This window comes from Macaca thibetana, chromosome 14 (assembly GCF_024542745.1).
Source record: "Macaca thibetana thibetana isolate TM-01 chromosome 14, ASM2454274v1, whole genome shotgun sequence".
NCBI classification, from domain to species: domain Eukaryota; kingdom Metazoa; phylum Chordata; class Mammalia; order Primates; family Cercopithecidae; genus Macaca; species Macaca thibetana.
This window is the reverse complement of record NC_065591.1, coordinates 114,667,442-114,931,672: the sequence shown is the minus strand read 5'-3', so window position 1 is coordinate 114,931,672 and position 264,231 is coordinate 114,667,442. Positions and strand designations below refer to the sequence as shown.

The 264,231-nt window shown below is 44.9% G+C and overlaps 2 protein-coding genes, 1 long non-coding RNA gene, 2 other non-coding genes and 2 pseudogenes across 6 annotated transcripts; 5 read left to right on the top strand and 2 right to left on the bottom strand.

The window, feature by feature from the left end:
• Positions 1-51,060: 51,060 nt before the first annotated feature.
• Positions 51,061-54,683, bottom strand: LOC126934837 (uncharacterized). Its single transcript, XR_007719122.1, has 5 exons — positions 54,610-54,683; positions 53,971-54,110; positions 53,637-53,698; positions 51,594-51,672; positions 51,061-51,213 (listed from the first exon to the last, which is right to left on the bottom strand). It is a non-coding gene; the product is annotated as an uncharacterized LOC126934837 (long non-coding RNA).
• Positions 54,684-67,802: 13,119 nt separating this feature from the next.
• CLMP (CXADR like membrane protein) lies at positions 67,803-192,599 on the top strand. Its single transcript, XM_050755616.1, has 7 exons — positions 67,803-68,194; positions 163,078-163,235; positions 176,731-176,932; positions 177,619-177,786; positions 178,254-178,376; positions 187,239-187,380; positions 188,659-192,599. The coding sequence occupies exons 1-7, from the start codon at positions 68,167-68,169 to the stop codon at positions 188,957-188,959; spliced, it is 1,122 nt and encodes a 373-aa protein (XP_050611573.1). The 5' UTR covers positions 67,803-68,166; the 3' UTR covers positions 188,960-192,599.
• On the top strand, positions 123,759-128,504 carry LOC126934823 (FUN14 domain-containing protein 1-like; annotated as a pseudogene).
• Positions 128,507-203,885, top strand: HSPA8 (heat shock protein family A (Hsp70) member 8). Of its 2 annotated transcripts, XM_050755605.1 has the most exons (10): positions 128,507-128,510; positions 199,241-199,313; positions 200,039-200,248; positions 200,559-200,764; positions 201,077-201,229; positions 201,317-201,872; positions 202,098-202,300; positions 202,530-202,728; positions 202,888-203,120; positions 203,456-203,885. In XM_050755605.1, exons 3-10 carry the CDS (start codon positions 200,044-200,046, stop codon positions 203,639-203,641), a joined length of 1,941 nt encoding a protein of 646 aa, XP_050611562.1. In that variant the 5' UTR covers positions 128,507-128,510; positions 199,241-199,313; positions 200,039-200,043; the 3' UTR covers positions 203,642-203,885. The 2 variants fall into 2 exon arrangements, with proteins under 2 accessions (XP_050611562.1, XP_050611561.1); XM_050755604.1 differs by lacking the exon at positions 128,507-128,510 and having other exon boundaries at positions 199,238-199,313.
• Positions 201,931-202,018, top strand: LOC126936774 (small nucleolar RNA SNORD14). The gene has a single exon (XR_007719570.1). It is a non-coding gene; the product is annotated as a small nucleolar RNA SNORD14 (small nucleolar RNA).
• Positions 202,365-202,451, top strand: LOC126936776 (small nucleolar RNA SNORD14). The gene has a single exon (XR_007719572.1). It is a non-coding gene; the product is annotated as a small nucleolar RNA SNORD14 (small nucleolar RNA).
• A 36,452-nt stretch (positions 203,886-240,337) lies between the features above and the next one.
• Positions 240,338-241,341, bottom strand: LOC126934826 (SUMO-activating enzyme subunit 1-like; annotated as a pseudogene).
• Positions 241,342-264,231: the final 22,890 nt, after the last annotated feature.

The window sequence follows — 264,231 nt, the reverse complement described above, 5'->3', positions numbered from 1 at the left end:
AGTAACACCAGCACTTTGCGAAGCCAAGATGGGCGGATTGCTTGATCCCAGGAGTTTGAGACCAGCTGGCAACATGGTGAAAAGTACACAAATTAGCCAGGCGTGGTGGTGTGCACCTGTGGTCCCAGCTACTCAGGTGGCTGCAGTGGGAGGATCACCTGACCCCAGGAGGTGGAGGCTGCAGTGAGCTGGGATTATGCCACTCTGCTCCAGCCTGGGTGACAGAGTGAGACCCTGTCTCAAAAATAAAATAAAATAAAAAGTAGGATAGTAGGACATACTTCATAAAATTGTGAGGGCTGGCCAGGCACGGTGGCTCACACCTGTTATCCCAGCACTTTGGGAGGGCAAGGCGGGCGGATCACAAGGTCAGGAGATCGAGACCATCCTGGCTGACACGCTGAAACCCCATCTCTACTAAAAATACAAAAAATTAGCTGGGCATGGTGGCGGGCGCCTGTAGTCCCAGCTACTTGGGAGGCTGAGGCAGGAGAATGCCACGAACCCGGGAGGTGGAGGTTGCAGTGAGCTGAGATTACGCCAGTGCACTCCAGCCTGGGCAACAGAGTGAGACTCCGTCTCAAAAAAAAAAATAGGAGGGCTCAATGCACTGTGCTAGGCATTTAGATGCCACATACCCTTTCCTGCTCACCACTACAAGGCCTTGCATCAATAATTAAAGTGGATACACTCTTCTTTTGTAGCCTGCATGCCCGGGATTTTATTCCTTTATTCCTTTAAAATCATTCCTCATCAACCTCTCAATTTTGCTTTGCAAGTTTTGGGACACGGCTTCCTAGGGCAGAGGGATGTGTGGGATGGAGGGTTTCTGTTTAAAATGCAGATTAAAGCTAAATGCAGACCTCTGAAATCAAGGTCTGCGCTAGCACCTCCCACATGGCTTGCTTTCAGAAGCCCTGGGCTGTCCTGATGACAAGCTCTCTGCTAAGGTGGGAGAAGAACAGCATATTTGTCGTCAGCATCCTTCCTGCTTCAGGCTTCTTCCCTTAGAAATGTGGAAATAGAGCTGTGGGTTTGGTCTGGTTTTGAGGTGGGCAAAACAGAAGGACAGGATGTGATTTTGAACTATCTGACACCTCTCTCCAAGACTTCTGGAGGTCAGAATGCATCACAATTTCTCACTTTCTCCTAAACTCATAGAAAGTCCAGTGGGAGCCGGGTGCTTGGGGTACATTGCTGGGCACGGGGGGAAGGCACTTTGCTGGATTCTGCAGACACAGACTTGCCTGGCTCTGCTACTATTGTATGATAAAGAATTTATCTAGTCTTTATCCCCGGTTTAGAACTGAACTTCTAAATACCTTGGACTTTCCCAAGTGATAGGAGTGGCTTTGTTATTCATGAGCTGCTTGAATCACACCTGAGTTTATGATGAGATGGCTCAGGCCAGGTGCTGTGGCTGGCATCTGTAATCCAGCGGCTCCGGAGGCTGAGGTGGGAGGATTGCCTGAGGCCAGGAGTGTGAGATAATGAAATGACTCAGGATGGAGGCTGGTTATCAGAAAGACCAACCATGCAATTAGAGGGTTGGGGCTTTGAGCCCAAAAAAGGGAGGGGGCTGGAGATTGAGTTATCAATTATGTCTATGCAATGAAACCCCCAATAAAAACCCTAGACATTGAAGCTCATTGAGCTTTTTGGTTGGTGAACACACCAATATGCCAAGAGGGTGATGCACCCTGATCCACAGAGAGAGGACACAGAAGCTCTGCATTCAAGGCCCACCCAGACCTCTCCCTACACATCTCTTCATTTAGTTGGTCCTGATTTGTATCCTTTAGAATAAAAGTAGAATCAAGAATAGCACTTTCCCGAGTTCTGTGAGTCATTCTAGCAAGTTATCAAACCTGAAGGACATTGTAGGGACCCCCAGATTTGAAGCCAGTTGGTCAGAAATGTGAGTGCCTGGGGACCCCATTTGCAGCTAACATCTAAGTGGGGACAATCTTGTTAAGAATGACGCCTTTACTGCCAAGACCAGCTCAGTTGGGGAGACCCTAACCCAGCTGCGCTAGAGGAATTAAAGACACACACAGAGAAATAGAGAGGTGTGAAGTGGGGAATCAGGGGTCTCACAGCTTTCAGAGCTGAGAGCCCCAAATAGAGATTTACCCACATATTTATTAACAGCAGACCAGTCATTAGCATTGTTTCTATAGATATTAAATTAAATTAAAGTATCCCTTATGGGAAACGAAGAGATGGGCCGAATTAAAGGACTAGGTTGGGCGAGTTAACTGCAGCAGGAACATGCCTTTAAGACATAAATGGGCCGGGTGCGGTGGCTAAAGCCTGTAATCCCAGCACTTTGGGAGGCCGAGATGGGCGGATCACAAGGTCAGGAGGTCGAGACCATCCTGGCTAACCCAGTGAAACCCCGTCTCTACTAAAAAATACAAAAAACTAGCCAGGCGTGGTGGTGGGCACCTGTAGTCCCAGCTACTCGGGAGGCTGAGGCAGGAGAATGGCGTAAACCCAGGAGGCGGAGCTTGCAGTGAGCTGAGATCCGGCCACTGCACTCCAGCCTGAGCGACAGAGCGAGACTCTGTCTCAAAAAAAAAAAAAAAAAAAAAAAAGACATAAATCGCTCATGCTATCTTCCATCGTGGACGTTAGGGCCATTACGAACACGGTACAGTGCTGCAGAGATTTTGTTTATGGCCAGTCTTGGGGCCAGTTTATGGCCAGATTTTGAGGGGCTTGCTCCCAACATTTACCTTGTGGAGTCTACACTAACTTCAGGTGGTTAATGCCCACATGGAACTGCAGTACAACCATTGGTGTCACCATAGCCATTTACTGCTACCTGGTCTCCAGCAAGTTACTCACCCCTGAGGTTTAGTTTCGTCATCTACGAAATGAAGCTAGCTGGAATGACCATTATAGTCATTCACGATGAGACAGATTCAGTGAAAGTGCTTCGTACACTGCCTGGTGCTGTATAAAATGCTTGTTTCTGTTCCTATTGATCCACCTGGGGACCTCAGGCAAGCTCAGCCTTCCTGAGCCTTAGCTTTCACATCAGGAAAAGAGGCCCGTCTGTTGCCATAACTCACAGAGTTTTTATGAACACAAACTGAGATCAACATGTGGGAAAGCTTTGGAAATTACTTTGTATTATTTTCAAAGTATTTTCTATCTTTTTTCTAATTAAATGGATCACACAAAGATAGCAGAATTCATTTTTGCTAAATTTGGAGAGCGTTTGGGACAGTCAGGCTTAAAATATAGGCCACGAGGTAATAAATAACATTCATTCCAGAAAGCACAAGGGATGCCTCAAATAACTAAAGAACTGTCCACCTGAGCAACAGAAACTGAAAAACAATGAGAGGTCAGAGCGACTGCTACACTCAGGGTATCGTAGACACGAATATGCCACGTAGGGAGAAAACAAGCACGGGTTTTAATACGGGCCCCAAGAGGAGAAGAGATAAGGAGAATTACAAGTGTTGATCTGCAATGAATTAATGAATTTGATGAATTTAGTTTTCACATGATGGTTAATGTTTCTTTTTTTTTTTTTTTTTGAGATTGAGTCTTCCTCTGTCCCCCAGGCTGGAGTGCAATGACACAATATTGGCTCACCGCAAGCTCCGCCTCCCAGGTTCTAACGATTCTCCTGCCTCAGCCTCCCCAGTAGCTGGGATTACAGGCATGTGCCACCACACCTGGCTAATTTTGTATTTTTAGTAGAGACAGGATTTCTCCATGTTGGTCAGGCTGGTCTCGAACTCCTGACCTCAGGTGATCCGCCAGCCTCGGCCTCCCAAAATGCTGGGATTACAGGCATGAGCCACCAGGCCTGGCCAATGGTTGATGTTTCTTTCCAGGGCCTCTGGGCAGGCCAGCTCACAGGGATGAATTTAACCCTGCTGTCAATTTGGATGGATAGGCCTCGTGATCAGACTAGAGATTTTTCAACATTGTGAGACTCTGATGAATAAAATCCTTTCCCCCTTCATTTCAGTTTGATTCCTCTCGTGAGCCAGGATGGGGACTAGGAGGGTGACTCTCTTCAGTTCAACATGAAAAAGCAGAATTGAAGTGGGTGGCTTCGTGCCCAGGTTTTGCACTGAGACCTCAGCCTGTGCAAAGTGGAGATCCTCTTCCATCCCCCCCAGCCTGCTTCTCTCCTGTGGGAATGCGGATCACTTCCCAATCTTGGGAACTTCATGGAGGCCACGATGCATGCTGCTGCCCTAATGAGAAATCTGGTCACTCTCGCCTTACCCCATACTTCCAATTCATTAACAAGTTCAGCTCCTTCTGCCTCGTAAAGATATTTCTCACATCCAATTTCTGCTCTCCTGTCCTTAGTTTTTTTGTTTTGTTTTGTTTTTTGGAGACAAAGTCTGGCTCTCTGTTGCCCAGGCTGGAGTGCAGTGGCACGATCTCAGCTCACTGCAACCTCTGCCTCCCAGCTAGCTGGGATTACAAGCACACACCACCATGCCCTGCTAATTTCTTTGTGTGTGTATTTTTAGTAGAGATGGGGTTTTGTCATGTTGGCCAGGCTGGTCTCAAACTCTTGATCTGAAGATCAGCCCTTTTATCACTTTGTACCCTCCGAAGGCACTCCCACCCCCAGTCTTTCTATCCTCTCACTCAAATCCACTAGAAAATGCATATTCTGAGATGTCTCAGGCCTAAGTTCCTCTGAGACCTCATTTTGACTCCCTTCCAACTTGCTCAGATAACCACTGCAATTGCGCAGATGTTAGGTGAAACCCTTCAATTAACTGCCTTTCATTCCAAGAGTCAGGACATTTCAAATGGGTGGAGCAAGAGTTCCTGCAGTTGTCATGGCAACGACAGCCAGCCCGAGGCCCTGTGTTCTCCTCTGCCAAGCCCCACACACAACGCTCACACCCTTCACCCAATAGGTCCTAATCCGTCATAGTTTCTTTGATAGTTTTCAGCCAAAAGTCCAGTGGTAGTGACAGACGTGGAAGTGAATAATACCAGGATAAAAAGCAGAGGTTATATAACTCTGGGTAAAACAGGCCCCTCTCATGAGTACAAAATTTGAGACTCAAGCAAGAATTCACCACTTTCCTGAGAGATACTTGGCAAAGAGACAGGAGCATTGGTGGGTTTTGCTCTCCTTAACCCCTTTAAGCTAAAGCCACTGATGGCCCGTCTCCCACCAACTGTTTTCTCCACCTTCCAATTCCCTGAATACATCTGTATCTAGCTGGAGCTTTACCCACAGACTCAGACCTGCCTGGGCCAGAACAAGGGTCAAAGTCAAAGGACAGGGGAGGCCAGGTGCGGTGGCTCATGCCTGTAATCCCAGCACTTTGGGAGGCCGAGGCGGGCGGATCACTTGAGGTCAGGAGTTCGAGATCAGCCTGGCCCACATGGTGAAACCCCGTCTGTACTAAAAATACAAAAATTAGCTGGGCGTGGTGGCGGGTGCCTGTAATTCTAGCTACTCGGGAGGCTGAGGCAGGAGAATCACTTGAACCCAGAGGCAGAGGTTGCAGTGAGCCAAGATTGTACCCCTGCACTCTAGCCTGGGTAACAGAGTGAGACTTCGTCTCAAAAAAAAAAAAAAAAAAAAAAAAGCATTGTTTAGAGGAAAAGACAGATATGAAAAGAGATTGAGGATCTAGATGAAAGGGGCAGGAACCATCAGAGTGAAGTTTCCATATTTGAGACAATCACTACTTGGTACTTTTCCTATACGGGGACTTGTTTAATCTTCATAACAACGTAGTCAAATAGTTATATCTCCGTTTAACAGATCAAATAACTGAGGAAGAGAGCTTAAATCACTTGCCAAGCCACATAGCTATTAAGTGGCAGACCTGGGTCTCGAACAAGAGTCTTCATTTCCAAATCCTTGGGTTGCCTTTACCAACCATACCATTCTGCCTGCAACACATTCACAGGCACCCACTCAGCTTAATTTCATCTGTCCAGAAAGCTCTGCCCATGCCCTTGACCTGCATTCCCATCCTCACGTTCCCAGACACACCTCACCAATTGTCATCATTTTCCCTTGCTACACATAGGCAATGCAGAATTGTTAGGCAGAAACAGACCAAAGCCCCCGCAGCGTGGTGGCTCACACCTGTAATCCCAGCGCTTTGAGAGGCCGAGGTGGGAGGGTTGCTTGAAGCCAAAAAGTTTGAGACCAGCCTGGGCAACACAGCAAGACCCTATCTCTACAAAAAAATTTAAAACTTAGCCAGGTGGGGTGGTGCATTCCTATAGACCCAGCTACTCCTGAGTCTGGGATGGGACAATTAAGCCTGGAAATTCCAGGTTACAGTGAGCTATGATCACGCTACTGCACTCCAGCCTGGACAACAGAGTGAGACCCTGTCTCTAAAAATAAATAAATAAGTAGATGTTGGAATTTTCAATCTAAAAAATAAAATAAAGAAAGAGACCAAAGCAGTTCTCCAAGGGTTTGGTTTTGTTTTATGTTTTTAACCACAAAAGTCTAGAATGAAGAAAAGACACTCATGATAAGCATGATATTATAAACAATTTGGCCAACGAATAAACCAGCCTCCTTCCGATGGGTGAGCCCTCTGCTTGGAAGGAAAGCTGGCCTACCATCTGTCCTGTGCTTGTGAAACCTGAGCTGCTTGCCATGACCTAAATAGAAGCCCTCTGGAAACCCTGCAGTTCTTTCTGCCCACAAGAAAGGAAGTCGGAAAAGAGATTGCAACTGGGGGAAAGAGAATGAGAGAGAGAGGGAAAAACGAGGAAAGAAGAAATAAGGAAGAAAGGGAGGGAGGGAGGGAGACAGGGAGTGTCTTAGTCCATTCATACTGCTATAACAAAATATCAGAGACTGAGCGGCTTATACACAACAGGTTTTTATTTCTCGCAGTCCTAGAGGCTGGGAAGTCCAAGAGCAAGGTGCTGGCAATTCAATTCCTAGAGAGAGAGCTCTCTTCCTGACTTGCAGACCGCAGCCTTCTTGCTGTGTCCTTACATGGCAGAGAGAAAGAGAGCTCTGGTCTCCTCCTTCCTTTTATAAAAACATGAATTCCATCGTGGGGCTCCATCCTCATGACCGCACCTAAACCTCCTGAAGGTCCTTCTTCCAAATACTGTCACGTTAGAGGCTGGGGCTTTCAACATATGAATTCTAGGGGATGGGGGGCACAGACATCCAGTTCATAGCAAGGAGGTAAGGAGCAGGGAGAGAAGGAAGGAGGGCGGTGGTATTATGTTAAAGCCCAAAGTAAGAGTCTGAGTACTTACCTTCTATTGTTCAGTACCATCAACTTTCTCTAGAGGTTTGTAAGGGGAAGGTAACGCCACAGTGTCAGATCAATATTCAAATTAACTGTTTAGGAACAGTGGGATTTGATGCCCTTCTCAAAGAATTCACTGACAGTACCACTTGGCAAACTATCTCTGCCTTGATTGTTTTTTTTTTTCACTTTTAAGAAAGCACATGGGCCAGGCACAGTGGCTTATGCCTATAATCCCAGCACTTTGGGAGGCCAAGGCAGGTGGATCACCTGAGGTCAGGAGTTCGAGACCAGCCTGGGCAACATGGTGAAACCCCCTCTCTACTAAAAATACAAAATTAGCTGGGTGTGGTGGCACATGCCTGTAATCTCAGCTTCTCGGGAGGCTGAGGCAGGAGAACCCCTTAGAACCTGGGAGGCAGAAGTTGCAGTGAGCTGAGATCATGCGACCGCACTCCAGCCTGGGTGACAGAGAGAGACTCCGTCTCAAAAAAAAAAAAGAAAAGAAAAGAAAAAAAGAAGAAAGCACATGTTCTACTGCACTGTCCCAATCTTCAGTCTTTAAAAATATTCCCAGAAAATCCATGTCATTTAAACAACTGAGTATTTGTGGTGTCCCTAGGTAGCCTTATTTCAAGACAAACCAAAAACTAAGTGTTGCTTTCCCATGGGGGCAAAAGCAGGAGAGGGGCCATCTGTCCACTTGAGTGAGTGTCTAGTGTGGGCACCACCTGTCCTGGGAACCAGAAGGGGAACCTGGGGAAAGAGCAGACTCAGGTCCAGCCCTCCAGGAGCTCCCAGAACACCCACAGCTGTGGCTCAGGCAGTCACGTGGGAAGAGGAGCCCTTTGCTGAGACCGGGTTGACAGAGGAGTGAGCGAGTCTTGGGGGTGGGGGTAAATAATGAGTTCCATGAGCTTAGGTGATCACTGACTGGAGTGGAGTAGGTAGGCAGATAAGTAGATCTGGAGCTCCAGAGAGAAATTTGGATGGAGATGCAAACTGAAGGCACAGGAATGAGTCATCTGTGGAATGAAAAAAGAAGGCAGCCTTGGTCTCAGTTTATCTTTATTTGAATGAATGATTGAATATATATATATGGAAATGTTATGAGTTAAAGCTACAAAAATAAGGGAACTTGGCATCAGATTGCAGAAGTCTAGGTGACAATGTGGCAGAGTTCCAGGCTCCTCTCCCTCTCCGGGTATTTTCTGAACAATCTCTAGCTCGTTCATGTCCTGCCAAGTACACTTCTCAGGAGTAAATGCAATTGTCTACTTGCACCACAAACATCCAGGAGTGGAAGACGACCCTCTCCTCCCTCATTTTAGATGCTATACTCCTATTAATGCAGCTCAAACTCATATTAAGCTTTCTGACTGTGGCATCACACTGATGATGTACTGGGTCTACTACCTGCCTGCCTTTGTTTTCTGTAGCTGCTGTAACGGAGTACCACAAACTGGGCAGCTTGAAATTATGGGAGGATGGAGTCCAAAATCAAGTTTCTAGCAGGGCCAGGCTCCCTGTGAACCCTGTAGGGGAGAATCCTTCCTTGCCTTGCCTCTTGCCGGCTTTGGGTGGCGGCCAGCAGTCCGGGGCCTTCACTGGCTTGCAGCTGCATCATTCCAATCTCTGCCTCTGTCATTACTTGGTGCTCTCCCTCTGTCCCAGTTTCCCCCTCCTTGTAAGGATCCCAGTCATATAGGATGAGGGCTCACTCTAAAGACCGTGTTAACTTGATAGCATCTGCAAAGATCCGGTTTCCAGACAAGATCTCATTCCCAGGTATGCAGGGTTAGAACCTGACCACATTTTTTTGGAGGACACAAATCCACCCATATCCCTACCAAATAAAAAATCCAAGTCTCTCATTCCCTTTGCTGCTGCAGCCTTCCCAAGCCTCATCTGGTTTCTCCACCACAAGTCTCAGTTTCTCTTGAGTACAGAGAAAGTAGAAGGACTCAGTCCCACACCAGAGAGACACCGAAAATGACTGTGAGTCGCCCTGGCATCTCTTCTCAGCAGGTTTTACAGCCTCAGAGTGAAGAACCTGAGAAAACATCACCCATCCACCCTCACTTCTCGGGTTTCTAGCTTTCCACCCTGTCTCTGCCTCGGACTCTGTCTCTGCCTTGGACTGTCTCTGCCTCTGCTGTCTTGCTGTTGCCCTCTCTGGGCTTTCCTATCTGCCTCTCCTCTCTGTCATCTTTCCCTCCTTCACAAATGTGCTCAGACATACACATGCTCGCTCACACACACAGGCGTGCAAACACACGTGCACACATGCGCTCCCCTAGTCCATCCTGCCTGAGTGATCACAAATCCAAACGAGACAGCGTGAGGAAGTCCAACAAAGGGAGCCCTGACGAGCAGACGGACAGCCACTGGGTTTGCATTTCTTATTCATAGAAGGAGCTGGAAATGTGATGGAGAAGTGTTGCTGCCAGATGTCTCATGTCACGGCTTCATTGATCTCTCTTTCTCAGCATCAAATGAGTAACAGCAGGACCAGGAGAAAAAATGCTCCTAAAAGCTGGAACAAGCTGTCAGTTGGGTCGATAGGATCCGATTCATTATTTTTCAAAACCCAGACTTGGGCCTGAACATAAAGCAGATTTCTTTTAGTTTTTTAATTTTTTATTATTATTTTTCTTTTCTATGGTGCTGAAGTAGGTTTCTTAAGTCAAAATATTGTTCTATCTTCTCTCTCTTATCCTCTGTTTTGAATAAATGAGGATGTGAGGAAGGCGAATGGTTTGGTTGATGAGATCTTTGCAGCCATTTGGGCTGTTAAACAAAGCTCACGTGAAATATCCCCCAAATTACTCAGAGCACAAGTTCTTGCCACGAAAAATAGTAATTTTGCTACAAATAAATACATTTAAAATGTAGTATTTTAGTAAGGCTACAGACACACACACACACAAACTATAAACACTGAAAGGCAAACATTTCTGATTCCTCGTTTCTGCCCTAAATCCAGTTCAGCTGCAAATCCCGTGAGCTCTTCCCTCAAGGAGTGTCTGGGGCTCATTGTCTTCTCCCCACCCCAGTGGCTGCCACCCATAGCTAAGCCATCATCACATCTTATCTGGACCGAAACACAGCTTTCCTCACTGTCTGTCTGTGGTGCCCCCTTTGCCTCCCTCACTGTCCTTTTGCCAGAGAACCGCCTGCATGCCCTTTGAATAATGTAAATGAGACCATCTGTTATGCCCATAAAATCCTTCATTTCCACCCTCATCTAAGATAAGGACTGAATTCACCACGGTCTCACCACCTCTCTAACCCCATAGCCTCCCGCTGTCCCTCTTCTTGTTTGTTGGTTTTTGTTGTTGTTGTTGTTGTTTTTTGAGACAGAGTCTCACTCTGTCACCCAGACTGGAGTGCAGCAGCACGATCTCACTGCAGCCTCAACCTCCCAGGTTCAAGCAATTCTCATGCCTCAGCCACCTGGGTAGCGGGGGCTACAGACACAGCTGGGCCACGTTGCCCAGCTAATTATGTCTCTCTTGTTCTCTATGCCGTGGTATCAACAGCCTTCATCTGGACACTGGTGCAGCAGGCTTACTCGCACTGTGGGGTGTTGGCCCTTTCTCTGGCTTCTGTCTGAAGGTTCTTCCTGGGTTGAAATGTTGCTGACTCCTTGTCCTGGTGTGGATCCCACCTACTCAGAGCAGCTGTTCCCAACAGCCTCAACTAAAGGAACAACCTCCCCCATCATCTTACTTTGCTTCAAAGTACTCACCTGAGGGGTGCAGTGACTCACACCTGTCATCCCAGCACTTTGGGAGGCTGAGGCAGGAGGATCATTTGAGCCCAGGAGTTTGAGAATAGCCAGGCCAACATAGTGAGATCCAGTCTCTACAAAAACAAACGAACAAACAAAAAACTTTTTTAATGAGCCAGGCGTGGTGGTGCATGCCTGTAGTCCCAGCTACTTAGGAGGCTGAGATGGGAGGACCTCTTGAGCCCAGGAGGTCGAGGCTGCAGTGAGCCACTGCACTCCAGCCTGGGCAACAGAGAGAGACCCTGACTCAAAACCAACAACAACAACAATAAAGCACTCACCAATATCTAAAACTATTTACTTGCTTTCACATTTCTCTTCCCTCTTCACTTAAACTCCACGAAGCAGAAACCCCATCTGTCCTTTTGTAAATCACTGAATCTCCAGAATCTAGAACAGCACCTGACAACACATCCTACGTGCTGAATGATTGTTGACTGAATGCATGAAGGTGTTGAATATGGTGTTGAATGAATAAATTAAATTTTTTTAACTTTAATGACAGACCTAGGGTTAATAACTCTAATATATAAGAGCCTTTATTATTCAGCAAGAAAAATATGAATAAGCCCAAGAAAGGCTGGGCCAGAAGTTCTCAGCCAAGATCCAGGAAAACATATTCTCAGCCCAGACAATAATACTTAGACACCATCTTTTTCTGTCTCTTCCATTGAAAATAAAAAGGATGTTAAAGGCAAAAGGGAAGGAGGTATTTGACCCTGTAGAAGGGATCGAAAATAGAGAGACAAGCCGGGAGTGGTGGCTCATGCCTGTAATCCCAGCACTTTGGGAAGCCAAGGCAGGTGGATCACCTGAGGTCAGGAGTTCAAGACCAGCCTGGTCAACATGGTGAAACCCTGTCTCTACTAAAAATGCAAAAAGTAGCTGGGTGGGGTGTTGGGTGCCTGTAATCCCAGCTCTTAGGGAGGTTGAGGCAGGAGAATCGCTTGAACCCAGGAGGGGTGGAGGTTGCAGTGAGCCAAGATGGTATCATTACACTCCAGCCTGGGCAACAAGAGTGAAACTCCATCTCAAAAAAAAAAGAGAGAGAGAGAAAGAGAAAAAAGAAGAAAGAAAGAGAGAGAGAAGGAAGGAAGGAAGGAAGGAGAGAGAGAAGGAAGGAAAGAAAGAAAGAGAAAGAGAGAAAGAGAGCAGGAAGGAAGGAAGGAAGGAGAGAAAGAAGGAAGGAAAGAGAGAGAAAAAGAAAGGAAAGAAAGAAAAGAAAAGATAGACAAAAAGAGGTCAAGGAAGGAAGAGGAAGAGGGGCTATGTGGTACAGGTGGTACTTTAAATGACCAGGCCGGGCAATCAAAGAGGGTGCTGTCTCATTTCAGGATAACTGCAGCCAGCCCCAGTGAGGCAAGGCCAAGGAATAAAGCATTGTTCACTTTCTATCACTGCCTAGTCTCCATTCCCCTCCTCTCTTCTCTGTTTTCTTGTTCCTGGAATAGATGAATAGAATTAAAGTGGAACCAGAGAAAGAAAAGTGGGCAGTAGGAATATTGAGGGGAGAGGTATATATTAATAGAATAATATAACAAAATATCTGTTTCGTACGTGATAGGCTTGTGGCTGTAATTTTAAAATTTTTCTACAACAAACATATGACTTGCATAATTTTGAACTTTAAAAGAAAATAATTCATCATGGGGTGTGGGCCATATGTATTTGCAGAATCCCATCGGTGATACCAGACGCCATAGCTCCCCGATCCACACAGCTGTAACTGGGTAGTTCTAACATTTGTATCGCCCCAGGTTAGCATGGAGGTGATGGAAATTCAAATGGTGATAGAAGCTCAGGGCAGGAGAAAGAATAGAAAGACAAGGCATGGGCATTTAACCAATGACCTCCTCGAGGAGATTTGAGCTGATCAAGCTGCTCCCGACAGGAGCCAGTGACACCCGCTGCCCACAAGGGGGCGGTATCTAACCAACTGCAAACCCAGCTAGAGGGATTGCGGCACCTGAACCTAGCTATTTGGAATACTCGAAAAATGAGATTTTTTAGCCATTGATTAGTTTACGTGTCTTTCTTGCTATCGTTTTAACCCCAAAGTGCACCAAAATACTGAAAGCTCAGAACTGGACGCCAATTTTCAGGAGTAACTTCTCATAAAAGATCAACAGCATTTAGTGCCAGTCCTTTGATGACCTCCCTCCCTGCCCATCTCACACAAAACCCAAAGCCTTGTTAGCCCTTAAAGTCACAAATTACATTAAAAAGAAAAAAGGGAAGAAAAATTCAAAGTCTGGTTTCAAAGCCAAAAATGGAAGGTTCTGGCCGGGCATGGTGGCTCATGCCTGTAATCCCAGCACTTTGTGAGGCTGAGGCAAGCAGATCACTTCAGACCAGGAGTTCAAGACCAGCCTGGGCAGCATAGCGAGACCCAGTCTCTACAAAAAACACAGAAAGTAACTGAGCGTGGTGGCTTACGCCTGTGGCCCCAGTTGCTCAGGGAGACTGAGGCAGGATGCTTGCTTGACTCCAAGAGGTCGAGGTTGCAGTGAGCTGTGATCAAACCACTGCACTCCAGCCTGGGTGGCAGAATGAGACCCTGTCTCAAAAAAGAAAGAAAGAAAGAAAGAAAAATCCAAAAATGGAAGGTGGAGAGATATCTCTAAATAAGAAAAACATCTGAATAGAGGATATCATCTGGTCCTGGTGTCATCTTAGCCCTCCCATCCCACTCCCAAAGCCAGATGGGCCCCCCAAAGACAGAGAAGCCTATATAAAAACCCAGAGCTGGCCAGGAGCGGTGGCTCACGCCTGTAATCCCAGCACTTTGGGAGGCTGAGGTGGGCGGATCACGAGGTCAGGAGATCGAGACCATCCTGGCTTACACAGGATGAAACCCTGTCTCTACTAAAAACACACAAAAAATTAGTCAGGTGTGGTGGTGGGTGCCTGTAGTCCCAGCTACTCTGGAGGCTGAGGCAGGAGAATGGCATGAACCCGGGAGACAGAGCTTGCAGTGAGCCTAGATCGCGCCACTGCACTCCAGCCTGGGCAATAGAGCAAGATTCCGTCTCAAAAAAAAATTAAAAAATAAAATAAAATAAAATAAAAACACTGGAGCTACGCTATTTGAGGCTGGGATTCAGGACCACTTCAAATCCTCAGATCTCAACAGACCACAGAAATCAAACTCTATTTACTTCTGCATCCCTCATCCCAAAGACTTAGCCTGACAAGGAAAGAAAACAAACAATAGAACCAGACACCAAAGACCAAATTTAAATAATGTAATTGCTCTCCAATGACACCTCGCTGGTTTATTTCCTTTAGATTAACACCCCACCACACCCACAAACACAGTGTGCTAAACCTTTATCTAGAATCAGGGGTTCTCAAACTTCAGTGCACATCAGAACCCTCTGAAGGGTTGATAAGCCAGAACTGACTGGGCCCCTCCCTGGAGTTTTTCATTCAGCAGGACTAGGGTGGGCCTGAGGATTTGCATTTCCAACAAGTTCCCGGTGACGCTGATGCTGCTGGCTGAAGGACCACACTTTGAGAACCACTGTTTATTAATAACTCAGTACAGAGGGATTGGCCTATTTATTGACTACATTATCCTTAAGCACGAGAATGCTCAGAAACTAATATCCACCAAATAAGAAACTAATGTTTATTAACACTACCACATGCTGGATGCTTTACATTAATTATCTCCTCTTATTTCCTCTTCACAAATTTCTGCAACTCAGTATCACTATTCCCATTTTCAGATAAGAAAGCAAAGGCTGGGAGGTTGTTTGACTGAGGTCATCCAGCTAGTAAAGTGTTAGAAACGGATTTGATCCAGCTTCAAAGTCCATGCTGAATATTCATTCTATCTCCCACATGAAAAGCAGATGAACTGAAATGAGCAAAAAGAATAAAAATAAGCAGTTTTTTGTTGTTACTGTTGTTGTTGTTGTTTGAGATGGAGTCTCGATCTGTCGCCCAGGCTGGAGTGCAGTGGTACCATCTCAGCTCACTGCAACCTCTGCCTCCCGGCTTTAAGCGATTCTCCTACCTCAGCCACCCGAGTAGCTGGGATTACATGTGCCTGCCACCACTCCCATCTAATTTTTGTATTTTTGGTAGAGATGGGGTTTTGCCATGTTGGCCAGGCTGGTCTCGAACTCTTGACCTCAGGTGATGCACCCACCTCAACCTCCCAAAGTGCTGGGATTACAGGCATGAGCCACCATGCCCAGCCAAAAATAAGCAGTTTTTAAATGAAAATGAAAAAGAAAGCAGTAAAGGGAAGCTTTATAGCCACAACTGGTATCGGAGGTGGATATGAGGTTGCCCTGGTGCCCCATGAAACATGTAGCTCTTGGAAGAGGCCAGACTCAGAGAGCCCAGCCAGTGTTTAAGCTGAAGTAGCAACGAGAGGTCCTACCTCAAAGAGAACACTATACATTATTTAGAATAGCAAGTCGTTTCTATTTTTGCAGTCTAAGGAGAAGAGGTATTCACATAAAAGAGTGTTAGGGATGTTTGTTAAAAGGTTTTTTTTTTTTTTACAGATCAGAAATCCCCAAGCTGGAGGCTTTTTAAAATGATGAATCAAAAAAGTGGAAAAACAAATGTGAGGAATGCTTAAATGGCCGAGAAACTGATTAACAACCCTCACAGCTTTCAGGTTTCTTCCTCAAAAAGCAAGTGTTTGCTTCCCTGAGCATTCCCTTTCTGTTTTATTAGTCAAACAGGAAGCATTTTGATTCTGAGGGTTTTTTTGTGTGTGTGTTTTTGGTTTTCTGTGTGTGTTTGTTTATGTGTGGGCAGGGGAAGTTTCTATTCAAAGTAATGCATTGTCAGGAAATACACCTTTTGCATAAAATAATCTCAATATCCAACAAAGACTCATATAGTTGGTATGTCTTGGAGAACAATTAAACAGATTTATATAATTAGCAATAGCATGAAAAAAAATCTAATTTCACCGTATTAGGTTACACATCATTTAATGCAACCAACAGAGCCTCCTCTGTGCAAACAAGGCATTACCCACAAGAAACTTGTAATTTAATCAGAGTAGTAAGATGCGTATACTAATAATTACGGTAACATGATCCGGCAGGAAGGAAGCCTGTCATGAAGAATCACTGCTTTCTTCACAGTCCCTCTCACGGGTCTCTTTGTGCTCCTGTCCTGGCATATTGTCCGCCAGCTGCCATTTAAACGATTCTAACCCTTCTGACGGCTTTGTTGCCCCAACTCGGACTCGCCCAACTCGCTGCTACCAGGTTTATCTTCCTAAATCGGAGGTAAATTTGATGCCCCAGCTCAAAGTCTTCCTGGGGGTTTTAGTTACCTGAAGAACTAAAGTTATACTGGTTATCAATGTCCTCCACAATTCAACTGCAAACCACCTCACCAACATTATCCCCTTTTACCCCTCTAGGAAAGGCCTCAACTCCAGGCAAATTGACATCCTCGCTGTGCCTGAGACACTACAGACCCTCCTACTTAGAACCCAATGACACTGACTGTACCACTCGTTTATTGCCACGGTACCACAATAAACACATGCTGCCTCGAGACAGTATTTACTACGGTGTGTCTATCTCATGGCTCACCACGATGCCTTAAGAGGCGGAATTGTGCACTATTTGCCTTAGTACTCAGCACAGGCTGGATGCACAATGACCCTCAATAAATCCAGCTAGCTGAGATTGTGGCTTTAATAAAAGGTATCAAGTCTTGTTTTCAAATCTTGCTTACAATGATCCATATTTAAGTCCATCCAAGATAAATCTGAATGTACAGAGTCATCTCAGAATCTCTTGGAGTGACACAAAGTATATTGAAGAGTTAAGACGCTGATATGCTTCAGGTGGACATACCTGTTATTCTTTGATAGGGTCATTTCCCTGGTCTTTTCAAAGTATGTTAAGTGTCACACAAAAATATCACGAGGGGGTATAGGCATCCATTCAGTTTTATTTATTCCTAGGTTAAGAAGACGTGGCCTTAACCTATGATGGCAGTACAATCATCTGAGACAGCCGAACCAACTGGGTGTGAAAAGCCTTCTGATGACCCTGCTAGATTCTTCAGGCTAATACACAGTTTTTCAACAGAGACTTCAACTCAAATGCACCTTTTCATGGTAGGGTATATTTCTTCTATTTTTTGCCTGATGATCTTTCATGCTGTTTGGGCCAGTTGGTTACTTTTTTCTGACTTGAACAAAGATAAAGTAAGATAGTTACTTTCCTCTGATCTAAAAACATAGTTTTGAGATATTGTTTAGGATTGATGATAATAAATTAGAAGAGTAGAATGCACACAATTTGTAAAGTGCTTCTCTCTTCCCTCTTTCTCACCACCACACACCTCACCTCCCTTCACCAAAATGGCTTATTATCAATTCAATTCCATGCAGGAAAATGATGACAATTATTAAGTGTAACTCTGAGAACAACGAGAACAGAGCACCGCCGGCGTGTCCCTCCACAAACACCCCTCCCCAGCCACCCTGAACAGCAGCTGCATATAGAACATGCATTATTTACTTAAGAGCTGATGAGCCAGACAAAACTTCAGTGGTTAATCAGTGCTTTTGCCCATAATTGATTTCCAACTTGGCAAAATTGCAGCATCACCAGCACACGGGGTTTTGGAATACAAAATAGTTGAATGGTTCAGGGTGGAGAAATTGCTCGGAATTGCTGACTCTGAACAGTGCAGGGAAGGAGGAGGCAGGCAGTGTCCTCGTGAATTTTCAGTATTTTTAATTTTGTATTCCTGATTTAGATCCTTTTGGATTTATATTTCAGTATTTTAGTATTTCGAGATTTTCTTATTTTAGAAGTCTTACTTTTACATAAGTATTTCCTAAATTGTTGAAGACAAAAACCTCACCACAAGAGTATAATGAGTGGAGAGACTTGGTCCTCTCCTGCCACCCACTCCTTCCGGCGCCTCAACGTGTGTACTTTCCAAATTAGAAACTTCCAAAATATGCAAGAACATCATCAGTGCTGCCCTCTGCATCCCAGTCTATTGCTTGAAGTGCAAATGCTTATCTAGGCATTTAATCCTTCCAAGTCCAGGACTAATCCAGGCACAGTTGCAGGTGAGTGGAACCTGACACTCCTATCCCATGTCCCATCACTCCCTCTAAATCCACATTAGACTGCCCTATTCCCGTGTTTTGTCCACTTTTGACAGTTTCTATAAAACAAACAAGCGATGGTTTATCACCTACTGTGCACCAGACATTTTCACAGACTGTCCATGGACGTAACAGTTAAGTGTCAGATTACCTGCGACCCTGAAGCTTCAAGTCTTCCCTCTCCAGATTGTCCCCCTGCTCTGGTGCCTCTTTCCTGCTCCATTTCACTTCTACAAATTCTACTCATGCTCCAGGCCCAGAATAGCTCTGTCTCTTCCTTAAATCTTCCCCCATTCTTTAGAGACATCTCCCTCCTTGGAATTTGTAGCACTTACTGACATTTAAGTACTGTTCATAGTGTCTTGATTTATGTATGTATTTTGCATGTGTGTGTGTAGGATTTCTTCAACCAGACTGAAAGCTCCTTAGAACAGGAGTCATAAATTGCCAGTGGTGTTACTCAGCGCAATGCACAGAATAGGTGCTGAATAATTATCTGTTAAGTTAAGAAACATGACACTACTAGATGTGTCTAATACTGTTCTTGCTGCAGTCTGTCTCCTGAAATTGAACTAATTCGGGAAAACAGTTAGCTAAGGAAAAAATGCAGACAGATGCTAAACAAACAAAGTCTTTTGGAGACGATACAGGGAAAGAGTCAAGGTTTGGAGGCTTGTACTATCTTTAATGATGACAAAGAATATCAGGATGAAAAAAAGATAAAAAGAGATCTGTGGCTGTAATCAACGGTAAATGGAGATTTGGGCAAGAGCAATGTGGCTATAAGATTGGCCTAATCCTTTCAGGAAGGTGCCCAAGATAAATGACTGCCTCTCGGAGCACCAATCTCACTTGCCTAACACCTACTCTGTACAGGTCATCAGGAGGCTACAAAGCCATATTAACTCAAAGCCTGCTTGAAAAGGATCTACAACTTAATTGGCCAGGAGGACAAATGCCTACAGAACAAAAAAAACTGAGGGGAGATGCTGGATGTGCTCAGGAGAGTGGAGACTCTTATAAGAGCCACGTCAGGAAGATTTCACAGGGAAGATAGTACTAGAATTGCACCTTGAAGTAAGGGCAGGACTTAGAGAATGGGTAATGGAAAGAAAATTCCAAGCAAATGAGCTTTGAGCACTGGTGGAAACCCAAATTCCTAGGGAAGGCCACGTAAACATATAGAGGCCCCATCCCGTGTTAGGCTGCTTATATTATGACCCAGGGTAATACCTATCTAATTATACTGCCTGTTATCACTTTGCAGTGGTACAAAATAAAATAAACAAACAAAAAAATAGCCAAACTAAACAAGTTTGTGAGCTCCCTGTTTGTGACAACTGACAGGTAGGAATCAAGTGATATGTTTCCAGCTTGGTGCTAGGAATTGTGGAGGAAAAAATGTAAACATGAGACATGGCCTTTTACTCAAAAATCTAAATCCTTATTTTGAAAGCAAGACTAACTCACATGGAAATGTTCAAATATATGTTCAAAGCCAGTATAATCAAGGCTAAATTATATTCTTCTGATTATGTAATACAAAAGTATTTTAGAGACTAAAAAATATTAGTATGGACACAGGTGTTTGGCAGCAATAACATTACAGCAAATTCCCTGAGATGGGCCATGAAAATGCAAATCCACTTTAGGCTGAGTTTTTTCCAAATTTCTACTTGTGCAATCCAGCTTACACCAGACACCTAGGATCTCCTGCAAGTGTTTCAGAAGTATTCAATTCTAACCTGAAACCTTTAAGAAAGAGAACAATTTCAAGGCCAAGCAAGAGTCATCTGACTTGGCAACTTGGAACCTGGGAGAAGCTGGTGATGCCATCCTCCTGCCAGATTCCATTTCTGCTGAGACCTGCTAAGTGAGAGACACCCGGTCAATCTGCAGGATATTAAAAGCAGTAGACACAGTCACACTGTGAGGGGCACTGCGACGCCCAGAACTGAGTCAGTGTATTATTCATGAGCCATCTTCTAATTTTTTCTGGTTATAAAACCCACAAAAACCAGTCTACGGCAGAAGCAGCTATTTTATGTTGCCATTTAAAAATCTGTCTGAAATCGTCCGTGTCTTATTTTAACAGTTCCCAAAATGTTACAGCAACACACCGAATTCAGCTCTTGAGCTTGCTAAAATCTCCTTCCTACAGAGTTCTCCTCATTGTCTCTGTGATCTATAGGAATTCAGCAGCCCAGGCAAGGTCTCCCTCATGAGTCAGGCCTGGAAAGAAAGGATGCATAGGACTCCTCTCCCTGGGAGCATGGTGACTCCCTGGCGGTGTCACCTCTACAGAAGGAAACATTAATCTCTTCTAATGACTGAACGGAATGCAAAACCAGCCATAGATGAAAATGAATTCAAACACTGAGGAGTCAATCGCCGGGTGACACGTGTGCTTCTCTTACTGTGTGAGGAGAAGCGAGGAGTGCTGTGTCTAGCCAGTAACTAAGGGCTCTACAGACATTTGTTAAACGCATGAATTAGTGAATGAAGTCACAGGTCTCTACAAACCAGGTGCCAGACTGAAATGGAGAAAGAGGCGTTCATAATAACGGATGCTACCGTGACTGAGGATTCTTATGTGCCAATCACTCCTCTAAGCCTCTGGAGTACAGACTATTATTCTCCCCATTGTACAGAGGCAGAGAGAGATTATTTATTCACTTGCTTGACTTGACCTAGTAAGAGGCAAAAGTGAGATTTGAATGGAGGCATTCTCACTCTAGGACCCAAGCTCCTTATGCTCTACGGTCAGATTTACAAGACATTAAGGACATATATTCACTCATTCATGCATTCATGGTCCCTGCCTTCAGGATGGCTTGGAGTCAAGTTGGGGCAGGCCAATGGTTGTGCCCATGATTGTGTCACAATGTGAGCAGTGCTATGAGAGATGTCAGCCTGGAAGTCAACAGGAGGACAGAGGAGATTAGACCAAGCGCTCTGGAGTAGTGGTTGAGTGAATTTTGAAGCATGAGTGTGAGTTAGGATTGGAGAAGAAGGGTGTGGTGGATTTTCTGCAAACATTTCCACAATTCTTCACTCCTCCCTGTATCCTTGCCCGTTGCAATTGACTTCGCAGCTCTTCTCATGAGAAGTTCCTCCAGGCCTTGAATCTCGCAACTTCCTTTGGCCAGTGGAGTACAGTGGAAGTGGTAACACGCCAGTTCCAAGCCCAGGCCTCCAGAGGCCTCTCATGTTTCTACTGTCTTTCTCTTGAACTTTGCCACAGACATGTGAAAAACCTGGGTGAGCCTGTTGGGTGATGACAGACCATGTGATCCAGTTACCCTTGCCATGTCAGCCAACAGCCCACCCACCACTGAGTGAACTCATATTGTAGCAGCCAGCTCCCAGGCCAAATCACCACATGACTGCAGAGACCTAAGTGAGCTCCATCAGTGTCAGACAAGCCTGGCCCAGTTTAGCAGAACTGCCCAGCTGACTCTGGACTCACGAGCAAAAGTTTATCATTGTTGCCTAGGTGCTGTGGTTGGTGGTTATACAGCAGTATTATCATAATAGAGTTTGGCAGATCCTCTTTTATAAGGCTAAAAGCAGTATGGTACAAGCTTCACTATAATCCTACTATACTTTGCTTGCTTTAGAAAAGAACTGGGTCAGAGGCTATAGTTCATGTCTGTGATCCCAGCACTGTGGGAGGCCAAGGAGGGAGGATTGTCTGTGGCCAGGAGTTCAAGACCAGCCTGGGAAACATGGTGAGATCTTGTGTCTACAAATTTTTAAAAAAGAAAATTGAATTGGTCCAGAACAGGGATTCTCAAACATGGCACTATTGACATTTTGGGCCAGATTATGCTTGTCGAGGAGGGCTGTTCTTTGCAAGGTAAGATGTTTAGCAGCATCCATGGCCTCTACTCACTAGACACACCAGTAGGTGCCAGTAGCACCCCTAATTATAAAACCAAAAAAGTCTCCAGACATTGCCAGATGTCCTAGAGGGGGCCAAATTGCCCTCAGTTGAGAACTGCTGGTCTAGAAACCAATGCAAAGACGTTAGTTACCAAATACCCAAAGCCCAGCAATCTTTCCTACAAGATAGTTCCAGTGGTGGACCAAGCTCAGGCCCTGTGCAAGTACAATGCCTTCTGTGGGAAAGTGAAGTTGGATTGGCCAAAGCCAGGTGGGGTTCACCAGGGAGGCTTTTCTGAGTCATTCTAGCTCGTGTTAAAGCTTGCTCTGGGTGCAGCAGGTGCTGACTGAGCGCACTATGTGCTGTCCATACACTGAAGTTCAAATGAAAAGAGTAAAGTAAAATGCAGATCCTGGCTGGGCGCAGTGGCTCATGCCTATAATTCCAGCACTTTGGGAGGCCGAGGCGGGCAGATCACCTGAGGTCAGAAGTTCGAGACCGGCCTGTCCAACATGGCAAAACCCCATCTCTACTAAAAATACAAAAAATTAGCCAGGCATGGTGGCAAGCGCCAGTATTCCCAGCTACTTGGGACGCTGAGGCAGGAGAATCACTTGAACCCAGGAGGCAGAGGTTGCAGTGAGCTGAGATCGCGCCTTTGCACTCCAGCCTGGGCAGCAAGAGCGAAACTCCATCTCAAAAAAAAAAAGAAAAAGAAAAGAAGAGAAAAGAAAAGAAGCTGGGCGCGGTGGCTCATGCCTGTAATCCCAGCACTTTGGGAGGCCAAAGCAGGTGGATCACCAGGTCAGGAGATCGAGACCATCCTGGCTAACACGGTGAAACCCCGTATCTACTAAAAATACAAAACAATTAGCCGGGCGTAGTGGCGGGCACCTGTAGTCCCAGCTACTCAGAAGGCTGAGGCAGGAGAATGGCGTGAACCTGGGAGGCGGAGCTTGCAGTGAACCGAGATCGCATCACTGCACTCCAGGCTGGGCAACTGAGTGAAACTCTGTCTCAAAAAAAAAAAAAAAAAAGAAAGAAAGAAAAGAAAAGAAATGCAGATCTTTTCAGGTGGCAGGAGTTACAGGCCACCAAGTAGATCAAACCACTTGTTTCAAGGGTTTCTCCCAGTTTCCTTCTGACTTAACTCTTGTTCCCACTTAATTGCTTTCCATATTGAGACTCTTGTGAAAAAGAGCAATTTCGTTATCACTTTCCCACACACACCTGAATATTCCACATGAGGATTCCAACTGCAACTCTTCTATTTTATGAGAGTTTCTTTTGGAACTAAGAAAGGTGGTTAATATTTCTTCTATTGCAAAACTGAAGTTTAAATCAACATCTCTAATCATACTTGCACATCCCAGCAGCTCATTCCACCTCATGAGAGAATGTCGGATCCGGCTCTTTGAATAAGTTGCCTTTTCTTGTTTGTTTGTTTAAGATAGGATCTCACCTGTAGCCCAAGCTGGAGCACAGTGGTGCAAACATGGCTCACTGCAGCCTCGACCTCCTGGGCTCAAGCAATCCTCGAGGCTCAGCCTCTGAAACAGCTGGGGTCACAGGCATGCACAATCACACCTGGCTCATTTTTTTTATTTTTATTTTTATTTTATTTATTTATTTATTTTTTGAGATGGAGTTTCATTCTTGTTGCCCAGGCTGGAGTAAAATGGTGCAATCTCGGCTCACTGCAACCTCTGCCTCCCGGGTTCAAGCGATTCTACTGCCTCAGGCTCCCGAGTAGCTGGGATTACAGGCATGCGCCACCATGCGCAGCTAATTTTGTATTTTTAGTATAGATGGGATTTCTTCATGTTGGTCAGGCTGGTCTCAAACTCCTGACCTCAGGTTATCTGCCCACCTCAGCCTCCCAATGTGCTGGGATTACAGGCATGAGCCATCGCACCCAGTCTATTTTTTTAATTTTTTATAAAGACAGAGTCTTTCCATGTTGCCCAGGCTGGTCTTGAACTCCTGGGCTCAAGCAATCCTCCTGCTTCAACCTCCCGAAGTGCTAGGATTACAGGCGTGGTCCACTGCGCCCTGCCGGTTTGTTTTTTCTTAACATTAAACAGCATCATCAGCCCATTCACTGGTTCCGGCAGATGGAAAGCAGCGAAAGAAAGTTCAGCATTTGCTGACTTCGAACTCACCCACTGACCCACACGTTTTATTGATAAGCGTATTTGAGATATGTGTCCTTTGGAACTTTAAGTAAATTGCTTAACATCTCCAGGCTTTCATTTTCTTCTAAGTAAAAAACAAAACTTACTTTTCCTGCTGTACAGAAAAAACTGATGGGTTAAACCACAAATACGTGTTTCACAAATTCATGCAAACTAAAGAGAACATCCGTTAGAAAAAAGAAGGACAAATCAAAGTTGAAGCTATCTTGGATTCTAAATTCTCAGCATCTCACAGGCCACTGTGTTTTCCTGATTTATTTAGCTTCCCAGTGGAACTGTGCCCAGTCGTGCATTTTAGAGGAGTGCTTCAGGAGAAAAAGCTGAAGTCATAGATTCTTAGTGTCTCAGTGCTGGACGCAGCCCGACTATGAAAATGGACTATTACTTCACTTTCTGTAACTGAATTGCTATTTTTCCTGCGGTAATGTTGGTGATGGTTCAGCCTTGTGAATACATAGGCAGATTATGGTGGAGAACAGAGAAAAGGTTTTGAGAGCTCAGGTGAGTTTGTCAGAAGGTTATTTTGGGAATTCACATCAAATCTGGATGTTGGGTATGACAAATTAGTCATAGGTTTCAACAAGTGTGAATCTTTTTGGCAGAACAAGAAATGCAAAGGTAGTCTCCACCGACCAGTGGGAAGGGAACGCTCCAAAATGCACACTTAGAGATGGTCAAGTATCTGCTGAAGGCTGGGGGAGGCCGTCCCCGTGTACCCTGACCCCACGGTTCCATCGACGACCAGCAGGTGTCACTCAAGAGCACTTGGCACGTCTGCCAGGCCCAGATCGCACAGAAGGCTACCCATGTTCAGTTTGGAAAGAAAAGATAAAGCTTACATCCTTACCCGTAGTACACTCACAGTCCACCACCTTGCCTTCTTGTTTCAGCAAACCTAACAAATTACAGTGAGAAGAGAAATGACAATTTCCATCTATATTGCATCTCATAGAATTCACAGTACTTTTTCAGAAATTATCTTGTGCAATCCTCAAAGCCATCTAACATATATAGGAAAGTGACTGTAACCCACATTTTTAAAATGAGGAGACCGCAGGAATGAAAGGCCTGGCCCATGATGGCAGGAATTAGGGGTGGAACCCAGTTTTTCTGTCCCCAGATCTTTCTGCCCCCAAAGTTTGAGAAAACACCTCAAACTTTTTACCCTACCCATGTTTGCTTCTCCAAGCAGACCTGAACATTGGGAAATATGGCATCTGAGTGATAGTCCCCTGACCTCAGCCACTTGTATCAGTGCCACTTTCTCCTGCCCTCACTCTTGTTACTAGACCAGACTTAAGGAATTTAGCATCCATGGCCGGGATCCTCTGGGTAACCGAATACAAACCGGTGAGGCAACAACGTCTCTCCATTGATAATGATACAAAACCTTAATTCCTTTTAACGTCTCCATTTATTCAGGACTTGGTGGACATACAATAAGTAATACTAATAACAGTTAATAAATCCTAACTGATTAAAACGTGCCTAGCATTAGATTTGCTGTGCGTGGTTATGGGGGGTGGGCTTTGTGGTTATAGGGGCATCCTACCCAGGGGCTGAATGGAGCTGAAGTCCAGCCTGCCGCTTCACTCAAGAGTCTTGTCCTTTGCACAGGGCTGTGCTCACCTGCAGATGGGGCACCTTTTATCTATGTGTTATATATATATACACGCACATATTTTATATATATACACACACACATGTTTTATATATATATATATTTGATATATCAGATACATATATTTGAAAGGAGGGTTTCACTCTGTCGCCAGGCTGGAGTGCAGTGGAGTAACCATGGCTCACTGCAGCCTCGAACTCCTGGGCTCAGGCAAAAAACAGAACTGTTTAAACCCTTTATGCTTGCAGATCTGAGTCAAGCTCCTCAGGCACAAGTTTCAAAGGTGATAGTTCACACTTTATCACTCCTATTGCCCAAGAGAACCAGAGAACAAAACTGGCGCAGATTTTAAATGCAATAAGGAACTTTGACTTACATTTTATTTTAAAAATCAAAAGGACACGAAGAGACAGAACAAAGACTGGTTTCTTAATCCCGAAGAGTTGATAAGGCCCGGAACAACCAAGTCTTTCCCTGAGACCCATTGGTCCCCTTCCTCCCATCTCCATAATTAAATACTCTTCCTCCACAGCTGCTGCCACAGTAACAGCTTGGGTCACGTGGCTGTCACCTGACAATCTGCTCGTGGAGCTGCTTGTAATTCTCACACCAAGGCATAGTGACAGCTCATTTAGAATCAATCAAACATTTATTAATAGAGAGAAAACCAAGGGACACAGACTCCTAATTGAAATTCCCTGGTTCCATGGCAAGGGCAAGAACAGAGTGGGAAATAACTCACAGCTGGGGGGTTGGGAGACATATTGTGTGGGGGAAAGAGACCACTTTGCAGAATCTGGACAGACTGAAGGGTCAAAGCCTGACTCTGCTACTTCCTAGCCATGTGTTCCAAGCAAGTAATGAAACCTGGCTGAGTTTCAATTTCCTGTAAGAGGTTGTTGTGAGGCTTACAGATAATGAAAGTAAAAGGCCTGACCCCTGGGAAGGCCTGGATAACCAGCTAGCATTAGAAGAGAGTTGTAAAGATGGTGTCTTAGCTCAGCTGTTATGGCACAATACCATAGACTTGGGGGCTTAACAATAGAAATGTATTTCTCACTGTTCTTGAGGCTGGGAAGTCCAAGATCAAAGCCCTAGCAGGTTTGGTGTCTGATCAGGTCACTCTTCTTAGCTAGTAGACAGCTGTCTTCTCTTTATATCTTCACAAGGCAGAGGGACTGGTGTCTCTTCTTTTAAGGGTGCTAATCCCATCCTAAGGACTCCACCTCATTAGACCTAATAGGACCTAATTACTACCTATAAGTCCCGTCTTCTAATACCGTCACATTGGGGGTTAGAATTTCAACATACGAATTTTGAGGGGATGCAAACATTCAGTCTATAGCTGATGGAAAGTAGAGTAACAAACAATCCTGATTCAAGTTTGACTGCTAAAGAAATGGGATCATTTAGCCTTGAAGTTACTTTCAAGCAGCACTTTCAAGCACAGAAGATATCAGTGGTACAAGCAGAAAACAGGAAAAGGCAGAGTCATAGGGAGCTGTAAGGAAGAACTCATGAGAATGAAGTTTGTTTTTTGTTTTGTTTTTTACCAGACACGTAACTAGGGGAACGTCTTGCAATATCATCTCTGTTCTTTTGTCTGTTGTGTGATCTCATCTTTATGACATAGGGGGTCCTATTAGAGGCCCATGCTGGGTGCGGTAGCTCACGCCTGTCATACCAACACTTTGGGAGGCCAAGGTGGATGGATCACTTGAGCTCAGGAGTTCAAGACCAGCCTGGGAAACATGGCAAAATCCTGTTTCTACCAAAAAAATGCAAAACTTAGCTGGGTGTGGTGGTCCACACCTGTAGTCCCAGCTACTCAGGAGGCTGAGGTGGGAGAATGACTTGAACCCAGGAGGAAGAGGTTGCAGTGAGCCAAGATCATGCCACTGCACTCCAGCCTGGGCAATAGAGCCAGACCCTGTCTCAGAAAACAAAAACAAAAACAAAAAAAGAAGCCCAGCAGTAGCTTGTACAGTGAGTGTCTGGTGTCTACCAAGCCTTTGTGACATAGTAGTTGAATAAATTCATTTATTCAATGGATCTAATGATCTTACAATACCACTTAGACTTTATGAAAAAGGGAGAAACTGATGCTAACACTTGGTTTTTTCTCTCTATGTCCTAGTTTCTTACATTTAAATGTGTTAAGTATTCTTCCTGGCAAGACATTTGGAAAAAAAATAAAAAGCTGAGATGTCCAGATGGATCTGACATGGGTGACAATCCCCAGAAGTGAAAAAAACTCAAAGATTGATGAGTAAATCTCCTCCATCCAGACTGAGCCACTGGGGTCTCATCCAACATTTTTCCATTTGAATTGTTTATAGTCAGAAAGATGAAATTGACTATAGTCTTCTTCTGGCATCCTGGACCTCCTCTCGGCCAGCTGAAGTGACTGATGGAGGCAGGGCAGGCGCCTTGGGCAGCACAGTGCATGACAGGCAACTGAGCAGAACGCATCCCTGTCTATGACCTGCCTCACTTTTTCCTTTCCTATTTTATCTCTCCAGGACTTTCCTCTTTTTTCTTCCTTTCCTCCTCCTTTTTTTATTCTTTCATTTTTCTTTTCTTTTTCATCTTTATTTGCCAGTGCTAAGTGGTTGTTATTTGACATCAATGTTACTCAGAGCTGAAGAACTTGCTGCTTTTCGGCTAAAATAAAGTTGCCTTGTCACCCTGGGTCCCTGAAGATTCCAGCCATATGCCCACATTCAAGATCTTACATGACTAATCCATTTAAATGCCACGGTAGTGAGAGCCATAAATCCCTACACGAGTTTTCCTCCTCTCAAAAACCTATCCTACATCATCTTGTCCTACCCCCACCCTTACCCAAGATGACTCCAATCTCTCTCCCAAGACCTTTATCAGAGGCTTCGCATTCCAGAACGCATGAGCTGCTTGCACCATAGCGTCTGTTTAGAATGAGTTCAGTAAAGTCTGCTTCAAAGTCCATCTCTGAAATGTGCACCCATCTTTGCACTGAGTTGCTGTTGCTGTGACTTTTCCCACAACTTGCCCCAAAGAAATATAATTTCTTAAACCTGCCACTCGGCTGGGCATGGTGGCTCACGCTTGTAATCGTCCCAGCACGTTAGGAGGCTGAGGTGGGTGGATTGCTTGAGTTCAGGAGTTCAAGACCAGCCTGGGCAACATGGTGAAACCCCGCCTCTACTAAAAAGACAAAAATTAGCAGGCATCGTGGGTCGCACGTGTAGTCACAGCTACTTGGGAGGCTGAAGCATGAGAATCACTTGAACCCAGGAGGCGGAAGTTGCAGTGAGCTGAGATTGCGCTGCTGCACTCCGGCCTGGACGACAGTAAGACTCCAACTCAAAAAACCAAAGCCAAAAGCACATGTAAAACCTGTCACTCATCTGCTCAAAACCTCCAATGGCTGCTCATTTTTCACAGGATAAAGTCCAAATGCTCTGCCTGCCACTCAGTATCCTCTAAAACCTGGTCCCAATTTACCTTTCCAGCTGCATCTTCCTCCAAATAAACCACCCTACCTTCTACAGCCTTGCCATTCCTTCTGCTTTTCTGCCTCCTCACCCTGGCTCTCCCTCACTTGGATTGGATTCCCTTTCCCATCTCTACCTACCACACTTGGGGGCCCTCTTTCTGTACCCCATCTAAATACTTCTTCTCCAGAAATCCTGCCCTGGTTACCCCAACATGAAATAATTGCATTTTTTCTCTGCTGTCCTGCAGCTCCGATATGGTGTAACCTCATGCGGCCCCGTGCATGTGACAGAGAGCAGCTACCAGGCCTGAAGCAACTGCCAGAGCTCAGGGCTGCTCTAGGGAACTCACATAAATTATCTTGATTCCTCTCCATAGTCCCCTTTCACAGATGGAGTAACGGTGATCCTGCCCCAAGTCTCACAGCTGATAAAAGATGAAGCTGGGAATACACCAGGTATGGTGGATGCCAAATTTCTTTCCATTGCATTAGACTCTCTCAGAAGAGATAAGACCTGTGCACGCTTCTCACTCACATTCATTCATTCAAAAACAGTTATGTGTATAGAAGAGGCAGCAGGCAGGATACTGAGAGGCAAGTTGGGGAGATGAGCAAGGGACCCAGGGCTTAGGTAAGAACAAAGGTACAAGTATGGATTACTTTTCTCAACATCTACATATTACATCTGTGAGACTGTAAACTTTTTGAGTATATATAGATATGCAGATGTGTGTGTGTGTGTATCCCACAATTTATTTCGCTACATGAGTAAAAATTTTTCCTCTTTATTATTCTTATTGGTTTTTTGAGACAAGGTCTCACTCTGTCACCCAGGCTGGAGTACAGTAGCTCAATCACAGTTCACTGCAGCCTCAACCTCCCGGGCTCAAGCAATCCTCCCACCTCAGCCTCCCAAGTAGCTGTGATTACAGACATGCACCACTATGCCTGGCTAATTTTTAAAATTTTTTGTAGAGATGAAGTCTTGGTATGTTGCCTAGGCTGGTCTTGGACTCCTTGGCTCAAGCAATCCTCTGACTTTGGCTCCCCAAAGTGCTGAGATCACAGGCATGAGCCACCGTGCCCATCCTATTTTTTTTTTTAATGGACTTAAGTTTATGTGGCTGCTCCTTGTGCTTTCAGATGTCATCTTCCTTGTGAGACCATCTAGTTCTTATCTGGTTTTTTTTTTTTTGAGACGGAGTCTTGCTCAGTCATCCAGGCTGGAGTGCAGTGGCATGATTTCAGCTCACTGCAACATCCACCTCCTGGGTTCAAGCAATTCTCCTGCCTCAGCCTCCCAAGTAGCTGGGACTACAGGCACCTGCCACCACACCTGGCTAATTTTTGTGCTTTTAGTAGGGACAGGGTTTCACTGTGTTGGCCAGGCTGGTCTCGAGCTCTCGATGTCAGGTGATCCAGCCCTTAATTTCTTTTTTTTTTTTTTTTTTTTTTTTTTTTTTTTTTTTTGAGACGGAGTCTCGCTCTGTCGCCCAGGCTGGAGTGCAGTGGCCGGATCTCAGCTCACTGCAAGCTCTGCCTCCCGGGTTTACGCCATTCTCCTGCCTCAGCCTCCCAAGTAGCTGGGACTACAGGCGCCCGCCACCTCGCCCGGCTAGTTTTTTTGTATTTTTTAGTAGAGACGGAGTTTCACCGTGTTAGCCAGGATGGACTTGATCTCCTGACCTCATGATCCGCCCGTCTCGGCCTCCCAAAGTGCTGGGATTACAGGCTTGAGCCACCGCGCCCGGCCATTTCTTTTTAAAAGTTAAAGAAAAACTTAGTTCTGGAGAGGGGAAACCATCTGCTCAGTCACACAACACAGTGGCGGGTGTCTTTGTTCATTTGTGCTGCTACAGCAGGATACTTGAGCCTGGATAACTTATGAAGAACAGAAATGTATTTCTTACAGTCCAGAGGCCGGGAACTCCAAGATCTAGGCACCAGCTAGATGGTCTGGTGGGCATCTTCCATCCCGTCTTCACATCCCGCCTTCACGTGCCTAAGGAGGCAGAAGGGCAAGCTAACCTGAAGCTGCAGTGAAGCCTCTTTAAAAGGGCCTTAATCCCACTAATGAGAGAGAAGCCTTCAGGGCCTACTCACCTCTTATAGGTCCCAGCTTCTGCTGCTATCACATTTGCAACACCTGAATTTTGAAGGGGGCGCATTCCAATCATTGCACAGGGTCAGGATGAGAAGGCAGGTCTTGAATCCTGCATGGATTATTTTCTACTTGCCCACAACGGCAGGTAAAGGCCCAAGGCCCTTTGCTGCTGCCATGCCCTGGCATTTTATATTCTCCCTCTCTCTCCCTGAGTTAGCTGTCAACATTTAGTCTTGGATTGTTTCCAAGTCTTAGGTCAGTAGACGCCTGTGAGTTGCAGTGCAAAATTTCACACTTGACACTTGCCAGTTTCTGTTGAGCTCTGGGTGGGAAACGTCCCTGGTCTCATCTATTTTTAATGTCACAGTCAGTCTAGCGGAAGACATCACCTCCAGGTAAAGTCATTCAGAACAAGGGCTTGATCATTTTACTGCCATTCAACTGAAGTGGATCACAATGTCACCCTTGCGGCTCTCTGGTCCTGGACTTCCCAGAGGGCAGGGCCTGGGACAAAGGATGAAGGCCAGTTGTCTCTGCACTCCATCCCTCCCCTGCCTGAGGGCAGTCGGGCAAATCCCCATGATGGCAAAGCCCAGGACACAATTTCCTGGGGCTCAACCCTCGAGAACACTGGGCTTGCAATTCTAGTCCTGGTTCTACTGCTGACTAGTGTGTGACCACTCACTTACCCTCACATGTCCGCCATTTCCTCTTTTTGAAAAGGGGAATAATAGCACTATATCACAGCTTTATCTTGGAAAACTAAATGAGACCATCGTAAAAGCAGTCGGTAAACTATAAATCACGATGTAAAGTATAATGCGCCACACTTTTCCAGGTTATATCAGGCAAATGCCCAATTTTGGTTAGGGTACAAAATACCTGGAGTGGGGATGGGGCAGTGTTCACGTCTTGAAATAGAGAAAAGATCCTTCTTTGCAGCTATCTGTTTAGGTATGCTTCACAGCACCCAGGAAACCTGTCATTCTTAGAGTCATCTGCTTTTGTTCATCCTGACAAAGAACAGAATAAGAGGAAATCGTCGTCAGTCAATAAACACCACATATTCAATTATTCATTCCGTTGAAGAACGTCTATTAATCACTGAGTTGTGCCAGGCATTACACTGAGCTAAGTGCTTGGCACACAGAGATGAATGAATATCAACCTATAAATATATAAACATTTAGAAAAAAGTCTGGAAGGATATCTACCAAAAGGTCCTACCTTTTTTCCTTTCTTCCTCCCCTTGTTCCTTTCTTCCTTCTTTCCTTAAGTCAAAGTTAATTTCACAAAACTTTAAGTCCTGTGTCAAGGTAACTCGAGGCGGTCAGCCCTGTGGCTCAATGGCATCTGCTCAGCCATCCTCAGGCAGCCTCCCTTTCAAAGCCAAGATGCACACGAAAACATGACACTGACGAGCAGAAGCAGCATGCTCTGTCTTCCTATGGGGCCCTTTTTATGTTTGAGGAGACATTTTCAAGTAGGTTGAAAAATCCCATTATGTCTCCTTCATCTGAACTGGGTCACATGTACTTCCTGAGTCACTGGTAAAGGAAATAGTATCAGTGGCCTGGACCAGTGGCCCTCAAAGTGTGCTATGGGGATCCCCGGGGTACCTCAGAGCCCTATCTGGAGGCCTATGAGGTCACAATTATGTTCATAATAAGATTTTTTTTGCCTTTTTTATTTTCATTCTCTCACAAGTGTAGAGAAAGTGCAAAAAGTTCATAGATATGAAACTACCACTTCTTGAATTTTGATGTTATACCACATCAGAATATCAACAATTACGCTAAAATGTTATCAAAATTATTAAAATATTCCTCCTTTTTCTAAGCACTTGTATGTGAGATCAGATTTTTTTCATATATTTAACAACATATCCCAACAATTTAAATGCAGAAGGCATTAAAGTCCAGTCGTCTATTATGCTAGACATATAAAAATGTGTAAAAATGTAAAACATCGCATTCCTCTCACCAAATATTTTTTGTTCTGAAAAGCATATTTATTATTTTGTCATTAAAATATTATTTATGGCAGTCTGTAACAAATGTATTATTGTTATTCTCAATGAATTCGTAAATAAAATATTTTAAACTTTCTTTTAACATTGAATACGATAAATCTCAATAGATGCAATGTGCAGGGACTAAAGTTTCTGGAGGTCTTTACTAATTGTAAGAGCATAAAAGGGTCTTCTGGATATGTCTGTAACTGCAGCACGTGTGAATTGAGGTCAATACCTAAAGTTTGCCACAAAGAAAGACGGAGGAACATGACTGTTGGTGCAGTGCCTGCAGTGCTATGGCCGTAGTCTCTGAATTCTGGGGTTATCCATTATTACCACTTTTGATTTTCTCTGTGTGTTGACTAAACTTTTAAATGAGAATGTATGGCTTTTACAAGCAAAAAAAAACAAAACAAAACAAAACAAAAAAAAAAAAAAAAAAAAAAAAACGAATAGGACCATGTTTGCTTTGAAATAAATAAGTTAAAATAAGGATTAATAAGATCTTTTGTTACAAGAACAGATAATGAAACAACTAACTTTGAGCATGGCTTCCTTTTTCTAAGAGCTTTGATATGAACAGAAGAGAAAGGAGGTTTGGGTCAAGAAAGGGTGGATTTCTTTTAAGTAAAAGAAACAAGCAAATGCGCACATGCACATGCTGAGGGAAAGATCCAGTGGAGAAGGACAGGTGGAGAGAGATTTGGAGACAATGGATGGAACAAGGTCCCTGGGGGACAGAAGGAGCTGGCCCCAGAGCAGAGGTGGAGGCATTCATGTTCAACAAGAAAAGGAGCCCACCTCCTGAGATGGGGGAAAAAGGAATGGATGAGCGCCAGCCAGAAAATTTAGAGGTGGAGGAGAGAAGAGGAGGGAGTTCTGATCATGTTTCTTCTTTGTAAGGACAACCATACCAGAAACTGACATGTTAAGAGGCACAAAAGATGGGACCCTGTAAGCCTTCCAGGAGCATGCAGGCTGAAGAGAGATTGACAAATAAAAATTCAATAGGAACATGCAGGTTGATCAAAAGTAAGTTAATTACAGCTTACCAGAACTTTTACTAATCTATATCGACATCTAGGAGCCTTCCAAGAGAAAGTGTTCTTCATGTTTGAAGAAGATGGGGCCATCGTTTGGCAGGAAATAGGAAGGTCAAGCCAAGACAAAAGTATCCACCGAACGTTCCTGTGCACCAGCATGTGGGATGTTACAGCAGGCAGAGTCCCTGACGACCTCCACGTCCAGCCACCACCATCCACACTGGAGCCTTTATCAGAAGTGCCGTCTCCTGTGTTTGCCCGCCTTCTGGATGTGTGTGCGGAGGGGTGCAAAGAGTTGGAAGCACTGCTGAGGGAGTGCACGTGGAAGGCAGGGCCTTGGACTTTGTGTGCACAGTACTGCCATCTACCCAGGGAGATTTATTTACTGCAAAAAAAATCAGAGAAAACCCCCAGGCTACATTGTTTGGTACACATTATATATGCAAAGGGATCTATAGTTATAAAGAGTGCCTAAACTAAATAAAGGTTCAAATGCCCTCCCAGAATGGTTTTCCAAATGAATGAGGGAAACTTTTGAATGGAGATCTTTTTTTTTTTTTTTTTTTTTTTTTTTTTTTTTTTTTTTTTTGAGACGGAATCTCGCTCTGTCGCCCAGGCTGGAGTGCAGTGGCCGGATCTCAGCTCACTGCAAGCTCCGCCTCCCGGGTTTACACCATTCTCCTGCCTCAGCCTCCCGAGTAGCTGGGACTACAGGCGCCCGCCACCTCGCCCGGCTAAGTTTTTGTATTTTTTAGTAGAGACGGGGTTTCACCGTGTCAGCCAGGATGGTCTCGATCTCCTGACCTCGTGATCCGCCCATCTCGGCCTCCCAAAGTGCTGGGATTACAGGCTTGATGGAGATCTTATTTGCTTGGACCTGCTTAACATTGTTCAGATATCACTGCCACCCCTAGGCTCGACTCCAATTACCAAACGTTGTTTTTCCTTCTGTGCTTTTTAATTTTTATTTTTATGTGGTTGTTGTTGTTTAACACAGAGATGGAGGGCTCACTGTGTTGCCCAGGCTGGTCTTGAATTCCTGGGCTCTAGTGATCTGCCCGCCTCGGCCACCCAAAATGTTGGGATTACAGGTGTGAGCCACCACATCCAGCCTGTCTTTTTTAAAATTGATGCATAATAAATGTAATAGTTTCATGGTACATATGATAATTAAATACATTCATATAATTTGTAAAGATAAAATTAACATACTTGAAATATTAATCACCTTAAATGTGTGTCTTTTCTCTATGCTAGAAACCTCTGAGTTATTCTCTTCTAACTATTTTGAAATGTACAATAGATTATTGTCACCCCACCAATCTATCAACACTAGGTCTTATTTCTTCTATCAAACCATAGATCCTTCTTCTGTGTTCACCTCCTTTCTTTTTTTTTTTTTTTTTTTTTTTTTTTTTTTTTTTTTTTTTTTTTTATTGAGACGGAGTCTTGCTCTGTAGCCCGGGCTGGAGTGCAGTGGCCGGATCTCAGCTCACTGCAAGCTCCGCCTCCCGGGTTTAGGCCATTCTCCTGCCTCAGCCTCCGGAGTAGCTGGGACTACAGGCGCCCGCCACCTCGCCCGGCTAGTTTTTTTTTATATTTTTAGTAGAGACGGGGTTTCACGGTGTTAGCCAGGATGGTCTCGATCTCCTGACCTCGTGATCCGCCCGTCTCGGCCTCCCAAAGTGCTGGGATTACAGGCTTGAGCCACCGCGCCCCGGCCCAACACCTCCTTTCTTTACCCACTTCTTCCTTCCAGTCTTTCTCCACTTGCTGTCCTCTTTCCCACCTTCCTCCTCACTCAATCGATCCTTTCTGTTCATTTCTCTCTCCAATCTTGCTTTTTTAATTATTTTATCTTAGCAATGAAATAAAAAATGTTCATTTGTGACAGGAGACTATGACTAAATGAAAATACAGCTCCACCCCCAAAAATAAAACTTTAATAATCTCTAAATCTCTAACTGCTTTTAACCCTACTATTTATATAGGCATAATGTATATAATTGGTACCATAAAGTTTATATGAAAGCAATTTTTGCTGAAGATGGAAATTAGAGACATAGGTGCATTCTCCCTAGTTTTAAAGGCACTGCTCACGTGCACTATAATAAACAGTCAGATACTTCCATTGCAATAGCATACCAGTGAGCTCTATAAAGAAAAAAATACCAGCAAAAGAAATGTCTACTCTCCAATAATCAATGACACAGGGTACGAACTCTCTCAGGAGCCCCTCATCCTCCTCACACAGAACTAACCTGCCAAATTCAGAGTCCCCGCAGTTGGGTAAAGTGTCTTCTGTCTCCTCTTCCTCATCCAATAACATGCTAGAAAATAAGCCTATTCATTGCCAGCCTTGGGCTGTCTTATATTTCTATAAGCTGTCATTTTATGTAAGTACTAATTTGGGAATCTGGATCCACAGCCTTTAAAAAATCATTTAGCTTAACTTTGATGCTCTTTAAAGTTATTTGCTTAATCAGCCCATCCTTCCATCACTTTTGGTGAAACAACAAATGAACAGAAACAACTTCTGAGTGAACCAAGAGGCATTTTCACTTGAATCTTTTATTTATTTATTTATTTATTTTATTTATTTATTTATTTATTTTGAGATGGAGTCTCACTTTGTCGCCCAGGCTGGAGTGCAGTGGCGCAATCTCAGCTCACTGCAACCTCCCCCTCCCAGGTTCAAGCGATTCTCCTGCCTCAGCCTCCCAAGTAGCTGGGATTACAGGCGCCCACCACCATGCCTGACTAATTTTTTGTATTTTTAGTAGAGACGGAGTTTCACAATGTTAGCCAGGATGGTCTCAATCTCCTGACCTCGTGACCTGCCCACCTTGGCCTCCCAATTCACTTGAATTTTGAACAAAGAGTCAGTCTGGGGTGGGATAAGGCAGTCCTACCTAGGGGCTGGGGATTTTCTCATTTAATCTTCATAATAACTCTGTGTATAGGTAATATAACTAGCACATTTTACAGAGAAAGAGACTGAGGCTTGGTTACATGTCAGAATTATGTTAATAGTTGTCTTAGTTCATTTTCTGTTGCTTATAACAGAATACAGGAAACTGGGAAATACATAAAGAAATTTATTTCTTATGGTTATGGAGGCTGAGAAGTCCAAGGTCAAGGGGCCACATCTAGAGAGGGCCCCCCTGCTGATGGGGTCCCTGCAGTGTCTCCAGGTAGTGCTGGACATTACATGATGAGGGGGCTGAGTGTGCTAGCTCAGGTCTCTCTTTCTCCTCTTATAAAGCCACCAGTCCCACTCCCATGACAACCCATTCACCCATTAATCCATGAATGAATTAGTCTACTCATGTGGCAGAACCCTCACAACCCAATCAACTTTTGAAGGCCCCACTTCTCAATACTGCTACATTGGGGTTAAGTTTCAACATGAGTTTATGAGGAAACAAACATTCAAACCATAGCAATTGTTAATGGCAGGATTAGATCCAGTCCAAGCAGTCTGCCTCTATATTAGTCTATTCTCACATTGTACAAAGAACTACCTGAGACTGGGTAATTTATAAAGAGAAGAAGTTTAATTGGCTCGCAGTTATGCAGGCTGTACAGGAATCATGGCTGGGAAGGCCTCAGGAAACTTACAATCACAGCAGAAGGTGAAGAGGAAGGAGGCATGTCTTACATGACTGGAGCAAGAGGAAGAGAGAGACGGGCAAGATGCTACACACTTTTAAACAACAGATTTCATGAGAACTCACTATCTCAAGAACGGGAAGGGGGATATCTGCCCCCATGATCCAATGACCTCCCACCAGGCCCCTCCTTCAACACTGGGAATTACAATTCAACATGAGATTTGGGTGGGAACACAAATCCAAACCATATCAGCCTCCCGTCTGACTCTAGAGTCTATACTCTGAAACTTCACACCACACTGCTTCCTCAGGCCTTGGTTGAGGGTCATGACCTCTGTGAGACCTCCCTGCACACTAAGAGTTCTTCCTCTCTCCTCCCAGAGCATTCCAAAGCAAACTTCTGCAGAATGCAAGGGCAGGAAGTTGGCCATTTTGACCTTTCTAACCCCAACCTCTAGTTCAAGGTGCTTTCCCAGTAGATGTCTATAGGTTGAGTAGATGTCTTATAAAACATAGAGGGTCTTAGAGAACAAATGTATGTTTTGTATTGTGTCATCTGGTAGCTTCTCAATCTATGTTCAAACACTATTTTTCTCTCAGTCATTTAATCTTCCCTCCTTGTCTTAGTCTGTTTGGGCCACTATAGTAAAGTACCACAAACTAGGTGGTTTAAGAACAACAGAAATTTATTTCTCACAGTTCTGGAGGCTGGAAGTTTGAGATCAGGGTACCACTATGGTCAGGGCCCTCTTCCAGGTTGCTTGCTGCTGTCTTCTCCTTGTCTCCTCACATGGTGGAAAAAAGGCTAAAGAGCTCTTTGGAGTATCTTTCATAAGGGCACTAATCCCATTCATAGGGGCTGCACCCTCATGACATTCTCACCTCCCAAAGGTCCCACCTCTTAATACCAACACATTGGGGGTTAGGATTTCAAAAGGTAAATGTGGGGGAGACACAAACATTCAGTCCACGGCACTCCCCTTTGTCAGACCTTGGAACTATTTTTCCTAATTGCAATCTCTTTCACAGTTACCCTTCCCTTCTTCATCATCACATAAAATGCATTTTTTAAAAATTTGGTTTAATGTATTTCTCTTGGTGTGTGCTCTTGTCTTTGTTATTCATATTTATTAGAGACCATAAATTCTAAGACAAAAAAAATTGTGTAATAAATATTGGCAGAGGATTTTAAACCCAGCATGTGCTTAATAAATAAACAAGTATAATTCTCCTGGCACATCTTTAACACCACACACAATTCAGAACTCCCTCAAGATTTATACACTTATTTACTGATTGATTTATTCATTGAGTAAATGAACACATGGCTATTACATATAAAGACATGTATTACAGACTGGAAGTACAAATATGAACTGGACATGAACTTAACCTTCAGAAAGCATACGTTTACAAGGAGAAATAAGGAGTGTTCCACTAAAAAGAAATAAAGAATGTCTATAACCATTTCCAGCTAACAGATTAGGAAAGGCTTCGTGAAGAAACAGGACCTTACAGAAGACCATAAGGATACGTAATATTTAGAAATTTGGCAAAGAAGGAGACAGAAGGGCATTCCAGATGGAGCAATGGAGAGAAGAATTTGAGCAAAAGCAGAAAAGTGGGAAAGCCTGAGGCATGGACTTGAAACAGAGCAAAGTTCATCTTGCTGAGGCGTAGAGTGGGGAAAGAGGAGGGTAAGGAGCTGAGATGGAAATGTTCATGAACGCTGGATGATGAACCAAACCCAAATGAGGCCCAGGCTGGGGATGTCAAGCCACTGGAAGAATTCCCCTAAATTGCATAGCTCTTCCGTGGAACACAGTGTGAGCAGCCCACAACAGATAAAGGTGTCTAGGAGCTTGACAGCCTATGTTGCAATCAGAGACAATCTTCCAGATTTAGGAAGAAGGAGCCATAGGAAAGAATTCAGATGGAAAAGCATCATGATTGCCTTTGAAGTCATCATTACTGAGGACCTATTGCTGCATGGCCCAGTGTTGGCTACTCTCCAAAAGAAACTTTCTCTAGGCCGGGCGCAGTGGCTCACGCCTGTAATCCCAGCACTTTGGGAGGCTGATGCGGGTGGATCCCCTGAGGTCAGGAGTTCGAGACCAGCTTGTCCAACATGGAGAAACCCTGCGTCTACTAAAAATACAAAATTAGCTGGGTGTGGTGGTACATGCCTGTAACCCCAGCTACTCGGGAGGCTAAGGCAGGAGAATTACTTGAACCCGGGAGGCAGAGGTTGCAGTGGGCCAAGATCGTGCCATTGAACTCCAGCCTGGACAACAAGAGTGAAACTCTGACTCAAAAAAAAAGATTTAAGGCTGGGCGCAGTGGCTCAAGCCTGTAATCCCAGCACTTTGGGAGGCCGAGACGGGCGGATCACAAGGTCAGGAGATCAAGACCATCCTGGCTAACACGGTGAAACCCCGTCTCTACTAAAAAATATAAAAATCTAGCCGGGCGAGGTGGCGAGCGCCTGTAGTCCCAGCTACTTGGGAGGCTGAGGCAGGAGAATGGTGTAAACCCGGGAGGCGGAGGTTGCAGTGAGCTGAGATCCGGCCACTGCAGTCCAGCCTGGGTAACAGAGCGAGACTCCGTCTCAAAAAAAAAAAAAAAAAAAATTAAAAAAAAGAAACTTTCTCTGTGAGCTTGAGTAAACTTCCTTGCCTCTCTAAGCCTCAGTTTCCTTATCTATAATATGGTGTGTGGTGGAGGCAGTGGAACAGAGAGGTTGCTATCACCTGTCTTGCAAGAATATTGTAACTACAAGCTAACTGTAAAAGACTTAACACAATGCCTAATAACTAAGGGTTGCTCAATAAATGATAACTATTTATTGTGAAAATTTTAAATTTATGTGTGTATGTATATATTTTATTGTGTGTATATATTTCCACCTATGTAAATCCGCACTCATATATAGATACGTAGTTATTTTTCACAATATCCTGATGAGGTAGGGAAGGCAATTTCCCAAAGAAACTAATCCCATAGAAGAGTTAAGGCATTTGCCCAAGGTCTCACAATGGTTTGGATTAGAACCCAAAGCTGCTTCCTCCTAGTCCCAGGCTCTTTCCAGCACAGCATGATACCCAAGTACCCTTCAAGACCACCCAGGTATGATTATAAGTGAGAATCAGGAAGTGGGCTGAAAGGACTCTCTCACCAGAGAAGGCAGGGGAAGGAACTATCAATTCTCCTGCAGGTGGCTATTTTTTGCCTAAGTATGTCTAGTTCTTCTGCACCTTCTCAGAAGAACCAGAGGCCACCTTATAAGCTATCGATCATATTTCTCTTCTGGGCTGCCTTATTTTATTTTATTTTATTTTATTATTGTATTTTTAGTAGAGACAGGGTTTCACCATATTGGCCAGGCTGGTCTTGAACTCCTGGCCTCAAGTGATCCTCCCACCTTGGTCTCCCAAACTGCTGGGATCACAGGCATGAGCCACCGCGCCTGGCCTCTTCTGGTCTTTCTTTAAATTCTTGGTAAGATTTCCTTAGAGGTGGGAGCCACAGCTAAGTTCACTCTTTCAAATAAAGGAGCTGAGGGCAAACCTCTGAGAGTTCCTCAAAGCCAGGGTGCCTGCCTTTTAAATCTTTGTCTCCCCAGCAACCAGAGCCTTGTGGGCTCTCAGGGCACCCTGCAGACCTGTGGTGAGTCAGGTTGTAAGGGTCTGGGTCCACACACCCAGTAGTCCTGGTGTTGGCTGGAAGACAGAGCCAGGCCTCAAGCACAGAGGAAGGAGCAGCAGGCAGACAGAAGGAAATGGGTCACACCAGGCATGATTCAGGGAATAGTGTCTTTTGGGACCATGGCCCAAACCTGCCGAACTGACAGCTTCTCCAGCTGGCTTTCTTTCGTCTTACTTCATATTCTAAGGTTTCAGTCAAGAAGAGTATAAACAGAAAGGCATGACATAGATGTCTCAGAGCACCGAGGCAAATAAACCCAGGAAAAATAAGCAGGCTAGGAATCTTTGGTTAGCTGATCGGATTGCAATTATGCTGCTACTATGGTAGAGAGTGACCCAGACCTGGTTAGTTGGCAAGTTTTTCTTTGCAGCAATCAGCTGATGAAAACATACCCACCTCGGCACGCTCTCGTCTGACACAGCGCTGTGTCTCCAGAAACTGTTACCGGAACGGGGTCCCGATCCAGACCCCAAGAAAGGGTTCTTGGATCTTGTGCAAGAAAGAATTTGGGGCAAGTCCACAGTGCAAAGCAAAAGCAAGTTTATTAAGAAAATAAAGGAATAAAACAATGGCTACTCCACAAGCAGAGCAGCAGCTTAAACTGCTGGCTTGAGGATACTTATAGTTATTTCTTGATTATATGCTAAACAAGGAGTGGATTATTCATGGAGTTTTCTGGGAAAGGGGTGAGCAATTCCTGAAGCTGAGGGTTCCTCCCCTTTTTAGAGCATATAGGGTAATTTCCGGACATTACCATGGCATCTATAAACTGTCATGGCATTGGTGGGAGTGTCTTTTAGCATGCTAATGTATTATAATTAATGTATAATGAGCAGTGAGGATGGCCAGAGGTCACTCTCATAGCCATCTTGGTTTTGGGTCTTGGCTGGCTTTCATTACCGCAACCCACTTGATCATCAAGGTCTTTACGACCTGTATCTTGTGCTGACCTCCTATCTCATCCTGTGACTAAGAATGCCTAAACTCCTGGGAATGCAGCCCAGGAGGTCTCAGCCTCATTTTACCCAACTGCTATCCACAATGAAGTTGCTCTGGTTCAAATGTCTCTGACAAAATCATAAAGAAAAACTAGAAACTCCATATCCAGGAGCTAACATGAGTCAAGCTGAAGAAAATCAGGTCACAGACTTTAGGGAGTTTTATCTGAACTTTTGAACTTAGATTTTTTTTTTTATTAGCTAGACTTTTAATAAAGAATAAAGATGAGAGAAAGTGATGGACAAAGGCTTTGAGACCCTAGCATATAATTTTACTCCCTTAGGCTGCAGTTTCAGCCCCAGATTCTCAGGCAACATTGGAAAAATATAGGAAGTCAAACTACTCTTGTGTTTTCTCATGCTAATACCCACCAAAGAAGCAGGCAGAATGGAGGCCCCAGAGCCCCAACGAGTAACCCCACGTTCCCTCCAGGGTAAGAAAAAAATCAGGCTGAAATTAAAGTGTTATCTTCCTGGCAAAAGAAGTGTGAAAAACTGCCGTGCCCTTTTCTAGCAATTCCAATGAGCTCATGTATTTTCATTTTGAGGTGTTAAACATTGCCAGAGAGAGAGAGCCTTCTATGAGTATTTAGGTCAAATGCTAGGATTTCTTTTAACCCTTTAGAATTCCAGTCGAATTCCAATGATACTAAATTGAAAACCCAAAATGGATGTAACGAAGTTTTTCTGGAACCTTTACAGAGTAATCACTAATATTGGAGGGGGCAGGGGTGTTTGTTTTGTTTTTTGTTTCTGTTTTTGTTTTTTTTTTTTGAGACGGAGTCTTGCTCTGTCGCCCAGGCTGGAGTGCAGTAGTGTGATCTTGGCTCACTGCAACCTCCACCTCCTGGGTTCAAGCGATTCTCCTGCCTCAGCCTCCTGAGTAGCTGGGATTACAGGCGCCCACTACCACGCCCGGCTAATTTTTGTATTTTTAGTAGAGATGGAATTTCACCACGTAGGCCAGGCTGGTTTCAAATTCCTAACCTCAGGTGATCTGCCTGCCTCGGCCTCCCAAAATGTGTGTGTGGTTTTGTTTTTGTTTTTGAGACAGAGTATCCCTATGTCACCTAGGCTAGAGTGCAGTGGCGCAATCTCAGCTTACTGCAACCTCCACCTTTCAGGTTTAAGCTATTCTCCAGCCTCAGCCTCCTGAGTAGCTACGACTACAGGCGTGTGCCACCACACCGAGCTAGTTTTTGTATTTTCAGTAGAGATGTGGTTTCACCATATTGGCCAGGCTGGTCTCAAGCTCCTGATCTCAAGTGGTCCACCTGCTTCGGCCTCCCAAAGCGCTGGGATTACAGGCATGAGCCACCGCACCCGGCCTTAATATTGTGGTTTTTTTAAAGGGTCCATCTGATCTCAGACAGATGGCATGATTTCTATCTGCCCCCCATAAAAGGATCCCAGTTGCGAAACTTCCATGGAGCTTCAATAATGTTGCACAGTGGCTCTTCCCCATGACCAATTCTTCTGTCCCCACTGTGTGCATAAATTCGACTGGATCTCTGGTTAGATGAGGATAACCTTCCTTACCTAGTCATTCCCAAAGTAATTTTTTTAGGTTTTTAAGTTAAAAAAAAAAAAAAAAAAAAAAAAAGGCCAGGCGCAGTGGCTCACGCCTGTAATCCCAGCACTTTGGGAGGCCGAGGCGGGTGGATCACGAGGTCAGGAGATCGAGACCATCCTGGCTAACACGGTGAAACCCCGTCTCTACTAAAAATACAAAAAATTAGCCAGGCGAGGTGGCAGGTGCCTGTAGTCCCAGCTACTGGGGAGGCTGAGGCAGGAGAATGGCGGGAACCCGGGAGGCGGAGCTTGCAGTGAGTGGAGATCGCCTCACTGCACTCCAGCCTGGGCGACAGAGCAAGACTCTGTCTCAAAAAAAAAAAAAAGGCATTCCTGAGACCACAGAGCAGACCTCAGCAAGCCATTCAGAAGCCCGAACACTGGCACTAAAAGCCAACTTTCAAAGAAATCCCTAAGAATGAGCTAATCAATTGCTAATGATCTACTCTTTATCCTGGAACAATAGATGAAATCAATGTTTCCTCTTTCTTCCTCAGCATTAACTGTCTTGAAACCTTAATCCCCAACTCCCAGCCAGGCGTGGTGGCTCACACCTATCATTTTAGCACTTTGGGAGGCTGAGGTGGGTGGATTGCCTGAGCTCAGGAGCTCAAGACCAGCCTTGGCAACACGGTGAAACTCTGTCTCTACTAAAATACAAAAAAAAAAAAAAATTAGCTGGGCGCGGTATGCGCCTGTAGTCCTAGCTGCTCTGGAGTGTGAGGCAGGATAATTGCTAGAACCCAGAGATGGAGGTTGCAGTGAGCTGAGATCATGCCACTGCACTCCAGCCTGGGCGACAGAGCAGGGCTCTGTCTCAAAAAAAAAAAAAAAAAAAAAAAAAAAAAAAAGCAGTAGCCCCAGCTCCCAAGAAGGCAGACAAAGGGTCACTCAGTCAACAATTAGTTATCTTAGGAGCTTGGTGTGGGGTGTTAGAGTTAACAGGACAAAGAAACCCAATAAACTGGCTCATACACAATTATACACAGAATTCAGTAACTTTCATATATGAAAACAACAAAACAATAAAATGAAACATCTATCTTATAACAAACAATACCTGGGAATAAACTTAAGAGTTATGCAAGATGATCAAAATTTTAAAATGCTGCAACTAAACTAGATGGGAAACTTGACTAAATGGAAAGGCTTATCATGATTTTTGGTAGCCAAGCATAGCATTATTAAGAAGCCAATTCTCCCCAACATATCCATAAATGTAATGCGCTCTCAATGAAATACCAACTGGTTTTTTGTTTTGTTTTGCTTTGTTTTAACTACTCCAGCTGATTCTAGAGTTGACATGGAAAAAGAAACATTAAGTTTTGTCCTGGAAATGTTTTAAAAGAAATATAATAGGGGCTGGACGTGGTGGCTCACACCTGTAATCCCAACACTCTGGGAGGCTGAGGTGGGCGGATCACCTGAGGTCAGGAGTTCAAGACCAGCTTGGCCAACATGGCAAAACCCTGTCTCTACTAAAAATACAAAAATTAGCCAGGTGTGGTAGTGGGTGCCTGTAATTCCAGATACTTGGGAAGCTAACGCGGGAAAACTGCTTGAACCCGGGAGGCGGAGGTTGCAGTGAGCTGAGATCAATACCACTGCACTCCAGCCTGGGTGACACAGCGAGACTCCAACTCAAAAAAAAAAAAAAAGGAAAAGAAATATAATAAGGAGAGCACTTGCCTTACCAGATACTAAATATATTCTAAAGTTACATTAACATAAATCATACAGTACTCATGCAATAAACAGACAGATCATGGCATGGGGAGAAAACTTAAAAAACAAACACAAGGACATATGGCAAATTAGTGAATAATCAAGCTGGGATCTCCAATCTGTGGAAAAAGATTATTTTATAGGCAGCTTAGGGACAATATGGGAACCATTTGGGAAAAAATAAAGTTGAAATCATATTTCGTATCTAACACCAGAATAAACTCCAAATGAATCAAAGATTTATATGTGAAACATGGGACCATAAACTTACCAAAAAAAAAAAAAAAAAAACTGGGAGGGTTCTTTCTCATCATCCCAGCTGGGGAAGACCTTTCTAACTATGACAGAAAACTAGAAGCCATAGAAAGAAATATTGACAAATTCGACAATATCAAACAAAAGTCCACATAGTAAAACCACCATAAACAAAGTTGTTTATTTTTTTAAAGAGACAATCTAGGGGAAGATGATATTTACAACTTGTATCACAGACTAATGAACGAATAGAAACATTGGCAGTGGATATGAAAAGGCAGTTCCCAGAAAAAGAAATTATTCTCAAATATATTTTAAAAGCTTCATCTCATTATTAACTAAAGAAATGCAAGTAAAAACTATGAGATACTATCTCCCATCTTGAAGTTCAAAAATGTCAAAATACACTCTGTTTCGGTGTTGGCAAAGGCTCTGGAACATTCCCGGCAAAAGTGGAAATAAATTGATACAAACTTGCTGGAGAGTAATTTCTCAAAAACGTCAAAAATTATAAATGTGTATGTTCTTTGACCAACCAAATTCATTTCTGGGAATTAATCTCATGTATATATGTATATATCTATACATGTGTGTGTGTATATATATGCACACATGCAAAATGACATATGTACACAGTTATTCAATGCATCATTGCTCATTATATCAAACAATAGTGAACAACTAAATATCTATTAATAAGATCCACTTTGAGGCATTTGGATCGTACACACACATAAATAAAATAATGGTTAAATTATGGTAAACTTATCCAGTGGAATAGTATATAGCCATAAAACAATAAAGGAGATTTTTTTAGTTTTTTGTTCTTTATGCACTAAAATTCAGTAACCTCCAGGATATATTGTTAAGTGAAAAGAGGAAGTTGCAGAACAATGATATGACTATTCATTCTACTATTTGTAGAAAAAAACAAACGAAAAGAATATATACACAGGCCGGGCACGGTGGCTCAAGCCTGTAATCCCAGCACTTTGGGAGGCCGAGACGGGCGGATCATGAGGTCAGGAGATCGAGACCATCCTGGCTAACACGGTGAAACCCCGTCTCTACTAAAAATACAAAAAAACTAGCCGGGCGAGGTGGCGGGCGCCTGTAGTCCCAGCTACTCGGGAGGCTGAGGCAGGAGAATGGCGTGAACCCGGGGGAGCGGAGCTTGCAGTGAGCCGAGATCGCGCCACTGCACTCCAGCCTGGGGCACAGAGCAAGATTCCGCGTCAAAAAAAAAAAGAATATATACACATATTTGAAGGTATATGTAAAATGAAATGGTAGAAGTCATATGTGTTGTCTTGGAGAAGAAGCCTGGGATAGTGATGCCTGGGATAGTGATGGGAGCAAAATTTTCACTATATACCCTTTGAATTTTTGAATTTGAACCATGTGGATGCATTATCTACTTTTTAAAAATCGGTAAACACAATTTTAAAAGAATTTGCAGGATACAGAGAGTGACGAGACAAGCAAAAATAATAGTTGTGACTAAAATGCATAAACATCAGCGCGCGAACAGCCTCGGCGTGGGCTCCCGATCAGCAGATGGAGGAGAAAAGTGTGACTTCAGTAGCATAATATGATGGAAGGAGCTTGGAATACAAAGCTTTAGAAGCATAATTTCCAGAAAAGACTTAAAAACATGATTCTTTTCCAGATTAAATGAGCACTTGCCAAAGATTTCATTTAATTTATTAATCCATAAAGGGAATCAGTAAGATGAGAAAGCTGAGGCCCAGAGCAATTGAGGAAGCAGGGTTTTTATAGCCCGTAGGGAAAGGCGCACCACAGGAAGTTTTTTAAAGTCAGGGACAAATCTAGTTAATGTTCCACAGGACAATAAAGTATAGATTACCCTTGCTAATGGACAGGAATAATTTGCTTCCCTACCGGATCCATATCTACAAGTTAACAGGCAACTTGACAGAGCTGAGCCCTTAATTGCAAATAACAAGGTCAGTTGGGATATTTATTATCCTAGAGACAAAATCAGCTACACAATTTGCTGGACCCAATGCAAAAAAAATTCAGAGGCCTTTGTTCAAAAATTATGAAAAATTTAGGCCGGGCATGGTGGCTCATGCCTGTAATTCCAGCACTTTGGGAGGCTTTGGCAGGCAGATCACTTGAGGTCAGGAGTTCAAGATTACTGGTGAAACCCCATCTCTACTAAAAATACAAAAATTAACTGGGCGTGGTGGCAGATGCCTGTAACCCCAGGTACTTGGGAGGCTGAGGCAGGAGAATCACTTGAACCTACGAGGCCGAGGTTGCAGTGAGCCAAAATGATGCTACTGAACTCCAGCCTGGAAGACAGGAGTGAAACTCCGTCTCAAAAAAAAAAAAAAAAAGGCCGGGCGCGGTGGCTCAAGCCTGTAATCCCAGCACTTTGGGAGGCCGAGGCGGGTGGATCACGAGGTCAGGAGATCAAGACCATCCTGGCTAATATGGTGAAACCCCGTCTCTACTAAAAATACAAAAAATTAGCCGGACGTGGTGGCGGGCGCTTGTAGTCCCAGCTACTCGGAGGCTGAGGCGGGAGAATGGCATAAACCCGGGAGGCGGAGCTTGCAGTGAGCCGAGATCGCGCCACTGCACTCCAGCCTGCCTGGTGACACAGCGAGACTCCGTCTCAAAAAAAAAAAAAAAAAAAAAAATTAGAATTTCAAGACAGCAACAGCTGAGCATTAAACAAATTAGGCCCCCCCTAAACTCAGCGTTCTGAGTTTAGGATCATTGTGCCACAGGTTGCATGCCCAAGAAGCTGACTTTGCCTACAGAACTAAATAATCGTTAGAAGAGTTTTTAAACAGTGCCCCAGTGTGACATTGAGAGGACATGCAGTCACTCTCCCCCTTTATTTCCAAGTTTTGCATAATTTTTCTTTACAGAGTCAAAAGAACCACTTCCTAGTTGTGTGGTTTTGGGTAAGTTACTTAACCTCTGCAATGCTCCATCACTTGGCTGGTAGATGAGAATTATAAATAATCCTTGCCCTGTATAATTCAAGGGGTTTTAATGATTACTAAATAAGACAGGCATTTGACAGTTTTGTGCAATAAGTTTTATACAAACCTTTACAAATACTTTGTATCAGCACGTAGTTTTGGCATCCCAGCCTGGTATTCTTATAGATTCTCTTTGGAGAGTCAGTTCTCCTAGCTTAGTCGGAGAAACGTTCCTGGGAAAAATGACCTCCGATTTCATTGTAAAGAGAAGAAACATGATGTGGTTGTCAGGAGGTGAGAGCTTGTCTCAAACATAAGTGACTGTTTGGACAAAAGCTTGGAGAAAGAAAGGGTGAGCCCATCCCAGGAGACCACGAAATAGCCAGCCTCAGGGTCTGACAGGAAATGGGAGACCAGTCAGGTGGGCAGAGAGTGCAGAACCCTAAGAACTCATCTACCCTAGGGGACATCGGGCAGCTCCCATCACATTCTCCGCAAATGCTCCTAATGACAGAAGAAAGAAAATACCTCTTTCAACAGGTCACTAGAATTAGGACACTTCTTTAAATTCTTGTGTTTATCTTCATAAGTTCATTAAAATTTTATATTCTATTTCATCATATACTCACAATTATTTTAATACTAAAAATAGCAATCCCCCAGGAAAAAAGAGTCTCTGGTAAAATTGAATCCCATCAAAGTGTTCCATAATTCTTTTGTGGTTCCCCTAATCCAAGAGGCTGAAGTATCTCAGTCTGAAAAGCACTGTTCTATGGCATTGCTCATGACACCTCGATGATAAAGGCACCAAAAAGTCCACCCTTGGCTGAGGCCCTTTTGGCACTTTAGGGACCGGGAATCCTTGGATGAGGATCAAAAGAAGACATGCCTTGAGCAGAGATTCCACTCCCCAGCCACGGTCATGCCCAGACTTCTCGGCAGCCGTTTCCCTTTGCATACTCTCCCACCCGAGTGCCTTCCACCTCACCTCTTCTTGACTGGCTTAAGGATATTTATGACTACTTGAGTTTTTCCAAAATTCCTTCACCCTCCTTCGTTTGCCCCTCTAGTTTTTCTACTCCATAATTGGGCATGGAAGTGGAGCAGAATAAACCGGGCAGAGAAAGGGGAAGGGGAGCTGCAGACTCAGAACAGAGGGATTTCCAAGAGAAGGGGGGATGGGAAGCCAGAGCAGTTTCCACAATCTGTGACTTGCAGACCACCCAGACTCCAAGCCTCCCAGCTCTGACGATAGCGCCTACCTACTGCACTAAGCCCCTTGAACCCTGCACATATTTCTGCTCTCTAGAGCTTTACCCCCCCCACAGATTAGAATATTATTTGTTTATCATTAGGATCAGGCTGCTGGATGCAGAGCATACTCTAGGAAGCACAGATCGCAGCCCTTTTATTTTTAACTGATCCGGGGATGGGCTTCTTTGCATTGCCCTTTGTTAAAGTCTGCATATGTTGCACAGATACTTGGTGACAATTTTAAGGGGCAAAATAAATGACTGCTTCTTTGTGTTTAAAAGAGGAATTAAGCTGGGCGTAGTAGCTCATGCCTGAAATCCCAAAATTTTCTGTTGTTGAGGAGGGAGGATTACTTGAGTCCAGGAGTTTAAGGCTAGTCTGGGCAACATAGAGAAATCCCCATCTTTAAATTTTAAAATAATAATAATAAATAAAATTGGAATTAAAGGTAAACTGATGAGTCTTCCTTAATCCCTTCTTCCCATCTTCAGAGCTTATTTTTATTGCCAGCAAAGGGGCTGCTGGACTGGAAAATAGGAGCTTAGAATGGCCAGTCTGATATTTTCTCCTGATTTGCTTCAGAATGATGGAGGTTGAGGAGGGGGTTCCGGATAAAGATGGAGCAGATGAAACTGATCAGCCTGGCATAGATAATTGTCAAAGTTAGGAGTTGAAACACAGAGGTTTCACTGTCCTATTTCATTTTAGGTTTAACATTTTTTTTAAAGTTTTTTTAAAGTCCTGCTCTCATGGAGCTTATATTCTCTCTGAAAACAGAGGCAGTGTGAGAGAATCGCGACACAGCAGGATGCATGGGGCTGGTGCCCAGCTTTCTTTGGCTCTGCTCTGTCCTTTGCCCATGACCAGAGCTTCACCATCACCTCTCTGCAGAAGGCTCCATGCCGGAGACTCTTGCCTTTACCTCTCTGCCCAACTCCTGCCAGACTGGGGCCCACATAGTTCTTTCTTCTCCGACTCCAAAAAAAGTAAAGGAAGAAAACCAGGACCACTAGATTCTCACCTATGGGATCGGCCTTGCAGTCAGTAGTCAGGACCAATTCTGAGCAGACAAAAGCTACTCTTCCCTGCTAGACGAATGGCTAAGACCAGAAGGAGAAGAGAAACTTTAAAAACAGATGTCCAGGCTCTACCCCAGATATGATGAAGCCGACTTGGGGTGGGGAGAAACGATGTGTCATTTTGAGACTCCCCTTGAGACTGCTGCATTGCCAGGTTTGGGAGCCCCTGCAGCAGACCCATGCTCAGTCTCGGGTTGCTAAGGCAGCCAGTCTGACCTCAAAGAACATCTCCACTCTAAAAGTTTGGTGCAAACTGCTGTTCCACCTCAGACACCCACTATGGCCAGGTTGGTCTCGAACTCTTGACCTCAAGTGATCCGCCTACCTCGGCCTCCCAAAGTGTTGGGATTACAGGCGTGAGCCACTGCACCCAGTTGAGATTGCCTTTGAGAAGAGAATTGGATGGTTGGGGATGGAGAGGAGGCAGAGCTCTGTTTACTGTGCCTGGCCAGAACCATAATTCTTCTTGTCATCCTGGCTTAAAATCAAAGTCATGATTGACCTCTCTCTATCCTCCACCATCTCCTATGCCCCTCTCTAATCAATCAAAAAAATCTCTTTACTCTCTATTCAAAAATTTACCTTTGTCATCTCTTTCTTCTAGACACCTGGCCTCTTTACCTCTCACCTAGAATACTGAAAGCCTTACAGATAAACTTTCCATCTCCAGTTCCTCCCCAGCCTTTCTCTCCACCCTCCCCCAACTCTCCTTCCCCCACTTCCAATCCCGTTCCTTTCCTTCAGGTGTTTACAGGTAAATCCAATCCATCTTCCTTTGACTGTGTTGCTCCCCATGTCAAAAACCCTTAATAACTTCTTTGTCTACTGGGCTTCCATCCCCTTCTTACTTTTGAGCAGAAATTGTACCTATCCTTCAATGCCCCAATTTCAACGTCACCTTCTCCATGAAGACTTCCATGGTCACTCCTGACAGATGTGACCTCGTGCTCCTGGACCCCAAGATGAATGTACTTGTCTTATGACAGTTCTCCCACTCGTTCTTACTAAAGTTATTGATTATGTTCATAACTCCCTTACCAGACCATAAGTGTCATTAGGGTATGTTTCTTTATTCTTTTTTTTTTTTTTTTGAGACACAGTCTCACTCTGTCACCCAGGCTGGAGTGCAGTGGCATGATCTTGACTCACCGCAACCTCTGTCTCCCGGGTTCAAGCAATTCTCGTGCCTCAGCCTCCCAAGTAGCTGAGATTACAGGCATACACCACCACATCTGGCTAATTTTTGTATTTTTTGTAGAGAAGGAGTTTTGCCATGTTGGCCAGGTTGGTCTCAAACTCCTGGCTTTAAATGATCCACTCACCTTGCCTTCCAAAATGCTAGGATTACAGGCGTGAGCCACCACGCCCAGCTAAGTATGGTTCTTTACTCTTCTTTACATCCTCTACTGTGTCTAGCCTAATGCTTTGCACTAAAGAAGCTGCTCAAAAGCTGTAAGTGTTGACAAACTGAGTTAATGAAGACACTGTCTTTTTGTTTTTGTGTTTTTAATTGTCTCACTCTGTCATCCAGGCTGGAGTGCAGTGGTGTGATCTCAGCTCACTGCAGCCATGATCTCCCGGGCTCAAACAATCCTTCTATCACTCCAGCTTCATGAGTAGCTGGGACTACAAGCGCACGCCACCATGCATGGTTAATTTTGTTTTTTGTAGAGACTGGGTCTCACTATGTTGCCCAGGCTAGTTTCAAATTCCTGAGCTCAAGAGATCCTCCCACCTCAGTCACCCAAAATGCAGGGATTACAGGTGTGACCCACCACCCACGGCATGAAGAAATTAATAATAGGTTATACTGAAGAGTGGAAGATTGATTGGCACCTGTCACAGCCTTGCTCATTCTTAAATATCAAAATAGTTCCATTCTGGTTGGGAAGTTTAGCTGCTACCCTGGGCCCCTCAGCTGCCCTGGATCCTCCTCTGAGAGCCCCTGGACCCCTTGTCTGATCCAGCACCTCAAGAGATAATACCTGACACAGCAGAAACTCTTGAGAATGTCATTGATGGCTCCACAGTAATTTCAATATGACCCCTGGGGAAAAGCAACATCGTAATTAAATAGAGTTAACCAAGTAGACTTAACACAGGATACTCTACCTATGCACAAAAAGAACTAGAAAAATAGATACGGTTCCTGAACATTCCAGAACAGGAACATTCCAGTAGCTAGAGGACATATGAATGTCTGTGTGTGATTACTACTGAAATGTGGGTTGCTATCATTATTAGTAGTAATAATAACAAGAATAACCAGCATTTACTAATGCAATTTTCACAAGAACTCTTGGAAGCAACTGTTATTACCTCATTTTACAAGTGAAGAAGGAACCTGAGGACCAGAGAGGTCATACTGTACCCAAGTTCCCACAGGAAGAACACAGCCATCTGAGTTCACAGAGCTTCTTGTCTATTTCATACTGCTTCTGTCCCAGACAGCAGTGACACTGTGCACCTCAGAAGGAAGGCAGAAAGCAGAGAGAGAGAGAGAGAGAGAGAGAGAGAGAGAGAGAGAGAGAGAGAGAGAGATTGAGAAATTAGGGGAGGGAAGGAAAGAGAAAGAAGCAAAGAAGAAAGAAAGGAAGGGAGGAAGGAAGGGAAGGAGGGAGGGAAAAGAGGGGAGGGAGGAAAAAAACAAACTTATAAGCAACAAGCATGGACATTTTGAGGACTTCATGGGCCTTTGAGCCCCCACACGTCATATTAAACATATTAAAATACACTCAATCCCATTATTTTTTTAACTATAAAAATACTGCAGTATTTTTTATAATTTTACTTTTGAAATTTGGCCCAACAACGATTTCTCGGCAATCACTGTGCATAATCAGGAATTCTTGCAATGAGAAAAAACTCGCCTGTAAATTGTTGTCAAATGTGTAAAAATCTTGTAACAATCAATGTACCCATTAATGAACATGACATCGCATGTCTTTCTAGACCTACTTCTTAGCAAGTGAGGTGCTTGTTCATTTCAGTGTAGTTCTTTCACATTTTTAGATCTTGAACTCAATCCCTAGAGATAAACAGTCCTGGTTGCCAGGGTTCGAATACGTCAGAAGGGCACAACGATGACTTCACAGGGATGCTTGAGGTTACCATGGAAATGCTGTCGGCTCCCTCTCCCCAAGTCATCTTCACACATCTTCATGTGGGAGGCAGGCATTTGCTTCCATGATGGAGTTGACTCCATCTCCCAAAAGGCCTCCTCTGGAAATTCCCTCCCCGTGTTAGATCTGGCAGAGCCACTGGGAGACAGAGCAGCAGAGGGACCCGAGTGACACTAGGTGAGAAGCTGTGCGGCCAGACGACTTGAGCCTGGTGAGCTCCCTGCCTCACCCATCCCTGGGCCCAGAGGGAAAGACACAGAGTGGTTACCAGTGAACACTGTTTACTGGGCCAACCTGAGCGCATTCCGAGCCCAGGCTGCAGTCAAAGACGACACTAAACAGTCTTCCTTTGCTTTTCAGGTTGCTATGACAGCCAGGAATTTGCAAACCAAACCAGACCTGGAGAAGGAGTCTGTCCTTGGCCCAAAAAGTCTGCAGTTCCAAATGGTTCTGCTCGAGGTCCCTGTTGTCTTCTTTGACACCTGCCAGATGGAAGAACCTCTAAACCTGGGATTTGGAAATGTCCCAACAGAAAGGCTATTTCCAAGCTGGCTGAAGCTGTGTTTAACGGAATTGAGGTGTGATAGAAGGAACTTCTTGGCAAGAAAAACTGGAAAATATTACAATAGGTCCCAGAGAGAACCTCATTATCTTCTCGAAAAAATTTTTATATTTGTTTAGTGTTCTGTGGTTTGCTAAGCACATTCACATAAATTATCTAATTGGATCTTCACATCCGCCCGGTGAAGGAGTAAAAATAGATACCATAATACTTGACCAAAGACAAGGAAAATGAAGTTCAATAAAAACAAGATCAAACAGCCAACAAGCAACAGAGCTGAGATTCGAATGGGGTTTTCCGACTGTAAATGTAGCTCTTTTGATTCTATTATGATAATCCCCCAAAATATAAAAGAGATCACATCTGAGCTGGACAGCTTAGAAACAGGTTTTTTTCTAAAATAAAGTGATGTTGTAGATAAATTTTTTGTGGTAAAATACACATGATGTAAAATTTACCACTTTAATCATTTTTTTTATTTTTTTTTTGAGATGGAGTCACACTCTGTCGCCCAGGTTGGAGTGCAGTGGTGTAATCTCAGCTCACTGCTACGTCCGCCTCCCAGGTTCAAGCAATTCTCTGCCTCAGCCTCCCCAGTAGCTGGAATTACAGGTACGTACCACACCCTGCTAATTTTTGTATTTTTAGTAAGACGGGGTTTCACCATGTTGGTCAGGCTGGTCTCGAACTCCTGACCTTGTAATCTGCCCGCCTCAACCTCCCAAAGTGCTGGGATTATAGGTGTGAGCCACCATACTCAGTCGCACTTTAATCGTTTTTAAATGTACAGTTGACAGGCATCAAGTACATTCATTATCGTGCAACTGTCACCACCATCTCTCTAGAACTTCTTCATCTTCTCAAACTGAAACTCTATACTCTTTAAATAATAACTCCCCAAGCCCCTCCTCTCGCCCCTGGAAACCATCATTCTACTCTATGAATTTGACCACTCTAGGTAACTCATATAAGTGGAATTACACAGTATTTGGCCTTTTGTGACTGGCTCATGTCACTTAGTATAACGTCTTCAAAGTTCAGCCATGTTGTAGCATGTATCAGAATTGTCTTCCTTTTTAAGGCTGAGAATATCCAATTGTAAAGATATACCACACGTTGGCTATTCATTTATCAGTATATGGCCACTTGGGGTTGCCTCCACCTTTTGGCTATTGTGAATAATGCTCCAATAAACATGGATGTACGAATATTTCTTTGGGACCCTGATTTCAATTCTTTTGGGTATATACCAAGATATAGAATTATTGACTCATACAGTAATTCTATTTTTAATATTTTAAGGAATTCCTATACTACTGTTTTTCATAGAGCCTATGCCTTCTACATTTCCAGCAAAGGTACACAAGGGTCCTAGATTTTCCACAGCCTTGCTAACATTTGTTACTCTCTCTCTTTCTCTCTCTATATATGCAATCCTGGTGGGTATATAAATGAATGTTTTTTAAACATGAGGTTATCCAAGTTGGTTCATTCAGCTCAGTTAGAAAATAGTCCTAGTGGGCCGGGCATGGTGGCTCACACCTGTAATCCCAGCAGGTTGGGAGGCCAAGGCCAGTGGATCACCTAAGGTCAGGAGTTCAAGACCAGCCTGACCAACATGGTAAAACCCCGTTTATACTAAAATTACAAAAAAAATTAGCCAGGTGTGGTGGGTAGTGTGCACTTGTAGTCCCAGCTACTTGGGAGGCTGAGACAGAATTGCTTGAACCCAGGAGGTGGAGGTTGCCGATATCGTGCCACTGCACTCCAGCCTGGGTGACAGAGTGAGACTCTGTCTGAAGAAGAAAGAAAGAGAGAGAGAGAGAGAGAGAGAGAGAGAAAGAAAGAAAGAAAGAAAGAAAGAAAGAAAGAGAGAGAGAAGGAAGGAAGGATGGAAGGAAAGAAAGAGAAAGAAAGAAAAAGAAAGAAAGAAAGAAAGAAAGAAAGAAAGAAAGAAAGAAAGAAAGAAAGAAAGAAAGAAAGAAAGAAAGAAAAAAAAAGAAAAAAGAAAGAAAGAAAGAAAGAAAGGAAGGAAGGAAGGAAGGAAGGAAGGAAGGAAGGAAGGAAGGAAGGAAGAAAGGAAGGAAGGAAAGAAAGAAGAGAAAAGAAAAGAGTCCTAGTGAAACCAGGTTAGCTTCTACCTGACATGCCAGCCCCAACCCCAGCCACAAATCTCACCGAAGCATTCCACTGGTCTCCAGAGAAAGTACTCAGATAACTTGAGCATATCCATGACTTGCTTTTAGGGATAATGAACTCAAAGTACATATCCTACTCATAGGAATTTCATGTCTTCAATATGAGCAAGAATTCATCATACAGATTCATGTTACATAAAGGCATCTCCCACCACATCTGGAGGGTAGGTGTGCGAGTCTACGTGGGTGAAGATGAGTGAGTGTTCCAAGAAGGATTACATAGCTGAGAGGATCAGCAGGTTCTCTTCTCAAACAATTCAAACTTTGGGAAGTTCCTTTGTGTCTATGAGGTGGCTTCTTTATCTTTATCCATCTCTGCTCACTTCAGAGGCATGAATTAGACTGTATCTTTAAAGGGCTTCATAAGATGGTGCTTTGTGATTAAGAGGCGGGATGATATCTGATCATCTCCAGAGTTATTACATCACCTGGCAAGAATCATCAGATTCCCCATAATGCAGTTTGGAAGAGTGAAGGAGCTCAGGGCATCTGCGACTGGGACTGGCAATCACGTCCGAATCTCTCAGCCTTGGGTATTCAAGTCCTATCAACCTCAAATGCCCCCTCCTCCGTGAAGCAGTCCCTGATCGCTACACAGGAAGAAATAGTTACCCTTGAAATTCAACAGCTCTTCATCTCTGCCTTTATCAGGGCAATGACTGTGTTTTGTCTTAGATTTATGGTTATTTAAGAGTGCATTATATATCCTAAGAAAATTAGCCCTTTAGGGACTAAATCCAGTTCTGGTTTGCACGGAGTATAAAGCAAATATTTCCCCTAAGCTCCCTAGCAGACTTCTCTTATCCATTGATAAGACTGCTTGGCTAGAGTCCTGTCACATGGCCTTCCCTGGGGGCAAGGAGGCCTGGAAAGCAGATGTCTGACCTTTTAGCTTCTATGGTGGAGGTAGGCAAGAGAGGGTCTTAGGAACCGGGCTGCGTGAGCCAGTCAACAGTGTCTTTCGGACCTGTCCTTGTGCTGGGCACATCCTCCGGGAAGTCAGGGGAGAGGCCCCACCACGAGTCTTGGGCCCAGCTCCTGTTCCCTCTGTGTCTGCTCTGTCTGTCATGGAGCTCCACACCAGTTTGAAATGGATTGATTCTCTACAGCACGGGGTACAGAGAAGCACGACCGACTCAAGTCAGGTCCTGCCAGTTCCTGCAAGCTACACTCCTTTATCATGCTCACCTCACATTCATAAAGAACTTAAGTTCGGTGGCTCAAGCCTGTAATCCCAGCACTTTGGGAGGCCGAGACGGGCGGATCACGAGGTCAGGAGATCGAGACCATCCTGGCTAACACGGTGAAACCCCGTCTCTACTAAAAAATACAGAAAACTAGCCGGGGGCGGTGGCGGGCGCCTGTAGTCCCAACTACTCGGGAGGCTAAGGCAGGAGAATGGCGTGAACCCGGGAGGCGGAGCTTGCAGTGAGCTGAGATCGTGCCACTGCACTCCAGCCTGGGCGACAGAGCGAGACTCCGTCTCAAAAAAAAAAAAAAAAAAAAAAAAAAAAAGAACTTAAGTTGACAAAGCACTAGCTTCCCTATTTTCTTTCTTTTTTTTTTCTTTTTTTTTGAGACGGAGTCTCACTGTGTCGCCCAGGCTGGAATGCAGTGGCCGGATCTCAGCTCACTGCAAGCTCTGCCTCCTGGGTTTACGCCATTCTCCTGCCTCAGCCTCCCGAGTAGCTGGGATTACAGGCGCCCGCCACCTCGCCCGGCTAGTTTTCTGTATTTTTTAGTAGAGACGGGGTTTCACCGGGTTAGCCAGGATGGTCTCGATCTCCTGACCTTGTGATCCGCCCGTCTCGGCCTCCCAAAGTGCTGGGATTACAGGCTTGAGCCACCGCGCCCGGCCTGAGACCTAACATACATAACGCACATACATAACAGAACGTCATACAGAGAGGTTCATCGTTTATTCAAGTGGACTCAGTAGGTGACAGTACGGGAGAGGCTGCATCCTGGTCTCCTGACGTCGCCCCTCATGCTCTATCCAGCACCCTCCACTGAGTCTTGGATACTGGTTTCGGGCCATGGCTGGCATATCCCCCACTCCACCTCCTGGGACAGTGTCATCAGGAAAGGTGCACATCAATGCAAGAGGCTGCAAGACTGTTCTGAGTGTATGTCACGCATCTGTGCGTGTGCGTGTGGTGGGTGGGAAGACGGGGGATGCTTCTCCTCCCCTCCCATCTCCTCAGCCTGGCCATCGCTGCCATCAGTCTTGTCACTGAGCAGCTGCAAGCAGCTGCTGACAGCTCCCAGCATCTCAGCCACAAAATAAATGAGTTCCCTGCAGGCAGGACACCAGTGGCATAATGAGGCCTCGCATAGATTCTTCTTGGTTTTATTTTATGGCTTCTAATGAGCTTCATCCAATACAAAAAAAAAAAAGCCCAGCTCTTCCCTGGGCCCTGTCTCACCTGTTTCCGCCAGCAGACACCGTGAGTTTTTTATTCTCATTCCCGACCTTTGAGGAAGAGGCAGGGTCACTCTGTGTGGTAATCTTCCACACTCTAGAAGGAGAATGGGGCTGGTCGCTAGGCAACCTGCTTTCCAGCTTGACTCTGTCTCTAACTTGAGTTTGACCCAGAGATAGCACATCTCCCGGCTGGGATTCAGTCTACAAAGTGAGGAAGTTACACCAAAAGGAACTCTAACAGCCTGCCCAGCTTGATAGTGGACACAGCAGCTGCATAGAGGTGGAACAAATGCAGACTTACAGACTGGAGACACATTTTTTAGGCTGAATGAATGAAAAGTACATGAGCGCTTATGCTAGCTGAGGACAGCTAGCTGCCCTTGTCCAGCTGGGAAGATAGGAAGATTCCGGTCTGTGGTTTGGTGGTCTGTGTTCTCTGCCACGTGCTTACATGTCAACAAAGGGAAACATGCTGCTGGATTTTCAGAAAAATCACCAAGGGGTCTGGCTGGAGAATGAAGCCAGACATGCGTCTGGTCACCTACCTGATGGCTTCTCCCTTCGGGGAGAGGTTGCTCACGATCACAGCAGGTCAGCACAAGACAGCAAGGGCACTGAATGAAGAGTCAGGCTGGGGTTCTTATAACTTTTGTGCTACCAACTAGCTAGTTGGCCCTAGCCATGTTGCCGCCCCTCTCTGCACTTGTGTCGTTTTCTGTAAAATATAGAGGTTTGATTGAATGTCTCTGATGTCTCCTTCAATCTAACAATCTGAAATGTATTGCCTGTTCTTATTCCTGTCTCATTTGGCTCCCTTATGAAGACAGCTTGTCTAGTGGGTAATTCTGAGTATCATTAACCAAAGAAAAGCCTGCTTTTGATCTCAACCCAGAGTTGGGGACTGATGTGAGGGAAGAGAGAACATGAAAACACTTTTTACTCTTTTTACTACTCCTTTTGCTGTGTGTTTCTAAGGAAGTCACTAGACTTCAATTCCCCGCCTAGAGGAAGGAGATGTTATCGTCCCCTTTCTCTGAGAGGTGAAAGGACCCCTGAAGATCCAGTTACAATGTATCCTGGAATCATGGCATATTTTGTTGCATTAATTAAGGGGGAAGAGAGAAGGGCATCACTTGCTGAGCAACAACAGTGTGCCTGCCCTATCCTAGGTTCCTTCCTTCCTTCCTTCCTTCCTTCCTGCCTTCCTGCCTGCCTGCCTGCCTTCCTTCCTTCCTTCCTTCCTTCCTTCCTTCCTTCCTTCCTTCCTGCCTGCCTGCCTGCCTGCCTGCCTGCCTTCCTTCCTTCCTTCCTTCCTTCCTTCCTTCCTTCCTTCCTTCCTTCCTTCCTTCCTTCTTTCTTTCTTTCTTGTCTCACCCTGTTGCCCAGGCTGGAGAGTGGCACGATCTCAGCTCACTGCAACCTCCACCTCCTGGGTTCAAGCGATTCTCCCGCCTCAGCCTCCCAAGTAGCTGGGACTACAGGCACGTGCCACCAGGCCTGGCTAATTTTTTGTATTTTGAGTAGAGAGGGGTTTGTACCATGTTAGCCAGGATGGTCTCGATCTCCTGACCTCATGATCCACCCGCCTTGGCCTCCTAAAGTGCTGAGATTACTAGGTGTTTTCTTTATAGAGTCTCCGGTTATCTTCTCAACAACCATATGAGAAATCTTACAGATGAAACAACGTAGGCTGAGGTTAAGAAATACACCCAAGTTAGGCACAGTCAGGAGAGTGGCCAGAATTCACAATCAGCCTGTCTTCCTCCAGAACCACCTCTGCCGGGGTAACTTTAGCAGGAATGAAAAGTAACATGTGGGAGAAACTGGAAAAGCCCAGACCTAGCTGAGGCCAGGCATGAAGCTGGTTCACACAGCAACATCCTACTGTAATGCCTTAGGCTCCGCAGCAGCTACACACACCTTCTCTGCTTTTTGTCTTGGCTCTTTACTCTTCCCCTGGCCCCGGGAAGGCCTGCTGGGCTGGAGGGATGCGTCTATGCATCCTAAGTGCTGGCGGGAAGATGGAGCTGAGATCTTTTCTTCACCATCAAATGTCCTACAGGAAACATCAACCCCACAAAGTCCCTGCCTCCTCAGCCGATCACATAGATCAGTGCTTGGGACTGTCACTGTACAACGTGTGCCTTACCCTCTATTAGCACACAGCGTTCTCAGTCACAGTCTTAAAAAATGTTGCCCAGTCAAGGCCCTGAAAGCCAGCTGGGGCCTCTTACTGTCCAGCCATAAGAGAAATAACACACTTGAATAGCCAAGCCAAGAAGCATCCTTGCAGGACAGGAAAGAATATATAAGGATAACCTTGTTTTAATAGAAAAAAGGAAATGAGACAGAAATTGGCTCTTTTACTGCAGGGAATGGAATCCTATGAACTCAACTTTAGTTTTAGTTGGAATAAATATTTTCTGAGCCTCCTATGTGTGAGACACGGCAGCAGGCACCTCCTCTTATTGTAATTCCATTTCTTCGTCCCCAGGTCCTGGGCTCAGAAGAAAGAAAGGCTCAGTGAAGTCAAGGGGCCTATTCAGAACTACTGGAAGCCCAGACTTGCTGCCTTTTCACCCAGAACTCTTTCCATCATTTCACAGCTGCCTTCTCCTAAGTGTCCTCATGAGCTTGTATCATCATCTGTAAGGTTGGGCCTGGACCTCAAAAGGTGGATTCTGGACCTCAGAAAGATTAAAAGACATGGACCATGGCCAGGGGCAGTGGCTCATGCCTGTAATCCTAGCACTTTGGGAGACCGAGACAGGCAGATTGCCTGAGCTCAGGAGTTCAAGCCCAGCCTGGGCAACATGGTGAAACCCCGTCTCTACTAAAATACAAAAAATCAGCCGGGCATGGTGGCAGGCGCCTGTAATCCCAGCTACTCAGGAGGCTGAGGCACAAGAATTGCTTGAACCCATCAAGCAGAGGTTGCAGTGAGCCGAGATTGTGCCACTGCACTCCAGCCTGGGCAACAAAGCAAAACTCTGTCTCAAAAACAAAAAAACAACAACAAAAAAAGACATGGTCCCTGGTTGCCAGGTATGAGATGAGAGAAGAGCACAGGTCTCCATCTCCCCCTCAGTTCACAGCACTTTTCTCCCGGGATGTCTTTTTGGCATCTCCTACACTAGGTGTAGGGTCCTGCTGTGATCTCCATAGCACTCTGCCCTTTCCCGAGCACAGCATTTCTCACTCCACGTTGTAATTGCTTATTGGTTGTTCATTTCCCTTAACTCACCAGAAGCTTCTGCAGGACAAGAACAACTTTTCCTGTATTCACCATTGATTTTCCAGTGTTTGGTGTATTGTAGGTGTTTAACAACGATTTGCTGAATTATTGATTGAAAGAAAGAATAGAAAGATGGATGGAGGGATGGATGGAGGGATGATCATTTATCAGCTCTTCAGTTACCATGTCTCCAAGTAATTGGGTAATTTATCGTTCTATTCCTGACAAGCTAACTTACCCAACTTCCCTAGTTTGTCAGCAGTACTATCAAAAGACAGTAAGGTGGGCCGGGCGCGGTGGCTCAAGCCTGTAATCCCAGCACTTTGGGAGGCCGAGATGGGCGGATCATGAGGTCAGGAGATCGAGACCATCCTGGCTAACACGGTGAAACCCCGTCTCTACTAAGAAATACAAAAAATAGCCGGGCGAGGTGGCAGCGCCTGTAGTCCCAGCTACTCCGGAGGCTGAGGCCGGAGAATGGCGTGAACCCGGGAGGCGGAGCTTGCAGTGAGCTGAGATCCGGCCACTGCACTCCAGCCTGGGCTACAGAGCGAGACTCCGTCTCAAAAAAAAAAAAAAAAAAAAAAAAAAAGACAGTAAGGTGTAAAAGTTTGAATCTCCTGACTTTATACCCTGCTTCAATCATTTACTAACCATGGGATGATATGCAATTTATTTAATCTTGTTAAACCTTAGTTTCTTCATTGTAATACGATATTGTGATTCCTATTAATCATGCTTATAATCTCTGGAATATACCAGGGAGTAGAAAAATGGTCGGTATCAATCTTGGCATATGTAACAATGTATGTCATTTATACTCAGATTTGGTGCCTCTTTTCTCTTCCACTTCTTTCACCCACAATGATTGCTGTGTACTTAACCCTATCTAATCTTTCTTCCCAATGTCTTCTACATTGTTTCACTACCCTCATCTTACCTGCCTATTTAACGCAATAGGTCCTAAACCGTTCCTGTCCTTCAGGTTTCTTTTCTAAAGCATCATACACTCCTGTTGATGGCTCTAGAATTCCTGTAAAGGAGAGGTTTAAGGTGGTACTCTTCGGCGCCCCAGAAATTGGGAAGGACAAGGGAGTGTCTTGAAGCTGCATATGTATATCACTCCATGACAAAGGCAGCTTGATAGATACGAAAGGGTCGCGAAAGTTCTCCACCCTGGCCAATCCTTGGAGTCACCTCTGGGCAGAAGCAGCCAATTTCCACTTCCTGAAATACGGTTCTCATCAAGGTGATTTTTCTTAAATTTGTTTCAAAGAGCCTGGAGGAGACACTGCATAAGGAGTTCTAGAATCCTTTGCCTCACATTCAGAACTTGTCACAATTTTGCCCCCCAGGGCATTTTGCTTCAACAACCATTTTTATTTCAAGCATTTCATTTCATTCAAGGCCCCTCAATATGCTATTCCTAACTCCATGTCTTTGTCCAGGAACTCCCCCGCTCCTGGCTCTCCCCAGCACCTCCCTTCTAATGAAATTCTGTTCATCCCCCAAGGGCTGGTGCCATCATTGCCCTCCTCCGCAATCACCCCAGCCTAAGGTGCTCCTTCCTTTCTTGGAGTTCCCACTGTTTTTTATCGTCAGGATAACGTACCCTGGCATTTAACTATCTAACGTTCTTGTATTGTTGTTGAAACATTTCCCATGTTGGTGTTTTTTCTCCCTCTGAACTGAGAGGTCCATTCAGGGTAAGGACTATCTCATACTCTTTGGATCCTCCGAGACACCCAGCCCAGAGTGGGTCCCAGCACTGGTAGGGATGGGATGTGAGTTACAAACCACCCCAGAAGCACTCTCCCTCTGCTCTTCCTGCCCACAGACCCATGACAATAGAAAAGAGGTTACAGATTTAGAGACACACATCTTCAGGGACCCAAAGATCCTCCTCCAAAAAATATGTGTAATACAGGCTACAAGACTTGGGATCAGGAAAATTCGAGTGTTTGTGACCCAATCTCAGTCTAATCATTTCCTGTGCTGGTGACTAATGACCTAGAGCCGAAGGCTCCTGCTACCTTCGGCTTGAGCAACTGGGTTTAAACACTTATCTGCCTACACCCACACACATCTGTCTTCATGCGCACACCAGCCCTCAATCAATAAACAGCACGGACAGTACCAAGTTCTCCAGAAAGGCCATGAGCAGTGGTGGGGTGGAGGTGGGGCTTTAAAACTTGTGCAAAAACCCCACCTCTAGAGGGAAATAAAAAGGGGGAATCTGGGTGAAGAATTTTTGTACTATTTTTCAACTTTTTTGTAAGCCCGAAATGTCAAAAAAAAATTAATTATGAAGCAGAAACAACAAAAAAGTTACCTTCTGTATGTAGTTTTTCTGCCACTTTCTCCAGCCTTTAAGAATTACTGATTTTGGCTGAGGATGGCTCATGCCTGTAATCCCAGCACTTTGGGAGGCTGAGTCAGGTGAATTGCTTGAGCCCAGGAGTTTGAGACCAGCCTGGGCAACACAGCGAAACCCAGTCTCCACAAAAAATACAAATATTAGCCGGGCATGATGGTGTGAGCCTGTAGTCTCAGCTACTTGGAAGGCTGAGGTGGGAGGATCACTTGTGCCCAGGAGGCAGAGGTTGCAGCGAACCTGGGTAAGAGTGAGGCTCTGTCTCAAAAAAAAAAAAAAAAAAAAAAAAGTGGCAGCTTTTTTCAATATATTCATTTACAAATTATAGTTGTGAATGTATCTATTTCCCCTGTTAGACCATTAGTATAAAATGGAAAATAAAGTTACTTCGGAGTCAGAGACCTTTTAAACACCTCTCAATATAAAAAATAATATTTTTAAATATTAGAATATTAATATTGGAATAGAAGCATTTTAATATTTTGTGATCTGGGGCAAGATACTTAGGCCTAAGTTATAGCTTCCTTGTCTTCCTATTTATGCTAAGGGATGGTGATTTTTTTTCAATGACTATCCCTGAGCAGTATAATAAGAATGATATAAAAAGTCAATAATATGATTCTGGGTCCATAGCTGGTGTTCATGACATACTCCTTCCAGATTTTTTCAAATGCCAGCTTCCAAGTTCTACTCACTTTGTGCCCTCACACCTACACTTTTTCTTCTTTTTTTTTTTTCCCCACACTTAAACATTCTTAGGTGAAGCACCTGGCACAGTGTGGATGCCTAACACATCGGTATTGAAGGGGTGAGGGGTGGAAAATGCTGCAATTCTTCTAAAGCAACGCTCCAGCTGATCCGCGAGCCCTAGGAACAGCCCCTGCTTTTGCAAATCCTCTGAGTGACCTTGTGAAACTTCCATAACCTCTCCAGGCCTTTGCTTTCCTAGTCTGCGAAATGGGACGGGTTTTCATTACACATTTGCATCTCATTGCACATGTGTGACTCGGCAGCCCACCGGCCCTGGCGGGGTTCATCTTTCTTCTCAAGAGCGCTGGCCCCAGCTTCCACCTTGGGCTCAGGCGAGGCCGAAGGTGAGCGATTGCGTCCTCATGCCTCCGGGCGGCTGAGGGAGAAACCCTCCAGGGGCATTCAGAGACAGGGACCAGAGTTTCTGAGAGGCCCTGGGCACAAGGTCGGGGCAGGAGGTCCAGGCAGCCTTTCCTGGTCTCGCCGCCTCCCGCTGCCGCTGAGCAGCAGGGTAGTGAAGGGCAGACTCCCAGGGGCCGACCCTGGGGCTGGGCTGCTCGGTTCCGCGGAACCCACTGTCCGCCCCAGTCCGGCCGCCAGCCTCCTGCCCTCCGCGAGCCTCCTGGGCCGGGTGACGGAGCAAGGGGGATTCTGCTCCCTCTGCCTGCTGTTCTTTCTGAAAGGGGGTGGTGCACATTTTGGCCAGGGCCACGTGCAGAGCACTTTGCTGCAAAGCATCTCAATAGACCTCTTTCCACCGAGCTGTGGGTCCCCTTCCCCTGGGTGCTGGCTAGCCTAGCTCTTTTCGGGATCTGAAGGAGCGCTGCTGCAAATACCGACAGCAGAAAGCGAGCGAACGCGAAAGGCCCCGGGAAAGCCAGGCCAAGGGGGGTCGCCGGGTGCCACATGAGGCAGTCGGTGGGAAGAGCCCTGGCCAGCCGGGCACTGGCTGCCTTCGCTGCCTACCTCTGCCCCCCGCCGTCGGCCTGGTCAGTCTGGTGGCTTCACACTAACAGAACCAGACGGGGAGGGAGAGGAGAGGCGAGAAGAGGGCAGAGTACAGAGGGGAGAGGGCATGAGGAGACGAGGAGGGAGAGGCAAGAATGCAAATAAGGAGACCTGGAGACGAAGAGATGGAAGAGAGAAATGTCAGATTTGTGAGAGACAGGGAAGCAGAGAGAAATGAGAGTAAAAAAGAAGCGAGAGAGAAGTGGAGAGGACAAAGTGAGAGCAGAGCTCTAGGAACGGACAAGGCCTCGTCCACGGGCTCTCAGCCGAGGTGTCACCAATGCCCCCTGCACAGAATCAATCCTACGCCCGGCGCCTCTTAACCCACCCGCCTCTGCACGGCCCCAAGTCTCCCCTGGCCCTCCCTGCCCGGTCAGCTCACGCTTCTCCCCCACCGGCCCCCACCGCTAACCCCAAACGCTGCGCGGGAGGGAGGGAGGGAAGGAGGGAACAGCGAGAGAGCGAGGGAGGGGCTGCGGTAGGAGGCAACCATGTGGTTCCAGCTGAATTTTTTTCCCCCTCTCTCTTTCTTCACTCCTTTTTCTTTCCAAACAGGGAAAAGTGTTCCACGAAGCGGTAGCGCCTTTCCGCCTCGCGTTTCCCTCCCTGACCCTGGTCCCGGCTCCTGTCCCGGCGCGAGCTGGTGGGGCGAGCGCCGGGAGCCCATCTGCTCCCGGGGGCGCGGGGCGCGGGGCCGGCTTCCGCCCGGCACATGGCTGCAGCCACCCAGCGCGCACCCCGAGGCGCCGCGCCCAGCTCGCCCGAGGTCCGTCGGAGGCGCCCGGCCGCCCCGGAGCCAGGCAGCGGCTGAGCGGGGAAGCTCCCGCGTCCGGGAATCGGGATGTCCCTCCTCCTCCTCCTCTTGCTAGGTGAGTGCCTCTGGGAGGGCGGGAGTTTGGATGGCCGTGGGCAAACGCAGCCCTGCGTCCGGGAAAGACGCTGCTTCTGACCCGAGTGTCCCCGCAGCCCCTGGAGCGAGCCGGCTTTTCCGTCCCTGCCTCCTGGCCACGGAGGAGCACATCTGGCAACCGAGGGCCGCCCAGTCGGCCATCGAGATTGTCTCGCACATCTGGGCCCTTGAACAGACTTGGGGAGTCGTTTGATGTGGAGGGTCCTCTTTAGGGCGGTGTTTAGTTTCTCGTGTATCTGGGGAAAGTGGAGAATTGGTGGAGGGAAGGTTTATCCAGGAATTTTTGGGTCAGGTTCCTGAGGGTGGGGGTTTTTTGTTGTTGTTTCAAACAGGCGCCTCCGAGGCTCAAATTAGAAACAGATGTGTTAAAGGGTGAGCAGAGTGGGGGACAGGCAGGGTGGGAGAGGAAAGGGGAGAGGGAAAAAGGGCAGGGCCCAAGGAGCACCAGGAAGATGCAAATGCCCCAAGTGACCCAGGGAAAGAAGGAAAAGGGGAAAGGGTACGGGTTGGGAAGGAGAGAGAAAAGGAGGAGAACAGGAATGTGAAACAGAAGGGCAAGGCTGGGGGAGACGGAGCACAGAGAGTGAAGAAGACTTGGAAAAAACGGAGCAGAGGAGCCAGAACAGAGGGAAATGAGCAAGCATCACTTTTTCCTGAAACAGGCTCCGGAGCAAAGGGAAGAGTCCTCCTGAGCGTCCCTTCCTGGGGTCCCCCAGGCAGGATCCTTGGGGCCTCATAGGCCCTTAGGCAGAGGCAGGTTTGCAGGAGAGGACATCAGGGATGTGGGTGGTAGGAGCCCACAGGAGGGACTGGGAATATCTGAGGCGCCACGGCAGGAAAGGCAGGCACGGAGAGCAAAGGGCATGTCATACTATGCACGCTGAAGCGTGGGATCCACTGGAGACAGGCCCAACAGTTAGCTGGAGATCCGAAAATCAAAGAGCCAGCCAGGTGTGGTCAAGAGTGAGCACTACCCTGAACACCAGGCCATGGGAGAACTAGTCCTGGTTTTAAACTGACTAGCTGGGTGGCCTCAGACAACTTACTCCTTATCCAGGGCTTCTATGTCTTTAGCTCTGGAAAGAGAATATTAGATGGTTCCTAAGTCCCTTCTAGCCTACAACACCAGAGGTTTGAAGGAGGCTGGTGTCTAGAAGAACCACCAAACCCTGAAATACGTAGCTAGAGTGCTCTTTTTTGAAACTTTACAAACCAACTAAACTATATGCATACCCATCTAGGCCAGCCTCAGGCTGATAATCACTCAAGTTAGAGAAATGAAAGAGGTGGGCTAAGCCAAACTATTGCTCAAATAGGGCAGGTGGGGAGGGGTTATTTTCTAAACTCCTTTAGACATTAGCCAAATATTGCAATACTGTTCCTGTGCGCATCTGGCACAGCTGGATGGCACCTTTGTTCCCTTTACTGGACTCTACCACTAAGTTACCAATCACCAGATTTTCAGTTGAATGAAACTTCAGAGCTGCGTTATTAAAAACAGCTAATAGTCGTTGTTATACTGAACACTTTATATGTGCTATCTTGGTAACTCATTTGTTCTTCACACCAAGCCTATTGACTGCCCAGCCATCCCTGTTGGCTACCCTCATGTTACAGATGAAGAAACCAAGGTGTAAAAAGGCCAGGTAACTTGCTCAAGGCCACACACTCATAATTAGGAGGGATGGAATTTGGGTGCAGGCTACCTGCCTCTAGAGAGAGCTTCCTAAAGCGCATTGCTTTCCAGCCTCCTGTGGCTGCAGAGATCCTCAAAGCGCTTACCCTCTACCACACCTGGCTGGCTCTTTGATCTCACCAACATCTTCATGGAATGTAAGATGTCAGCGTGACCTATAGGAGAGAGGTCTGGGAAAGGGAAACAAAAGTCACACTGTTCGAGCACCTGTCCTTGTTTAAGAAGTGGTTTGGAGCCATGGAATGCTTGGACACTGTTCAGCAAAGCCAGAAAGAAAACACACCAAGTTGTCTGAGTCCTGAAATCATCATACTGGTCCTTTAAAGGGGCAGTTCCAGGGCTGCTTCTGATCATGGCTGGCATGATTTTTGGCGTATCTTTTTCTAATGATTGCAGAGTATCAAACAAGGGCTGGGAGGTGGAGAGTCTTCATCGTCTGAACTGTGGGCCAGTTGACTCCGTGCTTCCTGGACCTTCCAATGAGTGAGGTCAAATAACCCGCCTCTCTGATGTGAATGAACAAGTAGTGCTCTGAGCCCCAAGGAGAAGAGAGAAGGGGCTCCGGCTCAGCCCCTCTTCTGACCCACTATCCTGCCCCACTCCCCTAACGTTCCGGTCCTCACTGTGCCACCTTAACTTCTCTCCTTGACGACTATAGCAGCTGCCACATTCCTGCCCTGCCTGTCCTCTCTCCTCCACTCTGCACACTGCTACCCAAGTAACCCTGTGAGGCCGCTGGTAGAATGCACGAAGCTGGGACTTAAGAGTCTGGCAACCTCTCCAGGTTCTTGTTCTGACTCCCTTATCTGTACAATGGGCATAGGGGTGGGGGAATGTTGAATTCAAAATTTCTGTAATTCTATGGTTTTTCTCCTTTCTTCCAAAAACCTTTAGTAGTCTCATTGCTTTTAGTGTTGAGTACAAACACTTCATTCTGACATCAAAGACTTTACATGTCATTCACAGCTCTTCCTCTCCTCACCCCCAGATACTCAGTAGGGAACCTGAATTACTTCATGTGCCCAAAACACGTCCCATGCTTCTTTCTAATTCTACACTTTTGTTTATGATAATCCCCCCAGCAAGACTGCCTCCTTATTTCCTGCCCCTGCAGATCAAAATCATGTTCATTCCCCAAGTTTCACCTCAAATGCCACTTTCTCCATACACCTGTCCATGTTATCACCAGCTGAATATACTTTTTTTTTTTTTGAGTAGTCTATTGGACCTTTGAGTCCCAACAGCCTTCGTCTTATGACACTTTGTATTATGTTGTTCCAAATGCTTATCTAACACCCCATTAGAATGGAAGCTTCGTGAAGACAGGGACAGTGTCTCATTCACCTGTGAACCACGTTCAGTACCTTGCATAAACACTTGGGAACTATTTGTTGAGAGATAATTGGATTTTTAAAATATTTGAAATGTTTAAGGTCAAGAGAGGTGAAAAATTTGGAAGATCACTAACCTTTGACTGGGGGATAACCCAATAGCGAGGAGCCCAGTTCTAATTCAGCTTGCTTTGAGCTTCCTTGTCTATTAATGCAAATAGGACCAGTCCTATTTTTAAAAAATTCTACAAAGAACATTACAGGGACAGGGACCAGATAATATATTTGTCATACAAATTTATTTTGTTATCTTGTGTGTGCTAGTGCCAGATTAAAAATAAGACTTCTCTGTTGAAACTTCTGCCAGAATGGGGAAGGAGCTTGGTTTCGCAGAAAGTGAGTTTGAAGAAGGCATGAATGCATAGTCCATTGGTCTGCAGGATAATGACAGGTCTCAGTAGGATTCCATGTCCTACCCTCATCTTCCCACGTTAATGGTGATGGTCATAATAATGATATATTCCCCGTAGGCTTAAATCTAGTCACATCCTATTTTTGTCTTTTTCTCATCTGGGCAGGGTACACATGAGTATTATTTCATGAATGTATCTAATGATGATGGATATTTTTTAAAGGTAGAGTCAAAGATTGCCGGAACTGGAGGAAAACTAAGAGACTACTTAAATCAATGGTTCTTAAATTTTTGAGTCCCAGACCCTTTTTAGAATCTGATGAAAATCACAAAACCACTTCTTAGAAAAAGACATGTATACTTCAAGTTTGCCAATAATATTTAAGACCTCATTGAGACCTCCTGATACCTTTCCTTGGAACCCAAGTTAATCTTTGATCTAAACTTACCCCTTCTTTTAGCATGAAGAAACCAAAGTTCAGAGAGAGGTTTGGCGAAGGTTATACAGCTAGCTTGGTAAAAGGGCCAAGACTGGAACCCTAATTCCATGATTTGTCCTATTACACATTTTTGAAATAGAAAAATGTCTCTACTTCCTTTTCAGCTCATGTACTTAAAGCTTCAAGATCACAGCTGCTCTTGTGATGCTTCAGTTAAGTGAGCTAAATGCTGAATAATTGGCATTGGTTTTTATTATATGAGAAATTGCCTGAAAAATCAGGCAGGCGTCATAACATTTCAATTTAGTCAACGTAATTGGAAGTCCTAGGAACTCTGCAGTGTCATGTATGTCTAGTGTATTCAGGAGAAAGGAATTAATACCCAAAGTCCCAAAGATGTGGGTGTATGTGTACAAGGAACAGGACTGGAAATCAATAGCTTTAGCTCCTTAATCATTTTTCTGGGTGAGCCTAGGAAAATCATACCACTCTGAGCCTTAGTTTTCTCCTTTGTAAAATGGAAATATGAGATTAACATTATCTCTAAGTTTCCTTATACCACTAACATTCTGAGTTTTTTTAATTCTGAGAATTTTCTGGCTGGTCCAGATGTGGTTGTGATCAGGAACAGATGGGTGTCACCATGCTTATTGATTTTTTCAGGCACTGTTCACTCATGGCAATTGGTAGCACATGATGATAAACCAAGAAGGGTCAACGAACTAATTGGAAGAGAACAGTAGTAGCCTCCATCCTGGAACTGCCCTGTGGCACTGTTAGCCAGGGAGCACCATTCAGGTTCAGGGTGATGGCTCAATCCCCTCACCCAGGAAGTTCAGTAACTGAAATACTCACCAAAATGACCTCATCTTAAGCAGGGTTACTTACAGAACAGCCTCAAGCATGGACACCCAGGATAGGCTTCAGTGCAGAGGGGCTATGGTGTAAAATTATTTGTAAGCATAAGCTCTTTTTTTTTTCTTTTTTTGAGACAGAGTCTTGCTCTGTCACCTAGGCTAGAGTGCAGTGGTGCAATCTCCACTCACTGCAACCTCCGCCTCCCAAGTTCAAGCAATTCTCCTGCCTCAGCCTCCTGAGTAGCTGGGATTACTGTCATCCACCACCACGTCCGGCTAATTTTTTGTATTTTTAATAGAGATGGAGTTTCACCAGGTTGGCCATGCTGGTCTCGAACTCCTGACCTCAAGTGATCTGCCCACCTTGGCCTCCCAAAGTGCTGGGATTACAGGCATGAGCCACTGCCCCCGGCCATTTTCTTCTACTTTTAAAATTAACGCATAATGTGCATGTAAAGCACACCTAGTAAATGTATAGCTTAATGGATTCCTTGCCTGGATTTGAACTTGTAGTTGGATTTTGAAATATGAAATGTATTACTAGCCCACTTGTAGTACTCTGAGAGGGGATTATATGGGCGGGAATACTATGACAGTATAACTAATTTCTAACATTTGTACAAGGTTTAGCAGTTTACGAAGTACATTAACATACCTTATCCACCTCAAATCACTCTTTGAGAGTATCATTATTACTCCATTTTACAGATACATAAATGGAGGCTCAGAGAAGTAAAGTGAGCTTCTTTCTCTAGAATACACTGTGAGTAAACAGCTGAGCTAGGATCCCAACCCAGGACTTTGGATTCCAAAAACCATGTGTTTTCCACTTACCAAGAGACACACGGTTATTCTGAAATCAAGGCTCTGTGTTACTAAGAAGAGTGGATCAGGCTGAAGCAGAGGCTTCATCTTTAAACCCCAAAGTGGAAAGTTCTGCCGAACATTTATTACCCATCCCCTTCCCCCACTCCATTCCAATGGTTAACAAATGTGTTTGGATGACTATTGTGTATAACAGAACTACTTCTACATACATTGTATATGGATTACTAGTGTTCCTTCTAATACATCAGAAGACCCTTCTAGTGTTCAAGAGGTCAGATGCTTTGGGGTCAGATGCATGAGCTTCCCTTGTTAGTACTATCCTGCGACTGTGGATGACGAGGTTTATGGATTGGGTATGACTCACCTAATATGTTGCTTTTTCTACTTAAAGCCCTGTTTTCAGCAGTTCCGACTTACTTGTTTCCTAAAGAAAAAATGCAAACCATACCTTCCTCCCCTTCAAGTTCTGGTTATCTGAATGTCTGGATTCTGGAAAAATAAAAGTTTATTTCCTTTGGCACCGTACAGACCAAAATGGGGAAGAATGCCGAAACGAAAGCTTTATTTTGTTAGCAGCAGTCAGTTGGGTCACTGTGTGTGGAGCCTCAGCCAAAGCCTGGCGGTGATAAGACTCAATGCTGCTTTGTTTCAAGAGCAGGCAGGGGAGAAAGCTGTTTCCTTTGTGCCCATACTGAGAAGAGAAAATGGGCAACTATCTTCAGAATAGTCCCTCAGTGGGTGTGGAATATTGAGGGTTTTTGTAAGAGGGGCAGCAAGGGGGATGTGGAAAGTTCAGGTCATCAACGGTGGCAGAGGAGAAGAAAGGAGAGGAGGAGGAGGAGGAAGAAGAGGAGGAAGAGGAGGAGGAAGGCATAGAGACTGTAGAGGATGAAAAAGCTAAGCTAAGCTGACCTCCTGGTGTTTACAGAGCAGCCTCTGAGCACGTTCTGTTTCACGGATGGCGGGAGCAGCTCACTGATGTCCCTTTTAAGATCTTCTTTAGGGCTTCCATCCAAGCTGTAACATTTCCTACTTCAGGCACACGCTCTCTCACACAAAACAATTACAGAGCGGGTGCGCCTGCTAGAGTTCAGGCCCCTAGCTGGGCTCTGAGACCCCGATCACACAAAAGGCTCCCTTTCTACCTTCTAAGAATTCAGATCAGTGAGAGAGATGTATTCACAAACAAGGAATGTCAGATACATGAGGAGGCGATTCTGGAGGAAAGTACCAAGGATTCTAGGAGTCCCAAAGAGGAAGCTGCTTCATTACGTGCTGGCTGCTGTGTATTTCTTCTCATGCAGGTCTTCAGGGGCTGTGTCTGACATCCCTGTGCCCCTCACAGCACTTGCTCATTATTGAGATCGTGCTAAATAAGCAGTCGGTGGGTTGATGGATCACCCATCAGCGTCAGAAAGGAGTAGAATTAATCAGTGCATCCTTGGCATTCAGCCAGGAGCTTCCTGGAGAGATTGAGACTCCCAGTGTCCTTGCCTATTGAAGGTTATGGTCTCATTCTTCATCACAACCTGCCAGCGACACAGCTACCTCTAGGTCCTCATCCCTCATGGGATGTTTTCTGAAAAAAGGAAAGAAAAAGATGTGTAACTGTGAATTTGGATCTCTTAATTAAAAATGGCCATATATTCACCCAAGGTTTGTATCTTATTACTCCACATGGAAAATGAATAGGATCAAGCCAAAGAGGAATTTTCTGTTCCAGGAGAAACTCATTGTACTAAGCAGAGACTCAGCCCCAAGTCATACTTCTTTTCTTGGTCCGGGAGGAAAGAGGGAAAATGAAATCCCTGAGAGGGAAATTGCTTTGTGACTTCATTGTTTAAATTTAGGCTTGGGTTTGTGGGGATCGTTCAGACTTAGAGCAATAAGCCTTCTAACCCAACCTCTGTCACTTCTCATTACTTCCAATGACAGTTCCAATTATTTCCAATCACTCTTCAAGGGAACAGCAGGGAAGGCGCACATGGCTTCCACGTAGACCAACCGTGGAGCAACCGCTGTAAGAATCGGCCCCTGGGGTCCCTAGACCCTGCTGGAAGCCAGGCTTGTCCACTTCAAAATTGTGTGACCTTGGGCAAGTTACTTCACCTCCCTAACCTCAGGTTTTCGTCAGCCATTGCATCTAGTAACGATGTCATAGAGTTTTTTTAATGAAAATTACATGAGGTGATGCATAAGAATTTTAACGCTCTGCTTGGTACGTAATAAATAGTAAATGAATATCTGTTGTTATTATCATGAGTTTCCTTTCTGGGGGAGGGTCAGTTCATGGGTATTTGGAGGGTCTGCTTGAAGTCAACGACCACCAGGCCGTCAGCACCAGCATTGGGGGCTTTGGCCACTGTGGTTCCTCACCCTACAGGCGAGCCCCTAATGTCCTTTGGGGAATATTGCTCTGCTCCAGGTCCACAACGGGCTCACAGATTCTGGCCGGGCTCAGTGGCTCATGCCTGTAATCCCAGCACTTTGGGAGGCTGAGGCGAGTGGATCACTGGAGGTCAGGAGTTCGAGACCAGCGTGGTCAACATGGTGAAACCCTATCTGTTCTAAAATAATGTAAAACTTAGCTGGGCGTGGTGACACACGCCTGTAATCCCAGCTACTCGGGAGGCTGAAGCAGGAGGAGCATTTGAACCCGGGAGGCGGAGGTTGCAGCAGTGAGTTGAGATCGTGCCACTGCGCTCCAGCCTCTGGGTGACAGGGCGAGACACCATCTCAAAAAAAAAAAAAATGAGGCTCGCAGATTGTGCCCTAGCTCTCCACAGCCGCTCTGGGAGAGCAACTTTTTGTGTTATTTAGCCCTAGGAAAGAGGTGCCCTTCTATGCCGCTTGGCATATCACAGCTGTGAGTCTTCTTTTCCTGGGTTCTACCCTCTTGACTCATGCCCCCAAGTACCTGTGCCAACTTAGGCTGCCTCAGCCTGGGCATATAACTGGTTGGTTCGTTTCTGTTTTCAGTGTTAAGTGATGTTTAATTGAGCAAGTACTATGGACTAGGCAGTGTGCTAGGGATTTCCAGACAAGTAATTTCTTATATTCTTAAAACAACCTGTGAGATTGGTATTACGGTCCCTATATTACAGGATACGAAAGTGAGACATAAGAGGTAAGGTATTCCATCCTAGGCAGTACAGCTTGAATAGAGCAAAACAGCAGACGCGAGAGAATTTGCCCTCTCCAGCACTGATCTGGGAAGTAGGCATGACGAGGCAGCCAGGCCACATAGGTACAGTGACACACAAACGGACGGGAGGCCACTGGGAGGCCTGACCTTGGCCTAACAAGGAGCTGCAAGTTCCTTATCCCCCAGTTTTCAGGCAGTCATTTGTCCTGATCAAAACTAGACTCCACCGAGCCCCACACCCACATTCAAGATGTGTTTAATTATGTTTCTTTTTTAAATAGGAGGAAAGGAAAACCTCAAGGTGAGAAGAAAAATCTGTTTGTTTTTTTCTTCCCACTGACCTGAACAGTAAAGTGCGATTTTTCTCCTCATTAAAGAGGGCTAAACTGGTGTCCCAGATTCCTGCGAGCCTAGAATTCCCGCTCAGAATGAAGTCCTGGGCCAGGCAGGCAGAGCCTGGGTTTTCAGCGGAGGCCTGGTCCCCATCTGCCTTCCCCTGGGGGAGCTCTACCCCACCCCACTCCCACCAGTAGCGAAGGGCAGCCGGCTCCCGCCTTGCCTGCACTCCACCCCCGAGGAGGGGAGGCCGGAAACGAGGCCACCTCTCCGCAGCCTCCTTCTCTGCTCCACTGCCTCACACCCTGTTCCTGGAGCCCTGCAGCTTCCCAAGCCCTGGGGAATGCAGGTGGCCATCCCTGCATGCTGCTGCCTCAGCCTGACCTTCCTCCTGCTCTCTGTCTGTCTCCCCTGGCGCCAAATTGGCCTGCTCTCAGATCTGGCACTTAACGAGACAGACAGAGAAAGAACAAAGACCAGCCTGAACTCCGTCAAGCTCATCTTTCATGTATTGCCCCTTTTCCTCTCTCTCTCCCTCCTCCACTCTCCCAAATTCTCTGTGAGGCACCCACTCCTGAAAGCCTTTGCTCTCTTCAGCCTAAGCTAATAGTGGTGCTTTGTCCCCGGTCCCCCACCTGTTCTTGAAGACCTCCATGCTGTTGCCTTCCATCCCCTGTGACCAGCTACCTCTTTACCACTTCTGCCCTGACCAGCTTCCTCCCATCCACCGCCTCATCTGCAGAGGCTTTCCTGACACTCCAGGCACAGAGCGGTGCTGGCCCCTCTGAGCCCCCAGAGCACCTTGTCCACACCTTTAGAGTAGCTTGTGGCATGTTATGGTACAGTTTGGGGTTCTCTGTCTTTCCTGGTGACTGTGAGCAGGGAACAGTGTCGTATTGTCAGGAATACCAAGCCCAGTGAGCAGCTGGCACGTGCTGGATTCTTGCCAAATGAATGAATGAGGGAACAAACAAACATGTGAACGCACAAGTGAATGCATGTCAATCCCCTCTCAGGGGAAGGGTGACTGAGTCACTTTTCACTTAGTAATTTTCAGGACATGTGGCCTCTCCTTTCAGCTTTAGTTTGAACTTTAGCCTTATTAGTGGTCAAAGCCCTTCCAGCAATATTGACTGACTCCTTCTCTGACCCTTTTAGGTCCTCTGCAGAGAATGGCAAGAGTTGTGTATGGGCTCTTAGCCAATTCAGGAGCTCCTTCCGTGATGCATGGAGTTTAAGGCCCTCTTCCTCTCCTTTCCTCTTTTGCTTCTGCCTCACCAGGTTCACCCTGCTCATCTCTAACCTTGCCTGGGTATCACCGAGGCAGCATGAGCAGAAGAAACACAAGTCAGCCAATGAGCACAGAAAATTTTGGTGGGATTTTTAAGTTATTATTTCAGCCAGGCACGGTGGCTTACGCCTGTAATTCCAGCATTCTGGGAGGTGGAGGTAGGCGGATCACCTGAGGTCAGGAGTTCGAGACCAGCCTGGCCAACATGGCGAAACCCCATCTCTACTAAAAATACAAAAACTAGCTGGGCGTGGTGGCACATGCCTGTAATCCCAGCTACTCGGGAGGCTGAGGCAGGAGAATCTCTTGAACCTGGGAGGCAGAGGTTGCAGTGAGCCAAGGTCACACCACTGCACTCCAGCCTGGGCGATGGAGTGAAATTAATAAAAAAAATTAATAATTAATGAATTAATTAAAATATGATTTCTAGGCTAAGTGCTTGTCCATGTGTTAGCACATTTAATCTTCAAAACAGCATTGTGAGACAGATGACAGCTTTCATTTTGCAGATGAGGATCAGAGAGGTTAAGAAATTTTTCTGGTGTTACCACAGCTAGTTAGTCAGATTAAAATTTGAAGCCCTGTCTTCTGGCTCCTAAGTCATTACTCATCCTACTGCCCCACATGACCAGGAGCCCCATTGTGAGTGGCAGTCGCACCCCACCACACTCAGTAGGGCTCTGTGCTGATTTGTGGCTTCTGTGTCTCGTCCCCACCCCAGTGCATCGGGTGGGTATATCAGTGAGCTTTCTCTGAAAGATGGTTGCCAGGTAAGGCTGTTTCCTCTGGGAAGCCTTGAGATTTGTTTCATGCATACGGTGACCAACCATCCTGTTTGCCCATGCAGGATTCTCAGTACTAAAACTGGGACAGTCCCAAGAAAGCCATTTAATTGGTTACCCTAGTAGTAGAGTATCTCGCTACTCAGAGAGTGACCCTCAGGCCAGGTGCAGTGGCTCACACCTGTAATTCCAGCACTTTGGGAGGCCGAGGTAGGCGAATCACTTGAGATCAGGAGTTCGAGACCAGTCTGGCCAACATGGTGAAACCCCATCTTTACTAAAAATATAAAAATTAGCCAGGCATGATGGCGGGTGCCTGTAATCCCAGCTACTCAGGAGGCTGAGGCAGGAGAATCGCTTGAACCCGGGAGATGGAGGTTGCAGTGAGCCGAGATCCCACCACTGTACTCCAGACTGGGCAACAGAGCAAGACTCTATCAAAAAAAAAAAAAAAAAAGAGTGACCCTCAGACTAGCCACAGTGGTTTCACCAGGGAGCTTGTTGGAAATGCAGAATCTCAGACTCACTCACCCCAGACGCACTGACCCAGAATGCACGTTTTCGCAAGATCCCCATGGAAGGGGAAAAACATTTTGTTTTTTTTTTTTTTTTTGAGACGGAGTCTCGCTCTGTCGCCCAGGCTGGAGTGCAGTGGCGCGATCTCGGCTCACTGCAAGCTCCGCCTCCCGGGTTCACGCCATTCTCCTGCCTCAGCCTCCCGAGTAGCTGGGACTACAGGCGCCCACAACCGCGCCCGGCTAATTTTTTTTGTATTTTTAGTAGAGACGGGGTTTCACCGTGGTCTCGATCTCCTGACCTTGTGATCCGCCCGCCTCGGCCTCCCAAAGTGCTGGGATTACAGGCGTGAGCCACCGCGCCCGGCGGGAAAAACATTTTGGAAGAGGAAGTACTTAAGGCACATTCGACAGAAGTTACGGAAATGAAGATTCATACCTGAATCATCTGACCTGAGAGAGGTGACATCCTCACTTTTCCAAGCTTGCATTTTACATGTGATGGTTTGCTCTATACCTCAGGTGATGCACATTGGCACAAAAGACTTAGGTTTATAAACCGAGGAAGAAAGGAGTTATGGGTCCACATTCAGTCCAAGTGGAATGAAAGGCTGGAGGGTGCGTGAGTGCTGGGTGAGGGTGTGTGGGCATCGAGTGATTTCACAGTTAAGCCTTTCTTGTGTCTTTGAAACGATGATGTTCTTACGAGGGACTTGGAGTTCTCTGGATTCGCTGGCCTACACCCTTTTGCCGAGGTCGGGCTGGAGTATCACAGTGGACAGCAAATAAACCAGACTGTGAGTGAGGACAGCAGCAGCCTGTGCTCTTGGGCCTGAGGATTCAGCAAAGGGAAATAAACGCCCAGAGGGAAAAGCATATAATAGGAACCACGCTTGCTGAAGAGTAGACCCTCAGTAGTTATAACTGAAGAAATAATTAGGCCACCAAAGAGGTGTTCCAAGACTACATGTTTTCCTGTTTGATGCCTGGCTCTGAATCTAGGTCTCATTTTCACCCTGGCCAAGGAGAGATCAGAAGGGAAAATGTGTAGGTCCCTTCCCTGCTGCAAGAATCTAACCCAGATTTGGAAATGAGTTATTCATGGTTCCCCAGCCTGTGCTACCCTGTGGTGATGACCTCGCTTGGATGGAAACAGAAGTGATGGAAACTGTGCTCTAGGTGAGAAAGTGGTTGGCCAGCTCTTCATAGGATGCTTCAACAACTTCTCTAGGGCCTTGGCTTATCTCAAAGCAAACCTGGGTCAAAGCAGTTGTTCGGTCTTTTAAATTGGTGCTGTGTGTCATCCTGGGTCAAAGTCATTGTAAAAGTCTTTTAAAGGGGTGCTGAGTGTCATCTTTTGTTAATGTTTTTGCTCTAAAACCAGACTGTCAGATGTTAAAATAACAGGCACCAAGCAAGGTACGAAAAGACATTTGTATTTCTAGGATTGCAGAGCAGCCTTGAACTAAAAGAAGCATAACCCATATTTGTCGACTTTCTCTCTATTCCAAGTCACATGCCCAGTAGGGAGCCCAAAATAAGGGCAGCCCAGGGGAGGGAATGACAGGCAGGCCTGGAGATGGATGTGTTCATCCGTTGAGTTGGAGCTGTTTCAGACAAAGCTGATTTCTGCTGTGATATTAATCCCACCCGGACAACAAGAAATCAAACTGTCACTTTTCTCAGAATGAGATGAAATGTTTCTGACCTAGGTTTGGTTTTATAACAATTTCTTCTGTGTGTGTTGTTTTCCCTGGGATCTCAAAGGGCTCAGTTGGGGGTGGATCTTAGAAGAAAACACAGATTTCATTTATGGCGCAACTTCCTTGCCTGGTACTGTGAGTGGACATAGTGCTGTGCATGACCTGAGAGCCTGGTCGGGGAGCAGATTGACAGAGGAGAGAAACTGGGGAACAAAGGCAGACAGAATGGAATTCATTGCCAAAATGTTTGGTACAGATAATAAGTGAAACAAAAGTTTTGGGAGAAGATAGTAAGGAAGGTGGAGGAACCTAACCTTGCTCACAGTGGAGCACAAATACCTACCGCAAGGTGAAAGCAGTCGCTTGAGGGCATTGCACTGGGGTGAGCGAGGGCAGGAGCTGCAGAGCGCCTGGGACCTAGGAAGAGAGCAGGAGAAAGGACATGCGGGGGCGGGGAGGAGACGGTTGTGAAATTGTTCAGTCTCGCTCTGGAAACAGTACACATCATAGTTTATAGGCCAATTTGGAGACCTCCTCCGGCTGCGTGGCGGTGTTGGGAAGTGGCTGAGCACCTCACCTCTGGGTCTCAGTTTTCCCCCTGCTGGAGGAGAGACTGGAAGGGAGAAGGTGTAGGTTCCCTCTCTGCCGAAGAGGTCACGCTGTGTGGCATTCCTTTGTGGGGAGCCATAGACTGGACTGCGCATTGTTCTTTCCCCTGCAGGCAGCGTGAGCTGACGCTCTTGACCCTAAGGTTGGAGGCAGAGACCCTCTTACCTGCACACACCCCGGGCCCCCTAGTCTCCTTGCTGCTGCTGGCTCTGCCCCCAGTGCTTTCCTATCACTAAGAATAGAGGCCTTCTCTCCAGGCATCCTTCCCACACAGTCTGACTCTGCCCAAGCCTCTGCCCTTGAAGATGCCAAAGTGCTTTCTGTCTCAGAGTCTTTGCGGTTGTTTTTCCCTAGCCCAGGAACGCTCTTTCCCCAGATGGCTGCAAGACTGGCTCCTTGCCTTTCAGGTTTCAGTGCAAACACCGCCTCAGTGAGCATTTTCCTGAAACCCTCTCACCCCCGTCCCAACTAACCAGGGCCTCGGCCTGGTCACTATCACTTTGCCCTGTTATATTTTCTCCCTAACACTTACCACTGTCTTTTTTTTCACTCCTATACATTTCTGTCTTTGTCTGTTCAGGCTGCTTAACTAATTACTATAGACTGGGTGACTTATAAACAACAGAAATTTATTCCTCACAGTTCTGGAGGTTGAGAAGTCCAAGAGCAAGGCACAACAGATTTGGTGTCTGGTGAGGGCCTGCTTCCTTGTTCATAGACAGCCGCATGGTGGAAGGGGTAAGGGAGCTCTCTGGGGCTTCATTTCTAAGGCTCTGCCCTCATGACCTAATCAGTCCCCAAGGCCCCATCTCCCAATACCAGCACCTTGAGGGGTTAGGATTTCAACATATGAGCTTTGTGGGAAACACATACTTTAGACCGAATGTGCCATGTACTTGTTTACTGCCTGTCTCTGCAATAGCCAAGACTTCGTCTATATCATTTAGTTCATTTACTTCTGCATCCTTAGTGCTTAGGACAGTGCCTGACACAGAGGTGCTCATGTACTCACTGAAGGTTACCCAGCTGGTAAGCAATGAAGTCTGAATGTGAACCCAGGCAGTCTGACTCTAGAGCTGGTGCCATAAATTAATGTTATTCAAGTCATCTAAGCCCCTGCTTCTCAGAGTTTTAGAATTTACCCGGGAAGCTTGTTAAAAATGCAAGTTCTGATTTAAGTCCAGGGTGGGGCCTAGGACTCTGAATTTCCAATAAGTTCCTAGCCAGTGTTGCTGGTCCATGGAAAAAGGCTCTCAGGAAGAAAGAGAGGGAGGGAAGGAGAGAAACAGAGGCTCAGTGAAGTTAGGATGGCTTTCCTTAAACTATAAAGCTAGTTGGTGGCAGAGTTGGGACTCCAGCCAAGGGGCCTGGCTCCCAGCCCAAAGCTCTTTGAACCCTCAGCAAGCCCAAGGATTTTAAGGCATACTTACATCTTGAATTCCTAATTGCAAAGGGGGCCTAGGACCCTGGCCTCTGCCCCCTGCAGATCACTGGTACTTGGTTGCCACTGGGCCTTCCCATTACAGGGCACAACAGTTCATGTTTTGAAAGACAAGAGTGGTTTCCCCAGAATTTCCAAACCCCCTTCTAGCACAAACACTGAAGTATATAATCTCCACCCTCTCTGCCTCACGAACAAGACCCCTCTAGCGGCTCTAGGGTTTGCCATTATGGTATTTGTTATAACGAGTGTCAGCTCATTTGTGCAGCCTCCACCCTTCCCCAGGCTTCCTTGTTCCTTTCTTTCTGACACAGGAGATGAGAGCTAGACCTGTTGGAAACTTTTACAAATCCTCTGTCCCGCCTTCCACCCAATAGAAATCCCTTTCTGAAAGACGATCATGCATCCTCCATTTGAGCAAACAACAGGAAGCTCAGCACTTGCAAAGCCCTTTCCACTCTCAGGCAGCTCCTTCCATGAGAAACGGCTTTCTCCTCTGAACTGGGTTTCCTTTCCTGGCATCTTCCACCAACCGAGGCAATAAATGTTAGTAATGGCCATAACTGCCTCACAAGCAAAGAGGGTCCTCCAATTTACAAAGCGACATTTTAAAAACATTTATCAAGCTGGGTGTAGTGGCTCATGTTTGCTAATCCCAGCACTTTGGGAGGCTGAGGCAGGAGGATCGCTTGAGGCCAGGAGTTGGAGACCAGCCTGAGCAACACAGGGAGACACCATCTCTAAATAAAATTTTTTTAATTTATCTGTAACAGACACTGTGCTAGCGTTTTCATGTATGTGACACTTCATGTAATACAACCATACCCCGAAGTACAAAGCACCAATCCTCATTCTACCAATGCATAAACTGAGGCTCAGAGGGTTTAAATGACTTGCCCAAAGAGAGAGGCCCCATAAGCTAGAGACACCATGTCCTTTATAAGACACCACAGTCGCACATCCTCCTGCTACTCAAAAACCCTTCAGAGTCCTTTCATTTGCATCTCCCATCCTGCTCTTCTTTTACAAATGAAACACTCCTATCCCTTTAACCTTCCTTTCTAGTAATCACAAGAATGCTAACCATCATGAATGGAGGTCATGTTACATCCCAGGCACTCAATATGTAGACTAAGTTAATCTCCATAACAACCATCGAATAATTCCATTTTATAGATGAGCAAACTGCTGAAACTCAGAGAAGCAATTTGTTCAATGGCACTCAATTAGTGACTGTCAAAAAGCTAGGATTCAGCTTGGGTCTCTGTGAAAATGAGAAAAATGCTAGAGTGAAGGAATGCAACGAAGGCAATGGGAATCCAAGTAAGGAATGATGCACACTTGGACATTCTCCCATTTGAACCGTCTTTCTGGTGTTGGCACGCTTGACCTCTCCTACAGAATGACTTAGCACAAAAGGGGGCTCTTCAGGGGAGTCTAATCTGGGCAGGGGAGGCCATTGTTCTGTGGAGGTCATTTGACACCAATTCTAAGTACATTTTTTAAAAGCAAGATTTGGCTCAGCCAGGGTGGCTCATGCCTGTAATCCCAGCACTTTGGGAGGCTGAGGTGGGTGGATCACCTGAGGTCAGGAGTTCGAGGCCAGCCTGGCCAACATGGTGACACTCCGTCTCTACTAAAAATACAAAAAAATTAGCCCGGCGTGATGGCGCGTGCCTGTAATCCCAGTTCCTCTGGAGGCTGAGGTAGAAATATCGCTTGAACCCGGGAGGCGGAGGTCGCAGTGAACCAAGATGGTGCCACTGCACTGCAGACTCCAGCCTGGGCAACAAAGTGAGACTCTGTGGTAAAAATAATAAAATAAAATAAGTAAATAAAAATAAATAAAAACAAGATTTATTGGGATATAATTAACATACAATGAACTGCAGATATTTGAACTATATAATATATGAGTTTCATATATCACCACAATCAAGATGTTTTAAACATGTGTCATAAATCCAAAAAGGATGGCATCTCAAGGCTGGGCACGGCAGCTCACGCCTGCAATCTCAGCTATAGTCCAGACTGTACAGAACCTGTCGTCCTCCCTTTGCTTCTAGATTCCCATACAACTTTGCGGTTTGATGATTAGTTTTGATCTTAAGGCCCAGAATCCACATTTACAGCCCTGTTTGGCTTTTTCAGATTCCCATGAACCCCTCATGTGAGTTCAAGAATACATTTACCGTCAGATTCTTGGGGCTGAAAGATAAAGTAAATGTAACCCAAGGGTGTTGGTCCTCCAGCTGAGGGTTCCTGACTCAGCAAGGATGAAGTGACTCACCAGAGCCTCCAAGAAGATGCTCAGGAGACAGGAGGGAGGCACAGGGCCAATGTCCACTTCCCACCCTCCCATCTGCTTCCTATTCCCTCACTTTTTCTTCCTAAGGCCGCACCTCCCAAATACACTGCATCAAAGGAGAAAAACACCCCAAAGCAGTGAGGATTTTGAGGGAAGGGCTCTGAATTCAGACAGAAGCCTGCTCTAGGACTGCCTCTAAATGGCCTAAGTACCATCTTTACCCTAAGACGGTCTATATTCCCCTCCATCAAATTAATCTCTGTCTACTCTAAGCTCTCATGAACTTTCTGTTATGGCAACAATCACCTGCTATCCTTCAAAATGTGATGATTCACACATCTTTCACTTTCTAGACCGTAAGCTCTCTGCGGCCATGGTGCTGATCTGATTCTTCTTTGCATCCTCTGTAGCGGCTAACGTGGTACTCAGTGGGTACTTGTTGAACGGACAAGTGAATGACCTACCTTGTCCTAAACCTCAGGGCAGGACTTAGAGCTGAGCATAGCACTACCCTTGTGTCTCTCACACCACATGCTACGCGTGGAATATGAGTGGACACCCAAAATGGTGATTCTCTGTGTGTGTGTAATATAAATAGAACTAGGGAGATGCATACACTGTCTCCTTCACGTACAATGTTAACTCTCCCAAAGGTAAGGCTTGGCTTAACAGATTGTCACTGGTAAGTCTGCTTCCTGGGAGGGATATAGCTCCCACCTCCAACAGTACCAGCAGGTGCTAAGGAGCCAGGAGAGAACAGGTATTCAAAGTGGGAGGGAATAGTTACCAGCATGGAGGTGGAATCTCCGCAACTAGGGTCCCATTGGCTCAATCTCAACCTTCAAAGGAAGCCTATGGAGTCGTGGTGCCTGCGGCCGCCAGCCTACCATTTCCCCTTCCAGAGATATTCATTCCTTGAACAAAAGGCCCAAGTGGTTAAGCTTCCTTAGGTCACTCAAAGAGGAATCTTTACACATCAGACAAAATGTGATTTCAAATATAGATATGCCTAAATGAGTGTTTCTCAATTTGGTTTTAATTTCAGGAACTAGTATAATTTCAAAAATAAATTTGGGCACAAAATCAGGGGCTCACTTTTAAAATATTATTGACTATAGTTTTAAACAAAAATACAAACTACCATCCTGCTGTTAAAATTATTCCTAAAAAGAAGCAGAATTGCAAAAACAAAAATAAAAAGGCAGTTGGCAACCATTCATGGACAGCTCTCTGTTTCTAATAGCTAACACTTAGTGAGTGCTAAATGTACACTAGGCACTATTCTAAGTATTTTAATAATATCTCATTTTATACCCATGCAGATTACATCATCTATATTTTTTCTTACTCCCATGTGAGGCAATGAGAATGTCAAGGACCGGTGGCATAAGTTTACACTCTAGTGCTAGGCAATCGCTAGCATTTTGGTAACTAACTAAAATAAGATTTCTTGAGGCAACTCGCAGCTGCAGGAATCAAAACTTCTATGAATCTTCAAGTTTCCATGCGATGCAAAGGCCAGGATGTGATCTTTCGGAGTGAGCTCTTCTATGCAGGATCTAGATGACAAACATCTTCCTCTCAAGTTTTCGTCAATATATGGAACCCACTGAGTTCTGTTCCCAGTTGACAAATGAGACTCATGAGATTGTAGCCTTTGTCAACCAATGCAGTGCCCCAAATAAATAATCGTTGAGCCAAAGCTAAAATACTTCAAACTGTATTTTTGCATAAGAGATAAAGGAAGAGCAAGCTGGGTGTGGTGACTCACACCTGTAGTCCCAAGTACGCGGGAGGTTGAGGAGGGGGGATCTCTTGTTCAGCCCATCAGCCTGGGTGATATAGTGAGACCTCGTGATATTGTTTGGCTCTGTGTCCTCACTCGAATCTCATCTCGATTTGTAATCCCCACCTGTCGAGGGAGGGACCTGTAATCCCCACATGTTGAGGGAGGAAGGTGATTGGATCATGGGGTGGTTCCCCCATGCTGTTCTCATGATAGTGAGTGAGTTCTCGTGAGATTTGTTGGTTTTGTAAGTGTTTAGAAGTTCCCGTTTGCTCTTCTCTCTCTTGCTGCCTTGTGAAGGTGTCTGTTTCCCCTTCCACCATGATTATAAGTTTCCTGAGGCCTCCCCAGCCATGCAGAACTGTCAAACCTTTCTTTATAAATTACCCAGTCTCAGGGAAGTTCCTTATAGCAGTGCGAAAATGGACTAATACACCCCATCTCTTAAAAAATTTTTAATAAGTCAGGCATGGTAGTGCAGGCCTACAGTCCCAGCTACTAGACAGACAGGGGCAGGAGGATCACTTGATCTCAGGAGTTTGATGCTGCTGCAAACCATGATTGCATCACCATACTGCAGCTGGGGTGGCAGAACGAGATCTTGTCTCTAAAACACGAAGGAAAAGCTACCACTTTTGCAATAGAGAGCCCCTTTCCCCTCTTTCCTTGCCTCCACTTCCAAAGCACAGGCATTAACATTCCACTAGTATGTTTCACAATGAGCACACACCAGATGGCTTTAACCCGGGGAAGGAATGCTGGGTTGAGTAACAGGGCGATGAATTAAATAACCCTTCGCTAACCATTTAAAAAATCCTAAGTGCTTCCTGATTTCTAGATTAAAGAAAATTCATGGGGCCTTAAAAAAGACAGAATATAAAGGACCTTAGGTTGCCGCCTCTAGACAGAAGGGCCTTTAGAAGATGGATAGACCAGCAAGGTCAACCATTGCAAAAGTCTCCCCAGAGACCGGACACATCTTCCAAAGGAGGAAGGAGGCAGCAAGTGGGAGGATCTTTTATTTATTTTTTCAATGCTTAACAAAACAGCCCAAGGAGACCCAATGTCAGGCCTACATGTGAAATATTATATTTTGGGAGATAGTGCTTTAGTGTCCAGACGGAAGAGAAGCTGGATTCAGGATAGGATGTGGCCTAGTCCAGATAATCTTTGCCTATGTCATCCCTTCCCATTAACCATCTTGCTTCCCTGAATAAGAAGGAAGCAAACAATCAGAATTTCCTATTATACATAGTATGCAACAGAAAACTTTTAAACTATTTCCTGTTCCCAAAAAACTGGATGTGGAAGGAGATATGAGGTAGCACAGTGTAGTAGAAGGAGCATGTAATTACGTGTAGGAAGAACTTGTTCTGAAGGACAATGTCTTGGCCTCTATGTAAGGTGGAAAGTTTAAGGTTAAACTTAAGAAGTTTACATTTCTAGGCCTGAAATTTTTATTTTTTGTTTTATTAAAAAAAATATTTTTTGAAACAGGGTCCCACCTGTTGCCCAGGCTGGAATGCAGTGGCGAGATCACAGCTCACTGCTGCCTTGACTTTCCAGACTCAGGTGGTCCCACCTCAGCCACCCAAGTAGCTGAGACTACAGGCATGCACCAACATGCCTGGCTAATTTTTTGGATTTCTTGTAGAGATGAGATTTCACCATGTTGCCCAGGCTGTTCTCAAACTCCTGAGCTCAAGTGATCCACCCACTTTGACCTCCCAAATTGTTGAGATTACAGGTCTGATCCACAGCACCCAGCCCAGGCCTGGCATTTTTTTTGATGTGGTGAAGGAGTGGGGCATCCTGGACAGTGCTGTTATTTATCAGCTCTGTGATCTTAGGCAAGTCACTTATTCCCGAGCTTCAGTTTCCTCATCTGCAAAACAAGGACACTAACTCCCATTTTACAGAGGAGGAGGATGAGGCTCTTAGAGGTTAAGAAACGTGGCCAAAGTGACAAACTAGTGTATACCTTATTGCCAAGCCTGTGCTCTTTCCCTTAATCACCCCAACCCTCAAGATGAGATCATATGCATTAAAATGTTTTGCAATGAGCCAGGCACTATGCAGTCATTCCCTTGTGGTTATTACACACAGACTTCCATCTGGCATGTATAAAAAGGAATGTCAGCCCACATCTACATGTGTCCATGAATGCATTCATGTAAGACTGTGCATTACAAATAGAAGTCACTTTATGGTCTGACTGGCGTGAGAACACTTTTGCAATAACAGGATAGAACAGGGACTCTCCAAGAAAACCCAGGCTGTGTGCGGGCTCCAGCCATAAAACAGTCTCGTATCATGGGCGATCGCACGAGCTCTCATACCAGCACTGCAGCTGGCGCTGGCTTGTTCCCAACAGGTGATCCTACCTACCATCCTGTCCCAGAATGGAGCTCTTTCTAAGAGGTTAAAGCAAACCATATCTGCTTTTACTAATAATTGTTCTAGAGAAGTCTAGGAAAAGATGATGTTAACTTTGAGAGTGAAGCTCTGGGTTTGTATCTAAGGGTGCAAGGTGTGACATCTCATGCATCCTGAAAAGGTGTCATGCAAAATGGTGACGAGGAAAATACTATGGCCCTTATAGAAACATCCCTCCAGAAGTGCTCATACATTATTAGTGGGGTGCAGACAGCACAAACCTCTTTAAAAAACATTTAAAAGTCAGCTTCAGGAATTTAAAAACCATTCATAGTCTCGGCCCAATAATTCCATTGTTAGAAATCTATGCTAAGGACATAATAAAATACAATGTGCAAAAATGTTTATTGGCTGGGCATGGTGGCTCACACCTGTAATCCCAGCACTTTGAGAGGCCAAGGCAGGTGGATCACTTGAGCCCAAGAGTTCAAGACCAGCCTGGGCAACATGACTAAACTCGGTCTCTACAAAAAAAATAACAAAAAATTAGCCAGGTATAGTGGCTCACGCCTATAGTGCCAGCTACGTGGGAGGCTGAGATGGGAGGATCACCTGAGCTCAAGAGGTTGAGGCTGCAGTGAGCCAAGATGGTGCCATTGCACTGCAGCCTGGATGACTGAGAGAGGCCCTGTCTAAAAAGAACAAATAAATAAACAATAAAAGTTTATTGCAACATAAACACTGGCACAAACTAAACATCTCAAAATAAGAAAGTGGCTAAGTAGGCTGGGCGCGGTGGCTCAAGCCTGTAATCCCAGCACTTAGGGAGACTGAGGCAGGTGGATCACGAGGTCAGGAGATTGAGACCATCATGGCTAACATGGTGAAATCCCATCTCTACTAAAAATACAAACAGTTAGCCAGGCGTGGTGGTGGGCGTCTATAGTCCCAGCTACTCAGGAGGCTGAGGCAGGAGAATCGCTTGAACCCAGGAGGCACCTGGGAGACAGAATGAGACTCTGTCTCAAACAAAAAAAAAAAAAAAGAAAGAAAGTGGCTAAGTAAATTATGATTCATGAATCTATATAATCAAATATAGTACTTCTCATAAAACAGATGACAAAGAAATTTTATGACTTGGATAAATGCTCATGATATAATGTTGAGTAAAAAAAAAAAAGAATACAGAATTATATATACAGTATAGTAAAATCTCTACAGTGAATATGTCTAAATGCTTAGAAAACAGCCTGGAAGGAAATCTGCACTGAAGTGTTAAGAGCCGACACAGATGATGGTTATTTTCTTCATTATTTTTGTCCTTATTATCCAAGTTTTGTATAACAAGTATGTATAACTTCTATTTTTAAAGTATTACTTTAAACATCTAAATGTCTAAGTGCCACTCGTCCTTAAATGGCTTTCTCTCTTGCTTGAATTAGTACGACAGTCTTCTAACAGGCCGGGCGCGGTGGCTCATGCCTGTAATCCCAGCACTTTGGGAGACTGAGGAGGGTGGATCACTTGAAGCTAGGAGTTCAAGACCAGCCTGGCTTGGCGGGGCGTGGTGGCTCAAGCCTGTAATCCCAACACTTTGGGAGGCGAGACGGGTGGATCACGAGGTCAGGAGATCGAGACCATCCTGGCTAACACGGTGAAACCCCATCTCTACTAAAAAATACAAAAAACTAGCCGGGCGAGGTGGCGGGTGCCTGTAGTCCCAGCTACTCGGGAGGCTGAGGCAGGAGAATGGCGTGAACCCAGGAGGCGGAGCTTGCAGTGAGCCAAGATCCGGCCACTGCACTCCAGCCTGGGCGACAGAGCGAGACTCCGTCTCAAAAAAAAAAAAAAAAAAAAGACCAGCCTGGCCAACAGGGTGAAACCCTGTCTCTACTAAAACACAAAAATTTTCCGGGCATGGTGGCACGCACCTGTTAATCCCAGCTACTCGGAAGGCTGAGACAGGGGAATTGCTTGAACTCAAGAGGTGGAAGTTGCAGTGAGCTAAGATCACACCACTGCACTCCAGCCTAGGTGACAGAGTTAGACTCCGTCTCAAAAAAAAAAAAAAAAAAAAGAAAAGAAAAGAAAAGAAAAAAAAAGCTGAGGGAATAGTCTCCCAATTACCCTCCCTTCTCCAGTCCCACCCCCTTTCCAGCCTGCAGTCTCCAAGGTTACCTTCTGTGGACTCTAAGGGACCAGCTAGCCCTTAGCTTAATGCAGACTTTATCTACTTGGTGTCTTTAAACTAGGAGAACCCTTTAGACTCCCTGGCATGACTTGCTGTTCCCCATGCAGGCCAGACCCTTTCAGATCTTCTGGTCTTCATGCATGTCCTTCCCTCTACTTAGAATGATACCCTTTCCCCATTTTTCTCCCTGGGAAATGCTTACTTGGCATTTAAGGCCAAGCTCAGAAGTTAGCCCCTCTGGGAAACCTAGCCCATCAACCGTAAGCAGAGCTGGTTGCTTTTTGCTGTGGTCCCCAGAGACTTTGCTCATACCCTGGTTTTAACAAATACCATAATGTGTTGTGATAAATGTATTCGAATGTCTCCCCACATAAGACCATATGATGATAAGGATGAAGTCTGAGACTCATTGGTCTTGGTATGCCCAGTGCCTGGCACAGAGCCCTTGCCCCGTGATGAACAGATAAAGAAACTGGTTATGAAGCTGAGACCAGGGAGGCAGCAGGGAGTATTAATGCCAGCAAAGAGTCTTTACAGGACAACAACGAGCTGATCGTCATGCCTCACAGCGGCAAGAAAAAGCAGGCTTCATGTGCAACACAGCACTTAAGTCGGCCACAAGGAGGAACTTCCACAGGTTGTTACTGAGGACTAAATTCTGACCTGTTTTCTTCTCTTCCCCAAATTACTACCTAAGGGGCCTGGGGAGTTCGCCCTCCAAACCATGAAGTCTCACCAGAGGGATTTGATTTCACCCTGTATAATGTGGCCTGCTTTCCGGCCTGACTCTGGCACATCACATAACGAATAAGGAAGGAAATCAAATTAGTTTCACCCCAAATATATTTCCTGGCCATATCCTGAAATTGCCCTGCAAAGCCATCTCTTGGGGTTAAAAGTCTACATTCTATAGAGAATCTCCTTTTCCTCTTCCAGGCCCTTTTCCTGATTGAAGAGAGAATCCACTAAGAGTCTGGCACCTTTTTAAGTCTGATGAGAAATTTACAATCAATTGTCTCTGAAGCGGTACCTGGAGACATTATCTTCATAATAAGAACCTAGGTCTCTACAACCCCTTAACTCAGACACTTCTATTGAGTCTAGGTCTTTAGATAAACTCTTTCAACCAGCTGCCAATCAGAAAAATTTTAAATCTACCTATAACTTGGAGGCACTGCCCACAAACCCCCCAACACCCACTTCCCCTGCTTCGAGTTGTCCCACCTTCCTGGACCAAACCAATGTACATCTTAAATGTATCCTAAAATGATAAAACCGAGCTGTCCCCTACCACCTTGAGCACATGTTGTCAGGGTCTCCTGAGAGCTGCGTTATGGGCCATGGTCACTCTTATTTGGTTCAGAACATGTTTCTTCAAACATTTTACAGACTTTGACTCTTTTTATTGACACTATGATTGCAATGCATGAAAAATTGGGGTAAGAGGGATGTCTTAGGAGTGGAATATAAAGCTCCCTATCTAAGAGGGGTTGGACACTGTCCTTCTTGGAGACTGGAAGATGGACAAGATGACCTCAGTCAGACCTAGGCTTCAGTGTCTTGTCCAAGGAAACAGGATGGAAGCTTTCTCCCAGAGCCCACTGTGATTCTGCCATAGGTGTGGGCAGGTTTCCATGTCAGCTGCACTAAAAAACCCAGATCTGCAATTTGAACCTGAGGCCTTGCAGACAAAGAAGACTGTGTGAAGAGTAGACCCAGTTACTTGCAAACCCAGCAGGGCTCTTGGCTCCTCAACGCTCATTAGCATCTTAAGTTCACATAAATATATATGAGGCCTGTGGATTCCTCTGGGAATCCCAGAGGCCCTCAGAGCCAAAGCAAAATCTCTTCCTCTTGGCACCTCCTCCTGGACCGTTGGAGCCCAGCTTCTTTGGGGACCCCAGCTGCCTCCAGGGATTCCCCATCAGGGACCTGACAGCTCATTTTCAGAGTGCCAAAATAGACACTTGGTCCTTTGGGGGACCAGAGCTTTGTTCTGTCCCTCCCTTTCTTACGGTGGTCTTTCATATTCACGGGCCCCTGAAGAGCAGGGTCTCCCCACTACCCTCTCATATGCCCCAATCCTGAGTGAGTGCTTGGATGCAGCCGGAGTAGAGGCTGCATAACCCAAGGAGGGCAGGTGCAAGAGGGTTGAGGAGAATGAGACACAGAATATTTTGTTCTTAAAGGACTCCCAATCTAATGCAATATACAAAATAGAGAAGGAAGAACAAAAAGTATACACTTAAGATGCAGCATCCACCTCACATAATCAGCAGCATGTGAACCTTGTAAATTCCACAGAGATGAGGCAGGACAAGAAAGAGTTGCTGCTGGATCCTATTGCAGAGGACTTCTTGGAGGAGGTGACTTTTGACAAGAAAAGGATGGGGTTTGGAGGGTTCTGACTATTGGTCAGGGTTAGCTGACCCTGTCCTACCCCGCTCCCAGGGGACACTGCAAGGCAATTCAGTGGCAAAGAGAAAAGTAGCCCCAAGGCTTCCTCATTCCCCAAGAATATCCCTGCCTTATTCCCAACTAACTTGCCCAGCTATCTCAGTTATTTCCAAATCTGGAAGGAACAAAGGGCTTTCGGAGAAACGCCACAAAAAGAAGACAGTGGAATCCAGATGTAGATAGGAAGAGCCAGTGGGGGTGGCTGCCCTAGATGCTGTCTGGCTGAAGCTGGAATGCCGTGGCCCCAGCTCCAGGGTGTGATGCTGCAGCCCTAGCCCTACCCTGGCCATATACATGGACTTCCCTCTGCAACCTGCTTTGTGAAAAAAGCATATGTACCACTTAGTGGACCTGGGGTGGGGGTGGAGGGGGGGGCAGGCAGTGAATAAATGTGGAAAGAGGAAATGATGGTGGCAGATGTTCAACCCCAATCAAGTTTATCAGCTCAGATTCTTAGGACGGGATTTCTCCAGTCCTAATCCTTTGTTGACCATGGCAGGCTGGCATCCCTCTGTCAGTTTAAGAACAAGCTTTCAGCTTCTGGAAATATCGTTCATGCTAAGTAGCCTGTCTGTCTGCCTGTCTTTCCTTCCTGGGTTTGATAAGAGAGACTGCACTCTCTCCATTTGCTTCTCAGGAACTCAACAATCCTCCCTCATCCTCACAAGCTTCCTTCTGGACAGGGAAGGAGGCACATTCCCAGCTAGGGAAGAGCTTCCCCTTTCCTTGAGATCTTCAACTTGGAGTCACAGCAGGTGAGATTGGAAGAGTCCTTTGAGGTCTTTAACTTCAACTTCTACCACAAGCCCAGAGTGAGGAGGTGACATATTAAGAGCTGGGGCTATAATCCAGGGTCATTGCTTTGCCAGCAGGGTAAGAGGTAGCATGGAACGGAGGCTTCAGCACAATATCTGCAACCAAACGGGCCCAGCTTCACTAAAAAGACATCTGTCTTTCTAACTGGATGGCGTCAAGCTTTCAAAACCTTGAACAAGTTGAACTTCTCTGAATGTCTGTTTCCTCAGCTTCCCAAAACAAAGGATGATAATAATAATACCTCTTCATAGGGTGATCTATAAGATTATTGATAGTAATTGCTATCACTCATCAAGTACCTACTATGTGCCAAGCACTGTGCTAAACACTATATGTGCCCATTACCCCAAGGTACCTAGTACCATGCCTGGCACTTAGTAATGTTAACTGTAATGATTGATTACTACACTCAGAACACAATGATCCACATTAGCCAAGGACATCTCTCATCTTTGGCGGCAGATTTCTTTTTTTTTTAAAGTTTTATTTTGTTTCTAATCGACACATAATAATTGTACGTATTTCTGGGGTGCAATGAGATGTTTCGATGCATGTATATGATGGGTAACGGTCAAATCAGGGTGATAAGCATTTTCATCACCTCAAACATGTATCGTTTCCTTGTGGTGAGAACATTCAAGATCCTCTCTTCTAACTATTTTGAAATATACAACACACCACTGTCAACCATAGTCACACTCCCATGCAACAGAATGTGAACCGTTTCCTCCTATTGGCAGTAGACTTCTGAGATGGTGGAACTCCTATGGCCCCCAGTTTCTGAAAGTCAGGAAGACCTAAAAGCAAGAGAGCAGCTCATGTTCAGGCTGCACCATGTCTTGCTGACCTGTTCTCCCACACCGGGGAGGGGTCACTGGACTTCCAGTCCAAACACGGCCTGCCCTCATCTTGTTTAAACAAGGCCCAGAAGGCAGGCAGGCTGTCTGTGGTTGGGGAGGAAGCTACAAGGCTGTTTGGGATTCCATGCAACAGACTCTGGGCTATTGAAGCTGTCAGGCTGATACACAAGCTCTGTCAGGCTTGTAGTTCTTGGCATTCTGGCTGCTTCCCCCATGGCCATTTATAGTCAATCCCTCTGAAGAGGGTGTAGCCCTGGGGTTTGGCGAAAGAGAGAAAGTTGGAGAAGAGGCACCTGGATGTAGGGATGCCCACAGTAACTACTAGAAAACCTCCCTACATCCAAACACTACCAGTGTCCCAGAACTTGGGCTCGACTGCTCCCCCTTCAGGCCTGCGAGGTAAGAAGCCTTAAGATGCGGAAAGGAGGTTGGAAGGTGGAATGAATGGAAGGACTGTGGCTGCAAATCATGAATTTATAGTGGCATTTTTATGTAGGATGAGTCCATATGGCTATGTAGTAGAGAATTCAGATCTTATGCCCGTTGAATTTAAAATTTTTCTCTTGAAATTTAAGACCGTTTTAAGCATACTGGAAGTAGCAAAACCTCCATAGAACTTGGGAAAATGAAAGATGACTTGACAGTGTTGACGGTCCAATCTGGTTGCTGACTGTGGCAAGTCCAGCCTCTACATCACCTTGCTTCCAATGGTATCTTCCTGGGGAGAGGGCACACTAGGTCTCACTTGTCCTGGGTAGACCCTGTGCTCTCTTAGTCCTTGAGCTGATGAAAGATTAAGGGAGGGTTTGGGAAAGGTCCCTACAGTCTTTGGGCTGGGTACAAAGAAGACTGCTTTTGAAGCTGGCTCGCTGAATTTCTAGCAAGTCAGGAAACTGAAAATAATGATGCTAAAAAGAGGAAAGCTTTTAGTGGCAGGCTGTAAGGCCACAGGGAATCAGTACTTTAAGATGGTCACCATGGACACCATGGGCCTTCATGCACCTGCCAGAATGCAGAAAAATAATAAAGTCCTTGTTAACTATGAGAGGAACATCTGGGCATGGAGGGAAGGGATGGTCAGGAACAGGGCTAGAGTATTAATATCATGTGGCAGGTACTAGATACTGGATCGTGGACTTCATATACACTATTTTGTTGTTTTAATGTCATAACTTCATATATACTATTTTGTTGTTTTAATGTCATAATTCATTCCTATGAATGAAACTAAAGTTGTAATAGGTCAAGTAAATTGCTCAAGGTTTTAGATTTACCATATGTTGGAGCTGGGATTCAAACTTCTCCCTACTTTCAGGCTGTTTTTAACAGCCTGTTCATACAGAGGTTAGCTACTTGTTTGGAAACACTCCCTCCTGGGGGATGCCTTGTCGTCAGAGGGCAGCTGACAGAGCAGAAGATGCTATGGTGGATATGAGGATCCTTCCATCAGGCTGGTAAAAACTGGAGAAGTTGTCTGTGGTCTGAAGAGGTGTCTGTTGTAGCCTGTCCCATGCACAATCTAGAATGATACTGTCAAAATCACATTTGTACAGTCCTTTTTCTAGAACTTTGTAGAGATCATGACCCTTCTGTTATGACATCCTTTCTTTCTTGGACATATTTGAATATACTTGATTATGGTATAACATTCTTTGGTTAGTTTCAATCCCAATGATTCTAAGGGCACTTTTACTAACTTTAGGAGTGTATTATCGTGTTTTAAAAACCTATTAGTGCAAACTTCAAACTTATTTATTCATCTAAGTTTTTTGAGCACTTACTTTATTGAGGCTGACACTAGGTTCAGACTGGGAACAGGAAAATGGATAAGCTCATCTCTTCCCATGAGAGACGGATGCATAAACAAGGGCAATGCTGTGTGCCAAAGCGTCATGGCGTTTAAAGTGCTATGCAGATAGCTACTTTCACTTGATTGGTTTTTCATTCATTAAAAAAAAAAAAAAAAATCAAGCCAGGCACAGTGGTTCACATCTGTAATCCCAGCACTTTGGGAGGCCGAGACGGGTGGATCAACTGAGGTCAGGAATTTGAGACCAGCCTGGCCAATGTGACGAAACCCTGTCTCCTACTAAAAATACAAAAACTAGCGAGGCGTGGTGGCACATGCCTGTAATCCCAGCTACTGGGGAGGCTAAGGTGGGAGAATTGCTTGAACCCGGGAGGCGGAAGTTGCAGTGAGCTGAGAGTGGGCCACTGCCCTCCAGCTTGGTGACAGAGCAAGACTTCCTCTCAAAAAATAAAATAAAAATAAAAATAACTAAATCAGTGAGTTCCTACTAATTGTGAAGCCCTATTTTAGGCACCAGGAAATCCAAGGGGAGTCTATGAAGGTAAACAGACAATGAAATAGATAAATTATATGATACAAAGGGGGGTAAATATAACAGATAAGGACAATTTTTGGTAGGCACTTACTATTGATTTTCATAGAAGCAAATTATTTAGTACTTCCCCTGGAACAGAGCAAACACTAATAAATAAATGGTAGACCATATTGTTGTTAATATCACTATCATCACTATTGGTGGAAAATAAACAGTTGGTCAATTAACTTGGATTTTTTTTTATATAAAGCAAAATGTGGGCACTATTGTCATTGCTCCATTTTACAGAGGGAACCTATAGACGATGTGATTAAGTGTCTCCACTGTACAATGATTTGCAGCAAAGATTCAAAATTTAAGCAGAGACACTCTAGCTCCCAACATCTCCCTCTAGCTGTGGGCCTCAGAACTATAAACTGGTCATTAGTCTGGTCCTCTCGGCCTCCACACAAATTAATTCTGACTCTACCTCTAACCCCTATGATCCAATCCTTGAAAGATCTGACATTACCTTAGGACCTTCTCCCTCTCCTACCCCCTACACTCAGTAAGTTGCCAGGCCCTAGTGGCCAGTGGTTCTCCCCTTTTACTGAAGGCTCCTGGCGAACTGCAGATTCTGATTCAGTAGGGATCTGGGTGGGGCTCTCGGTTCTACTTTTGTAATAAGCTCCCAGGTGCTGCTGCTGCCACTGGTCCCGAAAACACATTTTGAGAAGCAAGCCATAGATTACAGCTCCATAGTGTCTCTTTCAACTCTCTCCCTTTCTCTCACTCCTGCCATCTCCAGCTCAGGCCATGCTGACTTCTCCTCTGGAGTCTAGACCAGGCTTCAGCTTCCTGAGTGGTCTCCCTACCTGTAGCCTGTCTTTCTGCTCCATGCTACATGTGTCTGCTAAATTAATCTTTCTAAAGTATAACTTTCCCAGGTTACTTCCTTGCTGAAACACCTGCAGTCACTCCTCACTGACTAGCAAACAGGACACAAATTTCTCCGACTGAAGTGAAGACCCTCTAAGATCTAGCCATGTCATTTTCAATGGGAACTCTCAGGATTCCCACTGGTTTATCCTATTCTTTGTCTGCATTGTCTCTTTGCTTAGGGAATTTGTGGACACCCTTCTTTCCTCTGACTCTTCTTCCTGCTTCCAACTGTAGCCCTAATCTCTCCTTCCTTCAGCCCCCAAACCCTCTCCCTTCTTCAAGGTACAGGTACCCACTTTCCCAGCTGGGAATGCTCTCTCCTGCCTTGAATCTGCCATGGCTCTTTGCCTAAATATGGTTATTTATGTTAATGTTTTTGTTTTTTTGGTTTTCTTCTTTTCTTTTTTTTTTTTTTTTTGAGACGGTCTCACTCTGTCACCCAGGCTGGAGTGCAGTGGCGTGATCTTGACCCACAGGCAGCTTTTGAGCCTATTGAGCTCAAGTGATCCTCCTGTCTCAGCCTCCCAAGTAGCTGGGACTACAGGCACTTGCCACCCATGCCTGGCTACTTTTTTTTTTTTTAGGGGGGGGCAAGGTTTTGTCATATTGCCCAGGCTGGTCTCAAACTCCTGAGCTCAAGCGATCCGCCCACCTTGGCATCCCAAAGTGATGGGATTACAGGTGTGAGCCACCACACCCGGTCGTTTATGTACACTTTTATCTTCCCTTGTGGACTAAAAGCTCCTTCATCTCTCTCAGTAAACCCCATAGCACCTCTGACAGTGTCTTGCTCTCAGCAAGCCCTCAATTAATTCATCCCAGGTGCCCAAAAGATCTATTTCCCAGTTCCTCTTAATGGGTCTCTGTTCTATTTGCATTATACATGCATTATACATTATACATGTTCCTGTTTTGGATGTGTTTTAACACTATAAACCACCTCAAGTCCTTTTTGGAAACTGGTGCGCTATAAATCATAAATAATCAGCTGAAGAGTGGACTCTCAGGAAATGTTTGTGAAATGAATAAATGGATGCTTTCTTTAAAGCTGAGTCGCTGTCTGTTCTCCCCACTATTTCCTGCCTCTGGCCCTTCTTCTCATCTGTCCCTCTGAGAGATCTTCCTGTGGCTCTTTAAAATCCTGCTCAACTCTAAAATGAGCTCTATGTCCTCCAGGAAATTCTCCTTAGACTGAGCTGTTCTGTGGCACTCAGTAGCATTTGGTTTAACATCGTCCACTAAACTGTGAGCTCCTTCATGCTGGGGCCATGTTCTCGGCATCTCTGCATCTTTCCTGTTGCCAGCACAGGGGTTCTCAATCCTGGCTGCACATCAACGTTCTCTGTGCAGCTTTGCAGGTATTCAGGAGCTCAAAGCCTCACATTGTACATGAGGCCTACTGAATCAAGTGCTTCTCCAATTTGAGAGCCAGTGCATTGTTAGCACCTGCAGGGCTTATGAAGACACAGATTGCTGGAATCCACCCCCAGGGTGTTTAGGTCCAAGAGTCTGCATGTGTAATACGTAACCAGATAATGGTGATGGTCCAAAATCTACTCTTAGGAGACTGCTGTTCTGAGGGGTGATGCCCAGCCATTTATTTTTGTTTATTTGTTTGTTTGTTTATTTATATTTTTTGAGACAGAATCTTGCTCCATTGCCAGGTTGGAATGCTGTGGTGCAATCTTGGCTCACTGCAACCTCTCTCTCCTGGGCTGAAGAAATCCTCCTATCTCAGCCTCCCAAGTAGCTGGGACTGCAGGCACATGCCACCATGCTGGGCTAATTCTTTGTATTTTTTTCTTTTTTTAGAGATGGGGTTTCACTATGCTGCCTAGGCTGGTCTCAAACTCCTAGGCTCAAGTAATCCACCCACCTTGGCCTCCCAAAGTGCTGGGATTACAGGCATGAGCCACCACACACACCTGACCCCATTCTGCATTTAAAGAAAAAAAAAATCGGTGCTTCTCACATGCAGGCTGAACATGACTGGTTTAGTGCATGGTAAGGGCTTGATAAATATTTAACAGGTTAAATTATTTGCTCCATCTATCTTAGTTCTACCCTCTCAAATAGATTATAAGTAACTTGTGATTAGAAACCAAGTCTTAAATCACTGATCTTACAAATCTCACTGGGCAGGGCCCAGGGCTAGGCCCAGGGCTGGGTACCTAGTAGGCACCCGGTACACACCTAGTACATACCTTTGGACAAGCAACTGCCTTTCCTGCCCTTTTCCAGTGCTGCTGTCAAAAGAAGGCTAAGGAAATCTGACGCTGCCTGTTTCAGTCAATAAATAGGAAGGCAAGTTTCTTGTCACTTTTTTTTTTTTTTGAGACAAGTTCTTACTCTGTCACCCAGGCTGGAGTGCAATGGCGTGATCTTGGCTCACTGCAACTTCCACCTCCCGAGTTCAAGCAATTCTCCTGCTTCAGCCTCCTGAGTAACTAGGATTACAGGTGCGCACCACCACACCCAGCTAATTTTTGTATTTTTAGTAGAGATGGGGTTTCACCAGGTTAGCCAGGCTGGTCTTGAACTCCTGACCTCAGGTGATCAGCCCGCCTCGGCCTCCCAAGGTGCTGGGATTACAGGCTTGAGCCACCGCGCCCCTTGCCCTTGTCAGTTTCTTTGAAGAATTCATTCCTGAGATATAGAGGAAGAGGCTTCACAAGAAAGAGAATGGAAGTAGGACCAAGCCATTATGCATCTGGAAAATAAGTCAATTAGAGATTTGTCTCTAACTTGAGCCAATCCAAATAATTCTGCATAATTCAGCTCCTTTCCCAAATTTCTTGTTGCCTATCTGCTTCACTCTCTGATTTTCCCTTGAAATTAACTGCGTCCATGTGAGCCAGCATTTAGGAAATCATTAAAAAGTGCAGTGAAGACATACAGCAAAACATGCTTCTAAGCACTGTCCGTCTAAAAATGTCAGTATCTATTTACCTTCTCAGGAAAAAGCTCAGGGTATAATTGGATTATTGAAATAAATTCTTTTTTTTTTTTTTTTTTTTTTTTTTGAGACAGTCTCACTCTGTTGCCCAGGCTGGAATGCAGTGGTGCAATCTTGGCTCACTGCAACCTGTGCCTCCTGGGTTCAAGCGATTCTCCTACCTCAGCCTCCTGAGTAGCTGGGACTACAGGCACGTGACACCATGACCGGCTAATTTTTGTATTTTTTAGTAGAGACAGGGTTTCACCATATTGGCCAGGCTGGTCTCAAACTCCTGACCTCCGGTGATCCTCCCGCCTCAGCCTCCCAAACTACTGGGATTACAGGCGTGGGCCACCACACCCAGCTGGGATTATTGAAATAAATTCTTACCATCAGGGTCTGTTTTGTGGTTCTTCGAACATTTAACAGCTTGTTACAAAAGTACAGTTATCATCATCATCGGGCAGGAGGTCTTAAAAACAAACCAATGTGGTAGACGTAAAAAAAAAAAATTGATATGTTCCTCATTTTTCTTCCTTTTGACTAGAAATCAAAAGTAATTTTTTAAAGCAACAACTATTAATTTGACTGAGAGGACTGGCAGAGAATTACGGAAAACACCTACTCATCCCTGCAGACTCAAGGCGCCACAGCCAGCCTCCAAAAGCCACCCTTCCTGTGTGCTCCGGCCTCCCGCCACCAGGCGCCACAGCCAGCCTCCAAAAGCCACCCTTCCTGTGTGCTCCGGCCTCCCGCCACCAGGCGCCACAGCCAGCCTCCAAAAGCCACCCTTCCTGTGTGCCCCCTGGGCCTCCCGCCACCTCACTGCCTTGAACGTGTCAGCTGCCCCTCCCTTATTCTGTTAAGTGTGAGATAATTATGCCAAGATCGAAACAGGAAGACTAACATAAATTAAAACTGACGCAGCGCACCAATTTTATTAATTCCTTGACTCCAACCAGCAAGTGACAGGTTCTCATGTTCTCATTCAGATGCTGCCCACACTCAGACGCTGCCTGGAGGGTGCCCCGGGCTGCCTGCCCCCAGGAGACCTGAGAAGACACACTGTAGCCTCCTCACCCACCGCGCCTGTTTCTTCCTCCTCCTTCCTGTCACGTGCAGACTTACCCCATCACTGGGCCAAGTACAGCTCCACTTTCGTGGCCTGCAGGCTCCCACATGGGTTAATTCCATAATCTACTATGAGCACATTCTGGAAGGCTGATATTTACCTTCTCACTGAAAGTAACTGTTAAACCATTTCCGGGAGATACTGGGTTTTTGCTGGGCTTTCCAAACACTGCTTTAAGTATTTTTTAAATAACATATACACATCCAATTTTAAGCACAGTGATTTTGTTAATGCTTTGACAGATCTTTGGCTTTTCCCACATTTTCCAAATATCGTAGAACTAGGCCTGCATAGCAACTACTTCGTGAACTGCTTAAGGGAGGTCTGACTTATATTTGACTCCCAAGTGCCTAGCACAATCCCTGGCACATAGAAAGGGGTTCAATGCATTAGACATAGAATAGCAATGGTCATAGCTAATATTCACTGAACATTCTCTCTATGCCACACATCGAAGCCCTCGATGTGATTATCTTATTCAACCTTAGTAACCATTGCGTTGTGTGCTGTGTATCACGCGCACTACCCTTTGTAAATGAAAACAACCTGGGGCTCAGAGGGGTGAAGAAACTTGCCCAAGTTCAACAGCCAGGAAGTGACAAATCAGATTTCGAACCCAGGTCTGTCTAGTTCCAAAGTCCCTATGTTTAACCCAGCACAGCATAAGGACAACAGTTGAACTAACCCTGATTTTAGAGACTGTAAATAATCGGATAGTCTCCTGGCTTTGTGGTCTACTGCAAAACTAAAATAATACACCCAACAGCATGACACGTATGGGAAAACAACGAGCAGGACCCTTTTAAAGGGGGAGACAGTGAGGCCCAGAGAGGAGGGCAGGTCCACCCAGTGCTGCAAAGGCATCAGGCCAGAGCAGCACAGTCCCTGGAGTCCCCAAGACTGATTTCCAGCATTGGAGGAGACTGACACCCAAACCTTCCACCGATCCTGAATTCACCATCACTGTTCTAGCCGTTGAACAGCCTTCTCCAGGAGGGAAGCATTTTATTAAGATTACAGCATTCCATTATCTAGACGCACTGAGAGTTAGCTGGGTAACTCATTAAAAAGGATTGCTTCTGCTGACTGATGGGATGGCAGACTATAATTGGAAGGGCACTTAGAGGCTGAGAGGCAGTACGTGACTTGCCTAAGATCCCAGTGCAGACCAGTGGTCAATATTAGAGACCCAGCCTAACCGTGCGGTAGGGGTGCTTTGCGTTACACTAGCTTCCTGCCCTGACAAAGGCTTGCTGGGTGTCAGAGTTCTAGTGAAGCAGTATTGAGTACTTCTCAGGTAGAGTAATGTATGTGTAAGCCTGGGAGACTGAAACTGGCGGTTTTGTGCAGAAGAGAACGGGTCGGAAGCAGCAGGAAAAAAATAATGTAATGAAGAAATGGCTGTGGGGAGGGCAATGGGGCGGTACCAGGTTGGTTCCAAAATACCACTTAGAAGAAGAAAATGGCCCCTACTCTCTCCCCAGTGCTGAAGGGCAGTGAAACCACTCGCAGTTAACATCCAGAGACCAGCGTCCCGGTCTCTGCTCCGTGACGCACATGCTGTGAACCCAGGCCGGTAACGCCACTCTGGGCCTTCACTATCTCTTTTTTTTTCTTTTTTTTTTTGAGACAGAGTTTCACTCTTTTGCCCAGGCTAGAGTGAAGTGGCGCGATCTCGGCTCACTGCAACCTCCGCCCCAACCCCGCTGGGGTTCAAGTGATTCTCCTGCCTCAGCCTCCTGAGTAGCTGGATTACAGGCATGTTCCACCACGCCTGGGTAATTTTGTGTTTTTGGTAGAAATGGGATTTCCTCCACGTTAGTCAGGCAGGTTTCGAACTCCTGACCTCAAGTGATCCACCCACCTCGGCCTCCCAAAGTGCTGGAATTACTGGAGTGAACCACCGCACCTGGCCCTCATTTCTTCTTTATTTGTGATATAAAGAGGTTGTCCTGGGTGACTTCTAAGATATCCTGGCTCTGCCACTCAAGTATTCTTCTGGACTGGGATGACTGAAGGTTACATCTGATGTCCTAAAACTACTCAATATTCCACCCTGCTGTGGCTACTCTGTGATAGTCACCTCTCCGAGTGCCTCTGAGTTTTGTTTTGGATTCAGAGCCAGCTGATACATTGGCCCTAGGCTTTTAACCTCTGGGATTCCTGTTTTCCTGGGGGTAAATGTGTCCCTCAGTGTTTCTGTTCCTAATGCTGTTAAACGTTATTTTGGTCACAAGCCTCAGCCACTGAATAGAAATCTTAACCAAAACAATTGCTTAGGGAAGTAAAAGGCAGAATCCTGGAAACAAAGTGTCCAAGCAGTGATTGATATCCATGGAGGTTTTCCCTGCAGCCATGTGCACTGCTGCTGGGGAAGCTTTGCAACGCTTTCTGGGAAGAAGGAAGCACATTTGTGGGATTTTTATCTGTGGGATGGAGCAAAGCTGGGCATCTCTCCCTCACATTTCTCCACCATTTTGTATAGCTGAAAGAAGAAAGCATCTCCATACCACAGGTAAAGACTCGCAAATGATGCTTCCTTCTTCCAGCTGTACAAAATGGCAATGGGCTTTAACGCCTTGGGACAAAAGACCCTCTCCCTCACTTCTTCCATCAGTTATCTATTACTACAGAAAAAATCCCCCCGACCACCACTTAATGGTGAAAACAACAAACATTTCTTATTTCACAGTTTCTACGAATCGGGAATTCAGAAGCAGCTTAGCTAGGTGTTCCTGGCTCAAGATCATGCCTGAGTTTGCAGCTAAGGTTGGCTACAGTCCTCTGAAGACTTGGTTGGGGCTAAAGGATCTACTTCTGTTTTAGCCTGTATGCTTAGGCTGTCATAAAATGACACAGGCTGGGTGACTTAAATAACAGACATTTATTTTCTGAAAGCTAAAATTCATGATCAAGGTGTGGACAAATTCAGTGTCAGGTGAGGTCTGTCTTTCTGGCTTGTAGATGGTTGCCCTCTTGTTGCATCCTCACACGTAGGCCTTTCCTCGGTGCCTACGTGTGAGGGGAGAGAGCGAGCGATCTCTCTGGTGTCTCTTCTCATAAGGACACTAATGTTGTTGGATCAGGGCCCCACCCATTTAACCTTAATTACTTCCTTAGTGGCCCCATCTCCAAATATAGCCACATTGAGGGTTAGAACTTCAACATATGAATTTTCCGGGGAACATAAACACTCATTCTATCACAGTTCCTAAGATGGTATATTTACAGGTTTTGGTTGTTGGCAGGAAACCTCAGTTCCTCCCCACGTGGGCCTCTCCTTGGGCTGCTTTGTCATTCTCATGCCATGGTACCTGACTTCCCACAGAGAACAATTCAAGAGAGCAAAAGAGAAGCCATAATATGTTTTATGACTGAGTCTCGGAAGTCACACACTATCATTTCTGCAAAATCCTACTGGTTACAAAGCTTAGTCTTATTCAATGTAGGGACTATACAAGGACATGAATACCAGGAGGCAAGAGTCCCTTCAGCCATCTTGGAGGCTGGTTATCACATCTCTGGATGAAAAGACATTATGGTATCAGAAAAAGAATGTATGTTTTGAAAACCGGTAGACTGGAACTAAAGTAAAATTCTAGCTCTACCACTTGTAAGTTATGCAAAACTAACCCCTCTGAGCCAGTTTCTCCATCATTAAAATAATAATACCTTCCTCATAGGATGGGTGTAAGTACCAAATGAGACAATGAATTTGCTGTGTTACAGCTAGCAATCATCTGGTAAACACTCTTGCCCTCCCCTGCCTTCCCTAGTCTCTCACCACCTCGCTTTTCCCATCTTCGGCACTTGCCTAGGCTTCAACACTTCCTTGTGCAATGGTAATACAAGTCAAGAATTCTAGAATGCCAGAGTTAGAAAGGTCTTCTGAGGTCGAGCATGGTGGCTCATGCCCATAATTTCAGCACTTTGGGAGGCTGAGGCAGGAGGATCACTTCAGGCCAGGAGTTTGAGACCACCCTGGTGAACATAGTAAGACCATATCTCTACAAAAAAAAAATTTAAGTTAGCTAGGTATATGGTGGCACATGCCTGTAGTCCCAGCTACTCAGGAGGCTAAGGCAGGAGGATCACTTGAGCCCAGAAGATCGACACTGCAGTGAGCTGAGATCATGCCACTGCACTACAACCTGGGCAACAGAGTGAGACCTTATCTCAAAAAACAAAGTGATTTCTGTATCATCTATTCTAGTAGTCCCTAACTTTTTAACCACCAGGGCTCTTTCTATTATTTTCCTCCCAATGAGCCCCATATTTTGAAATAGTTTTGACCACCAAACAAATTACAGTAACTACATATTTCACTTCCCATTATATTCATCAAAAGCATGTATAACTGCCCATCAGTACATCTGATCAGTGAGTGAAAATCTGGACCCTCACAGTGAATTATAACCATTTCAGTGAAAAGTAAAGTAGTTATTATTTTAGGGACCCAGAAAAATGAGGGGGATTTATGCAAAGTCATTCAGATTAGTTGCTGATAAAACTAGGGCTCAATCCTGGACCTCCTGACTCCAAATCAGTGATCATTCCCTAATCCTAAGTGGTCACCTTATTTATTTGACATGACATGCCATATCATGATATCTCTTATGTCATGATATCTGACATCAGAGATTTAAATCCCTTCTAGCCAAACAGTATAAAACTGCAAAATAAAATATCTACTTTTTCAAGGCCCTACTTGCATGGCTAACACAAATGGACAAGACTTTGGCACCCCTAAATGTGGCTCATCAACACCACAGAACAGGCCATTGCCTCGGTGGCCTCCATGCTGAGTTGTCTCCCCAGCCAATGTGCCTATAGGTTCTAAAGCTACTTAGTCAGAGCTACAGGATAGGGGGCAAGTTTTGCGTGTTCAAGTGTTCTGGTCCATACCAGCTTCTCATTGACGAGTAAGAGTCAAGTCAGAGTAAGGTGCAAGGAAGTCATCCTTGAGCCTACCTAAATGGAGGAGGGGGTGAGAGAGGTTTGGCATTGACGCCGTCTTGCCATGGAGAGCCAGAGCTGAGAAGCATGAGGGCTCCATACTCATCCTGGTGTGGGCCATCAACCTCATTTATTGGCTGGAAGGTCAGCATTATGATAGGTATCCAATCCCAATACCTTCTATAAAAGGGAACAAAAAAGAACCAAAGGAAGAAAAGCCTAAGAATTAAAAGGGAGGCCAGGAGAGGTGGCTCACACCTGTAATCCTAGCACTTTGGGAGGCTGAGGTGGGTGAATCACTTGAGCTCAAGAGTTCAAGACCAGCCTGGCCAACATGGTGAAACCCCATCCCTGAAAAAAAAAAAAAAAGTCAGTAGTCCCAGCTACTAAGAAGGCTGAGGTGGGAGGGTCACATGAATCTAGAAGGTCGAGGCTGGAGTGAACTGAGATCGTGCCACTGCACTCCAGCCTGGGGGACAAAGCGAGACCCTATCTCAGAAAAAAATAAAATTAAAATTAAAAAGCATTAAAAGGGAGGCCGGGCGCGGTGGCTCAAGCCTGTAATCCCAGCACTTTGGGAGGCCGAGACGGGTAGATCACGAGGTCAGGAGATCGAGACCATCCTGGCTAACACAGTGAAACCCCGTCTCTACTAAAAATACAAAAACTTAGCCGGGCGAGGTGGCAGGCGCCTGTAGTCCCAGCTACTCGGGAGGCTGAGGCAGGAGAATGGCGTAAACCCGGGAGGCGGAGCTTGCAGTGAGCTGAGATCCGGCCACTGCCTGGGTGACAGAGCGAGACTCCGTCTCAAAAAAAAAAAAAAAAAAAAAAAAAAGCATTAAAAGGGAATCCCTCTGGCCATGCAATGGAAATAATTAGTGCCTATGAACCAGTTGTTTAAAAACCAATACTTCACAAAATTTATATGGTCTTTATGTGTGTGTGTTTGGGGGAGTCCCTCCCTTTAGTTCATAGTAGAGTTCCTTTTGAATGCTGCAGCCACCTCAGCTTTATTAAGGAACACAAGGAAAGAGGATTTTGTCTTTTCCATATTTGGGCCAAAATTTTACATGGGAGAGGTAAATCTTTAGGGACAAGTGTGGTCATGGCAATAGGATGAAAAGGAGAGAAACTGGCAAGAGAAAAAAAGAAATTCAGAGAAAAAGATTAGATAAACGTTTTCAATTGAGCCCTCCCTCTTGGAGAGAAAATATCTGAAACTTGTATTTGCTCAGACGCTAGAAGCTGTTCTGTGCCTGGGGGAGAGAAGAGTTCGGTGTTCCAGATGACTGGCAAGCTTGAATGTCAGCCTTGCTACAACACAGGCCCTGAAACCTTGGGAGCTCCATTGGCGTGATCCAGAGAGATGCTGTAATGTCAATTACATTTAATGTCACTGCTCTGTACTCGCTCATCCAGATGTGTTCCATGGCAAGAGATGTTGTTTCCTAAAGAAACCTTTAGAAAAAAAGAATAAACGTCCTCAATGAGCTTCCTTTGAGGGCAATTTGTATCCGCCAGTGGCTGAACCACTTTATCCAACATCCTTCTGTCCCTCCAGATATTTCTCACACAACTTCTGTGCTCAAGATCCTTCACCAGGCCCTCCTGAGTGTGTTTGGGACATATATGGTATGAACAGGAAAGGATACAGGGGGCAATGGGGAGGCAAAGGAAAAAAGCGGCAAGGTCCTTGGCAAGTATTTAGCTAAATTGAGCTAAAATTACCTAAATCAAAAGTAACCTGTCCTTGACGGATGTATTTTTTCTCTGGGGGTGCCAAAACAAAGTACCACAGACTGGGTGACTGAAACAACAGAAATGTATTTTCTCACAATTCTGGAAGCTGGAAGTCTGAGATTAAGTTTTTGGTAGGGTTGGTTTCCTCTAAGGCCTCTCTGCTTGGCTTTTATTGTATTTATTTATTTATTTTATTCATTTATATATATTTTTGAGATGGAGTCTCGCTCTGTCATCCAGGTGGGAGTGCAGTGGCACAATCTCAGCTCACTGCAACCTCCACCTCCTGGGTTCAAGTGATTCTCCTGCCTCAGCCTCTGAAGTAGCTGGGATTACAGGCACGCACCACCACGCCTGGCTAATTTTCATATTTTTAGTAGAGACAGGGTTTCACCATGTTGGCCAGGCTGGTCTGGAACTCCTGACCTCAGGTGATCCCCCTGCCTCGGCCTCCCAAAGTGCTGGAATTACAGGTGTGAGCCACCATGCCTGGCCCCTCTCCTTGGCTTTTAATGGCTTTATTCTCCCTGTGTCTTCACATGATCTCCCTGCACCTGTTTATGACCTAATCTCCTCTTCCTATAAAGGCATATGACTGTACTTGTCATATTAAATTAGGGCCCACCCTAATTACCTCATTTTAACTTTTAAAAGACATTACCAAAGACATTACCTTCTGAGGCACTAGGAGTTAGGACATCAACATACAAATGGGATCGGGGGCACAATCCAGCCCTTAACAAAGGGGATTTCAGTTTAGAGGAGGTAGCAATTCCCACACATGTGGAGGAAACTCATGTAAATCTATAACAAGGCTGTTGTGCTACAGGCCAGGTGTGTGGGACTATGGGGAGGGAACTCAGGAGAAACTGCCAACAGGCAGAGTGGGTAGAAGAAGCCTTTACTGAAGAGGTGGGAATGGAGTTAGCTAGAAAGGGAAGTAGATCTGAGGAAGGTGGAGAGAGGGAGAGCAGGTGGAGGAGAGAGCATTCCAGGTGGGAGGACTAGTATGGAAAATGTTCAGCCAAGACTCTAAGACATGCTCAGAGGACATTGAACAGATCAGTCTTCAAAGGTTGGAGCATTCATTTTATGAAAGCAGAGAAGAGCCCGGGTCCAGTGGCTCATGCCTGTAATCCTAGCACTTTGAGAGACAGAGGTGGGCAGATTGCCTGAAATCAGGAGTTTGAGACCTGCCTGAGCAACATGGTGAAATCTTGTCTCTACTAAAATACAAAAAAATTAGCCAGTCACGGTGGCACACACCTGTAGTCCCAGCTACTCGGGAGGCTAAGGCAGAGGCAGAGATTGCAGTGAGCCAGGATCTTGCCACTGAATTCAGCCCGGGCAACAGAGCAAGACTCGGTCTCCAAAAAAAAAAGTAAAGCGAGAAGAGAAGAGCTTGAGAAAGTGAGAGAGTGAGCTGAAACTAGAGGGTGGAGGGCTGGGCTACACATAGACTTCCTCCCGTGAACACTTCTTCTTCTTCTTCTTTTTTTTTTTTTTGAGACAGAGTCTTGCTCTGTCGATCAGGCTGGAATCTCGACTCACTGCAACCACCGCCTCCCAGGTTCAAGTGATTCTCCTGCCTCAGCCTCCTGAGTAGCTGGGATTATAGGAGCCCACCAACAGGCCCAGCTAATCTTTGTATTTTTAGTAGAGACGGGGTTTCACCATGTTGGCCAGGCTGGTCTCGATCTCCTGACCTCATGATCCACCCGCCTCAGCCTCCCAAAGTGCTGAGATTACAGTCGTGAGCCACCGCGCCCGGTCACCACGAACACTTTTAGCTGGGCAGAGAACATAACAGCAATAATATATGTGTATAGCTCCTTATAATTATTAAGATTTTTCATAAACGATCTCATTTTCATCACTACCAATACTCAATGAAATCATCAGGGCATCATTTGAATCATTCTATAATGATTATTATAGGAAATTGAGGGGGAGAGAGTTTAAATTGCTTAACCAGCAGATTTGAGGGCTGCAATCACAACTGTGCTGTAGGCAAATTCATCTGACAGGCTTGCGAAGAATGCTCTGGAGAGGGAAGAGGAAGGAGGCAGGGAGCTATTCAAGATGAGAATAGGAGTGAAGTGATAAAAGCTGGAATTAGGGGAGTGGTACTAGAACTAGAAAAGTGCCATAGAGGAAACCAGCCCTACCAACAACTTGGTGTTGGCTTGGATAATAAACGTGCTGAAAAAGAACATGCTATGAAATAAGCAAAAAGGCCCTGGGAAGGGTAATGCATTTGGTTCCTATCATACTTCATATCTCAGCAGGAATTAATTGATCAGATTCTTCCCCGCCTTTGCTAAGTAGGAACACGAAGAAGGTGCAGCTCTGTTCCCACATGTCTTTCACAGGCATTTAGTATATTACTCTGTAATCACATATTCATATATTGTCTCCCCCACTAGAGTATGAGTTCCTCCACTGGAAAAGTGGCAGGACTAGAGATTGACCAAACCCAGGCTTTTTACAATTAAATTGGTCAAAGTTAAGCCTGGAATTTATATTCTGGGGCCATTTTGCTCCCCTTAGGAAAAGCTCACCTGAAACGAAGTCAACGCCAAGATAAACAGAACCCAGAGATGGTGGCTGGTATATTTCTGATGACATGACATGTATAAGCACCTGCATTTAGTCATGCCTAAAGCCAGAAATCCCTGGATTTTCAGATATAAAAATGTATTAGTTTCCCAGGGCTGCTGCAAGAAATCACCACAACCTGGGTGGCCTCAAACAACAGAAATATATCCTGTCACAGTTCTGGAGGCCAGAAGTCTGAAATCAAGGTATAGCAGAGTGGTGTTTCCTCCAAAGGCTCTAGGGAAGAATTCTTTCCTGCCTCTTCCTAGATTCTGTAAACACTTTCTTAGCATGGCTCTGTGGGCTCTGCAGATGAATATGTGGCATGTACTTTACAGCCATCTCCTCTGGTGGTAATTTAGACACCCGCTTCCTGAAAATTCAGGGCCTTTGATATTTTGCCCACCCCTCACCACATCCCAGCCCATCTCTCCTTGCTTGAGCCCATTGTTTAACTAAACAGAAAACAGATTCTAATTCCTGTCTTGAAAGCAACCAGTGAATGCTCTATAAGGATATAGCCATGACAGGGTAGAAGTAGCATTCAATGTCCTCTCCTAAAAGAGGCTGATGTTTCTAGAAGAAGATCAGACATTAGGCACACACTAGACCTCAGTCTTTATGGAATATAACAGAGGCAGTAAGTTGGTGAAGAAGTCTTGCTAATATATATTTCTTAGTAATGACTAGAACCTGGGCCATGCTTGCAGTTGACCAGCTTCCCACTATAAATGTCAGGCAGGTACAGATGAGGCTTCTAGGAGATGAGGGCAGAAGTTTAGGGGGGTTGGCATTCAGACTTGAAGTTCTTCGAGGGAGAATCTGTTCATCTCTTAGGTCTGAAGTCTGGAGGTAAAGATTACTGTCCAAGGAAACAATCTTAGGCATCCAATACCCTTCCCATCTGCTAATCTAAGTCAAGAGATGATCTGTGACTAGTATGAGACAGAAGAAAAATAGAACGGGAACCAACTTATTTTGTGGACATGTAAATTTAGGCTATTCCTATTCATGGGATTGGATTTTCTCCTCATTCTCTTGCCATAGGCAGGTACATTCTTGCATGCTAAGCTCTATGCTGCCAGAACCGTGGACCACTGATGTTCTTCTCCCCTTCTTCAGATTCCATCCAAATGTTCTTGTGCAGAGTTCAGACAAATCTGTGACAGCAGGGCATAGTGAAAACAGCATAAGCTTTGAGGTCAGAAAGACCTGGACTACATGCCAGCTTTGAAAGCCACTTAAAAGCCCTGCTGCCCTAAACATACACCTGCTGGTGAAGAGCAGAGTTGTGTCTGATGCGCATAGCATTTAAAACATGCCAGGTACTATGCTATGTGCCCTACACATGTTAACTTACTTAATTCTCACCACTAACTCATGACGTTGTGTACTATTAACATCCCTATTTTATAGATGGGGATGTTCAGGTATGGAAAGATCAAGTAACTCGCATCCAGTTAAGCTGCAGAACCAAGATGTGAATTTACACAGTCTGGCTCCAAAGTTAGTGTCTAAACCATGCATGGTGGCTCATGCCCCTATCATTCCAGCACTTTGGGAGGCCAAGGTGGGAGGGTCTCTTGAGGTCAGCAGTTTGAGGCTGCAGTGAGCCATGATCACATCACTGATCCAGCCTGGGCAACAGAACAAGACCCTGTCTCAAAAAAAAAAAAAAAAAAAAAAAAAGTCAGTGTCTTTAACCACTAAGGCAAGTTTTATTACCTCCTCCATTCATTTCTTCAACAACTGTTTCCTGGCCGGGCGCGGTGGCTCAAGCCTGTAATCCCAGTACTTTGGGAGGCCGAGGCGGGTGGATCACGAAGTCAGGAGATCGAGACCATCCTGGCTAACATGGTGAAACCCCGTCTCTACTAAAAATACAAAAAACTAGCCGGGCATGGTGGCGGGCGCCTGTAGTCCCAGCTACTCGGAGGCTGAGGCAGGAGAATGGCGTAAACCCGGGAGGCGGAGCTTGCAGTGAGCCGAGATCGCGCCACTGCACTCCAGCCTGGGTGACACAGTGAGACTCCGTCTCAAAAAAAAAAACCAAAAAAAACAAAAAAAAAAACAACTGTTTCCTGAGTGCCTACTCTGTACCCAGCACTGCATAAGATGCTGAAGATGCAGTCAAGGACATGGTCCTGACCCTCCAGGCACTGACATTCTAGTGGGAGAGGCATCACAATACACAGTGCTGGGTTGCAGGCGTGCTATGGGAATCCAGAGAAGGGGCAGTCGAGAAAGGCTCACTGCTGGGCATAGTGGCTCACACCTGTAATCCTAGCACTTTGGGAGACTGAGGCAGGAGGATCACTTGAGCCCAGGCGTTCAAGACCAGTCTGGGCAACACAGTGAGACCCCATCTGTAAAGAAAAAACTATGTGAGGTTGGAGAGCCAAGCAAAGTCATATTTCCAAGGGTCTTTCTATCATACTAAATTTGAAGTTGAACTTGAAAAAAATGGCATTTTTAGAAACCATAGTGAATGCACTGGAAAATATAAAACTGAACGCAAAGGGTCCATTTTACACAAAGATGTGAGAGTTTGCATTAAGCGGGTTAACAGGGATAGAGAAAGGTCAGAGTCAAAGGTATTCAGGAGCTCGAATATATAGAACCAGGGCTGGCTGAATGTAAAGCAAAGGAAGAGCGAGGAATCAAACATGACTCGCTGGTTCTTGCTAAGTAGGGAGTAGCCCTGTTCAGTCCGATAAGTGATACAGGAGGCACAGCCCCGAATTTGAGGCGCTTGTGAGACCTCCAAGGGAAGCCACCTTGTCTGGTTATACTAGTCTTTGGGGAGGAGGTTTGGTGGTAAATTTAGAAGTTATTAGCGTCTAGGTGTGCACAGGCCTAGGGGTGACAATGACACCAGGGTAACTGGGGAGGAGAGATGAAAGAGAGCTGAAGTCAGAACCAGTGTTCACAACACATGGAAGAAGAACCAATGGCAGGGAGCAGGAAGAAGGAAATCCTAGAGAAGAGGGTGTCATGCAGGCTAAGGCCAGAATTTTAAGAATGAGGATGTGTCACAGAGCTGAGAGTGGGCCGACCTCTACTTGTAGGTGGGTCTGCACGTCTAACCCTCCACCAAGACTGTGATCGAAGAGCAGAACTGTGTCTGATGCATCTGTTTTCCCAAAACAGCAGGTGCTTAATGTGTAAGGAATAAGGAAATAATAAGAGCCAATATTTATTGAGTGTGTACATGCGCCAAGCACTAGACATTTTGCATGGATAATCTCATTCAGTTCACACAAGCATGCTATTAGGTACATGCTTTTTTAATATATATATATATACACACACACACAAGCACATATGTGTATATATATAAGTATATGTGCGTGTATATATATGTATATATTGTGTGTATATGTGTGTGTGTGTGTGTATATATACATATATATATAGACTCCCAAAGTACTGGGATTACAGACGTGAGCCACCGCATTCAGTCCTGATATCTGATTTTTACCAGGGAAAAAATCCTTTGAATGGTTAATCTGACGGAAATTTCAGCATCACTATTAGAATTGAGAAGAAAAGATGCTGGGAGGTGTGCCCAAAAGCCTCAAGATGTAAATTCACGTCTTGATTCTGCAGCTTACCTAGATGCAAGTTACTTGATCTTTCCATACCTGAACATCCCCATCTATAAAATAGGGATGTTAATAGCAGTCATGGTGCACACAGCTGGCCTTGCTCTACCCTGAGCCCCTATGCAGCGTTAATGAGCAGCTGGGAGCTACCTGCAGAGGCCCAGACCTGCCTGCTGGTGTTACGGGCCTTCCCCTCCAGCGAGGGCTACAGGTGGGAGCTGAAGAGCAGGAGGAGATATGTAAAGTAGCAGACAGTGCTAAGGTAGTAGGCGCTGATTTCCTAGTGCACTTATCAAGCTCACTAAGGCAGGGAAGTGCGGGACTGTTCTGCCTTCCACAGTGAGGAGCACAGCTCAGTCAGCACATTAAAACCAGCCGCAAGGCTGGGCACAGTGGCTCACGCCTGTAATCCCAGCACTTTGGGAGTCCAAGGCCGGCGGATCACTTGAGGTCAGGAGCTCGAGACCAGCCTGGCCATCATGGCAAACTCCGTATCTACTAACAATACAAAAATTAGCCAGGCATGGTGGCAGGCGCCTGTAGTCCCAGCTACTCAGGAGGCTGAGGCAGGAGAATCGCTTGAATCTGGGGGACGGAGGTTGCAGTGAGCCCAGATGGCGCCACTGCACTCCAGCTTGGGCAACAGGGCAAGACTCTGTCTCAAAAAAACAAAAAACAAAAAAACAGCCACAGAGCTGAACCCGCTCATGGAGCACACGCTGACAAAGTCTGTGACGTGCAAGTAAAAGGAGCGTCCTCTTACTTCAGTTTCTGGTGACCCAGAACTAGACCTTGGGCAGTAGTTCTCAACCTGTGAGTCACAGAGGTTGGCAGGAAACAGATGAGAGCACAAAGTTAACCCTTTAATAGCACTCTAGAGCAATGCAGTCCAATAGAAAATATAGAAATAGAAATAGAATGTGAGCCCCCATGGAATTTAAAATTTTCTAGTAGTCATATCAAAAAGAGCAAAGAGAAACAGGGGAGATTAATTTTAATCTATTTTCATTTAACCCTAAATATACAAAATATTATTTCAACATATAATCAATGGAAAAATTACTAACAAGATTTTTTACACTCTTTTTATTATACTAAGTCTTTAAAATCTGGTGGGTGTTTCACATTCACCATGCATTTCAATTGCAGTTAGCCACATTTCAATGGCTCCATTGCCGCATGTAGTGGCTGGTGCAGCACTAGAGCCTGCTGTAGCAGGCTCTGTAAGTCTGAGAAGCCGGGACAGCAGGAAAGTCAGGCCCCTGACACACAATCAGCCAGTGAAATCTGAGGAATGGGGTCGAAAGGGATCCACCAGCTGGTACCTGAGGTCCACATACAATCAACTCATAAATCTCCAAGACAGAAGATATCCCTGCACTTCAAAAACTCTGTCTACTGCTTTATATGACTTTTTTTCTGTCACAATGCTCACCTTCATGTCCATTTAACTTCAGTTTACCAAAAAATATCATTATCCCCGCTGGGTGTGGCGGCTCATGCCTGTAATCCCAGCACTTTGGGAGGCTGAGGCGGGAGGATCACCTGAGGTCGGGAGTTCGAGACCAGCCTGACCAACATGGAGAAACCTCGTGTCTACTAAAAATACAACATTAGCTGGGCGTGGTGGCACATGCCTGTAATGCCAGTTACTCAGGAGGCTGAGACAGGAGAATCACTTGAACCCGGGAGGTGGAGGTTGTGGTGAACCAAGATTACACCATTGCACTCCAGCCTGAGCAACGAGAGCGAAAGTTCGTCTCAAAAAAGTATATATATCATATCCCCAAATATTTATTGAGAGTACAGGATGCCTGCACTGTGCTAGATATTGGATCCAGTAATGTCCTCTGCATCTACAATGCATTGCAGATTACAAAGCCCTCAACACAAACCAAAGAAGTGGGTGTATCAATTATCTATTACTATGTAACAAATGGCTACAAATTCAGCAGCTTAAAACAACACACACTTACTACTTCATCATCTCTGTGGGTTAGGAGTCCAGCTATGGCACGGCAGAGTCCTCTGCTTAGAATCTCACAAGGCTGCCCGGCTCAGCGGCTCACACCTATAATCCTAGCACTTTGGGAGCCTGAGGCAGATGGATCACTTGAGGCCAACCTGTCCAACATGGTGAAACCCCATCTCTACTAAAAATACAAAACTTAGCCGGGAGTGGTGATGCACACCTGTAGTCCCTGCTATTCAGGAGGCTGAGGTAGGAGGATTGCTTGGACCTGGGAGGTAGGGGTTGCAGTGAGCCGAGATTGCACCACTGTACTCCAGCCTGAGCAACAGAGTGAGACTCTGTCTTAAAAAAAAAAAAAAAAAAAAAAAACTCACAAGACTGTAGTCAAGGTGTTGGCAAGGGCTGGGTCCTCATCTGGAGGCTTAGCTGGGGCTTGCCATTGAAATGCAAGTTGTTGAAGCTATTGAAATGTGAGCCTAAGGTCAGGGTGGCTTGATCTGTGAGGATGTGAGGACATACTTCCACCCTCACCACTCACATGATTGTTAGCAGTATTGAGTTCTTTGTGGCTGTAGGACAGAGTCAGCTCTCTGCTGGATTTTGATCAGAGGCCACGCACTGTTCCCTGTGTCATGGCCCTCTCCATAGGCAGTTCACATGGCAGCTAACTTCTTCAAGGCTGGCAGTGCTTCTAATTCCAGTCTGCTGCAAGGTTGTTTTATACAATTTAACATAATCATGGAATTGACAGTCCACCACCTTGGCCATATTCTATTGGTTGAAAGCAAGTCACAGGTCCACCCCATTCTCAAGGGCCTGTGACTACACAAAGGCATGAACACCAGGAGTTGGGGATCATGCGAGCCACCTTAGGGTATGTCCACAGTGGTATTATCCCAATAAATAACACAGGTAAGCAATGAGGGTTGGGGACAATGATTGGCAACAGTCACTCAGCTTGTAGGGGAAAAATTCATGACTAAGGTCCATGGGTGCTGATTCCATGGCCAATGTCCCTTCTAACACAGACAGTGAAACGTGGCTCCTGCCCTCAGGCAGCTGGCTAAATAATTAGGGATGGGGGCTAGAAATGAGCTTACCCAGAACTCTGCAGTGTCCCCACACATGAGAGGCTTGGCCCAGGGAATAGGTTGTAAGGAACCTCCACTGGGTTCTTGAACTGTCCCTCCCTGTACATAGGCGGAAATATCAGAGATGAGACATGGGACTTTGGCCTGGTAAGAAGAAATCATGGTCTCATGTCTAGGAGTAGGACTGCCTATTTTAAGAAATCTCATCCAGCCAAGAACCTCATCCATAACTGTTCCGAGGAGATTTTGCACTGTAACTCCTAAATTCCCCCTTCTCCCACTTAGGGCTTGACTGTAGGATGCTAAGGTCAAAGCTACTTACTATAGGTTTCCCACCTTCTCTGCCAGGCACTGTGGATACCGCCCTGATCTTAGGCTCACATTTCAACAGCTTCAACAACTTACATTTCAACAACTTGCATTTCAATGACAAGCCCCTAGTGGTATATCTGAAATCAGTACCTGGACAATCGGATCTCCTAATGCCTCTGCTACCCCATCCCCAACAGGTAGAATTAGGGTCAAACTTGAAGAATTTTGGCTAGATCAGCCAGGCGCAGTGACTTACACCTGTAATCCCAGGACTTTGGTAGGCCGAGGCAGGAACTGCTTGAGCTCAGAAGTTTGAAACCAACCTGGGCAACATGGTGAAACCCCATTTCTACAAAAAGTACAAAAATTAGCCAGGTGTAGTGGCACGCACCTGTATTCCCAGCTACTCAGGAGGCTGAGACAGGAGGATCGCTTGACCCTGGGAGGTCGAGGGTCCAGTGGGCTGTGCTTACACCACTGTACTCCAGCCTGGGGGACAAATGCAAGACAATATAAGCCACTTCTTAAACATCATTAAAAATAATAAATTAATTAAGTTTATATGGTTAAGTAAAAAGTTACTATATACACTAAACACCTTAGCATTTCACGGATAGAACAGCCCATTCAGAACTAGAATCAGATAACTCGATTTGGGCTTTAGAAAGAGACCTAGGTTTAGCGCCATGGTTCTCAGGTGGGGGCAATTTTGTTTCCCAGGAAACATTTGGCAATATCTGAAAACATTTTTGATTGTCACAACACAAGGAAGGAGGAAGGGTTGTGTTAGTCTATTTTGCATTGCTATAAAGGAATGTCTCAGACTGGATAATGTATAAAGAAAAGAGGTTGATTGGCTCACCGCTCTGCGGGCTGTACATGAAGCATAATGCTAGGCACCTGCTTCTAATGCGGGCCTCGGGAAGCTTGCAATCATGGTGGAAGGCAAAGGGGGAGCCCACATATCACATGGCAAGAGAGGGAGCAAGAGGTGAGGGATGCCAGGCTCCTTTAAGCAACCCACTCTCATGTTAATTAATGGATGATCCAGAAGTCACTACCATGGCGGGGCGGGGGGGAGGGCACCAAGCTATTCATGAGGGATCTACGCCCAAGACCCAAACACCTCCCACTAGCCCACCTCCAACATTGGAGGTCATATTTCAACATGAGATTTGGAGAGGACAAAACATCTACATCATATCGGGGATATGGAGAGGTGCAACTAGCATGTAGGGAATAGAGGCCACTGTACAGTGGATGCGGCCATACATCCCACAATGCACGGAACGCTCCCACAGCAAGGCATTACCTGGCCAGAAAAGTCAGTAGTGCTGAGGTTGAGGATCCCTGGCCTAGAGTTGGCTGAGAGGAAAAGAGGAAAGCTTTGGGCAAAGGTTATGTGTGGGAATGTGAGGCTTGAGGGGTAGAGGGGAGATATAAGATGGAGGCAGGCGGAAGAGCGATAGAAGCACGAGGCCACCACCCCACATTGTAATCCAGAGGAAGATTCCCTCCACCAACCAATGATAACTTATCTTCTGACTTACTGATCTCCATTAGAAACAAATATAAGAATCCCTTTTATATTTCACCTTTCATTCCTGCTCACCTTTTATTCCTACATGAAACAGGATCTCATAACCCTTCAGGGGTTTCTTCAAACTGACAAAATTACCTTCCACCCCTACTATACAACCAAAGGTATTTTAGGCTTAATTTGTCTCCTCCTCCTCCTAATAACCTACTACTATTTTCACCTGACCTCCTGAGCGACCCAGATAACTACACTTTAGCCAACTCCCTCAACACCACATCCCACATTAAGCCAGAGTGGTACTTTCTGTTTGCCTATGCAATCTTACGATCCATCCCTAACAAACTAGGAGGCGTACTGGCCCTTGTATTCTCCATTCTCATTCTAGCAGTTATTCCTGTACTTCGCACGTCTAAACAACAAACCATAATATTCCGACCACTGAGTCAGTGCCTGTCCTGAATCTTAATGGCCGAACTATTTACACTCACATGAATTGGGGGACAGCCAATCGAATACCCTTTTATCGCCTTATCGCCATTGGACAGATAGCATCTATTATGTACTTCTCTACCATCCATTTTATTTTATTTTATTTTATTTTGAGACAGTGTCTTGCTCTGCTGCCCAGGCTGGAGTGCCATAATGCAATCTCGGCTCACTGCAACCTCCACCTGCCAGGTTCAAACAATTCTTCTGCCTCAGTCTCCTGAGTAGCTGGAACTACAGGTGTGCGCCACCATGCCCGGCTAATTTTAGTAGAGACGAGGTTTCACCATGCTGGCCAGGCTGGTCTCGAACTCCTGACCTTGTGATCCACCTGCTTCAGCCTCCCAAAGTGCTGGGATTACAAGCGTGAGCCACAGCGCTCAGCCCTTCTACCATCCATTTTAGAATCTTAAAATGTTACCCCCAAAGCTTAGAGATCCAGCCCAACTCCTTTGCATTGCAGATGTGGAAACTGAGCCCTAAAGAGACAGAATTGAGTGCTCAAGGCCACACAGGTTTCTAAATAGCAGAACCAGCTGCAGAGCCCAGGCTCCTAACTCACTGGCCAGTCCTATTTCTTCTGTTTTATTTTTGACATCTAACAGTCCAATAACTTTTTGAACATCTCTCATACAAACCTCTGAGCTGCAGAATAGTTTTCAACTCAGTAGGAACCTCCTACTGAGTTGAAAACTATTCTGTGTTCCTACTGAGTTGAAAACTATTCTGCAGCTCAGAGGTTTGTAAAACTTTTCTGCAAAGGACCAGAGAGTAAATATTTTAGGCTTTATAAGCCAGAGGATTTCAGTCACAAATACTCAACGCTGCTGCTGTAGTGTGAAAGCCGCCATACACCATACATAAATGAATGGGTGTAGCTGTGTTCCAGCAGAATTTATTTATAGACACGGAATTTAAATGTTATACAATGTATGTGTCAGAAAACGGTACCTTTTCTTTTAATTTTCTTTCACCCATTTAAAAATGTTAGAAGAAGGCCGGGCGTGGTGGCTCAGGCCTGTAATCCCAGTACTTTGGGAGGCCGAGACGAGCGGATCACGAGGTCAGGGAATCGAGACCATCCTGGCTAACACGGTGAAACCCCGTCTCTACTAAAAATGCAAAAAAATTAGCCGGGCGTGGTGGTGGGCGCCTGTAGTCCCAGCTTCTAGGGAGGCTGAGGCAGGGGAATGGCATGAACCCAGGAGGCGGAGCTTGCAGTGAGCCGAGATAGCGCCACTGCACTCCAGCCTGGGCGACAGAGCGAGACTCCATCTCAAAAATAAATAAATAAATAAAATAAAATAAAAAAATTAAAATGTTAGAAGAGTCTGGGCGCAGTGGCTCACGCCTGTAATATCAAAACTTTGGGAGGCCATGGCGGGTGGATCACCTGAGGTCAGGAGTTTGAGACCAGCCTAGCCAACATAGTGAAACCCCATCTTTACTAAAAATACAAAAAATTAGCTGGGTGTGGTGGTGCAAGCCTGTAATACCAGCTACCGAGGAGGCTGAGATAGGAAAATTACTTGAACTCGGGAGGCAGAGGTTGCAGTGAGCTGAGATCGTGCCATTGCGCTCCAGCTTGGGTGACAGAGCAAGACTTCATCTCAAATAAATAAATAAATAAATAAGAATTATTCTTAGCTCCAGGCCACATCAAATGGTGGCAGGGTGGGGGACGGGGGGTGGGGGGCAGGTGGGAGCAGGGAGGATGTTACCAGATTTGGACTCTATCAAAATTGCTGATATGCTGCTATCAGAAAGTAGATCTCCAAAACCAGCAGGAAAAAATTTTTAAAACTCCAGAAAAGTGCAATAAATTGCAAACAATACATACCATAAATACTGTTGTTGCTAAATATAAGATAAAGTTTCATATTTCTATATGTACACACACATACACATAAGCATGAGAGAAAGATCCAGAAGGATCTTCATAAAATTCGTAACAGGAATTACTTGGGGGGGGGAGGAGGCTTGATGGGAATAGGTCAAGGAAGGCCTTGCAGTGTTTCCATGTGTTTTATAATGAGAACATATTTATGTCTTAGTCCTGTAACTTTTTAAAGTTTTAAATTTAAAAAGAATCCATGTGTACCTTATACTAGTTTAATGAATTTGCCTCACCCCTCACAAATAAACTTCATCCCTCCTTGCTGCCTCATCCGAGGGAATCAGGGACAGAGCTGGAGAAGCCCAGGACAGAGCTTCAGCCCCTGCTTAGCAAGCTACCGGGAGGCAGCCCCGGGCCCTGGGGATTTCTGATCATTTTATGGTTTGGGGGAGGGAGGGAAGAAATGCTCTTTCATCAAATTAAAAAAAATAAAATAAAATTACTACTCTTTCTGCTGGGATACTGATGGTCTAGGGCTCTTAGAGGATCTGACTTTGGAAACCCCAAGGACAAAGGAGACCTAAAAAGCAGCCGCAGCCAGTCCCCTGGTGTCTGGGTCGCTGCTCTTGAAACCTCCAGCACATGTGGTTTCAATCACCGAGCCTGGCGCCTTCCGCCACTCAGAAGCCCAGCAGCTTCGGGGCGCCCAACTGACTTCTTTGTTTGCGAGGAGCTGGGCCCAGCCAGGGTGGCCGCCTTCGCCTTCGAGAGAGGTTTTAGGCTCAGCCTTCCCCTTTCTATAAAATTCCGGAAATCTCAGGGCAGCCCCAGGCGACAGGCTGCAGGCAGCCTGCAGCCTGCTTGGGGGAGTTCTTATCTCCGGGGACAGCCTAACCCTGAGACCTCTTGGCCAGTGCCGTCCAAAGCAAACAGCAAGCAGATGGTCCAAGCTCGGCCTCTGGTGAAACTGTTTATTCTTAGGAGATGGCCATCTCCCCTCTGGGACCCTGCTGGCTCCACCAGCCTTTGCTCCTCTTTCCCTTCCGCATCTCCCCCTTTCTCCTTCTAAATGGGAGTCCTCTTAATTTGATACCACTTTTGAGCTTTAAGAAAGGTCTACCCCGTCTCTACTAAAAATACCAAAAAAATTAGCCGGCCGTGGCGGCGGGCGCCTGTAGTCCCAGCTACTCTGGAGGCTGAGGCAGGAGAATGGCGTGAACTCGGGAGGCGGAGCTTGCAGTGAGCTGAGATTGCGCCACTGCACTCTGGCCTGGGCCACAGAGCGAGACTCTGTCTCAAAAAAAAAAAAAAAAGAAAAAAAGAAAAAGAAAGAAAGAGAAAGATCTGCAAGGAAAAGTCAGCATTCCTTCCATTGTGGAAGTTAATTTGGTTTCCTAGAGGAGAAGGGTTGAATGGAAACATATGGGGCTAGAGAAACTGGACATGGGAGGTTTACATTCCCAGTTTGGAATGAGGACAAACCTTGTTTGCCTATGTTGGCCGCCTGTCACATCTAAAACCAAATGCCATTAGCCAGCCCCATAAGTAAGATTCCATTTATGGTAAGTTATTAAAGTTATACTTTCAGAAAGTTAAAGGTGACAGGGCGTCGGGCTCACACCTGCAATCTCAGCACTTGGGAGGCCGAGGCAGGCGGATTCTGTGAGCTCAGGAGTTCGAGACCAACCTGGCCAACATGGTAAAACCCCCGTCTCTACTGAAAATACAAAAACTAGCCAGGCCTGGTGGCATGTGCCTGTAGTCCCAGCTACTTGGGAGGTTGAGGCAGGAGAATCGCTTGAACCTGGGAGGCGGAGGTTACAGTGAGCCGAGATCGCGCCACTGCACCCCAGCCAGGGCGACAGAGCCAGACTCAGTCTCAAAAAAAAAAAAAAAAAAAATTACTTGTAATATCCCAGGTTCCAGCCATGAAATATTACACTGGAGAGACCATAGACTTCCATCTTGGCCTAGAGCGGACCTTAAAGCGCCAGGGAGAGGAGGGCGGGGTGGGGGGAACCACCCCAAAATTGGCCCCCCGGCAGTATCATGGCGACCTGAACCCCGCTCCCCAAGAATATGAAAGTGATGATGACTCTTACGAAGTGCTGGATTTAACTGAGTATGCACGAAGACACCAGTGGTGGAATCCAGTGTTTGGCCACAGTTCGGGACCTATGGTGGAAAAATACTCAGTAGCTACCCAGATTGTAATGGGTGGCGTTCCTGGCTGATGTGCAGGAGTTTTGTTCCACAAAGTTGGAAAACTTGCAGCAACTGCAGTAGGTGGTGGCTTTCTCCTCCGTCAGATTGCTAGTCATAGTGGCTACGTGCAGATTGACTGGAAGAGAGTTGAAAAATCTGTAAACAAAGCAAAAAGGCAGATTAAGAAACGAGCGAACAAAGCAGCACCTGAAATCAACAATTTAATTGAAGAAGCAACAAATTTATCAAGCAGCACATTGTGATATCCGGTGGATTTGTGGGAGACTTTTTGCTCAGACTTGCATCTTAAGGACATGAATATTCTCACATAGTAGATTCAACTACGAGAAGAGAAGTGGCAGCAATAAGGAGTCTCTCAAAAGTACATGCTGCCAGAGTCTCTAGGGCAAGGAGAAACAACCAGCTGGAAAACACTGAATTCACAATTTAGCATTTTGCCATCTAAAGCTAGGCAAACTAGTATCTGCACCAGTAGTGTTCCTGAGCAAAACATGGCTTTCATCACTTTGTAAAAATTTGCATCTGTTTAGAAATTAGCCTATAAAATATCACCATTGTAGACAGAGAGAGAAAAGAAATATGTTGGATTTATTGCCTACTAAAATATTATTCTCTTTTTATGTAAATAAAATGTTCTTCATTGTGGAAAAAAAAAAAAAAAAAATACTACAGTGGAAATACAAACCTGCAGGCAATCATCTTACCTTAATCAACCCAATTCCTAGCCTGGACGCCTGAAATATCTATGACAGACACCTCATTCAGGACTTTGTTTTTTACTGTTCCCTCTTGGGACATTGTCAGTCCTTAGCTTTGGACATATATACATATACATATGGTATATAGGGTCTATAAATCAGAGTCCCTTTCCCCCACCTTTTTTTAACTTTTGAGAACAGCACAAACACTGCGAAGATATTTGACAATTTTCTCAGGTATTTCGTTGTTCTTTTTTTGGGGGGGTGAGGGACAGAGTCTTGTTCTATCACCCACGCTGGAGTGCAATGGCACGATCTCGGCTCACTGCAACCTCTGCCTCCCGGGTTCAAGCCACTCTCTTGCCTCAGCCTCCCAAGTAGCTGGGATTACAGAGGCCCGCCACCACGCCCGGCTAATTTTTGTATTTTTAGTAGAGATGGGTTTTCACCATATTGGCCAGGCTGGTCTCAAACTCCTGACCTCAGGTGATCCACCCGCCTCAGCCTTCCAAAGTGCTGGGATTACAGGCATGAGCCACCACGCCCGGCCTATTTTGTTGTTCTTGAAGTAAATAAGGAAAAAAAATTTCAAAACCAGTAAATTGTTTATTGCTGCTCTCGGATTTATGACAGCTGGTATCCATGAAGCAAAGTGCTCTCCTGACAGTGCGCTGGCACACTGACAAGCTCACATGCTAGAGAGCAATTTTTTTTTTTGAGACAGAGTCTTACTCTGTTGCGCAGGCTGGAGTACAGTGGCACAATCTCAGCTCACTGTAACCTCCACCTCCTGGGTTCAAGCGATTCTTGTGCCTCAGCCTCCTGAGTAGCTGGGACTACAGGCATACGCCACCTTGCTGGGCTACTTTTTTGTATTTTTAGTAGAAATAGGGTTTCACCATGTTGGTCAGGCTGGTCTTGAACTCCTGACCTCACGTGACCCCCCTCACCCCTGCCTCAGCATCCCAAAGTGCTGGGGTTACAAGTGTGAGCCACCGTGCTCAGCCTAGAGTGCAAATTTGAACATGAAATGCCCTTGCTTAAAAACCCCAATGGCTCCCCTTTGCCTAAGCGCCAGGGACAAATTTTAATCTTCTTAGTATGCTATTGTGAAAGAAAAAATTAACCATATACTTGTTAAAGATGGTAAGAAATACACTATTCAAGGGAAGTGTAGGAGAGAGAAAAAATCGTTTCCTTCTACCCTTTTTCATTATTTGCTGGGGCTTTGTAACAAAAGACAAATTAATAAGAGAAAAGCATACTTTTTTTTTTTTTAGACAGTCTCTCTCTGTCGCCCAGGCTGGAGTGCAGTGGTGAGATCTCGGCTCACTGCAACCTCCCCTTCCTAGGTTCCAGCAATTCTCATGCCTCAGCCTCCTGAATAGCTGGGATTACAGGTGTGCACCACCACGCCTGGTCAATTTTTGTATTTTTAATAGATACGGGGTTTCACCATGTTGCCAGGCTGGTCTTGAACTCCTGGCCTCAAGTGATCCACCCACCTTGGCCTCCCAAAGTGCTGGGATTACAGGCATGAGCCACTGCCTACAAATTTATTTAATATAGTCTTATGTGACATGAGAGCCTTCATAAGAAAATGAAGCCCCAGAAAATAGTTAGACATGTTTTTACTAGGTTTGATGAAGAGTAAAAAATCATGGGAAAAGGGTATGATCGAAGGGTAATAAGCTGGGGGAGACAGCAAGGCTCGCCACTCAGATTCCTCTCAGTGTTCCTGTCTTCACAGACAAGGACACTCCTTCCTCTGGGCATAGGGAATTGCCTCTCATATCAGGGGCTTATGACCTTCTTGCGGGGAAGGTTAGACAGTCCTTCCTGCACCTGCTCTTTCTCAAATTTCTTTGGCCTAAAATACTCAATATGCCAAGGTGTCATATTTTGGGGTAGGATGTTCTGAACCCCATCACAGTAGTGGCTACTATGATGGGGTTTTGTAGTATGGGCTAGAGATGGGGCTCAAATCCAGGGACAATAAGGAAAAGTGGAGATTTATAGCCAAGAAACAAGGTAGGGGAATCAATGGATGGAAAATCACTAGGAAGTAGGGTAACTCTTTGTTAAACTGACTTAACAAGATTTCTGCTGAAAGGAAGCCAGGGTAAGAAGATGTTGACGGTGGTCAGACCGAGAGGAGGATCCCACTAAACTCACTCAGTAGGATCCTTGATAAAACTGGAGTAAGCGGACCTAGACAGAGCCAAAGGTTGGGCCTAGTCAAAAGCAGGACCCAGAGGAGCCTGACTAGAGCCCGATCAAGGAGTCTGCGTTCATGCGAACTTCTGATTTCTCCATTACCCTTTTCCAGCCTCATTTCCAGTCATTAGAGCCTGTGGATTCTATACTGATGTCATTACAAACTTCCCATCTTTCCCTAACATATCTCCAGGTCATCCCAACAACTCTAGAATTCCATGGCGGACAGTTACAGTCTCAGAAGCCAGGCACAGTGGCACATCCCTATAATCCCGGCCTTTGGGAGGCTGAGGCAGGCGGATCGCTTGAGGTCAGTAGTTTGAGACCAGCCTGGCCAACATGGCGAAACCCTGCCTCTACCAGAAAATACAAAAATTAGCTGGGCATGGTGGTGCACGCCTACTTGCGAGGCTGAGGTGGGAGAATCGCTTGAGCTCAGGAGGTGGAGGCTGCAGTGAGCGGAGATCACACCACTGCCCTCTAGCCTGGGCCACAGAGTGAGACCCTGTCTCAAAAATAAAATAAAATAAAAATAAAAAACAGGGCCAGGCGCAGTGTCTCACTCCTGTAATCCCAGCACTTTGGGACGCCAAGGCGGGTGGATCACTTGAGGTCAGGATCCACCAACAGAGTGAAACCCTATCTCTGGCCAACAGAGTGAAACCCCGTCTCTACTAAAAATACAAAAATTAGCTGGGCGTGGTGGCAGGTGCCTGTAATCCAAGCTACTTAGAAGGCTGAGGCAGAAGAATCACTTGAACCCGGGAGGCAAAGGTTGCCGTGAGCCAAGATTGTACCACTGCACTCCAGCCTGGGCAACAGAGCAAGACTGTCTCAAAAATAAGATAAAATAAAATAAAATAAAATGAGAGAGATAAAAATAAGATAAAAAAAGAAAAAGTTATCACCTCAGAGCACAGAGGAATAGAAAACATTGGGGAAACTGTGATTTAGGAAACAGCCACATCTCCATGTGGACCTTCTGAATAGCTTTCCATATTTGACAGTTCCCCAAAGTAATCATTCCTTTGCTGAGTCCTTAATAGGGCAGCTGCCCACTCACCAGCCGTGTGCCCTGGCATGGGACTGAATCAGCCTGCAGGAAGATAGGAATCATATCTTTCTGCAATTTGCTAAAAAGAAAAAAAAATGCTATTTGTGGAGCAGAGGTTCTGCCTCAGCACTTGGTTCAGTTCTGCTCCTTCCTGAGAGGTTTCTTACACGTATGCACCCCCACAAAGATTATTACTTTCCTTCACTTTTGTACTTCTTACTATAATAGCTAAGATAGATTTTATACAACGTGCTTTAAACAAGATTATATTTAATCCTTATGACAGCATGTGAAAAGGTACTATTATTATGCTCATTTTATAGATGATAAAAGTAGGTTTAGAAAAATTAAGGATCTTAGCCAGCTGCAGTGGCTCACGCCTATAATCCCAGCACTTTGGGAGGCTAAGGCGGGTGGATTGCCTGAGGTTAGGAGTTCGAAACCAGTCTGGCCAACACGGTGACACCACGTCTCTACTAAAAATACAAAAATTAGCCAGGCATGGTGGCGCATACCTGTAATCCCAGCTACTCGGGAGGATGAGCCAGGAGAATCACTCAAACCTGGGACATGGGGGTTTTAGTGAACCGAGATCACACCATTGCACTCCAGCCTGGGCAACAAGAGCGAAACTCCATTTCGAAAAAAAAGAAAAGAAAAAAGAAAGAAAGATAGATTAAGGGCAGAGTCAGGACTCGAATGTGACCCAAACCCACTCAAGTAACCATCCTCCACACTGTGTTTTGAAACCCAGTATTTAAGAGTTTGGAAAAGGTTAGTTTTGGGCTTATTTTTGCTTATTGTTCATTTGTTTGTTTTGTCTTGCTTCTAATCTTAAATACATAAAATTAAAGTAAGAACAGTTAGAAATTCCCTCCAAGAGTCAAAATATTTCTTTTTCAAAATATTCTTTCTATATTTTTCTTTTTTTCTGTATTTTTTTCTAATCTTTGTGGTTACCATGAAATATTTCTCAATGGAACTGATGGAGCAAGAGAAATTTCTAGGCTCTTTATATTTGAGGGATGAGAAAAAGATCTAAAACAAAACAGTCATAGTATTTGGAAGGAAAGAAAAATGATCACCTAAGTAACTATTTTGGAATGACAGATACTATTTTTGAAATCCAGCTGGACACAGTGGTTCACGCCTGTAATCCCAGCACTTTGAGAGCCCAAGGCGAGTGAATTACTTGAGGTCAGGAGTTCAAGACCAGCCTGGTCAACATGGTGAAACCCTGTCTCTACTAAAAATACAAAAATTAGCCAGGCATGGTGGTGCACACCTGTAATCCCAGCTGTTAGGGAGGCTGAGGCAGGAGAATCATTCAAACCTGGGAGGTGGAGGTTACAGTATACTGAGATAGTGCCACCATGCTCCAGCCTAGGTGACAGAGTGAGACTCTGTCTCAAAAAAAAAAAAAAAAAGAAAGAAAGAAAGAAAAAAGAATTCCATTTGGGGAAGGAAAACAAAGAACTTACCACACTTTTCATGCTGTATGTGAATATCATATACATGTATGCTATGATGGTGTTTAGAAGCAACTCTGAATGGAGTTTTAGATTTGTGAACTATTTTCTGACTCCTGAACTACTTTTTTCCCCAACCCTTTTCCACAGCTCACCCCTCACCCTCCCAGAATGCCTGCTGTCCATTCCCCGGCATGTGCAGGAGGCAGGAACTATGCATTTCCCAGTGGCTGCCTGCCAGGGAAGGTGGGCTTCTGTCCATCTGGGCGAGGGCATCATCAGCTTGTGTCAAAGGAAAGGTGATAAAAATTTTTCTTTTCCCTCCTGACTTGCTTAAACACCATCCAGACCATACCATTTTTCTTAATTTGCACTGGGTGGACAATAAATAATTTCTCTCCCTTTTTAATTTTGCCAAACCCTGCCCAGAAAGCAGGGCAAAGCCTTGGTGGCCCTGGGGCCATTTCCCAGCACCTCCCAGGGAGCTCTATCTACCAGACCACGGTAACTCTGAGTGAAAATGATGGGAAGTGATCTTCGTCCACAAAAGGGCCAGGTTTGAGGCCTCTCCGGGCAGTTACATCCCTTGGACTCCCCTGTACAGTTCCCAGAGTTTCAAATTTCTGAAAGATGAATACCATACAGTGTTCTCCAGCCCCAACACTAATTTTCTTTACCTCCTTTTCCCTTGAATATTTTTACTCTTTCTCACCATCTGCATTCTTATGAAGAGAGGTTTCCATTCAATCCTGCTTTAACATGCTGTTTTCTGAGTGTGGGCAGAGTCTTCTCTGTGGCTTAGTGGTTTTGAATGCTGAACAGAGCAGGAGACAAAATTTGATCCCTGGCTCTGTAACTTATATTTATTCTCTAGTATTTCAGGTCTGGAGCCTCCAGGAAAAAAAAAAAAATGTGTTTTGATAAAAAGGAAGGAGTAGGTGGATTAGACGTGAAACACCATTTCTGAAAACAACAGGGTGTCAGAAGTCAGAAGACCTGGGTTCTAGTCCCAACTTTGCATTAACTTGCATCAGTTGGCTTGTCACTTAGCTGCCTAATGTATAAGGTAAAGTGGTCAAATGAGAAGTGGTACTGAACTATATATATATGTGTGTGTGTGTATATATATTGAGATGGAGTTTCACTCTTATTGCCCAGGCTGGAGTGCAACGGTATGATCTCGGCTCACTGCAACCTCCGCCTCCTGGATTCAAGCACTTCTCCTGCCTCAGCCTCCAGAGTAGCTGGGATTACAGACACCCGCCACCACATCAAGCTAATTTTTTGTATTTTTGCTGGAGATGGGGTTTCACCATGTTGGCCAGGGTGGTCTCCAACCTGACCTCAGGTGATCCACCTGCCTCGACCTCCCAAAGTTCTGGGATTACAAGTATGAACTACTGCTCTCCGCCCTGAACAATATTTAGAAGCACAAATTTTAAAGCAGACAGACCTTCAGTTCTAACACTGGCTATGCTAATTATTGGCTGTATTTCTGCAGAGAATGTTTTTGACTTCCCTAAGCCTCAGTTTCATTGTCTATACAATGGGAATAAAAATCATACCTATTCTATGGGGTTGTGTAAGGATTAAATAAGATAGTGTTCACAGAACTCTCAGCAAGTGTTCAATATAGGTAGCTATTTGTATAAAAGTTTCATAAAATTCTTCCCACCTCTATATATTTTAATATTCAATTTGAAAAAAAGGTCAAATTAGTTGTTTGACATATACTGATGATTAAACTTTTAATTATTTTTCACTTTTTTACTTGCAGTCTTTTTCTCTTTTTTTGAGATCATGGTCTCACCATGTTGCTCAGGCTAGAATGCAGTGACATGATCATAGCTCACTGCAGCCTCTACCTCCTGGGCTCAAGCGAAAATCTCACATCAGCCTCCCAAGTAGCTGAGACTACAGGCATGTGCCATCACATCTGGCTACTTTTTAATTTTTGGTAGAGGCAAGATCTTGCTATGTTGCTCAGGCTGGTCTCAAACTCCTGGGCTCAAGCAATCCTCCCACCTCGGGATTACAGGCCTGGGCCACCATGCCGGGATTACAGGCCTGAGCCACCATGCCGGCCTTATAGTCCTACTTTGTTTTCGTTTTTTTAAAGAAGTCCCCTTTCTTCCTGGTTGGCTGAGTTGTTTTTTTTTTTTTTTTTTTTTTTTTTTAAATCACGAATGGGTATTGAATTTGTTAGTCTTTTTCTTCATTCTCCATCTGCTGAAATTATACTGCTTTTCTCCTTTATCCTATAAATATGGGGAATTACAATGATTAATTGATTTTTTATTGTTAAACCAACCTTATATTCTGAGGATAAAACCTACTTGGTCTGATGCATTACCTTTTTTTTTTTTTGAGACAGAGTCGCACTCTGTCGCCAGGCTGGAGTGCAATGGTGCGATCTTGGCTCACTGCAACCTCTGCCTCCCTGGTTCAAGCGATTCTCTTGCCTCGGCCTCCTGAGTCTGGGATTACAGGCTCGCACCATCACACCCGGCTAATTTTTTTGTATTTCCAGTAGAGACAGGGTTTTGCCATGTTGGCCAGGCTGGTCTCGAACTCCTGACCTCAGGTAATTCGCCCACCTTGGCCTCTTAAAGTGCTGGGATTACAGGCGTGAGCCACCGTGTCCAGCCACATTACTCTTTATATCTATTACTTGATTTGATTTTGTTAAGGGATGATTGCATGTAAGTTCATGAGTGATATTGGTCTGTGATTTTCTTCTGTGTGTATGTGATATCTTTATCTGGGTGTTGGGATCAGAGTAATGTTGATAAAATGAAAAGGAAGTACTCCTTTTCTATTTTCTCAAAGAGTTTGGGTAGAATCACTATCATTTCTCCTCTCTGAAAGGTTTAGTTCTGGCTTTTAAATGTAAAACAAACCGCCCCTTTTAGTCCTCCCTCCCTCCACACAATAAGTCTTAATTACAAATATGGAAAAGAAGCCATTATAAAAAGAGGTGGGCTGGGTGTGGTAGCTCACACCTGTAATCCCAGTACTTTGGGAGACCGAGGTGGGCGGATCACTTGAGGTCAGGAGTTCGAGACCAGTCTGCCCAACATGGTGAAACCCCATCTCTACTAAAGATACACAAATTAGCTGGGCATGATGGTGCATACTTGTAATCCCAGCTACTCAGGAGGCTGAGGCAGGAGAATTGCTTGAATCCAGGAGGCAGAGGTTGCAGTGAGCTGAGATCGCGCCACTGCACTCCAGCCTGGGTGACAAAGAGAGACTCTGTCTCAGAAAAAAAAAAAAAAAAAAAGAAAAAAACAAAATTATTTAAAGATGGAATTATATGTTCATAGTTTCCTGTACTTTTCCTTTATAGCATTTATCACATTTATACACTTAATTATATTTAACTTATCACATTTAATATAATTAAATTCTTAAAATTATTTCTCTCTTATTACTATGAGTCTTTTTCATACAATTGTAAGTGTCATGAGGGACGAGACTAGTTCTGTTTTCTTATTACTGTCTTCATAAACTTAGCTCAAGAGTAGAAAGACAGCTGACCAGGCGCAGTGGCTCACCCCTTTAATCTTCACACACTGGAACGCTGAGGCTGGAGCACTGCTTGAGCCCAGGAGTTCAAGACCAGCCTGGGTAACACACTGAGACCCCTGTCTCTACAAAAAATAGGACTGGTAAATAGTTGATTAGTACATGGATAAATTAATTAATACATTACTTAATGTTTTCAGATTAACTTCCCGGAGAATTTGCATGTTCCTCTGAAAAATTAATTAATTCGGCTTGCATCCATTGAGGGCCTATTTGGTGATAAGCATTTTGTAAATACAAAGAAGAATTGAAAAGAATGGCCCTGCCTGGGGAATTTAGCATGCAGTAGGAGAAAAGACGAGACACTATATAGGCATGACAAAATGTAAGATCTATTATAGAAGTGTCTACAGAGTATTACAGGAAAATGGATTAAAAAAGAAATTCAAGCTATTCAGGCAAAGCAATATATTCAGGCTGGCCCCTTGAAAGAGAGGAAAAGATTTTCTAAGCAGGGAAGGTGAGGCAATAAGCAGGGTGAGCAGCATGTGGTGGGTGTGGCTAGGAAGGTGTCTTTGTTATACTCTAGCCCAGCACATTGTCCAGTGGGTGCTTCCTATGTGCTTCTGCTGTTGAGAAAAGAGAGCAGAAAGCAAAGACAGTGGGCTGGGCTCAGTGGCTCACACCTGTAATCCCAGCAGAGGGATTACATGAGGCTGAGGCAGGTGGATCACATGAGGTCAGGCAGGTGGATCACATGAGGTCAGGAGTTTGAGACCAGCCTGGCCAACACAGTGAAACCCCGTCTCTACTAAAAATACAAAAAAATTAGCCAGGTGTGGTGGCACATGCCTGTAATCATGGCTACTTGGGAGGCTGAGGTAGGAGAATCGCTTGAACCTGGGAGGCAGAGATTGCAGTGAGCTGAGATCATGCCACTGCACTCCAGCCTGGGCAACAAAGCAAGACTCTGTCTCAAGAAAGAAAGGAAAGGAAGGGAAGGGAAGGGCAGGGAGAAGAGGGGAGGGGAGGGGAGGGAAAGTGAGTGCTGGGGAACGTGGCCCCCAGTCCACATCCTGAAAAACCTTGAGTGTTCGTGCAGGAGTCTCCTCTTGATCTTGTAGGCAGTGGTAAGGCCACTTGAGGTTAAGTAGGGCAGTGCTTTGCAAACTTCTCCATGAGTGCTCCTAAAGGCAGAGTAGTGTGCACGTGGACCTCTGGAGATTTGGGACATAGCCCAGAACAACCTGCCAAAGCCTGGCATTGCTTTGAAGTCTTGCTTTAGCTTAAAAATGCATATAAGGCCAGGTGTGGTGGCTCTTGCTCATAATCCCAGCACTTGGGGAGGCCGAGGCAGGCAGATTGCCTGAGTTCAAGAGTTTAAGACCCTTCTGGACAACATGGTGAAACCCTGTCTCTGCTAAAAATACAGAAAATTAGCCAGGCATGGTAGCGCACACCTATAGTTCCAGCTACTCGGGAGGCTGAGGTGGGAGGATCACTTGAGCTTGGGAGGCTAAGGTTGCAGTGAACCGAGATCTCACTGAGGAAGGAGACCACTACTACTCCTGCTGCCCTCCTTCCCTCACCTTGCTTAGTTCACAAGTAGGAAAGAGAGAAAGAAACAAAAGTAAGATAAATAGCCAGACAACCTTGGCACCACCACCTGGCCCTAGGAATTAAAAAAAGTAATAATAATAACATCAACCCTTGACCTAAACTACTTGTGTTATCTGTAAATCCCAGACACTGTATGAAAAAAGCATTGTAAAACTTTCTGTTCTGTTAGCTGATGCATGAAGGCCCCAGTCACGTTTCCCATGCTTGCTCGATTTATCACGACCCTTTCACGTGGACCCCTTAAAGTTGTAAGCCTTTAAAAAGGTCAAGTATTTCTTTCTCGGGGAGCTCGGCTCTTAAGACACGAATCTGCCGATGCTCCCGGCCAAATGAAAAACCTCTTCCTTCTTTAATCCAGTGTCTGAGGAGTTTTGTCTGTGGCTTGTCCTGCTATATCACCACTGCTGCACTCCAGCCTCAGTGACAGAGCCAGACCCTGTCTCAAAAAAGAAATGCATATAAATTTTGTATTCCACTCCACATATATATATATATTTAAAAACAGGGCAGTGTTTTCAATTACTTATTTAGTAAACTGACGCTCCAAGAAAATACTGATTACATAATTATCTTAGAATGCTATGTGTTTCTGTCTCACTGCCCAAAACCCTCAGGGATATGTACACATTTCTGAGAGGACAAAATAAAGGAGAACATCCATTTTGTTCACTGCTGTATGCCCAGCACTGCAGATGGTGCCTGACATATAGCAAGGGCTCAGTAAGTAGTTATTAAATGAATGAATGACATTAAATGACTGGTTATTCTAAAAAGTGATATGAGCAAATGACTGTTAGATTATTGCAGAGGCAAAATCCAGAGAAGTAGAATTTGGCCCTTCTAGTTTCTGCTGCCAGATAGTCCTGCATGCTGAATGAAATACATCCAACTCCCTAATGATTTCAATTCACTCACCTGTGACACCACAGCCCACCAAAAATCCTGGATATTTAAGAGGGGTTTTGGGAGGTAGGGGTGAAATAGATCTCTACTTGCCTCTGGATTAATCTCAAAGATTAGCTAACCAATCAACTGGGAAAACTGTGAGCTGTGCATGGTAGTTCATGCCTGTGATCCCAACACTTTGGGAGGTCAAGGCAAGAGGATCACTTGAGGCCAGGAGTTCGAGACCAGTCTAGGCAACATAGCAAGACCCCCATCACTACAAAACAAGAAAGAAAAAGAAAATTATAGATAAAAGCAGATACTTGTCGTTAAACTAAAAATAACACCAAAAATATATAATACGGCTGTTCTCTGTAGGCCAATTCCAATAATATTTATCTAGAAGTTTCCTTCTCCTAAGTCTCCCCTCACATGAATTGCTCGCTCCTCACTGCTCCTTTTCTCTTTCCCTTGCAATCTAACCCTGAGTAATGAGTTCACTCCCACCCAAACATCCAGAGCTCATTCCTGCCTTTCTCCTTTACATTTTCCCTCCATTTGTCACTCATGTTTCATTTTCTGCACTGATTTTCATCGTTTATGGGTCACCATCTCCTCTGAGCTGCCACAGCATTAGAGGTAGTGTCAATTTTGTGCTGTCTTATAGTATTTGCTAATTTTTTCACATGCCTTACAACTACACTGGATGCTACATGAGGACAGGAGTCAGGAATTGTGTATGGATTGTGTCTATTCTCACATGTTCCACAAAATCCCTGTACAATGCTATACATAACACATGGCCACATTGCAGGTTCCCTGATTGACACAGGAACTAACAGTCAAAGAAATCTGCCTGTGTGTACGCCGCACTTCCTCAGGGCACTTGCCTCCAATTTCTCATGTACAAAAACCTTGACCAGGCGCAGTGGGATTACCACTGTAATCCCAGCACTTTGGGAGGCCGAGCTGGGCAGATCACTTGAGGCCAGCAGTTCAAGACCAGCCTAGCCAACATGGTGAATCACTGTCTCTACTAAAAATACAAAAATTAGCCAGTATGGTGGCACATGCCTGTAATCCCAGCTACTTGGGAGGCTTAGGCACGAGAATGGCTTGAACCCAGGAGGTGGAGGCTGCAGTGAGCCAAGATCACACCACTGTACTCCAACCTGGGTGACAGGGCAAGACTCTGTCTCAAAAAAAAAAAAAAGGAAAGAAAGAGAGAGAGAGAAAAGAAAAGGAAAGGAAAGAAAAGAGAAAAGAAAAGAGAAAAGAAAAGAAAAAAATCTTCAGATCTCTGCTAGAATTCTGCAGAGTTCATGCCCCCAGAAGGGTCACAGCTGGAAGCCAATATGATATGCCCAGAAAAGCTGATTCCTGGACTAGAAACCAGAGTGGCTTTTAAAGACCACAGAGAAAATGAAAGATTTGAACAAATATTTTTCCTAAGAAGACCTCAGTGTCTGGCAGGGTTTCCAAGCTGCAAACACAGCAAAAGGGATGAGGGTGCAGGAACAAGTTCTTTTGGGCAGAGCAGGCCTTGGTTTACAATGGACATGATGGCTTCATCCTGAACATTTCTGTACTTCTGTAATTTGTTCCGAAAGCCTTGATTCATTTCCCTTAGTCTGAACCAAAATAGCTTAAATACAACATGCCTGGTGAGTAGAAAGAAAGGAAGAAGGAAAGGAGGGAAGACAGGGAGGAAGAGAGGGGGAAAGTAAGAAAAAAACAAGACATGAAAACAAAATCCCACACGCATTTTCTCTTTGGGTTTCATAGTCAAAATTAGCAAAATGAGGGGCAATTCCCTCATTCCTGATGAAACCTGGTTTCACGTTTCTCTGCTACCTTTTTCCCAGATAAGGTTCTCTGGATAAGAGAGAGCCTATTGGGAAATAGAAGCTTTTTCTCCTTTTCTATCATTCTAAGCAGAGGGTGTTGCAACAGAAAAGCTTTCCAGTAGGAGTGTGGCCTCTGTGTATCCAACATGAGCTTCCTGAGTACACGGACAAGCTGTTCTGTTTCCCGGAGGACTGTCCTATCTGTCCCAGGGTTAGAGAGCCAATATCACAGGCAGTATCGCAGTTGACAGACACAACCCTGCCAACGATGACTGTCTGTTGAACAGGGGAAGTGGGAGGATAAAAAGCCACAGATCAGATTAAATATTTTGTCGTTCTCAAAAATGGAGCAGAGCACCTGGCATGGTGGCTCACGCCTGTAATCACAACTACTAGGAAAGGTTGGGAGGGTCTCTTGAACCCAAGAATTCAAGACCAGCCTGGGCAACATAGCAAGACCCTATCTCTAAAAAAACTGAAAAATAAAAATGGAGCACAGAAAATGTCTATAGTCTAGAAGACAGGACCTGCCCCCTAAATCACTTACTGATATTTTAGGTAATGTGGTAGATTTAACACATGTATTTTTCTCTGTTTCCTCCCCAAAACCCACTAAAATGAAAGTAAAGGGCCAGACACAGTGGTTCCCAATCCTAGCACTTTGGGAGGTCCTAGGTAGGCAGATTGCTTGAGTCCAGGAGTTCAAGACTAGCCTGGCAACATGGCAAAAAGCCCATCTCCACAAAAAAAATACAAAAATTAGCCAGACGCAAGGGCACATGCCAGCAGTCAGTACCAGCTACTTGGGTGGCTGAAAATGGGGGAGGAAATAAAGGTGAAAGAGAAATGTCAACAAATGTTTGGCTGATGAAAGCAGGTGGAAGAGAGGTAACTGACTTACAAAAACACAGTGGCTGAAACCCCAGTGCTTATAAGCCAGTTCATTAAAAGGCTCAGGGACTGGAATCTATATAGGTATACTCCTGACCCACTACACCCACTCAGCTCAGAGAATATTGGCAGTCATTACCCACCTCCCACTGACAGACATGTGATTTAAAAATTTTTTTCTGGCCAAGTGAGGTGGCTCACGCCTGTAATCTCAGCACTTTGGGAGGCCAAGGCGGGCAGATCACTTGAGACCAGGAATTCCAGACCAGTCTGGCCAACATGGTGAAACCCCATCTCTACTAAAAATGCAAAAATTAGCCGGTCATGGTGGCACATGCCCATAATCGCAGATACTCAGGAGGCTGAGGCAGGAGAATTGCTTGAACCTGGGAGGTGGAGGTTGCAGTGACCCGAGACTGTGTCACTGCACTCCAGCCTGGGTGACAGAACGAGACTCCATCTAAAAAAAAAAAAAAAAAAAAAAAAAAATTTCTCTGGAGTAATTCAACAGCTTCAGAAAAAAGACCAGACACTGACATTGGGAATCCCACAATCAAACAGCCTACAAAGAAGCCCACTGTAAAGTCCTGCTCATTCACAGCATTTCCAAACAGCTTTTTTTGTTTTTTGTTTTTTTTTAGACGGAGTCTCGCTCTGTTGCCCAGGTTGGAGTGCAGTGGCGCGATCTTGGCTCACTGCAAGCTCTGCCTCCGGATTCATACCATTCTCCTGCCTCAGCCTCCCGAGTAGTTGGGACTACAGGCATCTGCCACCATGCCTGGCTAATTTTTTATAGTTTTAGTAGAGACGGGGTTTCACCATGTTAGCCAGGATGGTCTTGATCTCCTGACCTCGTGATCCGCCAGCCTCGGCCTCCCAAAGTGCTGGGATTACAAGCATGAGCCACCATGCCCAGCCACAAACAGCTTTTTAGTATCTCTCAATATAACATGAGACATTTGAGAAAAGTAAGAGAAAAGCAAATAGAAACAAAGACTATGCAATGAACCCTGTGTTAATATCCTGAGAGACTAATGGAAGGCATAGTATCCATCAAACAAGAATACGATAATAATAACAATAATAGCAATATTTATTGAACATTTACTATGTTTCAGACATGTATTAAACTCAATTCTCATAACATGCTTTAATAATCATTTAATCATCAAATAATTAAATACAATTATTTCCTCCATTTTATAGATAGGAAAACTAAGACAGAGAGGATAAAGAACTTGCCCAAGCTTGTAGAACTAAAAAATAATTTTTCTGGTATTTGAATTGCTGATTTTAACAATTATCTCATAATGCCATCCAAGAGATCCCTTGACAAACTCTTGGAACAACTCAACCAAACAACATGGGAGAAAAGATCTAAAAAAAATAGAGGATCAGTCCAGGAGGTCCAACATCTGAAAGATGAGTATATGAAAAAGAAGGGAAAATGACATGAATTATTTTTATTTTTATTTAGTATTACTTTTTTATTTTTGTGGAGATGGCGTCTCACTGTGTTGCCCAGGTTGGTCTCAATCTCCTGGGCTCAAGCAATCCTTATGCCTTTGCCTCCCAAACACTGGGATTAGAGGCGTGAGTCACTGAACCCAGCAGAATTATTTTTAAATAGTACAACAACATTTCCTGACACTTAAATGAGTCTTTAGATTAAAAGACATATCAAAATAAGTTAATGGAAAAAAGTCTTATACCAAAACACATCACAGTAAAATTTTACAACTCCAGGGATAAAGATAAGACCCCAGGTCAGGCGAGGTGGCTCACACCTGTAATCCCAGCACTTTGGGAGGCCAGGGTGAGTGGATCACCTGAGGTCAGGAGTTCGAGACCAGCCTAGCCAACATGGTGAAACCTTGTCTCTAATAAAAATACAAAAATTAGCCGGGCTTGGTGGTGCTCGCCTCTAATCCCAGCTACTTGGGAGGCTGAGACAGAAGAATCGCTTGAATCCAGGAGGCGGAGATTGCTGTGAGCAGAGATTGCGCCACTGTACTCCAGCCTGAGGGACAAAGCCAGTCTCGGTCTCAAAAAAAAACAAAATAATGTGAGACATAAAATGTATATGAACTAGTAGGAGGGAAACTGAGGGCCACGTGTGAGAGAGACTTACTTTTCACTGTATACTATTTTGTTCTGTTTGAATGTTTACCATATGCTTACATTACATTATTCAAAGAAGTGTTTAAAGGCTTTTTGAGGGATGCTAATAATTAATTAGATTTGTGAACTGCCCATCTTAGACACTAAAGTACTTGGGTGATTTCTTGTTCTTCGTTACCCCCTGTAAGCATGAAGCACACCGGGTCTACAGGAAAGGCGGTCTGCCAGAACTGGTTTGATGCTCTGATGAAAATGCAAAGATCAGCCGGGCTCGGTGACTCATGCCTGTAATCCCAGCACTTTGGGAGGCCGAGGCAGGTGGATCACCTGAGGTCGGGAGTTTGAGACCAGGCTGACCAACATGGAGAAACCCCATCTCTACTAAAAATACAAAATTATCTGGGTGTGGTGGTGCATGCCCGTAATCCCAGCTACTCAGGAGGCTGAAGCAAGGGAATCGGTTGAAACCGGGAGATGGAGGTTGCGGTGAGCCAAGATTGTGCCATTGCACTCCACCCTGGGCAACAAGAGTGAAACTCCGTCTCAAAAAAAAGAAAAGAAAGAAAGAAAATGCAAAGATCACCTGGAAGACAATTCCCTGGCAAGACAAACTCAAGACTCATAGTTAGGTCACTTGAGTAAACACATGAGTGAATGAATGAATACATGAGTGTGAGGCAGCCATTTGAGTCATTTGGGTGTGAGGGAGGGACAGGAACAAAGTAAAGTTAGGGGAAATGACTTGGCATTACAAATCTTCCCTTGCTGAGATGTGACGTTTTCTGCTAGGATATAAACTGGGTGTAGGAGCCAAATTGCAATGCTGGATCTATTCTTGCCACCTTAATGAGAAAAACGGAAGTCTGGTTTAGCCCATTTATCTGCATACCATCATTAAGTTGCATACAGATCGAGGTCCAGATTTTTAATTGCACTGATCTGTCTCTGGGAGAAAAGAAGCTCCAAGATTTTCTTTGTCAAGCATGAGCTAAGTTTGATTATAGTTCTGCCCACACATTTGATGTAAGAAGCAGATTAAAGTTTATTGCAGTCTTGGCTGGGCGTGGTGGCTAATGCCTGTATTCCTAGCCCTTTGGGAAACCGAGGCAGGAATATCACCTGAGGTCAGGAGTTCGAGACCAGCCTGGTCTACATGTTGAAACCTTGTCTCTATGAAAAATACAAAAAAAAAAAAAAAAAATAGCCAGGCATGGTGGTGCATGCCTGTAATCCCATCTACTTGGGAGGCTGAGACAGGAGAATCACATGAACTCCAGAGGCAGAGGTTGCAGTGAGCCAAGATCGTGCTTCTGCACTCCAGCCTGGGCAACAAAGTGAGACTCCATCTCAAAAAAAAAAAAAAAAGTTTATTGCGGTCTTCGAGAATTTATACACTTGTTGTTTTAAAGCCACTTAAAAAGTGTGTATGAAATGAATGGTATGATGCATATGGTCAGCTTTCCATGAACACATTCATAAGAATATATTCCAAAGATTTCTCCCAAGTGATCATAGGTGAGTAGTATTAGTGTCTTGGAGAAAGATTGCCACATTCTTTAGTGTTGTACACAAATGCCATACAGAGAGTGAATTACTGCCTTTCATATTCTACCTGCCATAATCTTTGAAGATAATTCCTTTTTTCCCCCTAAGATCAGGATGGTACAGCTTTTGTAAAAATTGCTCTATGACAAATTACAGGAAAATATATTATCAGGGTGGCATGAACAGCATTATACTTTATTTTATATATGGAGGTTAAAAGGTCTCAGCCAGGCATGGTGGCTCACGCCTGTAATTCCAGCACTTTGGGAGACCAAGGTGAGTGGATCATCTGATTTTAGGAGTTCAAGACCAGCCTGGCCAACATGGTAAAACCCTGTCTGTACTAAAAATACAAAAATTAGCCAGGCATGGTGGCAAGTGCCTGTAATCCCAGCTACTCAGGAGGCTGAAGCAGAAGAATTGCTTGAACTCAGGAGGCAGAGGCTGCAGTGAGCTGAGATCGTACCACTGCACTCCAGCCTGGGCAACAGAGCAAGATTCTGACTAAAAAAATTTTAAAAATAATAAAAATAAAATAAAAGATAAAAGGTCTCAAGTCAAACTTAGTTGAAATTTTGGCCCTACCAATTATTATCTCTTAGATCTTAGCAAATAAGCCTTTCTGAGTCTCAGGTTTTGCTCTGCAAAATGAGGCAAAATTTTGCTTTGTAGGATTGGTCTGATTAAATGGATTTTTTTATATATATATATATATATTTTTTTTTTTTAGATGGCATCTTGCTGTGTCGCCCAGGCTGGAGTGCAGTGGCATGATCTCAGCTCACTGCAAGCTCCGCCTCCCGGGTTCATGCCATTCTCCTGCCTCAGCCTCCCCAGCAGCTGGGACTACAGGCTCACGCCACCACACCCAGCTAATTTTTGTATTTTTAATAGAGACGGGCTTTCACTGTGTTAGCCAGGATGGTCTCGATCTCCTGACCTTGTGATCCACCCGCCTCAGTCTCAACAAAGTGCTGGGATTACAGGTGTGAGCCACAGCGCCCGGCCGAAATTATAGATATATATTTATATCCCTTAGTGCATAGTAACCAGTATATTGTATGCATTTTACAATTTTCAGAGTATTATCAGATAATACTCTGAATTAGTATTTCAGAGTATTCAGGGTGGTGCCCGCCACCATGCCTGGCTAATTTTTGTATTTTTAGTAGAGATGGGGTTTCACCATGTTGGCCAGGCTGGTCTCGAACTCCTAACCTCAGGTGATCCACTCACCTTGGCCTCCCAAAGTGCTGGGATTACAGGCGTGAGCCCCCGTGCCTGGCTGAGACCTTTTATCCTCTATAAATAATATAAACTATAATGTTGTTCATGCCACCCTGATAATGTATTTTCCTGGAATTTATCATAGGGAAATAACACTAAACTACAATTCTCACGTATTCTGCATAATAAAACTCAAAATATGTATGAAAAAGAATTGTGAAATCTGAAAAGTGCTTTGCAAACATAAAAGTGGTCATATCAAGCTTATTACATTTCTGTAAAACAGAAAGAAGAATTCATGTCATAACCTACTCTTATGAGATGTCGTGGTTGCCAAAAAACTAGTGAATTGTGAAAGCATTTTTAATTCTATAAGACAGTGATTGCTATTGTGAGTGGGGAGGCAGAGGACACATATGGATACTTTTTAAAGCTTTATTTATTTTTTTGAGATGGAATTGCACTCTTGTTGCCCAGGCTGGAGTGCAGTGGTGCGATCTCGGCTCAATGTAACCTCTGCCTCCCGGGTTCAAGCAATTCTTCTGCCTCAGTCTCCCGAGTAGCTGGAATTACAGGCGCCTGCCACCATGCCTGGCTAATTTTTTGTATTTTTAGTAGAGACAGGGTTTCATCATGTTGGCCAGGCTGGTCTCGAACTCCTGACCTCAGGTGATCTGCCTGCCTTGGCCTCCCAAAGTGCTGGGGTTATAGGCGTAAGCCACTGCACCAGGCCTTTAAGTCTTTATTAAAGTGTGTGGTATGCGCCTTTAAGATTGCACCTGATGATTCCTGCCTCTTAATATTCCCCTCTCCTTGAGTGTGGGCTGGAATTATTGAATTGCTTATAACAAGTAGAATATGGCAGCAGAGATTAGATGTCTCCTTTGAGACGTCTCATCTTGTGCTTTTTTTTGCATCACTTACCCTGGGGGAAGCCAGCTGCCATGTGGTGAGGTAGCCCTGTGGAGAGGTCCGTGTGGTGAGGATTGAAACCTGCTAACAACCTCATGAGCAAGCTTAGAAGTAAATCTCCCTCCACCTCATGCGAGCCTTCAGATGAGACTACAACCCCATCCAACAGTTTGTATCTCATGAGAGACCCTGAGTCAGAGCCACCCAGCTAAGCCATGCTCAGATTCCTGACCCACAGAAACTATGAGATAACACGTTTATTGTTTCGAGCTGCTAAGTTTTGGGACAATTTGGTATGCAGCAGTAGATAATATAAAGTATAATATAGATACAGAAGAATGTGACCATCATAAATGTAGAGCTCAACAAGTTTCATGAAATGGTCACACCCAAGTAACAAGCACCCAAATCAAGAAACAGAACCGGCACCTTGGAAGGCCCCACCATGTTCCCTTCTATTCACTACTGCTTACTCCAGGAGTAACCACTGTCTAGACTTCTAACAGCACAGATTTTTTTTTTCCTTTCTGTTTCTGTACCTTGGAATCATATAGAATGGAATCCTATAGAATGTACTCTTTTGTGTCGACTTGTTTTTGATTAGCATTACATTCATCACATGTAGTTTCTGAAAGCCTACTCTAAAATGCCATTGCTTAATCATAATATTTAATCTATTCCAAATAACAGTAAAGAAGACTGTGAGTTTATATATATGTAAAAAATGGGAGTCTAAGTAAAGAAAAATTGAAAAACATTTCTAGGCCAGGTGCAGTGGCTCACACCTGTAATCTCAGCACTTTGAGAGCCTAGGAAGGAGGATCGCTTGAGCCCAGGAGTTGGAGACCATCCTGGGCAACACAGCAAGACCTTGTCTCTACCAAAAAAAAAAAAATTTTAATTAGCCAGGCGTACTGGTGCACACTTGTAGTTCCAGATGCTCAGGAGCCTGAGCAGGAGGATCGCTTGAGCCTAGGAGATTGAGGCTGCAGTGAGCTATGATCACACCACTGCACTTCAGCCTGGGCAACAGAGTGAAACCCTCTCTCAATATATACTTTTTTGTATATGACCAAGAGTAGAAAACTGATGATAAAAGCTTTGAGGGACCTCCAGAGCAAAAAATTTGTGTTAGCTACCTATACTGGGTAGCAGTCCAATATATACTGTTCAGCATATAGGTCTTAGAGTTAAATGGCTGGATTAGAATAGTGGCTTAATTGCTCATGATCTGTGTGATCTTGGGCAAGTTAATCTTTCTGCATTTCAGTATCTGCTTGTAGAATGAAGATAATAGACAAGATTACTGAGAAGATGAAGAAATGGAAATGAATATAAATCAAGTAGCAATGCTTTGCACATATAAGTGCTCAAAAATTACTATTATTAAGAAGTGTTTCATTTGGGGGTTTTAAAAATTATAGGTTGCCAAATTTGTACTATCTGTGATTTTTATCATGTAGGAGGTGATTTTCCTGTGAGTAGAAAATGCAGGGCTGGGAGTGGTGTCTCACGCCTGTAATCCTTGCCCTTTGGAAGGCAGAGGAGGAAGAATTGCTCGACCCCAGGAGTTCAAGACCAGCCTGGGCAACACAGTAAGACCCCCATCTCAAAAAAAAGGAAGGAAGGAAGGAAGGAATGGAGGGAGGGAGGGAGGGAGGGAAAATGCAGCTCCCTCGATTCTTTGTTTCATGGCTTTTCTGCCCCTCCCTAGGGAGAGTGAATGAGAGAAGCAGGGATGAAGTTCAAACCAGTCATCTTCTCTCTTTGTTATTAGCTTTGATAGGAAAGTGGAAGGGGCAGGATAAAACTAAAGGCTGAATTGAGGCTTTGTCAGTGGATTTTTATTATCAACATAATCTCAATTCTTCACGGCCATGGATCCCTAACAATCGATTATTTTCTTTTTCATAGTAAGTCTGTGTCTATTTTTAATTCCCACCCACTCTGCCTCTGTTCGAATCTCTCTGATGAAGGTAATAAAAGATTTAGATTTAGAAAGTGACTTCGCATTTGGAATGAGGCAGTGACTATAAATAGACATGTCAATGAAATAGGTTAGTGTGGGATCTGGATCTCTGAGAGTCTCAGAATCAAAGGCACACATTCTTGCCTGATCTGTGTACTGGCACAGGCATTCTTGCCAGGGTCTCCCAAACAGTTGTGTGTATGCGTGTTTCTGCATGTGTAAACATGAATACATGCATGGGACATATACAAGCATATTATCAAGGACAGAATTCAGAGAGGCACCTGCTGTATTTCTGAATGGTGGAGTGATCTTTGTGGACCAGATTGTTATCCTTATCCTGACAATTATTACTGGAGAAATCAACACAAAACGTTACTCCCAAATAGTCAACTCCCAGTCTGTAGAATAGTGGCACAGCTTCCAGGCGCAGTTATGTTATATTACTGACCATCCTCCTTCCCACCACCAGACTTTGAGAACCCATCAGGACAAAGGGTCCACAGTGATGTTCCAATCTGCCAAACGCAGAGGTCAGCTTGGCAACTGGTTTGCTAATCACGAAGGCTGCCATTCAGTCTGGAAGGTCATTGCTTGCCATGTATAATTGCTAAAATTCTAACCTACTCTTCAAGGTCTGGGATAAACATTTCTTTTACTATGAAACCATCCCTGATCACTTTAGTGATCTTCCTCCTCTAAATTCCTGAAACAGTTTGACTCTTACACAATACTGATGATCGTATACTGCCTTGAACGGGGTGCCTATTTTGTTTCTCTATTTGATTGTGATCTCTGGATACACAAAAGACAATGTCGTTCATCTCTGTATCCCTGGCAGCACCTAGGATGGTAACAGGTGCTGCTCACCTTTATTGAACAAATATGCACTCCAGGTTACTTGCCTCTGGGTGCCAACTATTTTGTCAATGTACCTGCTAATTTGTGGCACCCACAACTGGAAGCATAAGGGGTGTTTAAGGAAATGTTGTAGCATCAGTATCCCTGAATATGTTATGATATACAATAATTAAAAATTGGATACTAACAGACCTGTCAAGATCTTGGAACTGTTTTGCTGTGATTTCAGATCCCAGTGACAATAAGAGAATGTAAATAACTTGATACCTCTCAGCTGACTAGTTTTGAATATGAAATTGGCCTGCAGATGGCCGAGCACAGTGGCTCATGCCTGTAATCCCAGCACTTTGGAGGCCGAGGTGGGTGGATCACCTGAGGTCAGGAGTTCGAGACCAGACTGACCAACATAGTGAAACCCCATCTCTACGGAAAACACAAAATTAGCCAAGCATGGTGGCGGGCACCTGTAATCCCAGCTACTCGGGAGGCTGAGGCAGAAGAATCACTTCAATCCGGGAGGCGGAGGTTGTAGTGAGCCGAGATCACACCACTGCACTCCAGCCTGGGCAACAAGAGTGAAACTCCGTTTCAAAAAAAAAGAAAGAAAGAAATTGGCCTGAAGGCAAGATAGTGACCTAGATGACCTTCTGCGGGCCTGCCCACGCTTGAGATTCTACATTACATATAGTCAGAGCATTCCAGGATTCCGTAAGTTACTGGCCTAGAACAAAGACTAAACTTCAAGATTGAAAGAGCCTTAAGAGTTATGTTGCCAATTCCTTAATTTCCCTGAAACCACTGGGGCAGACTTATTCCTTCCCTTGTTGCCTTTTCTTGTTAACTACCTAGAGGCCATAGTTGACAACATCTGATGAATTGATTTGTTTCATGATAAATTCTGCAGTTAAAATAAGTTTTTTCCGAGCCAGGGGGATCACTTGAGGCCCGGAGTTCAAGACCAGCCTGGCCAACATGGTGAAACTCGTCTCTAAATAAATAAATAAATAAAATAAATAAGTCTTTTTTGGTCTTAGACAAAGTAAACACCTGCTGCAGTTAGAATAAGTTAAAACAGTGATCTTAAGTTATTAAAATAGTGTATGTTTCTATTTCCTGGGAAAAGTTCCTCTCAAATGCCTAACCGTATTTTATAAGATTTTCATTTTTCCCCTGGGCCCTTGAACATTAAATGCGCATGGTTGGAAATTTAGCACATAACTACAAATGGCAGCAAAGTGCTTATAAGCTTAAATCCAAAGTAGTCTGTAATTCTTTGTCCATTATAATCCTTGTTACTAAGAATACCTCAAAGGTGAGGCCTGGCTAATCCTCCATAAGTAAATTCTGCCCCCTTGTGGATTAAAATAGCAACAGAAAGGAAAGAAATGCTGTAGTTGTATGGGCCAGTTCAAGATGGTTGAAAGAGCCCTTCAACCATCTTGAAAAGTCATGTTAATGATAGAACAAAACTATGGCCAGGTGTGGTGGCTCACGCCTGTAATCCCAGCACTTTGGGAGACTGAGGTGGGTGGATCACCTGAGGTCAGGAGTTCTACACCAGCCTGGCCAACATGGTGAAACCCCGTCTCCACTAAAAACACAAAAATTAGCTGGGTGTGGTGGTGTGCATCAGTAATCCCAGGTACTCAGAAGGATGAGGCACTTGAATCCAGGAGGTAGAAGTTGCACTGAGCCCAGGTCATGCCACTGCACTCCAGCTGAGGCACACACAAAGAAAACCACATACACAATAGGACAAAACTTGACCTTTTGTATAAATTGTGTAAGTGCTCACTGACGGTGACAAAATACACTGACAGTAGTGTACACTTGTATTTTATATTTTGCATCACATTCAACTAAGACAGGGTCCTGAATATGCTAAGCACTCATAATTATTAACAGTTCTAGTGGGCCGGGCGCGGTGGCTCACGCCTGTAATCCCAGCTCTTTGGGAGGCCGACGTGGGCGGATCACGAGGTCAGCAGATCGAGACCAACCTGGCTAACACGGTGAAACCCTGTCTCTACTAAAAATACAAAAAACTTAGCCGGGCATGGTGGTGGGCACCTGCAGTCCCAGCTACTCAGGAGGCTGAGGCAGGAACGTCGCTTGAACCTGGGAGGCAGAGCTTGCAGTGAACCCAGATTGCACCACTGCACTCCAGCCTGGGTGACAGAGCGAGATTCCATCTCAAAAAAAAAAAAAAAAAAAAAAAAAAGTTCATAGAACATTATAGTTAGAAAAGACATTAAATATTGGGTTTAACATCCACATATAGGGATCCCTTTACAGCTCCTCACACACCCTCATTTGATTGACTCCAGTAATGGAAAATTCACGAAACAGTAGAGCTTTTTCTCTTATCAGACAGGGCTGTTACAGAGTCAGTCAACATATTAAGCCCAAATGTCATAAGCCCTTTCCTTCCTTTCCCTCAACTTCTCCCTTTTCCCTCACTCCTTTTCCCCATTTTTCTTCTCCTCTAAAACCAACCTACAGACTCGGAAGGAGGTAGAAGCTCGATATCTGGCCTCCTTGACTGACACCCCCCAGCTCAGGCTGTCACCTTGGTCTTTGTACTCCCACCATTTTTCTTTTTCTTTGAGAAGAAGTTTCACTCCGTTGCCCAGGCTGGAGTGCTGTGTCGTGATCTTGGCTCGCTACAGCCTCCACTTCCTGAGTTCCAGCGATTCTCCTGTCTAAGCCTCCCTAGTAGCTGGGATTACCGGCATGGTTACCACACCTGGCTAATTTTTTTCTTTTTTTTTTTTTTTTGACACAGAGGCTTGCTCTGTCACCCAGGCTGGAGTGCAGTGGCGCAGTCAGGGCTCACTGCAACTTCCACCTCCCGGGTTCAAGTGATTTTCCCATCTTAGCCTCCCAAGTAGCTGGAATTACAGACACCTACCACCATGGCCAGCTAATTTTTGTGTTTTTAGTAGAGACGGGTTTTCACCATGTTGGGCACACTGGTCTCGAACTCCTGACCTTGTGATCTGCCCACCTCAGCCTCCCAAAGTGCTGGGATTATAGGTGTGAGCCATTGTGTGGGCGACACCACTTATTTCAAGGCCTCCAGGAAGAAATATCCCCTTTGGAGGGGTGGGAGGAAATAACTAGGCACCACGTTGATTCCCTAACTCTGACCAAAAGAACAAAATGCAGTAAACCCATTATTTGTTTTGTGGCCTTTAAATGTTGGAAGGTAGCTACGATGTTGCCCCTTGGTCTTCCATCCTCATAATTTATTCACCTATAACTGCATTAGCTGTTCCTCATATATTTTTCTGACCCTATCATTTGTCGGTCATGACTCCCCGAATGCCCCTTTTTGTCAATGTCCCTCCCAGTTTTCAGCATCTAAAACTGAACACAGTTGCTCTGGATATGCTAGGTTGGCTAGTATAAAGTACGATGGAGCTGTTACTCCCGTGTTTGGAACATCAAACCTCTATGAATGCGGCCACATCATACTGGTGGTCAATATAAATCTCTTAGTTCCCCAGGTCCTCCAGGTCTTTCCCACCCTGAACTTGTGTCTCACTGAAACTTTTAACATTTGCCTCCATTCAATTTCTTCTTGCTTTGGGTTGGAATCTCAGCCACCAGCAGGATAACTATGTACCTCAGTGTGTCCAACCAGATTAGCTCTGCTACCTAGCTCTGTGCCATCTACATTTACAAACATGATCTCTGTGTTTCCAACCTGCCAGTTTCAAGGAAAAGACAATCATCTTTGGTGTGGGGAAGAAAAAATAATAAAAACTAGAGGTGTACTATCAGCAGTGTGGCCTCAGCTGTGTGGTCATCCTCAGTTTTCTCTTCTTTAAAAGACAGTTGGTAACACTGGCTCTCAAGGGCTCAGATTGATAACAAATGATAACATTTGAGTTATGGGCTCACATGAGATCGTGCAGTTGAATCAGTTAATTGTTCGTTGTTAAATTAATGTGAGGTATCAACAATCATCTTTCAAAGGATTTGAAGGAGTAGGAGAGACCGTCATCACCTTTGTATTCTTAGCACCATCCTTGCCTGATAGGTGAAGAGCTCAATGCAGTTTTTTAATGTAGATAAACACCTGCAAAGTTCCTACTGAGACAGTTTTTCACAGAGGGGGAGACAAGTCGACCATTTTTTTCTTTTTTCTTTTCTTTTTTGAGTGATATGGAGTTTTGCTCTTGTTGCCCAGGCTAGAGTACAATGGCACGATCTTGGCTCACGGCAACCTCCGCCTCCCCGGTTCAAGCGATTCTCCTGCCTAAGCCTCCTGAGTAGCTGGGATTACAGGCATGCACCACCACAACTGGCTAATTTTGTATTTTTAATAGAGACAGGGTTTCTCCATGTTAGTCAGGCTGGTCTCAAACTCCCGACCTCAGGTGATCCGCCCACCTCAGCCTCCCAAAGTGCTGGGATTACAGGCATAAGCCACCGCACCTGGCCAAGTTGACCATTTTTTAATCAGTTTGTGTTTAATCTGAAAACTTCTCCAACTATCTTCCATCAGTCTCAGGTTCTCCCTTTTCCTCCTTCCTCCCACTCTTCTTCTTTTTCCTTCTGCCATCCCCCACTTCCCTTCCTTTCCCTCACCCTCTCTCTTTTCCCTCACTCCCTTTCCCCATCCTTCTCCTCCCCTAAAATTAACCCACAGGCTGGGAAGGAGGTAGAAGCTCAACATCCAGCCCCCCTGACTGAAGCTCAGGCTGTCACCTGGGTCCTTGTATCCACACCACTAATTTTAAGGATTCTAGGAACAAATATCCTCTTTGGAGGGGTGGGAGGAAATAACTAGGCACCGTATTGATTCCCAGATGTCTGAAATTCCACTGATAACTTGCAAGCTTCATTCCTTTGGCTTTAGGCTTCAAACTGTTTAAATACCAAATGCATGTTTGTATTTGAAAAGACGGTAAAACGTCAGAGATTTAGCAGCTCATAGTAAATATGGTCTTCCTCTTCTGAAGACTCTCATAAAAGGAGTGGACTGGAGAGATTCTGGGGTTGGGCTGGGTGTGGGATTGGGAAAGCAAATGAGAGAGGAACTTCACTAGTTCATGACAAGGGAGGCTGGGGGGAACTGACAAGTGGTGCCATTAGCTTCCAGCTGCTCCCTCCTCCTAGAATGCTTTTCCCTCCCTCTGTGCGGTAAAAACATGCCTGTCTCTGCAGAACTACCTCCATCCTTACTCACTGCAGTCTTCCTTAATCGCTCGTCAGGAATGACCTTCTCTACAATATTATCAATCTTCTTCGGTGTGCTAATATTGTTGTTGTGAGGAATAACATGCTTATTTTTAGGAGATGCACACTGAAACATTTACACTTAGTGTCATGCCGTCCACAACTTGATTTCAACGGTACAACAAAAAAAAAAATAGAGAGGAGAGAGCACACAAAAGCGAGCAATTATAGCCAAATGCTAACAGTGATCAAGCAAAACGACTTCCAAACTTTTCACAATCCTGGTTTGTCCTCATGGTATGTTTTCTGGTTTTCCCTGTCTTTCAAAATGCAGCAAGGTGGTGGCTCATGCCTATGATCTCAGCACTTTCAGAGGCTGAGTGGGGAGGACAGCTTGAGCTCAGGAGCCTGAGCTTGAGCCCAGGCCAGCCTGGGCAACATGGTGAAACACTGTCTCTATAAAAAAATGAAATAAAAATTTTTAGGCCGGGCATGGTGGCTCGCGGCTATAATCCCAGCACTTTGGGAGGCTGAGGTGGGAGGATCACCTGAGGTCAGGACTTTGAGACCAGCCTGGCCAACATGGTGAAAGCCCATCTCTACTAAAAATACAAAAATTTGCCAGGTGTGGTGGCGTGGGCCTGTAATCCCAGCTATTCACGAGGTTGAGGCAGGAGAATCGCTTGAACCAGGAGGCAGAGGTTTTGGTGAGCTGAGATCACGCCACTGCACTCAAGCCTGGGTGACAGAGTGAGACTCCGTATAAATTTAAAAAAAAAAAAAATTTAATTAGCCAGGCATGGTGGTGAAAGCCTATAGTCCCAGCTGCTTGGGAGGCTGAGGTGGGAGGATCACTTGAGCCCAGGAAGTTGAGGCTGCAGAGAGTTATGATTGTGCCACTGCACTCCAGCCTGGCCGACAGAGTATCTGAGACCCTGCCTCAAAAAAAAAAAAAAAAAAAATGCAGCAACTACAATTATTAATAGTAGTCGCCATTTGCTGAGTGTGTGCTACATACCATGTGCCAGTGCTTGACACTTTCATACATCATGTATAATGCTTACAATAACTTCCAAAGTTGATGTTTTTATTTTCCTTTTACGGAAAAGTAAACAACTCAGAGCAATCAGGGAATTAATTGGTCTTACAGCCACTACTCAAGTCCAGACCTCTCAGACTCCAAAGCTCATGCTTTTTCCATTGCATCATGCTCTGTCGTGAACTGCATACAGTGTTCCATAAACAACCTGGAAGGCAGGTGCGCGCGCACACACACACACACACACACACGCACCCCTCCTACAGAATTATATATACAGCCGGGGTCAAGGGAAAACTTCCTGTCTGCCTGCTGAAGATTCATTGAAAAGCACTGACAAGAGGCAGATGAACAGGAGAAAAGGCATACAAATTTATTAAACTGTTCAAGAGTGTCCAATCTTTTTGCTTCCCTGAGCCACACTGGAAGAATAATTATCTTGGGCCACACATAAAATACACTAACACTAACAACAGCTGATGAGCTTAAAAAAAAAAAAAAAGTAAAATCGCAATAAAATCTCATAATGGCAGGGCGTGGTGGCTCATGGCTGTAATTCCGGCACTTTGGAAGGCCAAGGTGGGTGGATCACTGAGGTCAGGAGTTTGAGACCAGTCTGGCCAACATGGTGAAACCCCATCTCTACTAAAAATACAAAAATGAGCCAGGCGTGGTGGCGTGGGCCTGTAGTCCCAGCTACTTGGGAGGCTGAGGCACCATAATCGCTGGAACCCAAGAGGCAGAGGTTGCAGTGAGCCAAGATTCCGCTACTATACTCCAGCCTAGGTGACAGAGCAAGACCGTCTCAAAACAAACACACACACACACACACACACACACGCAGTTACTCCTGCCCACCTCTTTGAAGGGGGTGTCTTAAGGTTCAGGAGAATCTTTAAGAAAATGTAAATACGGCCTGGCACAGTGGCTCATGCCTATAATCCCAGCACTTTGGGAGTCCAAGGCAGGTGGATCACCTGAGGTCAGGAGTTCCAGACGAACCTGACGAACATGGTGAAACCCTGTCTCTACTAAAAATACAAAATTAACCAGGTGTGGTGGCACATGCCTGTAATCCCAGCTATTCACAAGGCTGAGGCAGGAGAACCGCTTGAACCCAGGAGGCGGCAGTTGTGGTGAGCCAAGATCATGCCACTGCACTCCAACCTGGGCGACTGAGCGAGACTGCATCTCAAAATAAAAAAAGAAAAAGAAAGAAAGAGAGAGAAAGAGAGGGAGAGAGAAAGGAAGGAGGGAGGGAGGGAGGGAGGGAGGGAGGGAAGGAAGGAAGGAATGAAGGAAAGAAGGAAGGAAGGAAGGAAGGAAGGAAGGAAGGAAGGAAGGAAGGAAGGAAGGAAGGAAGGAAGGAAGATGTAAATACCTTTTAGAGGATAAAACTTTAGTCTTTTTTTTTTTTTTTTTTGAGAACTGACTGTAGGCAACAGTCATCTGAGAAAAAGTCCCTTCTAGCAGAGATGAGCAGGGGAAGAGAACTAACACTTTAGTGGGAGACTACTATGTGCTTTCACGGTGCTAGCTGCTTTCCTCAGTGTCTTCTTTAATTCCCATTTTGCAGATGGAAACATTAAGGCCCAGAAGGTAATTCTCTCAAGCTCCCAGAGGTCCTTTGATAAGTGCCTGAGGTGCATGCAAAAGCTCCCACTTAAGGAGCTGAGGCGGGCTGATCACCTGAGGTCAGGAGTTTGAAACCAGCCTGGTCAACACGGTGAAACCCTGTCTCTACTAAAAATACAAAAATTAGCCAGGCATGGTGGCGCACGCCTATAATCCCCGCTACTCAGGAGGCTGAGGCACAAGAATCAGTTGAACCTGGGAGGCAGAGGTTGCAGTGAGCCGAGATTGCGCGACTGCACTCTAGCCTGGGCAACAGAGTGAGACTCTGTCTTAAAAAAAAAAAAAAAGAGAGAACCCAGGCCCCTCTCTGCTTAGGTGGGTTAAAAAAAGAAAAAAAAGGCCGGGCGCGGTGGCTCAAGCCTGTAATCCCAGCACTTTGGGAGGCCGAGACGGGCGGATTACGAGGCCAGGAGATCGAGACCATCCTGGCTAACACAGTGAAACCCCGTCTCTACTAAAAAAATACAAAAAACTAGCCGGGCGAGGTGGCAGGCGCCTGTAGTCCCAGCTACTCGGGAGGCTGAGGCAGGAGAATGACGTAAACCCGGGAGGCGGAGCTTGCAGTGAGCTGAGATCCGGCCACTGTACTCCAGCCCCGGCGACAGAGTGAGACTCCGTCTCAAAAAAAAAAAAAGTACAGAAGATCCTTTGGGCAATGTGAAAAAATGTAAAAGATTTAATGTGAAAAAGAAAGAAAGGAAAGAAAGGAAGAAAGGAGGAAAGAAAGGAAGGAAGGAAGGAAGGAAGGAAGGAAGGAAGGAAGGAAGGAAGGAAGGAAGGAAGAAGGAAGAAAGAAGAAAGAAAGAAAGAAAGAAAGAAAGAAAGAAAGAAAGAAAGAAAAAGAAAGAAAGAAAGAAAGAAAGAGGACAGAAGGAGAAGGACCTTAGAAATCTGTAGAAATCGCAGTGGCCTCCTGGAGTCTAACCAACTGAAGTTCAAGGAAGACTAGAAGTGTATGCGCCCCGATCTCGTGGCTCCCTGCCTTGATAAAGCCATTTGTATTCACCGAGGGGCTCCTCCCTGCACTGCTGTATTTAATTCTGGATATGGTATAAATAGGACTTGGCTGACTGTCAAAGCACACCCACCACAATGTTCCGGTCTTTTTGGGACATCAACCGAATCTGAGCCTTTGATTCCCTCTAGTGGCTTAAATTGGCAACTTTTGTAGCTGGCTTTTGGCATTTGTTATTGAATGTTTAAGTATCTATTGTATGCACTAAATTGGTGCTGGGTTCTCTAGCTCTGCCTGGAGTGTAGGGCACTGGTTTCATTTGAGCATTTTTGTGTCCAGTGGAAAGTGATCAGGGTTAAGCCAGAGCTCGTTCTTACAAAGCTCCTTCTTACAAAGCTTAGCTTAGTATAGTGCAAACCAGTGAATTTCCCAGCTGTTCTAAAGCTGCTTTATTGTAATTCTGGGAGGATGGGTTATTATATGGATTATTTCTGCCACTAAACGAGTTGTAGGACCTTGCGCTGTCTCTTTTACCCCTGGGTCTTAGTTTGTTCATTGGTAAAAATGAGCATGTGGGTTACACTCAAATAAATTCAACAAATATTAATTGAACACTTGCAGTGTGAGACCCTGGGCTGAGTACTATGGGAAGGCAGTAATGAATGGTACTTGATCTCAAGGAGCTTACAGGATAATGGGAGAACCAGATATCCTGGAAGCCACATAAAACTAGGCAGGAGGAGGCTGGGCATGGTAGCTCACACCTGTAATTCCAGCACTTTGGGAGGCTGAGGCGGTTGGATCACTTGAGGCCAAGAGTTCGAGACCAGCCTGACCAACATGGTGAAATCCTGTCTCTACTAAAAATACAAAAAAAAAAAAAAAAAAAAAAAAAGGCACGTTGGCACATGCCAGTAATCCTAGCTACTTGGGAGGCTAAGGCAGGAGAATCACTGGAACCTGGGAGGCAGAGGTTGCAGTGAGAGGAGATTGCGCCACTGCGCTCCAGCCTGGGTGACAGAGTAAGACTGTCTCAAAAAAACAAAAAAAAAAAACAAAAAAAACCTGGCCGGGCACGGTGGCCCTCGCCTGTAATCGCATCACTTTGGGAGGCTGAGGTGGGCAGATATCACAAGGTCAAGAGATTGAGACCATCTTGTCCAACATGGTAAAACCCTGTTTCTACTAAAAATACAAAAATTAGCTGCGTGTGATGGCTTGTGCCTGTAGTCCTAGTTACTTGGGAGGCTGAGGCAGGAGAATCGCTTGAACCAGGGAATCGGAGGCTGCACTGAGCCAAAATCGTGCCACTGCACTCAGCCAAAATCGTGCCACTGCACTCCAGCCTGGCGACAGAGAGACACTCTGTCAAAAGAAAAGAAAAGAAAAGAAAAGAAAAGAAAAAAAAACCTGGAAAGATAGCTCCAAGGGCCAATCTGAGGTTCTACAATAGTGGTGTTATTTGCAGGAATAACTAGGGAAGTTACATACCTTTTTTTTTTTTTTTAGAGACAGGGTCTTACTCTGTCACCCATGCTGGAGTGCAGTGGTGCAATCATGGCTCACTACAGCCTCGACTTTCCAAGCTCAGGTGATCCTCCTACCTCAGCCTTGCATATCTTATCACCTCTGGCGTAATGGCTGACAATGGCTTATGTCTGCGCCTAACCAGGATTTAGGCTCCTCTCCTTCCCAGCCTGATGGCCCTCCCATTAGCTTTGCAAAAGCGGTTGAGTTTTGGGCAAGGCCTATTATCATTTGAACCATAACCTAAATGTCTTCCAAAGTTATCTCGACCCAGTAGCCCGGGAATAATTAAGGGAAAGGGAAGATCCAGGGTGGGTTAGTTTAGCTTACTGTTATAATTTTCCCACTGATATAACACTTGCAAAGGCCATTTCAGATGCCTCTGAGGGCTCCTCCCCTGCAGGCTCAGCCCAAGCAGCCTTGCTGTAGAATGAAGCACAATCGCCCCTGCTCCATTCTTCCTCATCTCATTTCCCTGAAAGCAAGAATACCAGAAGCCCTTTTCCTTCCCACAAATTGGCTGCTGATCAATTTTGGTAAATAAACAGGGAATTAGAGAATTAGAAAATAAACAGAGAAGCCGATTTGGTGGCTCACGCCTGTAATCCCAGCACTCTGGGAGGCCGAGGCGGGTGGATCACCTGAGGTCAGAAGTTCGAGACCAGCCTGGCTAACATGGTGAAGCTCCGTCTCTACTAAAAATACAAAAAAAAAATCAGCCGGTGTGGCACACGTCTATAATCCCAGCTACTCCAGAGACTGAGACAGGAGAATCCCTTGAACCCGGGAGGCAGAGGTTGCAGTGAGCTGAGATCATGCCACTGAATTCCAGCCTGGGTGACAGAGCGAGACTCCATTTCAAAAGAAAAGAAAAAGGCTATTTCATATTTTGAAACCATCTGACAGAAAGCTACAGAGAATGGAAGATAGAACTTGGGGTGATACAAGAATGTGTGTTTCTAAGGGAGGCAAGAACTCCTTGTAACAGCCCACTTGTTCCCCAAGGTATTTCTGCACTTACAGAGAGGTCGGAGGTCGGGGGCCGGGGGCGGGCAGTGGGGGAGGAGGGTAGTAACCTGTCTCTAGGAAGGCTCTAAGGAGCAACCTGGAACCCAGCCCGTGACCTGGTACTGAAGCCTGTTTTGGGGAGGATGCCAACCCCTGACTTCCTGTCTCAGTAGAAGGAAAAAAAGTGTTTTTGTGGAATAAGCAGAGAAATTAAGGGACCTGAGACAGTTTAGCCCAGGCATAATGGATGGAACAGAAGTATTTCCAAGAGCTTCATTTAGAGGCACAAGAGAAATGAAAAATGAAGAAATAAAGCAAAGCAGGGCTGTGACTTCCTCTAACACAACAACTGAGGGTGGACACTATTTGGGAAGCTGTGTGAGCATCAGCAGTGGAAAGGGAGGTGCTGTGGTTGGGGAAAGAACACAGGGATGCCTGTTGGACAGATGCCTGCATCACAATGGACTTGAATCTAAACTCAGTGCCTACCCTCCCCAGCTCACCCCCAAATAAAACACATCGTACTACTGGCTTCCCCATCACTGCTACTGTGATCACCATCCTACCAGTCATGCAAGCTTAAAAACAATCTTTGCTTTTTTTTTTTTTTTTTTTTTTTTTCTGAGAGAGAGTCTCTCTCTGTCACCCAGGCTGGAATGCAATGGTGTGATCTCGGCTCACTGCAACCTCTGCCTCCCAGGTTCAAGTGATTCTCCAGCCTCAGCCTCCTGAGTAGCTGGGATTACAGGCACCCACACACATGCCGGGCTAAGTTTTGTAGTTTTAGTAGAGATGGGGTTTCATCATGTTGGCCATGGTTGGCCAGGCTGGTCTCAAACTCCTGACCTCAGCTGATCTGCCCTCCTCAGCCTCCCAAAGTGCTGAGATTACAGGCATGAGCCACCGTGCCTGGCCCAATCTTTGCTTTTGAATCCATTTTCTTTCTCCTCTCAGATCCAGTCAGTTGCTGTATTCCGTAGTTTTGACTATCACATTACCTCGCAAATCCATAATTTGTTTTTTACTACCTTCACCACTATCCTAGCGCAGTATCTCTTACTTGGAAAAATTTAATAGCATTTTCACAAATGTATGTCTCAATATTTCCCTTTTCCTGTGCATTCAACACACAGCTCCTAAATTATCTCTTCCTTAAGCAAGAGATCATGTCACTGTGCTCACTGCGGCAGGAAAGGGCTTTTATCCCATCAACTGCTTCACTTTTCCAGCATAATTTGTTTTATTTTTACGCACTTCTTCACACCAGCCAAGCTGAACTATTACCATTTACTGAATATCCGCCCCTGCCGCCTCTCCCATCCTGTGCCTTTGATCCTGTCATCTCCAACATCTTAACACCTTTCCTCCTCTATTCTATCCACATGAATTCCATTTTCCAAGCTCCATATCAAATGCCACCTTCTCGATAGTAAAATAAATTGCCTTGTATTAAGAGCCACTTGGTGCTAAACACTATACTAGATGATTTACATACTCTGTTTCTAATATTTACAAAACCTTGGAAGGATTTAAGCTTTTCCTGAACCCTGTAATTAATTGCCTATAATTTCTCTCCTCTAAATGTGCATAGCCCTTTCATCATGAATAATTTCCCTTTATATTACAGTATTTGTGTAATTGTCTTTTCATCCTTCTAAATACATGCTACTGGTCAGCAACAACTGTTACTAGATTTAAAGAAAATAAGAAGGTTCATCTCTAAGGTTTTCTCCAGCTTCAAATGGCTGTGACTCTATAACTTAAGAACATGAGTTTTTGGGCAACTTAGTGCAGTTTCCATGAGTATCATCTTCTTGGAAGCCTCTGCTAATAGAAGACAGAAAGATCAAAAAACACAGTTGTTTCCAGGCACAGTGGCTCATGCCTGCAATTCTAGCACTTTGTGAGGCCAAGGTTGGAAAATCGCTTGAGCCCAGAAGTAACCTGGGACCTGGCACAATAACAGAGGAAGACCCTGTCTCTACAAAAAATTAGCCGGCATGGTGGCATGTGCCTATAGTCTTAGCTTCTCTGGAGGCTGAGGTGGGAGGATTGCTTGAATTGGTGAGGTCAAGGGTGCAATGAGCCATGATTGCACCACTGCATTCCAGCCTGGGCAACAGAGAGACACCCAATCTCTCTAAAAACAAGCAAGCAACCAAGCAAGCAAAAAAACAAACAAACAGGCTGGGCACAGTGGCTCATGCTTATAATCTCAGCACTTTGGGAGGCCAACGCGGGTGGATCACCTGAGGTCAGGAGTTCGAGACCAGCCTGGCCAACATGGTGAAACCCTGTCTCTACTAAAAATACAAAAATTAGCTGGGTGTGGTGGCAAGCACCTATAATTCCAGCCACTTAGGAGGCTAAGGCAGGATAATAACTTGAACTCAGGAGGTAGAGGTTGCAGTGAGCCGAGATCCTGCCACTGCACTCCAGCCTGGGTGACAAGAGCGAAACTCCATCCCAAAAAAAAACCAAAAACAAGCTGACATGAGCAATTTCATTGTTCATAAAGACCAAGTAAGGTAAGAAAGACAGGCACTAGTAGGATGCAGTTTGGGGTGGTTAAAGAAGATGTGATGAATTCAGTTAACAGAGGAGCCAGTGTGAGACCAGTACTTCCAGTACTCCTAGTCTAGGACTCTTGCAACCTCTTGACACGCCCTTGCCCACAGGAACATCCCATAATTTTTTGTTGTCATATCTGTTCCCCATACATTGCCATCCAGTCTCTGCATTACTCATTAAAGATTTTCTTCTTCCAGTTTCCTACTATGTTGGAACCTTGGGGACTCACACTGAGATCAAGAGAGTGGCAGAGGAAAAGGTCACTTTGCCCTGCCACCATCAACTGGGGCTTCCAGAAAAAGACACTCTGGATATTGAATGGCTGCTCACCGATAATGAAGGCAACCAAAAAGTGGTAAGTAGACACCTGGCTGGAGTCCTTCCTCCTTCTTCTCCTTCTGCATTTGCCTTTCTGCAGTCTTCCAGTCTTTCTTGTTGGCTCTGAAAGAGTTAGAATTCCTTTTTCATCTGGCTTCTACTTGAAAGACTTTAGACACAAAACTATAGAGACGAAAGAGTATTGCTGGGCATGATGGCTAATGCCTGTAATCTCAGCATTTTGGGAGGCCAAAGCAGGTGGATCACCTGAGGTCAGGAGTTCGAGACCAACCTGGCCAACATGGTGAAACCCTGTCTCTACTAAATATAGCCAGGTGTCATGGCCCATGCCTGTAATCCCAGCTACTTGGGAGGCTGAGGCAGAAGAATCACTTAAACCCAGGAGGCAGAGGTTGCAGTGAGCTGAGATCATGCCACTGCACTCCAGCCTGGGTGACACAGCAAGACTCCATCTCAAAAAAAAAAAAAAAAAAAGAAAGAAAGAAATAATAATTAGCCAGATGTGGTGGCACAAACCTGTAGTCTCAGCCACTCGGGAGGCTGAGGTGGGAGGATCACTTGAGCCCAGAAGTGCAAGGCTGCAGTGAGCTATGATCACACCTGTGAATAGCCACTGCACGTGAGCCTGGGCAACATAGCAAGACCCTGTCTCTAAATAAATAAATAAGAAGTTGTCTGGCCGGGTGCAGTGACTCACACCTGTAATCCCAACACTTTGGGAACCTGAGAGGGGTGAACTGCTTGAGTCCAGGAGTTCAAGACCAGACTGGGCAACAAAGTGAGACTCCCTCTGTACAAAAAAATTTTTTTAATTAGCCAGATGTGATGACACATGCCCATAGTCCCAGCTTCTCAGGAGGCTGAAGTAGGAGGATTGCTAGAGTGCAGAAGGATCACTTGAGCCCAGGAGGTCAAGGCTGCAGTAAGCTGAGATTACACCACTGTACTCCAGCCTAGGCAACAGAGCCAGACACTGTCTCTTAAAAAACAAAAACAAAACAGAAGCAAAAGAAAGAAAAAAGTTGTCCTTTCCTCTTCTCTGTCTATACCACTAATTTTATAACATGGTTTATGTTGGGAGGAGCTAAGGTCTTCACTGAAAACAGATTTCAGGATCACTGTTGTAGTTTAACTTGCTTAAATAGCTATCTACATCACTTCATAATATTGATATTGCTTGTCATTTTGTTCTCATACAGTAACATTCTAAGATACTATCTGTTCTCTGTAGAGCGAGGTCACCTTAACCTGAGTAGGTTTATTGATTTATTTTTTTACTTTGAGATAGAGTCTCACTCTGTTGTCCAGGCTGGAGTGCAATGGCTCGATCTTAGCTCACTGCAACCTCCACTCACAGGGTTCAAGAGATTCTCCCGCCTCAGCCTCCTGAGTAGCTGGGATTACAGATGTGCACCACCATGCCTGGCTAATTTTTGTTGTTTTTAGAGATGAAGTCTCACTCTGTCGCCTAGGCTGGAGTGTTGTGGCGCCATCTCAGCTCACTGCCACCTCCACCTCCTGGGTTCAAGCGATTTTCGTGCCTCAGCCTCCCAGGTAGCTGGAATTACAGGCGTCCACCACCACACCCAGTTAATTTTTGGTTTTTTAGTAGAGATAGAGTGTCACCATGCTGGTCTGGAACTCCTGACCTGAGGTGATCCGCCTGCCTCGGCCTCCCAAAGTGCTGGAATTACAGGCGTGAGCCACTGTGCCCGACCTCTGAGTATGTTTATTTTTATTTTATTTTATTTTGTTTTGAGACGGAGTCTCGCTCTGTCGCCCAGGCTGGATGGAGTGCAGTGGCCCGATCTCAGCTCACTGCAAGCTCCGCCTCCCGGGTTTACGCCATTCTCCTGCCTCAGCCTCTGGAGTAGCTGGGACTACAGGCGCCCGCCACCTCGCCCGGCTAGTTTTTTGTATTTTTTAGTAGAGACGGGGTTTCACCATGTTAGCCAGGATGGTCTCGATCTCCTGACCTTGTGATCCGCCCGTCTCGGCCTCCCAAAGTGCTGGGATTACAGGCTTGAGCCACCGTGCCAGGTGAGTATGTTTATTTTAACAGCTTCTTGGTCAGCCTAGATTTGATACTCTCAGTTCTGAATGAAGTGATGTTCATGTTTATTACAGCCCATGTTCCTGTAATAAAAATCCAAGAATGACTCTGATAGATTCTCTTCTTTGATCACACTTGAGGCAGGTTCCTAAGGTCTTTCTGACTAGAGCTAATCTTGGGCTTCCCTTTCCGCCCTCGTAGAATACCTTTTGAGCAAGAATGCTGCTAAGTCAGGTTAGTGAAAATGCTCCACTCTTGGTATCTTATCACCCTGTCCTGCCTACAATAATAATCCTATCAAGCAGGTTCAGCCAGAAACCCCATCACCCCTGATGTTTCCTCTCAGTAATTTCATGACCCCCATCCCGCTCCTTGGTTGTAAACTCCTCTTGTTCTTGCTGGAATCAGAGTCAAGCCCAGTCTCTGACTCACAGTGGTCTTCATACCTATTACCGTGGCCCCTCTGGAATACAGTCTGTCTTACTATCTTTAACAAGTTTCGGCCGGGTGCGGTGGCTCACGCCTGTAATCCCAGCACTTTGGGAGGCCGAGGTGAGTGGATAACCTGAGGTTAGGAGTTCAAGACCAGGCTGGATAACATGGTGAAACTCTGTCTCTACTAAAAATACAAAAAAATGAGCCAAGCATGGTGGCATCTGCCCATAATCCCAGCTATTCGGGAGACTGAGGCAGGAGAATAGCTTGGAGCCAAGATCGAGCCATTGCACTCCAGCCTGGGCAATAGAGCAAGACTGTCTCAAAAAAAAAAAAAAAAAAGTTTCACTGGATAATTTTCTCATTAACAATTTCACACATCTAACTTTCACCCAAGTATTTTCATTTGATTTAAAGAAAAAAGGACTTGCTTGGTTATATAACCAAGTGAATATAAGGATTAGGATGTTAATTATTGATTTCAAAAAGCCCCTGATACAGCTTTAAGCAGTCACAATTCCCTACTTGTCTTCAGTTGATACCGTGAAGCAAGGATGTCTATTTATTCAATCATTCAGATTACACAAATTTATTTAGCACTTACTGTATGCCATGCTAGGTATCAGGATACAATACTGAAGAAGACATCATAGTCCTTGCCTTCTTAGAGGTTATAGTGAAAAGACATTCAATAACTTTACAAAGAGCCTGGCACAGTGGCTAGTGTCTGTAATCTCAGCTACTCAGGAGGCTGAGGTGGGTGGATTGCTTGAACCCAGAAGTTTGAGACCAGCCTGGGTGAGACAGTGAGACTCTATCTCTTAAATAATTTTTTTTTTTTAAAGAAAGGAGGGGAGAGGTAGGTAGAAAGACAGGAACAAAGGAACCAATAAAAATTAGCAATATGCCAGGTACAAATCTGTTTAGCACATATTATCTCATTTAATTTAATATGTGCCAGTTGCAGTAGCTTGTGCCTGTAGTCCCAGCTACTCGGGAGGCTCAGGTGGGAGGACTACTTGAGGCCAGGAGTTCCAGAAGGCCTGAGCAACAGAATGAGAACTCCCATTTCTAACACAATTTTTAAAATTTGTTACTGTAATACTCATAACTAGAATTAATGGGCTCATTTTACAAATAAGGAGCTGAGGTATACCCACATGTTCGTAAACACACAAACATAGTGAACAAATTGCATAAAGTCACCTAATTTGCATTTTCAAATTAGGCACCCTGGGCTGGGCCGGGCGGGCACAGTGGCTCATGCCTGTAATCCCAGCACTTTGGGAGGCCCAGGCGGGAGGTCCACTTGAGCTCAGGAGTTCAAGACCAGCCTGGGCAACATGGTGAAACCCCACCTCTACTAAAATTACAAAAATTAGCTGGGCATGGTGGCACGGGCCTATAATCTCAGCCACTTGTGAGGCTAAGGTGTGAGAATGGCTGGAGCATGGGAAGTTGAGGCTGCAGTGGGCAGAGATGGTGCCACTGCACTCCAGCCTGGGTGACAGAAGGAGACCATCTCAAAACAAAACAAATGAACAAAAAACAAATTAGGCAGCCTGACCTCAGTGCCTGCTCTGCGAACCACTAGCTGTATTACCTTCATAAATAATTTGAAAGTGTAATATGTGCTATGTAGGCTTCTTCTCCAAGAAAACACCAAGTGGCGGAAAAATCCTATCTAAAACATCAAGAGAGATCTGCATCCATCTCCATTCAGAGTTTTACAGTTGCTCTGCAGGCGATGGCACAGAATGACTGCCAGAAAGTTGAGCTGCTCCATCTGTTCTATACAAGTCCTAACAAATTGTTCCAGGTCCACCAGGAATGACATAATACAAACACCCCAAACCACTAAAATTAGTATTTTTAATTTTTTTCTTTGTTTGCAAAAGGACTAAATTGATGTTCATTTTTCTCCCATCAACACCCTGATGAACTGCTTAGTCTCAGCACCATATTTCTGAGAATTAAAAACAAAATAGGCCAGGCACAGTGGCTCGCACCTGTAATCCTAGCACTTTGGGAGGCGGAGGTGGGCAGATCATTTGAGGTCAAGAGTTTGAAACCAGCCTGGCCAACATGGTGAAACCCTGTCTCTACTAAAAACACAAAAAAATCAGCCAGGCGTGGTGGCAGGCACCTGTAATCCCAGCTACTTGGGAGACTGAAGTAGGAGAACTGCTCGAACCCGTGAAATGGGTTACAGTGAGCAGAGATCGCACCACTGCATTCCAACCTGGGTGACAGAGTGAGACTCCGTTCCCCCTGCCCAAAAAAAGACTATCTTGCAATTGTATAATTTCACCTTTCCAAAGATGTCAGATGCTTGCCTGTATGTTATCCCTTTTTTCTTCATTAAATATTGAGACAGTCTCAGCCTAGGCAACACAATGAGACCTATCTCTTAAAAATATGTGTGTGACGGCCAGGCGTGGTGGTTCACACCTGTAATTCCAGCACTTTGGGAGGCTGAGGCTGGCGGATCAGGAGGTCAGGAGTTGGAGACCAACCTGACCAACATGGTGAAACCCTGTCTCTACTAAAAATATAAAAATTAGCCAGGAGTGATGGCGGGTGCCTGTAGTCCCAGCTACTCAGGAGGCTGAGGCAGGAGAATCGCTTGAACCCAGGATGAGGCTGGATGCAATGAGCACTCCAGCCTGGGTGACAGAGTGAGACAATGTCTCAAAAAAAAAAAAAGTGTATGTCAGGCTGGGCACAGTGGCTCACACCTGTAATTTCAGTACTTTGGGAGGCCAAGGTGGGCAAATCACGAGGTCAGGAGCTTGAGAGCAGCTTGGCCAATATGGTGAAACCCTGTCTCTACTAAAAATACAAAAAAAATTAGCTGGGCCTGGTGGGCTGTAGTTCCAGCTATTTGGGAGGCTGAAGCAGAAGAATCACTTGAACCCGGGAGGCGAAGGTTGCAGTGAGCTGAGATCGCGTCACTGTACTCCAGCCTGGGCAAAAGAGCGAGACTCCGTCTCAAAAAAGAAAAAAAAAATGTGGCCGGGCACAGTGGCTCACGCCTGTAATCCCAGCACTTTGGGAGGCCAAGGCAGGCGGATCACAAGCTCAGAAGTTCAAGACCAGCCTGGCCAATATGGTGAAACCCAGTCTCTACTAAAAATACAAAAATTAGCCAGGTGTGGTGGTATGTGCCTATAGTTCCAGCTACTCGGGAGGCTGAGGCAGAAGAATTGCTTGAACCTGGGAGGTGGAGGTTGCAGTGAGCCAAGATTGTGCCACTGCACTCCAGCCTGGGCGACAGAGTGAGGCTCTGTCTCAAAAAAAATAATAACAATAATAATGTGTGTGTCTTTGTGTGTGTGTGTGTGGAGACAAGATTTTAGGGAAAGCGAGGAAAAGCAGATGGAGTCAGACCTACCTGAATGTACTATGCACTGTGGTAGAGGTATGCCCCAAACACCAAAGGTTGAAGCAGGGAGTCACCATTCTAACTGAGGAGTCAAGAAAGACTATATACAAAAAGTGGTCCTGGAGCTTGATCTTGAGGCCTTGTATAGGTGTCGCTGAGGCAAAAATAGAAGAGGAAAAGGCATTTCAGAAGGAAAAAACTGCATAATCAAAGCCGAGATCTATCAGGAGACACTGAAACAAGAAACATCAGATTTGGGGACAACGAGATTCAGAGATGTGAGGGCAGGGGTCAAAGGTGAGGTATGGTCCAGACTGCATTGGCACAGGTGTAACATTCAGAAGGCCAGGCCATCATCAGTGCGCGCAGGTGATTAGGAAACAGATTTTCAGCCCGGAGAGTTTTGCTACATAAATGTGTGGAATTGTGGCAGGCCATTTCTCCCTAACAATCAAACAGACGGGCCTGCATGACAGTCACACAGACAGGCATGCATAGCACTCCAGTTACACAGACGAATTTCCACAGCACTGCCTTAACACTGAGCAAATAATTAAACCTAGGGAAATTGGTGCCCAGACATCAAAGCTAGAAATGAAACATGGTCAGTAGGAGACTTGCATAGACTTCTTCCTATCCTGGAGCAAGTCAAAATAATGGAGACAATCTCACTTTCCTAGTGCCAGAAGCCGTCTTAGGTTGACGAAATCTGAGACAAGTCAAGGTAACAGAGGCAGTTGTCTGAATAGATTTATTGGAAAGTCTAAGGCAGCTCTTCAGACCAAGCAGTAAATGAAATAAGATAGAAATAATCACTCCAGCTGGGCACGGTGGCTCGCCTGTAATCCCAGCACTTTGGGAGACTGAGGTGGGCAGATCACTTGAGGTCAGGGGTTTGAGACCAGCCTGGCCAACCTGGCAAAACCCCGTCTCTTCTAAAACTACAAAAATTAGCTGGACGTGGTGGCATGTGCCTGTAGTCCCAGTTACACAGGAGGCTGAGGCACGAGAATCGCTTAAACGCAGGAAGCAAAGGTTGCAGTGAGCCAAGATAGCGCCACTGCACTCCAGCCTGGGTAACAGAATGAGACTCTGTCTCAAAAAAAAAAAAAAAAGAAAAAGAAAAAAAGAAAGAATCATTCCAGTACCACAGTAGATAGGCCTTGAAGATACTGGGACCCTCACAGCTTAATCGAACTTAGCAAGCATTTTTTTTGGCCTCTGACCTTCTAGTTGAAACAAAATTAGTTACCTACTGACTTAGGCAAATGCTATACTGCACACAGGCACATAACCCCAACCTATATAAGCACTAAGAAAATGGTACACTTTTGAGTTGGTCCGGTGGAATTATCTCCAGCATTCTCTCTGTATCTGGTTACAGTGATAAATTCCCTTCTTTCCTAGTTTGTCTGCTTCTCGTTATTGGGCCATGAGCTCTTTCCGGGAACAGAATGATTAGTATTCTTTGGGTACTGGGCCGAACAATTTTTAAAACCTTAGGGGCCTTCTTGAACCCAGAACCGGGTTAATAAAAATGATAACGCTACACTTGAGTGCTTACTATCTCATTCCCACAAAAATCCTATGAAGTAACGCACCCCCATTTATAGTCCAGGATCTTAAGGCTTAGAAAGGATAAGTGATCAGAGCCAGGAACACAGCTGTCGGTGGAGAGGCTTCCGTTTGGAGATCATTTGACTTCCCAGACAGCAATCCCAATCACTGCGGCCTGGCAGAGTTTTTTTTCTTTTTCTTTTTCTTTTTTTTTTTTTTTTTTTTTTTTTTGAGATGGCGTCTTGCTCTTTTGCCAGGCTGGAGTGCAGTGACACAATCTGGGCTCATGGTAACCTCCACCTCCTGAGTACCTGGGAGTACAGGTGCACGCCACCATGCCCAGCTAATTTTTTTTTTTTTTGTATTTTAGTAGAGACGGGGTTTCACAATGTTGGCCAGGCTGATCTCGATCTCCTGACCTCGTGATCCACCCGCCTTGGCCTCCCAAAGTGCTGGGATTACAGGCGTAAGCCACCACGCCCGGCCTAGCGTTTTTTCAAAATCTGTATCACGACCAATTAGTGGATCCTAAATGATAAGAAATTTTGTTTTTGTTTTTGAGACAGAGTTTCGCTCTTGTTGCCCAGGCTGGAGTGCAATGGCGCAATCTTGGATCACTGCAACCTCTGCCTCCTGGGTTCTCCTGCCTAAGCCTCCTGAGTAGCTGGGATTAGAGGCATGCACCACCATGCCCGGCTAATTTTGTATTTTTAATAGAGACGGGTTTCTCCATATTGGTCAAGCTGGTCTCGAACTCCCGACCTCAGGTGATCTGCCCGCCTCAGTCTCCCAAAGTGCTGGGATTACAGCCGTGAGCCACCGCGCCCAGCCTTGTTTTTTCTTTTCTTTTTTTTTTTGAGATGGAGTCTTGCTCTGTCACCCAGGCTGGAGTGCAGTGGCGCGATATCAGCTCACTGCAAGCTCCACTTCCTGGGTTCACGCCATTCTCCTGCCTCAGCCTCCCAAGTAACTGGGACTACAGGTGCCCGCCACCACACTCGGCTAATTTTTTTTTTATTTTTTAGTAGAGACAGGGTTTCGCTGTGTTAGCCAGGATGGTCTCAATCTCCTGACCTCTTGATCCGCCCACCTCAGCCTCCCAAAGTGCTGGGATTACAGGTGTGAGCCACTGTGCCTGATCATTTTGTTTTCTTTTAACACAGACTAGACAATATCAGAGCATACTGCACATATACTCATGAAACTTATGTTTCAGTTATATATGTATATGCTGTGTCATTAAGAAAAAGATGGGTTTTTTTCGTTGTTTTTTTTGACTGAAGCAGTGGCATGATCTTGGCTCACTGCAAACTTTGTCTCCTGGGCTCAAGCAATTCTCCTGCCTCAGTCATCTGAGTAGCTGGGACTACAGGCGTGCGCCACCACGCCCGGCTAATTTTTGTAATTTTAGTAGAGACAGGGTTTCACCATGTTGGCCAGGCTAGTCTGGAACTCCTGACCTCAAGTGATCTGCCTGCCTTGGCCTCCCAAAGTGCTGGGATTACAGGCATGAGCCCTGGGACAGAAAAATGTATTTCTTAATGTGAGTCTGTTGAAAACAGTTTTAAAGTGCTTGCTGTACTGTTCTGGCAGTCCAAAGCAGCCTGGTTCTACTTTGGACCACAGCTACTAAGATTCTTCAAATTCAAATATACATTTCAAGACAAAGGCATCTCTGGATGCTAACCCAAATACTAAAATAAACAAGCAGCTGGGCGCGATGGCTCATGCCTGGAATCCTAGCACTTTGGGAAGTTGAGGCAGGTGGATCACTTGAGGTCAGGATTTCGAGACCAGCCTGACCAATATGGTAAAACTCCGTCTCTACTAAAAATGCAAAATTAGCTGGTGTGACGGTGCATGCCTGTAATCCCAGCTACTTGGGAGGCTGAGACAGGAGAATCGCGTGAACCCAGGAGGCGGAGGTTGCAGTGAGTGGAGACTATGGCACTGCACTCCAGCCTGGGCAACAAGAATGAAACTCCATCTCAAAAATAAGTAAATAAAATAAAATAAACAAGAAAGAAATTCCAAAGTCCTCAGGCCAAAAAGGTCATCCACCTCTCAAAGCCCACAAAACCCCAAAGTTCCTAAAAATTACCCAGTGCTTCACTGTTTTCTAGGTTTTGCCTCTCTTCATTCTCCTAGAAAATACAAACTGACTTCATTGTAGGTGATTATGCATCTGGGGGAAATACGGACAAATCAGAAAGAAAGAGAAACATTAATAGAGCACCTATTAAGTGTTCCAAGCTTACTTGCCTTATCTCCAGGTGTTTAAGTCCCCCTTACTTTCAGTCTTTGAATGGAGACAAACTCTAGAGCTTCCAGTTTTTTCCTGTTGTTAATGCATTTCCTTCTTTTCCAACTATCCCAGCAATTCTGCATTACTAAGGCAGCTCTACCACCTGCCAAGAAACCTACCCTTCCAGCCGGGCACGGTGGCACATGCCTGTAATCCCAGCTACTCAGGAGGCTGGGGCAGGAGAATCATTTGAACCCGGGAGGCGGAGGTTGTGATGAGCCAAGATCACACCATTGCACTCCAGCCTGGGCAAAAAGAGTGAAATGCCATCTCAAAAAAAAAAAAAGAAAGAAAAAAGAAAAGAAACCTACCCTTCCTATGGAGTACAACAGGATGTTGGGCCAACACCCCACAAACATTTGTTTTGTTTTGTTTTGAGACAGTCTCACTCCATCCCTAGGCTGGAGTGCCATGGCGTGATCTCAGCTCACTGGAACCTCTGCCTCCCAGGTTCCAGCGATTCTTCTGCCTCAGCCTCTTTAGTAGCTGGGACTACAGGCGTGTGCCACCACACCCAGTTCATTTTTGTATTTTTAGCAGAGATAAGGTTTCACCATGTTGGCCAGGATGGTCTCGATCTCTTGACCTCGTGATCCACACGCCTTGGCCTCCCAAAGTACGGGGATTACAGGTGTGAGCCACTGCACCCAGCCACAAACATTTATTTATTTCATTTTTTTTTTGAGACGGAGTCTTGTTATGTTGCTGGAGTGCAGTGGCATAATCTGCACTCACTGCAATCTCCGCCTCCCAGGTTCAAGTGATTCTGCTGTCTCAGCCTCCTGAGTAGCTGGGATTACAGGCACACACCACCACATCTAATTTTTTTCTTTTTTTTCTCTTCTTTTTTTTTTTTGAGACAAGAGTTTCGCTCTTGTTGCCCAGGCTGGAGTGCAATGCCACGATCTTGGCTCAATGCAACCTCCATCTCCCGGGTTCAAGTGATTCTCCTGCCTCAGCCTCCCCAGTAGCTGGGATTACAGGCATGTGCCACCATGCCCGGCTAATTTTGTATTTTTAGTAGAGACAGGGTTTCACCACGTTGGTTGGGCTGGTCTCAAACCCCCGACTTCAGGTGATCTGTCCGCCTCAGCCTCTCAAAGGACTGGGATTACAGGTGTGAGCCACCGTGCCAGGCCACCTAATTTTTGTATTTTTTAGTAGAGACGGGGTTTCACCATGTTGGCCAGGCTGGTCTCGAACTCCTGACCTCAAGTGATCTGCCTGCCTTGGCTTCCCAAATGCTGAAATTACAGGTGTGAGCCACCACACCCAGTTACATTTTTTCTTTTTTTTTAAATTTTGTTTATTTTTTGAGACAGGGTCTCATTCTGTCACCCAGGCCGGAGTGCAGTGGTGCAGTCTCAGCTCACTGTAACCTCAGCCTCCTGGGCTCAAGCAAACCACCAGCCTTGGTCTCCCAGAGTGCTTGGATTACAGGGGTGAGCCACCGCGTCTGGCCCCCACAAACATTTAGAACGAGTACCACATCCAGGAGAAGGGCTGTGATCCTAGCTCTTCCCTGTCTGTGCCTAAAGCAGAGGGCTTTCCCTTGAGTGCTAGGAACCTCATGGAATTATCTGCAATATGTGAATTTTTTCTGGGTCAGAGTTCATAGGTTTTATCTAATTGAGAGAACCTTCTCAGGGAAGGATCTGAGGAGCTGTGGAGCATCAAGTGATCGAGGGCAGGGTCGAGGACTTGAGTGAAATGATTTGGAACAACTGCAGCTGAAATGTGCCTGAGAGACGCCCATATGCTTGCATGCCTTTTTTAGTGCCCTTCTGTGTATCTGGAATGCTCCCTCCAGGCCTTTTCTCCTTGCCTCTCAAAGCTTAGCTCAAATGCCACCAACTTTTCTGGGACACTCTCCTTGATACTATTTCAAAGAAATCATTTCTTTTTCTCTGTTTATGTCTTTCCTTGTTAATCTCACTTGATTATAAATCACTTGAACCAAAGAAGAGATTTGCTGGCCGGGCGCCGTGGCTCACACCCGTAATCCCAGCACTTTGGGAAGCCGAGGAGGGTGGATCACCTGAGGTCAGGAGTTTGAGACCAGCCTGACCAAAATGGTGAAACCCCGTCTCTACTACAATAAAAAAGTAGGGCCAGGCGCAGTGGCTCACGCCTGTAATCCCAGCACTTTGAGAGGCTGAGGCAGGCAGATCATCTGAGGTCAGCAGTTCAAGACCAGCCTGGCCAACAAGGTGAAACCCCAGCTCTACTAAAAATACAAAAATGAGCAGGGCGTGGTGGCATGCATCTGTAATCCCAGCTACTCAGGAGGCTGAGGCAGAATTGCTTGAACCCAGCAGGCAGAAGTTGCAGTGAGCCAGGATCGCACCATTGTACTCCAGACTGGGCGACAAGAGTGAGACTCCGTCTAAAAAAAAAAAAAAAAAAAAAAAAATATATATATATATATATATATATATATATATCCGGCTTAGTGAAATAGGGCAGAGGAAGCAATCAGGTATGCATTTATCTCATGTGTGCAGAGGGGTAACTGTGAGTTCTGTCCGTCCTTTGTCCACAAGCAGTCTCCTTGTGGGCAAATTGTGCAGGAGTACTGTAAGCTTTTTTTTTTTTTTAATCTTTGTAGCTATCTTATTTGTTATTCAGGAACAGAATGGAAGGCAGGCCAGGCGTGGTGGCTCATGCCTGTAATCCCAGCACTTTGGTGGATCACTTGAAGTCAGGAGTTCAAGACCAGCCTGGCCAATATGGTAAAACCCTGTCTCTACCAAGAATACAAAAGTTAGCCGGGCATGGTGGTGTACACCTGTAATCCCAGCTCCTCAGGAGGCTGAGGCAGGAGAACTGCTTGAACCCGGGAAGCGGAGGTTACAGTGAGCCAAGATTGCGCCACTGCACTCCAGCCTGGGCAACAGAGCGAGACTTTGTCTCAAAAATAAATAAATAAATAAAACCAAGTAAACAGTCCTGTCTCATAGAAGTCTCTCAAATACTTTAAAAAAACAAAAACAAAAAAAGAACAGGAGGCAGGTTTGCCAGGCACAGTTCCAAGCTTGACCTTCCCTTTGGCTTCCCGAGGGGTCCTGAGGTTTATTTTCCTTTCACAAGTCTATGCCTAATATACGTGTAGCTCTACACTTGCACATTTTCCTCCTTTCCTTGACTTAGCTATGTGAACTGCAGTATGTAACTCAAACTTAAAATTCCTTACCTGTAAGACGGAGTGGTTCTGAGCATTTAATATTACTTTATAACTAAAAATGCTTCACAAATATGAAGTGTTACTATTTTTGGAAGGAGAGGCAAGGCCTAGGCAAAAGTACTGTACTTTTAACTTTTATTTAGAACAGAGGTCTTGTCGGTGGCTCACGCCTGTAATCCCAACACTTTGGGAGGCCGAAGTGGGCGGATCACAAGGTCAGGAGATCGAGACCATCCTGGCTAACACAGTGAAACCCTGTCTCTACTAAAAATACAAAAAAATCAGCCGGGCGTGGTGGTGGGAACCTGTAGTCCCAGCTACTCAAGAGGCTGAGGCAGGAGAATGGCATGAACCCAGGAGGCAGAGCTTGCAGTGAGCTGAGATCGTGCCACTGCACGCCAGCCTGGGCGACAGAGTGAGACTCCATCTCAAAAAAAATAAGAATAAAAAAAGAACAGAGGTCTCTTGGACTCTTAGTCCCAGGCTTGGCTATTTTGTGCCACTGGGAGTACTCCCTTTCCTCTTCTTCACACCATCAGGAAAGGCAGGCCGAGAGTTACACTGCTTGACTCTGCCTCGGTCTATCCCACAGGTGATCACTTACTCCAGTCGTCACGTCTACAATAACTTGACTGAGGAACAGAAGGGCCGAGTGGCCTTTGCTTCCAATTTCCTGGCAGGAGACGCCTCCTTGCAGATTGAACCTCTGAAGCCCAGTGATGAGGGCCGGTACACCTGTAAGGTTAAGAATTCAGGGCGCTACGTGTGGAGCCATGTCATCTTAAAAGTCTTAGGTAAGATAGCATGCCAAAGTGAATGTCTACAGCTTATTTCTAAGGTATCTAAGAGGGATAGTCATATGCATCACGGTGGTACAAAAGTTCATGTTCAGTACTTTGTATTATACATTCAGAAGTCACCTCGTCCAGTTCCCTGGGAAGAAAGGTGTATCTTCTGTATTATAGCCATAATAAAAAATGAAAATATAAGAGCAATTTTCCATAGTTGTCCATTACAAAACATAAATATTCTCTAATATTTAAGTGGGATCTTCATATTTAAGTCTCTCAGATATGATTCAAATTCACTTCTGTTTTTTGACAGCAAGAGCTACTAAGTTCTACTTAATTGCTTCCAAATTAATACACTGCTGTATCAGCAAAACCATGCTCAACTTTCCTAAAATGTCCAATAATAATGTGTCTTCTTTGAGAAGTAATGAGGCAGCCTCTGACCCAAAAATTACAACAGCACCACTGGAGTTGGGGGTATGTGTGCTTAGGGGATGGAGGTGGATGTTTTTCTGGGGGTAGTGTAAAACAAGGCTAGTTGAATCCCCACTCAAAAGTTGACCAAAACGGATGGCTGGAGAAGCAACTCAATAGGACATAATTTTTCCATTGAATCTGGTTTTTCCATTGAATCTGGTGTTTGGGGATCTTTGAATCGTTACACTTTTGCTTGGTGGTGTTGTTGCCAGTGAGACCATCCAAGCCCAAGTGTGAGCTGGAAGGAGAGCTGACAGAAGGAAGTGACCTGACTTTGCAGTGTGAGTCATCCTCTGGCACAGAGCCCATTGTGTATTACTGGCAGCGAATCCGGGAGAAGGAGGGAGAGGATGAACGTCTGCCTCCCAAATCTAGGATTGGTAAGTCATCTTCCTACCAATCTACTGAGCCAACAAAACAGTCCTCTATCCAAGAGCTCTAAATCAGCTTTGTCAGCATTTCACTATGTGACCTGAAATACCCTGCTGAACCTCCTGAACATCCATTTTTAAAATCCATTAACTAGAACAGAAAATCTGCCTTTCCTTTCCTCAAATGACATGTAAAAGCAGTAAAAGAGATTAGAAGAAATGTACTACATACATCCACTGTATCTAAATATTATGTTTAGTATCCCTTAAATGGTCACAATCTTTTGTAACTTTTGAGGATGTGCTGCAACTTAAAAAAAATGTTTATCTTTATTCTCATGTTCCCATAGCGTATCTTTTCCATCATTTCATTCTTATCAAATAGTATTACAGAATCTCAGGTCAGTGACAAAGTAAAAAATAAATACAGATACCATCACTAAAGGGATTTACAGTCATTCTTTCTGCTTGTGCAGACTACAACCACCCTGGGCGAGTTCTGCTGCAGAATCTTACCATGTCCTCCTCTGGACTCTACCAGTGCACAGCAGGCAACGAAGCTGGGAAGGAAAGCTGTGTGGTACGAGTAACTGTACAGTGTAAGCATCCAAAGAGGTTTTAGTTTCATTTTTTTGTTTGTTTTGCATTGTAGATCAATGTTAAGACATTCTAATCATGAGTAAGAGTAAGGTTAAGGTCAAAATCTTTACCTCCAGAAGGATATGGCTATCACCAAAAGAAATTCAGTAGTTCCACTTAACAATTGACTGGTCAGGCACAGTGGCTCATGCCTGTAATCCCAGCACTTTGGGAGGCCCAAGTGGGCAGATCTGTTGAGGTCAGGAGTTCGAGACCAGCCTGGCCAACATGGTGAAACCCCGTTTCTACTAAAATACAAAAATTAGCTGGGTATGGTGGTGGGCGCCTATAATCTCAGCTACTCAGGAGGTTGAGGCAGGAAAATTGCCTGAACCTGGGAGGCGGAGGTTGCAGTGAGCCAAGATCATGCCACTGCACTCCAGTCTGGGCGACAGATCGAGACTGCCTCTCAAAAAAAAAAAAAAAAAAAAACCAGCCAGGCGTGGCGGCTCACGCCTGTAATCCCAGCACTTTGGGAGGCCGAGGCAGGCGGATCACAAGGTCAGGAGTTTAAGACCAGCCTGACCAACATGGTGAAACCCCATCTCTACTAAAAGATACAAAAAATTAGCCGAGTGTGGTGGCGCACACCTGTAATCCCAGCTACTCGGGAGGCTGAGGCAGGAGAATCGCTTTAACCTGAGACGCGGAGGTTGCAGTGAGCCGAGATGGTGCCATTGCACTCCAGCCTGGACATCCAACAAAAAGAAAAAACAAAACAAAACAAAAGAAAACACCAGTTGACTGTATTTACAAATATGTGAATTAACCAGCTCCCTAAAGAAATTCACTATATCTAGGAGAGTTATAAACACCATTCCTAAAAACAAAAACAAACAAAACCGCCAAGCTAGTTATATGCCACCTACGATTCTAGGCAAGCAGATAAGATTTCTCCTCTCCAGAGTATTCATGAGTCCATACATGCATGTGCACGTGCCCACACACGTGTGTACACGTGTTATAATCAAGCATTTGATTTGCCTCAAGTACAGATGAGAGATAGTAGCAGGTGACTCAAGACCTTTAGCTGTGGATTCAGATAACTGCCTGGATTTCAATCACAGCTATCACTAACTCTGTAGTACCTTAGGCATATTTTCCAATCTATAAAGGAGAATAATAGTTAACTATCTCATAGAGTTTTTCTTTTTCTTTTTTTTTTTCTGGAGACAGGGTCTTGCTCTGTCGCCCATGCTGGAGTGCAGTGGCGCAATCTTGGCTCACTGCAGCCTCTGCCTCCCGGGTTCAAGTGACTCTCCTGCCTCCACCTCCCGAGTAGCTGGAATTACAGGCACATGCCACCACACCTGGCTAATTTTTGTATTTTTGTAGAGACAGGGTTTCGCCATGTTGGCCAGGCTGGTCTCGAACTCCTGGACTTAGGCGATCCACCCTTCTTCACCTCCCAGAGTGCTGGGATTACAGGCATGCGCAATGGCACCTGGCCTCTTAGAGTTTTTCTGAAAAGTTAATAAATGAACACATTTATTTACAACTGCCTAAGAACAGAGCTTGACATACAGTGGGTATTTGATAACATTAGCTATTATTATTATTTCTCCTTAATCAATGTAGTAACTTTAGACTTCTGAACAGAATCCTACAGCCACAAGCCATGCTTGCAGTGTTAACATTTATTTGGCGCAATAAATAGTATGCCAGGCTTATAATCTAGAGATTGAGTCTTGAAAAAAGACAGGATAAACCAAGTTGAAAGATAAAAGGAGGCAGGGCGTGGGTATTAATCTTTGTTAAATTGTCTTCATAACATCTTTGTTAAATTGTCTCTAATTTCTCAAATGCTCTTTGGACCACTTTTAAAATTTTCCTAGCCTCCACCCTCTTTTTTTTTTTTTTTGAGACGGAGTCTCACTCTGTCACCCAGGCTGGAATGCAATGGCGTGGTATTGGCTCACTGCCACCTCCACCTCCCAGGTTCAAGCGATTCTCCAGCTTCAGCCTCCCGAGTAGCTGGGACTACAGGCACATGCCACCACACCTGGCTAATTCTTGTATTTTTAGTAGAGACGGGGTTTCACTATGTTGGCCAGGCTGGTCTTGAACTACTGACCTCGTGAGTCACCTACCTCGGCCTCCCAAAGTGCTGGGATTACAGGCATGAGACACTACACCCAGCACCCCCTTATTAATAAATTAAATAAAACCTTTGTCAGAATCAATATTTTACTGTTTTCAAAGTTATAATTCAACATTCTGTGCCCATTTTGGTTTAGCTGTTTTTTCAATGATTTGAAAGAGTTCTTTATTATGTATTTATATACTCTGCTTATTAGATTTTGCACTCTGGTGGTTTAAAAAATATATCTATGTAATTATTTGCTACTTCTCCCTTCAAGAGGTATACCTTTGTCCAGGTGCAGTGGCTCACACCTGTAATCCCAACACTTTCGGAGGCCAAGGTGGGCAGATAACTTGAAGTCAGGAGTTCGAGACCAGGCTGACCAACATGGTGAAACCCCATCTCTACTAAAAACAGAAGATTAGCTGGGCGTGGTGGCACATGCCTGTAATCCCAGCTACTTGGGAGGCTGAGGCAGGAGAATCGCTTGAACCCAGGAGGTGGAGGTTGCAGTGAGCCTAGATTGCACCGCTGCACTCCAGGCTGGGCCACAAGAGCGAAACTCCATCTCCAAAAAAAAAAAAAAAAAAAAAAAGAGGTACACCTTCATTCTCCCCTTGAGTATGATCTGAACTTAGTGACGCATTTCTGATGAATATAATACAGCAGAAGTGATGGTATGCTGCATCTGCAAAAGCACTGCAGCTCGCTTTCTTAGATGTTAGATCTCTTAGATCTCAGATCACTCAGATCCTCTCCTAGATCACTCACTTTATGGGAAGCCAGCTGCTTTAAGAGCCTTACATAGAGGCCCACTTTTTTTGTTTTGTTGTTTTGTTTTGTTTTTTTCAGACGGAGTCTCACTCTTTCACCCAGGCTGGAGTGCAGTGGCGCGATCTCGGCTCACTGCAAGCTCCGCCTCCTGGGTTCACACCATTCTCCTGCCTCAGCCTCCCGAGTAGCTGGGACTACAGGCACCCACCACCACGCCTGGCTAATTTTTTGTATTTTTAGTAGAGACGGGGTTTCACCATGTTAGCCAGGATAGTCTGGATCTCCTGACCCTGTGATCCGCCCGCCTCAGCCTCCCAAAGTGCTGGGATTACAGGTGTGAGCCACCGCGCCCAGCCAGAGGCCCATGTTTTATGTTTTATTTTAAGCAAGGAAACTGAGGCCTCCAGCCAACAGCCATGGGAATGAGCCAATTCAGAGGCAGGTCATCCAACACCAGTCAAGCCTAGGAACAGGGCTTGACACATTGTGGGTGTTCAGTAACACTAGCTATTATTATTATTAACAGCTTGCTGGATTAGACATCGAGCTACAAAGTTGCAGACTATAATTCCTGAGGTCATCTGTTTAACTGGTAGAGAAATTATTTCCATCTCTACTAGACAGAGATCTACAAGTTGCCCTTACAGAGTTGTATATTACTAAGCTCTGTACTTCTTTTGTCTATTTCCAAGTTTCAGATAACTTTTCTTAAAAACACAACAGTCAGGCCAGGCGTGATGGCTCACACCTGTAATCCCAGCACTTTGGCGGGTCGAGGCGGGTGGATCATGAGGTCAGGAGTTCAAGACCAGCCTGGCCAGCATGGTGAAACCCCATCTTTACTAAAAATACAAAAAATTAGCTGGGCATGGTGGCGTGCGCCTGTAATCCCAGCTACTCGGGAGGCTGAGGTAGGAGAATCACTTGACCCCAAGAGGCAGAGGTTGCAATGAGCTGAGATCAGGCCCCTGCACTCCAGCCTAGGTGACAGAGAGAGACTCCGTCTCAAAAACAAAACAAAAAAAAAGTAACACGCAGTTTTCAGGAAAAGAAATAAAAAATGGTCAATAAACATAAATAAAGAGGCCCCCCAAAATCCTTTTTTTCCCCACTAGGTTGAGAAAAAAAATCACCCTTTTAATTTTGTTTTTTTTTGTTTTTTTTTTTTTTGAGACGGAGTCTCGCTGTGTCTCCCAGGCTGGAGTGCAGTGGCGTGATCTCGGCTCACTGCAAGCTCCGCCTCCCGGGTTCACGCCATTCTCCCGCCTCAGCCTCCCAAGTAGCTGAGACTACAGGCGCCCGCCACCACGCCCGGCTAGTTTTTTGTATTTTTAGTAGAGACGGGGTTTCACCATGTTAGCCAGGATAGTCTCGATCTCCTGACCTCGTGATCCACCCGCCTCGGCCTCCCAAAGTGCTGGGATTACAGGCTTGAGCCACCGCGCCCAGCCCACCCTTTTAATTTTAAGCTATCAGTTTAGTAAATATAAAAACTGTAGAATCGATATTAGAAAGGTTATGAGGAAACATGTTCTTTTACATTTTTGACTAACATTGGGAGCACAATTTAGCTTTATCTCTAGATTTCTGAGGGGTAAAATACATTAAAGTAAAACTTATACAAAGGAGGAGGATAAGAGTACAACTTGATAGATTTTTTTTCCTTTTTTTTTTTGAGATGGGAGTTTCGCTCTTGTTGCCCAGGCTGGAGTGCAATGGCACAATCTGGGCTCACCGCAACCTTCACCTTCCAGGTTCAAGTGATTCTTCTGCCTCAGCCTTCCGAGTAGTGCTTGCGCCACTACGCCCAGCTAATTTTGTATTTTTAGTAGAGATGGGGTTTTTCCATGTTGGTCAGGCTGGTCTTGAACTCCTGACCTCAGGTGATCTGCCCACCTCAGCCTCCCAAAGTGCGGGGATTACAGGTGTGAGCCATAGCGCCCAGCCGGTAACTTGATAGATTTTCAAAAGCGAAGGTAACTGTGTAACCAGTATCATGATTAAGAACCTGTTTCTGGCCAGGCACGGTGGCTCATGCCTGTAATCCCAGCACTCTGGGAGGCCAAGCTGGGCGCATCACATGAGGTCAGGAGTTTGAGACCACCCTGACCAACATGCCAAAACCCCAGCTCTACTAAAAATACAAAACTTAGCCGGGCAAGGTGGTGCACACCTGTAATCCCAGCTACTCGGGAGGCTGAGGTAGGAAAATCACTTGAATCTGGGAGACAGAAGTTGCAGTGAGCCGAGATTGTGCCACTGCATTCCAGCCTGGGCAACAGAGTGAGACTCTGCCTCAAAAAAAAAGAACCTGTTTCTAACTCCTGCTACCTCTCCATAATCCAGGTTTCTAACTTTATGGATTACTTTTCCTATCTCAAAACTTTAAATAAATGGAATCATTCCATTGTGTCTGGTTTCTTTCATTCCCTATTATATTTTTGAGACTCATCATTGTTGTTGCCTATAGCTACAGTATGTTATTTTTCATTGTTTTAGGGTATTTCATTGTATAACTATACAATTAGTCATTCATTTTATTTCAGATGCAAAAGTGCATTCCATTTTATCCAGCAATATTTCTGTGAATTTATCTTTTAGATACATGCCCCAAGTGTCCAAATACATATGGAAAATAATGATATATATATTTTTTCTTTTTTTTTTTTTGAGACGGAGTTTCACTCTTGTTGCACAGGCTGGAGTGCAATGGTGCGATCTTGGCTCACTGCAACCTCCGCCTCCCAGGTTCAAGAGCTTCTCCTGCCTCAGCCTCCTGAGCAGCTGGGATTACAGGCCCGTGCCCCACGCCCAGCTGATTTTTGTATTTTCAGTAGAGACAGGGTCTTGCCATGTTGGCCAGGCTGGTCTTGAACTCCTGGCATCAAGTGATCCATCCGCCGCAGCTTCCCAAAGTGCTGGGATTACAGGCATGAGCCACAGCACCCAGAGATATATTATTTTCAATTGTGAAAAATTGAAAGCGACCTAAATTTCCATTAACAGATAATCCATCTAGATTATATGTCCTAGAGCTGGGGCAGTGGGGAAAACAGCATTCTCTATTTGAAATTACTCAGGTAAAATAACTCCATTCCTTTGAGACCTTAAATAAAAATATCCAAAGTCCAATTTCTTTAAAAAATAAAATTTTGGCTGGGCATGTGACTCACGACTGTAACTCCAACGTGCTTTGATGGAGGCGGGCGGACCACCTGAGGTCAGGAGTTTGAGACCAGCCTGACCAACATGGAGAAATCCCGTCTCTACTAAAAATACAAAATTAGCCAGGCATGGTGGCGCATGCCTGTAATCCCAGCTATTTGGAAGGCTGAGGCAGGAGAATCGCTTGAACCTGGGAGGCAGAGGTTGCGGCGAGCCAAGATCATGCCATTGCACTCCAGCCTGGGCAACAAGAGCGAAACTCCGCCTTAAAATTAAATAAATAATTATATCATTTTGTTTTAAAAAGAATAAATAGGCTGGATGCAGCGGTTCACACATGAAATCCCAGCACTTTGGGAGGCCAAGGCAGGTGGATCACCTGAGGTTAGGAGTTTGAAACCAGCCTGGCTGACATGGTGAAACCCTGTCTCTACTAAAAGTATAATAATTAGCTGGCCATGGTGGTGCACGCCTGTAATCCCAGCTACTCAGGAAACTGAGGCAGGAAAATCACTTGAATCCGGGATGCGGAACTTGCAGTGAGCCGAGATCGCGCCACTGCACTCTAGCCTGGGCAACAAGAGTGAAACTCCGTTTCAAAAAAAAAAAAAAAAAAAGAATAAATAGCAAATTCTGTTGGTTATACTTCCAAAATATAGGCAACATCCATGTACTTGTTTCTATATACGTTACTTTCATCCTAGCCTAAGCCATCATCATCTTTAGCCTGCACTATTATAAGCCTCCTAGCCAATGTCCCTGCTTTCTTTCCTACTTCTCCACTATTTATTTTCCCTAGAGCAGCCATGGTGTACTGTCTCAGATACAATTTGGATTGTGTTACTCTTTTATTCCTCACACATTAAAATCTTTGCCATGGCCTATGTGGGCTGGTCCTTTCCTGTCTCTGTGACCTCATCTCCCTCTACTCTTCCTTGCTCACTATGCTCCAGACCCACTCACATTAATTGTACTTGTTATTTTCTGCCTGGAATGAGCTGTCCCTGGATAATCACAAGATCACCCATTATATCATGTATGCCACAACTCAAATGTCACCTCCTCAAAGTCTTGATTATCCAAACTTAAGTGGTATCCCTCCATAACCCCTCTAAAATTCACTCATCCGATTTTGCCTTCATGGAATTTATCCATTATCTGAAATTATCTTTATTTACTTGTTTATCTGTTTTCCCCTTCTGGAATGAAAACTCCACAAACGCAAAAAGTTGCCGGTCTTCAACAATGCCTACAACTGTGCCTGGCTCAGGGTAGGCACTGAAATAAATATTTGGTATATGAAAGAGTATTACTAAACTACAAATCGTATTTACCTTAACTTCTGAAATTCTAGGATCCAATGTCAAATTCCACAGAGTCTAACATTATAGGTTATATTCCTTTTTTAAAAATCAACTTTTATTCTACTCAAAAAAAATTTTTTTTTTTTTGAGACAGAGTCTTGCTGGAGTACAGTAGCATGATTTCAGCTCACTACCACCTCTGCCTCCCAGGTTCAAGCGATTCTTCTGCCTCAGCCTCCCGAGTAGCTGGGATTATAGGCTTGTGCCACGATGCCCAAATAATTTTTGTATTTTTAGTAGAGACGCGGTTTTGCCGTGTTGGCCAGGCCAGTCTCGAACTCCTGACCTCAAGTGATCCGCCCACATCAGCCTCCCGAAGTGCTGGGATTACAGGCGTGAGGCACTGTGCCTGGCCAAAAAATTTTTCTTACATTCCCTTTTATATGACTGGTGGGAGAAAACAGGGTAAGTCGGCAGAGCCAGAGGAATGCCCAAATGCTATCCTATTAAGGCTGACAAATCTTCAGACATGATACGATTACTCTCCTAGCCCAGTTTTATCATCTGAACCCACCCAGACTTACTCACTAAAGCATGGCCACTTGGTCGGGCACGCTGGCTCACTCCTGTAATCCCAACACTTTGGGAGGCCAGAGGCGGGCGGATCACGAGGTCAGGAGACCGAGACCAACTTGGCTAACACGGTGAAACCCCATCTCTACCAAAAATAGAAAAAAATTAGCCGGGCGTGGTGGTGGGCGCCTGTAGTCCCAGCTACTTGGGAGGTTGAGGCAGGAGAATGGAGTGAGCCTGGAAGCGGAGCTTGTAGTGCGCTGAGATCGAGTCACTCACTTCAGCCTGGGGGACAGAGTGAGGCTCCGTCTCAAAAAACAAACAAACAAAAAACAAACAAAAAAACAAAACAAAAAAAAACCTGGTCACTTGCTGGCGAAGTCTGTGTGATTCAGTAACTACAACAGCAAATATATCAAGAGGGCTGGTCATACAATAATAGAGGGTAATGCAGTACTATTCAGGAAGATAAAGACCTGGAGGCCGGCGCGGTGGCTCACGCCTGTAATCTCAGCACTTTGGGAGGCTGAGGCGGGCAGATCACCTGAGGTCGGGAGTTTGCGACCAGCCTGACCAACATAGAGAAACATCGTCTCTACTAAAAATACAAAACTAGCCAGGTGGTGCATGCCTGTAATCCCAGCTACTCAAGAGGTTGAGGCAGGAGAATCACTTGAATCTAGGAGGTGGAGGTTGCGGTGAGCCGAGATCGCGCCAAGCCACGATAGTGCCATTGCATCCCAGCCTGGGCAACAAGACCAAAACTCTGTCTCAGAAAAAAAAAAAAAAAAAAGACCTGGAAATACTCATTCTGTCCAGAGCTTATGTTTTTTTTTTTTTTTTTTTTTTTTTTTTTTTTTTGAGTTCATGTATTTCCTAGCTTATGTTTGGTTTTACTTGTGCTTTTGCTTCTGAGAAAATAGATGTACAAAGCATCGGCATGGTTGCAGGAGCAGTGACAGGCATAGTGGCTGGAGCCCTGCTGATTTTCCTCTTGGTGTGGCTGCTAATCCGAAGGAAAGACAAAGAAAGATATGAGGAAGAAGAGAGACCTAATGAAATTCGGTAAACTTCTCAAATCCCTACTTTTACGGGGCTTCTGTTTTAGGGCCAGCACTATAGTGACCAGTCAACATAAATGTTCCCAGTTTTCTCTTAACCATAAATCTGTTAAAAGGATTATCCTGGTAGGTAAGAAGTTCCAGTCTAGGGACAGAATGTATGGTTTACCTGGACTTTGTTGTGAAACTGTCTTACCCTCAACAAACACTTAAAAGTTAAATTAGGCTGGGCGTGCGTGGTAGCTCATGCCTGTAATCCCAGCAATTTGGGAGGCCGAGGCGGGAGGATTATTTGAGGCCAGGAGTTTGAAACCAGCCTGGTCAACATAGACTCCATCTTTACAAAAGAAAAAAAAAAAAAAAAAGGCCAGGCGTAGTGGCTCACGGCTGTAATCCCAGCACTTTGGGAAGCTGAGGCGGGTGGATCACGAGGTCACGAGATCGAGACCATCCTGGCTAACAGGGTGAAACCCCGTCTCTACTAAAAATACAAAAAATTAGCCGGGCGTGGTGGTGGGCTCCTGTAGTCCCAGCTACTCGGGAGGCTGAGGCAGGAGAATGGCATGAACTTGGGAGGCAGAGCTTGCAGTGAGCTGAGATCACGCCACTGCACTCTAGCCTGGGCTAAAAAAAGCAAGATTCCATCTCAAAAACATAAAAAATAATAATAATAAAATAACCAGGCATGGTGGCCCATGCCTGTGGTCCCAGCTACTCGAGAGGCTGAGACAGGAGGATGACTTTAGCCCAGGAGTTTGAGGGCACAGTGAGCCATGATTGCACCTCTGTACTCCAGCCTGGGTGACAAAGCGAGAGCATGTCTCAGAGAAAAAAAAAAAACAAAAGTATGTGTGTGTATATATATGTGTGTGTATATATATATATACACACACATAAAACAGTTCAACTTACTTTACTTCTGATTCACTTCTACTCATAATGGGCATACAATGAAGAATGGGCATACCTATCCTATAGGCCATGAAAGGGTTTATACAGACAAACCGTGAATCAGAAGGAGTGCTGTCTAGACCATCTCAATGGTAAGATCCTATCCTCCCAGTATAATAGAGTTGACCTGTAGGCTAACAAGATATACACTTGCGTGAGCCAAGCATTAAGTCTTAAGATACGAGGAAGTATCTATGTCTCTAAATGGTTGCCTTCTGATGGTATTATCTGAGGTTTACAGCTTAGGAAACCTCAGAAGGAAGCAATCATAGTGGAAGCAATCACAGATCTGCCAGTGTTAAAGTTTATCTTTGCTGTTTTTTCTCTTCAGAGAAGATGCTGAAGCTCCGAAAGCCCGTCTTGTGAAACCCAGCTCCTCTTCCTCAGGCTCTCGGAGCTCACGCTCTGGTTCTTCCTCCACTCGCTCCACAGCAAATAGTGCCTCACGCAGCCAGCGGACACTGTCAACTGATGCAGCACCCCAGCCAGGGCTGGCCACCCAGGCATACAGCCTAGTGGGGCCAGAGGTGAGAGGTTCTGAACCAAAGAAAGTCCACCATACTACCATGACCAAAGCAGAAACCACACCCAGCATGATCCCCAGCCAGAGCAGAGCCTTCCAAACGGTCTGAATTAGAATGGACTTGACTCCCACACTTTCCTAGGAGTCAGGGTCTCTAGACTCTTCTCGTCTTTGGAGCTCAAGTCACCAGCCACACCCCTCGAACCAGATGAGAGGTCATTTAAGTAGCAGTGAGCATTGCACAGAAGAGATTCAGATAAGCACTTTTCTTATATGATACCAAACAAGCAAAAGGATGTAAGCTGATTCATCTCCAAAAAGGCATCTCATTGTGCCTTTAGACCAGAGTAAGGGAAAGCAGGAGTCCAAATCTATTTGTTGACCAGGACCTGTGGTGAGAAGGTTGGGGAAAGGTGAGGTGAATATACCTAAAACTTTTCACGTGGGATATTTTGTATCAGTGCTTTGATTCACAACTTTCAAGAGGAAATGGGAGGCTGTTTGTAAATTTTCTATGCATTTCTGCAAACTTACTGGATTACTGCAATTATTCAGACAGTCAAGCAGAACCCACAGCCTTATTACACCTGTCTGCACCATGTACTGAACTAACCACTTCTAAGAAACTCCAAAAAAGGAAACATGTGTCTTCCATTCTGACTTAACTTCATTTGTCCTAAAGTTCGGATATTAATTTCAAGGGGAGTTGTAATAGTGGGAGATGGAGAAGAGTGAATGAGTTTCTCCCACTCTATACTAATCTCACTACTTGTATTGAGCCCAAAATAACCGAAAGGAGACGAAAATTTATGACAAAGGATTGTGAAGAGCTTTCCATCTTCAAGATGTTATGAGGATTGGTGACAAACATTAGAAATATATAATGGAGCAACTGTGGATTTTCCGTCAAATCAAATGCCTCTAAGGACTTTCCTGCTAGATATTTCTGGAAGGAGAAAATACAACATGTCATTTATCAACGTCCTTAGAAAAGATTCTTCCAGAGAAAAAGGGATCTAGGAATGCTGAAAGAGTAACCAACATACCATTATAGTCTATTCTTTCTGAGAACATGTGAAACCAGAATTGCAAGACTGGGTGGACTAGAAAGGGAGATTAGATCAAACTTATCTTAATATGTCAAGGAAGGTAGCTGGGCATGGTGCCAGGCACCTGTAGGAAAATCCAGCAGGTGGAGGTTGCAGTGAGACAAGATTGTGCCATTGCACTCCAGCCTGGGTGACAGAGTGAGACTCCATCTCCAAAAAAAAAAAAAAAAAAAAAGTCAAGGAAGGATAAAAGGAAGTTCAGTATTGTACCACACTTGGAACTTCCTCTATTTCTTCCATTTTAGAAGGATGTGAACCTGGAACTTTTGATGATTCTAAGCCTTAAATTATCAAAAAGATCAGGGATTGCCAATGCTTCTAATGGCACTGCAAGTATATATCATAATCATTCCCTCCTAAAAGTGATAAATGAGAGAAATTCAGTATTTTCCCAGGCTCAGCCTCCAGAAGTCTAGCTCTGGGCTGGAAGAAAAGGGAACTAATATTTAGGGAAGAGATGAGAATAATTAGTGGGTGGCAGGAGAGGGCAGCGCTAGTGCCTGCCAACATTTTAGTTGTCAGTATCTTGGAAAGAATTAGCAAAAATAATTCACCAGGACAGCTGCTCAAGAGATGATGAATGGGAGAAGAAAAATGTTTGAGAAATAAAGAAAACAGCAGCCTCCAATACAGTAACTTGCCTTTTTAATAGTTTTGACTACCCTTGATACCTATAGCACAAATGCTGGACCTGAATCAGCCCTTCAAGGACCCTAGCACAAATGTCAACTGATCACCACTGGGAGAGTAGAAAACTTTTTTTTTTTTTGAGACGAAGTGTCACTCTGTCGCCCAGGCTGAAGTGCAGTGACACCATCTCCGCTTACTACAGCCTCTGCCTCTCGGGTTCAAGCAATTCTCCTGGCTGGTCCTCCCGAGTAGCTGGGATTACAGGTGCCTGCCATCACACCCAGCTAATTTTTGTAGTTCTAGTAGAGACAGGGTTTCTCCATGTTGGCCAGGCTGGTCTTAAGCTCCTGACCTCAAGTGACCTGCCCACCCTTGGCCTCCCAAAGAGCTGGGATTACAGGTGTGAGCCACTGCACCTGGCCCAGAATACTTTTTTTTTTTTTTGAGATGGAGTCTTGCTCTCATCATGCAGGCTGAAGTGCAGTGGCGCATCTCAGCTCACTGTGACCTCCACCTTCCGGGTTCAAGCGATTCTCCTTCCTCAGCCCCCCGAGTAGCTGGGATTATAGGCGTGCGCCACCACGTATGGCTAATTTTTGTATTTTTAGTAGAGATGGGGTTTCGCCATGCTGACCAGGCTGGTCTCAAACTCCTGACCTCAGGTGATCCACCCGCCTTGGCCTCACAAAGTGCTAGGATTACAGGTGTGAGCCACAGCGCCCAGCCCAGAATACTTTTTAAAAGAACAGCAGGTTAGAGGAAAGAAAAAAATTAATGCTGAATGTGGTGATGAAAGCATGTTTCTAAAATGGGAAGCTGATGCTTAAAGAGGAAAGGCTAATCTGAGATTTTGCCCCATTTCTCTGGTTTTTCACTCCTATATTTAATTCTCACAATCGTGTCATCACATAGTGCAAAAAACAAAATTCTTGTAAAGTCCCCAGGAGTCTATCCTTGGGTGAAAGTTTTAACCTGAGTGTCTTCCTCTAAAAAAGGTAGGAAATGAGACATTGAGGAATTAACATATAAATGTCTACTATGGGTTTAAGAGGACTGGCGTATTTGGAATGCTTCTTATACTAACACTGTCTCATTGTAAAATATAAAACCCCTCACTCTGACTACATTTTTATTCCTCTGGTAGTGTGGTATCCAGGCAACATATCACTTCTGCTATGTAATTCTGAGAATTCTCATTTCTAGAGTACCTGAGCCAAACAAATACACTATGGAGGCTGCAGCTGTATCATCACTAGCAATTTGCTCTTATCATTATTTACTACCTTTGAACCTAAGATTTCCTGCCTATGCTTTTGAAAGCAAAAATCAGTCTCCTTTGCATGAAAAAGAGCCTTAGATTTTTAAACGTTAATTACCAGAAAGCTAAAATACCAGTTGACTACCCAAATTATTTTGGAAATCTATCCATAATGGAAGTCTACAACAAACGAATAAAACAGATTACACTAAGAGCTGAGAAATTCAAAGGAATTGAAGATTCTGAGAGATAAACTGTTCAAGTCTTAGCAATGATATTGCACTTCTCTTTGACAGGTTCTGGGCTTAAGTTAGAGGCCCTACTGGTTCCAAACCATATTCCACTGATTTTGCAAGTAAAATAAATTTGATTCTGAAATAGGAAACAAACAAAAACAGGAGAAATAACTAAATAGTAGAAGAAAAATTGTAGGAAGAAGATGCAGATGGAATGATGTGGACGTTGAGTAACCATGTCAATAAAATATATAAACCAAACTTAAATTTGTGAAATAAGGAAGTTGGTACCTTTGTTGTTACAGTGTATAAAAACAATTTCAGAACTGCTGTTGCAAAAAGACATATATAGTTTTGCTTCCTTCTGGTGTTAAGCTGTTTATATTTCAGTTTCAGTTTTAACTTCTAAGTTGCCTTGTAATTGGGACTGTGTTTGAGCATCACAAAAACCAAATATTTATTATGGATGCATCTGTATCAGCAATTAAAAAATAAACAAGTAAAAGTGATACTGTAGGAGAAGCTGAAGCTCATATAACCTGGACTGGAAATTTGTTTATCAGCTTGCTGCCAACAGAAGAACAGAAGAACTCAGACTGAATATGATCTATTATTTATCAATTTCAGTCACAAATTTACCAAGTACTTTTTTCTCTCAAAAGGCAAGATGCTAGGTATAAGTTGCACAGGGGACACCAAGAGAGTTGCTGTCCTTAAGGACTTTATCAAAATTAATGAAATAATAATTACTAAGCAAGTATTTTGTGCCTAGGTGAAGTGCCAACAGAGATGCACACACTAAGGGGTTCAACTAAATCTGAAAAGTACACACTAAGAAATTCAAATACATCTGGAAAATGCTTCACAGAGGTCATTGTAAAATAACAGCGATAATAGTAATCATCACTTACTGAGCCACCGTGTGCTGGTCATGCTAAGTACATTATACATTTTGTCTCAATTTCATACTCACATCAACCCTATAAGGAAATATTTGTATTCACATTACACAAGTGAGAAATGTAAGGCTCAAAGAGGTTAAGTCAGTAGTAGAGCCAGGATTTATTTTTACTTTTATTTTTATTTTGAGAGTCTCACTCACTCGCCCAGGCTGGAGTGCAGTGGCATGATCTCAGTTCACTGCAAGCTCCGCCTCCCGAGTTCACGCCATTCTCCTGCCTCAGCCTCCCAAGTAGCTGAGACTACAGGTGCCCACCACCACACTCGGCTATTTTTTTGTATTTTTAGTAGAGACGGGGTTTTACCCTGTTAGCCAGGATGGTCTTGATTTCCTGACCTCATGATCTGGTTTGGGATTACAGGCGTGAGCCACCACGCCAGGCCCTAGAGCCAGGATTTAAACCCAGCCACTGTTAGTATACTCCATCAGAACTGACAGATCCTGATTAATCACCATCTTCCCACCTGAAATCCTCAAACCTTTACACTCAACTATAGGCTTTCTCTTCTCTTTGCTTTCTTCCTTGCCCTAAACCTTTTCACCATACTTGGGACACACTTAGCTCACTCACACAAGTCCAAATCCTTTAGTTTTCCCTTGTTCTGCAAAACAGGGTACAATTTCCAACTTTATAATTCCCTGATTTGTCTTCAAATGCTAATGATGGGCTTAGATCATGCAATTTTTGTTGACTGTTACGCACAGAGTATTTTGAGCACATCACGATTAAATCTGTCGAATCATCTGAGAGGCAAAAAGATAAGGTGCATTGAAACTATAAAATAATAGGTACAGTTGATTCTTCAAAGATGATACAGTCATATCAATTTATTTAAACTGTAGGCTGGGGGTCATGGCTCATGCCTGTAATTCCAGCACTTTGGGAGGCTGAGGTGAGTGGATCACTTGAGGTCAAGAGTTCAAGACCAGCCTGGTCAAGATGGTGAAACCCCCATCTCTACTAAAAATACAAAAATTAGCCAGGCGTGGTGGCATATGGAAGCAAATAATTGTAAACATAATTACTAAATATGGGGTCTTTCAACTGTATAGTTTTTTTTTTTTTTTTTTGAGACAGTCTCACTCTGCCGCCAGGCTGGAGTGCAGTGGTGTGATATCGGCTCACTGCAGCCTCCGCCTCCCAGGTTCAAGCGATTCTCCTGTCTCGGCCTCCCGAGTAGGTGGGACTAGAGGTGTGTGCCACCATACCCAGCTAATTTTTGTATTTTTAGTAGAGACAGGGTTTCAGCATGTTGGCCAGGATAGTCTCCATCTCTTGACCTCGTGATCCTCCCACCTTGGCTTCCCAAAGTGCTGGGATTACAGGCGTGAGTCACCGCGCCCAGCCAAAAAAAAATCTTAAAAATTAAGGTGCTCTGATAAAAATTTCAACTTTAAAAAATTAAAATAGGCTGGGTGTGGTGGCTCACGCCTATAATCTCAGCACTTTGGAAGGCTGAAGTGGGTGGATCACGAGGTCAGGAGTTAGAGACCAGACTGACCAACATGGTGGAAACCCATCTCTACTAAAAATGCAAAATTAGCCAGGCGTGGTGGTGTGCGCCTGTAATCCCAGCTACTCACGAGGCTGAGGCAGGAGAATCGCTTGAACCTGGGAGGCGGAGGCTGCAATGAACTGAGATCACGCCATTGCACTCCAGACTGGGTGACAGAGAGACTCTGTCTTAGATTAAAAAAATAAAATAAAATAAAATGATAAGGAGCACTTTTTTTTCTTTAAGAGACAGGTTCTCACTTTGTCACCCTGGCTGGAGCTCAGTGGCACAATCACGGCTCACTACAGCCTCAACCTCCCAGGCTCAAACCATCTTCCCACCTCAGCCTCCTGAGTACTTGGGACTACAGGCACACGCCAACACGCCCAGCTAATTTTTGTATTTTTTGTAGAGATGGGGTCTCCTTATGTTGCCCAGGCTGGTCTTGAACTCCTGAGCTCAAGCCATCCACCAGCTTCGGCCTCCCAAAATGCTGAGATTACAGTGCCTGGCCAAGAGCGCATTTTATACAGCACCTACTCTCCATAGTGCAGGGGCTAAACAAGATGACTAAGAGTTTGAAAGTAGAAAGCAATCTAGCCTGAGTTAGAAGCATAAGCTGTGGAATAAAATCTGATTTTGAAAAATTCAGGGTCAGCTAGGGATCTTAAGCAAATTATTTGACCTACTTGAACCTCAATTTCTTTATCTGAAAATGGGGACAATATGATCTGCCAAAAATAGTTGTGAGGGTCATGTAAGAGAATATATGTCAAATGCTTAGCATGGTGCCCTGCGTAAAGCATTGAATAAAACATCAATGGCAAGGACTCTACTACCAGAAATACATTACAATAGGCATGAGAATGTTCTAAAGCATACAACCTGGTTTAGGAAGGCAAAGCATAATGCAGGGAAAAGATTTTGGGGCTATTTTTATGTATGCTGTTCTCCAGTTGCAATAATTTATACACGGCTGCAGTTAGAAATCAAAATATTAATAACAACTTGCATCACTCTGGTTTCAAATTTCCCTGATGCAATGCAGTACACACACTCAAGTATTTGGGCAATCAGGGTATACATATATTGCATCTTTTAGTCATGTCACTGGGTCACGGAAGGTTTGTTTTCAGTATCTGAGTTTTTGAAGCAAGGGACTGTAAGTTTACTATTAATACTAATTTTTAAAAAATGCATATTTAGTAACAGTACACCACATAATCCTAATACAAATTACCCAATGAAATTCTAAACCTTAAATTTTTTCCATTTTTTTGAGACAGGGTTTTGCTCTGTCACTCAGGCTGGAGTGCAGGGGCACAATCATGGCTCACTGCAGCCTCTACCTCCTGAGCTCAAGTGATCCTCCCATCTCATTTTTTTTGGGATGGGGGTCTCACTATGTTGCCTAGGCTGGTTGAGACTTTTCAACAGAAGCAACCGAAACCAGATAACTATTAAATCATTTATTCATAAACTGAGGACGGCACAGTGGCTCACTCCTTAATCCCAGCACTTTGGGACGCCAAGGCGGGCAGATCATTTGAGGCCTGAGACCAGCCTGACCAATTGGTGAAACCCCATCCCTACTAAAATCACAAAAATCAGCGGGGCGTGACGGTACGGGCCTCTAATCCCAGCTACTTGGGAGGCTGAGACAGGAGAATTGCTTGAACCCAGGAGGTGGAGGTTGCAGTGAGCAGAGATCACACCACTGCACTCCAGCCTGGATAGTTAGACTTCACATCAAACAAACAAACAAAAACAGGCCAGGTGCGGTAGCTCACGCTTGTAATTCCAGCACTTTGGGAGGCTGAGGCAGGCGGATTACCTGAGGTCAGGAGTTTGAGACCAACCTGGCCAATATGGTGAAACCCTGTCTCTACTAAAATACAAAAACTAGCCAGGTTTGGTGGCGTGCACATGTAGTCACAGCTACTCACGAGGCTGAGGCAGGAGAATCTCTTGAACCCGGGAAGCGGAGGTTGCAGTGAGCCACGTTCGGCCACTGCACTCCAGCCTGGGGGACAGGGCGAGACTCCGTCTTTTCCGGTAGACTCCATTGGGAGATTCCATCTTTTCTGGGAGACGGAGTCCTGCCTTAGACTCCGTCTACAAAATGACGATCATAATAGTTGCTACCGCTTAGATTTACGGTGAGAATTACAGGAGGTAAGGTTGGCATGCGGTAGGCACACAAAAATGTTAAATCATTATCCTTTTATCCAGTCAGAAGTCCTAGGCTCAAGACTCCACTGCAGTCCCATGCAACCAAACTTTAATTTTAGATCTTAACTGTGTCATTTGAAACCCTGTGCGTTTAAAGTGGTGGAGACAGGACCTTCATCATATTCTGAGCTTTAAATATATGAATGCTAAATCATTCCATTTAATAAGACATAGCCCAAGTCCCAGAACACGTTTGAGAGTAACCACAAACAGAGGTTATTTGTTCTGCTTTCTTTAATCACTGCTATTGGATGGGATATCTCAAACAAGTGGATGTGTGCCCCAATTCTGTTTTCCACTGGTTCAATGATTAACATAATTACAAAAATGCAAAATACGGCACAGGGTGTAGTTTGAAATGTGTGCTTGTTAAACTTTAGGCTCTGGGGTGTGAAAAGAAAAATTCCAGATAACATTACTAGCAGTTAGCGTGGGGGACGGGAGGTTGCAAATACCAAAGGAAACTGAAAGCAGTGGCTCACAGTACACATCCTACCTCTTTCTGGAATTGAGTTGAATGTATTTCCAGGAAGGAAATTACACTGTAGCGTAACTAACAAAAGATATAAAATAAATCTTGAACCCAAAAAAAGCTAGATTTGATTCTAGCTTACCCAGCTGCTTACCTTCCCACAAATGGTATCTTTGAGCCTCATTTTTCTCCTGATATAGGGATGAATAATACACACCTTAGAGAACTGTGATGATGATTAGATGACAAATGAAAGCATTTTGTATGTAGTGAAAGCATTGTATAAAATTAAATTCTTGGGACGTGGGGAGAGGCTAAGAATATATCTCCATGAACTCTAAGCCAACATTCCTCCCCAAAAGGAAAATATGAAAAGGAAATTCTTCATATGTTTTGGGTCTGTCTACCCTTTAAAGGCTTTGACAAGGACAAGATGTCCTCGCTCTTCTGAAGCCTTTTTCGCAGTCTACAGACCTTCTAATTCCAGCCCTGCTACTGTAAGTTCTTTTGGTGTAGCCTTAAAAAAATATTTTCCCCCATCGGTGCCTACTTATCTACTAAACAGGAATAATGGCTACCCTGCCTGCCTGAAAGGACACAGGGAGTGTTCAAGGTACCTGAGACAAGCTCTTGGAACAAGGCCCCACATGTCCGCGGCCACGCACAACACTGCACAATGTAAAATTCCAGGCACCACTGTTTTGCGCACCAGCTTAGTCACGTTTTCAAAGCGTCTGCATGGTCTGTCGTTTAATTTTTGATGAAAGTCAAACCAGTAAAGGGATACCACCTCATGTTACTGAAAATACAAACGTTCATAAACTCCAAATCAAGGACGCACGGCTACTGGAACCTATGATTCCTAACCCCTGGTTCACCTAACGGAGAACACACTCGCCACCTTTTAAATGTTTATTTTATAAACAATGGGGAAATGTGGGGCTTGGGCTAGTGGGGGAAGAACTGAGCCAAGAAGCCGAATCTGTTCTAGACGGAGGTGGGAAGGGGCCTAGGGGTCGGGGGTTCAGAGAAGCGGGTTCGCCTTTTTTTCCCCGGAGGAGTCCAGACACGACCGCGTCCTGAGGCGGTTTTGAGAAGCCGGGCCCCTTACACTTCTGCGTCGGGGGCTGCCTCCCAGCAGTTCCCGTAGGGAAATGCGGGTGCTGGGGGGGCCTGCCGAGCTAACCCGCCCCACCCCGCGGCGGCCTGGCGGCTCCCTCGAATCCCAACCCTGGGTGCCCCTGAGCGAGCAGCCCTAGTAGCACCCTGAAGCCGGAACCTTCGCCCACGCCCCTCGGGGTCAGCCCTTGCCCAAAGCCACGCTATGAAATATAGGTTCGCGAAACCTGGGGCACTCAGAGGATCGTCCGGAACATGGAGATGGGGGATGGGAAAAGAGGAATGAGGACGTGTGTGGGGGAAGGGAGCAACAACCTTCGCAGCCATTTTGTCCTCGCTCCACTTCCGTCTTCTCCTCCCCGGCTCCCGCGCCCGAACCCCTCCCTTCAGGCCCCGCGCGATTCCTCCCCCAGTTCTGCGCGGGCCTAGAGCGCGGCAAGCGCCGCTGTCATTGGTTGGTTCCAAGTTTTGCCCGCCCCTCTTCTTCCACCTTTTTCCGCCCCCTCCTGCCCGCGCAAGCTGGGGGCGCATGCGTAGAGGCGGACGCTCCCCTCCCCCGCCCGGGGTAACTGAGGACTCCCGCGCGCGGGCTGTCTGCGCCCCACCCTCCCTTTCCCCGGAGCAGTCCGGAGAGCGGGGGCGAGCTTGAAAGTTCCAGAACGCTGCGGTGAGTGCGTTATCGCGAGGCGGAGCCCGGTGGGGTGGGTGCGGAAGGGGGCGAGGCCCGAGGAGTGGAGCCGGGCTTGTGATTGGGTCTTGTAAGGGCAGCCTGGCGTCTATTGGCCGGGGAAGCCGTAATGGCAGGCAGCAGGGGCGGGCCCCTTCTGGAAGGTTCTGAGATAGGGTATAAGAGGGAGGGTGGCGGGCGGAAACCGGTCTCATTGAACTCGCCTGCAGCTCCGGGGGCTCCTGTGACTTTTGTCTTTATCGGAGCCAGGCTTACACGCCAGGTAAAGCTTCTGCTCGAGAGTTGGGTTATGGGTCTGGGAGCGTGCACTTTCCACACGGACCGGTTGAGCTTGTTGCGGCTTGGAGAGTTCTGAGAATTTTGTCGAGGCGAGTGTGCGGCCGCTTCCACCGGCTTAAGGGGCCTCAGTTTTCGGTGGGGTGGCAGCGGCGCTTGGTTGCAGCCGGCAGGACAGAAATATAGGAGTTGGGCCGCAGCCCCAGGGGAGCCTGGGAGACGCCCGGCGACCGCGTGGCGGGGGAGGGTTGCCGCATCGCCTACCCTGGCGCGCAGGGAAGTGGAGCGAGGGTTTTCTTTACCTCGCTTCCTTGTGTAGTCCGGTCCCACCATGGTTCTTCAAAGCCGTACTTGGCGTGCTTCCAATATGGGGGTGCATTCCGGATCAGTCAAAACCCCAGTTGACTCGGGGACACTGGCACCTGGCGAGGGAGATGGGCTAGATAGGGCTCAGTTCCAGGTTAAGACCACGTGCTCAGCAACGCCCCAGGCCCTCTGGTGGGTGGTTCATCCAGAGTGTGCTTGGCAGCGGTTGGCACGGCAACCCGGACTGCAGCACTAGTTCTGAACCTTTGGTGTGCTTAAACAAGAGGTGATGGTCACTACCTCTTGGTAGTGGCTATATCTTTTTCCTGGTTACGCGTTGTTTTAAGGGATGAGGGAAATACTTTGATTAACTGGATTTTTAAACCGGATTTTTCTTTTTTTCAGCAACCATGTCCAAGGGACCTGCAGTTGGTATTGATCTTGGCACCACCTACTCTTGTGTGGGTGTTTTCCAGCACGGAAAAGTAGAGATAATTGCCAATGATCAGGGAAACCGAACCACTCCAAGCTATGTTGCCTTTACGGACACTGAACGGTTGATCGGTGACGCTGCAAAGAATCAAGTTGCAATGAACCCCACCAACACAGTTTTTGGTGAGCTACTAATTTTAAGTGACTGAACAAATTTTAACAGGTCTAGGAAGCACAAGAGTTTATGAAATGTGAAGGGGGAGCTTTTTGTTTTTGAAAAATGAGCTGAGACCAAGTCTGTTATAAAACGGGTTATAGAAACTTTTCAGGCTGAAAATCTACATAATGTAGGATGTCAAAATTGGAACCTTTGCTACCTATATGGTAGTTGAATTCACCTACCTATGAACTTCGGCATTTGAGTAATCATGAACTTGGGTTTTATCAGAAGAGGTATGAAATTGAAAGTGTTTTCATTTGATACCTTTTACAGATGCCAAACGTCTGATTGGACGCAGATTTGATGATGCTGTTGTCCAGTCTGATATGAAGCATTGGCCCTTCATGGTGGTGAATGATGCTGGCAGGCCCAAGGTCCAAGTAGAATATAAGGGAGAGACCAAAAGCTTCTATCCAGAGGAGGTATCCTCTATGGTTTTGACAAAGATGAAGGAAATTGCAGAAGCCTATCTTGGGAAGGTGAGGTTTGTTTTTCAGTATGTTTTTCAGCATTCTGGAGTAGTTAAAAGCCCATTGACTCCAGTGGGGCACTGGCACCTGGTGAGGGAGGGGAACAGATGGGGCGCAGCTCGGCGTTAAGACCACGTGCACTGCCCCCAGGCTCTTTGGGAAGCTGGGTCAACACCAGAAACCAGTGAATCTTAACAATTAGTAATTTACATTTTTTGGGGGGTGCTCCAGCAGTTTTTGTTTCACCAGCATTAATCCATTTGCTGGAGTTTGTGTATCTAAGTATAATAGTTTGATCTGTGATTTCTTCCTTATTCGTAGACTGTTACCAATGCTGTGGTCACAGTGCCAGCTTATTTTAATGACTCTCAGCGTCAGGCTACCAAAGATGCTGGAACTATTGCTGGTCTCAATGTACTTAGAATTATTAATGAGCCAACTGCTGCTGCTATTGCTTACGGCTTAGACAAAAAGGTATGTACCATTTGTGATGCAAAGTCCAGATTATTTTAAGATTAATTTGATTGTCAGAAATTTAAATGAGATTGTTTTCAATGGCAGGTTGGAGCAGAAAGAAACGTGCTTATCTTTGACCTGGGAGGTGGCACTTTCGATGTGTCAATCCTCACTATTGAGGATGGAATCTTTGAGGTCAAGTCTACAGCTGGAGACACCCACTTGGGTGGAGAAGATTTTGACAACCGAATGGTCAACCATTTTATTGCAGAGTTCAAGCGCAAGCATAAGAAGGACATCAGCGAGAACAAGAGAGCTGTAAGACGCCTTCGTACTGCTTGTGAACGCGCTAAGCGTACGCTCTCTTCCAGCACCCAGGCCAGTATTGAGATCGATTCTCTCTATGAAGGAATCGACTTCTATACCTCCATTACCCGTGCCCGATTTGAAGAATTGAATGCTGACCTGTTCCGTGGCACCCTGGACCCAGTAGAGAAAGCCCTTCGAGATGCCAAACTAGACAAGTCACAGATTCATGATATTGTCCTGGTTGGTGGTTCTACTCGTATCCCCAAGATTCAGAAGCTTCTCCAAGATTTCTTCAACGGAAAAGAACTGAATAAGAGCATCAACCCTGATGAAGCTGTTGCTTATGGTGCAGGTAACAAAAGTATCTCAATTAATCCTAAAGGCAGGCAGGCAGGAGCTGAGGAGGTGACTCGCTGTGATGAGTGATTGTTAAACATTCGTAGTTTCCACCAAAAGCTTGGCTAATGATGGCAACACCTTCCTTGGATGTCTGAGCGAGTGATAGTGGTTAAAACAGGAGCTATGCACTGGGTTTTTTTGTTTTAACTTTCTAACGTTAACTTTTTTTCTTTGCTAGCTGTCCAGGCAGCCATCCTGTCTGGAGACAAGTCTGAAAATGTTCAAGATTTGTTGCTCTTGGATGTCACTCCTCTTTCCCTTGGTATTGAAACTGCTGGTGGAGTAATGACCGTCCTTATTAAGCGTAATACCACCATTCCTACCAAGCAGACACAGACCTTCACTACCTATTCTGACAACCAGCCTGGTGTGCTTATTCAGGTATGTTTTCTGTACTTTTCTTGCTTGGTTTACTGATACCAGATAAAGAGAAGTCTGGACTGACTCGCTATGATGATGGATTCCAAAACCATTCGTAGTTTCCACCAGAAAGTCTTATGTTGGCCAGTTCCTTCCTTGGATGTCTGAGCGACCATTCTTCCTTAGCAGGACTCTAGCACTAGCAGAGATGTGAAGTCCATTGTAGTAATTTGTTTTATTCCCTACTAAGGTCTATGAAGGTGAGCGTGCCATGACCAAGGATAACAACCTGCTTGGCAAGTTTGAACTCACGGGCATACCTCCTGCACCCCGAGGTGTTCCTCAGATTGAAGTAACTTTTGACATTGATGCCAATGGTATCCTGAATGTCTCTGCTGTGGACAAGAGTACAGGAAAAGAGAATAAGATTACTATCACTAATGACAAGGGTAAGTAAACACACATGGCACTGTCATCTCGTCTTGACAGGGATCATAGTGGTATTTCAATTGAGTTTCTGGTGCCTCAAGGGCATCTAGCTAAGAGAAACTAGAGTTATACAGGAAATGTAAGGCTTTTTTACTTAAAAGACTTAATTTCTTTCCTAGGCCGTTTGAGCAAGGAAGACATTGAACGTATGGTCCAGGAAGCTGAGAAGTACAAAGCTGAAGATGAGAAGCAGAGGGACAAGGTATCATCCAAGAATTCACTTGAGTCCTATGCATTCAACATGAAAGCAACTGTCGAAGACGAGAAACTTCAAGGCAAGATTAACGATGAGGACAAACAGAAGATTCTGGACAAGTGTAATGAAATTATCAACTGGCTTGATAAGAATCAGGTTTGTGATTTTCCCCATCCCCCACTCAATGGAGGGAGAGGGGAAGGGGAAGGGGATGGTAAAACCAAGCTTGAGCTGGATTTCAGTATAGGGTCACAATGATGAATGGTCCAAAACATTCGCGGTTTCCACCAGAATTCAAGGTGTTGGCAACTACCTTCCTTGGATGTCTGAGTGACCCCAAGATGTTAAGAATAAGGCCCTATTTTAATGTTGACAGTTGGCCCTCTTGTAGGAGTTGGTGTCAGCGACTTAGTATCAGGTTGCATCAGGGTTAGAGAAAGGTTATTAACGTTACAAGAACTTGTAGTAATGCCTTTTTTCTCTTCCTCCAGACTGCCGAGAAGGAGGAGTTTGAACATCAGCAGAAAGAGCTGGAGAAAGTTTGCAACCCCATCATCACCAAGCTGTACCAGAGTGCAGGAGGCATGCCAGGAGGAATGCCTGGGGGATTCCCTGGTGGTGGAGCTCCTCCCTCTGGTGGTGCTTCCTCAGGGCCCACTATTGAAGAGGTTGATTAAGCCAACCCAAGTATAGGTGTAGCATTGTTCCACACATTTAAAACATTTGAAGGACCTAAATTTGTAGCAAATTCTGTGGCAGTTTTAAAAAGTTAAGCTGCTATAGTAAGTTACTGGGCATTCTCAATACTTGAATATGGAACATGCACAGGGGAAAGAAACAACATTGCACTTTATAAACACTGTATTGTAAGTGGAAAATGCAATGTCTTAAATAAAACTATTTAAAATTGGCACCATAAAATTGTTTTGACTCTTTAGTTTCCCAGGTCAGCTGCTGGGAGTAGTAGTCCTAGGTGATTATGTGAATCTTACTAACTTTCCCCCTTCCTCTTAAACTAAGCTTGAGTTACAACGGCTGGGTGGCAAGTTGCCCTTCAGAGCATTGTGGATAATATGTTTTAGAGAATTGAGAGCTTTCAGAAGGGGAAGCATGAGAAATCAGATCTAGATCAAACTAACCTTAGTGCTTACGTGGAGAGGCAGAAAGGTGACTTTTAATGGTGTTTTGTAAACCTGTGTAATCCCGCTTAGGAGCAGAGGCTTACTTGCCCGGAGCTTTGTGCTAGATGAGGAGTAAGAATTTAAGAGATCAGAACCAAATACTGGGCAGTGAATGTTAAGCTACATGGCAGAGATAACTTTTTGAATCTCAATCTCTTGTATGAGCCACTGCCCTGTAGGTTTCTATTTCCTCTTCCTAAGATGATTGAGAGCGCCAGGGGGATGGAGCTAATCTGCCACCTGATTCATTTGGGTCCCAACAGCGAATTGTGATAACCTAGGGGAGCAGGCTGTTAAGTGTCATTATGTAGGTGACAGATTTCAGTGGATTAGCTGATCTTTGCCAAAAAGCTAATTCGTGAAGGAGCTGCAGTTTTTCCCTTTGGTACTGAAGGTCTACTAATGTCTGGGTATTTCAATGGGAATTTATAGCACGATTTCATACACTTATCGTTCCGAATTTTCTCCGTTAGAAAAAATGACAACTAGCACACATTTTTACTTTTGTTGAAGGGTTTTCTTGTTGCACAGGCTGGAGTGCAGATGGCACGATCTCATTTTATCTCATTAAGAGTGTAATGGTGCAACCCCTGTCCCCTAGTTCAAGGGATCCTCCTGCCTCAGCCTCCCAAGTAGCCAGGATTATAGACAAGTGCCACCACGCCTGGCTAATTTGCATTTTTTAGTAGAGATGGGCTTTCTCCATGTTCAGGCTGATCCCCCTACCTCAGGTAATCCGCCTGCCTCAGCCTTCCAAAACGCTGGGATTACAGGAGTGGGTCACCGCACCTGGCAGTAGTACACATTTTTGGCATGTTTCTTTGGGTGAGAATTTTACCTGGGCTTTAGTTTTTCTTAGGGGTGTGTGCTCACTTGTACAGGCTGGACTGGAACTCCTGGCCCCAAGTGGTCACCCAGCCTTAGTTCCAAGTAGCCGGTTCTGCAAGCGTATGTTAATGCACATGGGCGTACCATGTATTTGAGATGGTTACAAACTCTTTGATGCCTTAACTCAGAACGAGACTAAAGGGTAAATACACTTTTATCTTGTTTCACGTGGAATCTTAATGTGGAAGGTTTTCAGTGGTAGCTGTTACTGCAAATTTTTGAACTTCAGGTTAATGTTAGCTTAATGTTTCATTAGTGAAACATGAAGTTAGAGGAGTAAATATGGCAATGTTTCCCCTATACAGATAACACCTTGTTGGACATGTATAGTGTATAGTAAGGAATTGGGGCTTGGGAAGGTGGGAATATTTGCTAGGTTTTCTCAGTTATTTGTATTATATTTTCATCTGTTTATAAACCAGAATGTGTTTATAGATGACACTGAGGCTCAGGTGTAGTACCCTTAATGTCATCACATAGTCTAATCTGGGGAATTGGATTTTTTTTTTTTGAGATAGCCTCCCTTACCCAGGCTGGAGTGCCGTAGTGCGATCTCACTGCAATTTTTGCCTCCCACCTTTGCATTCTCCCACCTTCCGAGTAGCTGGGACACAATGCCCAGCTAATTTTTATATTTTCTGTAGAGCGGGGGTTTTGCCATGTTGTCCAGGCTAGTCTTGAATTTTTGACCTCAAACGATCTTACCGCCTTGACCTCCCAAACTGCTGGGATTACAAGTGTGAGCCACTGCGCCTGGCCTATTTGTAATTAGGGTTCTGCTGTGGGCTAGTAGTTTAAAAAGCCAGTAAAGATGTTTATACCACGTAAATGTCGAATTAGCTGTTTATTAGGTAAGCTTTAGAGGAAGAGAAGGTAACCATAGGGACAATGCCTACCACTTCCCATTCAATTTTGAGTTAATGGCATTTGCTTCTCCCCTTATTTGATTCTCCAAATAACCTTACAATGGAGGGATGGTGGATACTCTGGCTGTGCATGCACAAATCTACACGGTGGCAAAATTTGCTTTTACAAGTTACTGTAAAGAGGTTTTAGTTGATAGAAGGAAACTCCATGACTTAGATGGTTTGTTCTGTCCCTGCTGCACAGGGCGCTACTGGATTGGGAAGACAGGCCAAAAAATTTAATCTCCAGGTCCAGTTTAGGAGTTTCTGCTGAACTTGGCAATATGATTATATTCTAAAATGTGTTTTTATTACTATAGGTTTTCAAGTTTCTATTTGACCTTACTAGATGTTTTTTTCTTTTTTTTTTTTTTTGGAGATGGAGTCTTGCTCTGTCGCCCAGGCTGAAGTGCAGTGGTGCAGCTTGCTGCAGCCTCCACCTCCCGGGCTCAAGCAATTCTGCCTCAGTCTCCCGAGTAGCTGGGACTACAGGCGCACGCTGCCGCGCCCAGCTAATGTTTTGTATTTTAGTAGAGATGGGGTTTCACCGTGTACCCAGGCTCAGTATCCTGAGTTCAGGCAATCTGCCCACCTCCCAAAGTGCTGGGATTACAAGCATAAGCCACCACGCCCAGCCCTTAATAGACTTCTAAGGGAATAATTGTTTAAAGCTATAGCAATAAACAGCAATAAATAACTTCTAAGGGAATAATTGTCTAAAGCCATTGCAATAAAATTTTCCAACAATATTACTGCAATATTTATGTTACATATAAAATTAAATGACAATGCCCGTGAAAAGTCCTTTGTCCAAACAATGTTGAATACTTAAAATATTCCAGGCCTTAGGCTTTCAAAGGAAAAGTGAGTGGTCTTTTGGATTCCGTTAAGATTGGATGAAGTGGTTGTAAGAAATAGGAAACGCTGAGAATTTCCATTTCCGTGGGGCAATGTACTGATGTAAAGTCATCTTTGTCCACTAGATGGCAGTAGCTATTTATGAAATATCAGAGTACGGAGTCGGCGGGGGGGTGGGAGAGGCGGTGGGGAAGCTGCTGTAACGTTGTGCTGTTGTGCTTTCCAGCTGGAAGCACAGTAAATAATGAAGAAAGTCAGCCCGAAATATCCACAATTGCCTTCCAGGCAAAGCATTCTTTTATTCTTTTTTTTTTTTTTTTTTTTTTTTGAGATGGAATTTCGCTCTTGTTGCCCAGGCTGGAGTGCAATGGCAAGATCTTGGCTCACTGCAACCTCCACCTCCCAAGCTCAAGCAACTCTCCTTCCTCAGCCTCCCGAGTAGCTGGGATTACAGCCATGCGCCACCATGCCTGGCTGATTTTGTGTTTTTGGTAGAGACAGGGTTTCTCCATGTTGGTCAAGCTGCTCTCGAGCTCCCGACTTCAGGTGATCCACCTGCCTTGGCCTCCCAAAGTGCAAGGATTACAGGTGTGAGCCACTGCGCCCAGCCCAGCATTCTCAACTGAGCAAGTGCCCTGCTCAGGTGGGAGTAATGGCTTGAGTTGGGATCTCAGGATATTTGGGGGCTGGTTGTGGAGGGATGGGTAATACAGACAGGTTTAGAATACGGAGGGTGAGGTGAAGAAAAAGCTCAGAATACAGCCTTTCCTGATCCACACTGGCTAGTTTAAGTCCCCATGTTATTTCCCTCATCCCCCTGAACTGCTTCTGGGTTTCTCAACACACTTTGGTGAAATGCTTAAATTCCTCACCAAGTTCACCCAAGAAAGGAGAAACAGCTGTGTGCACACCTGTGTTCCCAGTGTCTGCCGCATAAGCAGCATATATTTGTCAAGTGAATGAATAAAAAGTGGTAGGTGGAGCAGGTACCCAAGAGAGTAGACTGTGCTCCCTTTGTGCTTTATAATAGTCTGCTCATGATGATCTCTCTTGGAAGAGTGGGAGAATGGTTGCTGGATGAGCTCAGACTCTCTGTTCCTTGCAGGGTAGGGAGCCAACATTAGAGTTGCATGCAATAAGGAGAAAGTGATCAAACCTGGAGCAACTTTGGGTGCAAGAAAGTTGGCAATAACAGAATTGCCAAGATCTTGACTGGAATGAAGGTCCACTTGGTGTCTTCACATTGCCTCTGAGATCTGGGCACTATCTCAGACTGGGCACAGTGTAGCTAGTCTGCAGTATGAGAAGACTGTCAGGGCCTGCCTGGAGCAATGGGACCTCTGCTAGAACACTGGGCCACAGCACAGAACATTCAGAGCATGCAGCCAGCCCAATTTTAATTTTTTTTATTTATTTATTTTTGAGACAGGGTCTTGCTCTGTCACTCAAGCTGGGATGCAGTGACATGATCACAGCTGACTGCAGTCTCTGCCTCCTGGGCTCAAGTGATCCTCTTCCTGAGCAGCTGGAACCACAAGCGCATGCCACCACACCCAGCTAATTTTGTACTTTTTTGTGTAGAGACGGGGTTTTGCCATGATGCCAAGATAAAGTCAAAGACACCATCAAGAAAGCGAAAGGGAAACCTATAAAACTAGATACACAAAAACAAAATATTTATAAATCACATATCTGATGAGGGACTGTTATCCCGAATACATTGAAAACACTCATAACTCAATAATAAAAAGACAACCCATTTTTTAAATGGGCAAAATATCTGAATAGACCCTTCTTCAACAAAGATAAACAAATAGGTAATAAGCACATGAAAAGATGCTCAACGTTAGCCACCAGTGAAATGCAACTTATCACAGAGATAGAATTTCTTTTCTTTTTTTTTTTTTTTTTGAGACAGAGTCTCGCTCTGTCAACCAGGCTGGAGTGCAGTGGCCGGATCTCAGCTCACTGCAAGCTCCGCCTCCTGGGTTTACACCATTCTCCCGCCTCAGCCTCCTGAGTAGCTGGGATTACAGGCGCCCACCACCTCACCCAGCTAGTTTTTTGTATTTTTTAGTAGAGACAGGGTTTCACCGTGTTCGCCAGGATGGTCTCGATCTCCTGACCTCGTGATCCGCCCATCTCGGCCTCCCAAAGTGCTGGGATTACAGGCTTGAGCCACCGTGCCCGGCCCAGAGATAGAATTTCTCCTACATTAGGATGTCTATAGAATCGCTTGAACCCAGGAAGCAGAGGTTGCAGTGAGCTGAGATCAAGCCACAACACTCCAGCCTGGGCAACAGAGTGAGACTCTGTCTCAAAAAAAAAAAAAAAAGGAATTCAGTACTGATATGTGGTTCAACATAGATTAGCCTTAAAAATATTATGGTAAGTGAAAGAACCCAGTCACAAAAAAAAAAAAAACATATGATTCTATTTATATGAAATGTGCAGAATAGGAAATCTTTTAAGACAAAAAAGATTGATGGTTGCATAGGCTGAGGGGAAAAACAGTTGGGGAGAAATGCAGAGTGATAAAGGGTATGGGATATTTGTTTTGGGGTGATCAGATTGTTCTAAATTGATTGTGAAGTGATGATTGCACAATTCTGTAAACTAAAAATATTGAATTATACCCTTTAGATGGGTGAATTGTGTGATCTCAATAAAGCTTTATATATATTAACTGAAAAAGAAAGAGGTATAGGACTGGCTTCCCCTGCAAGGAGAAAAGAGAACGCAAGACAGACAGAGACAAAGGCCTACCATTGTAATTGGGAACATGGATGAGGAAGAACAATGTTGCTCAGCTCAAGGCTGAGGTGGGTGGATTGCTTAAGGCCAGGAATTCAAGAGCAGCCTGGGCAACATGGCAAAATCCCATCTCTACTAAAATACAAAAATTAGCTGGGCATGGTGGCACATGCCCATGGTCCTAACTGCTTGGGAGGCTGAGATAGGAGGATGGCTTGAACCCGGGAGGCAGAGGTTGCAGTGAGCTGAGATGGCGCCACTGCACTGCATCCTGGGCGATGGAGTGAGACTCTGTCCGCCCCCCCCAACTCCACAAAAAAGAAGGAAAAAGAAAAAATAATAAGATTCTTACTCTCAAAGAATGGAATAATCATGGCTGTGCTGGGTTTAGTGGGGTTTTTTATTTTTTGTAGTTTTATTTTATTTTATAATCAGCAGTTAGCTCTTATCTACATTGACAGTCTATACATTTTTGAAAGTGGCAACAGGTCCATAGGTACAGAGCTTTTTTTGGTGAATCTTCATCCTCATGTTTTTTGTGTACATGGATATGGACGTAGTATGGGACATTCCTTATTGCTTTGGCCCAGACAGTTTTGTTAAGCCGGGTATCAGTGTGCACATCTGGAGTCCCCATCTCCATGGCAAATTTCTGGATCTCTCTGAGTGCCAGAGGGGCACCCTTTTTGAAGCCCACTTCACGGATGCGCTTGTAAATGTTGATGGTGTAGTCTCAGGTGATCACCTTCGCTGATGGTAGAATAGCCCTTCTCGCCACCCTTCTTTGCAAGAGCCATTCTGCCAGGTCCAAATTGTTTTGTTTTTGTGTTTTTGAGACAGAGTCTCACTCTGTTGCCCAGGCTGGAATGCAGTGAGGCCATCTCGGCTCACTGCAGCCTCCACTGCCCAGGTTCAAAGGATTGTTGGCTTCAGCTTCCGGAGTAGCTGGGATTACAGACATGCGCCACCATGCCTGGCTAAATGTTTTGTATTTTCAGTAGCAACAGGGTTTCACCACGTTGTCCAGGCTGGTCTCGAACTCCTGGCCTCAAGCAGTCCACCCACCTTGGCGTCCCACAGTGCTAGGATTACAGGCGTGAGCCACCATACTGGCCTGTTTTTTATTTTTTTAAAAATTTCTACACTTTGATTTGAGACATTGTGGGCACTCAAACCAAGTGGATACAGGTCCACTTAGGAGGTGAGAAAAAATTAGATTGTACTGGAAAGAAGGTGGGTTGTGGCCTTACAGGCGCGGTGACTAATGCCTGTAATCTCAGCACTGTGGGAGGCTGAGTCAGGCAGATCACCTGACGTCAGGAGTTCAAGACCAGCCTGGCCAACATGGTGAAACCCCAACTCTACTAAAAATACAAAAATTAGCCGGGTGTGGTGGCGCATGCCCGTAATCCCAGCTACTCAGGAGGCTGAGGCAGGGGAATCATTGGAAGCATAGAGGCGGAGGTTCCAGTGAGCCGAGATCTCACCACTGCACTCCAGCCTGGGCGACAGAGCGAGACTCCATGTCAAAAAAAGAAAGAAAGAAAAGAAGGAACAATGGTCATGCCAAGAAGGACTGCAGTCATGTGCAGTCTATTTGCTGCAAGAACTGTGACCGATATGTGCCCAAGGATAAGGCCATTAAGAAATTCATCATTTGAAACATAGTGGAGGCCACAGCAGTCAGGGACGTTTCTGAAACAAGCATTTTCCATACCTAGGTCCCTCCCAAGCTGAATGTGAAGCACATTACCATGTGAGTTGTGCAGTTCACAGCAAAGTAGTCAGGAATCGATCTCATGACACCTGCAAGGTCCATTTAGACCTGTGGGTGCTGCCCCATGACCCCCACCAAAGCCCATGTAAGGAGCTGAGTCCTTAAAGACTGAAGATGAGCCAGGTGCGGTGGCTCAAGCCTGTAATCCCAGCACTTTGGGAGGCCAAGGCGGGCGGGTCACGAGGTCAGGAGATCCAGACTATCCTGGCTAACACGGAGAAACTCTGTCTCTACTAAAAATACAAAAAAATTAGCCGGGCGTGGTGGTAGGCGCCTGTAGTCCCAGCTACTCAGGAGGCTGAGGCAGGAGAATGGCATGAACCTGGGAGGCGGAGCTTGCAGTGAGCCGAGATCACGCCACTGCACTCCAGCCTGGGCACAGAACAAGACTCAGTCTCAAAAAAAAAAAAAAAAAAAAAAAAAAAGAGACTGAAGATGGATTATTCTCTGGAGAAAAATACAGTGGAAATTGTACTTTAAAAAAAAAATTAAAATTGGCTGGGCATGGTGGCTCACACCTGTAATCCCAGCACTTTGGGAGGCTGAGGGAGGCGGATCACCTGAGGTTGGGAGTTAGAGACCAGCCTGACCAACATGGATTAAACCCCGTCTCTACTAAAAATACAAAATTAGCCGGGTGTGGTGGTGCATGCCTGTAACCCCAGCTTCTTGGGAGGCTGAGGCAGGAGAATCGCTTGAACCCGGGAGGCAGAGGTTGGTGAGCCGAGATGGTGCCACTGCACTCCAGGGCAACAAGAGTGGAACTCTGTCTTAAAAAAAAAAAAGTGAAAAAGAAATGGGGGTTATAATACTCAACCATTAGTTTGTTATGAGGATGAAATTAGCCAGTCTGTGTCAGACTCTCAGAGTGCTCAATAAATCGGGGCTATTATCACTATTAATTAGATTATAATAATTAGTATTGTTTCCTAAGGTTGCTGTAGCGAAGTTCCAACAACTGTGTAGCTTAAAACAACAGAAATCTACTGACGACTAGAGGCCTGACATCAAGGTGTCAGTAGGGCCTTGCTTCCTTTAAAGGCACGAGGGAGGGAACTGTCCGATGCCTCTCTATGAGCTTCTGGTAGCTTCGGGTGTTTCTTGCATCACTCCAGTCACATGGCTGTCTACTTTCTGTGTGTGTTCACGTCATCTCTCTGTACCTGTCTGTCTCTGTGTCCAGATTCCTGCTCCCCACCTCCTTTTTTTGAGACAGGGTCTCACTCTGTTGCCCAGGGTGGAGTGCAGTGGCACAGTCTTGGCTGACTGCAACCTCTGCTTCCCAGGCTTAAGCAATTCTCTAGCCTCAGCCCCCTAAAGTAGCTGGGACTATAGATGTGAGACACCACACGTGGCTAACTTAAAACATTTTTTTTCTGTAGAGACTGGGTTTCTTCATGTTGCCCAGGCTGGTCTCAAACTCCTGAGCTCAAAGCGATCTGCCTGCTTCGGCCTCCCAAAGTGCTGAGATTACAGGCATGAGCCACCATGCCCGGCCCAAATTTCCCCTTTCTATAGGAACACATGTCCTACTGCACCTCATTATAACTTGATTACTTCTGTAAGAGACCCCCATTTCCAAATAAGGAAGGTCACATTCTGAGGTTCTGGGGATTAGGACTTCAACATATTTGGGTGGGCCGCAGGGAAAAAGGACTCAATTTGACCCACAGCAGTTATATTCCCTGTTATCATTGAGGAGAAATTCCCTTCCCAACTTTTGCACAAAAATACAAAGTAAGTAAGCCCTAGACAAGATCCAAATACCTGTTCTTTAGTGGGACGAACAAAAAGGCCTTTTAATTGCCATCTCTTTCCCTGAAGCTGCTCCCACAGCAGGACACCAGCTGTAGGTCCTGCTCCCCGACATCCTTCCTCGTCCCTCCAACATCCCTCCGGATTCTCTAACAATGCCTAATTCTATTATTTCCAGTGATTTCCCCGTGGGCAGCAGTTTATTCCTGTCATCAAGTCTCTGATGAAATCTTTAGCTATGAAATGTTTAGTCCAATCCCAACAAATCGTGTATAGTGTTAACATGTCACAAGCTGCCCGTGGCCTGCATTATGTGGTAATTTGGAAGCGAGAGAAGTGATAATCTAGGCTCGGACTTCTTTTGTGAGCTTGCATTAATGCTGTAGCCAGTGATGTCAATTGACAGCCTATCGATTTGGGCTAATAGCGCACAGAGGGGGCACAATTGGGGCGAGACAGGGAATAAAGGATATCGACGGCCAGTCGCCAGGATCCCGGCAGCTTTTAATCTATTATTGCCCTCTTTTAATGCAACTTCCGTGTCAACTGCATTTACTTCCACCAGCTCTGCCTGCTGCGCTGAACTGTGCAGCCAGTGGGGTGCCACCCCCAGAGTGGCTCAAAGTTCCCCAGTATTGATTCTCTGATGCTCTGGGGTGTGAATTATAATTATTTCATTAAGCCCTTTAATGGGTATCAACTATGAACTTTCCCCAGCTTAGGCTGGGGAGGCCAGGGCGAGGTCTGCATCATTAATCTGTGTTCATCTCATTGCCACCAATTGTCCTACTCTCAACTCTTTTTTTTTTTCCTCCTATTATCGCGTCTGTGGTTTTAGTGGGAAGCAGGTCGGTCTACTCCCAGAGAGGAACTGGGAAGAGGAGTTGACCGATTTGGGGATATTGGAGGGGAGGCCGCGGTTGAGCAGACTGCAGTGTTGGCTACTCCCACTAAGGAACTACTAATCACGGCGTCAGATGTGCTTTGCGCAGCTTTGGTTTGCCTGTGCAGGGAGGTGACGCAGGAGACCTCGGGACAAAGTGAGAGATCTTGCAGCTGCTTCCTTGTGCGGCTTTGAGTCCTGACATAGCTCAGGAATATTCCATTCTCTCGCTTAAATCACCCATCACCTTTACTAGGGTGCTATGGATACAGAGGAGTACAAAACACTGCCTTGTGCCCTCAAGAAGCTTAAACTTTAGTAAGAGGAAAAGGGATGAACATGTAAATATGCAGCAATGAGACAGACACCAATGAGCATTGAGAAAGGGCAGAGGGTCTACGGCCATACCACCCTGAACGCGCCCGATCTCGTCTGATCTCGGAAGCTAAGCAGGGTTGGGCCTGGTTAGTACTTGGATGGGAGAAAGGGCAGAGGACAGGGACTTACAAAATCCAGTGGAAGAAGCACTTGACCCAGGATTGATGATGGAGGGAGGCTTCCTGGAGGAGCAAATGCTTAAGCTGAGCCCGAAGAATGAACAGGAGATGGCTAGATGAGAGAGAGGAAGGGCAGCCCAGTCAGTGGGAACAGCATGTTCCAAAAGCACAGAAAAGGCCAGACGGCACAACCTCATCCAGTCAAGTAAGGCTCAGACTTTATATGGGGTGGGGAAAAGTTCCAGCCCTCACTCAGGTTTCTTGCCTTCTCACCCACCTCCCACTGTGGATAAATCTCACCTGGAGCCTTAGGAAAGCTCAAAAAGAGTCTCAGGTGCATTTCCCACCATTTTACCAGGTGCCTTCTTGTTTGGACCAAAATTTCATTTAGACCAAGAGTGATTTTTATTTCAGGCTCTTCATTTCTTTGGTTCCCAGAGAGGTTTAGAAACATGTCTGCCTTTTGTCTGTGTGTGTGTGTGTGTGTGTGTGTGTGTGTGTGTGTGTGTGATGGAGTCTCGCTCTGTCGCCCAGGCTGGAGTGCAGTGGTGCAATCTCAGCTCACTACAACCTCTGCCTCCTGGGTTCAGCTTCCTGACTAGCTGGGATTATAGGCATGCACCACCACGCCCAGCTAATTTTTGTATTTTCAGTAGAGACGGGTTTCGCCAGGCTGTTCTTGAACCCCTAACTTCAGGTGATCCACCAGCGTCGGCCTCCCAAAGTGCTGGGGTTATAGGAGTGAGCCACTGCACCTGGCTTTTTTTTTTTTTTTTTTTTTTGAGACATAGTCTCACTCTGTCACCCAGGCTGGAGTGCAGTGGCATGTTGACTCACTGCAGCCTCCGCCTCCCAGGTTCAAGCGATTCTCCTGCCTCAGCCTCCCGATTAGCTGGAACTACAGGCACCCGCCACCACACCCAGCTACTTTTTTTTTTTTTTTCAGTAGAAATGGGGTTTCACCGTGTTAGCCAAGATGGTCTCAATCTCCTGACCTTGTGATCCACCCACCTTGGCCTCCCAAAGTGCTGGGATTACAGACATGAGCCACCATGCCCTTTTTTTTTTTTTTTTTTTTTTTTTTTTTTTTTTTATGTGCAGAGTCTAATTCCTCACTTTGAATATGGACTGTCCTCAGGCACTGACTCCTAATGGATAGAATGAGGAGAAAGTGACTCTGGGTAACTTCCAAGTGTAGATTATTAAAGCCATGTTATTTCCACCTGGCTCTGGATGTTCACTGTTCCTACAGCTGCCTTGTAGGACTTCTGGTCTCCTTGAGGCCCATATTTGGAAAGGGTACATAGAGAGGAGGGGCTTGAGGGGCCTCAGCTGTTCCAGCCCCAGCTGTTTGAGTGGGTCCTGGCTTGGGTGCCAGACATGTGAGTGAGGATGCCTTAGAGATGACTCCAGTCCCAGCCACCAGCTGACTGCATGTTCATGGCAGAAACCAAATGAGAACTGTTCAGCTGAGCCTAGTCAGCCCCCAGGTTCATGAGCAAAATAAATGTTATTGGGTTTTGTTTGTTTGAGACAGTCTCCCTCTGTCACCTGGGCTGGAGTACAGTGGTGATCATAGCTTGCTGCAGCCTCAAACTCGTGGATTCAAGCAATCCTCTGGCCTCAGCCTCCCAAGTAGCTAGGGCTATAGGCATGCACCACCACTCCTGGCTATTTTTTTTTTTTTTTTTTTGCTAGTTCGTATTTGGCAGAGATTGGGTCTTGCTATATTGCCCAGGCTGGTCTTGAACTCCTGGCCTTAAGCAATCCTCCCACCTTCACCTTCTAAGTGCTAGGATTACAGGCATGAGCCACTGTGCCTGGCCATGTTACTGTTTTTAAGCCACTATTTTAGGGTAGTTCGCTACACAATAATAAATAACTAGAACAGTTATATTTGGTAATATTTGTGTTTAAGTTTGATTATTAAGCTTTATAGTAAGTCTTAAAGTAAGGTAATGAGTTCTCCAACTTTGGTGTGCTTTTTTTGTTGTTGTTGTTGTTGCTGTTTGAGATGGAGTCTTGCTCTGTCACCCGGGCTAGAGTGCAGTGGCACAAATGTTGGCTCACTGCAACCTCCACTTCCTGGGTTCAAGTGATTCTCCTGCCTCAGCCTCCCCAGTAGCTGGGATTACAGGCGCCTCCCACCGTGCCCAGCTTAATTTTTGTATTTTTAGTATAGACGGGGTTTCACCATGTTGGCCAGGCCAGTCTTGAACTGCTGACATCAAACAATCTGCCTGCCTAGGCCTCCCAAAGTGCTGGGATTACAGGCGTGCACTACCGCGTCCAGCTGTTTTGCTTTTTGAAGATTGCTTCAGTTCTTCTAGATCTTTGCTTTTTCACATCATTCTTAAAAATCAACTCCATTTCCACAAAAATAACCGATTTGACTTATTCTTAGGATTTTAATGACTCTATTAGATCAAATTGAGTTTACCTCTTAACAAAATTGAGTCTGAATCCACAAATATGGCATATCTCTCCTTTTATTTAGGTCTTTTAAAATTTCTGTCAGCAGTGTTTTGTAGTTTAAAATAAAGAAATCTTGCATATGTTTATTTTATTTTATTTTATTTTATTTTATTTTATTTTATTTTATTTTATTTTATTGCTTTGAGACAGGGTCTGACTCTGTCACCCAGGCTGGAGTGTGGTTGTATGATCTCAGCTCACTGCAACCTCTACCTCCCAGGCTCAAGTGATCTTCCTACCTCAGCCTCCTGAGTAGCTGGGACTATAGGTTTGTACCACCACACCTGGTTACTTTTTCTTTTTCTTTTTTTTTTTTTTTTTTTTATATTTTTTGTAGAGACAGGTTTTTGCTATGTTGCCCAGGCTGGTCTTGAACTCCTGAGCTCAAGCAATCCACCTGCCTTGGCCTCCCAAAGTGCTGGGATTACAGGCGCAAGCCACTGTGCCCAACCCTCTTTTCTTTTTTTTTTTAGAGACAAGGGCTCGCTCTGTCATCCAGGCAGAAGTTCGGTGGCGCCATTGATCATGGCTCACTGTTGCCTCAAATTCCTAGGTTCAAGCAATCTTCTTGCCTTACTTAGCCTCCCAAGTAGTTGGGAATACAGGTGTGTGCCACTACACTTGGCTAAGTTTTTAATTAATTCTTTTTTGCAGAGATATGGTCTCACTACATTGTCTAGGCTGGTCTCCTCAAAATTCTGGCCTTAAGTAATCCTCCTACCTTGGCCTCCCAAAGTGTTGGGGTTATAGACGTGAGCCACTGTGCCTGGCCATCATACTATATTTATTCACCATCTAAGTGAAAAAGCTCTCTAGGGTCTACACAGCACCTGACACATAGTGAACACTCAATACATATTTAAGGAAAGATAGTATATAATTACTGTTAGTAGTATTAATAAAAAATAGCAGCAGCAACTATTTATAGACAACTTAAAACAATTTTTAAGATTAACAAAATTTAACTGTGGTAGAACACATATAACATACAATTTACCATCTTAATCATTTGTAAGTGTACAGTTCAGTAGTGTTAAGTATATACATCATTGTGCAAGCCATCTCCAGAACTTTTTCATCTTGCAGAATGGAAACTCTATACCCATTAAACAGATTATCAGTTTCCCCACCCTCAAGGCCCTGGCAATTACCATGCTACTTTTTGTTTCTATGAATTTGACTATTCTAAATACCTTATATAATATACAGAACCTTTTTGTGACAAACTGATTTTAGATTTCTTTCTTTTTTTTTTTTCTTTTTTTTTTGAGACAGAGCCTTGCTCTGTCATCCAGGCTAGAGTACAATGGCAGGATCTCGGCTCACTGCAACCTCTTCCTCCTGGGTTCAGGTGATTCTCCTACCTTAGCCTCCCAAGTAGCTGGGACTATAGGCGTGCACCATCATGCCCAGCCAATTTTTGTATTTTTAGTAGAGACGGGGTTTCACCATGTTGGCCAGGCTGATCTCGAACTCCTGACATCAGGTGATCCACTTGCCTCAGCCTCCCAAAGTGTTGGGATTACAGGCGTGAGCCACCACGCCTGGCTTGATTTTACATTTCTAATCTTATTTAATTGCAACAATAATGTTACAAGGAGGCAAGGACAGAACCTCTTAGACAGAAATCTGGAATATTTACATTTTTTAAGGCTCTTAAGATATTAAGAAATGTCAAATCAAGATTATAAAAATTGTGATATATTTAAAACTTTATATTTAATGAGTGAATGCTTTTGTATTATTTACTTATTTATTTTTCTTGCTTTTTTCCTCACATTTCTCTGAAGAGTGAATGCTTTTTAAAATTGCAATGCTGGCCAGGTATGGTGGTTCACGCCTGTAATCTCAGCAATTTAGGAGAAAGAGGCAGGATGATCACTTGAAGTCAGGAGTTTGAGACCAGCCTGGGCAGAAAACCAGATCCCATCTCTACAAAAAAATTTTTTTAAAGTAAGCAAAAATGCAATGCTGATCAAATGTGGTGTCTCCTGCCTGTAATCCCAGCATTTTGAAAGGCCCAGGCAGGAGGATCACTTGAGCCCAGGAGTTCAGCGTAGTGGGAGCCCATCTCTACAAAAAGTTTTAAAAATTAGCCAAATGTGGTGGCATGTGCCTATAGCACCAGGTACTTGGGAGGCTGAGGTGAAAGGATGGCTTGAGCCCAGGAAGTCAAGGCCACAGTCAGCTGTGATTGTACCACTGCACTCCAGCCTGGATGACAGAATGAGACCCTGTCTTTTTTTTTTTTTTTTTTGAGACGGAGTCTCGCGCTGTCACCCAGGCTGGAGTGCAGTGGCCGGATCTCAGCTCACTGCAAGCTCCGCCTCCCGGGTTCACGCCATTCTCCTGCCTCAGCCTCCCGAGTAGCTGGGACTACAGGCGTCCGCCACCTCGCCCGGCTAGTTTTTTGTATTTTTTTTTTAGTAGAGACGGGGTTTCACCATGTTAACCAGGATGGTCTCGATCTCCTGACCTCGTGATCCGCCCGTCTCGGCCTCCCAAAGTGCTGGGATTACAGGCTTGAGCCACCGCGCGCGGCCAAGACCCTGTCTTAAAACAAACAAACAAACAAACAAACTACCTAAAAAATGCAATGCTAAATAGTTGTCCTAGACAAAAATGTATTTTAAAAATCCTATTAGTGTGCACTACAGAAGGGGTGGCCCAAAAATTACTCATACATTTCCAATGACGAACATCTCCTTTTTTTTTTTTAATTGAGATGGGATTTTGACATGTGGCTTAGGTTGGTCTGGAACTCTTGGGCTCAAGCAAGTCACTGGTCTCAGCCTCCCAAAGTGCTGGGATTATAGGCATGAGCCACTGCTCCCGGCTGATCATTTCCTTTTAGTCTTATCAGTATTTCTCTTCGGCCGAGTGTGTGTGTGTGTGTGTGTGTGTGTGTGTGTGTGTGTGTGTGTGTGTTTTGAGACAGAGTCTCACCCTGTCGCCCAGGCTGGAGTACAATGGCGCAATCTTGACTCACTGCAACTCCACCTCCTGGGTTCAGTGATTCGTGTGCCTCGGCCTCCTGAATAGCTGGGATTACAAACGTGTGCCACCACACCTGGCTCATTTTTTTGTATTTTTAGTAGAGATGGGGTTTTGCCATGTTTGGCCAAACTTGGTCTTGAACTTCTGACCAACCTCCCAAACATGGGAGGGTTTGGGGAACTTCGGCCTCCCAAAGTGCTGGGATTACAGGTGTGAGCCACCGCACTTGGCCTGAATGTGTATTTATTTTAAGATAATGTCAAAATCTAAACTTGAGGCCCCAAATTAATGTGAGGTTCAGGTGAAATGACCACTTCTCTCTTTCCACCAACACTTGCCATTGTGAAAAGCCATGGTGCAAATGTCATTCCCATTTTCACAAACCAAGAAAGCATCTCAGCAAGGTATTTTTTCCACCTGAAGGCTGCCCAGAAAATTTGATGATGGGACTTGGTAGGGGGGCAGAGGTTGCAGTGAGCCAGATCGCACCACTGCACTGCAGGCTGGGCGACAGAGCGAGACTCCTTCTCAAAAATAAATAAATATAAAGATGAAAAATAAATAATAAATAGACAACTTAAAATTCATAAATAAATAAATAAAAGACTGGAACTTGGGTTTTGGCTATAAGCCTAAACACTTGAGACACCAAGCCTAACTGAGGGGGCTATTCGTTTTGGACAGTGAGTGCCGAATATTCGCATATTCTACAGCTGTCAGTTCACTGCTAACACAGGCAGAATGTGCTCCTGGCTGCAGTAGAGGAGACCTCTGGGCTCTGCCGAGGAAAGTGGGCTGCCATGGAGGTAGTGAGATCCCAGGCTCCAGGAGCCACCAAGAAGAGGTCTGACTAAAATGATTTGGGCTTGCTGCAGAGGAGATTCAAGAATGGGGTGTCAGGATGTGAGAAGGAGGGAGTTGCATTAGATTACTTCCAGCTTCCTTTTGGACACCCCCCAGCACAGGGGCCAAGCCCAAACCCACAGCACAGCTCCACTCTCTGGGGGAGGCGGGCTGGGCTGTGCATTCATTTCCCCAGCTTTTCATTCGCAGCAGCCTGTCACCGGTTGTTGGGCATCCATAGCTTAATTTGAACAAGTGGGCTCTGGTTTCCTGAGGCGAACTGTCCGGGCGCCTCAGCCATCCATCAGTATTCTCTTCAGTCCCCCGGCAGCTGCTCGCTGCGGGCTGGCTCAACCTGCACTGACCTCATCTTCCCACACAGAGCAGAGGAGGATTTGGAAAAAATTAGTTACATTAGTGACTCCCCGAAACACTCCGTTTACTTGTGATATGACAAATATTTCAGCCATTAGGATCTCTCCGTCTCTTATCATCTTAAATGCACTCACTTACATTCCAAATCACTACTTAATTTAAAAGCCTATTTGTTGAGATTGTGACAGGCCCAGGGAAAAGGAGAGACAGACACTCACTCAGCTCTGGCTGGAATAGAATCAGATTTGGAACTTTGATTGAATCTTTCTCCCCAAGACTTATGCTCAGTCAGGTACGATCTAAACACTTAGGGCACAAGAGACTTACAGGGCACCCACACTGTAGAGATTTATAAGGTCTGCTTCGAAGTGGCCATGTGGCATGGTGACCTTGGGCAAATGACTTCATTGCTGGGTGTCCTCATGCTTCCTGACCCCCGGATACAGTGACTCATTTGGTGAATTTCTTTTTTTTTCTTTCTTTCTTTCTTTTTTTTTTTTTATGACAGAGTCTCGCTCTGTCACCCAGGCTGGAGTGCAGTGGCATGATCTCCCCTCACTGCAACCTCTGCCTCCCAGGTTCAAGCGATTCTCCTGCCCCAGCTTCCTGTGTAACTGGGATTACAGGCACATGCCACTATGCCTGGCTATTTTTTTTTTCTTTGTATTTTTAGTAGAGACAGGGTTTCACCATGTTGGCCAGGCTGGTCTCAAACTCCTGACCTCAAGTGATCCACCCGCCTTGGCCTCCCAAAGTGCTGGGATTACAGGCGTAAGCCACCGTGCCTAGCCTGGTAAACATTTATTGAATCCCTAATAGGTGCTAGGCAACATGATAGATTCTGAGGGTACAAAGGTGAACTTCTTGAAAAAAATTGTTCTTAGTTTCTTATTAATAACCAGCATTTATAAAACACTATTTGCCAACTTGAGGTCAGGAGTTTGAGACCAGCCTGGGCAACATGGCAAAGCCCCATCTCTACTAAAAATACAAAAAATATGGCCAGGTGTAGTGGCACATGCCTGTAATCCCAGCTGCTCAGGAGGCTGAGGCAGGGGAATTGCTTGAACCCGGGAGACAGAGGTTGCAGTGAGCCAATATTGCCCCTCTGCATTCCAGCGTGGGCAACAGAGTGAGACTCTGTCTCAAAAAAGCAAACAAACATACAAACTCTCCATAGGGTAAGTTCTATATAGGGAGACTGTACTGCATGGTGCTTAATATTATGATGGATCATAATATTCAGAGAGAATAGTCTCCTCATTTGTTAATGGGAATAAAATGTAGCTTGCCTCATGGGATTATGGCAAGGATTAAATAAAAGAAGGCATGTGGCCATGGTTGGCCAGGCTGGTCTCAAACTCCTGACCTCAGGTGATCCACCCGCCTTAGCCTCCCAAAATGCTGGAATTACAGGCATGAGCCACCACGCCCTGCTTTTTTTTTTTTTTGAGACAGAGTCTCACTCTGTCACCCAGGATGGAGTGCAGTGGCATGATCTCACTGCAACCTCTACCTCCTGGGTTCAAATGATTCTCCTGCCTCAGCCTTCCAAGTAGCTGGGATTACAGGTGTGTGCCACCATGCCAGGCTAATTTTTGTATTTTTAGTGGAGACGGAGTTTCACCATGTTGGCCAGGCTTGTCTTAAACTCCTGACCTCAGGTGATCCGCACAGCTTGGCCTCCCAAAGTGCTGAGATTACAGGCGTGAGCCACCATACTCGGCTGTAAGCTTCATTTTTTACTTAGCTTTCTGACTGTGCTTGTGCCATCAACACTTTCACAATGGTTTTCCACTTCTTGATAAGGAAAGCACTCTTGGTCCTGTCATGAACACATCTAGCACACACAAAACCACCACAGGCCCTGCTGACATGTTTTTTTGTTTGGGGCAATCTCATAAGAACTTTAGATCTCACAGCACAAACTTCAAAATGAAGTCTGCCTGGACACATGCCCACATGCAGATTTTGGTGCTTTCCCAACCTTCCTGGTATAAAGGTAAACAATTCTATTACTAGGTGTTCGGGACAGCCTAGTTTTGTTAGAGGCTGAATTGTAGGAAAGCCTACGGCAGTATGTCAAATGGTGGACCCTTCCGAATGCCTCTAGACAATGTTCCCAGAAGAGCAAACATACTGATTTCAAGTCCTTAGGATATATACCCAGATGTGGGATTTCTGGATCATATGGCAATTTTATTTTTAGTTTTTTTGAGGAACCTTCATACAATTTTCCATAACGGCTGTACTAGCTCACATTCCCACCAAGAGTGGAGAAGGGTTCCCATTAAAAAATGGGCAAAGGAGCTTAATAGACATTTCTCAGAAGAAAACAGGATGAGCGCAGTGGCTCACGCCTGTAATCCCAGCATTTTGGGAGGGCGAGGCAGGTGGATCGCCTGAGGTCAGCAGTTTGAGACCAGCCTGGCCAACATAGTGAAACCCCATCTCTACTAAAAATCCAAAAACTTAGCTGGACACGGTGGTGCACGCCTGTAATCCCAGCTACTGGGGAGACTGAGGCAGGAGAATCACTTGAACCCAGGAGGCAGAGGTTGCAGTGAGCCCAGATGGTGCCACTGCACTCCAGCCTGGGTGATGGAGTGAGACTCCATCTCAAACAAACAAACAAATACAAATGCCAACTAATAGATGTGAAAATGTTCAACATCACTAATCATTAGGAGAATAAAAATTAAAAGCACAATGAGTTCTTACCTCACACATGTCAGAATGGCAGTATCAAAAAGATGAAAGATACACGTTGGCAAGGATGTGGAGAAATGGGCTGGGGTTTTGAAGATTGAGATCAGAAATAGCAGACTCCTTGGGATGCAGTGTGGAGGTAACAGGAGATATCAGCTTGGGTGACTCTCAGGACCTCTGTCTGTGCTAAGTGACTCAGCCCCTCACTTTTCTGCCGTAGCTAGTTGGTTCAGAAGTAGACTCTTAACTTAAAGTTGGCAATCTTGCAGCCAAGAGGCCAGGGCACCAGACTTAGGAGCAGTTATGTTAATGACAAATTCAGAGAGACTTTGCACAATTCCTGATGCTGAGAGCCCCGGAGGTGGTTGTCTATTGCTGTGTGACAAACTACCCCAAAATGTAATGGCTTGAAACCACAACTTAATGCTCATGATTCTGTGAGTTGGTTGGGTGGTTCTTCCTCTGGCCTGTTGTGGGCAAACTCACGTAGATACATTCATGTGGTGTTGACTGTGAGCTGAGCTTTGCTGGGAGCCTGGCGTAGCTTTCTTTCCAGGTGGTCTTACATCCTACTGGAGTCTAGATCAGACTTTTTCACACGGGAAAGGCAGTGTTCCAGGAGGGAGAAGATACGGCCTTTCTGGGATGCTGTGGCCCATGTCATTTCCAGCATTCTATCATTTAAAACATGAGGCAAGACTGGTCCAGATTCAAGGGGTCTACTTCTTGATGGAAGGAGCTGCCAATCATTGTTACCAATGACAACCACTGTTTATAGATGGACTTTGGCTGATTAAAAGCAGATACAAATTATTTGTGGCCTTTCCTATTAAAAGGTGAAGTATGAACACTTGAATCTGGGATGTCCTGATGATGTTCTTTGGCCAGCAGAGCGTGGTGGGAGCGATGCTGCACGGCTGCCAGGATGGGCCTTGCAGTTCCTACTCTCTTGGACCATTGCCCACAGTATGATGGGAAAAAGCCCAGTTTAACCTCCTGGAGGATAAAAGACCACGTGGAGAGAATGGCCCCATCTTCACAGCTTTCCCCCATCTTCACAGCTTGCCCCAGGCTCTCCACCAGCTGGATGTTGTCACCTGAGTGAGTTGAGAAGAAACCAACAGAAGAACTTCTAGCCAATCCCTCCACACAGTTCTGAGAAACAGGACACTGCTGTTGTATTAATCGGCTGTGTTTTGTGATGCTGCAATAGATGACTAAAACAGTTCGCGGGGCCCTCCCATGGGGCGTGATGGTTTGGCACTTCCTTTGATTCTCTGGCTACGCTCCTAACAGGTGGTTTTTCCTAATAAGTCATTTTTTTCCACTCAAGTCAATGAGTACTTATTTCTGTTGCTTTTAGCTAAGACCATCTAAGAGAACCCCAAGCCAAAGAAAGAAACTCAGGGTGTTCTGGACCCCTTGGTCAGGCACCCTCCCCATGTGGAGAGTCTCTTTCCAAAAAACAAAAACAAAAACAAAAAGTTAAGATTTACTACATCATCTCTTTTTATTTGCCAAGATCTTTACTTAACATTTTAAAATTTATCCTTTATGTCTTTTTTCTTACATTGAAAATCTTGGCCGGGCGCAGTGGCTCAAGCCTGTAATCCCAGCACTTTGGGAGGCCGAGGCGGGTGGATCACGAGGTCAGGAGATCGAGACCATCCTGGCTAACACGGTGAAACCCTGTCTCTACTAAAAATACAAAAAAAAAATTAGCCGGGCGTGGTGGTGGGCGCCTGTAGTCCCAGCTACTCCAGAGGCTGAGGCGGGAGAATGGCGTGAACCCGGGAGGCGGAGCTTGCAGTGAGCCGAGATCACGCCACTGCACTCCAGCCTAGGCGACACAGAGAGACTCCGTCTCAAAAAAAAAAGAAAGAAAGAAAAAAAAGAGAATCTTGGTTCCTGACATTACTACTACTTACTGCAGTGGCGCGATCTTGGCTCACTGCAACATCCATCTCCTGGGTTCAAGTGATTCCCCTGCCTCAGGCTCCCAAGTAGCTGGGATTACAGGCATGCACCACAATGCCCAGCTAATTTTTTGTATTTTAGTAGAGCTGGGGCTTCACCATGTCGGCTAGGATGGTCTCGATTCCCTGAGCTCTTGATCTGCCCACCTTGGCCTCCCAAAGTGCTGGGATTACAGGTGTGAGTCAGCGTGCCTGGCCATAAAATAGTTTTAAAGCAATAAAACAAATATTATGACTACAATTAAGCTACCAAATAAAGTATACATTTTGTGATTTTTGTTTTTTTTGTTTTTTTTGAGACGGAGTTTTGCTCTTATTGCCCAGGCAGGAGTGCAATGGCGCAATCTCGGCTCACCATAACCTCCGTCTCCCGGGTTCAAGCGATTCCCCTGCCTCAGCCTCCTGAGTAGCTGGGATTACAGGCATGCACCACCATGCTTGGCTAATTTTGTATTTTTAGTAGAGACATGGTTTCTCCATGTTGGTCAGGCTGATCTCGAACTCCTGACCTCAGGTGATCCGCCTGCCTCGGTCTCCCAAAATGCTGACATTACAGCTGTGAACCATGGCACCCAGCCTAAAAGAATTTTTTAAGAGTCAGAGTCTCATTCTGTTGGCCATGCTGGAGTGCAGTGGTGCAGTCACAGCCTACTGCAGCCTCAAACTGTTGGGCTCAAATGATCCTCCCACCTCAGCCACCCCGACTGGCTAATTTATTATTATTATTATTATTTTGTGGAGACTGTGGTCTTGCTATGTTGCCCAGGCTGATCTTGAACTCCTGGCCTCAAGCAAGTGATCCTCTTGCCTCAGTGGAGAAAGGGTTGGGATCACAGGTACAAGTCACCACACCTCGCCTCATTTGTGTTTAGAATATATTCCTCTATTACTGTGATCTAAAGTCACTTGAAATAATTCTTTTCCCTGAGGGTTTACATATTCGATTAATTCATAGTAAATTTTTTTTTCATTTTTAAAGTTCAGGGATTACTTTTTAAATGTAATAAAATATTTGAACATAGAAAATGTTTCTATGTTTCCAAAATCAAATTTATATAAAGTACGTTTAAAGAAATCTTGTGGCCAGGCACGGTGGCTCACACCTATAATCCCAGCACTTTGGGAGGCCGAAGTGGGCAGATCGCTTGAGGTCAAGAGTTCAAGACCAGCCTGGCCAATGTGGTGAAACCCTATCTCTACTAAAATACAAAATTTAGCTGGATGTGGTGGCACATGCCTATAATCTCAGCTACTCCTGAGGAAGGAGAATCGCTTGAGCCCAGGAGGCGGAGGTTGCAGTGAGCCAAGATTGCACCACTGCACTTCAGCCTGGGTGACAGAGTGAGACTCCGTCTCAAAAAAAAAAAAAAAAAAGAGAGAAAAAGAAATCTTGCTTCTAACTATATTCCTGCTGCTCCTTCTCAACTTTTATTAGTTTTTAAAAATTTTTCCAATGTTTCTTTTTGTGAATATAAGCAAACACATATGTGTATTTATACTTGTTTTCTCTTTTTTTACACAAAAGGTATGATTCTTTCTGTCTCTCTTTATACATTCCACATCCTTTTTTCACTTAATATATCCTGGATGCCACTCACCATCAGCATATACAGCTCTATCTCATTACCTTTTATAGCTTCAGAGTATTCCCCTGCATCCATGTAATCCTATTTTATTCAACTAGTTGTTGATAGACATTTGAATTATTTCCATATATTTGCAATTATAAATAATGGTACAGAGATTTAACATGCATATAAGTCATTTTGAATTTTTGCTCCTGTATCTTGGGATAGATCCCTAGATTTCTGGCTCAATGGGTAAATGCATATATAATTTTTTCAGATATTTACAAATTCCATTCTAATAGGTGATCCTGTTTTGAGTCCTCAACAATGAATGAGTGCCTGTTTCCCCATCACTTCATCAATAGAATATACTCTCAAATCATGGGATTTTTTGCCAGTGACAGATGAAAAGTAGCATCTCAGTATGGTTTTATTTGGCATTGCTATTATTATGAGTGAGATAGTGTATCTTCTCGTGTGTTGGATGCCATTTTAATTTTTGTCTGCTGTAAACTGCCTATTCAAATCTTTGGATGTACCTTTAAGTATATTGACACACAACAACATTTAATCTCAAAACAAGCCAATGAGAGTTGGCATCATTATTCCCCTGTATAAAGATGAGGGAACGGCAGATTAGAAAGTTTAAGTAATTTACCCAAGGTTACACAACTAACATGTGACTGAAGTCAAGCTGCCCAACTGTTAGGCCCTGTGGATTCTCCATAGATCTATTTCCAGGAGTAAAACATGGAGCTCCTGTGTTTTGCTTTTAATAAAGAGTCAGTGCGTGCATTCCCATCTCTGAGACAGGACTGCTTCAGGAGGGCTGTCATGGTTGGGCCTGGGGGTGGTTAGTTGTGCTTGTAATGAGGAGGATGGTACCTCATGTGTCACCTAGGAGCACCCAGCAGACTGGGGTATTTTGAATCTCAATGCAGAGGACAACGGGGAGAGACCTGCAACCTATTTAATTCTGTTAGAGAATCAGTGAGGTGCTTGATGAAGCCATTAACTGGGGTTCGTGTCTCCATTCTACTTATAGACTCCAGGAGGGCAAATGCTGATGGAAATTTATTGATTTCTTTTTCTGCCTTTACCGAATGGGTCAAAAACATGGTATAACACTGCTGGTTCCAATTAAAATCACCTGTTAGCTTACAAAGGTTGGCCCTCTCCACCCTCCCCTTCCTCCCCCCATTTAAAAAGGGTTTAAAAGATTTTCATTTAATTGATTTGCTGTAAAATGCCCTTTACAATTACCCAGATAAACTAGGCGTCACCTGTGGAGTAAGAGCCAATTTGAGCTGTTTATCAAGACTTTGCCTCTGGCCACTTCTCACCCTGGGATCTTGAGTCTCTGTATTGATAGCTTGCATCTGTCAACATTGGATATTTTTAGTGGGCTGCAGAAAGCTTTTAGGGAGATGGGGATGGTGGGGCTGCATCTTTGAGCAGGTGAAGAAAGCATGATGGGGTTTTTTGTTTGAAATGAGAATGCCCTATTGTGCTGAAAATAAGTTCTGAAAATTAGCCCTGCACCCATATGCCTAAAGGTAATCTGAGTTGACCCCATTTAAACACCAGTGGGCCTCAGGAAATGGAAAAATGGGCAGTGGATACAATTTGCCCAGTAATAAAATTTGCCCACTTTCCCTCGGTTTTGTGTCGAGCTGTGCTTAATGTTAGGAAGAAGTTGAAGAGCCTCTGTAAGAGTTGTCTATGAAGTGACATTTGTGTCCTTTGAGCTGATATTACAGAAAGTAACAGGCAGCTGGAAACACAGAAAGAAAGACACAGAGACATTTATTCTAGGTCGTGTGTATTTCTGAAACTGTGAACTCAAATTCACTTGATTATGGAAATGGCGTTAGTTCTAGCTAAAAAAAATTGTGGGCAAAATTAGTGCCAGACAGCTGGATGCGGTGGCTCACGCCTGTAATCCCAGCACTTTGGGAGGCTGAGGCAGGTGGATCACCTGAGCTCATGAGTTCAAGACCAGCCTGGCCAACATGGCAAAACCCCATCTCTACTAAAAATACGAAAATTAGCTGGGCATGGTGGCAGGCGCCTGAAATTCCAGCTACTTGAGAGGCTGAGGCAGGAGAATCACTTGAACCTGGGAGGCGGAGGTTGCGGTGAGCTGAGATCTTGCCATTGCACTCCAGCCTGGGCAACAGAGGAAGACTCCATCTCAAAAAAAAAAAAAAAAAAAAAAATTAGTGCCAGAAAACAAAAGACAGGTACATATGGGAGGGGATAAGTAAATTCTGGAAAGTGTAGGCCAGTATTCTTGAAACTGATCATGGCAAAACTCCAGAATACATTACAAAAACAATGTTTTGTAAGTCTTTGAAAGAGGTTTGTCATTTATTTAGAATGAAGTATAATTTCCATTTTGCCTGTGATCAAACTGGCTCATCAGGGAAATGTTGTCGACACAAGGTGATTGAAGAGAATACATGGTAGGTCATTTATGAAAGCTCTTGACACACAGTAGATGCACAGTAATTACCAGTTGCTCTACTTCAGGCATTCATAATAGTCATCATAGGATGGGCACGGTGGCTCATACCTGTAATCCCAGCACTTCGGGAGGCTGAGGCAGGTGGATCACCTGAGGTCAGGAGTTTGAGACCAGCCTGGCCAACATGGTGAAACCCTGTCTCTATTAAAAATACAAAAAAAAGCTGGGTGTGTTGGTAGGCACCTGTAGTCCCAACTACTCAGGAGGCTGAGGCAGGGGAATCACTTGAACCTGGGAGGCAGGCTTCAAAACAAGCATATGAAAAGATGTTTAATATCATTGGCCATAAGGGAATTGCAACCCAAAACGACAATGGAATACCATTACACACCAATCAAGATGGCTACAATAAAAAAGACTAATAATAAGTGTTAGCAAAGATATTAAACATTTGAACTCCTCATACACTGCTGGTAGGAATGTAAAATAGTGCAGTCACTTTGTGATTTCTCAAAACGTTAAACATAGCGTTACCATATGACCTAGAAATTCCACTCCTAGGTATATACCAAGAGAAATGAAAACACCCATCCACACAAAAATGCATACATGAATGTTCATAGCAGTATTCTTCATAATAGCCAAAATGTATCAACGCTCCAAATGTCCAACTATTGAATGAATAAATAAAATGTGGTATATCCATACAATGGTATATTAGTCAGCCATGAAGTAATGAAGTACTGATACATGTTGCAACGTACAAGAACCTTGAAAACATTATGCCAAGTGAAAGAAGCCAGTCACAAAAGACCATATTGTATGACTCTATTTATATGAAATATCTATAGGCAAATGTATAGAAACAGAAAGTAGACAGGTGGTTGCCTGGGACTTGGGGGAGGGAGTTTGGGGAGAAATATGGAGTGACTACTCCATGGATATGGGATTTTGCCTGGTTGACAAAAATGTTCTAAAATCTATTGTGGCAATGGATGCCCAACTGCGGATATACTAAACGTTATTCAATTGTACATTTTAAAGGGGTGAATTGTATGGTACGTGCCTAACATCTCAATAAAGCTGTTGAAAAATTCTCTTCTCATAGTGCTCATATCTTAGTGGAAAGCAGAAGGATTCAACCTTCTAAGGATCTTTCCAATCTGTCCACTTCTCTTTGTCCAGCACGTTATCATCTCCTCTTTGGATCACCACAGAAGCCTCCCGCCTCTCGTGGCTCCATGTGGCCTGCTGTGAATCTCCTCTATAAACCTCCACTTCGTTGCCTTAGAAATCTTTTGAAAGGCCGGGTTCAGATGCTCCTCCTGCCTCCATCTCACCACGGCTTCCCACAGCCTTAAAGGTGAAGTCCAGGCTCTTTCGCTCCACTGAAAAGGCCCCGTATGATCTGGTCCCTACTTATCTCTAACTTCATTTCTCACCACTCATCACTTGGGCCACTTACTCTTTCAGTTTTGCAAATCTCTTTGCCCTGTCTCAATTCCGGGCCTTCGCAAAGCCTGACTGTTCTGCCTTTTGGGTCTTAGCCTACTTGCCACTTGCTCTGCACTTTTTTCCTAAAGACTCCCCTTCTTCATATAGTGGAGCCCCCTCGGCCCCACTGATGTGTGCCTATTCATTTTCTAGACTTATTGCGTGCCAAGCGCCTTTTTTTGCTTGAGACAGGGTCTTGCTCTGCCACCCAGGCTGGAGTGCAGTGATGTTATCACGGCTCAATGCAGCCTTGACCTCTCAGGCTCGATTGGTCCCCCAGCCTTCGCCTCCCAGGTAGCTGGGACTATACTGCATGCCACCATGCCCAGCTAATTTTTTTTTTTTTTATTGTAGAGACATGGTTTCATCATGTTGCCCAGGCTGGTCTCAAAACTCCTGAGCTCAAGCGATTCACCAGGCACCATTCTAAGTGCAAACTTTATAAAATTAACTCCTTTAATTTTCACAACAACCATATGATGTAGATACTATTATTATTTTTATTGTACAGATGAGAAAATTGAGGCGTAGAGAGGTTAAGTAACTTTCCCAAAGTCACGCAGCTGGTGATGGAGCACGGATTTGAACCCAGACAACATGGCTCTAGAATTTGTGCTAACTGCCACATTCTGCTGCCTGAAATTGCTTAACACCTCATGGTACTTATTATGCACTGTAATTGACTCTTTAATTATATCTCCATGTGACTTTTAGTTTATGGAAGGTAGGAATTATGTCTGACTCATTCATTATTGTGTTCCCAGCATGAGGCCTAGCCCATAGTTTTTTAATTTTTAAAAAAAGAACAAATTAATTAATTAATTAAGATAGAGATATGTGAGATGTACAAGAAGAAAGTTACTGGATTTCTAGCTCATAGAAGGACAATGTTCTGATTAATTACTTGATATTATGTTAAAAGTTCTCTAATGTACAGGATACATATTTCTTGAGAAATTATATTCTGGTTAAAGTGCCTGATACACAGTGGATGATTCATAATTCTTGCTTAGTTTTTAAAAACTTTTTATTGTAAATTATGTAAGACTTACAAAAATAGTACAAAGAATTTCTATATCCTCTTTACCTAACTTCTCCAAATGTTAGCATATGATATAATAACAGTACAAAGATAAAACTGGGAAGTTAACATTACTACTTAATTCATTACTATCTCATTTAATTCTTGTTATCTGTTTCAATACTGTCCTTTTTATGATCCATGATCCAAACCAGGATTACACATTGCCTTTATTTATTAGCCTGTTTTAAGCTGGGACGATGTCTCAGTTTTTCTTTATCTTTTCCAACCTTGACTCCTTTGAAGAGCGACTGTCAGTTATTTTGTAGAATATCCCTCCATTTGGGTAGGTCTGCATTCCTTGCAGACGTTAAATTCAGGTTATGCATTTTTGGTAAGGACATCACATAAGGGATGCCATGTTCTTCTCAGTTCATCATATCAGGAAGCACACAATAAGCTTTAATCTTGGTTAAGGCTATACATGCCACATTTCTACATTGTGAACTTACGACATTTCTCACTGTAATTAATAAGTATCTCATGGAAAAATACTTAGAGACTATATAAATATCATGTTTCTGGTAACAGCTTCATCCATGAATTTTAGCATCCACTGATGCGTTCTTGAAAAACAATTTTTACCGTGATCTTTGCAACTGGTGACTTTCTATTTGCATCACTCCTTCTGCATTTATTAATCGGAGTGTTACAGTAAGAAAGAACTCTCCTTTCTTCCTCATTTATTTTTTTATTCAATTTTTTATTTAAATAAGTATGGGTTCATGAATATTGGTTTTAATCTGTGAGTGAACATTTTATTATTATCTTTTAAACATTTTTGTTGTTCAGATTGTCCCAGATCTAGGAGTCCTACCAAGTTGGCTTGTGTCATTTCAACATTGTGTCCATCATTTTTTGAGCACTTCCTTAGTTACTATAGTGCTCCACAAGTTGTCCTAAGTTCATTCCATTCTTCCCTGCCCCAGCCGTATAATCAGCTATCCCTTTAAGTAGACCGGGTTCCTTTTTACTGGAGAATAATATTTAGAAAGAAAGATCTGTGGTGAAACCCCGTCTCTACTAAAAATACAAAAAAAAAAAAAAAAAAAAAAAAAAAAAAAAAATTAGCCGGGCATGGTGGCGGGCACCTGTAGTCCCAGCTACTCGGGAGGCTGAGGCAGGAGAATGGCGAGAACCCAGGAGGCAGAGCTTGCAGTGAGCCGAGATCGTGCCACTGCACTCCAGCCTGGGCAGCAGAGTGAGACTCCATCTCAAACAAACAAACAAACAAACAAAAAGAGATCTGGGCACTAGATGCTTACTGCTATTGGGGTGTCATTGCTTCCTCACTCAGTGAGCAGGGCTAGGAAATATACGTATGTGTACACTTAAACATGTCTGTACTTGTTTCTGTCTCTATTAAAAACTATGACTTTGCCAGGTGCAGTGGCTCATGCCTTTAATCCCAGCACTTTGGGAGGCTAAGGCGGGCGGATCACAAGGTCAGGAGTTTGAGACCAGCCTGGCCAACATAGTGAAACCCTGTCTCTACTAAAAATACAAAAATTAGCCGGGGGTGGTGGCGCACGCCGGTAGTCTCAGGTACTCGGGAGGTTGAGGCAGGAGAATTGCTTGAACTCGGGAGATGGAGGTTGTGGTAAGCTGAGATCTCACCACTATACTCCAGCCTGGGCAACAGAGAGAGACTCCATCTGAATAAAACAAAAAACAAAAACCAAAAAAAACTATGATTTTATATTGATACCTCCAGTTCCATTCCAGTTTTCAGGGTTCATTATATTATTTCCCTTTCTTGTTTTTAATTCCTTTCTCTGACAGTAAAAAATTTGGTGGTTATTATTCACAATATATTTACTTATTTGTTCAACACTAGATTACACATAAAACAATTTTAGAATTTCTAACCTACAGCCTTGTGAAAAACAAATTTACTAAATACAGTAAAATATTGTGTGCTCTTTACCTTTAGAGTACATAGTTAACTAACAGTCCAAAGTTACTTAAATCTTTTTTCTCACCTCTTTTATTGTGGTTATGTTATAAATCTGTAATAAATTCAGTGCTTTTTTTTTTTTTTTTTTTTTTCTGAGACAGAGTTTCGCTCTTGTTGCCCAGGCTGGAGTGCAATGGCGCGATCTTGGCTCACCGCAACCTCCGCCTCATGGGTTCAAGCGATTCTCCTGTCTCAGCCTCCCGAGTAGCTGGGATTACAGGCATGCACCACCACCACGCCTAGCTAATTTTATATTTTTAGTAGAGACGGTGTTTCTCCATGTTCAATGCATATTTTAAAACATAAATAGTATTTGTAAAAATATATTGAAAAACACCATATATATGGCACTGTCTCTCTTGCAGACAACTTGAAGGCTTGGAGAAACATCCCCAGGCTAAGTACTCCCAAGCCTGTAGGAAGGTTAGAACCCTCATCCCTTCCTACCTTACTCCTCTCACCGGATGTCCTTATCTGTTTCTGTATCACCTGTTTCCTTAGTCCTACGGGAAGACATTCTCACAAGTGCTTTAAAAGTCCTGAACCTCACTGCAACCTCCGCCTCACGGGTTCAAGCAATTCTCCAGCCACAGCCTCCCGAGTAGCTGGAACTACAGGCGCACGCCGCAACGCCCAGCCAATTTTTTGTATTTTAGTAGAGACGGGGTTTCACCGTGCTGCGCGGGCTATTCTCCAACTCCTGAACTCAGGCAATCCGCCCTCCTCGGCCTTCCAAAGTGCTAGGATTACAGGCGTGAGCCACCGCGCCCGGTCTTTCTTGTTACTTTTAATACCAGTTTTTTTGCTGGGGAGTTTTCTACGCTATCAGCCCTACTTGAATCAAGTATCTCACTGCAATCCCTTTTCCTTTTCGCGTGTGCTGAAGATGGCCACCAGGTGGCACTTTAGAGTTTCCTTCGGCCCCATTTTGAAAGTCAGCTGCTTGGATTCGGTTGACTTTAGAAAGCAATGTATTTCATGAGATGGGAAGAGATATTCTAGTTGCCTTTTAATTTTAGTTAAGAAATTTCCTCCATTTAGGTCCAAGCAAAATGAAAAAAAGGAAGCACATTTCAGCCTCTCTCCTCTTCTTTGCCTAGGAATCGTGAACTCTTCCCTCTTCCTTTATAAAACTTCTCTCAAGAAAAAACAAACATACATATTGGTTGACAGCCAAAGCAGGTTTATCTAAGAGTGACGGAGCTCCTTAGTCTATCAGCCTCTGCCAAAGAAGCTCAGACAGGACATCAAGAGGCTGGAATTCAGGTAGAAACTCCACCACTGACTCTCAGTACTTCCTTGAGTCATTTAACTTTTTTGGAGCTTCAGTTTTCTTATGTGTAAAACAAATGGATTGAACTCCATGCTCTCAAACACAAATCCCTCAGATGCCAGGTGGATACCATAAATCTATGAAGAGGCTGAAGAGGGGTTTAGGACAACAGGATCTTGTATTGACTAAACTAGAATTACAAAATGCATGCTCTACGAAATGCATTCAAATTTAAATTTGATTGACAAGACCAAACAAAATACCTCTGGGCATTGAAAGTGTTCAGAAAGCTCCAAGCGTGCAGTTCTTAGACCGGAGAATCTTTATCACTGAGGCTTCTTTTCTTTTCTTTCTTCCTTTCTTTTTTCTTTCTTTCTTTCTTTTTTTTTTTTTTTTTTTTTTTTTTTTTTTTTTTTTTGAGACAGGGTCTCACTCTGCACCCAGGCTGGAGTGCAGTGGTGCAATCTCAGCTCTTTGCAGCCTTGATCTTCCAGGCTCAAGGGATCCTCCTGCCTCAGCCTACCAAGTAGCTGGAACTACAGGCACGTGCCACCATGCCTGGCTAATTTTTGTATTTTTTTGTAGTGTTGGGGTTTCACCACGTTGTCCAGGCTGGTATCAAACTCCTGAGCTCAAGCAATCCATTCACCTCAGCCTCCCAAAGTGCTAGGATTACAGGTATGAGCCACTGCGCCCAGCCTCACCCATGCTCTTTCTGTCTGTTTGAAATATTAGCCACTACCACTGTTCTCCATCACCTCTGCATATCTAAATCCTAATTTGTTCTTACAAAACCCATTCAAATGCCACTCACTCAAGGATGTTTCCCTTGATTTGAGTCTTTCTAAATTAAAAGGCATTTTCTCTTTCTTCTGAATTCCCCTCCTTTTGGCCCTTATTGCTTTTTTTATTGTGTTGTTTATGTGCTGGTCATCAGTCCTTCTCTACATATTTACTTTTAAGCTCCTTGAGAGCAGAGTTCACGTCTAATTAATTTTATGTCTCCAACATCTGGAAAATCAGCCAACAAATATTTATTGAGTACCTACTTGGTTCGTGTTTACGTGATTTTAGGCACTCAGCACAAAGTTGTGGAGGCTCAGTAAGTGCTTGCTGAATTAATAGTGTTAAATGGCCAGCAGGGACAGTAAAAGTGAGAAAAGAAGATACTACCAAATGTTAGTGAAGACGTGGAAGAACTGGAAATCTCATACTCTGCTGGCCCCTATAATCTTTGCACTCTAGTGTGTTCCAATCACTATTTTTTTTTTTTTTTTTTTTTTTTTTGAGACGGAGTCTCGCTCTGCCGCCCAGGCTGGAGTGCAGTGGCCGGATCTCAGCTCACTGCAAGCTCCGCCTCCCGGGTTCACGCCATTCTCCTGCCTCAGCCTCCCGAGTAGCTGGGACTACAGGCGCCCGCCACCTCGCCCGGCTAGTTTTTTGTATTTTTTAGTAGAGACAGGGTTTCACCGTGTTAGCCAGGATGGTCTCGATCTCCTGACCTCGTGATCTGCCCGTCTCGGCCTCCCAAAGTGCTGGGATTACAGGCTTGAGCCACCGCGCCCGGCCCCAATCACTATTTTTTTTTTTGGAGACAGAATCTCTTTCTGTCGCCCAGGCTGGAGTGCAGTGGCATGATCTCAGCTCACTGCAAGCTCAGCCTCCCAGGTTCAAGTGATTCTCCTGCCTCTGCTTCCCAAATAGTTGGGACTACAGGTGCATCCCAGCAGGCCCAGCTATTGTTTTTTGTTTGTTTGTTTTTTGTATTTTTAGTAGAGACAGGTTTTTGCCATATTGGCCAGGTTCGTCTTGAACTCCTGATGTCAAGTGATCTGCCCACCTCGTCCTCCCAAAGTGCTGGGATTACAGGTGTGAGCCACCATGCCTGGCCTCCCATCACTATCTTATGTTGCATGGCAAGAGAGATTTTGCAGATGTAATTAAGTTTACTAATCAGTTGATGTTACAATAGGAAGAGTGAGTGGGCCCAATCTAATCCTATGAGCCCTTTAAAAGCTGAGAGTTTTCTTCAGCTGGGGGCAGAAGAGGAAGTCAGAGAGATTCAAAACTCAAGAAGGACCTGATGCATTGTTGCTGATTTAACAATAGAGGGAGCCCCTGGGCCTGAGAGTGGCCTCTGGAAGCTGAGAGCAGCCCTCAGCTAACAGCCTGCCAGAAAATGGAGACCTCAATCCTGTAAACTGCATGGAACAATTCTGGCAACAACCTCAATGGGTTTGGAAGCAGAATCTTCCCTAGAATCTCCCAGTGAGAACCGAGACCAGCTGACACCTTGATTTTGGCCTTGGAAGCAGAGAGACCAGTTGAGCCTGCCTGCACTTTTGACCTGCAGAACTGTGAGATAATAAATGGGTACTGTTTTAACCTACTAAGTTTGTGGTAATTTTCTATGCAACAATTTCGAAACAAATACAGACACTCAAGCGGCTCTGTGGAGGGACGCACAGAGAGAGGAACGGAGGCTCTCGCTGAAAGCCAGCACTAACTTGCTGGCTGTGTGAGTGAACCACCTTGAAAACATGGATCTCTGTCCCCAGTCAAGCCTTCAGATGACTGCAGCCCTGGCTGACATGTTGACCACCACTTCATGCAAAGGTCTGAGCCAGAAACACCCAACCAAGCTGCTTTGGAATTCCTGACTTACATACATCATTAGAGATAAAAATTTATTCTCGTTGTTGTGAGCCACTAAGTTTTGGAGTAAATTGTTATGAAGCCATAGATCACTAATAAGTGTTCAGTAAGTGTTTACAGACTGATTGGCCACCCTAGGGCATTAGAGCCAAGCAGGGAAATTTCAGGCACCTCTGATGGCTGGTGTCTCAGAATTCCAACCACACCTGCAGCCCCCTCCTCACTAAGGCAGGTCCTTTACCTAACTACATTTCCCTCCTGCCCTAAATCCTTGCTGGAATTCCTGCCTGAGGTTTTCAGGGTCTAGACTTGCCTGAGTTGCTCTGAACATGCTTAAGTTTCCTTAGCATAAAAATGAGAGAAGGAGGGTGCAGTGGCTCATGCTCGTAAACCCAGAATTTTGGGAGGCTGAGGCAGGCGGATCACCTGAGGTCAGGAGTTCAAGACCAGCCCGGCCAACATGGTAAAACCCCATCTCTGCTTAAAAAAAAAAAATATATATATATATATATATAAAAATATATAATATATATATATATATATATATAATAAATATATTATATATATATATATAAAAAAAAAATTAGCCAGGTGTGGTAGTACACGCCTATTGTCCCAGCTACTCCAGAGGCTGAGGCAGGAGAATCACTTGAACCCAGGAGGCAGAAGATCGCACCACTGCACTCAGCCTGGGCAACAGAGCAAGACTCCATCTCAAAAAGAAAAAACAAAAAGAGAAAGAAAGAAAAAAAAGAAAGAAAAAAGAAAAATGTCTTTCCTAAAATGAGAAAAAAACATTTTTACTTCATGAGAGAGTTGTAAATTAAGCAATAGTGGTATGAACACAAAACACAATACAGGCATTACAAAGATAGAGAAAAGCTCTGTCTAGACAAATGTGGAACACTAACCAAGACTATTAACAATAACAGACAACAGATATATTTTTAAATGAAAAAAGCAAGGTTTAGAACAAGGTGTACACTTGGCTATCACTCTGTTAGGAAAACTCTATTTAGAATAGCTCTGGTAATAAAGATTGCCTGTGTTTTTCTTGTTACCTAAGATTGACTTTTTTTTCCCCCTAAAGCAAGTGACTTCATTATCATTCCTTTAAAAATAACCAAGGAAAATTCAGAACATATGTGAAACACAAACAGCTGTGGTTTGGGAGGTAAACAAAGGTCCAACACCTTTGTTTATGCAACAGCCTCTGAATGGCCTGGGCCACATGGGTGACTGGGGTTCTGTTAAAAGGGCAGGCTCCTCCCTCCTAGCCCTGAAGCCCCAGGAACCTGCCTTGAAAGACAAGCTCCTTGCAGGGTCTTGCCCTAACATCCAAGACTTAGTAACATCTCCTTTCTCCCAAAACCCAGCTGGAACTCAACTAATCCTAAATGAAAACTCAAGAACAGCACACCAGATGCCACCTGTTGTTTGTCAGGGTCTCAAACTCCAATGCATTTGCCTGTGGTGGGTTTCCTCTCTAAGAGCACCTGTCTGAACTTGGAGCTGCACTTCCACTGGTGCCTCACGGGGCCTGGGCTTACTCTCCATCTGAAGTCACGCTCCTCTCTGCAAGACGTCAGGTGGGGAGTAAGTCCGAGAAGGTGGCAAGAGGCTCCTAAGCAACAGAGCATGCTCGTTCCTGGCAGGCATCACCCACAATACCCCAGAGGGCTGGCGAGGCCATGACAGCATGAGGACAGAGAAGGGGCAGAGGGGTGCTTGGAAGTGCTCTTCACTCAGGGGAGCTGGCAGGCCCGGGATGCCAGGCTGTCTGAACAGTGCTGGAACAAAGACAGCTGCCCTGCGCCCCTTGTCGAGCAGCTGCTGGTGATGGGAAGCAGCATGACGGCACCACCTCCTTCGTCGCAGGAAATGTTTTGTATTGGGCCAATGACTTCAGTTTTCCTTGCCTGGAGATGCCTTCATGAAGCAGGGGGACAGGGAATATAGGCGGGCATGTTGCAACTGGCATCTCCGGGGCTGCCAAGTCTTGGGTTCACTTGGGGCCAAGGCACTCCACAATCCCATTCCCCTTCATGCCATAGAAGAAGAAGAAGTTGTTGTGAGGAGGGTCCCACTGAGACAGGGCCTTCACAATTTCCTGTGCCAAAATCCCTCCAACCACCGCACACACTGGGGCCATCTTGGAGAAGCAGTACCTGACAAAGTCCTCAGAAAGCAGGTCAGGACTAATACCTGGTGAGTCAAGCACATCGTTTCATATCTGGAGCAACAACTCGGAATCTTCCCCGTATGTATCAGAACTGGGATCTCTTCCTTTTTCTGTGTGGAACTTTAGGAGCACTTGAAGCAGAAAGTGGCCAGAGGTCGTGTGCTTCAGAGTAGCCTTTGCTTTCCCACTGCTCCAGTCCACCTCCAGGACTTCTTTAACGGGGCAGAAGACCACCTTCTTTTTGACCAGCGTTGTCTTAGAAGAATCAAGTTTTACTCTTGGTATCAGGCCCATCTTCTACTCCTTGGCTAACTTTGGCAACTTTAGTTTTCTCTTCTACAAACTCATGTTCTCCTAGATTGGCAAATGTGTATCCATGGTATCCAAAAGCATCTCCTGTAAAGAACTTGATGCTATTTTTGTGACAGATCTGGTCAACTTTAACTATGACATCCCTGGAGCAGCAAGTCAGACACACAGCATCAAAGTGAGTGAAAAATGACTCTGGTTTCTTCTGTATATCCTCAGTGTCCACCTTCACATCCACCATGGGGTTAAGATTCTGAGCTTGCTCCAAAGAGGCTTCAGCCCTGTTTCCGCCAACAGACCCAGTACGAATCAAGAACTGAGCTCCGGGATCTTCTGCTCCGGGATCTTCTGGAGATACCTGTTCGTGATCCAGCATGGGCAGTCCTTTCACTCCAGCCAGGATGAGATTCTTGGCAATTTCAGCCCAGAGTCCTTTCATGCCGACAGGAAGCACCCGGGAGGCCCGCAGCCGCTTTTGGGCCTCCAGTCCCCACAGGCAGATCTGCCGGTCATACTGCACCAGCCTCCTCCCCGCTGATGCCGCCGCCAGTCTCCTCCTTCTCCACCGTGGCGTGGGCTCTTCCTGCCTCAGCTCCGGTCCCGCTCACGCCAACTGCCCGCCGGCCCCACGCACCGCCAATCCTTTTTTTTTTTTTTTTTTTTTTTTTTTTTTGAGACGGAGTCTCGCTCCGTTGCCCAGGCTGGAGTGCAGTGGCACCATCTCGGTTCACTGCAACCTCCGCCTCCCGGGTTCAAGCGATTCTTCTGCCTCAGCCTCCCAAGTAGCTGGGATTACAGGCACGCGCTACCACGCCAGACTAATTTTTGTGTTTTTAGTAGAGACAGGGTTTCACCGTATTGACCAGACTGGTCTTGAGCTCCTGACCTCGTGATCTGCCCGCGTCAGCCTCCCTAAGTGCTGGGACTACAGGCATGAGCCATCATGCTCAGTCTTTTTTTTTTTTTTTTTTAAATGTAATCTTGCTCTGTTGCCCAGGCTGGAGTGCAGTGGCGAGATCTCGGCTCACTGCAACCTCTGCCTCTTGGGTCCAAGCGATCCTCTTGCCTCAGCCTCCCGAGTAGCTGGAACCACAGGTGAGAGCCACCTCATCTGACTAATTTTTGTATTTTTAATAGAGTCAGGGTTTTGCCATGTTGGCCAGGCTGGTCTCGAACTCCTGACCTCAAGTGATCCACCTGCCTCGGCCTCCCAAAGTCCTGGGGTTACAGGCGTGAGCCACTGCGCCAGACCCAAAATTGCCTTTTGAGAAGAGAATTGGATGGTTGGGGATGGAGAGGAGGGAGAGCTCTTTTTACTGTATAGCTTTTTGTACCTTTTGAATTTGGAACCATGTGTCATGTATTATCTATTAACAATAAATTCCTTCCTTGGATAGAGATTATAGGAGCTGACCACTTTTCAGCTTGCCTACTCCCTTTCCCTAACACATTCACACGCAACCGGAACTCCCTCCATACCCACCTTCTGTTCCCAAGTATACTTGAACATACAACCAAATGCTCTCCTTACAACCACATGGCTCCAGCATTTGTACAAAGGCAACAGTGCATCTGCTGCACTCACAGACATCCCCACGCACGGAGCCAGCGAGCATGCAGTCCTGTGTGTATGTGTGTGCTTGTGTGTACATATATCCATGTGTGCCTTTGACCCAGCCCCTACCCTCTCCCTTTATCTATATCTGTTTCCTGGGTACGTATACCTGGGTGGAGGTCCCTAATTACAAGGGGAAATAGGTTAAAAGTATCCTACTGTAAAGCACTAAATGGGCCTAATTACAAGTGACTGTAAAACTCTAATTATAAGAGGACGCATTAGTTGGAAAAAAAAAAAAAAAAAAAGAGAAGAAGGCAGACCTGAAAATAAAGGACCTGAGTGACAAATGTAGCCTCCTTAGACTGTTGAGAAAAAAGAGCTTAATTGCCCTTTGATAAAACTGGGGCAGTGGGAAAACAACGGGAGGGGTGGGGAGGGGCCAGCAATCAAAGGAGACTCCTATAGACAAGACCTCTCCCCAGTTAGCTCTCTCCGCCACCCCACCATTTCTCTCATAACTGTCACTTGCCTTCTACTGCTGGTGGGACAAAAGAGGAGGAAGTTGTTACTTGCATCCAGCTTACTCCTTCTTCTACTCTCTGAGCTCCCTCAGGAATCCTAGGTCCTTCGTCCCTTTGCACCTATCAAAATCCATTCTCTCAGGTCCCAGAGGAATGGCCTTGTGAACAGGACACACATTCTGATCCTGACCTAGCTACTCACTAGCTATGTGACATTTGTGAGGCACATACCCTAAGCAAACCTGTTTCCTCAATTCCAAACGGGGCTGGTAACATCTCTTGCAGAGTTGTGAAGATGCACAGAATGGTATATGAGAAAGTGCTTTGTCAATGGGAAATTCTTGCACTGTTAGCCATTAGGGACCGGATTCACTGGACTAGATCGAATGTTCTTGGAAGACAGGAATCATGTCTTAGTCATCTCTGCTTCCAGGTTCCTACCTCTAATAGGGTAGAATCTTTTTTTTTTTTTTTTTTTTTTTTTTTTTTTTTTGAGACGGAGTCTCGCTCTGTCACCCAGGCTGGAGTGCAGTGGCGCAATCTCGGCTCACTGCAAGCTCCGCCTCCCGGGTTCACGCCATTCTCCGGCCTCAGCCTCCCGAGTAGCTGGGACTACAGGCGCCCGCCACTGCGCCCGGCTAATTTTTTTCTATTTTTAGTAGAGACGGGGTTTCACCATGGTCTCGATCTCCTGACCTTGTGATCCGCCCGCCTCGGCCTTCCAAAGTGCTGGGATTACAGGCGTGAGCCACCGCGCCCGGCCAATAGGGTAGAATCTTAAGAGTCACTCTCACTGTGGGGTAAATGGCAGACCTTAACCACTAGGCTATCTTTCCCTTGGTGTGAAAAAATGGACAAAACCTTTGGCAATGGGATGAAACTGTGGTGGCCGTAGCATTAATTCCAATATTTATTGACATTTACTGTGTAGCAGGCACTATCCTAAGCAGTTTATATGTATTCTCATATTTGATCCTCTCAATGTTCTTAAGTGGAGCATATTGTCTCCACCATCTCCATTTTAAAGATGGGAAATAGAATCTCAAGAGACTTACCTCAAACTGCACTGCTAGCGAGTAAGGGAGCAGGACTTGAACAAAAACCTACACTCTAACTGTGTAGACTTTAGGCGCCAGCCAGCAGGTGGTGAATGACATTTGGGTTTGGGAGCCTTTCTGTGTGTGTGTGAGACAGAGTCTCGCTCTGTCGCCCAGGATGGAGTGTAGTGGTAAGATCTCGGCTCACTACAACCTCTGCCTCCTGGGTTCAAGCGATTCTCCTGCCTCAGCCTCCCGAGTATCTGGGATTACAGGCGCACACCACCACTCCTGGCTAATTTTTGTATTTTAATAGAGAAGGGGTTCACCATGTTGGTCAGGCTGGTCTCGAACTCCTGACCTCAGGTGATCCGCCCACCCCGGCCTCCCAAAGTGCTGGGATTGCAGGCATGAGCCACCGTGCCCAGCCAAGACTTTTTAAGTAACCTGCTCATCTATTTATAATTAAAGGCAATAAAACTATTGATTAAAGATCCTGATCATTATTCATTAGCCAACATTTATTCAATAAACAAGTATTTAGTACTTGCTGTCTGTATGGTGCTGTATCCAGTAATTGAAATACATTGATAGTACATTGATCGATAACTGCCTCTTCTTTCATGAAACTTTCTGAGTATTCCAGTTGAATCCAAAAACACTAAACATTTCTGTTCGGCACTCTCTTGGGTAGATAAACATACATCTATTATTAGGCCTTTTGCAATATCTGGAAAAGCAATCATTCACTGAGAGAGAACTACATGCCAGACATGCACTGAGCACTTTATAAATACTTGCTCGTTTGTTTCATGTCTCTCTTGCACCTTCACTAGAAGGCCAGCTCCATGTTTTGTTTAACATCTCTAGGGCTGACAATACCTGCCACATAATAGGTGCTCAACAAATACTTGTTGGCCAAATAAATGATCTCTTAACACTTCTGCATGACAGATAGGATTATTCTTCCTCTACTGATGAAGAAACTAACACTCAAAGAGATTGAATCACTTGCCCGAGATCTTGCTACTCTGAGTGACAGGCAGAAGTGTGAATGCTGGGTCTGTCTTCTTTCTTCTATAAGTCTCTTCCATCGGAGTTGTCTAGAGCCAGGGACACTAGGTTGAACAACTCTGAGATAAGATGTGAATATGCAAAAGTGTGTTTGTTGGCTGGGCGCGGCGGCTCAAGCCTGTAATCCCAGCATTTTGGGAGGCCGAGACGGGCGGATCACAAGGTCAGGAGATCAAGACCATCCTGGCTAACACAGTGAAACCCCGTCTCTACTAAAAATACAAAAAAATTAGCCAGGCATAGTGGTGGGCGCCTGTAGTCCCAGCTACTCGGGAGGCTGAGGCAGGAGAATGGCATAAACCAGGGAGGCAGAGCTTGCAGTGAGCCGAGATCGCGCGACGACACTCCAGCCTGGGCGACTGAGCAAGAGAGACTCCGTCTCAAAAGAAAAGAAAAGAAAAGAAAAAAAGTGTGTTTGCGAGGAGGGAGTGGTCAGCGTGCATGGATCACAGGGAGAGAGAGGACTGAGACTGCAAATCATGTTAGTGTGGGAGGCCAGGAATGCTGAGCTGAGAACTTTGAATTTGAAAGGCACTGGTTAATGCAAAATTTTTACTATATTAGAATTGTGTTTTAGAAAGTTTGTTTGTTTTTTTTTTTGAGATGGAGCTTCACTCTTGTTGCACAGGCTGGAGTGTAACAGTGTGACCTTGGCTCACTGCAAGCTCCGCCTCACAGGTTCAAGCGATTCTCCTGCCTCAGCCTCCCGAATAGCTGGGACTACAGGCGTGCGCCACCATGTCCGGCTATAATTTTGTATTTTTAGTAGAGATGGAGTTTCTCCATGTTGGCCAGGCTGGTTTCAAACTCCCGCTCTCAGGTGATCCGCCCGCCTCGGCCTCCCAAAGTTCTGGGATTACAGGCATGAGCCACTGCGCCCGGCCAGAAAGATTAGCAGAAATGTATAGGGTGGCGTAGAGTTCAGAGAGATGAGACCAGTGTCATTAATTCATCATTTGAGGAGGAAGTAACCAGTCATTGAATAGAGGTGATAACAGTAAGAATGGAAAGGAGGTCATGATGTCAGAAGAAACTCAAATGCCTCAAGTAATGGAGCCAAATTGAAATTCAGAGATAGATTTGCAGTGACAAGTAGATGAAGCAGCATCTCTCTTATGGTGACCTCCCCCTTCCTAGAGTTACCTCCAGGTGGGTGGCAGCTTCTGTGGTGGGATTGCTTTAAACCAGTCATCTTCTTGGCAGAGCCTCTGGGAAGCCATTTTTTTAGCAAGTATTTTTGGTGCACTTAGTATTTTATAGGCTCACAGCATCAGCATCGTCACTTTTTCTGCACTTAGTTCAATAAAATGCATTAAGCCCGTACTGTGTTAGGGTTTGAGATATACGAGCAGAGGTGTGGGGCTCTGTCTGGCTTCCTCCTTCAATCTATATGTGACCTCTGTTTTTTGATTCCATCAACCATAAAATGGGAATAATAACACACCTGTCTTACAAGGTTGCTGTAAGGATTAAATAAGTTAATATAGGGAAAGCAAATAGAACAATGCCTGGCATATAGTAAGTGATTTGTAAGTGTTTGCTAATGTTATGTAAAGCCTTTCTTCTCAAGGACACAGTTGGATAATAGGATGCATACAGGACACTGTAATAATAGCTGCACACACAAGGGACAGAAAGAGCTCTAAAGGGGAGCAATTCTTACAGTTACCTTTTCTATTGTTCATCCTTATCTCTTCCACTGAGAGCAGAGCTCTTTATTTAAAAAAATTTATTTTTATTTTTATTTTTATTGAGATGGAATCTCCTTCTGTTGCCCAGGCTTGAGTGCAATGGTAAGACCTTGGCTCACTGCAACCTCTACCTCCTGGGTTCAAGCTATTCTCCTGCCTCAGCCTCCTGAGTAGCTGGGATTACAGGCAAGTGCCACCACACCCGGCTAATTTTTGTATTTTTAGCAGAGATGGCGTTTCACCATGTTGGTCAGGCTGGTCTCGAACTCCTGACCTAGTGATCCGCCCGCCTCAGCCTCCCCAAGTGCTGGGATTACAGGCATGAGCCACTGCGCCCGGCAGAGCAGAGCTCTTTTCACAGTTTCCTATTATTGTTCCTATTATTTTTCCTATTCTTGTCCTGTTATTCCTATTAATGTTTCATTCCCATTCCTCTCCCCAGACTACTCAGTGAGAAAATGAGGATTAAATATACCCAAACTCCACAACCCTTGGACTTACTGAGAGTGTGTAAGACACAGAGCTCCCATGCAATTTTGAAGTGACTTTTATCCCCTTCCACCTCTGCAGACCTGCCAGGAATGAAATCTTTGCTTGGGACAAATGAGATTATGTTCTCTTTGGAGAGGACAATCTCCATCTCTCCCTAGACACAGATATTCATTTGCCTGCAATGAACCTGCAAGGCAGATGAGCCTCTGAGATACCCTCTTTCTTGTTCACTTAGGGGTGAAAAATTACCAGCAAGAAACCAATTAGCATCCTCTACAAGCAGGTCCCAAGCCTTCTGGAGCCAATTCTTTTACTCCATCTTCTGCACACAAGCATCATCTGCTTTGGGGTTTTGCCCTAATTGAGTCAAACCTGTGCTGTTATCATTTGTTCACTGTAGCCCCAAGAGAGAAGAGCAAAGGAGGGAGGGAAGGAGGGGGTTCTGTCTTCCTTTGTCTCCAGCCCAAAGGAAGAGAGAGAGGGTGACTGGCCAAAGGGATCAGAGGTCAGTGATGGAGGAACTGCCTAGACACTGAGTGGCTGATTTACATGCAATGAAAAGCAATACAAATGAATTGCTTGAATACTTATTGTAATATGTACCAGACACTATACTAAATGCTTTATATGGATTAACAGAATTATCACAACTCTCTCTGTTAGTTCCCATTTAAAAATGAGGAAAAAAAATTAAAAATTAAACTAAAAAATTTAAAAATGAGAAAAAATAGAGTCACTAAGAGGGTAAGGACTTGCCCAAGGTGACATAACTAGACAGAAAGGGAAACCGAGGCTGGATGTGGTGACTCACGCCTGTAATCCCAGCACTTTGGGAGGCTGAGGTGGGTGGATCACCTGAGGTCAGGAGTTCGTGATCAACCTGACCAACACGGTGAAACCCTGTCTATACTAAATATAAAAAATTAGCTGGGCATGGTGGCACGTGCCTCTAATCCCAGCTACTTTGGAAGCTGAGGCAGGAGAATAGCTTGAACCTGGGAGGCGGAGGTTGCGGTGAGCTGAGATTGTGCCATTGTACTCCAGCCTGGGCAACAAGAGCGAAACTCTGTCTCAAAAAAAAAAGGAAGGAAGGAAGGAAGGAAGGAAGGAAGGAAGGAAGAAAGAAAGAAAGAAAGAAAGGGAAACCAAGATTTGGGCCTCAAGATGCCTATGCCGTGCTCGCTTATTTCCTCAGCCAGCCGATTGGCTGTATTTAAGGAACTAAGTTATCAACTGCAACATTGGTGCAAAGACTCAAGTTCAGCTTATGCTGCAGAGAAAAAAACCAAAAACTCCTGCTGAGAAACCAACAAGCCTCTTTCTTTGTGATCTTTGTTATCTGGAGAAAGCTATGATGTGCGCCAGGGAGGGAGTGTTCCCCTGCTACAGACTCTGACCTGGCTGCAGTAGGGGAGACACAGAGGAAACACAAGCAGACTTCAGGGAGCCGGGGCCTAACGGGGAAATACTTGTAAATACTGAGATAAGCTAAGGCAAGTTGATGTCTGCCATCAGGGGCAAACTGTCTGAAACCCAAAGCCCAAACTCAAAGCACTCAAGGCCTCTCCCCGCTGTGGCCTCTGCCAGCCTCCGCAGGCTTGGAGCTCTCACCTTGCGTGAAGACAAAGATGAAATTTTTCTCCCAAGTAACAGCTTCTTCTCATTCTGACTCCACTGGCAATGCCCAGCCCTCCATCGTTGGAGTAAAACTGCTTGCGTTCACATCCAAATGTCAGATTCCGTTTCTTAGAGCTTATGGCTGCACATTCAAATGTCCTCGGGAGTCCGTCAGGTGAAACACACAAACAACGGAGGTATAATCCAGCATGAGTGGTTAGCCTACCTTAACCTATGGCGTGTATGTTTTCCCTAAAGGCTTTCAGCATGAAAAGTGTTTGATAATACTGTGCTGACCAGGCAAGACCCCTGTGGCTCCATCACTACAAGGCTCTTACCTTCAACGGGGAGGAGCAATGGCAGAGGGCCCAGAGTTTCTTTTTTTCCTGTGAATTATTTTCTTTTCTTTTTCTCTCTTTCTTTCTTTCTTTTTTTTTTGAGACAAGGTCTCACTCTGTCACCCAGGCTGGAGTGCAGTGGTGTGATATCTTGGCTCATTGCAGCCTCTGCCTCCTGGGCTCAAGCAATCCTCTCACTTCAGCCTTCGTGTAGCTGGGACTACAGGCACACATCACTACACCTGGCTAATTTTTGTATTTTTAGTAGAGATGGGGCTTCACTATATTGGCCAGGCTGGCCTCAAGTGATCCACCCGCCTTGGCCTCCCAAAGTGCTGGGATTACAGGTGTGAACCACAACACCTGGCCTCTTGTGCATTTCTTGACAGTAGGAAGTAGGAGAGTGTGGTTTCACCACACTGTGAGGACATGGATAGACTCCAGAGACAGATTATGTGGTTTTGATCCCATTTATCTGCTATTTATTGACGCTATAGCTCTGGACAGGTTATATGCCTTCCTCTGCCTCAGTTTCTTCATCTGCAAGATGGGGATGATGATAGAACAAACTTCATTAAAGCTGTTGTAGGAATTAAATGAGTTATCTCTAAAGTGCTTAGAATAGTGCCTTGTGCATATTTGGTGGCATGCAAAAGTGTTAGCGATTATTGTATCTATAGTACACATTTCACAGTTCTGGATGCTGTGGACATATAATAACAGTCTGTGTATAGTGTGACAGCAAGGAGCTAATCAAGAGTTCTATCTGTGGCAATATCTCTAACTTTCTGGGTTTTCTGGAGTTTACCTTTATATCTTCATTTCTCATTTTGTAATTAATAATAACAACAAATAGTAATAACATAATAACATTGTTTACTATGCAATATATTTTCTTTTTTTATATTTCCAGCCTGGGCGACAGGACAAGACTCTGTCTCAAACAAACAAACACCCCTCACAACAGTGAGATAGGCATTATAATCTCCATTTACAAATGGAAAAAGTGAGACCCCGAGGGGTTAGGTGACTTGCCCAAGCTGACACAGCCAAGTGCAGGGCCAGCCTTTCCCTCACTGTGCCACCTGGAGGGGTTGGTGTCACCACCAGTGGAATCAATCAAGCCACCAAATGTATGACATCATACTAAATGTTGAGAGGATATAGAGAGTATTCTAGACATTCCCTATGCTCAAAGTGTAGAGACATGACACACATGGGGAAATGAGTTAAGGATAGAAGAAAAGTTTCAAAGCGGTAGAATTGGAAAGGAAGGGAAAACAGTTCTCAAGTGTCAATGGGAAAGCCACATTCTATGCCAATAAAAGGGATTTGTGCATGAAGTATTCTAGGAAACATGCTGACCAAACAGAGGAAGCCAGAAGGGAGAGGATGCTGCCCTGCTCGGCCCCACAACAGCATCCAGCAATGAGCTGAACCCTCATGCACAGAATCCTTCATTGCCACAAAACACCTCTTCTTTTTCTTTTTTTTTCCAGGGGGGGTGTGTGTGTGTGTGTGTGTGTGTGTGTGTGTGTGTGTGTTTCATTATGATTTTGATTGAGGACTGGGGAATTGATGCCCTGCAACTCTTCTCTTCAGCATTCTCATCGCTTTAATTTGTTGAGCTGCCTAATTACCTAAATACTTCTGGCCAAGAAGCAGAATGGGGATGTTGGGGCTGGTGTATCACCTTCCTCCTCTTTCCCCAGTAGTGCTGTCCCCATCTCAATTCAAAAGGCCTAGCAGCTTCCGTCGGAGTGTAGCAGCTCCATTTCCCTCCAATATTAATAATTATGACATTAGAAGGGTGATCTGCTGCAATTCAGGCTTTCTATTTGCAGACTGGCAGCTGCATATCAATGGCATGATTAGGCAAATGAAATCAGATTGGCACTGTTATGAAATATTTACATGGCCAGAATGCATATGCTTCAATCTCATTGTTCCCATTATTAAGCCATTTTATAATCTCATAACATTTAGACTCACACTTTGCATTTCTAATTAACTTGAGAAGTGACTTCGCTGGGAATTAATTGCAACTTGTGCATTCTTATACACACAAACTCACTGAGAAACAAACTCTGGTTGGCAATCATGCAATTCACCCCCAAGATGGACTCCAGGTTGACTTCTGTTCTACACCGGCCTCACTGTCGGTTGGGAAAAGTGGCTGGGGACCTTGGTTTTCATTAAAATTTGGCTACAAATCACATGCAGGATCAGTTTGAGCACAAGGGTTCCTTTGGAGAGACTCATTCCCACCTGAATAGCCTTTCACAAAGGACCAGTTCAGTGCAGAGCAATGTTTTTTTCTTGTTGCTGTTTGTTTGTTTTGAGACAGAGTTGCTCTGTCGCCCAGGCTGGAGTGCAGTAGCACGATCTTGGCTCACTGCAACATCCACCTCCCAGGTTCAAGCGATTCTCCTGACTCAGCCTCCTGAGTAGCTGGGATTCCAGCCATGTGCCACCAGGCCCGGCTAATTTTTGTATTTTCAGCAGAGACAGGGTTTCACCATGTTGGCCAGGCTGGCCTCAAACTCCTGACCTCAAGTGATTGGCCCACCTCGGCCTCCTAACGTGCTGGGACTATAGGTGTGAGCTACCACGTTTGGCCAGGACAATGGTTTTCAGCTGTCTGGATTTCATGGATCAATAACATCTCTATAATAATAATAATAATAATGACATAAAGATTTGGGATATCGAAATAGCAGTTATTTTAAGCTACTATATTGCCTTTGTTTAAAATTACTTCTGTGTGAACGGTGTGGTGTATCTCTCACACTTCAGGGTGGCTTAGTTAGCATTTGAGTGTTTCTAATCAAAAGTCCATGCCCTTGAAGTGGCTACTATCAGGCACTTTAATAATCTTTATTTCCTATTAACATCAGAGTCTTGTTAATGTGCACAATTGGTGTTAGAAAGATTTTTTACTGGTGAAATGAATGGTGTTCAAGATATATGGATTGGTTAGAAATATTGACAAGGTACTCATGAATGATCAGGGAATTTGCTGTAAGCTTGCTTAGTGGCCTACCCTTTGGAATAGTGCCCTAGGCCTAAAATTTTGCGTGGTCATATTTTAGGAAGCTTATACAGGATTTGACTGCCTGGCTCTAAATAAGAAAGTATCTGAAGTCACTGCAAGTGAACCTTGCTTGCAAGATACTTGCAAGTTAGTAGTTCTAAACTGGGGACAACTTTGCTTTCCCCACCAACCCTTCCTGGGGGGCATTTGCAATGGTCTGGAGACATTTTTGGTTGTCACAATTATAAGCACGTACGTGTGTGAGTATGTAGTGGGTAGAAGCCAGATATACTGCTAAACATCCCACAATGCACAAGATAGCCCCCACAACAGCAACAACGAAAAATGGCCCATTCCAAGGGATATGAACAGACATTTCTCAAAAGACATGCATACAGCCAATAGACACATGAAAAAATGCTCGTCATCACTGGCCATCAGAGAAATGCAAATCAAAACCACAATGAGATACCATCTCACACCAGTTAGAATGGCAATCATTAAAAAGTCAGGAAACAACAGGTCCTGGAGAGGATGTGGAGAAATAGGAACACTTTTACACTGTTGGTGGGATTGTAAACTAGTTCAACCATTATGGAAAACAGTATGGCCATTCCTCAAGGATCTAGAACTAGATGTACCATATGACCCAGCCATCCCATTACTGGGTACATACCCAGAGGATTATAAATCATGCTGCTATAAAGACACATGCACATGTATGTTCATTGCGGCACTATTCACAATAGCAAAGACTTGGAATCAACCCAAATGTCCATCAGTGACAGACTGGATTAAGAAAATGTGGCACATATACACCATGGAATACTATACAGCCATAAAAAAGGATGAGTTTGTGTCCTTTGTAGGGACATGGATGCAGCTGGAAACCATCATTCTCAGCAAACTATGGCAAGAACAGGAAACCAAACACCACATGTTCTCACTCATAGGTGAGAACTGAACAATGAGATCACTTGGACTTGGGAAGGGGAACATCACACACCGGGGCCTATTATGGGGAGTGGGGGCGGGGATTGCATTGGGAGTTATACCTGATGTAAAGGACGAGTTGATGGGTGCTGACGAGTTGGTGGGTGCAGCACACCAATATGGCACAAGTATACATATGTAACAAACCTGCATGTTATGCACATGTACCCTAGAACTTAAAGTATAATAATAATAATAATAATAATAATTTTTTAAAAATGGCCCATTCCAAAGTGTCAAGAGTGCCAAGGTTTAGAAACCCTGGGAAAGGACAGAGCTTCAACTTCACTAAGCTCACAGAACTAACTGCTGATGTTTGTGTGTGTGGCTGACTTTAGGCTGTGCCTCTTTCTCTGTAAATAGACAACTGGACAATGAAGTTGTGGAGAATTTCATTCCTTTTCTATCTCCACTCTTGGAGGTTACTAATAGCTATCAAAAAGAATCCAAAGGTTAAAAAAAAAGTTGAGAAAGAAAAAAGAATACAATATTTCTACATAAGCAAGTTGTCTTGGGTCAATTTCAAACCGTAGTGTAGGTTTCAGGGTTTTCTTGTGGAAACCTTAAATTTTATTAATTTCAGACTTTTAAAATAAACAGCCAGGCCCCACGTGCTTTCATACATTGCTCTCTCATTTGAAGCCACCGTAATCCTTTGAGGTAGCGTTATTCCCATCTTACAGAAGAAAAATAGGCTTTCATGACTTGCCCAAGGTTACATGGCTAATACATGTTTTCCAGTATCTTAACTCGGCTCTCTGCTTCTAAGACTTCAGAGGGAAAACATTTCGGCCGTGATTTTTTTTCTTTTCTTTTCTTTTCTTTTTTTTTTGAGACAGTCTTGCTGTGTCACCCAAGCTGAGTACAGTGGCCAGATCTCAGCTCTCTGCCACCTCCGCCTCCTGGGTTCAAGTGATTCTCGTGCCTCAGCCTCCTGAATAGCTGGAACTACAGGCGTGCACCACCACGCCCGGCTAATTTTTGTATTTTCAGTAGAGACAGGGTTTCACCATGTTGGCCAGGCTGATCTCGAAATCCTGACCTCAAGTGATCTGTCTGCCTCAGCTTCCCAACGTGCTGGGACCGTGTGTGGCCTGCTATGATTTAACTAAAGGGCTTTGAATGTGTTCCCACTCTGTCTGATGGATCATAAGATGAAATGGTCCTTAATGGATCATCTAGTCTAGAAATTCTCAAACTTAAAGATCAATAGCCTTTTAAAAATAATTATATACTTTTATTTTTCCATAGGAAAAAAGTTTTCAAAACCTCCCACCACTTACTTTCGATACCATTTCATTAAAGAAAGGATATTTTAATCCCAGGAAAATAAAAAGGAAAAATTTTTCCTTCATTCATTCAACAAATATTGATTAAGTGCCTCTTACATGCAGGTATTCTTCTAGGTATTGGAAACCAGAGAAAAAGAATATCATCGAAGTCCTTACCCTCTTGGAGCTTACATTTCAATGATATCATCTCAGAAGAAAAGCCCTTTAAATGAAATACATTGAACTCTGAAAGATTCTTTACAGTATCCTTATTGTTCTCATTTAATGAATAAAAACCTTGTCATGTGTCAGCATTGGTCCATAGACCAGCATTTGGGAACTCTGGATCTAGCTCATCTCCAGGGACAGAACAATGAAGTTATCACAGATGGAAGGAAATCAGAAGGAAATTTGGATATAATCTGGATTCTCCTAGGGACAAGACTTGGTGGCCTAGGTGAGAAAGGAATTGTACTATTTACTGTGCACCACAGTAATCTCAGTCGGATTTCTATGAGTTCAACTTCTGGCTCTTTGGTTCAACAGGTAAAGTGGCATTTTCTAAATCACCTTGCTTTGCCTGCTTTTTCTCCACCTCACTGGTAAGGCCTGAAATGTTCCCAAACACCCTTTGATCTGGCAATCATTGTAGCTCATTAGCAGGTCTAGGAGGCTGAGTTCATTCCACACAAGGGAAACTGAGCTGCAGGAGGTCACCTGGGAAGGCAGCAATGGCTTGAGGATCAAAACCCAGCTCTTCTGCTTCTATCCACGTATCTGCTCATTGAACAACTCAGAGTCATGTCTGTTCAGAGTAGTAAAGGCCAGAAGTATATTCTCCATGGCCCCACAAGAGCAACCTTGCTTGGATTTCCCCCTAGATTATTTGAGTTCCAACTCTTCAAAATCACCCTTCCCATTTTGCCCAAAGTATGTGCCCCTGGGAGTTCAGGGCAACAAGTTTGCATTGCTAATATCTCCTCCTTCCTGAGCTGCCCAGCAGGCTTAGAAATGGATATAAAATGTTCAAATACTGACAGATTATACCAGAGAAAGAGCTCAAGAAAGAGGTAAGAGCGGTCAGGTACGGTGGCTCACCCCTGTAATCCCAGCACTTTGGGAGGCCGAGGCAGGTGGATCACCTGAGGTCAGGAGTTCAAGATTAGCCTGGCCAACATGAAACCCCGACTTTACTAAAAATACAAAAATTAGCCAGGCGTGGTGGCGGGCACCTGTAATCCCAGCTACTCGGGAGGCTGAGGCAGGAGAATCGCTTGAACCCGGGAGTTCCAGAGGTTGCAGCAAGCTGAGACCATGCCCCTGTACTCCAGCCTGGGTGACAGAGTGAGACTCTGTCTCAAAAAAAAAAAAAAAAAAAGAAAGAAAGAAAGAAAGAAAGAAAGAAAGAAAGAGAGAGATAAGAGCAAGGCGGGAGCAGCAGGAGCTCTGGTAGGAGCTGAAAGTCAAGGCTAGAAGACTGTTCTGTTAGCTCTCCCGGTCACCAAGATCTGAATGTGGAGATGAGAAGACAGGATCCTTGTCCTACTTTAACAGCCTTCTCTACTCTGTCTGAACATGGTTAATTAGTTTTGTTTTACGGAAAGGGAATTCTGGCTGGCTGGAACACTTACAGGACACCATGTCTCTCCCTTGGCCTCCAGGCAGGGGTGTGTTTGCATCATTGCTGGTGGCTGCCATTAGGAAGTGCTCCACTTCCTTTGTCCAAAGCTGTACAGACTGACTCTTCCACCTAAACGCCTGCTTTTAAACATGACCTTCCCAGCTCACCTCCTGTGGCTGGCTGTGGTACATTCGCAAATCTGACTTTGACAACACATTCAATTTTCTTCATTTATGAGGGAATTCTACCTCAATCCACTACTCTACTACGAAGAAGAAGGGCGACTAAGTGATAATAAAACCAGTGGCTAATGCCGACATCTTTCTGTTTGGCACTTGAGGGGATGCACTCTGTGTTAGTCTGTTCTCACATTGCTATAAAGAAATATCTGAGACTGGATAATTTATAAAGAAATGAGGTTTAATGGCTCATGGTTCTGCAGGTTGTACAGGAGGCGTAGCAGCTTCCGCTTCTGAGGAGGCCTCAGGAAGCTTCCAATCATGGTGGAAGGCAAAGGGGGAGCAGGTATTTCACATGGCAGGAGCAGGAGCAAGGTTGTGGGGGGAAGAGGTGCCACACACTTTTAAGTGACCAGATCTCAGGAGAACTCATTATTGCAATGACAGTACCAAGGAGGATGGTGCTAAACCATCCATGAGAAATCTACCTCCATGTTCCAATCACCTCCCACTGGGACCCACCTCCAACATTAGGGATTATAGTTTGACATGAGATTTGGGCAGGGACATGAATCCAAACCATATCATATGCTTTTTTTTTTTTTTTTTTGAGATGAAGTCTGGCTCTGTTGCCCAGGTTGAAGTGCAGTGGCATGATCTCAGCTCACTGCAACCTCCACCTCCCAGGTTCAAGTGATTCTCTTGCCTCAGCCTCCTGAGTGGGTGGGATTACAGGTGTGAGCCACTACGCCTGCCTAATTTTTGTATTTTTAGTAGAGGCAGGGTTTCACCATGTTGACCAGGCTGGTCTCAAACTCCTGACCTCGTGATCTGCCCACTTCAGCCTCCCAAAGTGCTGGGATTACAGGCGTGAGCCACTGCATCCAGCTGTTTTGTTTTCTTAATATTGGAAAGGCTTTTCTGTGGCAGTAAGCTTTCTTCCATGAGTTCAGAGATCTGAATAGGAATCAGTAGTAGAGGTTTCATGGAAGTAAATTGAGGCGTCCAATGCGGAAGACATTAAACTGTCTTAGATGTTTTCCATGTGAGGCCCACTTTGGGTAGAGGCTGGGTCAGATATATTTAAGGCCTCTTTTTGCTATTGTGTGTGTGTGTGTGTGTGTGTGTGTGTGTATAGGCACGCATGTGTTATATACAATATAGGCTCTCCTGTACCCAGGAAGGTTTTTGTTTTTTAATGGGGAGAATGTGGCCAAGATCATCCTCTGCAAGTGCAGTACTTGAGAGAATGTGAACGTGGTCCACATGGAGATGCACACGTAAAGATACATGAGCACAGAGTGGCAGTATTGCCTAATTTTTATTAAGCACTTACCACGTGCCAGATGCTGCCCTAAGCACTTTCCACGCTTGTCTCATTTAAAACTCCCAGCCATCCTGTGAGGAGGTAGGGGCCATTTGTTAATGTCCTGGTTTTACAGATAAGACAGAGGCTCTGAGAGGTCACAGGGAATATGCCCAAGGGCACACAGCTCGGTAGAGTGGGGAGAGGTATATCCTGGAGTGTCTGATGATCAGCTTCATTAAGGAGAACGCATGATTTGTATTCAAACACAGACACACATTCTAAGGCTGTACAGGTGTTAGAGACAGTGTCAAAGGGCAGAGCCACATAAATACCTGCAGCCACCCAATTCAACCACTCCTCATCCCATGATGGGACTGGAGAAGGGGGAGTACAGCTTCTCCTCTAAGTGAAGGCCTCTCCCTGTCTCCTTTAAGATCCACTTGCCTCCTTGATAACCAGGAGCTTAGGGGCCCATGGTGATACAGGATCATGACATCCACCTGGGCTTCTCTTACCACAGTCCGTCACGGGATGACCTCAGGTTATCCTCAGGTTTTTTTTTGTTTGTTTGTTTTGTTTTGTTTTTTTTTTTTTTAAAGGGGTCTGCCACCACATCTGGCTAATTTTTTGTATTTTTAGTGGAGATGGTGTTTCACCATGTTGGCCAGACTGGTCTCGAACTCCTGACCTCAGGTGATCCACCCGCCTCGGCCTCCCAGAGTGCTGGGATTACAGGGGTGAGCCACAGCGCCCGGCCTATCCTCAGGTTTTTCAGTTGAAGCAAATCAAATTTTCTGTGACTTAAGACTTATAATAATTCTTTCCACTATTTGTGCATTTTGTGTATGTACATATACGTGCGTACGAGTCTTCGGTTTTGTTTTCCTAATGGATGACGTTGGCATTGGAGTCACTGGGCTCCTTTCAGCAGGCAGGAGCCTCCAGGTGAACAAGGATGGCTAAATGAGAGGACATGCTTTTTGTAATTTGTCTTCAAACAATCACTTAATGGATGCAGGAAATTTCTGCGAAATGGGTGAATAGCATGGGTCCATTTTGATCTGCCCCTCAATGAAGTAAAGCCCACTGGCTTTTAAGACCCAGGCAGCAAACAAAACGTGGTCTTTATCCTCACACACCAAATCTGTGCATCAGTAAAGTGCAGGCCCTGACAGGAATTTCAATTATTTAATCAAAAAGAAAATGAAAGAGGCCTTAAGTGTTGTGATTCGAAGACAGCCTTTTCATAGACCAATCTAGGGTGCGCTCACATTGAATTTGAAGCAAAATAGGAAGGAAATTAAGGCAGCTTCGGTTTAAGTCATGTGATTGCAAATAGTAAATTAGTTTCTCGATGTTTTCATTTAAGTGTTTAAGTGGAAGGTTTTATTCCTAATGTAGTGTAGTGACACAGAAGAGAACCCTTGGCGACTCCAGCTTCCCCACCCTTACATCAGTGATGCATTTGCCCTGGGGAGGGAGAGGGAGAAAGAGAGGCTGAGATGGAAAGAGAACGGGAAGCAAAGCCTCAGTCATGTTAAGGTGCTTTTGTTTCAAATGGCTACCAAAGTACGCTTTCACAGCAAACTCATTAATCGAGCAGATGAGTAACGTCTGTTGAAAATGTACTAAGCGAAAGGCATTTAATTTGGAAGGGAAATCAGGAGCTGCATTAGTCAGAGCTTATAAATGGCAACATCATCCATTTGGCTGTTGTTTTGTTTGATGTGGACTCACTGAATTTGTTCTTAAGGGATAAGGGTTAGGTAAAATGCTCAACATTGCGCTTGAGACTCTGCCTTTCAAAGGCTTCTGGGTAGTTTTGCTGGGGCTGGAACTACAGCCTGCTGTTGTGGTGGGAGCAGGGTCAAAGGAATCTCTTGGGAAAGTGCTAATTGGGTTGGACTGAGGTGGCCTCTGACTAGTGCAACAAGTATCTGGAGGTCATTTCTTTGCAAATGAGCATCCCTTTGTGTTTGTAATTAGCTTTGATTTATTTGGCTGGGAGCTTAAGGCGGTGCACAGCAGGAGGTCAGGCTCAGGGTTCACCCGTCGACCAATGGCGAGTGGACTTAATATCAATTTAAGCAATGAGGCCTGGTATCTCTGAGGGTTAGATTTGCCAGGTTCCCTTCTGCAGCCCACAGTGGGAGGGGAGTATTATTTTTTTTGAGATGGAGTCTCACTCTGTCTCCCAGGCTGGAGTGCAGTGGCGTGATCTCGGCTCATTGCAACACCTCTGCCTCCCAGATTCAGGTGATCCTCCTGCCTCACCCTCCCGAGTAGCTGGGATTACAGGCACGTGCCACCATGCCTGGCTAATTTTTTGTATTTTTTGTAGAGACGGAGTTTCACCATGTTGGCCAGGCTGGTCTCAAACTCCTGACCTCAGGTGATCTGCCCACTTCAGTCTCCCGAAGTGCTGGGATTACAGGCAAAAGTCACCCTGCCTGGCTGGGGAGTGTTTGTAAATTGGCAACTGATTTGATCCTTCTATAGGTATCAGCGCTTGGCTCTGTCAATGCACATTGCAGTTCTATTCATCTGAGTGTCACCTTTTCCATGAACTATTCTTTGCCCACCTCAGGCCAAGAGATCTTTTTTTTCTCTAGACTTCAAGAAACTTTTTGGTCTGTGTTACTTTCCGGACACAGAGTGCTGATCATACACTCACTTTTGCCATTGATCAACTTTCTTTCTAGCTTGAGTGGTATTTTCACTCCCTTCTTTTTCTTTTAATTTTCAAGGTTGGGAACTTCCAACAAATAGAAAAACAAAGAAACTAGTATAAGGAAGCCCACATGTCTATCACCAAAAATTAACAGTTATTATTAACCTTCTGTCATATTTATTTTTACCTCCCTGAGGTTTACTTACAGTAAATTCTGATTTCAAGAACTTTCACTTTAATTACTTAAGAATGCACCTCTTTTTATTTATTTATTTATTTTCGAGACAGCGTCTTACCCTGTCTCCAAGGCTGGAGTGCAGTGAGTACGATTGGCTCACTGCAGCCTCAACCTCCTGGACTGAAGCAATCCTCCCACCTCAGCCTCCTGAATAGCCAGCGCTACAGGTGTCTGCTACCACACCTGGCTAATTTGTTTAATGTTTTATAGAGACATAGTCTCACTATGTTACCCAGGCTGTTCTTGAACTCCTGAGCTCAAGTGATTCTCTGGACCCCCAAAGTGCTAGGATTACAGGCATGAGCCACTGCACCCCACCACAGCTCTGTTTTTGGACATTTCCCCTATATAACCACAATGTCATTATCATGTCTAACAGAATTAACAATGATTCCTTAACACCATTTAATACGCAGTCCATATTCAAATTTATCCATTTCTCAAAAGTATCTTTTATGGTTGGTCTGTTCAAAGCAGGATTCAATCAAGGACCACAAATAGTGTTTAATTTTGTCTAAGTCTTTAGTCATCATTTAAGTTTTTAAAATTTTCCTAGGCCGGGTGCGGTGGCTCATGCCTGTAATCCCAGCACTTTGGGAGGCTGAGGTGGGCGGATCATCTGAGGTCAGGAGTTCAAGACCAGCCTAACCAACATGGTGAAACCCAGTCTCCACTAAAAATACAAAATCAGGTGGCGTGGTGGTGCATGCCTGTAATCCCAGCTACTTGGGGGTGCTGAGACAGGAGAATCACTTGAACCCGGGAGGCAGAGGTTGCAGTGAGCTGAGATCATACCACTGCACTCCGACCGGGGTGACAGAGTGAGACTCAGTCTCAAAAAAAAAAAAAAAATTCTTATTAACATTGCCTCCACAGACTGTTGGACCTTTTGGATTTGTCTGACAGTTTGGTACCAATACTTTACAAGTACTTCAGTTAGCACGACAATGGGGGGCACGCATAATGTTTAGTTGTCTCACCATTCGCGATACCAACATACGACACAGGGTTAAAGTGGGTACAGCCTGGTCGCCCCATATCAAAGTTATACTTTCTTTTTTATAAACAGCAAGTAATGTGTAGGGTGATAATTTGACTTTGAGAAAAAATTCAGTTTCCCCCATTTCACAGCCCAAATCAAATGAGGGCCAGGGATCCTGCATTAGAGAGCTTTCTGTTTTCTGCAGCACATAGTAGTGCAAGATATACAGTAGCATTTGGTGAATACTGGTTGAAGGGTGAATGAATGAATGCAAAATGTTTTGAGTGACTAAACTTAAAAATTTAATATAATGAGAAACTGCTGCATACCTTCCCTTCCCTCCCTTCCTTCCTTCCTTCCTTCCTTCCTTCCTTCCTTCCTTCCTTCCTTCCTCTTTCTTTCTCTTTCTTTCTTTCTTTTTTTGAGACAGAGTCTCACTCTGTCACCTAGGCTGGAGTGTAGTGGTGCTATCTTGGCTCACTGCAACCTCGGCCTCCTGGGTTCAAGTGATTCTCCTGCTTCAGCCTCCCAAGTAGCTGGGATTACAGGCACCTGCCACCATGCCCAGCTCATTTTTATATTTCAATAGAGATGGGGTTTTACCGTGTTGGCCAGGCTGGTCTCGAACTCCTGACCTCAAGAGATCCGCCTGCTTCGGCCTCCCAAAGTGTTAGAATTACAGGCGTGAGCCACCACGCGCAAACTGCAAACCTATTTTTGATTGATACATTTGTGAAAGGCCCAGCATCTTTGGAAATCAAGAAATGCTAACATTTCAATGGATGTGGGGAGATTTAGGTTTCCTAACTTCAGCTTTGCTCCTCATTTCCTGTGTGACTTTGGACAAATCCCTTGCCTTTTCTGGAACCTACTTGTACCATAAGGAATGCAAAAAGGAAAAATCTCCAAGATGCTACCAGCTTTGGCATTCTAAGATTCCAAAAAACACCACAAATAAATGTATAAACCAGATAGTTGGAGCCTGCAGATCTTAACACCACTTGAACGTGGGTTTTTCCTGTGCACTATAGCCTTTTGGTGTTTAATAAGCTTAAAGGTTGTCATAGCAACCACCCTCCCCACAGCTTGTTATCTGATAACCAGCCATTCCAACTCCATCGCCGCCTAGGATTTCTGCCCCATTTGATATTGAATTGGAAAGGTGACCAGAGATTGATTAACCTTCATGTCATTTTATAAATGATGGAAAACACTTGCTTCTTTCCCAAGCAAAGTAAAATCTTCTAGGCTGGATCATTTGAGTGACTATTTCACCTATGCATTTATTTATTTATTCTCTCATTCGCTCAGTTAGTCAGTATTTATTGAGACTTTACCATGTGCCAGACACTGCACTAGATGCTTGGGATATACTTGATCCTCCTTACGGAGAGTTTGCAGTCTAAACAGGAAGACAATTGAAGAGGTAGTTATAGTACAGTGAAAAAAACATGATGATATCAGAAGTGTGTGGTAACGCAGGGCAATGGCACCTAGCCGACCTGGTGGCATCAAGGAAGGCTTCTAGGAAGGAGTGATTTTTTTTTTCCTTTTAGAAGTGATGTTTTAGCTGAAAACTGTGTAGAAGCAAGCCAGTGTTAGAGTGAGAGATAGCTAGAACAGTAAATATTCCTGCAAGAGGAGGAAGCATATACTAAGTAAGGCTCAAAGATGAGAGATAATATGATATGTGAAAGATTTTAGAGCACTGGAAAACCACTAAAGGCTTTTAGAAATTATTGTAGTAAAATGTACGTAACATACTACCAAAGGATCTTAAGCATGGACTGATGTAATCAGATTTGCATTTTGAATGATCCCTCTGGCTAGTGAAGGGAGAATTGAAGGGAGTGGCAAAAGAGAAACAGAGAGACTGATGGCCATTATCATGCTATTATCATGAAGTTTAAAAGTCTTGGCCAGGTGCAGTGGCTCGCGCCTGTAATCTCAGCACTTTGGGAGGCCGAGATGGGTGGATCATGAGGTCAGGAGTTCGAGACCAGCCTGGCCAAGATGGTGAAACCCCGTCTCTACTAATAAATACAAAAATTAGCCAGGCGTGGTGGTGGGCACCTGTAATCCCAGCTACTCGGGAGGCTGAGGCAGGAGAATTGCTTGAATCCGGGAGGTGGAGGTTGCAGTGAGCTGAGATCACACCACTGCACTCTAGCCTGGGCAATTATTTTTTTGAGATGGAGTTTCACTCTTGTAGCCCAGGCTGGAGTGCAAAGCCGCAATCTCAGCTCACTGCAACCTCCGCCTCTTCGGTTCAAGCGATTCTCCTGCCTCAACCTCCCTAGTAGCTGAGATTACAAGTGTGTGCCACCGTGCCCAGTTAATTTTTGTATTTTTAGTAGAGACAGGGTTTCACCACGTCAGCCAGGCTGGTCTCGAACTCCTGACCTCAAATGATCCACCTGCCTCAGCCTCCCAAAGTGTGAGGATTACAGGCATGAGCCACCTAGCCCAGCCAAAGCTATTATTCTTAATAATAATTAACATTTTCATCTTGCTGAACAGTTTTCACAGCTTTTTTTTTTTTTTGCATATTTTCATCACAAAATAGTCCCCACAATAGGCCTCTGAGGTAGATGACATTCCTATTTTGCAGATAATAACTAAGGCTCACAAGCATTAAGTGACCTAGGAAAACAAGATCTTAGATCGTCTGCATGAGAATTATCTGGGACTCTCTAATATGCCACAGATAGGAGCATACGTTGATATTACCCCTATAGAGAACAGTTTGGCAACACCTATCAAAATTACAAATTTGATTCAG

What these genes read in the sequence shown, in the direction of transcription:
- CLMP (XM_050755616.1), top strand. Translation starts at nt 68,167, where the DNA reads ATGTCCCTCCTCCTCCTCCTCTTGCTAG. An exon ending in ATGAAGGCAACCAAAAAGTG is followed by an intron (nt 163,236 to 176,730) that starts GTAAGTAGACAC and finishes TCTATCCCACAG; the next exon opens with GTGATCACTTACTCCAGTCG. An exon ending in GGTACGAGTAACTGTACAGT is followed by an intron (nt 178,377 to 187,238) that starts GTAAGCATCCAA and finishes CTGAGAAAATAG; the next exon opens with ATGTACAAAGCATCGGCATG.
- HSPA8 (XM_050755605.1), top strand. Translation starts at nt 200,044, where the DNA reads ATGTCCAAGGGACCTGCAGTTGGTATTGATCTTGGCACCACCTACTCT. An exon ending in CTTACGGCTTAGACAAAAAG is followed by an intron (nt 201,230 to 201,316) that starts GTATGTACCATT and finishes TTTCAATGGCAG; the next exon opens with GTTGGAGCAGAAAGAAACGT. An exon ending in AGCCTGGTGTGCTTATTCAG is followed by an intron (nt 202,301 to 202,529) that starts GTATGTTTTCTG and finishes TTCCCTACTAAG; the next exon opens with GTCTATGAAGGTGAGCGTGC.